Genomic DNA, 253,854 nt, shown 5'->3' with positions numbered 1-253,854 from the left:
AGAGCTGAGTGACTTATTCCCCAAAATGGATGAATTTGTGTTCAAACTAGATTTGAAAATGGTGTTAGCAAATGAGAGGGACGGTACCCAGAGCAGTTTTAGGAGAGCCCCCACACTCATTTTCTGAGCACATCCTCCTAACAGCCACCCTGTGATGTGTGGGTCTGGTGGGGGTTGTAATGTTTTACAGATTAGTAATCAGAGGCCCAAACCCTTGAATGGCCATCTTCTGACCTTGGCTGGCCTGTCCACTGAGCCCCTCAGGGTAGGAACTGGGAGTGAAGCAGGCTCAACAGCTGTGTGGTGTCCCTTTCCCACAAATTCGGATCCGTGCTGTGCTTCCCTGGCCCCAAAAGAGGAGCAAGGAAAACAACTGTGGATAGCTCCGGAGCAGAGTCTTGTTGGTACATGGAGACTGGATGCAAGGAGCCATTAACCCCTTTCCAGGGCTAGGAGGCAGTACGCACACTCAGCTTTTCTAAAATGGTTCGACTGAGGCCAGAGGAAAGCTTGGGTTCCCAAGAAAGCTCAGCCGAGACACCCTCTCCTGAGTTTTTTTCATCGTAACAGGCTTGCAAATCTCCACAAGCAGGACAGGAGGGCTCCTAGGTAGGAGCTGTGGGGCCTCCTAAGATGCAACAGGAAGCCCTGCCCCAGACACTGGGCTTTGGAGGGAAGATGGGGCTAAGATGACGCCTGTTGCCTAGTGTAGAGGGGTATTAGAGGCTGAGATCCTGGAAGAGAGGTAGTGTCCTTGTGGCTCAGTCCAACTTTGGAAAATGCTTTCAGAAATCGTTCTATCAGGCCTACAAATTTTGTACTGAATCCCTTTGTTTCTAATTCCCTCCCTTATTTCTATTTCCGACCTCACTGGAATACTACTCTAGACTCTGTAATCGCTCCCTATTATCAGGTTCTACTGTCTGCCTCTCAAGACCTTTGGTACTGGGCCCTTTTCAGTCTATGCAGGGTTCTCCTTAGCACTCTGCTTCCTCTGGGACAGGTCAGTGTGGTCTGCCCTCTTTTCTGGCCGCAGGCTCTGCTCATTCCAGTGCCCTCCACCAGGGAGGTGAGCCCTGTCTTGCCTGCAAAGCCTGCCCTTCCTTTAAGGCCCAGAGCAAGTTCTGGTCCTTTTATGACTCCCCTTGCCTTGCCCTTCGTGATTCCGGTTTAGCAGTTTTCTGGTTTCATTGTAGGGACTTATTTAGTATCTGCCCAGTTCTGTAGGACACCCTCTCCCTGGGGTTTCCCCCTCTCCCTTGGCTTAGACAACACAAGATTCCCCCACCAGCCTCAGACCCTCAGGCTAAGGAACAAGGAGGGCAGGGTAGAATGCTTTGTGGTTCTATGACGCCTGTTTCCTGGTGTAGAGGAATAGTAAAGGCTGAGACCCTGGAAGAGAGGTGGTGTCCTTGTGGCTAAGCCCGCTACGCAGTAAAGACAGTGAAGAGTGGGTTTGAATAATGGCTCAGATATTTCTAAGCTGATGACCTTGAGCAAGTCACTTTCTGTTTCCTCTGAAAAATGGGGGTAACAGTGAGGAAGCTAGTGGCTGGGCAAGAAAAGAGAGGCCTGAGCTGGCTGTAGAGCAAGCACTCTGCATAGGAACCACCTTTGACTTCCTTCACCTCTGGTCCTGCTTTCTCTCTAACATCTTTTCAAAAGCCACCATTTTAACAACAGTCATGTCAACATATGACCCTAATACATTCTTGTGAAAAACATCATTTGGGAGTGAAGTGCTCAGAAAGCTGTTCTTCTAAGCTGTCTTCGTCTAAACCTGGCATATATTAAGCACCCTGTAAAAGATTCCTTTCGTAAGCCCTGGCCAGGTAACTCAGTCGGTTGGAGTGTTGTCCCAATGCTCCTAGGCTGCTTGCTCCCTGGTCAGGGCACGAAGGATGTGTGTGTGTGTGTGTGTGTGTGTGTGTGTGTGTGTATGTGTGTGTGTGAGGGGTTTCCTTTAATTTTACCTCATGGTTCAGAAGAAAATGCAAAGGCCAAAATGGCTCAGTGAGCAGGGCTGCAGGCCTAAGATGGGAGGTGTGGCTTCCTACTTCCTGGTCCCTCCATTCAGCTCCCCGGGCCCTCCTGGTTCCCCAACTCAGGGTGTCTGGGTCAACCACATCCTACTTTTGCTGGTGGAGGTGACCAAGTGCTGCAGCCCAACATAAGACTGAGGAAACACAAGGCACAGAAACCAGGCCCAATTAATAGATTATTACAGGACTCTGTCATTATCCTGAAAGGGGACACTTTATGAAAGAATCACAAATTAGATCACATCCCATTAAACCCAGACATATCCATGCAGGAGCCCAGTGAGGAGTCTTCATCCCCATTCCAACTGTGACACTGACTGTGGTCATGTAGTACTAGTGGCTCTGAAAATAGACACAGATGGACTGTCACTTGATTACTGCATTCAATCATTCAACCCATATATAATTAAACTAGAGGCCCGGTGCACAAAATTCATGCATGGGGGAGGGGGTCCCCTCAGCCCAGCTTGCACCCTTTCCAATCTGAGACATCCCTCTCACAATCCAGGACTGCTGGCTCTCAACTGCTCGCCTGTCTGCCTTCCTGATTGTCCCTAACTGCTTCTACCTGCCAGCCAGCCTGATCACTCCCCAACCACTCCCTTGCCAGCCTGATTGATGCCTGACTGATCCCCTGCCAGCCTGATTGCCCCTAACTGCTCTCCCTTGCAGGCCTGGTACCCCCCAACTGCACTCCCCTGCAGGCCTGGTACCCCCCAACTGCTCTCCCCTGCAGGCCTGGGTCCCCCCAACTGCCCTTCCCTGCAGGCCCGGTCGCCCCCAACTTTCATCCTCTGCTGGCCTGGTCACTCCTAACTGCCCTCCCCTGCAGGCTTGATAACCCCCAACTGCCCTCTCTTGCAGGCCTGGTCCCTCCCAACTGCCCTCCCCTGCTGGCCATCCTGTGGTGGCCATCTTGTGTCCACATGGGGGTGGCCATCTTTGACCACATGGGGCAGCCATCTTGTGTGTTGGAGGAATGGTCAATTTGCATATTACTCTTTTATTAGATAGGATGGATTCCTGGGGCAGCAAGAGAAAGCCAAAGTAAGTGGGAACCCCTAAGAAACTAATTCTCTCTTTTTCTTTCTATCTCTCCCTCCCTAGGTAGTGACATACACACTAACTTCCCAGGAAAAAAAATCCGACAATTTAGAATGACTAAGAATATGTAAGATAAAACAAATTTAACTGTATACTTAAAATTGATCAATGAATGTAAATTACACTTCAATATATGACTTTTTTACTTATTTTTCGAGAGGAAGAGAGAGAGTGTGAGAGAAACAATGATGTGAGAGCAATATATTGACTGGCTGCTTTCCACCCACCCACTACTGGGGTAGAGCCCAAAACTGGGCATGTGCCCTGACCTGTATCCTGACCTGGAATCCAACCAGCAACACTTTGTTGCACGGGGAAAACACCTAACCAACTGAGCCACACTGGCCAGGGCTTCAATGAATTGTTGAAAAAGGTATATGTATAAAAAAATTAACTCAAAGTGGATCACAGACCTAAATGGAAGAGCTAAACTGTAAAACTCTTAGAAGAAAATGTAGGAATAAATATTCATTATCTTGGATTAGGCAATGATTTCTTAGATATGACACCAAAAGTACAAGTGATAAAACAGATGATCAACATGTCGGACTTTATAAAAGTTAAAAACATTTGTATTTCAAAGGACACAATCAAGAGAGTAAAAAAAAAAAAAAAAAAAATCCCACAGACTGGGAGAAGATATGCTACAAATCTTAAATTGGTAAGTGATTTACATCTAGAATGTATAAAGAACTCTTATAACAATTAAAAAATGAGCAAAGATTCTGAATAGGCATTTCTCCAGAGAAGATGTACGAATGACCTAAAAGCCATTCATGAAAAGATGTTTAACATTATTGGTCATTAGAAAAATGTAAATCAACTTTCAAGGACATACCATTTCATACCACCAGAACGGCTATAATCAAGGAGACAGATAATGTCAAGTATTGACAAGGATATGGAGAAACTGGAACCCTCATACACTGTTGGCGGAACTGTAAAATGGTGCAGCTATTTTACAATTCCTCATAATGTTAAATATAGAATTATCATATGACCCAGCAATTTCACTTCTAGGTATATACCTGAGATACATGAAAACATATATCCACATAAAACCTTTATATGAATGTTCATAGCAGCATTATTCAAAATAAAAAAAGAGAGAAGAAAAACTTATTAACACAAACACCAGTGTGGTGACTGTAGGGCAAAGGGAGCTGGAAGGAGGTGGGTGAGGGTATAGGAGGGATAAAGGTGATGAATGGAGATTTAACTTGGGTGATGATCATACATTACAGCGCACAGATGATGTGTTGTAAAACTGTGCACCTGAAACCTGTATAATTTTATTAACCAGTGTCATTAGAATAAATTCCATAAAGAGTAAATAATTTAAAATGTTTTAATATACAAAATATATAAAATGAGCTCCAGCAGTTTTTGTTTTGTTTTTTTTCTCTTGAAAAAAAAATTTTTTTATTGATTTCAGAGAGGAAGGGGGTGGGAAAGAGAGATAGAAACATTAATAATGAGAGAGAATCATTCGTCTGCTGCCTCCTGCACACCCCCTACTGGGGATCCAGCCGTGACCTACTAGTCCATAGGTCTACCTTCAATCACTGAGCCACGCTGGCTGGGGAAGCTCCAGAAGTTTTAAAAATAAATTACAGCTCCACAATTTAAGTATGGTAATTTATAAACCACATGTAAATAAATATGGTAAATTTTTTACTAAGAAAAGGAAAATGAAAGAAAAGCCATGAGTATTTTGGATCAAAATTATGGATTGTCTGTTTCTGCCAACAGCATGTCAGCTCACATTTTTATGTCCAGAACAGAGCCCGGCCTATTGAAAAAATACTAATGAGCCCAGGCAGTTGCTGAAGGCGGCAGAGGGCCAGTCCTGGTACTGAATGGCCAAGGCATCTCCTGGGCCGCCAGGCGGCCATCGTGGCCAAACAGGTGCTGCCGGGCCGGAAGGTGGTGGACGTGCACTGTGAGGGTGTCAACATTTCTGGCAATTTCTACAGAAACAAAACCAAGTCCCTGGCCTTCCTCTGCCAGCAGGTGAACACCAACCCCTCCGTCGGTTCTTACCGCTTCCTAACCCCACCCCCCACTGCATCTTTGTAGACAGTGTGAGGCCACGCAGGCCGGACCCCTTGGATCACCTCAAGGTGTGTGATGGGATCCCGCTGGCCTATGACATGAAATAGCAATGGTTCCTGCGGCCCCCAAGGCAATGCGTTGGAACCTACACTGAGGTTGGCCGCTTACACGGAGGTTGGCCTACCTGGGCCTCCTGGCTCATGAGGTACTCTGGAGGGGAAGGGGAAGGAGAGGGCCAAGATCCATGATGGGAAGTAAGGCAGCTCGCAAAGATGCAGAAACAGGCCAAAAAGAAGGTGGGGAAGAAAACTGACAGATACACAGAGGTCCTCAAGACTTAATGGTCTTCTGGTCTGAGCCCAACAAAACTGACCGTTACTTCCTAAAACAACAACAGAACACCAAGCTAATGAACGTGTGTAGAAGAAGGGAGGGACTGAAGGGCTATGACACCCCAAATCTTCCATTGCCTGGAGAGAACACATTGTGCTAAGTCAAGTAAGCCAGTTCCAAACACTTTTTTAAAAATTATGGTAAAGTATACAACATAAAGTCTACCATACTAACCATTTTAAGAGAACAGTCACTAGTGTTGAATATATTCTCATTGTTGTATAACCTTTCTCTAAAATTTTTCATCGTGTAAAACTGAAACTGCGTACTCATTAAACAACAATCCCCCATTCCCCCTCCCCTGGGCCCCTGGCAACCGCCATTTTCCTTTGTGTCTCCATGGATTTCACGACTCTAGGTACCTGACGGAAGTGGAATCATATAGTACCTGCCTTACTGTGCCTGGCTTACTTGACTTAGCACAGTGTGTTCAAGGTTCATCCATGTTGTAGCAACTCTCAGAATTTCCTTTCTTTTTAAGGCCGAATAATAGTCCATTGCATGTATACACCACATTTAGCCTATCCATCCATCCATCAATAGAAAACGTGAGTTGCTTCCTTCTTTGGGTTATTGTGAACAATTCTGTTATAAATATGGGTGTACAGATACCTCTTCAAGACTTGCTTTTACTTCTTTTGGGTATATGCCCAGAAGTTAAATTGCTGGAACATATAATAATCCTACTTTTAATTTTTTGGGGAACTACCAAACTGTTTTCCACAGCAGCTGCACCATTTTACGTTCCCACCAATAATGCACAAATTCCAAGCACTTTTATGCCACTCCACATCCCATCCATGTTCAAATTAGCCAAGCAATCAAGTCCCTCTGCACCCATCCCTACGGGGTGGGGTGGTGAAGGGCTGGATGAGGGCTATGGATCTGTGGTACTCTACATGCTCTGGGTCTAGGAAGTTGGAGGAGAGAGGGTGACAGAGTGAGGACAGGTTCCAAGTGGAGGAAGGATGAAATTTCAGCCCCAGAGACGTGAGGGCAGCTCTCCTCATTCTCTCACGTGGAACTGACCTCCTCCAGGGCATTCCGATTCCCTGTCAGGAACCCTCTGGGGGAAGGCCGAGGCTGGGGAGAGCAGCAGAGCTGATCTGAGCCAGCACATCTTGGAGGACAGGAGAGGAGCCCGGCCTCCCAGGGCAGAAGGGCTCAGGATTGAGGCGCCTGTCCCAGTGGCCCCCAACCCATTCTGAACCTCCATTAGCAATCATTGATTGACTTGATATATGACAAACCTATGACTAAGTAACAGCATTAAGTGAATTTGTATTTTATTCACTGTAATTGTATGTGCACACATTTAAAAAAGCAGCAGGACTAATATGGGCCAGACATGCTGTGGGTACAATCACTAGACAAGACAGGCCTCATTGGAACCTGCCTGCCTCTGGTGATGACTCAAGCCCCTCCCCGCCCCCTCAAAGAGATCAGCAGAATGCCAACAGTACACTCTGCCATGGGGCTACAAGGAAGGGCAAGCTCAGGACTGAGAGGATATAGAGCTGATATCTATAAATACATCATTAACTCATTTAACATACCACCAATTCAATGAAGTAGGTACCACTATGTTTATTATTCCCATTTTACAATGAGGAAACAGGTACATGGAGCAATGTAAGGAGGTTGGAGTGGGAGTGGAAAGACCTTCAGTCTAGAATGATTTTGCCACTGACCCGTGTTTCTTCATCTTTAGACTGAAGGGGTGGGACTAAAGACATCAGGAGAGTAGAGCAGAGCAGTCATCTGCTGCCTCTATGGCTTTTCCCCAGCCCCGCCCCCTCATCACTGCTCCCTGGGTTCCAGCCTGGGATGGGGGTGGAGGAGGAAGAACAGAGCTGCCTTGCAGGTCACTGGGCAAATGCTTGACTGCTTTCTGGGGTGAGTCCAAGTCTGGAAAGGGAACGTTAAGAAGAAATTTCCACGGCCCTTCCTTCAGCCAGGGATTTTCCATCCTGTCTGGGCAGACATGTCTCTCAGAGAAGGGATCTGGCAATCCATACGAGTTATTGAACAGCTCAGCTCTGTGCTGGGGTGAGTGTAAGACCTGGTTCTGGTTTTGGTTCTGGTTCCTGCCCTAGGAAAGGGGGCAAGTGTGTTGGGAAGGCACCCTGCCCCAGGAAGATGGGGGGAGGAGGGAGAAAGATAGAAACAGGATGGTATAGAACCAAGTATTCAGCCTAGATTAAGGTCACGAGAGAGAGAGCCCAGCAGGTTCAGGAACCATCAGGGGAAACTTCCTACAACAGGAGACCTGAGCTGAGGGGCCATGGAGAAGGCAGACAGGAGCCTGCAGAACAGACGAGAAGGGAGATAATATGGCCCCGCATTGCAAAGGCTGCCATGAGCGCGGAGTGTAGTGGCCAGGAGAGAGCTGGATGCAAGAAGTGGAAAATTTGGTGAAGCAATCCAGCCAAGGCAGGGGCTTGCGCTCTGGCCTCTGCACTAGCTGTTCCCTCTGCTGGGAACACGCCTCCCTCACCGCCGCACCTGTTGGTCAGGTTTAGCTCAAAAGCCCCCTGCTCCACAGAGGAGCCTTCCCTGGCCACTCCTGCTAAGGCAGCCTTGAGCCACTCTCTACAATTATCCATGTTCATTTTCTCCCCAACACTTGCTACCACCTGCACTTACCGTGTTTCTTTTGGTGGCTGCCTCCCTCCCCGGGATAGGAGTTCCATGGAGCAGAATGGCCTGTCTCCATCCAATCCCCAGAGCCCAGCACACAGCAGGCCCTCAATAAATATTGAGTTTAATTGAACTGCACTTGGAGTGTTCCGATGAAAGGAAGCCCATAATGATGTTTTTTCCCTGAGCACTATTATATGCCAGGCACTGTGGTAAGTGCTTTACACACATTATCTCATTTATTCCCCTATGAGGGAATGCTACTATCATCCCTGAAAGGTGAGAAGACAGAATTCCACAGGGATTGGTTAGTTGCTCAAGGACACACAGAACCAGGATTTGAACTCACACTTTTAACTTCTAGGCTACCACTGTCTGACAGAAATGCAATATGAACCACATCTGTAGCTGAAGATTTTTCTAGTAGCTACCTTTAAAAAAAATCAGGCGAGGTGCGCTCTTCCTCTCCGGAGCAGGCCCGCTCCCCTCTCCTTCCCCCAGGTGTGTTACCTTCGTCTTTCCCTCTAAAGCTCCAGCTGCCTTTCTTTTGCCTCTGTAACTTGTTTGCTGAGCCTAGGCAGTCCAGCTGGCTCACTTCTACCACCTCTGTAATTTTCTTTCTTTTGTTGTTAATCCTCACCTGAGGATATTTTTTTCTGTTGATTTTTTTTTTTTTTTTTTTGAGAGAAAAAGGGAGGGAGGGCGGGGGAGAGAAAGAGAAGTGAAAGAGATACACTAATTGGTTGCCTCCCGAAGGAGCCCTGATTGGGGCTGGGAATTGAACCTGCAACCTGGGTATGTGCCCTTGACCAGGAATCAAACCCATGACTTGTCAGTGCGTGGGCTGACGCTTTGACCGCTGAGAACACCAGCTAGAGCTGCCTCTGTAACTTGTTAAATAAACTTTCCCTTAAAAAAGCTGATGGGCCCTCGCCAGTGTAGCTCAGGGGATAGAGCACTGGCCTGAGGACTGAGGGTCCCAGGTTTGATTCTGATCAAAGGCACGTGCCTGGGTTACAGGCTCGATCCCCACTGTGAAAGGAGCAGGAGGCAGCCAATCAATGATTTTCTCTCATCATTGATGTTCCTTTCTCTCCCTTTTCCTTCCTTTTCAAAATCAATAAAAATATTTTTTAAAAAGCAGATGAAATTAATTTTAATAATATATTTTGTTTAAAGTGATATATTAAAAATATGATCATTTCAACATGAAATAATATAAAATATTAAGACACCTTTACATTTTAGTTTACTAAGTGTTCAAAATCTGGTGTCTAGTTTTTATACTTTACAGCACTTGCTAAGTTTTCATTACAGAAAGATCTATATTTTGATTTCATAAAATTTGCAGTTGAAAAAATGATTCACATATCCAAGTTGTTCCACACATATTTAAATGTTTTGCAATAACAGCATTATCAATTCTAAAACTTAAATGAAAATTGATTAAAGTTAAGAAAGATTTAAAATTCAGTTCCTCTGCTGCACTCATTACATTTCAAGTGCTCAACAGCCACATGTGATCAGTGGCCAATGTCCTGAACAAGCACAGCCCTAGGCTGCACAGTTCATCTGCTGAGAAGGATGTGTGAGAAGGTCCAGCAGGGGGATCCAGAGCAGAGTGGGGACCAGGTGTGGGAGGGAAAAGAAGGGAAAACTGAGGTGGTAGGACTGGACCCACACACTAGTAAAATGAGGTGGGGTGACAGCCATGACTCCCACCAGCCAGCCTAGGCTGGACCCATGCACCAATGAGCACCTCCTATGGGTGTTTCACCAAGGAAGGTCTGGGCTTCCTTGCACCAAGGAAGTGGTGGTGGCCCTAGGATCCCTGGGCTACTCCTCTCGCAGTTGCTAATCCCTCTAACACCACCACCAGGGATCCTGGGGTCATGAGGCTGGCTCTAAGCAGGCTCAGGCTTGGTGGGTGGAATGATCTCCCTCTTCCCTTCCCTACCTGTGGGCAGCTGGTGGGGTCAGGTGTGTGATTCTGGTTAAACAACTCTGGAGTCAAGTAGGCCTGGGTTCCAATCCCAGCTCCACCAATTCCTTGCTGTGTGATTTTAGATCTTAGACAAGTCAAATCCCCCTTTGAGCTTAGGTTTCCTCATCTTGAAAATGAAAACCAATAAGGAAATGTTATGAGACTCTGATAATGTGTGTAGAGTGCCCAGGTCATAGTAAACAATCAATTAACACAAGCTATTCTCCCTAGACAATATCCTTTTCTGTTAAGAACAAAAATGTAGACTGAAAAAAAAAATGTAGACTGAAAAACAAACAAACCAACAAACAAAAAACGTAGACTGGAGAATGTTCATTATCACACACACCCCCATCCCCCTGACCCACTTCTCCTGCATAACACAGACCTGGTTAACCATCAGGGGTCTGAAGGGGGATGTGCCAAAGGCCCTGGGCGCCTGAACATGGGATTAAAATGGCCAAGAGACACCTTCTAGAAATGTGGAGAGTGAGTCAAACTGAATCAGGAGCAGGTGAGGTCACCCTGGGTCCCTAGAGTTACTCAGAGTGACACTGGTATTGACTGGCAGGAATGATGGATAAACTGGGCTCCAGGAAAGCAGGTGGGGCTGGAAACCACCCAAGCCAACGAAACTGTCGCGTGGAAAATCCAGGCAGGCAGAGCACAGACTGAGAGGCAGCAGGCAGAGGCCAAGTTAGTTTGGTCCAGGTATTTTTGAGGGTAAGGCAGCTCCAACTCCCTCTCCTGGTTAGCACCCCACATGAGCCTTCCCCCAATCTTCCTAACTTCAACTCCCCAGCCCCAAACCTTTGCTCTGCTGGGTCCCCAGAAGTGCCAGGGCTGACATAGCCCAGAGCAGACCTTTGTCCTCTGCCCTGCCAAATTAGCTCTTGTCACCTCATTCTGCCCACATTTCCAACATTTCCTGTCTTGTCTGTCACCTCTACTGGTAGGAGGGCTCCCTCTTGCTCACTTCCACCTCCTGGGCACAGCTCAGACTCTGACATGTCGCTGAATGTCTGGTAGATACGTGTTGAGACAGTAGACTCAAGACCTATGTGGGCTCTCATTGCATTTCTCACCATCATTATGTGGGTCAGCCTTCTGAGCCTTGTTTCCACATCTGCAAAGAGGGAAACATAATCTCCATGAAGATCCTGGAAAATGACAAGGCCAGAAAGCAGGGAGGATGAAGCACCCAGCAGGTTCTACCAAGTGTCTGATGGGTAATGTTTCAGAGGCAGCTCATGCGCAGATGAACTGAGAGGAGAGGTAACTGAGGCACAAGGAAATCCTGCTGAAAGACCACCTGGGAGGACAGAACAGGCCACTCTGATTCAATTCGCTGGGAGTTTCCATCCAGAGGTCTTCAGGTGTGCCAGCCTGGTCCTGCCTTGGAAGAGAGCCTTTCCCCACTCAGCTTCCTTTCTGGGACGGGGCCTGGCTCCTGGTGGCAGGGAGGGTCTTAGGGACACTGTGATGGCTGCCTCTGGCGCTGGGTGAGCCAAAACTCTGTGTGTGTGTGTGTGTGTGTGTGTGTAGGAGGTAGTCTTTTTTTTTTTTTTTTTTTTTTAATATATTTTATTGATTTTTTACAGAGAGGAAGAGAGAGAGATAGAGAGCTAGAAACGTCGATGAGAGAGAAACATCGACCAGATGCCTCCTACCGGGGATGTGCCTGCAACCAATGTATGTGCCCTTGACTGGAATCGAACCTGGGACCTTTCAGTCCGCAGACCGATGCTCTACCACTGAGCCAAACTGGCTTTGGCTAGGGGGTAGTCTTTACTCCATAAGCATCCACTAGCTCCCCACTACACCCCAAGAGGAGGCAGTCCAGCCTTGTGGTGAGATGCTTGGGCTCTGGAGTCAGCCTGGAGTCATATTAAAGGAGTTAATGCACAAAGTCCTTCCTAAGGCCCAGGCCCTGCCTGAAAGAGAGGCTATGAGGATGGCACATGCTCAGCACTCAGCACAATGCCCAGCTCACCATAAACACTTAAGGAATGTTTGTTATTAGTTTGTTAGACTATCAGCCCTGGGAGGGGACAAGGGACACTTGTTTTGACCATTGCTTACCACAGCCATCATTCTTAGTAGGTGCTCAGGCGGCCAAATGAACAAGTGGAGGAAGGAGAGAAAGAGGAGGAGGAAGGAAGGAAGAAGGGAGAAGAAGGAGATTTGCTCTGGGAGCTCCTAGCTTCCACACCCACCACTCTCCCTCTGTCCCCAGGACACCAGAGAGAGCTGACTCAGGCTCCTCTCCCTGCATGTGTGTGCGGTCTAGGAGCACTGACCTCAGGTGAGAGTAATGAGTCTGAATCCTGGAGCCAAAAACTGGTTGACTAAACTTAGTCTCCTCAACATTCTCCTCTAAAGAATGTGGGTGATCATACCAGCGACCTTGCTGAATTATAGGGAGGTCCAAAACATGCATGTAAATACATTGAGTACATTTGTAAACCGAAGAGTATTAGAGGCTATTTGGGTGGAGTGATAGGCAGTGTAGGCTCTGGAACCAGCCTTCATGCCATCAAATCCCACTGCTTGCAGACCCTGAGCCTCAGTTTCCTCATTTGTAAAACAGTGGGAATTATAGTTCCCACCTGATAGAGTTGTGAGGATTATATGAGATAATGCATGAAAAGCTTTTAAATCAGTGGCCATAATAATCCTCAGAAAGGATTCTGTGAACTACTTCTCACTAAAGTGTGAATGAGTGAAAAGACCTACTATGTTCCCTCTCACAGGGGCATTTAAATATTAATGCAAGTTAATGAGTGAAATCCTATCTCATAATGGAATCTTAAAAGAAAGTATAAAGGGAGTAGAGAAGGGCTCCCTAGGGCCCTCAGAACCAAAGTTATTGCCCTAGTTGGCTTGGCTCAGTGGATAGATTATCGGCCTTCAAACTGAAAGGTCCCAGGTTGTTTTTTAAAAAATATATATTTTATTTTTTACAGAGAGGAAGAGAGAGGGATAGAGAGTTAGAAACATCGATGAGAGAGAATTATCGATCAGCTGCCTCTTGCACACCCCCTACTGGTGATGTGCCCACAACCAAGGTACATGCCCTTGACCGGAATCGAACCCGAGACCCTTCAGTCAGTAGGCCGACGCTCTATCCACTGAGCCAAACCAGTTTTGGCAGGTCCCAGGTTTGATTCCGATCAAGGACACATGCCCAGGTTGTGGGCTTGATCTCCAGTGGGGGGCTCGTAGGAGGCAATGATTCTCTCTCAGCATTGATGTTTCTATCTCTCTCTCCCTCTTCCTTCCTCTGAGTCAATAAAAATATATTTAAAAAGCACACACACCCCCATAGATGTTGCCTAATGCACACATCCTGCCTGGTCCAGAGAGGGACCACCCACAGGGAAAGGGAGACCGGAGTTGTAGTGTCAAATGAACCGCTCTTCTGCTTAGAGAAACCGGAAGCTACTAGACCCCGGGATAGTAGCACACCCCAGCTCAACGTGGAGGGCCTTCTGCAGCGTGGCAGGCAACAGCCCGGCCCGGCGGTCAGAGAGGCTCCGGGCCCCTCCTGGAGCAGCCGCCTCGGCAGGAGGGGGGATGGGCACCAGATGTGATGAGGCCGGACCTGAGGCCAGGGAGGGAGGGCTGGGTTCTCTCCCTCAGCAGGGCCTCACCTTCTACACCTAGGTTTCCCCTAAGTGCTTACCAGGCTGCACCCGTAGTAAACGTGCAGAGAATTTCAGGACGTAGGTTCTGGAGTGAGGCGACCAGGGCTCAATCCAGGCCTCATCTCTCCTCCGTTGTGTGCCCTGTGGTAACAAGGTGGGGTTAGCACCTGGCACCCATCCCCCATCTCTGCCGCTTCTCCTTTCTCCCTCCTTCCCTATCAACCCATTGGTGAGGCCGCAGCTGTGCGGCCTCTGACCCGACCTGCCAATCAGCACTGAATCTTCCTGGGCAGATTTTATCGAGGTAGTCATCTGAGCAGTCATTTGACACCCCCCCCAAACCCTCCCCCCAAACTGTACAATTAGAGTGAATCCCGGAACTTGTGCCCCAATGATCAAGAAGAGACTCTCTTTCCTACTGAACTAGAACTTGGAATGATATGAACCCCTCACAGAGTTCAAATAGGACACCAAGTTGGTGAAGACCGAGTAGAGAGAGATTCACTCTTTATGACGTGTTTGAATCTCCCGATCAAGTCATGCCTGGATTTCTGTTTCCAAAGCCAGTAAACTCCCTGCTTAGCATAACCCAGTTTGAGTCAGGTTTTTGTCATTTGTATCAGAAAGAATCTGCAATCCACATGGTGAACTTTCTTAACCGCTCTGTAAACCTCAGCTTCCTCATCTGCAAAGTAAGGGATATTTCTAAGGAGAGAGGAAGGTTGTTCTGGTGATTAAAAGGGCTGACCAGGGCCCGATACGAACACAGAGCCTGACACATGTCAGACACTCAAAATACATCCACTTGTAGGTGTTCCATAGTGTGTGTTAATGACTCTGGCTCCTGGAGGAGAACTGCCAGGGCCCCCTGTGTGTGTGTGTGGGGGGGGGGGGGGGGGGTCGCGGGGAACGCTGGTGTGCATGTGGGGTGGGGATGAGGCCCGCCTGACCCATCGATGACAGTTGGCACCAAGAAATACTGCAGGGGGATGTCATGACTATGTTTCCTCATCCTCACAGTCTAGTCATGCCCGTTTCACTGATGAGGGAAGTGAGACCCAGAGCGGAGGTCGGGGTAATGCCAAATCCAGCGCCCACGCTGCTGGCTCAGCGCCCACCGAGCCCCCCTCCTGGCCAGGGCTCAGTCCCAACCAGGCTGCATTAACTGGCCTGTTCCTGTAAACTGGGGCTTCCCTGAATAATGGAGGGCAAAAAGATTCCCTGAATAAAGGAAGGGAATGGATGGAAGAAGATAGAAGGCAGGATGGAAGAAGACAGGAGAGGGCGGGCTCTATCTTCTCCCATCCTACACAGGGACCTTTGGGGAAGTCTGGGTTCCCGGCTCTGACCTCCTGCAGTCCAGGCGCCGTCACCAGTCACCAGTCAGCTGTTCCCCCCGAGAGCGAGCCTGACGCAGCTCCAGCTCCGCTTAGGAAGCCACGCAAGGCCCCCGCGTGGCACGGCCTTCCTTCCGCGGGGGCAGGGGCAGGGGCAGGTCGCGGGGCGGGGCGCCTGGGTGGGGGTGGGGGTGAGGGTGGGGGGGTGCGGTGGGGGTGGGAGCGGCCCCGCCCACTTCCCTTCGGTTAACCACCCATGGGCCTAGGATTCTCACGTCCAGGAATCGAGCTCGCCTTGGGCTCTTCTGCGGCCTCCTGGAGCCTCAGTCTCCTCATCTGTAAAGTGGCCCCCAGAGCCCCGGCTCCCGTGTCTCAGTGGGTCACAGCGTGTCCCCTGCACCGAAGGGTCTGGGTTCCATTCCGGGCCAGGTTGTGGGTTCGATCCCCGTTTGGGGAGGCATCCGATTGATGTTTCACACACCAATGTTTCCCTCCCACTTCCTCCCCCCTCTCTCTCTCTTTCGATTAAAAATATATCCTCTAGCCCTAGTTGGTTTGACTCAGCGGATAGAGCGTTGGCCTGCGGACTGAGGGGTCCTGGGTTCGATTCCGGTCAAGGGCACATGCGGGGGTTTCAGGCTCCATCCCCGGTGGGGGTTGTGCAGGAGGCAGTCGATCAATGATTCTTATCATTGATTTTTCTCTTTCTCTCTCTCTCCTCCCTTTATCTCTGAAATAAAAAATATATTAAAAATTATACTCAATAAACAATGTTTACAAAAATATATATATATCCTCTGGTGAGAATTAAAAAAAATAATAGTAATAAAGTGGCACCCACATATTTCAGGTCGTTCTGAGGGCATTGTGGAGAGAATGACTCCTGCGGGGGTCAGCACAGGGATGGACACAGAGGACGGGGGTTAGAGCCCTCCCCCAAACAGAGACGGCAGTGTGGATGCGAACCCGGGCCTTATTTTACTGCAGGACCGCACTACTTCCCCTCCAGGAGCTCCGGTCTTGCCAGCGGGGTCCTTCCCACGCCCTTTCCTACACTTTTCCTCTTCGGCCCCGCAGAGCCTCCGAGTCCGCCTCCGCCTGGCGGCCCTCGGGGACCTGGCCCAGGCCCCACGGAGCCGGCCTCGCGGCCTAACCGGCTTCCTCCGCGGCCATCCACCCAGCTCCCTGAGGAAACGGCCTGCGAGGGCCCCCGCCGCCCGCGGACTCCCGGACGCAGCTCCCCGCGGCCTGGGGAGACGGGATCACGTGCCTGCGGACGGGGTCACCTCCCTGCCGGACGGGAATAGAGACGCAGCCCCCGCACGGATCCCCAACCGGCTCTCAGCCAGCTGGCCTGTAATTGGTCTCCTCTGCTGGCGGAGGCGGGATCTCGAGCTCAGTGGCCAATGAGGAAGTTGTCGGTTACCACGGCAACAGGGCGCTGCAGCACGCTTTCCCCGCTGGGCGGAGCCCGCTCTTCTGAGGCCCCAGTTCTACGTCTCCATAGAGTGGGTGGGGGTCGGAAGTTGGGGGACCACCAGGGCCCAAACCCTTCACAAATGCCAGCAGTGTGGATGAGGCCCGGCTAGCGCAAGGTTGCTTAGAGAAGGCTGCCCAGAGGAGGGGCATTCTGAAGAGAGACAAAGAAACCCAACTGACTGCAATGGAGGGAACATAACACTTGCCGGGCAAGGCACAGGGCTGGGCACATTTAGGTAGGAATGAGTAGGGTAAGTGCTTAGCGTGCTTAGTAAGCAGATTAGAGCTCCCAAGACGAGATCCAGCTGAGCAGCCACAGCTGAATTGTGGGTCTCACATTGTCCTTCAGTCCTGCAGGAAGAGACAGCCAGTGGTAACCAAGGCCGTTCCCTGGCCTCAAGGCAGCTTGCATGCACTCTTAGGTATAGTTATATCCTGTCTTGGACATTCATTAACCTTGAACTCTTGTCAGGAAAGAGGAAGGTGACCAGGTTCATTGTCCCCATTTCACAGATTAGGAAGCTGATGCCCGCCTGGTAAAGTGTCCCACCCTTGGGCCCTGGGGCTCTCTTTTAATTCCCTGGTGTGGCGGCTTGTCTAAAACAGCACTGTGCCACGGTTCTGATGCTGTCCACGCTTGCTGATTGTGCAAGGGTGCTTGGGCAAACCGAACCCCATGTTTAACAAGCTAAGTGAGCCAGGACAGAGGACCCTGCCCCTTCCTCCGATGGCCCTGAGGGTGTGGGGGTGCAGCAAGACTCCCTCCTCAGTAACTCTGAGAGTGAGTCCAGTATCCCCTTCCCCGCTCACAAAAGCCCACAGTCTAATGGGGAGACAGACCTACAGAGACCACACGGTGTGATAAGGGGGAGCACAAGAGAAGAGCTGCCTGAGTCCACCCAGGGAAACCAGGGGAGACTTCCCGGAGGAGGCAGCCTTTGAGAGAACACAGGACAAGACACGTAGGCCTTTGCTAGGCAGATAAGCAAGGGGAGGGAAGGAACATCTGCGAAGACCTAGAGGCCCAGCGGAGCATGGCACACTGGGGAAAGGGCACATCTGGAGTGGGGCTGTGGCAGGACCTGCGCTGTGGTGTGAACACCAGGACAGCACTGAGCCGGCAGGCACCCACAGCCCCTTCTGAGCCGCAGGCACCCACAGCCCCTCTGAGCCGCAGGCACCCACAGCCCCTCTGAGCCGCAGGCACCCACATGCACTTCTCTCCAACTAGTAGAACCATATCTGAGGATCAACTTCAGCCACATGCCAAGAGCATGGATAAACCTCATGGCATAATGTTGAGATAAAGGGGACAGGGGATATGACCAGCTATATGAAGTTCAAAAACAGGCAAAACTGGTCTATGGTGGGAAGTCAGGATAGTGGTTACCTGTGGGCATATGGAAGGTCTTGAGGAGGTCTCAGGGGTGAGGGGGACACTAATAATATTTGTTTCTTGACCTGCATGTTGGTTTCACAGATGTGCTCTCTCTGTGAAAATTTATCCATCTATATGTGTAAGGTTTGGGTGTTTTTCTGTATATAGTTTCTATTTTAGTAAGTTAAAACAAGTTGACTGCCTTTTTAAAAAATCCTTATCCAAGGATATGTTTTTATTATTTGACAGAGAGAGAGAAAGAGAGAGAGAGAGAGAGAGAGAGAGAGAGAGAGAGAGAGAGAGAGAGAAGAAGAAGAAGAAGAAGAAGAAGAAGAAGAAGAAGAAGAAGAAGGAGGAGGAGGAGGAGGAGGAGGAGGAGGAGGAGGAGGAGGAGGAGGAGGAGGAGGAGAAGGAGGAGGAGGAGAGAGAGACATCCATGGGTTGCCTCCTGCCTTGCCCCAACCCAGATCAAACCCGCAACCTGGGAATGTGCCCTGACTGGGAATCGACCCCGAGATCCTTCCATGCACGGGTCATCGCCCCAACCAACCGAGTCACCCCAGCCACACCAGCCTCGGCTGAGTTAGCTGCTTTTCATAAACACCAGTGCAAAGATAGACACTAAAATGTTGGGATCACACAATAGGCTGTAAGCCAAGCATCCAGATGATGTAGAATATGTTTATGTTGATTTTTTTCAGATTATTCCAAAATGACAACACAAACACTTTAAAGTCCTGTGAGATCTCTCAGGCCCCTCTATAGACCTAGGGTTTGGGGAACCCTGACCCCAGAGGAAGCGTTACAGTGCTCAGGGCTGGGGCTCAGCATGGAGGTCCATGAGGGGCCAGGAGCCTCTCTCAGTAGAATGTCTGATGCTGGGAGGCTTAGGCTGGGCTCCGTCTCCCTGGCTCCGCTGTGGCTCCTGGAGGGCAGAGGTTGCTCACTCCCTCTGTGTTCCTGGGTCTGGCACCCAGAGGCTCTCAGAGGACCTTGATGCCAGGGCCTCTTTGCCCAATCCCACGTTGGGAGTCGGGGGGGTGGGGGATTGTTTGGGCAGTTGTAAGTTCCCTGTCACTGATTTCCACCGCACAAGTTTGCGAACCACGATTGGGCAATGTTGCAGGAGGGGTTTAAGGTGGGGTTAGAATAGGGGAGAGCTGGATGCAGAGGGGGCTCTGAGCCCTGAGGACCAGGAACATGGACAGGAAATCCCAGCCCTGTCGGTCTTGCTGGAGCGGCTAATAGCCAGGTCCTGGGGGAGACAGGCTGTTCCAGTACCCAGAGAGGATCTGTGGGCAGGACAGGCAACAGCTGCTCCACAGCTGTCTCCTCCCGTCCTTTGGGACCTCAGTTCTCACCCGTCCTGACTCCGCCACTCTTGCCCTCTCTCAAGAGCCCTCCTCCTCCTGTCCTTTGCCATCTCACTCAGCCAGCATTTCTAAACCGCCTCGACGATGTCTACCCTGGCCTTATGCTACCCGGAAAATGATTTACTCAATATTTTTTCCTTCAAGCAATGTTAAGTTTCTGTTGTTGTTTTCAACATGCCTTGGTTCTAAGCAATAATGCTTGTGAAACCCTGGGTTTGTTGTTGCTTGGTTTATTTTTTGTGACTCACCTTCAATTTTAATTTAGAATATTTATTCCTGTATTGCCTAAAATTATCCTGTGTACCACCTCATTGGAAACCATCTTACACAATGGTTCCGCCAGGATGGGTAGTTATTACTTATTAGAAATAACGACAGCCTGGTGTTAGCAGTGCGTTTTCCATCTCCTCTCACATTCACATTCAGTCTCCTTCCATAATCTCAGTTCCTGCACCTCAGACATCACTGGCCGCATTTTATGGGTGAAGCTGAGGTCCACGGAAGCTCAGAGGGCAGTAATAATTTGTCTAGGCTGGGTCTGACAGCGATTTAGGACTTTGGTCCTGATTTAAGTCTCGGGTGGCTTCTGACCCAGGATGAAGGCAGGGAGGAAGGAGGCATTTCTGGCTCCAGCCAGACCCACAAGAGCCACCGCGTGGAAACACACAGCACAGAGAACTAATGAGACCCAAGGAAGGACTTCCTGGTTACAAATGTTTAGACATGAGAATGACCGACCAAGGAAGGGTGTGGAGGGCCCGGCTCCTGCAATCCTCACAACAAGATAAAGGCTTGCCCGCTGGATAATTCCAGTGCGACCTGGAGGGTGGACCCAGTGGCCTCTCCAGTCTGTCCAGCCCCGAAGACTGGGTGCACCCTGCCATCATGGTGGCCATCCCTGCCATTCCCCCAGAGCGTCTATCACACAGGCAGAGGCACGGGAAGGCCCCACGCTGTAGGGGCGGGGAAAACCTTGTCTCGCTTGGCCCCTGCCCCTGGGAGGGAGCACTCAGGGGCAGGCGCTCTCCTTACCCCTGCCCTGTCCCACCGTTCTGACAGCCCCACTCCAGGTCTCCCAGGCTGGAATGCCAAGGCCCGGCTGCCCTCAGAAACCCTGGGCAGCTCAGCCCTCTGGGCTGGGCCCCTCCAGTCTGCAGTCCTCTCCGGGGGATTCTTTTCCAAACTCCCTGAGCTAAGAAGTTCGATGCGTGCTGACTTGAGGCGTGGCCTCTCCGGGGGATGAGCTGTATTTTTTCTTTTGGAAGTGTATATTTATCAAAGAGAAAGAGCATTTCCTTCATTTCTGGTGATGTAAATAATAGATGTCCAGTTGTGTGTGTTTGTGTTTTTTTTAAAAATCAAATAATATAGAGAAGTATAAGAATGAAAGTAAAATGGGGGGGCGGGCGCAGGCAGAGGTTAACCAAAGGATTTATATGCATAGATGAGTAATCCATGGACACAGACAGTAGTGTGGTGAGGGCCTGGGGTGGGGCGGGAATGGGTGGAGGGGGCAATGGGAGAAAAATGGGACACCTGTAAAATTCTCAACAATAAAAATTTAAAAAAAAAGAAAGAAAAATTACCCCAAATTTTTATATCTAGAAAAACAGTGCTATTGAAAGCTTGGAGCACGTACTTCTGCAATCATGGTAAAATACACATAACCTGCGATGTATTGTTTAATCGTTCAGTGCACATGAACTGTATTTCCTAAGGCCTCCTGAAGACAGGGCTAACGTGCCAGTACAGACACGCCGGTGGGCGGGGGGAGGTGTTTCGGGGGAAGGCCCTGTGATGTTCAAACAGAAACACAGAGCGGCCAGCTCTGCGTCAGGCTGGTCCTGCTGAAATATTAAACTGAGAAGAATTCCGTTTGGGGGTGCGGAGGGCAGGTCTGTCCCCTGACAGGGCCCCGGAGGGGGAAGCAGAGGGCGGCATCCGTGTGCTGAGCGTCCCAGCCGAGGACGAGGACGGCGCCGGGCTGGCCCTCCCGGGGAAGGCGTCTGTGCTTCTCCCAGTGGGAGGCTCCCTCCGAGGTGTTCCTCTCCGGCCCTGGCCTCTGGGCTGAGCAGGAGCCGAGAGCTCCGGTGAGGACACAGAAGCAAGCTGGGGAAGCGGGGATGTCCAGTGTGCGGACTCCGGGGCCCCTGGCAGGAAGGCGGCAGCAGCAGAACAGGAGGGGCCAGCCAGGCCGGTGCTGCCTTCTCACCCCAGGCAGGGCGGGAGGAAGGGGGAGCTGCCAGATGTCCACCGAGGACTTCAGAGGGTGGCTGCGAATGTTCGGACGCCCTGCGTGGTTTCCAAAGATCCCTGCACTTGAGGAGCGGAAACTGACTGAGCAGGGTCACCCCCTGGCCCCCTCCTTTCCAAACCCAAGTGCTCCCTCTCCTCCCTGAGGTCCCACCACGTTTATCAGGAACCCCCTCTCAGCCTTCATCACCCCCTCCTTTGTGTGTTGGCCCCCTGTGCACCCCAACATAAGATCCTGGTCACCAGGGGTTTCTCCAGCTCCCCATTGTGCTTAAGTCACTGCCCTGCACAGACAGACGTGCATGGTGAGGCCTGCATGAGGGCTCTGGCTGCAAGAGGTGCTGGTGTTCTGCAGGTGGGAGGCTGCCGGGGGTGGCGAGAGACACCCGGGGTCTGAGCGAGCAGCTCAGCTCATGGAGAGGGAGTGGGTAGAGGCGGCCTTCTGGCAGGCAGACCTGCTGGGGGAGGAATGGGGCCCAAGCAGTCCCTCGCAGGGTGAGCCCCAGGTGGAGATATCCTTGCAGGCTCGCACCTGTGTCTGCCAAACGGCGAGGGTGAGATGGAAGGGCTCTGGTTACAGTCATGGGCCGGGCAGGTCTCAGGGGTGCAGCACTTCCAAGAAGCGGGCTTTTGAGGAATCTGCCTGGCCGTGGGAAGCACGGTTGCTTGCGCTGGCCACAGCTGTTGATTAGACTTCCATCCGTGCAGCCCGCGCCCCAGGAAGAACACTCTCTTCCTCACAGCGTGTCCCGGCCCCTGTTTTTCACGTTCGGAGGCGTCAGGTGGTTTGGAGAGCGATCCACACCCAGCGCTGCCCGCCTGGTGAGGTCAGCGAAGGGAACAACAGCTGCCGCCCGGCTGCCCCTCACGGTGGGGGCTGCAGCCTGTGGCCACCACCCGCCCTGGGCATGCCCCTCCTTCCTGCCTGTCCTCTTCCCACCCCCTGGCCCCCAGGCCTTGGCCTCTGTCCCTGCTGTTGTTTATCAACACAGACCAGAACGTTCTGCCGCCAGCAGAAACACACATGGCGACGGCATTGCCAGCCCACACCCGCCGTGAGCGCACTCCCACGTGCTGTTTGCCACCGTCAGAACGGGGCTCAGTCACCCCCCCCCCGCCCGGCTCCTGCCAGCACAGCTGTCCCCGCTGCTGGGAACCCGGCCCTCCTCCTCCCCCGCATCCTCTGTAGGTCTTCCTTCGTATACGTGTGTACCCACGGCGGAGGCTCACATTCGGGGACCAGGCCAGCACAGGCTCTGTTCTCAGGCCTGGGCTGTCAACCTCATATCTTGCAATTGTGTGACCTGGGGCAATTGACTTAACCCCTTAGGTCATTAGACGCCTTATCTATAGAATGGGAATGATAATGACCCTCTGGGGCCTCTCCCCTGGGCTCCGGGGGTTAGGCAGGAGAGCAAACAAACATCCAGCAGGGCTCCTCGGGAGGAACGCTGACGGCAGGCAGTGGGGATGAGAGGTGTCGGATCCTCTCCGGAGTCTGGCCTTTGGTTTTCCTCTCCCCGGGCCTGGTGTTGTCTGAAGCTCACATTCGCACCTTCCTGGCTGTGGGACCTTCACCAAGGCAGTCCCCTGTTCGCTTCTCCTGTCCTCCTGGCGGCTGGGCCCACGGGCCTGTCCTCCCGGCGGCTGGGCCCACGGCCTGTCCTCCGGGCGGCTGAGCCCAGGGGCCCATCCTCCCGGCGGCCGGGCCCACGGCCCGTCCTCCCGGAGGCTGAGCCCAGGGGCCTGTCCTCCCGGCGGCTGGGCCCAGGGGCCTGCTGTGAAGCTCGAGGGGAGAGCTTGCCATGGTGCTTTTGGAGGCCTGTTGAAGGTGTTCAGAACAAGTCTTCCTGAAATGCACTACTTTAGCATAAAGGTTATTTTATTTATTTACTTATTTAAAATTTTATATATATATATATTTTTTTTAATTGATTTTTTACAGAGGAAGGGAGAGAGATAGAGAGCTAGAAACGTCGATGAGAGAGAAACACCGACTAGCTGCCTCTTGCACACCCCGTACCGGGGATGTGCCCGCAACCAATGTACATGCCCCTGACCGGAATCGAACCTGGGACCTTTCAGTCCACAGACCGACTCTCTACCACTGAGCCAAACCAGTTTCAACGCATAAAGGTTATTTTGAGCTAAAAGCAACCCAAACCTAGCAGGTTCGGGAAAAGGTCTCTATCTCCCCTTCAACTACCTACATCTGCCTTGGGAAGGGGCCTGTCGCAGGAAAGGAGCCGTTAGGTGGGACATGAGACCGGAGTGGCTGGCGTGGGGCCTGCCCTGGTGTCCCGAACAGGAGTCGGACCAACATTATCTTCCAGCCTCCCACCTCTCCTCTCTGGGTGGCCCGGCCGCCAGCAGCCCTCCCACGGGCAGGTTCGGAGCCAGCAGGTTCTTGGCGCAAACTCAGAGGAAAACGACCTGACCGCAATGCTACGTTACAAGAGTCCTGGACTAATTATAATAACATTTGCATTTTAGTTTTGATCCCGCCCCCAATGTTTTTTTTCTGTATGCATTATGGGTAAGGGCATGCCCAGAAGGAATACAGTTTCTGTCAATCATCCCTGAATGCAAATGAAAATCTCCACTCAAAAAAATCCCTCTTTTAGTCCTCACCCGAGGATTTTTCCCCCCATTGATTTTTAAAGAGAGTGGAAGGGAGAGGAAGAGACAGAGAAATACCAATGTGAGAGAGACACATCATTGGTTGTGATGAGGGCCAGGAGCCTGCCACAGAGGAACATATGTGCCCTTGACCGGAATCCAACCCTTGACCAGAATCGAACCCGGGATCCTTCAGTTCGCAGGCCAAGGCTCTATTCTAGGGGTGTCGAACTCAATCAGAGAAGGGGCCAAAATCTAAAATCCAGCCCAAATCGAGGGCCGAATGGTTTACTGAACAGTCATAAACTGTCATTGTGATGGAAACGCAGCAGAGTGCAGTGATGACAGCGCGGTGCGGGCCACTTTGCAAGGCCTGGCGGGACGGATTTGGCCCGCGGGCCTTGTGTTTGACACATGTGCTCTATTCACTGAGCCAAACCAGACCAGCTAGGGCCGAAAATCCCTCTTTTCAACCCAGGAGTTCCAGGCCACCATTCTCTCTCCCTCTCTTCCTCTCTCTCCCCATATGAATGTGAAATTAAATTTCATTTTCTGTTTCATGTCAATCTAATACTTAGCAGCCAGAAGAACCGAGAAGGGTGAGGGGGAATTTCCCTGTCCCTGTCCCTCTGTCTGGGCCCCACCGCAGGGCCTCACGGAGCAATGGGATGTGAATGACACGTGGGCATATTTGGCCACTTCCCACCTTCCCTCATGTCCTCGGTCCATCTTCAGCCGTTGTCAGCGGTTCTGGTTCGCCCTGTGGGGGCTGCAGCTCCCCCACGAGGCTGCCCTGCCCTCCTCAGCTGCCTCTGGGGCCTTGCCCACCAGCCACCCCTTCCACCAGACCCCGCAGCTCTCCCCACGGGGCACTGCTCAGGCTCCTGCTCCCCTTTATTCCCCTCCTCCCTCCGGAGGCTGAGTCCCTGCCCTTCTCCGTGCTGCCCTCCGCGGGCCCTCCACCAGACTCTGCCCAGCCGTCCCCGTCTGTCTTATCTCTTCCACCTGCCTTCCCTTCTCCTTGGGCGGCCAACCCGCTGCAGCCTTTTCTGTGCGGAGAGACAGGTGTACGCGGAAGAGAAGGAAAACAAGCGTAATCGGAGGACCGAGGACAATCCGGGCCGAGCGGTGGGTTAGGGTTACAGAGGAGCAGGTTCTGCAGCTGGTGGACCGTCAGGTCAGACCACCTGGGGGAGGGGACTTCCCCCCCACTGGCACAGCTACTTCCTGCCCCTTGATGGCCTCGTGTGGAAGTGCCGGAGGGCAGAGCTGGCCTGGTCCGGCTGGCAGACTGAGGCTGTTCCTTTCACTCCCGGCTCCCGGCTCTTGCCACACCGGGCGGCCACTGGGAGTCTGCTGGCTCGGGAAACCGGGAATGGCCTGCCTCTAGCCTTTGGGGCCCTGGGCAGGAGCACAAAGGAAACCCATATGCCACGTGTTTGAATATTCAAACTGTGTACATCAAGCTAATAAGATGTCCAATTAGATGTTTTATTTTTTTACTTCTATAAATGTACCTTAAAAAATGGCCTGGAAAGCCAAGTTTGAATTTAGAACTTTTTTTAAAAAATATGTATTTTATTGATTTTTTTATAGAGAGGAAGGGAGAGGGATAGAGAGTTAGAAACATCGATGAGAGAGAGACATCAATCAGCCGCCTCCTGCACACCCCCTACTGGGGAAGTGCCCGCAACCAAGGTACATGCACTTGACCGGAATCGAACCAGGGACCTGTCAGTCCGCAGGCCGATGCTCTGTCCACTGAGCCAAACCGGTTTCGGCTGAATTTAGAATTTTTGAACTCTTCAGAGTCCCACCCCAGAACACGGGGACGTGGGAGAGTGGGGCTGGTGGTATGATGATGTGTGCCATGGGGTCTCGAGGGCAGGTGGCTGATTGGGCAAAAACATCTTTCAATCTGATCAATATCTTAATGTTTTTTACTTTCTCCCAGGCCAGTGTGCCCAAAAGATACTGAAGGCAAGTGTTACTCAGTGGTGAAGACCTCCAGCCCTGCATCTTCCAAGGCTGCCAAGACCGAGCCACATCATTAATCTTGTTGAGGCTCAATTTCCACATCTGTCAAATGGGACTAAATAATGGTACCTCCCTGATAAAGTTACTCATTAGGAGAGATAATCCTCGTCAAGCTATTTGCATGGTCCTGGAACATAATAATTGCTCCATAAACTGGGAGCTATTACGCTATTATAATTTCTCCACACATGGCCAGCGATAGCATCAGGGCAGGAAGTTGTGTGCCGGTCTCTTCCCTGCGCACATGACGACACAGGCCGCTCAGCTGAGCAGAGCAGATACGGAGCAAGGCTTTCCGTCTTCCCTTCGTCTTCCCCGGCTTGCCCAGCTAAAGACAAAGCATAGCTGCCCAGTGTGAATGGACTCAGCGCCAACGAACTATTAATACACGCTTTGAAAATGATTAAAACAGTACACGTTAGCAGGGTATGTGTGTTTCATTGCTGTGTCAATTTGCTCAGGGCTGCCCTAACGGCAGAAATGTGTTGTCTCGGTTCTGGAGGTTAGAAGTCTGTAGGGTTGGTTCCTTGTGAGGGAGAGTCTAGTTTGGCCTCTCTCCTTCCGCTTGCTGGTCTGCTGGCAATCTTTGGCATTCCTGCTCATAGAAGCATCTTCTGATCTCTGCCTTTAAGAACACCTGGTGTTCTTCCGGCGTTCGTGTTTCTCTGGGTGCCCGAATTTCCCCTTCTTATAATTGTCAGAGTGAATTAGGGTCCACCCTACTGACCCCATCTTAACTAGTTACATTTGCAACGACCCTATTCCCAAATAAGGTCACATTCTGAATGCTGGGGCTTCAACTTATGAGTTGGTGTGTGGGGGGAGAAAAGATGGGTTACAATTCCACCTAAAACAACCACAATAAAACTAACTTGTGGCTACCTTGTACTCGGTATCAGATGGTAGGCAGGGGAAAGACACCTTCTGTGAAGTCTCAGGGCACTGCTCATAGTAGGTCTTAAAAATGTGCTTCTTGACTTGGGTTAACTCTGGTTCCAAGCGGCTAAGAGGGCTGGAACCTCCCAGTCTCCACCACGAGTCCTCCCTGGCCAGGAACTAGGAAGATTAATGATTAGTATTGTTTCCAGACGCGGATTTAATAAACCCTTTAAAAACGGTTCTTTGGTTGGCTGCGCTCCGCAGCCCCGAGGCCTCCTCGTCCCCATGATCCTGTCCTCGGAGCAGCGGGAGCTGGAGGGGGAGCGAGCTGCGTTCTGCACCGACTTGTTCTGCGTGTGAGCAGCTCGTTCTGTTTCATTGTCTCCCCCTTACTGTTTTACCGAGAGAGCCTCCCAGCACACCGAAACGCTGCGAGAATGTCACAGTGCACACTTAGATACCCGCTTCACCGTGTGTGTGTGTGTGTGTGTGTGTGTGTGTGTGTGTGTGTGTGTGTGAGAGAGAGAGAGAGAGAGAGAGAGAGAGAGAGAGAGAGAGAGAACCACTTGGAAAGAAGCTAGTTGCTGGCATCATGAAGTTTCACCCCCCAATACCTCAACACGAATTTCCTAGGAACAGGCTGTTCTGCTACATAATCACATTGCGATCCTCCATCTGAGAAAGCCAACAACAGTTCCATAGTATTCTTTTATTTTTTATTTTTTTAAAAATATATTTTATTGATTTTTTTTTTTTTTTTACAGAGAGGAAGGGAGATAGAGAGTTAGAAACATCGGTGAGAGAGAATCATCCATCAGCTGCCTCCTGCACACCCTCCACGGGGGATGTGCCCGACACCAAGGCACATGCCCTTGACCGGAATTAAACCTGGGACCCTTCAGTCCCCAGGCCGGCGCTCTGTCCACTGAGCCAAACCGGTTTCAGCAACAGTTCCATAGTATTATTTCACATCCACTCAACGTTGACCAGGGTGACTTTTCAAAGATTCTTCATCCAAGGGCTTCCAAACCCGTGAGGCGTAGGCCCGTGCAGAGGGAGAGCTCGGAGTTCTCACCCACAAAGCCTCGTGACGAAAGCCCCCGGGGCCGCCACACGGGGTTCCTTTTCCTTGTTTCCTTCCCTGGCTCAAGCGAGTGCTTGGGGTGGGGTGCTCCGGGAAAGGCTTTTATTCTAAACAATGGCCTTTTGAGGGGGACCTGTTTGGCCTGGGACCTGCGAGGCCCAGGACCTCCCTGTGGGAGTCGCCGAAGGGAGCAGGGCAGGGCGGGCGACGCACCTGGATCGGGGCACAGCCTCCCAGGCTGAGCAGTGCTGCTCCCTCCGAAGCTGGCCAGATCCCAATCTGGCGTGGCTGCCTGCTGCCATTGTCACGGGCATTTTCTGGGGCGTCCCAGACGGTGCCACCGCACAGAGGATTGTCTTGGCCTTTAAAAAGGCTGCCACCGATCAACAGCGATGGGGGGGGGGGGGGGGGGAAGCTATGCAGTAAACTTGACTGAGTTCTGGGGGCATAGTCCTCTTTCTCTCCCTCCTCTGCAAATCCAGGGCTCAAGATTAAGCCCAGGATTTAAAAAAACAATTCATAACTAGAAACAGCATTAACGGGTAGAATTTTACAAATAGAAAAGGGTGGGGGGGGGGAGGATGGAGGGGGGGGGGAGACTCTCTGGGCTGTGATGCAAGGCCGCCTTCCTCCTCCGTCCCCCAGGCTTGTTCGAGCTTGGCTGCAAGTCCCGGCCAATGTATTTCTGGTTGGGACGGGAGCCAGGGGTCAGATAGAGTTCCAATGTATTTTGCAGCAGGCCTGACACTTTGCCCAGTGCTCTGGGCCCCTGGCAGCTGCCAGGGTGGTGTTGAGAAAGCCAGGCCAGACAGAGCTGGTTCAAATGGGTTTGAGGGAGCGGGCAGTTGATTAACCAACTAAACAGCTCAGCAACATGCAGCGCAGTTACATCGCCACGGCCCTGGGAGGCCCTGCGCCCTGGTCCTCGGAGCCCCCAGCAGCCGCCATGCTAATCTCCCCACATCTCCGGGACCAAGGGCTGTGCTCCCATGCTATCATCGTGACTGCGACAAGTAAACAACCAACACGGCCAAGCGCTGGGCACGCATTATCTAATGCAACCCTCACAACAGCCCAGTGAGGTAGGAACTGTTATTATCTCTCCCGGCCATGAACTAGATCATCGCTGACACACGCAGCGAACAAACACACGTACACACGTCAGGCCTGCTCCTAAACACTGGCCCTGCTTTAACCAACTTGCCAGGGAAACCGAGGCACAGAGGGACAAAGGCAGTGGCCAGGGCCAGGGGCACGGCTGGCAGGTGGGGACCTGAGACGACGGGAAACTGGGTGACTCCAGATGGGAGGTGCACCCCGGCCCCACCCCGTGGTTTCCAGCTGGGGAGCCTGGTCTGAGCCATAGGGGAAGAGGAACCGGGGTGAGACTGAAGCCAGGGCGAAGGTTTGCATTCTTCCCTCTTCCCGGCAAGCAGGGCGGGAGGCGCCCGTGGGAATGGAGGCGCAGACATCTGACCCGAGCCCTCGGCCGCTTCCTTCCTCCCCCCTGGCCCAGTTGGTCTGGATTGTGTTGTTGCGGGTCTCGTGGGAGCCGGGGGGCAGAGAGCAAGGGGGCCGGCGGGCGGGCAGGAGGCCTTTTGCTCACTCCACGTCGCATCTGACCCTTCTCAACCCCAAGGCACCCCGAGGGCACAGAGCTGCCTGTGTGCCTCCGGGAGCGGGCGAGGGGTGAGTGTCCGGAGCCCGGGAGGGAGCCAGCCGGGCCCGCTTTGCACGGAGGCCAGGCTTCCTGGCGCATTTTGGCTCTGCGGACAGCCCGAGGCCACCTGCAGGAACGCCACCTGGGTGGGGGGGCAGGCTGCCTGGTGTCAGTGCCACGCTCATCCCTGCTCGTCACCGTCCTCGCCAGCTGTTTTCACCGGCCCGAGGGGGCGCACACACGCACAGAAGAGCTGCTGTCCCGTCCGGCCGCCCTCAGCTCCCACACGCAGCCTTTGGGCTGGACTCTGGAGGGCGCCGGGCTGCGTGCTCGGAGGGGCGGGTCAGAGGCGGCTTCGGGGGGGGGGGGGGGGAATGGCGGCTGATCCAGGTGCGGTTATGTAATAAACGTGGCACCGGCGGCATCCTCCTCCTCGGGGTGCTCAGGCTGGTGCACACCCCCCTGAGCTCTGCCTGTGTTTACACCCATATCGGTGTCTCTACCTACAAACACGCCCACCCAGCCTCCCTGCTTTTTTCATCAGAAAGGGGCCAGCCTTCTTCCTTCACTTCCCAAGGCATCAAGAACACTTTTATTTTATTTTATTTTTTAAGCAAGGCCCACAGGAACTTGATTTAAGAACTCTGTTATCATCATTGTTGAGAAAGAACACTTTTCGCCAAAACCAGTTTGGCTCAGTGGATAGAGCATCGGCCTGCGGAGTGAAAGGTCCCAGGTTCGATTCCGGTCAAGGGCATGTACCTTGGTTATGGGCACATCCGCAGTGGGGGGTGTGCAAGAGGCAGCTGATTGATGTTTCTCTCTCATCGATGTTTCTAACTCTCTATCCCTCTCCCTTCCTCTTTGTAAACACACACACACACACACACACACACACACACACACATATATATATATATATATATATACATATATATATATATATTCTTTCATACATATATGTATGTATTTCCCTGTGCATGTTCTGGCGCTGGGTATACGGAGATGAAGAAAATGCATGTGGTCTCTCCCTCCAGCCTTCCAACCTTCCTGGGAGAGACAAACTTCTCCACATGCAGGAAGAGCTGAAGGGGCAGGGAACAAGGAGCTCCGAGAAGGACTACCAGGGCTCCTGACTGGGGACCCTAAAAGACATTTAAGTGGAGAGCTGGATGAGAAGGAGCCATCATTCGAGGGGTGCAGAGAGGAGCATTCTGGGAAGAGGGAACAGCAAGAGAAGGACATGGCAGTATGGATACTGTGGGGGGGGGGGGGGGTTGGGGAAGACTCCTCCTAAGGATACTGTGAGGGCATGCTTGGGGTAAGGCCAAAGAGGGAGGGGAGAATCCATGTTAGAAAGCCTCGAAGGCCAAGCCAAGGAACTTGGACTTGATTCTACCGGCAACAGAGAACCACTCCTTCCACTCAGCTCTCACAGAACACGGTGGCTCCGGCCTGGAAAGACGCAGGAGAACATGAATGTTCCGGAGGAAGCTCTGTTTCGGAAAATGGAAGGTGTTTTCTTCTGCTTGCTAGCAGCTCAAGGCCTGTCCTGAGCTTTAGGGTCACTCCCAAAGCCGAGTTCCTTGTTACTGGTTCCCGGACAGAAATGCAGCCCCAGGCGTCAGGGGATCAGCTCCAGGGAAACAGCAAGCTCAGGCCCAAGGCAGAGGCTCAGGCCCCACTGTCAGCCGTCAGCTCCAGCCCTGACCCCACCAGGCCTGGGAGCCAGAGGCCTGAATTAGTCGCCCATCTCCTGAACTCCAGAAACCCTGCCCCCAGGAGGCCCTCCCTGAGTCCCTTTAGCGGGGGCCAGGAGTTTCCTGCCTTGCTAGGCTGGCCTACTCCATTTCCCTCGTTTGTCTGCTCCGAGCGCAGGCAGCAAAGGGCAGCCATCAAAGGTGTCTGGGCCGAGGCTCCGGCCACCACCGGGTTAACGGGCCGCTGGGGCTCCGTCTGACTCGGGAGGGAAGGGCCGGGCGGGGGGCCAAGGCCGGGGGCAGCCCGGGCGCCCCGCCTGCCGAGCGGGGAGGGTGCAACGTGCGGGGCGGCGCGGCGCGGGCGGCGGCTGCCGGAGGCGATCGTGGGCGACGTGCAGCGGGGGGGCCGTCTGCGGGCGCCGGGCGGGTGGGGGTGGGTGCGGGTGCGGGTGGGGGTGGGGAGCCCCGGCGGGGCCGGCTCCCAGCGGTGACCCCTCCCCGGCTCTCCGGGCCCCTCGTGCTTGCACAGGCCGGCCCGCGACCGTGCACGCCAAATGCCAGAAGCTCCCCGGGCCCCAAAGCCTCGCACGGCCCAGGCTCCCCGGTTCATGGCCCCGGGCGGCCGGTGTTCCGTTCTGCCCGCCCCGCCCCCGCCCCGCGCTGACAGTGCCGCCCGGTGCGGCCCGCGGACATGCCCGGAGCCACGTGGTGCCGCGGGGTTTGCAGCCGATGCAAAGCGGGTCCCTAAGGGGGTCCCGGGTAGGTCGCCCCATGTCTGTGGGGACAAGGGCTGAGCTGTGCGTCCTTGGAGGAAGTCGCTTAGACTCTCTGAGCCTCGGATAAGCCAGTCACGTGTCAAACGGGGAAGCTGATCACATATTCGGTCTTTGGTTCGAACCCGGTAGTGGCCACCAAGGGTGAAGCCCCAGGTCACCAGGACTGACCCAGGAAGTGACAGCGTGGGGAGGACAGTGCGCTGCCCGTCCCCCCTGCGCTCGGGGGGTCTGTGCCTGGGGCAAGATTGGGCGTTTTTTCCCTTCCCCCTACCATAGTCATCTTTTCTGCACTATCAGAGCCTGCGACATGCGTTTATTCAGCACTCATCTTGGTATCGGCGGCTACTGGGTGGCATTAGAAACTCACCGAGGTGGTGCCAGCTCTGCCCGGACCCTGCAGCCTGGGCCCTGCCAGCTCTGCCGCTGACTCACTGGAGTAAGTCGCTTCCTGCCTCAGTCTCCCCGTCTGCGTATGGGGATCAGATTGCCTGGAACCAGCAGAGGCATGAGTCAGATAACGGCGGGAAAGCCCGGAGAGGCGGAAAGAGCTCTCACAAGAGCCAGGCCGGCCTGGCTGATGCAAGGTCTGGGCTTTTCGTGTAATCCAGCCAGCGGGAGTGGGGCGGCTCAGGGTATGCTGAGCAGGGAGCGCACTGCCATCCCCACCGCCTCCCCTCCACCGGTACACCCACACCGACACACGGGACAGCTGGGGGCGGGGTGGGGAGGGACACACAGCCTCAGCCCAGGAGTCTACGGGGCCAGGCTGGGCTCTGGGGCACCAGCAGCCTTCCATCTCTTTGATCTGTCTGCCTCTTCTGTCAAGTGGGGGTCATGCCATTTCCCTCACTGGGTTGTTGTAACACCCCCCCCCCCCCCCCCCCGCACTCCAAATCAGAGGGGCCATGCCGGCGGGTAGGGGCTCAGGGTGAGCGGAGGCAGAAGGAAGGCAGCCCTCAAAGTCTTGGCATCTTCTCGGCACCCGGGCGAGTCCCCAAAGGCCCCTCCTGGAAGAGTCAGAGCTCATGGGCCCTCATCCAGCGTCAGACATAACAGCCGCCACCTGCACCCACAATGCACAGCGTTTCCCTCCCACCTGGGTCCCCCTCGCTCTCTGCCACATGCTGCCTATGTGACGGTGAGCAAGTTACTACTGTCTTCCTGGGCCTCCATTTCCCCGCGTGTAAAAGGGGGTAGTGATGCCTCTGCAGAAGGCCGCTGTGAAGATGAGGGGCGACAAGGGAAACGTGAAGTGTTCCTAACAGTGGCCATTGTAAAATGCAGCCCCTGTCCCCTCTGCCCCTCACCTTCACCTGTCTCCGGTGGGGGCCACCTAGAATATTATTGTCTTGGGTCTTTGGGACAGAAATGTACTGAAAGAAAAAAGGATTGTGCACTGACACCTTCAAGGTCCTTCTGTTTGTTAAAAGCTGATGGCCTGGCCTGGCCGATGTGCTCAGTGGTTGAGCGTTGATCTATGAGCCAGGAGGTTATAGCTCGATTCCCAGTCAGGGCACATGCCCGGAATGTGGGCTTGATCCCCAGTAGAGGGCCATGCAGGAGGCAGCCCATCAATGATTCTCTCTCATCATTGATGTTTCTCTCTCCCTCTCCTTTCCTCTCAGACATCAATAAAAAAAACACATTAAAAATATGTTTTTAAAAGTTGATAGCCTCACACCTCGAGCATTCAGGTAAAGAGCTCTGTTTGCTTTGGGAGATAATTGTCTTGGACATGTGATGGAAGACTTATTATTACATGACATCCATTCTATAGATGGGGAAGCTGAGGCAGGGAGAGGCCAAATCACTCGTCCCAGGTCCCATGGCAGACAGTGGCAGTGCTGGTACTTAAACCTACGTCTGCCCGGTTCCACCCTGCCCTGCCGCACAGGGCCTTCCCGCTGCCAGTTTCTGGGTGTTGTCTTTTTTTTTTTTTAATGAGTTTTAAAAAATATATATTTTATTGATTTTACACAGAGAGGAATTGAGAGGGATAGAGAGTTAGAAATGTTGATGAAAGAGAAACATCAACCAGCTGCCTCTTGCACACCCCCCTCTGGGGATGTGCCCGCAACCAAGGTACGTGCCCTTGACTAGAATCGAACTCAGGACCTTTCAGTTCGCAGGCCGACAGACACTCTATCCACTGAGCCAAACCGGTTTCAGCAGGGTGTTGTCTCGTCCTTTCCTGAATGGGCCTCCGAAGATGTGCCCGAGGCCAGGGCGGTCATGAGCATTGATTGCTTCCTTGGCTTCCAGGGTGTGGCCCCAGCACACAGTAGGCCCTCAGTCTATGTTGCTGAGTAGGGAGACTGAGCCCCTCTGAGGAGGGAGATGAGTCCCATGAGGAGGAAGTGACTCACACAGGCGGGCTGAGGGTGAGGGCTGTGTCTGTGTCCCCCCGAATGTGTCTGCGGGGCTGGGGTTCTGTGGGGATTACGTGGGAGGGGTCTAGCCCCTGTCCCTCTGCCAAGCCTTCACATTATATACCCTCCTGCCCCGCCCAGGCCCTGTCTGCTGGAGGCCTCTCCTCTTCAGACTCCCCTGCACCCAACTCTGCTCCTGTGTCTCAGCCTTCCAGATGCTTCCTCCACATCTCAGCCCTGATGCTGAGCCCGGGCAGGGGCGGGCCGGGGTCTCAGGTCAGGCTCCTCCTGGGCTGGGCAGGCGAGCGTCTGGGGGCCGGAGCTGTTGTCAGCTGGGATGAGAAGCTGGCTCCTCCCTGGCCCAAGGAGAAGACTTTGGGTGTCACTAAGTCTGGGCCTTGCTATTTTTAGATGTCACCCCTCCCTTCCCCTCCCGGCTTCATAGCGGCAGAGGACGGAAATGACTCACCTCACACTCAGACAGGTAGAGGCAGCCTCAGTGAGCCCGGGCGGGTCCTGCCTGGCTCCAGCCTGAGGATTACCCACCTGGGTCACTCCAAAGAGGGGCAACAAGTTGGGTTGGGAGCAAGGCCCCGGATCTCACTAGCGCCCCCTCCCCTTCTTTAAAAAATATATATTTTATTGATTTTTTTTTTTACAGAGAGGAAGGGAGAGGGAGAGTTAGAAAAACTGATAAGAAAGAAACTGACCAGCTGCCTCCTGCACACTCCCTACTGGGGATATGCCCGAAACCAGTGTACATGCCCTTGACCAGAATCGAACCCGGGACCTTTCAGCCCGCAGGCTGACACTCTATCCACTGAGCCAAACCGGTTTTGGCTAGGCTGATCTCCTGGACTCTCTTGTATCTGTTATTTATCTCACAGCACCTGGGGTATAACCACAGCACCAAGGGTACAACCACAGCGCCTAGGGTACAGCCACAGCGCCTAGGGTACAGCCACAGCGCCTAGGGTACAGCCACAGCGCCTAGGGTACAGCCACAGCGCCTAGGGTACAGCCACAGCGCCTAGGGTACAGCCAGGCCTCCAACAGGCTGTAGGCCCTCTGCTCACCTCTGAGCTGACTCAGGCCTCTGACTGCTATGGGCCTGAGGTAGGCCCCAATCCAATCTGAGGGACCACACAGGTCAAGAGGACTGACTGTGGTCCTACTCACTAGTGGAGACCAGGGTTTTGGAGAGAATGACCCTGTTCGGTGGGGGAAGGGAAGGGGTGAGTACATGTGTCTTGGGCCCTGGTACGTCCAGTGCTAACCAGGAGGGCCCTGGGCAAGCGACAGCAGCTGGTCACCCTGGCCTTGGGTTGTAGGCTCTGTTCCAGGGCAAGGGCAGGGGTGGCCTAGTCCTGCCGCCCTGTGGTCAGGGGATAGTTGTGTTCACCCCACAGGAGGGGCCTGGGGCAGCTCTCTGTGCTAAAGCCCCTGAGGGGAAGGGTGGACCAGGCAGCAGAGTGTTGGGTGCAAGGCCTGAGCTGGTGCTGGGGAGAGAGGGCAGCCACCCACCATGGCGGGAGCTGGGGACAAACACCGGAAGAGCAGGAAATAATGACGAGAGCACAGGGTTTGCACCAGGGAAGCGTGGCTCCGGGCCCACTCCCTGCCCGTGCCTCAGCGTCTCCGGCTGTGAGATGGGAAGAGGCCGCCTGCCTCCCGCTCGGATCTGAGAGGAGGCCCGGGCCAGCGGGTGGCAGCTGGCCCGCTGGGGCCGGGCAGTCTGTTAGCTGGGAAGGCCTTGCTGGGGCTGCACTCTTGGCGGGTCAGGGCAGCTGGAGGGGAGGTCTGCCTTCCTGCCCATCCCGGATCGCCATCTGAGGCTGCTGCCTTCCTCCGGCCTCACCTCGGGGGTCCTGTGCGGGGAGCTGTGGCGAGGCCCAGCCCTAGATGGAGGCACCCCTTTCTTTCCCATTGTCCTACTCACCGTAGGGCGGTGGCTCTTTCTCCCGGACCGGGGGTCAGTGGCCAGGCGGCAGCGCTGACACAGCCGAACGGGCAGCCGTTGTCCCTCCCGGGCCTCCGTTTCCTCGTTGGTAAAGTTGTGGGGCTGGATTAGGTCTCTGGTTTTAAAATTATTATCTTAGCAGTGGCACCTCTTTTACAGCCAAAGTTCTAATTACGCTAAATAAAAGCGACAAGTCTCACACCCCTGGGTACCCAAGGGCTGGAGACGACACAGCTTGAGAAGCCCTCTCTGGGGTGCCGCCATCTCTAACGCTATAATCTATGGCTCACGGGCCAGGATGTCCCCATTGCCTTCCCCAGGCAGCCCAGTGATCAGACCCCAGGCCCAGCACCTTCTAGCAGGCGTAGACGTCTTCAGATTCTTTCCCTCCTGATTCCTGTGACGTCTGCCCCAGCCCTTGGCACAGAGTTCAGTGGGGCCACAGGCTCTTGTCCCTCCTCAGGGACCAAAACACGCTGTGCCCCGGCTGACCCTGTGGGCATTTCTGGGCTTGGCAAGGACTCCGCATACCTCACCTCGTGCCCCACCTACCCCAACTGCCCACAGCCTGCTGGGCAGGTCTGAGGACCGTGCACAGATGAGGAAAAGGGGCCCCTGAACCTTAGGAGTCCGGCTCCAGATCCCCCCCCCCCCCCCCCGCGGGTACGGAGCTGGGCCCCTTGCCAGGAACCCTGGCCACGGCCCAGATCTCCCCCAGCTTCTCCCTGGGTGCTGTCCTCTGCAGGCACCAAGACAAAGAGCACAGGCGGGAGTCTCTGAGGAAGGCAGTCTCTGGAAGACGGACACTTCCTTCCTCATCCTGGGGATCTGGGCAGTCTTCTTCCCAGTAACCAGAGAGAATTCTTCCCAGCTCACCGCCCCACCGGCGCTTTCCCGGCTTCAGTGGGAGAGGGGCGGGGTGGGCGGGGAGGGCTGGGAGGGCAGGCTGTCAGGAGGGACCCCAGGAGCAGGTAGGGGAGGTGTCACAGCCAGGCGGCTGGCCCGGGTCACCCAAAGGCCCCGGCGCCTGCGTTGACATCACCAGTGCCCTATGGGGACATGCCGTCTCCACACAGCCTTCCCAGGCTCTCACCACAACAGGCGAGGGGGCGGGGCCGGAGCCTTGGCTCCCTGTGCTCTGCGTCCCTCCCTCCCGGTCACTGGGCTGGAAACACGAGCTGAGCAGCGTCAACAGTTCCTCGAATTGTGTTACGGCCGTGCCTGCCAGCTCCGGAGCTAATAATATGAACAGATGTGGGTCACGCAACTCCATCCCCTGGCCTGGATCCTGCCTGACCCCGTGACCCCAGGCCTGCAGCCGGGTGGGCTCCGTCCAGGGCTGGGGTCCTGGGGTGAGGCTGGGTCCAGGAGGGACCTGCTTGTGCAGAGCCCGCCCCAGTCAGGCTGAGAGCCCATAGACTCCACGGTGGCCAGGGACGGCAGGAAAGACCAAACTGAGTTCTGTAGGATGATGGCAATCGCAATAAAAAACAGTCAATGATCCACACGAAAATTGCTTCTTTATGTATAATTTTAAAATCATAACAAAACAAAAAACGAAAAAGGAAACAATGTCCTTTGCAGCTGAGGCTTGCAGCCCCATCCCAGGGTTGTGTGGCCAGTGCTCCGGAGCTGAAGGGTCGGGGAGGCCGAGGCCCAGAGCTGCTGTGACCTCTCCCACCGGCTCAGCCCACGTAGCACCTGCAGCCAGGCGGGTGGTGGCAGTGGAGGCTGGCTGACCTCCGGGGCCAGGCTGCCATCCTCGGCTTCCGGGGCCACAGGTAGCAAAGCGGCCAGGGCAGCGTGGGGCAGCCAAGGCTCAGAGCTGGCTGCGCCCAGGGGTGGGCGGTGCCACCTGGCAGAGGCCTGAGTGCCGGGAGAGAGCATCCTCTTCTGCTCGCCAGGGCGGCGATGGCTCCGGACCGGGATCAGAGGTCGCCTCGCCTGAGCACTGTTTATGGTTCTCACGGGGGACGGAGGGGGGGAAGGGAGACGGGCATTGCAGCAGGACTCTGCCTCCCCCGCGAGGCAGGGCGGGCGGGCCCCGCTCAGTGCTCACGTACCCCACAAGAGACTGTGCCGCCTCCCACGGTCCAGCCGGATGCCCCTGGTGGGCACACCTCACGTGAGCCCTCTCAGGCCTGGGAGAAATGACCCTGGTTCTTGTGCGAGTTTATGGCTGCAAAACCCTCTCCAGGGCTGACTCAGGCAGGGTGGGTGAGGTGGAGAAAGCCGCGGAGGGACAGCATGAGGAGCCATCACAAATGGGTGGGCACCTTCTTCCTTCAGCAGTGCTCATGGAGGGTCCCCCTGCCCCCCACATACACACCCCCCTGTGTCGTGTCCAGGCCCTGGGCTGCAGCACTGACAAAGACAGGCGGCCCGGCAGGCCTTGCTTCCAGGGCGTGAAGCCTTCCCCTAAGAGCTGCAGGGACAGCACCAGCAGGACGCTGAGGCGGGCCATGGGGACCCGGGCAGGCTCCTCGGAGGAGCAGCAGGGCGGCTGCTGGCTGAAGGTACTGGGGCCACTGGGTGGAGGAGCTCCCACAGGCAGCGGTCAGAGCAGGAGGCCCTGCCAGCCACCCGGGACCAGGAAAGGGACCTCGCTGTGTCCCTCTGGCCCCCTCGTTCCCATGGGTGAGGAGAGGTCGCCAGCATCCTGCTGTGCTGCCCAGTCTCTTGGGCCCCTCACTGTGTGCATGGGGGGGAGGGGGGGAGGAGAAGGGTGGCAACAATCAGTTAGGGAAGAGGGGCTGCTGACCACGTGCCCCGACCAGCACCAGCTCCACCGGGCCCTCACCCTGCCCTTCGGGGGCCTCTGTGTAGACCACGCAGCCCAAGGGGAAGGGGAGGAAGGCAGACACGGTGCGCAGTCAGGCCTCACACTCCTCCCAGGCAAACCCCAACTCCCGGGCCCTGGGAGGGCGGCTTGAACACGGGGGTCCCAGAGAATGCGTCTCCCGTACCCCTTGTCTGTCTGGTTCTGGACCTTTATTTCCCACTCAGATGGCTGTGGGGCTATGGAAGCAACAGGAGGCCCGGGCCCTGTTCCTGGGGCAACACCCCCCCCCGGTCCCCCCTGCACCCAGCGCCCCGCTCCCCCCCAGTGCCCACGCCTCGCCTCTGCTTGCCCTGCCAGCCTCTCTGAGCGCAGGGCTCCTTGTCCACTCGTTCCCAGTGACGGTCTTCCTCTGCTCATGCCACCGGGTGTGACTGGCAAGGTGACAGCTACGGCCTGGGGACCTGGCCTGGGTATTGTTCCCTCAGCGTGGTCACTTCCCCATGTTCCCCGCTGCAGGACGTGGCTCACCGTGACCCCTCCAGCCAAGCACCCACCCCACCCCAGCCCTGTCCTCACGCCCACCTCCTTCCCAGAGGCCCGTTCCTTTATCAAGAGGCCCCAGCGGGCCAGCCGGTGTGGCTCAGTGGTTGGGAGTAGATCCATGTGGTTTCGAACTAGATCCACAGCAGGGGGCATGCAGGGAGGCAGCCAATCAATGTTTCTCTCTCACCGATGTTTCTAGCTCTCTCCCTTCCTCTCTAAAATCAATAAAAACACATTATAAAAAAAAAAAAAAAAGAGTCCCCAGCCAGAGCTGCTGGCCCCTGGCACCTGCTCCTGGCCACACCAGGTTTGTGTGTGTCCGTCCCCTGAGCTCCGGGGTCTGTTGAGCTCTGGCTTCTCACCTCTGTGGCTTCCGTGCTGGAACGGGACTGGACAGGCAGCTGGTGGGTCAGCTCCTCTGTGTTGACTGAAGGCAGAGGCTTCCTCTGAACCGGACACCGAGTGGTGACCCTTCTTACCACAGCCCAGGAGGAGACAGGAGACTGAGGCAGAGGGAGGCTGAGGGACAGGCCCAGGGCCAGCGGGGCGCGGGAGCCGGCCGGGCAGGGAGCTGTGGGAGCCACAGGGACACCGGCCGATGCCCTGGCTGCCTGCTGGGAGTTACCCAGCTCTGGGGACTGCCCTGCACGCCTGGCAGGCACCTTTGCCATCGCTGGGAGGGGGGTGCGCCTGCTCCCACGGCGGCTCCCCCCAGCCCCAGCCCCTCGGCGAATCCCACTTTCCGCAGCGGGCCCTTCCCCCGTTCTGAATGCAGGGCTCCCGCCCCGCTGCTTGGCACAAAGGGGGGTGAGCTGCTGAGAACAGTGGGCTGTTGGGCGAATGTCTGCGGAATGATGGCTTTGGGAGACAGGCAGCCAGCTCCTCGGAGAGCCGGCCACGGCCTCCACGCCTGCTTCCTGCCTCGCCCAGGTGGCATGGCGTGACATCGCGTGAGCGGGCCGAGTCGCTCCAGAGCTGACACTGTGTCCCGGTCTGTTTGCGGAGCCTTGGCACCGCTCTTGGCGTGTCTCCCCTAGAAAGCCGGGGCTTTGCCCAGGCGCCTGGGGGGGGATGAGGTGCCCGCTGGGCCGGGCTGCGTGCTCCTGGAGTCCGGGGCAGCCCGGGATGGGGAGATAAGCTGGCAGGTCCCGGAGCCTGGACGGACGGCAGGCCCTGCCACCTGACAGGGCGGGGACACTTGTCAAAGGCTCTTTTCTGCAGCGAACAGTGGAGTCTGTCCCGCCCTCCGGCTGGCTGAGCTGCAGGATGCAGGCGGGCGGGGGGATGGGTTGGGTAAATGGGGGCGGCAGGGACCGCCCTGCCAACGGCAGCTAACAAGTGGCAGCTCGCAGGCCGGGCAGGGCGGGCGGCGGTGACCCCGCGGGGCAGCCAATGGGCGCCCGGGCTGCGGTGGCACCACCGGGCAGCGGCCTGCCTTTGGCTGCGCGGCAGCGGGAGGGGCCTCGGGCCGCCAGTCAGGGCCGCGGGCGCTGTCTCCGGGAGGCCCGGGCAGATCTGCCGCTCGCTCCATTCACGGGAGCCCACTGGAGCCGCCTCGTTTTAGCTTTTCCAGCCCTCGGGGGCAGGCGGGCAGGCTGAGGGGGCGGTGTGGGGAGGACGACGGGAGGACTGCGGCCAGAGGTGTAAAGGGACTGGGAGAGCTGTCCCCTGGCCCTGAAGAGCGGGCTGGAGCTCCGGGCTGAGAAGGGAGATTCGGAACCGGTTTGCTCACCGCAGGCTGCTGGGCTCGAAGGGCGGGAGGAAGCAGGGACAGGGGGAAGCAGAGGCTGTGATGGTCCCAGTTGACAGCCCAGGGCCATGGGAGACCCCCGGGTCCTGGCTTGAGTCCCTTACCCTTCGCCTGGATGGAGTCAGCCCTGGAACACTGGTGACCCAAGTGGCTGTCAGCTGGGGCCTGGATGAGGGAGACATTCAGGCTGGTCGCCCAAACTCCTTGTAGGATGTCATAGCAACAGGTGCTTGTGGGACCCCCGCCCCAAACATTAGCCCCCTTGCTCAATGAAGACCCACCACAGCCAATCACATAATAAACATATTTATAGATGTACAATTTCAGAATTCTAATTCAAGAAATACAGCTTCTCGGGGATCCTTTGGGATCTATGTTCTTATTGCACATGGCTCAGCCCGTCTGGGGACAGCTGCCAAGGCCAGCCGCCAGGGCGGTGGGGCAGAGCACCAGGGCTGCCTGGCGGGCACTCCTGCCCACGTCCAGCTCTTAGCCTCTCTCTGGGCCGGGCGGCCGCGTCCTCACAGGGCAGGATCTTGTTCCGAAACCAGAGCTGACATTTCTTGACCAGCTTCCTTTCCCAGAAAGAATCCTGCTCGTTGGGGACTTTACAAAAGGAGCCAGGAGGAACTCCGGGAGGGCGGCTGCCTCCTCGCTGGCAGCGTGGGGAGTAAGGCTTCGGGAGATGGCAGGCTCGATGGTTCACCCAGCGCCAGGGGACAGTCCGGGAGGAGAACGGCAGTTCCGAAAGACCCAGCCGAAACTGGGAATAAATAAAACCCCCCTCTCTCCCTGGCAGCAACTGCTGTTTGGAGAGAAAAAAATCCTCATCTGAAGGTGAGGACGAGGACCCTTCTGTCCAGATGCGTCCTTTGTCCCAGGGGCAGAAGGCAGGCGGCGTGTCCGCGGAGGCAGAGACAGAGACAGAGGTGTCACAGGCCCTGGCTTTCTTCAGGTGTCAGCTGCGGCCTGGGGTCTGGACCAGCTGGCTGACTCTTGGAGGAAGAGCCCTCTGGAGTCGTCGGTGTGCGACTCAGGAAAAACCAGTGGCAACATGGAGCTGTGCCCTGTGGCACCTATAAGGCAAGACTCACTCAGGGATGGGGTGAGGGGGTGGCTGGGCAGAGCCTGGTCCCTCTTCCAGCCTCGCTCTCTGTGGCAGGAGGTCAGGGGGCTCCTGGGCACCAGGACAGAGCCCGTCCGAGCTGGCCGGAGCTTCAGGTGGATGGTCTCACCCCAGAGGCTGCCTGGGGCCTCTCCCTCAACTCAACCCTGACCTGGCCCTGGCCTTCAGGGCCCTCTCTCCTCTCCAGCCTGACCGTCAGCCTGGCGTCTTCAAGAGCGTCCTACGACTCACACCATCATGATTGCTGCTGCCATCCAAGCCAGGCTGGATTGAGGGGAATGTTAGAAGCTCTGACCGACTGTCCTTCTGTCGAAGGACCAGGCTGCCTTCCCCAAACAGTCCGTCTTCTAAATCAGGGAAGAAATCAGCTAAACAATCCACCAAATCCCTGCAGTTTACAAAGTAGACTATATATATCTATATATATCTTTATATGTGCTATTTACATATAAATAGATATATATACATATACACGCATCTATAAATTACATTTCTGGAAAGTTCTCTGTCCTCCTCCTCCTCCTCTCTATCCTCGGCCTACGCCTCTGCCTGGATTCCTCTGAGGTGACTGGTGGTGGCTCCTGGGAGGGGGAGAAAGGCAGTGGGGTCCCCTCCCCCAGCCCTTCCCGGAGACATTTGCTAAGTTTTACATTCTGCTTCTGTTGCCATGGTTTCTGTATCCTAGGAGAGCGATGTGCAGCCCGCGCCTCGGCCAGCCCGGGAGGGAGGGAAGCAGCAGGCAGGTGTCCTGGCTGTCCTAGAGCTTCCTGCACGGACTGGGTGGGAGAGAGGACAGTTGTGTGGCGTTCGGCCTCCAGTCCATTTTAATGTTTTTTCCTTTTTTATGTCTTTCCTGAAATATACAGTTCATCATCACCTTGGCTCAGTGCATGTCACCAAAAATTCTCCAGGGATTTCACGGTCTGGGGAGGAGAGGGGACAGTTAGCGCGCAGTCACGTGTCCAGGGCCTCTAGCTCAGCCACAGCACAGGCAGCCTCCTCGCCACTGTCTTTCCCTCCTGAGCTGCCCCCACTGCCCTCCCGCAGTCTGTCCCCTCTCCCAAGGCACAAGCGAACGGCCTCCAAGCAGAGTCAGTCTGTCCCTGGGTCTCTGCTGAGGGGACGCAGACAGAGGGATGGACAAGGCACCGACACGAAAAGGACCGTTCCCGGCCCTGCCCACACTCCTCTGGGCTTGGTCCGAGCCGTCCCCTCTGGCAAGTGCTGGAGCAGAGCCCATGCCCCCACTCGGGGCAAAGGAGGCAGGCCGTCTGATGCCAGCATTTCATCCCCGCCCTCCGGTGCCGGGGCTCTGCATTCGCCCGACCGCACGGCCGCCTGTCCCCCTTTCAGACCACAGGGGAGAAGCTGGGCGGCGGACACCGGTGGCTCCCAGGCGGCAGTGCAGTAGCATGAGAGACGGCGACAGAGAGACAAGAGAAAGACTGACAGACGAGAGAGACACAGAGAGGCAGCCTCTGATCTGCCAGAGGGAGCGGTCAGGTGACAGCCTCTCCTGTCCCAGCCTGATGGCTCCTCCCTGCCCTCTGCTGGGCTCCCATCCTGTTCCACGTCCTGCTGCCCAGAGAGCAGAGGGAGAGGGTCCCACAAGGCTCTCCCTGTGGGGGCTCTGTGGGCCCAGGGCTATTCGGTGGCTTGAACACCGGGTGCAGACAATAGTCTGCTGCACTGGGGGAGGGTGTGGTGACCAGATGGCTGGAGCAGACCAAGGAGGCCCAGTGGCTCTCAGCAGCAACCTTGTGCTCCCCTTCTGCTTGGGTACCCCACATTCCAGCTTCAGCCCAAGCCAGGGAGTAGGGGGAAGGGGGGAAGGGTACAGGCCTGAAGCAGACCCCAGTTTCTAAGCACACCCCAGAGCTGCCTCAACTTTGCAGCTGGAGGTCAGGCTGGGGACAAGGGGTCTGTGCCATCACACGAGGCTCTCCCCCTCCTCCGCTCGGCTGCCTCAGACCAGGGCCAGAGCAGCTGGAAGTGCAGGGCAGGGGCGGCCCTGGCTCATACTTGGACCTCGGTCGGTGGCCGGCCCGGGACTATCCATGCAGGGAGGCCTGCACCTCTGACAGTCGGCTGCAGCTCGGGGTGCTCATCCTCTGTGCTTTGTGGTACATGTCTGTGTCGCCGAAGTAGCGGGCCCGGTACAACAAGCCTTCCTCTGCAAAGCAATGGGGCAGGGTTAGGGCACGCCCGGCGCCTCCTGAAGCCTGCTAGGGCGCCGTCTGCTCTGGGGACAGAGGGAGGGCTGTTACAGGCCCAGGAGCTGGGACAGAGGACCTTTAGGGAGGACCCTGAAGGAGCAGAGACTGGTCCCAACGAGGGGCAGGGACAGTGGCCCCTTTCGTTAGAGTGGGGGTGAGGCCAGCCAGGGTCAGAGCCTGTCCTCCTGGCCAGGCCTCCCCCAGGTCCACAGAGAGCCGGTGCCCAATCAGTGGTGCCCCGAGATCTGGGCCAATCCCTGTGGACACAGGCGCCTCTGGCAGCGCCTCACCGGACCTGGAGGAGATCCCCAGGGAATCGGGGCGGAGCCAGCTCTGCGCTGGGCTGGCTGGCACGGGCAGTGCCAGGTGCTGGGCCACAGCGCCGGGTGAGGAGGGCGGTCTCCTTCCTGCCCCCGAGCCCCGCGCCCGCCGGCCGCTCACTCTGCTGCTTCTCCTTCCAGCAGTTGTTGCGGAGGTTGGCGATGTAGTCGTCTTCCACGTTGCGCTCCACCGTCTTCAGGCTGGAGCCCGTGTACTCCGCGGAGAAGGTGTCGGCCACGTAGTAGACGACGTTCAGGTGGTCAGTGACGCGCCTGTGGACGTGGCCCACCGACCTGCAGGAATACCGGCACCGTGTGGGCCCGGCCGGCCCGGGGCAGCTCTGGGGACGCGAGCCCCGATGGGACACCCAGGCCACGGGGGCGGTCACCTCACTCCCAAACGAGCGCAGGAACTTGCACCACACACTCCAAGTGGGGTGTCCTTCCTGCACGAATTGCCCAGCCCACGGCCAGCCCTCCCCGGGCTCCCTGTGCCCCTGTGGACGTGGGGGCCACTGGGGAGAAGTCCCTTTCTGAGAGGCCCAGTCCGGGAAGCAGGGAGCCTGGAGTGAGTCTGGTTCTCTCTGATGAGCTGTGTGGCTTGAGCAACCTGGGCCTCCAATTCTTGCTGAGGGCCTGCCTGCCTAGAAGGGTTAGGGTTAAGAGGCTCAGAAGCAAACTGACAGGAAGGATTCCAAGGAGTTGTATTTTTCCAGCTCTTGGGTTCTATAGTCCAACTCCAACTGCAGGCTCCCAGGCTGTGGGAAGAGCCTCAATTCAGACAGGAGCCGGTGCTCCGGGGAGGACGGCCCTGCCGGCCCACTGCGGCCGGTCACCGCTCCAGCTGCGGAGGAAAGCCTGCCATCGGCCAGAGGACTGTGCGGCTGGGGTGGGCCCAGTAGCCCGACGCTGCCCCCTGCTGGCTGAGAGGATGCTGCCAGGCAGCTAGATGGGAGCGGAGAGCTTCCACCAATAAAACCTAAGTACCCACTCGGTCTCAGTACAATCAGGTACCAGAAGTGAGGGGTGCTGACACCTTAAACTAGGGGTGTCGAACTCAATCAGAGAAGGGGCCAAAATCTAAAATCCAGCCTAAATCGCGGGCCGAATGGTTTACTGAACAGTCATAAACTGTCATTGTGATGGAAACACAGCGGAGTGCAGTGATGACATCGCGGTGCGGGCCACATTGCAAGGCCTGGTGGGACGGATTTGGCCCGCGGGCCTTGTGTTTGACACATGTGCCTTAAACAGTCAAATAAGTTGCCCAAGTTCACTACTGGTAGTTGGGACCATAAGTTTATTCAACAAATACTGTTGAGTATTTCCAATGAACCTGGCATTTTACGTGTATTACTCATTTAATTTTCACAAGCAGGCAGATGTTCCCATTTTACTGGTGAGGAAACCAAGGCTGAGAGAAATGACTTAGCTTGCCCATAGTCATACAACTGCTTAGTAAAGGAGCTGGAATTCAAAGCCAGCCTTGCTCTGAGTGACTCTAAAGCCCCATCCTGAACAAAGAGCAGAGATTCTTATCTCAGGGTTCTTATCTGGCAGATAAGATGGGTGTGTGTGGGGGTAGGAGGGGCGTTATAAAGCCTACGGAATGATATGCAAAACTGTGTATGTGAAGGTTCCAGGATAAATCTGCTGTTTTCACTGCATTTTCTTGCGGGGCCCTGATCCTAAAAAAGATCAAGAACTTCTACTCAACAGGGAAAATGTATTTTCTTGATCTAAGCCAGCTTTCTGCTTTATGACCAAGAGCCTGCAGGGTGGGAAAGAAGTCACCCTGATGGTGACTGAAACTCCACCAGGTCCCCCTCCGCCCACCCCGGGGTCGCCCCGCAGCTCCAGTACTCACGGCCGTGGGCTCAGACTGTAGGGCGGACTGGAGACCATGAGCTGGCTGAGAGCCGACACGAGGATCAGGATGAGGATGGGCATCAGCTGGACAAACACCCCCAGTCCGCCCTGGAGGGAAGAGCCAATGGTCACCCAAGCCAGCCCTGGGGGGGGGGGGGTCCGGTGTCCGCCACCATCACCGCCAGCTCCCCCAGCTCAGGGGCCCAGGTGGCGGAAGGCAGTTACACAAAACAGGCCTTGACACCACTCCCTACTCCCTCCCAATACAGAGGCCCCTCCACCGGCCACCTTCCCCAGATAAAAACAAAACAGCCCCTGGTGTCACATACACTGGGGAAAGGATGCCAAAAAATGAGCAAAGTGGCTGCCTCCAGAAATGGGGGCCAGAGACCTTTCTGAATTTGAAACCATTCGGATATATTACCAATTTACAAACCGCCAGTTAAAAAGCCATAAATAAAAATAAAGTTGTTCACTGTGTGATAATTTGTAATTTAAAAACTCTTCTATATGTTAATACACACAAAATTAAAGTTTAAAGATAAACAAAAACAGCCAAGACCGGTTTGGCTCAGTGGATAGAGCGTCGGCTTGGGGACTGAGGGACCCGGGTTCGATTCCGGTCAAGGGCATGTACCTTGGCTGCGGGCATATCCCCAGTAGGGGGTGTGCAAGAGGCAGCTGATCGATGACTCTCTCTCATCGATGTTTCTAGCTCTCTATCTCTCTCCCTTCCTCTCTGGACAAAATCAATAAAATATATTAAAAAAAAAAAATAATAAATAAAGATAAACAAAAACATAAGGCCACATTGTCATAATGTTAAATGCTCCGCAGCTGTCCATAGTTTTAATGTTAGCTAGCTGTTCTTGTGGCCCTCAAAACGCGCTGGAAGCACGGTCTTGATACGGCTTTTACATCCGTTTTTCAGTGTTGTAAAGACAGAGCCAGCACCAACGTGAACTGCACAAAGGCTGTTCACACTCGAACCTGCCTGTAGGTGGAAAACATCCCGCATTACATTCTCCAAGAGGCCACGAGTCCCCTCTCCTCTGGGCAATGTGGACTGTGGCTCCCTCTGGTGTCGCTCAGAGGAATGGCAAGGGAGGCCCAAGATGGCTCCTCGGCTGAGGGTTGTGGGACCAGAACAGACAGCTGAGCACGCCCCTGCCCCTCAGGCCCCCTCCCCTCGGCTCCAGCACCCCCTCACTCACGTCCCCCTGGTTCTCCCTGCGGTCCTGCCTCTGCTGGTAGTTGTAGCGCATCCGGCCGTTGCTGTAGACGTGCACGTTACCTGCGGGCGGAGGGGCCGAGTCAGGGGGACTGCGGGAGAGGGAGAGGCTGCACCCAGTCTCCCACCAGCACCCTGGGGAAGCCTGGCTGTGGGGAGGGAGGCGGGGACTTACTGGACGGGAAGCCGCCGCCAAAGAACATGTTGAAGAGGTCTTCGGGGGAGATGTCGGCCTCAAAGCCACGGTGGAAGTCCCCGTGGCCGTGGCCATGCCGGGCCGCCTGGCTCTTGTCATCACCGAACTGGTCGTACTGCTTCCTCTTCTCCGGGTTGCTGAGCACGGCATACGCTGTGCCGATGGCTAGACAGGAGGGAGAAGGGTCGGGTCTGGGGGCGCTGGGGGGTGGGTGACACAGCTCCCTGGCAGCCTACAGCTCACTTCCCTCGGGTGCAGAGCTGCTGGAGGCGGGTCCGTGGCCGGAGTGGGCGGCGGGCAGGAAAACCGCTCCGTGAACCTGGGCAGCCTGGGGGTTCACACTCAGGCTCCCCGCTCTCCACCTCAGGAGAGGCCAGCCTTTCCCACACACCAGGCCTCTGCGGGCATTATCCCAGTGACCCTGACAGCCACCGTCTCCATCGTACCAGCGGGCAAGCAGACTAGAGAGGCGGAGCGGAGTCGCAGAGCCAGGAGGCAAACCCAGGGCTGGCTTCAAGTCCTCCTGACTTTATGAAAACCACCCCGTCCCGCCCCCTCCTCTCCCGAGGGGCCGGGTGGCCTTCCTCTGAGGAGGGCATGTCATCCTGAGGTGCCAGGGCGGCCTCAGGGCCGAGCAGACACGTGAAGCCTGCTTGCCAACTGGGGGCCGGGGAACCGCAGGGCCAGGCTCCGGGAGGCGGGGCTGCTCCTGCGGGGGGTGTGGGGGCGAGGAGCCCTCTTCCCGGTCCGGTCCCAGCTGCCGCTCCTCTGCCGGGCATCTCTGCGGGCACCGGGCCTCCAGGAGAGCTCCCCAGGCGGGAGGCCTGGGCTCGAGCCCAGCTCGGGCCTCCCGAGTCTCCCGCTCCCGCTCCGGCGGCCTCTCTCACAGGAGCGGGTCACAGCTGCTTCTGCTTCCGAGTCTGGACCCCGAGAAGAAGGAGGATGCCCCCTCCTCCCAAGGAGGGTGGGGGTAGGCGGCAGGCAGAGGCGGGGCTGGAGTAAGGGGAAGCCATTTGCTTCCTTACTCCCCTTCGCCTTCTCCTTCCGGGCTGACTGACAGGCCGCAGGGGTGAGGGGGGTGGGGTAGGGCTGTGTGCAGCCTGCAGACCGCTCCATGCAGGCCTGACCCCAAGGAGCCGCTGGTCCTTTCTCCTCGGCCCCTCCTCTAACCCAGGGAACGAGGAGGTGGGGAGGCAGGAGGGGCCCTCTGAGCTGACAGGCTGGGGCTGAGGTGGCTCCTAGGACCTTCTTCCAGGAAGCAGCCCCTGAGCCGCAGGACGTGGGTCTGAGGCCGTCGCCTGGAAAAGCCCCTTATTCTCGCCGAGGACGAGACAAGAACACGGGCTCACCTTTGAAGGCCTCGGTGGCGCCGGGCGCGTGGTTCTTGTCGGGGTGGAACCGGAGGGCCAGCTTGCGGTAGGCCTTCTTCAGGTCCTCCTCGGAGGCGCCTCTGCTCACGCCCAGGATCTCGTAGTAGTCTTTGCACTGCTTCACCCTGGGGAGGGGCCGGGCCGTGAGGGGAGGCGGTGAGCAGGCTCGGGGGCACAGGCGGACAGATGGGGGGTGAAGGGAGCCGCAGAAAGCGCCCACTGGGCTGGGACCTGGGCCGGCCCCGGGGAAACGGTCAGGGTGTAAGAGGGGCGGCTGCTGTGTCTGCCAGACCGGAACCACCTCTCTTGGCTAACAGCACCCTCCCTGCGGGCGACCTCACGAGGACTGCCAGTCACGGCTCTGCCCACGGGCAGGTGTGCCCACACACGGCCAGCTACCCCCTCTCCTGGCAATGAGTCCTGAATGGGCAACACAAAGGCCATGGCAGGTCGGCTCACCCCTCCTCAGGGCCCCGAAGAGACCCTGATTCTTGGACTTTTTCCAGCACTCGTAACTCCCCGCAATCAGTTCCTACTGCTGCCCCGTTTGGTCAGGATAATGTAAATCTGGCACGTTTTTGGGACAAACTACAGTGTGCTGCGGCACCGCAGGCTGAACCCAGTGCCGAGGCTGGCTGAGGCCTTCACAGCAGCGGGGCTGGGGGGCCTCGGGGAGCCGGCCAGCGAGCGGGAGGCCGAGGGCAGAGCCTGAGGAGCAGCCGGGCCAGCGCGGCCTGGAGGGGAGCTGCTCCGAGGCCGCCCCGGCCTCGGAGGGATCAGTCTCCCGTCTCCCCCACAGCTCCGGTCTGAAAGGGGCTTTGGTGGGGGTGGGGCTGTGGGCTGGGGAGACCATGCCCGTCTCGGTGTGACAAACAGAGCTGTGTGAGGCGGCCAGGCCCGCGGTGTCAGCATTTCAGCCCCCGCCGTGGGCTGTCCTGGCGGGAGGGGACGGCGGAGCCGGATGCCCAGGGCCGTGTGGGAAATGGGGAGTGGGCCCGGTGAGCCCGACCACTTGGACCCGCCCCATCTTCAAGGCCGTCCCAGGGCCACCCAGACACAGGCAGACGTGAGGGGCAGGACGCCCCTGCGGTGAGGCCTGCTCTGGACCTGAATCCACCCCCGCCCCAGCCCGCCAGGCCCGCCTCCTACCTCTTCACGGCGGCCACCTGGTCCGCGGTGTAGCCTTTGGTGGGCTCCCCTCCTCCTCCTCCGCCTCCTGCCTCGCCATTGGCCGAGGGGGCGTCGGACCCACTTGCTTTCCTACGGGTGGCATGGGTCGTGTCTGTGGGCTGGGGCTGGTCGCCGGTAGACGGTGGTTTCTGGTTGAGGGACTCGATCAGGCCTGTGCGAGGCAAGGCCACATGTCACGGCCGAGGGACCACCTGATCCCGGGGGAGGCCAGGTCCCCACCCCCGCCTGCTTATCCTCCCAGCAGAGCCGCTGGCTTCTTGCCTGACTCCAGCCTGTGGGGGCCCTGCTCTCTCAGGGCCCAGGCCTCAGGAGCCAGCAGGGTATATGTAGGTCACTTTAAACTCAGCATAAAAACAAACTGTTTTTTCTTCTTTCCTGTTCCCAAAATAAACTATTAATACTTCAGATCTCTTAAATCCCAAAGCAGTGTGTTCCACGGCCGTCCTCTGAGGGCTGAGACGGCGAAGCACCTGGCAGAGGGGACGGGACCCTCCTGGTGGCCGGTGCGCACCCCTGAGGAGGAGGGAGTGGGGCAGTGAGTGTGCCCGGGGGTCGGGACTGACATCTGCTGTTCTTACGTTTTCAAACAGCCACCATGTCCAATGTCCTATCAGCGCTCAGAGTCTACAGAGACCACAGCTGTCCCCTCAGACAGGGTCACGGTTATTCACACTCAAGCCGGAAGTCCCCTGTGCCCATTTATTTCAGACGCAAAACCGCTCCTGCACCCTGCGAAGCCGGGGGAGTGTCCTGGGACACCAGGCCTTGACCACCGCAGGGACCAGGACACCTCTGTGCTGAGAGGGACAGCGGCACGGCCCGCTGCTCCCCGACCTTCTGGGCTCAGGGCTCCGTGCTGGCTGTCAGCGCCTGGTCTCACCCAGGGCCGGGCCAGGGCACCAGGACTCAGTGTGCCCTGAGCCACCGCCGCCTTAGTTGCACAAATTCACTACCTTACCGAGTCAGCAGCGGCGAAACCCACACACGGGAGGGAGGCGCAGGGTTCCCGTGGCAAACCCTGAGTGCGCGCTCCGAGAGGAGCGATGGCCATGAGTGCTCACTGGCTCAGGCGGGACGGGACACAGCGCTCTGCATGTATCAGCTCAGCTAGTCCTCCCAGCGGCCTTCCAGGGAGGGCTGATCGCCACCCTTCCCCCCGCACACACTGTAAGGAGCGGCTGCGTATTTGATCAGCTGCACAAGCTGGTAGGCAGGACTTGAACCCCAGGATGCCCAGCTCATGGGACCTTGCTCTGCACATGCTGGTATCTGGGACCGCACAGACCTGGCGGGGGAGCCCCTTCCAGAGAAGTTGAATTCAGAAAGACCCAGGTTTTGCCCTGGCGGGTAGCTCAGTTGGTTAATATGCCAACACTGTGGGTTCAATCCCCGGTCAGGGCACATACAAGAATCAACCAATGAGTGCAACTAAATGGGACAACAACAGGCAGCTTTTAAAGCAGTTTCTCTCTCTAAAAATCAATAAGTTAAGCCGAAACCGGTTTGGCTCAATGGATAGAGCGTCGGCTTGGGGACTGAGGGACCCGGGTTCGATTCCGGTCAAGGGCATGTACCTTGGCTGCGGGCATATCCCCGGTAGGGGGTGTGCAAGAGGCAGCTGATCGATGACTCTCCCTCATTGATGTTTCTAGCTCTCTATTTCTCTCCCTTCCTCTCTGAACAAAATCAATAAAAAAATATATTTAAAAAAAATAAATAAATAAATAAAAAAAAATAAAAATCAATAAGTTAAAACCACCAAAACAGAAAGACCCAGGCTTCAAACCTCAGCTCAGCCAAATCCTAACAGTGTGCGCCGGCCCACCTGCGAGACCTTTCTGGCTGTCCTCACAGGGGTGTGGGATGAAATCCCGTGTGTGAGCACCGGCAGGGACACTGACACGGTAACCGTTCAAAACGATAGCTGCTGATACGGCCTGGCCGCCGAGCTGCTGGCCAGGAAGATGAGGGGCCCGGGCGTGGAAACGGGAGACCACGGCGAAGGAAGGCAGCTCAGCACTCGGCGGGCTTTGGACCAGACGTAACGTGACGTTTCAGGTTGTCCCTGCCGCCAGGTCCACGCAGGCACCAGGGAAATGGCCACGCAGAAAACTAACAGAGGAAGGGATGCTGATCAAGACGGGCGGAGGCAGGAAGCTTGGTTCGCTAGGGATACTTTTTCGGGGCTTTTAAAGAAGTCGTTCATTTCAATTTCTCTGGAAGCCCCAGTGGTCGGGGCTAATCAACTAACAGGGGTCAGCAAACTCATTAGTCCACAGAGCCAAACATCGACAGGGCGACGATTGGAATTTCTTTAGAAAGCCAAATTTTTTAAACTTAAACTTCTTCTAACGCCACGTCTTCAAAACAGACTCGCCCGGGCCGTGGTCTTTTGTGGAAGAGCCACACCCAGGGGGCCAAAGAGCCGCGTGTGGCTCGCGAGCCGCAGTTTGCCGACCACAAACTCAGAGATGGAACTCTCTCTAGTACTTCTCAGGGAAGCTTCTGGAAGCTTCTCAGGGCAGTTACATGGGTCAGCCACTCTACTTTCTCTATGCTGCAGAGAGAGAGCCCGCAGGGAAGCAGGTGTGCTCGGGGTCAGACAGAAGGTTCCCGTCTGAGCGGGAAGTGAAAGTTGCTGGTGGCTGACAAGCAGCCTCTCGGAGGCCTGGACGCCCCCTCTCAGGCCCAGGGCTGTGACTGGCTGCTCCTGACTCGCTGTTACATCCCTCACCGCAGTGCTGACAGGAGACGGTCACAGAGAGTAGAGAACAGCGTGATGTGAATCTGTAGACAGACAGACATGGCTGGATCCACATCCCGATTCTGCTCCTTCCCAGTACAGCCAGCAGACATTTACAAAGAGGGGAACTGGCAGGAGAAACCAACTGGGAGAGGGGGCAGCTGAGGTGGAGGTGGAAGCATTTCTATAGCCAAAGCCACCAGCAGGGCCCCCCTCAACCCCCGACTGGAGAGCCAGGCGGCCCGGGTTCAAACCTGGCTCTGCCGCATGCTGGCGAGGTCACTGTGGACCAGTTAGCGCAGCTTTCCCTCCGAAGAGGCATCTTCCTTGAGAGAGTTAATAGGGTAAATGAGTAAATGCATCTAAAGAGCTTTGCACAACTTCCAGCAAACATTACTTCTCTCTCCAGGCTCTACGTGCCTGCAGTGTTCAAAGTGCACTGGGAAAGGCGGCCGAGGGAGCGTCTGGGAGGGGAGCTAGGCAGTCTGGTTCCTTTGCTGATTATCATGTAGCCTTGCCAGGTTCTCTGACTCCTCAGTGAAGATAGGATCTCCACCTTCTCAGGCTGCGCTGCGGGTAAAAGGACTCAGTGAAATCAGGGGGATGGAAGCTTTGAGCAGACAGTGAGGTTCATGATGGCTGACCGACTTAAATGGACAGCCCCACCCGAGACCTCACCAGTATCGGAGCATCTCTGTCCTAGACTCCGAGTGCCAGTATCTCTTGAAAACAAGCCCTCCCCGGTCCCTGAGTGGGCCTTCCACCTTGGCCCTCCTGACTTATCCTGGACCCAGAGGCTGACATCTCAGGAGTTCAGGCAGTCTGAGCTACAAGACCATTCAGGCCCACCCTTGCTTCGTATGCTGGGGAAACTGAGGCCTACAGATGTTCTCATCGGCTTCCTGGAAATCTGGTACCTCCTACCATGGTTGCTAAGCCTCAGGCAAAGCCAGTGTCTATGAGGGTGCCAGGCACTGAATAAAGTCCCAGAAAGGGACTAGCTCCCCAGCCCTGCCCTGCGGTGGCCCAGCTTAGGGCCTGCCTACTGCTCCTCAGCCCTTGGTGCCTCACCACCCCACTTCCTGCAGCACAAGTTTCAAGTCCCCCCTTATCTGTTTTTTCTTCTTCTAAATCATTACCTGAGGATATGTTTTTATTGATTTTAGAGAGACAGGGAGAGGGAGAGAGAGAAACACTGATGGGTTGCATTCTGCATATGCCCCAACTGAGAATCAAACCCAAACCTGGGTACATGCCCTGACCGGGAATCAAACCCGAGACCCTTCCATGCATGGACGATGCTCCAATAACTGAGCTGCACCGGCGGGGCCCTCATGGCTTCTCGCCGAGATGTTCTCTGACCCTTCAAGGTTGTTCTGAGCCTCCACACCCAAACCCTTCCCTCCTTCTGTCCCTCCACTTCCCGTCCATGCTCCTGATCCTTCCCTTTCATTTCTCAACTTGTCCTTTTCCCACGTGGCCTCGGCAGCAACTGACAGAGCTGCCCACACCTCCTCGCACCCCGCTCCATGGCTACCAGGCAGCCGCTCTCCTGGGACCGCCTCCTCCTGCTGTTGCTCCATCTCCCTCTGTGGATCAGGGTGTGCCCGCAGCAGCCTCCTCTACACGTTCCACATTTTCCCACAGCGACTGTGGCCAGCACAACTCCAATAGCCGGGTCACGCTGAGGCCAGACCTTCAGCTGGAGCCTCAAGCTCTCTCTCCTGAGCTCCAAGCTCCTCTGGAACAGCCCACCAGCACCAACCCACCAGCCCCTCAGCCTCTGCCCATCTCTTCCCACCCAGGTTCCTTGGCTTTCCTGTCTGTCCAGGCACACAGGCGTGGACTCTGAGCGCCCATTTCTCCTTGGCATCCCTCTCTCTCACAGGCTAGGTGGCTCCGCCCAATGACCTCCTCCTCCTCCAGGCTGCGTATATCCCAGGCCCTCAGAGCCCCTCACCTACTCAGTGCAAGTCTCTTCCAACTGGTTTCTGCCTGGAGCCTCTCCTTCCTCTTAGTGACACCACCCTGTTCTCCCTTAAGAGAAATACCTTGACCGTCTTCCTGCCATCTAAAACGTCAATGGATTTTTCACTAACTACAGAGTGAACATCCCAGGCAGCGCAGGACAGGACTTCCACAATCTGGCCCCATTCTATGTTCCAAACTTAATTCTCTCTAGAAGCAAATCACTACCCCCACAGCCTCGAAATCTTGCTACAGTCAAGCCCTTTCTCCAGCCCTTACACCTTCCAGCCCCATGTCTCCCAGTATGCTCTTCTCCAAGCCTCCTCCCCTCCTCCCAAGTACAGTTCAAACACTTAAGCCCGCAGCATCTGACCCTGTGCTTAAATTTGTTTAGTCACAATTATTGTTTTATGGCTTACAATATTATCTTTTCTATAATCTGTGTCCCTCACTAGATTGTAAGCTCCTTGAGGCAAAGGATCATTTCTTACCAATCCTGCTAAACCACTTAGTACAAAGCAGAAGACTTTGCAAACAGAACAAAAATGTCAGCTGCACCGAATGAGCATCTGGAGTAAGTTCAAACCTCACATAGCTGGTGTGGACAATACTACTAGTCATTTTCTAACCATACGGTTTCCCCCTCCCAGGCCACAATTAACCCCAGGCTCCTATCAGCTCAGTGTGCAGGCCAGAGAGGGCACAGATGATGTTTACAGAGAAGCAGGAGGCATGTACTCCTTCCAGAATATCACAAATATCACAAACACGCAGCTGGTGGCTCTTCTGCCTGAGCAAATTCCAGTGCCAGAGCCTCAGGAAGGACATTCATCAGAGCCCCGACCGAGCCCGGGCGGCCTGCTGACAGGAAGATCTCCACAAGCTGTGTTGTTACACTCCGTTTTGGCTGCCTGCTCCTGAGCCCCCAGAGGCATCGGCGTCTGACAGAGTTCTGAGAGCTTGGGGGGCGGGGGGGAGGGCTACCCTACCCTGCTCTCCTCTGCATCAGCGTGATTTCCCAGAGAAGCCCCGGAGCGGGTATCTCAGGGGTCCTGGCAAACAGGGCGAAAGATCAGCATGCCGCCAGGAGGCAGGAAGCTGCAGGCACTCCAGGCCGCCTCTGCCAGTGTCCCCTTTCTCCTGTTCACCACTTTCATAAGGTGGGCTGACTGCTGCTCGCCGGTTTCACTTTATTTCTTTAGTAAATATTTATAGGGTCACAGAACTGCCCAGTTTCTAGCTGTGTAATACTGGAGAAGCCCTTACTTCTGAGAGATGCCTTCATTTATAGAACAAAGACAATCTTTGCTCTGCCTCCCTGATAGGTCAAGCTCACGTGAGAAAATGCATTCGAAAGAACTTTCTAAACTGAAAAGCTCTATGGGTGCCACTGTTCTTCTTATTATCTGGGCCAACCCTTTCATTTTCTAGGTACGGAAACCCAAGCTCAGAAAAAAAAAAAAAAAATCACATGGTAGCCGTCAGGGTGAGACTCAGGTCTCCTGATGCTGAGTACCTGCTATATGGCAGCCGGTTTACCAAGTGGTGACTGCAGGCACTAACCTTTAACAGACGGTCTCTCTCCTCTCTTCCACCTTGGATAGAGAAAAACCTCTTTGAAGGCTTTTAGGTTAAAGAAGAAAAGAGGGTTCCAGGGTACAGCGACATGCTGAGCAGTTGAGACAATTACGTTCCCCTCCCTGGCTTGGAGGACTTCACTCAGCCCAGGGCTACACAGCAGGCCAGCCTGGTGGGACCCTTGGAGGCGAGGGTGGTGAGGGCGGGTGGGGCCAGCGTCTCCGACAAGATGGTCCGCTGCGGATGATGCCGCCAACGAGGGGAGAGGCTCCACGAGCGAGGGGAGAGGCTCCACGAGCGAGTGAGGAGCTGGGTCTCAGGACGGACTGTCAAGGTGCCCGGGGTGGGGCGAAGGGGTAGGAACGGAGGAGGCAGGCTCTAGTTTGGGGAAGGTAGTCCCTGGCAATTCAACAGGAAACGTGCGGGGAGAGCGAAGGCACGAAGACGCCTTTGCAGGCATCCGAAGATCGGACGTCTTTTTTCCCTCTCCAGGACCCAGTCCCTCTATCAGAGCAGTTATGTTTATTCAACTATAATGTTTCCCAGGCCGGCACCTGGCCCCGGGCCACCGAATGGCCCCTTGGGAAAAGTAGTTCGATTCCGACTTCAGGTACGTTCTCTTTGCCCCGCCTGCCAGCGCCTCTCATTCTCGGGAACTCTACATTTCGGAGGGTTCAGCAAGCACCCGGAAAGCCGAGGCCGCCGGGAGCCCCCCGTCCGCAGGTGTGCAGCATCCCGGAGAGGCGTGGGACCGAAAGACTACATCTCCCGGCAGCCACCGCGCGCCGCAGTGCGCAGGCGTAGCCGCGCCTCGCCACCCCTCCCCCTCCTCCAACTGCTCCGGTCGGTCCGTTCCCGTATTCCCCCCCCATTAGTCCCAATGTCCCCTCCGCCTCGCCGGCGCCGCACACTCACCGCGAACGCGCGGCGTCGGGTACAGCCGCTGTGCCTTCTCCAGGAAGCGGAGCGCCCGGTCGGGCTGGTTGCTCTGGATGGCCTTGAGGGCGATGCTGATACAGCGCTCGGCTTCATCCTTGTTGGATTCCATGGCGGAACCAGAGCGCGGAACCGGGGCGGGGGAGGCCGGGCGAGCGAAGGGCTGCGCCAGCCGCCGGCGGCGCGTCGCGGGGCAGGCGTCGCGGGGTGATGACATAAGCCGCCGCCCCTCCTTCTCCGAGCGCCGCGCGAGGGCGGAAGCGCGGCCGTGCGCCGGGAGGAGGGCGACGTTGGAGCCGGGGCTGCGGGTGCGCGCCCGCGTCTCCGGAGGCCGGAGGGTCCTAGTCGGGGTCTTACTGCTGAGCGTGCTTGTGCTTCCAAGCTTGTACGTGCTTGCAAGCAGCGGTGCGTTTGAGGCGAAGGTAACTTGTTCAACAGGTGTCTACTGAGAACCCGCTATTTGCCACGGCGGCGCACAGTGGTGACCAAAGCAGAGCCCCTGCCCGCATGGGGCTTACGTTCCAGTGTGTGGGGGGGAGTGGGGAGACGTCCCATAAATATATACATTCAGGCAGTGACATAGGCTGTGAGGAAAAATAAAGGGATAGAGAGAAGGTACTATTTATTTGTTTTATTATTTTTTCCTCATTTTTTAAATTAAGGTATTATATGTGTACATACCTTACCAATCCACCCCCCCCTCCCATACATGCCCTCCCTCCCCAAAGTTTTTCGTCCATTGGTTATGCTTATATGCATGCATACAAGTCCTTCGGTTGATCTCTAGAAGGTACTATTTTATTTTATTTTTTTATTTTTAGTTTTTAAATATATTTTATTGATTTTTCACAGAGAGGAAAGGAGAGAGATAGAGAGCTAGAAACGTCGATGAGAGAGAAACATCGACCAGCTGCCTCTTGCACACCCCCTACTGGGGATGTGCCCGCAACCCAGATACATGCTCTTGACCGGAATCGAACCTGGGACCTTCCAGTCCGCAGACCGATGCTCTACCAGTGAGCCAAACCGGTTTCGGCTAGAAGGTACTATTTTAAATGGCCTGATAAGAGACGTTTCTCCCAGAAGCTTTGATTTGTTTATTTTCTTAGTGGCAGCTTACACTTCCTGGTGTCGTAACCTCTGGGGGTTCCACTCTCATCAGCTTGAGGCCAATGGCCCCCCCAGGGGAGGTATGGTATGGTGGGGCGATGGAAGTATATATGGGATGGTCAGAAAAGCTGAGGATGCTTTTGGAGGAATTGAGACCAGACCAGTGGTTCAGATTCACAAATTCAAGCTAACGCCCCCATTTCCTGGGCCACCAAGGCAAATGGGTGTCAATAAGAGATTGCCACCAAGCCAACTTGTCACTGGCCTTGGAGATGTTAGAACTAAAATTAAAATAAAATAATTAAAAAACATTCAGTGGTCACACGGAAGAAGTAATGTGTGAAGTTAGTCATTGACAGCTAGTGATTATGTGGCAGAATATTGGAAACAAAGCTGCCCATCAACAGGCAACGGTCAATAAATGATAGTACCCATTTATGTAGTACTATGCTTTATATAGATGGATGAAGAACTTGCTCTGTGCACTGGAAGAAAAACATCTTCAAGTGACATTCAATTAAAAAAAAAAAGCAAGCTGCAATAGTATACCTTCAGTGTAAGTAGGGAGAAGAAGAATATTCATATTAATACTATGTTTATATAAAAACCAACTCTGGCCCTAACCGGTTTGGCTCACTGGATGGATTGGCGACCTGCAGAATGAAGGGTCCCAGGTTCAATTACCGTCAAAGGCATGTACCTTGGTTGCAGGCACATCCCCAGTGGCAGCTGATCAATGTTTCTCTCTCCATGTTTCTAACTCTATCTCACACCCTTCCTCTCTGTAAAAGAATCAATAAAAATACTTTTAAAAAAAACAACATAAGAAACTAAAAATAGTTGATAAGGATTTGTAAGGAATCAGGTGGAAAGAATAAGGAGTAAGACTTTTTTCTGTAAACATGTTTATGTTACTCTGATTTTATTTCAATGATATTACTTATTTGTGGTAGGCAGAAGGCTCCCTAAAGATGTGCACATCCTAATCCTTGGATCATGTGGCTATGCTGTATTATATAACAAAGGGAAAGACTTTAAAAATGAAGATCGCCCTGGCCAGTTTGGCTAAGTGGATAGAGCATTGTCGTTGGCCCGCCAAATGAAAGGTCACAGTTTTTGTTGTTGTTGTTTTGTTTTTTAAATATAAAGTTGAATTCTGGAGAGAAATTCCAGGTGTGACTCTCTGGAGGAAGGGTGGTCCAGGCAAAAGGAGAAGCAAATGCAAAGGCTCTGAATCAGGAACTTCACTTGGTGAGTTATAGGACCAATAGGAGAACAGCCTCTCAGGGACATGCAGGGTTTCACCGTAGAGTGGACTTCAGGTCTGTCAGGCTCTCATGCCTACCATTCCAGAGAAAGCAAGTTGCCAGTGACCCACACTGCCAAATCCATGGGTCGTTTCTCAGTCCTTGTGTTGTTTGGCCTCTCCAGCAGGATTTGGTAAGAGGCCACTAGCGGTGAGAGTTAGGAGGCTACTATAATAATATAATCTAGGTGAAAATTAATGGTAACTCGGGTAGAACGATGGTGGAGGTGGTAAGTCAAATTATAGACACAAAAAATTTTTGCTGATAGATTGAAGGTGGATACGAGGGAAAGAAAGGAGTCAGGATGATTTCAAGATTTTTGGCCTGAATAAGTGGAAGAACAGTTTCTTTTTCCCAAAACTGAGGGAATGCTGAGTGAGAGCAGCACCTTCGTAGGGAGACTATTAAATGTTGGATTCAGTTTGTGGTGTCTTTTAGAATCAAGTGAAGATGTAGAGTAGAACTGCCCAAAGGGAGAAAATGGGGCTGGAAATATAATTTAGGGACTTATCGGTGTATATAAATGGTATTTAAAGCGATGGGACTAAATGCACCGAGGAAGCGAGTGTAGATGGAGAAGAGTAGAAGTCTGGTTACTGAACCCTGCCACAGCCACTGTTTAGAGGGCTAGAAGTCCAGGAAAGGAGAATGAAGAAGCAGCTCTGCCAGGTAAGAAAATTAGTTATTTCAGAAGCCAAGTGAAATAAATGTTTGCAGAGGGAGGAAGGGGTTGAAGTTTTACAAAGCATGCAGAGAGGCCAAGCTATATGAGGATCAGAAATGACCATGGATTTGACAATGTGGAGGTCAGTGGTGAGCTGATCAATATTGCTGTTGTGCTTTCACATCCTTGTCTCCCTCCCTCCCTCCCTCCCTCCCTCCCTCCCTCCCTCCCTTCCTCCCTCCCCCCCTTCCTCTCTAAAAATCAATAAACAGTACCCCTGGCTGGTATGGCTCGGTAGGGTGTCATCCTGTGCACTGCCAGGTTGCTGGTTCAAACCCCCCCCCCCCCCCGCCCCCGGGGGGAGGCATGTGGAGACAGCCAATCAGTGTTTTGCTTTCACATCATTGTTTCTCCCTCTCTAAAATCAATAAAAACTAAACAACAACAAACACCCCCCCCCCAAAAAAAAATACTATTAAAAAACCCTATGAGAATGGATTCAAGAGAGTGAGGGATTAGTAGTGGAGAGGAATGGGGAAAGTTTTTTTTTCTTTCTTTTTAAATATATTTTATTGATTTTGTACAGAAAGGAAGGGAGAGAGATAGAGAGTTAGAAACTCTCTAACAGCTGCAAGAGGCAGCTGATCGATGAGAGAGAGTCATCGATCAGCTGCCTCTTGCACACCCCCTACTGGGGATATGCCCGCAACCAAGGTACATGCCCTTGACCGGAATCGAACCCGGGACCCTTCAGTCCCCAAGCCGACGCTCTATCCATTGAGCCAAACCGGTTTCGGTGGGAAAGTTTTTTTTTTAAGTGAGATTTAGTACTCTGATAGGAATTATTTGAGTGGGAGAGAGATTTTGGTAGTGCAGAGGAGAAAGGAGACCATTACAGGAGTAGACAGAAGAGGTGGGATCCAGGGTACAAGTGAGGGGTTGGTCTTAGAGAGCCTCACACACAGTCATTGGTTTTTCAGGAAGAGTGTGGGCTCGGTAGGTGCAGGCCCGCGGGTAAGCTTGGAAGTGGGAACACGAGGAAATTCTTCTCAGGTGATTTTTATTTTCTCAGTGTGCTAGGAAGCAAGGCCATGGCCTCCTTGGCAATACGTGCTATTCCTTGGACATTTCCTCACATCCAGCCTTCCTTTCTAGTCCCTTCCCAGTGCAAACTCATGGCTCTCCGCTGGCCCCGTACGGCATCCTGGTGGTGAAGAACCTTGCCCCTCTTCACCAAGAGAGCCGCACTCTGAGAGAAAGTTAAACTCTTCAAAATTGATAGGTCCTTAAGGAATAAACACTGGATTCATTTCAGCCTCTCTCAAGTCTGTTGACTTAGGATTGCAATGTTCATTTTTCTTTTTCTTGCTGATGATGTAAGAAATGTCCAAAACTATAGAGGATTAAAAAAAAAAAATTTTTTTTAATTGAGTTAACGGGAGAGGGAGAGAGAAACATCAATGATGAGAGAGAATCACTGATCAGCTGCCGCCAGCACACCCTCTACTAGGGATCCAGCCTGCAACCTAGGCATGTGCCCTTGACCAGAACCGAACCCAGGACTGGTCAGTCCCCAGGCAGACACTCTGTCCGCAGAAAACAATGGACAGGGCTTTCTTAAAGCAAATATAGTCTTTTATTAGGAAGTTTGAGGCCTGAGGTGTGACTACCCATCATGACCTGCTTCGTTAGGAATTTATGATCAGCTCCCTCGGAGAGGTTTCTTCAGGTAGATTTATTACAGTGACCCCTTTTTGTCCACACTGCTGAGTGTCATGAGGCCCTCTTCCCTGGCTGACTACAGGTGCTCTGCTTTGTGAAGAAGGCACTCACGGAAAGGTGGCCTGTGATTTCGTTGTGTTAGGAATTGGACTGTGATCGCCCAGCTGGAGAGCCTCCTTTCATTTCCCTCAATGCATGTAAATGACAAAGTCTTAATTAAATTTTGAATGAGTGTGAGTGTGGTAGGACCTCTTTATGCCTATTTTTTTTTTTTTCCATCCCCTCGGCTGCTGAGCTTGGTCTCAGAACTATTTCATTTCAGACATCTCAGAACTATTTCATTTCATTGTTGTTTCAGAAGGGATTATAAAGCTGGTCTGACCTCAATTTATCACTCCCTACCTTTTTTATTTTTTATTTATTTATTTATTTATTTATTTAATCCTCATGCAAGGTGTATGGATTTTAGAGAGAGAGAAGGGGGAGAGAAAAAAGAGACAGACAGACATCCCATACATGCCCTGACCTGACCAGGTATTGAACCCACAACCTAGGTAAGTGCCCTGGCCGGAATAAAATCCACCACCTTTTGGTGTACAGGGTGTCACTGCAACCAGCTGAGCCATGATTTCAATCTAAGGAAAAAGCTGGAAACTTCTAATCTGACTAGCTGGAGTCATGGTATTTGGGAGGATGAGGCTCAAAAAGAGACAAAATCCTTACTTGCCCCCGCAGGTACCCAGGAGAAGTCACTGGGGAAATGAATCTTCAAATGAAACAGCATCTCATTTTGCTCCTAGAGCTGCAACCACCATAGCCTCCAGGTTTCTCTCTTCTGGAGACAGAGTTCAGTCCGACCTCGGCATGCTTTAACCTGCTGCAGTTCCTTCCCCACCTCTACTAAGACGTTTCACCACCCTGTCTGTCTGCCAGCCCTCCTTAATGGTCTTTTCCATCTGTCCACGTCGGACTTATTCTTTAGGGCTCAGCTTTTTTTTTTTTTTTTTTTTTAAATATGTATTTCTTTATTGATTTCAGAGAGAAAGGGAGAAAGAGAGAGAGAAGTATCAGTAATGAGAGAGAATCATTGATCGCCTGCCCCCTACTGGAGATTGAGCCCACAACCCAGGCATGTGCCTGTTAACGTCAAGAACCATTGAAACCTGTACAGAAGCCAAACTGTTCACACATGCCGGAAGCAGAACCTCAATGAATTGAGACAATGCTCCGAAGAATGGTGGGTTAATTTGTATTTATACATTGCAATCAAAGGAGGGACATAAGTGGTTACATGAAATTCATTGGTGATGGATTAAGGAGGCGGGAGAAAAACCCCTGGGATTGGATAAAAAGTAAAATGATGGACACATACGTAGGTGAGTGCAGGAACAATTAATATGATAATGAAGGAATTTGTGGTAACTGTCCTGGTGCCCACCACATCTAGTTTTATCCCAGGGGCCCTAGAAAAAGGGAAGTTACAAGTTACCCAGACATCTCACAGGTATGTTATCTTAGAGTAGGGGTGTTGAACTCAATCAGAGAAGGGGCCAAAATCTAAAATCCAGCCTAAATCGCGGGCCGAATGGTTTACTGCAGTGTTTTTCAACCTTTTTTGGGCAAAGGCACACTTGTTTCATGAAAAAAATCACGAGGCACACCACTATTAGAAAATGTTAAAAAATTTAACTCTGTGCCTATATTGACTATATATAAAGTAATTCTCTTGAATAGGAATCAAATAAACACAAAGAAAGTATTTTATAATTACTTTATTATGAAATATTAAGTAAACAAAATAGTGAAAAATTATAAAATTCTTGTCTTGTCTGCACCTACGGCACACCAGGCAACATCGTGTGCTGCGGAACAGCGGTTGAAAAACGCTGGTTTACTGAACAGTCAAACTCATTGTGATGGAAACGCAGCGGAGTGCAGTGATGACAGCGCGGTGCGGGTCACATTGCAAGGCCTGGCGGGACGGATTTGGCCCGAGGGCCTTGTGTTTGACACACGTGTCTTAGAGGCAAAAAGGCAAATGGGCTTAGGAAAGATCCAAGTTGATTTTTGTCAGGGAAAATATCGCCCTAGGACATGACTGCCCACTATAACCTGTTTGCAGTTAAATATTAGGGATTCAGAGATGCACCAAAAGGACAGATCTGACACCAGGGGGCTCCCAGTCTAGTAAGAGAGACACTGAGAGGATCAGGGGACAGTGTGGTGAGTACACAGTGGGACTGTGTGTAGCCAGAGGAGGCTCAGAAGAGGGGTGCTGGTTGTGCCATGAGGACTATAAAAGCTCCGGGGATTTGACATCTGGGCCAGGGCCCGAGTCTGAGAAAGGGCCTCCTCGTCCATGAGCTCTCCAGCTTTGATTTCCCCACGGCACTTAAGCCGGCTCCCCACCCACACCCCCTTCGCTGCCCTGCACAGTGAAGGCAAGTGGAGATCTCTGTGGCCTGAGCACAGGCCCTGAGGCCTAATATGGGCTCAATACATACTTGTTATCAATAAATGAATCCCCAAACACCACTAGGAGTTTCCCTGGGCTAGCCCGAGGGGTAAATTCCTTTCTAAAGCTTCGGGGAATCTCCCAGACAAGGGCGAATCCCCCACCACTTGCCTTTTGCTCCCTGGCTCCCCAGTGTCTCTTGTGGCCTCCAAACGTGACCCACCAAGGCCTTCCTTTTAGAGCGCTCCAGGCTCCAAAATGTCTCCCTGAAGAAACTGCCCTTATTGATGAAACTGTGTTAAACAACGGAATACTCTGCAGCCTTGGGAATGGTTGGGAGGCTTTCCATGTATGCCTTTTTATGTGAATATTTACCTATTAAAAAACACCTAGTCGGGACTGGTTTGGCTCAGTGGATAGAGCGTCGGCTTGGGGACTGAAGGGTCCCGAGTTCGATTCCGGTCAAGGGCATGCACCTTGGTTGCGGGCATATCCCCAGTAGGGGGTGTGCAAGAGGCAGCTGATCAATAACTCTCCCTCATTGATGTTTCTAACTATCTCTCTCCCTTCCTCTCTGTATAAAAATCAATAAAATATATTAAAAATAAAAAAAAATAAAAAGATAAAAAACACACCTAAATCTCACGATTGAAGATGAAAATTCACCCAAGAGCGTGAATGACTGATAGGTAATTCAGTTTTCAGTTTGAGCTTCAATAAATTATTTGTTGAATGAACACACGAATATTTCCCCATAGCATCTTTGAATCTTCATTTTAGTCCTTTACTCTCTTTTTCTCCCTGGAGAAGGACCTCTGGACACCTAGGGGGCCAGAGGCTAGAGACTGGAGAGAGAAGGGCACAGGCGCTTGCAGTCCTCCCTACCAGATTTGTCTCAGAGATCCCACCACACACAGGTGCTTTGATTCAAAGTCCTTTCACTTTGATGGTCTCTGTTCTCGGCTTTCCTTGGGGAATAGATGGAGCTGGTGGTAGTACTTTACAGTTGAAAAACTGACCCAGACTTTATGTGTCATGGTTAGTTGGCCTTGAAATTGGAGAACCCAGATTTTCAGGAAATTTCCAAACCATATCTTCACCCTAAACCCACTTCCTGGGTCCAGATTCTTATATCTACCTACTAGATGGTTCCACCAGGATGTCTCTCAGGCAATTCAACATGCTAAAAAATGGCCTCCTCCTCCTCTACCCAAACACTCAGCTTGCCAGTCCACTAAGAGCACTACCTCGCGCCCAGATACCTACACAGAAATCAGGGTTTCATTCTTAATTATCCCCAGTCCCTTATTATCCTTCGATTTATATGCTCCCATCCCTACCCCTAAGCCTGACCTAAACATCTCCCAAATCTGTTACTGACTCTCCAACTCTGCAGCCATTCCTGACCCAGGCTTCTGGCATCTCTTAACATTATTATAGCAGTCTCCAACCTTGATCTCAGTTCACTGCAGGCCAAGTCTTCATTCCAAAATGCAATTATGTCACCTTCCTGCTTAAAACCTTTCAGTGGCTCCTAATCACCTTAAGATAAAAACACAAACTCTACTGGGGCTTACGGGGGCTTACAGGAACTGGTTCTCTCTTTACCTCTCCTTCAGATCAGGCCATCTAGGTTTGGTATATTTTTCATGTAAGTAGATTTTAAACACTGATTCAAGTTATTATAGTCTATTCAGATTTTTAATATTTATTTTTATATTAAAAAATTTAAAAAATATTTTATTGCTTTTTTATAGAAAGGGAAGACAGTTAGAAACATTGATGAGAGAGAAACATCAATCAGCTGCCTCCTGCACACCCCCTACTGGGGATGTGCCTGCAACCAAGGTACATGCCCTTGATCGGGAATCGAACCTGGGACCTTTCAGTCCGCTGGCTGATGCTCTATCCACTGAGCCAAACCAGGTAGGGAAGACTTTTTATTTTTTCCTGTGTCTGTTTGGCAAATTATATTTTTTAGGAAACTATTTCAAACTTATTGGCATAAGTTGTTGCCAATATTATTTTAAAAACTGCTTTTATATCTAATTATGTACATTTTATATTACTTATTTTTGCTCTTTTTTTGGTTTTAATCTGTTGTTCTTTTTCCAACTTCTTGAGACAGATGCTTAGCTTATTGTCAGCCCATCTCCTGTAAATAAGTATGGAACTTGTTAATAAATTTATAGGTTTCCCTTTATTTGTGTCCCACAAATTTTAATATCTAGTATTTTCATTACTGTATTCAACTCTAAACATTTTAAAATTTCCATCATGATTTTTTCTAACCTGTGAGTTTTAAGTATGTTTGAAATGCCTATATATATTTTTTCTTTTTTCTTGTGAATGACTACCATCTTAATTCTTTTTATTTTTATTGAGATAATATTTTAATATAGTAATAGTTGAGTATATCTTGATTTTTTTGTTTGTTTTATTAATCTTCACCCGAGGATATTTGTTCCATTGATTTTTAGAGTGGAAGGGAGGAAGAGAGGGAATGGAAGGAGGAGGAGGAAGAGGAGGAGGAAGAGGAGAGAGAAACACTAATGAGAAACATTGGCCTTGACTGGGATGGGACTGAACTGCAACCCAAGTATGGGCCCTTGACCAGGAATCATATCCATGACCCTTTGGTGCTCAGGCCAATGTTCTAACCACTGAGCACACCTCCCAGGGCTGAATGTATCTTGATTTTTAAAGTACGTAATTATTAAGGTAGCACATGATGTAGCCAATGCTGATTTTATTAATAAAATACATTCCTTGCATAATTGCATGGATCATACATATAGCCTCTTCTTTACATTTAATCTATTTTGATTCAACATTAACTTTTACATTCTAAAAACAAAAAGACAACACATAAATGAATAAAATAAAAATGATTAAATAGTAAAAAAAAGCATATATAATGCTTGTAAAAGTTTTTTTGTTTTTGTTTTTTGCTTTTTTTTATTGTCTAAAGTAGGGGTGTCGAACTCAATCAGAGAAGGGGCCAAAATCTAAAATCCAGCCTAAATCGCGGGCCGAATGGTTTACTGAACAGTCATAAACTGTCATTGTGATGGAAACGCAGCGGAGTGCAGTGATGACAGCGCGGTGCGGGCCACATTGCAAGGCCTGGCGGGACGGATTTGGCCCGAGGGCCTTGTGTTTGACACATGTGGTCTAAAGTTTTACATATGTCTCCTTTTCCCCAATTGACCCTTCCCCCCAGCCATTCCCACCCCAGGCAAGCCCCTCCTGTCCCAGTGTCTGTGTCTATTGGTTATGCTAATATGCATGCATACAAGTCCTTTGGTTGCTCTCTAACCACCTCCCCTACCATTTGTCTCTAGATTAATCTATTCTTGTTTATCAAATTATGTTGATCATTATATCCCACATGTAATATTTATCTTTCTCTGACTAGATTATTTTGCTTAGCATAATGTTCTCCAGTTCCTTCCACATTGTTGCAAATGTTAAAAGTTCCTTCTTTTCTACAGCGGCATAATATTCCATTGTGTTCTTTGTACCACAGTTTTTTAATCCACTCACCTGCTCATGGGCACTTGGGCTGTTTCCAAATCTTAGCTATGATAAATTGTGCTGCTATGAACATGGGGGTGCACATATCCTTTCTGATCGATGTTTCTGGTGTCTTGGGATATAGTCCTCGGACTGGGATCACTGGGTCAAATGGGAGTTCCATTTTTAACGTTTTGAGGAAACTCCATACTGTTCTCCACAGTGGCTGCACCAGTCTGCATTCCCACCAGCAGTGCAGGAGGGTTCCTTTTTCTCCACATCCTCGCCAGCACTTGTTTGTTGATTTTGGGTACTCTTTTGCAATAATTGACTTGCATGTTCAAGAGACCAGCCCAAAATGATCTAGAACCTGTAAGTTCTTATTTTCCTGGTAGTTTGTTAGTCCTACCTGTGAAAATGTCCACTCTCTCCTTGTCCATTAGTGACCAAAGGAAAAGGCTCACCTATGCATGATCAGAACATCATTCTGGAAACATAGCTTAACAGAGGTTTATTACCACCAGCTGTTGTAATAATCTTATCCAACACATAGAAACCCTGTGCAAATAAGTAACTATATGAACCCAACTTATAAAGTTCAAAAGGGTACCCAAAATCATATAAATGATATAAACAGAACCACATAAAAATAAAATTGGAGTAATTACCAGAGGAACTGCCTTGCATGTCTTACTGCTCAAACCTTTGGAGTGTTAGAACTGGGCACAATAACCTTTGGACTGGGTCAAACCACCACTGCATTCCAAACAAGTTTGTTAAACTAACAGAAACGCCATCTTAGTTCTTCGGTTCCAAAATCATGCCAATCAAAAACTGGACACTCCCTAGAATTTTCATTCCCAGAGACATGCTTTTTGGCCTTTGTTCTTTGTACAGCCGTTACCCTCTGCCTGGACACTCCCTCTCCTGAGTCGTTAACTCCTGCTCAACGCTCAGGTCTCTCTTTAGTTTTTATATTAAAATAAGTAATTTCCTCTGCAAGCCCGACAAATCTGATTGATCTCCTAAACTTGGATTACATGGCCCTCCTGCTTCTCCATGTGATCTCATAGCATCCTGCACTTATCCTTATTGCTTCTTTTCTGTTTCCCTCCCTAGAATGCAAATTCCCTGAAGACCTCGCTGAGTGCCTAGCACATAGATGATCAGTAAAGATGTAGAATGGAGTAACCAGACCCTTTTCTAGAGTCACCCAGAACAATTCGAGGCATCCCTCCTTTCTTCACCTCAGTATTAGCGATACCCATAGAGTCTCTCTTCACAATTATGGCTCATCACGCCCCTGGCCCCCGGGAGGCTGTTCTCAGGTGCAGAGCCCGGGATGGGCTGCCCTAAGCTGTGAGTGCCTGCATTAAGCCTTCTTGCCAGTAGGTGGCAACTGAAGCCTGCAAGCTGAACACGGCCTCTGCTCCCTCCCTCCTTCCCTCCCTCCCTCCCTTTCTGAGCCGCTTGGAGAGGATGCTCTGGTGGGGATCTGGCTCTTGGCTTCCGGGCTGCTGTTCCTTCTTGCCTGTCTGGAAGCAGCCATTGCCTAGACTTCTCCTTTGTCTTAGATTCTAATTTGGTTCAAGTACGTATGTTCCAACTAGAGCTGAAAACTAGGTGGGCTCTGAGAGCTGTTAAAAACATTTTTAGAGCGTGCATGTTCTTAGTCACTCTCCATAGTCTTCCTGAGTGTCCTTGTGGATGATGCTGAGTTCCATGTCAGGGAGGTAGCCTGGGTCCCCTCTGAGTTCCTCTGGAAGCCCAAGGGCTGGAACTGGAGAAAGTTATTTTTGTTTTAAAGCACTATGGAACACCACCAGTAGAGAATGACTGTGGGTGTTTGGGAGGAAACTTATTGAGGCACGGCAAGTATCACGTTAATCTCGTCCGAGAGCTATTTTTAAATGAGCTTTGAGGCTGTTTGTTTGATCATGTTACTGCTTTGGGTCTGAACTTGGTGGTGACAGTCTCACAAGAATGACATTGAGCTGCAGCAGTGTTGTTGTGGGGCAAGTGATCCTTAGGAGGCAAAGGAGAGGCTTCCAGTCTTGTCTGGAGGAGGATGAGGGACGGTTTCTTAAGGAGGGGACAGTCTGAGCTGTCTTGAAGGAGGAGGGGAGGGTTATTCTGTCTAGGCGGAAGAAACAATTTGAACAAAAAGAGAAGCACAAATCAGCCTCTTGTATTTCCAAATGCATCTAGCCTACCCCAAACTCTGCCTAGAATCCCCTCAGCCTCTTCATGCCACCTTGCCCAAGGACTTCCTGGGAACCCTGGCCTCTTCTGGGTGACTCACCTGCACATTTACCCTCTTGTGCCCAAGAGTGGCCGCCGTGTCCTTGAGCACCTGGGCCTCTCTGCCTCCTCAGGCGCTGCTAGCAGCCAGTGGAGTTCAGCTTGAATCCCATGTACCTGGGAAAGGCCCTCAGCCGGGGTTTCAAGATGTTACCGGTGAGCTCCTTATCCTCCCTGCTCTGCTCTGGCTTTCAGCTTCCGTGAGCCAGGCCACTCAGCAGATCTCTTCTCGTAGGGGAATGAAGTGTGTGCCTTGAACTTCTCCTCCAGGCTGGAACAACAAGGACCTGGGAAAAGAGTGATTTGGGATTCTGGGACAGTTGTAAGAAAAGCTCACATTTTGCTGATGCCCTGGGCAATGAGCAGGGCAAAGGCTACATGTGGGCACCAGGAATACGTACCCCAGGAAAGGAGAGTGGAAGTTAAATGAAGAAGATGAGTGGCGAGCTTCTTGGAGAGAGAGATTAATCTGCTCCCAGGAAGGGTGTTAGACTGAGGTTATTATTGTAAATTCTGGAGGAAATGCTTGGGTTGGGACTATCCTTGTGGAGCCGCAGGTGGAGACCCAGGCTCTTTCCGGCCTGATAAGCGCTCCCTACCAACTCCCAGGCCTTGGTGTGGTGGTTCTGTGACATTGGACTCGTAACACTGTCATGCCAGGAGGCACTAGCGGGAAGTTCTGGAAACGGCAGGAATTCTGGAGGAGAACTGAAGGAGAGGCTTTTAGACCCGGAAGAAACCTCAGGGCCCATCGAGTTCACTCCTGTCTTCACAATGGAGGAAACGGGTGGAAAATTACTTGCTTCCTCAAGGCCACACTGAGTCAGCGGCAGAGTTGAGTCCATATAAAACACTGTTGCTATGGTTCTTACAACTTCGGTCGTACCAGAGGATTTCTCATATACTCCACCACCCCATGTTAGTTCCTTATTGTGGGGTATGAGTAAGCAAGGACTCTGTACATTTGCCCGCGATGGAAAGCTGTCCACGCTCTGCTGGAACCATGCCACTGTGGTAGGCAGTTAAACAAACAGCAAGGACGACAGGCCAGGTTCAGAAGGTCACCAGGGTGGAATGGGCAAAACTGGGGAAATAAGGACTTCCCCCCCACAGTAAGCTTTCCTCCCCTCGCACATTGTTGGTCATGTTGGTTAGACCTCCTTAGAGGGGGAACGAGCAAGGGGGCTGGAGAATAGCCCTTACACGTGAAGTCCTCAAGACAACGAGGTTCTGACCCCAATCAAATACATCGAGGCCTCATTTGTGTTTCAGCTGCAGGCCCAGAAAAGCAGCAAAACCAGACAAGCCATGGCTGACGTCAGGACCAGCTGTATTGATTAACCCCTTCCCTGATGTTGACCAATCAGTGAAGATCATGACCCTAAAAGGACACACCTGGAAAGCTGATGAATATTCTATTGAGATCTTCCCTAACATCCCACCCTGACAGCCTGTAGGACAGCAGACACTGTCTGTGGAGCACACCTGGGCCTGCGCCTTTCCCACCCCTCACTCCCTGTATGTCTTCCTTTCCTCTCTCCCCCAAGTTCCATGGGCCCTTCTTTGGCTTCTGTAACTTGTTTCCTGAGCCCATTCTTCTACAGCTCGCTCCTACCTCTGTGACTTTCTAAATAAATGTTCTCTTAAAAATTTGAGTCTTGGCTCTGCATTCTTTCTCAGGTAAAACTCAAGTACCGAGGTTGCTGAACCGAGATCTCATACCTGGCGCTGTTTTCCCCACTGACACCACCACCGACCTCCAAATGCCCTCAGCTCTCGGTTGGGCCTAAAGTTGCCTTTAACAGGAAGAACCAGACTCTGGTAGAAAGAACACGGGTCTGCTGCCAGCAGGATCTCAAACCCAGTGGAGAAATGAAATGAAAGGGCCCAGAGGGTCCTAAAATAAAGGAGACAACAGCCTTTGGAGGGTTTGTTGCAAACTGTTATAATTAAAGTGCGGAAGGCAGAGGGGTTCCGGGCAGGCCTCAGCTTCAGAGGCACAGTCCTGGAGGGGGATGGCACCTGCAGGGAACGTGAACTCAATCACTGCTGTTCGCTAGAGCTGCGGTGGAGTCTTCTTATGCAGCCCGAGAGCAAAAGAAGGGAGAGCCAGCAAGCAGCTGCATTCGATCCCACATCTTGCTGCATTCCCACTGTGACGTCACCTCCCTGGAGCAGGCCTCAGGCCAAGCTGGGGCTGGGCACAGACCCTTCCTCCGCCCCAGCTGCCTGCCAGCTCAGGGCGGCCCAGCCATCCTCACCGTCATTCACCATAGACTTCCTTTTGCTGCCAAGAGGTTTTCCCCAATTTGTAGCTTAAAAGCACCAGCAGGAGAAAAAGCAAGGAATGTTCTTGTTAATATAAATCCACAGCAGAAATGAGTCAAGAACTGGGTGTTTCTCAGGGAATGTCCCGCATTCTTTATGCTTGGATGGGTAGTGCAGTTGAAGGTGCCAAACATCTGAGTGTTTAGGACTACTTCATGTTTTTGAGAAGCAATAGGGAGGGTCACTGGGCAGAATCGGAGCCCAGAATCAGGGAAGGAAGGAGAGGGGAAACGGGTTGAATCCTGACATCATTCCCAAAGGAAGGCAGCACTACTTCCAGCAGCAGCAGCAGGAAGGCCTGTGCCAGGCTCTGCTTGAGCGGCAGGGTAGTGGGGTAAGGAGGCGGCCCCTCTGGCTGCTTTGGGTTACTGTTTGGGCAAAGCAAAGTCCCAGGCGGTGTCCTGTGCACACTTCCACATGGCCTGCACCAGGCGGGTGAAGCCCATGTCTTTGGGCTTCTCCAGGCCTCTCATCAACCGCTGCTTCATGATGGAAACAAACTCCTTATTGCTCAGCTCCCCGTTGCCTAGAGGAAGAGGCAAACACAACAGGCGTAATAGGAGGCCTTGGAACAAAGACAGAAATCCCATTGTTCACAATGTGAGTTGTAAAACCCAGGACTGTCACAGCCAAATTCCATTCTATTGACCTGAAATGAACTGTTTTGTTTGTGATGTTTCTGGCTGCATGCAGCTGTGACAGGTTAGTGTGACAGAAGTTAAATGTCAGGTCCTATGCTACATGGTGTGAATAAGGTAAGGTGACCAGACATCCCGCTTTTCAACAATTTGTCCCGCGTCACCAATCGAGATTGTTTTAAAACGCCATGGGACTCGGGACAAATTGTTGAAAATCGGGAATGTCCTGCCAAAAGCGGGACGTCTGGTCACCTTAGAAGCAGGAGACAAATAAACCTTTGTCCCTTGAAATACTCAGAGGTTGTGGGAGAGACAAACACAGGATCTCAGCTGCGTGGTAAATGCCATAATGGGGTAAAGGATGCTTTAGGGGCAAAGAGGGAGACTCTCCAACCCAAGCTGGAGGTGGTACAACTACAAATCAGCAAAGCTTTCTTGGTGGAGACTCTTAAGTTGAATCCCAAAAGATTAACAGGAATTGGCCAAGTAAAGGAGAGTGAGAGGGAAAGCATTTCAGGTATGGTAATAGCATCAGCAAAGGCACAGCAGGGAGCAGCAAGCTGATGGAGCTCCTGGTAGGTGTTGCTGGACTTTCAGGGCAAGCAAACTAAAGAGGCGGGCAGGAGACAGGCCCCCACGGATCTTGTATTTTCATTAAAGGGTTTGCACTTTATCTTCTGTGTGGTAGAGCGCCAGGAAAGGACTGGAAGCAGGGGCGTGGAGTGCAGTTAGATTTCCATTTGGAGGGGTTTTTCTGGCTGAATATATGGGACGGGACCAGAGAGGGCACAACTGGAGTATAGAGTCATTTAGGAGATTGTTACCATACTCCAGATGAGAGATGAGGGTTGTTCGTGGTGAAAACCAAAATCACCATCTGGCTTTGGGTTGAGCCCATTTTCTCAAGGATTTCCATCTACCCTCTCCTATGGCAGACGCTCAGGTCTGGAAGAGAACTTGGAGAGCATCTGGTTTCACCAAAGGTCACCTCTCAAGTCACACGGAACAGTAACCACTCCTACAGTAGGAGGCAGTTACCCTTTGACTAGATGCCCAGGACTAAATGTCTACCTTACTGGGGGTGATGAAGCAACAGGAAACCAGTGAACAGACCTCTCTACTAGTGACCGGTCTGGGAAGAGAGTGCAAAGAGGGACTAAATGGTTTACTTTTGTACAGAGTACCTGAACACCTGAACAGCCTGTTTGTGGCTGAAGAGAGCATGGACAACCACAGAGACACCCAGAGATACCTCACAGCAAGATTAGACAGACAAAAACAGGCAAACTAGTCTAAGGTGCTGTAAGCCAGGAGAGTGGCTGCCCCTGGGAGTGGAAGTGACTGGAAGGCAGCAGCCTCTGTGGTCCAAGTATGTGATGTATCTGGACAATGTTACATAGGTATGTTCAGCTTTTAAAAATTCATCTATCTGCCCGGCAGGTGTGGCTCAGTGGCTGATGGTCATGATTTGATTCCAGTACCAGTACCATGATTTGATTGCAGTACCAGATGGTCATGATTTGATTCCAGAGCAGGACACACGCCCAGGTTTCAGGCTCATCTCCAGTAGGAGGTATGCAGGAGGCAGCTGACCAAGGATTTTCTCTCATCATTGATGTTTTTATCTCTCCCCCTCCTTTCCTCTCTGAGATCAATAAAAATATATTATAAAAAATCTTTGGACAGTTTATCTCTCTATAGTAATGCTATTCACTAGAACTCTCTTCAATGAGGTTCAATGTTTTTTAAATCAGAGCTATTCAATACAGTAGCCACTGGCCACCTGTGGCTACTAAGCACTTGAAATGTAGCTAACGAGACCGGAAAAACAGTTTTAGAGTGCATTCGATTTTAATTAATTTAAATTAAATAGCCATATGTAACTAGTGGTATCATACTGGACAGCGCTAGCTAGAGGACAGGCCATTTCCCTGTCCTAGCTCTGGGACTTCCTTTGTTGTGATTGCCAGTGGTAGATTTAAATAACTTGAGCTCAACTTAATAACAAATAAGTTAATGAGATGATGTGTAGAGTACTATGTGAAGTCCTGCATATGTGGGGTTTCTAAAGGTGAACAGCACTTGTAATTAACCTTAAAAGTTCACAATTTAGTAGGGAAGCAAGGCCACATATAGAGAGATAGAGTGTAACATGTAGTAACATGGATAAATTGAGTCAAGTTAAAGATGAAAAAAAAAAAAGATTTTCATTTTGCTGGGACCACAACAGAAGATTTCACATAGGCAGATGCTCCTGGGCTGATTCTTGAATTCCTGTAGCTTTGCTTCCTGAAGGAAGACGAACAATGAACCTTGGCTAGGAGACCAGCAATGGAGGGGAGACAGGATAGAGGGGGCATCACTGAGCTCTGACTAGGATCCTGGTTTTGCTGTCTGCTATTACCTTTGTGATCCTGGGAAAGTTACCCAACCTACCTGAGTCTCTCAGCTTCCTGGCCTGTAAAATGTGGTTAGTAACAATCCCATGTCAGAGGATTAAATGAGCAGCTTAGCGCAGTAAGCATGGAAAAAGTGTGAGCCTCCATTGTGAATATTGGTAGCATTATTGTGTCAACTAACAGAGCTGAGAATGCTAGTGCAGAAGCGGAATCTATTAAAGGACTTCCTACAGAGTGGTCACAGACACCCAGATGGCTGCAGGCTGGGCGCCAGGATGGAGTGCGGATGACTGGAATGCCCTGGGAGGTGGAGACACAGCATCATCTCCCTAGACATTCAGGTCCTCGATGCTCTCAATCTACTAAGCAGCAAGCTGGTCCAATACTTTCGTTTCTATTTTTTTTTTAAGCTTTTATATTTAAGTTTATTCTTTATTTAGCTTTTAAAAACACTTCTACAGTTGAATTGTTTCCATTTTTAAGGTTCTAATGGTCATAGGTAATTTAGAACTATTGCAAATTGGACTTTCAGGAAGAACTGGAAAACAGAAATCAGGACCAGAGGCTGTATTTCTCAGTGTCATGATGCTGAGGGCTGAACTACTGATGTGGGGAAGGGGCAGGCTAAGGAGGTGTGGGCTACTGCCTGCAGCTGTCTGCAAGGCTCCATTCCGAACTGTGTCCCCTCCAAGGGCAGTCCGCTGAGTCCTTCCGCCCGACTCCAGAGGGCCCCACTCACCGTCACAGTCAAAGAGCGCAAACACCACATCACACACGTGGTCTGAGAGCTCCACTTTAGCCACTGTCCTGGCCACCTGCTGCATGGTCACTGAGGAAGAAAGGAAGATGCTAAATTAGCACAGCAGAGGGACTTGCATTTGCTTTCTCTAAATGAAGTGGATAAAACTACTCAGTCATAATAAAGAGTTTTCAACTGTATTTAAGAAAATGATAATTTAGTTTTTAATCCAGAACACGATAACAAAAGTAAAGAAAATACCTGGTAGCAAAAAGAAGGGGAGGTGGGGACTGAGGAGGCTCTCCCTTCGGTTCCTGACTGACAGCAAGGACCTGCATGGATGAGCTCCTGGCCCCTCCTCCCTCCCCACAGGAGTCTCGTCCTTTCTAACTCACACCTGGGGAGAAGGGGTGGCCTATCTCACTAGTTCAGGGTGTAACCTTTTTTGTTTTTGTCTTTTTCCGATCTCCAAAAAATCTTTCTTTCATGCCATTTTCTCGTTTTCTGACGTTTACTGTTAAACACTAGCAATCACGTGAGAAGTGTGTTCTTATGAAAAACAAGCCAGGAAGGACTAGGCAGTTTCCACTGCCTTTTATCCCATTTATCGAGATCTACCTACATCTATAAATCTTATATATTCATTAACTATGCTATTGCTTCTAGACATACTCCTAAGTGAGGTAAAACATGGAGGAAAGGAAAGAATTAATTTATACTTACCCAGAAGCAATGTGAACTTACACTAGGGTCGTGTGCCTTCTCTGCCTGTGTAATCCCTGTAGCTTCAGAGAAGCCACTTGTTCCTGCATTTGCTCTTTCCCTTCACCTCTGTCACCTCCGCTATTCAGTGCAGGTACAAAAGCCAGAGCAATGCTGAGGAGCGGGGATGCAGGGGGAAGGCTGGGCTTGAAGTCACAAGACCTGAGCTCCAGTCCTGGCTCCACCACCAGCACTCTGTGTGAATGGAGGAGCTTAACCTTTTTAGATTTAGTTTTTTCATCCAAATGAGGGAATGTCACAAGATAACTGCTGAGGTGGTTTAGTGTGCAAATAGAGTTCATTGGTGTTTTCTAGGATCTGAGGGTAGGCCGGGGTGGAGGTATGCAGATATAGCTGAGGATCTCTGTGGCAAAGGGTGAGGAAAGGTAATATTAGCCACAAGCCAGGCTGCACCTTCGTGTTCAAAGCCTCTGGCTTGCGCGCACTCGGCTGCTCAGGAGGGTGGGAAGCGCCAGCTTCTTCCTCCGTGCAGCTCGGGGTTACTATTCAGCCTGCCCTCTCTCTGATGTGAGTTAGGGTGGAGGAATCAATGCCCCTTGGAAAGAAAGGATTTAAGCAAAAAACCCTGTGGTGGTGGATGCCCATGGGCTGTGGTAACTGCTGAAAGGGGAGCTGGGCCCCTCACGCCTGCACAAGTTGCAGGGTTAGAAACAGCCTCTTGGGTCTAGACGTTCGATTTCGTCCGCTGGCCCAGGAAGCACGGGTTCCTGGTAACTCAGCTCGCTGCCCAGGGAAGGAACAGAAATCATAGGCCAGTGATAATGGGGAGAGTAACTAGATAGAGAACTAAAATGGTAACAGCTGGCTATTATACTGTACTTCTCAGGTGGAAACTAGACTCAGGAAATTCAGTTCGCCTCAGAAGACGGCGCAGTGAAAACACTGGATGCTCTCAAACTGTGATCGCCCCCATGGCTACAGAAATGTGTTCTGAGAAGTAGATCAAGACTTCTGTGTCCGTGTATTACATAAACACGAACGCTTTTTTTTTTTTTAAATCAATCTTTATTGTTCATATTGTTACAAAGGTTCCTCATTTCTTCCCCCCTCCACCAGGTTCCCACCCCACCCTCCGCCCCCTCCCCATCCCCCATTGTCCTCATTTATAGGTGGTTTATGTTCAGTCTCTTCCTCCCTCCCTTTCCCCGATAGTAAATCCCTTTTCAGATAGTAAATCAGTTACTTAGCATTTTCTCATATCAATAATACCACCACATGCCCAATGATACACTTCACACAAAAGACATTTCCAAATAGGTCAACCAGCCTCATCCAGGCCCCACCCAAGGCACTCACAGATCAACACCCCAGCCCTATACTAACTCAACACATCCAGATCTAAGCCTTCATCACTTGATTCAGCAGACCCTCAAGTTTTCACAAAAGTTTCCAGCCATGTCTGAGAGGCAGCCGTGGGGCAGGGGCAGGCGAGGAGCAAGCTGTTCCGGGCCTGGCTGCTCCGGGCCCGGCTGCCCCGGGCCCGGCCACTCTGAGTCTGGCTGCTCCCAGCCTGGATGCTCCGGGCTTGGCTACTGCTGTTCTGGACCTGGCTGCTCCCAACCCGGCTACTGCTGTTCTGGACCTGGCTGCTCCCTGGCTTCTCTGGGTCCGGCCACTCCGGGTCTGGGTATTCCTGGACTGGCCACCCTGGGCTTGGCTGCCTCCGCCTCAGGCCTGGCTGCCACTGCCCCAGGTCTGGCTGCTCCAGTGCTGGCTGTTGTTGCTCTGGTTCTGGCTGCTGCTGCTCTGGGGCCTGGCTGTTGCTGCTCCGGGCCCGGTTGCCATTGCTTTGTGCCTGGGCACTCTAGGCCTGGCCGCCGCTGTTCCAACATTCTGTCCTTTTTTTTTTTTAAACGCATTTATGTTGCAATGTTGGCTGGTGAGTTGAGTTCTGACTTAGTCTTTGATTTTTCAAGATCTTCTTTGTATTCTTTCTTAAGTAATTTTACTGTCTTTTGCTTTCACTTGATTTCTTCACATTGAGAACTTTGGTTTCTTCCTCCTTGTCCTGGGAGCTCAGCAGGTTGGCCTGTGGCACCCCTTTGTTCTCCGCTGGCTCACGTGCTGCTCCAGCCTGCTGCCAGGGTCGGCGCCGCCCAGGAAGCAGCCCCCGGCCTTGGCTCCGTTGCCTGCGCTCAGAGGTCCTTGGCTCCGTTGCCCGCGCTCAGAGGTCGATGGCTCGGGGGCACCCCCCCCCCCGCCCTGGGGGCCCCGTCGCCCGGCTCCCTGCCGGCGCCCGGCTGGCTGGTGCCCGGCTGGCTGGTGTCCGGCAGGGGCTCCTGCTCCCTGTCGCATTCCTCCAGTCTGGAGCTTTTTTTTTTTCTCCTTCCTGCTAGGGGAGTCTAGGATCAGAGTCAACGGACTGTCCTCTGTGCGCAGTGCGCGTGACTCTGGGGGCTCTGCTTTTCGCCACTCCCCTGGGATTCCGCCTCACAGCCCCGTCTCCCCCTGCCCGAGCCTGGGTCCCCAGGGTCTGGTCCAGGACTGGGGTTCAGAGCAGTCCGGACTGAGGCTCAGCGCCGCCGGAGGCTTTGTTTCTTCCAGCTAGTAGGGGTGTCGAACTCAATCAGAGAAGGGGCCAAAATCTAAAATCCAGCCTAAATCGCAGGCCGAATGGTTTACTGAACAGTCATAAACTGTCATTGTGATGGAAATGCAGCGGAGTGCAGTGATGACAGCGCGGTGCGGGCCACATTGCAAGGCCTGGCGGGACGGATTTGGCCCGCGGGCCTTGTGTTTGACACATGTGACTAGGGTAATCCAGCATCAGAGTCAACATTCAGTCCTCTGCGCGCAAAGTGCGCGCGACTCCGGGGGCCTTGCTTTTCGCTGTTCGCTTGGGATTCCGCCTCACAGCCCCGTCTCTCCCACCGGAGCCTGGGTTCCCAGGGTCTGGCTCATAACTGGGGGTCAGTGCTGCCGGTTCGGGGGTTCAGCCCAGGCTGGGGGTTTTATTTCCTTCCTGCTAGGGAACGCCAAGCAGCACCCAGCCCTCTCCTCCTCTTCGGCTGCGACCTCTCCGCGCGCGTGCATGCGAGCGTGCAGCATGTCTCTGTACCTTAGACTTTTTTTCAGCTCCTCTGATTTTCCTTCTGGTTTTCTCTTTCCTTCTTGTTGTAAAATTTTCAGTTAGTCGACTACCTGTAGCTCTGGGCGATGTCCACTCTACATTTTAGTTGTATTCCATTGAAATTGTTGTGTGCTGCTGCGGTTAGGTGTCTACCTGAGCAGCCATCTTGGATCCTCCCTCAACACGAACGCTTTTTGTTAACCATCCCTTTTTCTGCATTTCACATCAATCTCTCACTCTGTCATAACTAAGTATCCTTTTTCTCTTCCCCAGTTCCTCCATTCTCGAAGGGCAGAGTGCCTACTGCCGATTCCTCTTGGTATTGCGCATGCCCACCCTTCTGCCCATGAAGATGGGCCTTTCCTCTAAAAAACCGTGAACTAAAACAGTATCTAAGGATGTCAGTGCAAGCTCTTGAGAACTGTCAGTGAAAGCTCATGAAAGTATTACGTGGCTGTGGGAGAGGGACCTCTGGAGGCACCAGCAGGAAGGCCTCATCACAAACGCCATCCTGTGACAGTACAGCTACAGATTATCCTCCATCTCACATGGAGGGCTCCGACACCACGGTGCTGCAGGGGAAAGCCCAGGGCTGCTAAGGCATCGCAACCCGAAGCACTGGGAAGGTACCAGTCAGCAAATAGCCTGGGGGAGGTGCCTTCCACAGGCCCCAGGATATGAATCAGAGCACAGGAGGAAACAAACATTTAGCTAGCTGGTGAGCTGTCAAGCCGGGAGTGCTGGGGACAAGTGGGATGACAGCAGATTAGAGCCAAGCACTCGACAGCTGGTCCTGAGAGTTGGCTCATTCATATTTGCTTCCACATCCCTGAATAAATCACTAAGTCGTAATTAAATCACAGTAAGCAGAACTCCCCACCTTCCCCTGCAGAAGCGACTTCCCCATGCAGACCAGCTGTTGGTAGTGGAGTCTGATTGATGGCTGAAATTCCAGTTTCCAATCTCAAAGATGTGTACATGGAGCATGAAATCACCCCGGAGAAAGCTTAGGTTTCCAAGGCCTATGTACTCCTTTTGTACAAACTTGGCCCAGCTGCCTGAATAATAGATGGACATAAGATTGGTGATTTCTACTAGATTGGGACAGGGGAGAATTTGAAGAAGTGGGCTCAACTGGCACTAAAAAATGTGGTACCATCTGGCCTTCCAAAAAGTCCAAACAGAATCTGAGTAGTGCCAAGTTCCAAGTTACTCTCTGCCATGTTCCATGGCTGGACAATTCAACAGTAGAGAGAAACACACAGTGAATTTGTGTGAAGCAATTCTATATAATAAATTCTAACATGCAAATTGTCCGAATGGCGGGACAATCGGTCGCTATGATACCCACTGACCACCAGAGGACAGACGCTCAGTGCAGGAGCTGCCCCCTGGTGGTCAGTGTGCATCATAGCCAGAAGCCAGACTCGGCTGGCGAGTGCAGCAGTGGTGGCAGGAGCTTCTCCTGCCTCGGCTGCAGGCAGGTGGTAAGGAGTAAAGGGTCCAGGACTGCAAGAGGGTGCAGGCCGGGCTGAGGGACCCCCACCCTCCCAGTGCATGAAATTCTGGGCACCAGGCCTCTAGCATTACATAAAACTATTTACCACAGTAGCCAACAGAAGAAAGGAGGAGAGTTCTGAAGTGACAAGAGCCCACATAGCCACATGGAATCAGAGAGAATCTTAGAATTGGAAAACACCTCAGAGGAAAGGTGAAATCCAGAGAGGTTAAATGACTTGCCCTGGGTCACAATGCTAGCTGGTAACAGCTGGGTCTAGGATCTAGGTCTCCTGACCTCCAACCTAATGACCTTTCCCCTACACACACACTGGGTCTACATGACAGTACTATTCTCCTCAATGACTATTGCCCTAAACAAGAGAAGGAGCTCCGAGGAGAGAAAAGCCAAATTGGGAAATCCTGAGTGTAGTGAGGAGGGGTGAATAGCTGAGGATTGTGAGGAGGCAGCTTTGCAGTGTGACCACAGATACATCCAGTGGAAGACGTAGCATTCCCTTGTAGCTTACTGACAATTTCACAGACAACTTAAAAGGTTTATTAAACTGCAACCCAATGAAAAGCATGTGAAATAAAGGCGGCCCCGGGAGCGTTTCCCACCGCTGTCTCTGAGGCAGACACAGCGATGGGCAGCATGACCCAGTTAGGAGCTGCCCGCCTCCTCCTACGCAGAGGTGTTCAGAGGGGTGATATGCCAAGTTGGGCTGACAGTCTCTAGCTGTGTGGCCATATGATTATTTCTGCAGTGGAGAGAACCAAGAGCTGGCTTGTGACTGACAAGGTTACATGAGGGGAGACGTTGCTGCTTCAGCCCTGGAAAGGCGTATGATGCAGATGTCTTAGTTTCTTCAGCCCAAACCTAGATGGCTTTGCGGGGAGGGGTGGGGAGAGAAGGAAGGATTTTCACTTAACGGGTATCTGCCTTTCTCTTTATTTTTTAACATATATATTATTTATTTCAGAGAGAGAAAGAGAAAGAGAGAAAGAGAGAGAGAGAGCGCGAAACATCAATGATGAGAGAGAATCATCAATCAGCTGACTTCTGCATGCTTCCTACCAGGGATCCAGCCTGAAACCCGGGCATGTGCTCTGACTGGGAATCGAACCGTGACCTTCTGATTCATAGGTCAATGCCAAACTGGCCAGGCGGTCCTTTATTTTTTTATCTTCTTCTTCCAGGATACTTTGGCTAATGGAACACACAGGTGATTTGGGGGTGGGGTAGAAGATAGCATTTAGGAGAACCAGCAATGCAGGAAGCCAGGAGGAATATGGCATACTGAGGATGACAACTGTAACAGCCCTTGGTCTGCACGGTGCTTTCGACCACAGGCAGGGCGTCCCTCTGTGCTCAGCTGCCCATGGTGAGGGAGGTCCTGGCTCCTAAACACTGTACGTGCTGAGGAGGAAACCTGCAGTCAGGTTTCTAAACCTCAGAGCTGATGCTTCAATGGGCTTACTTGCTTAGCACCATTAGGTAGTCAGTGATTCCAGCTGACACCAAGATCAAGAGGGCGATCCAATTGAGTGGAGAAATCATACGTGCCATTAAAATTGAGAAACACACAGAAGAAACATCAGACATATTAACAACCCATCCGAATAGGCTGTATTGGGTAGGAGGGACATTTGGGATCTGAATCCTAAGGACTGAAAAGAATGCTCCAGTTGTGGGCATGCATGGCATTGGGTGACATGGACTGGGATGGGGGAATCAGCTTGATTAAGTACTGAAAGCAGGAGGGGATGTTAATGCCTGGCTGGAGCTAGAACAGGTGCAGGAGACAGGATGGGGCTGGAGAGAGGGCACATGAGACGGTTAGAATAGATTTGACAGAGGCTAGTCAAGTTTCCTTGTAAGAACACCTTCATAATGACGCCAGGTCTTGTTTGGAGACCAATTTCCCATATTAATTTGCTTTCACTCCTAGACTCTTTAAAATTTCATTCTTTTTATTTTAAAAAGTTATTTTCCATTAAGCAATATATTCTCCTGTTTTAAAATTCAAATGGTACAAAAGGGTTATTAAAGTCTCCCTCCCCACCTTCACTCCAGTTGTCACCTGGTCATCCTGAGGCAACCAGTATCTCCAGTTTCCCCAGAAATAGTTTATGGATATAAAATGAAATATTTAGTCATTCTCACAAAAATGGTAGTATACCAAAATATGTAGCTTTACTCATTTAATAACATATCTGAGAAATAATTTCATACCAGTTCATAAGTAGTTCCATTAAGAAGTATTTTTGATTTTTTTTTTTTTTTGAGAGAGAGAGAAAGAGAGAGGGAGAGGTAAAGAGAGAGAGAAAAACACCAATGTGAGAGGGAAACATCCAATGGTTGTGATCAAACTTGCAACCTCAGTATGTGCCTGACCAGGAATTGAACCTGTGACCTTTTGGTGAGGGATGATGCTCAACCAACTGAGCCACATGGGTGGGCTAGGACAACAGTTCCCTTTTAACAGCTGCATGGTATTTTACCAACAGGATGTATTATTATTTATTTCACCAATTTTTAGTTTATTCTAACCTCAATCTTGAAGAGGAAGTACTTTTTATCTCCCCTTTTAAAAAATTACTTCCTTCATGGTCTATAATTGTCAACTTCAACAGAGTCTGAATCTCTGACAGCTAAAGTAAGAGCAACTGACATATTTAAAGTCAGTTTGCTGAAGTTAGATGAAGGCTAAATACTCTTCACATTTATAAGTGTCTTATGAAAGCTTCAGAAGCTTTGGAGAGTAGTAAACCTTGAAATCCCCAAAGAAGCAGTATTTGCAATAAATACTAAATCACTCTGCTTCCCCACTTGGAGTAATTCCTTTTTGATCATTTTCTCTGTAGGAGGTAATGTTGGCAGATTTTGTCCCTGCTTATCTATTTATGTGGATGTTTTGACAGTTTACCCCACCCTCAGCCTCTTCTCTCTCCCACTGGTAATCACGAATCCCCGAAGCAGTTCACTCTTTCTCCCCAAGATCGTTTATAAATCTTTACTAAAACAGTATATTCAAAGCAATACAGTTAAGTCAGAATCAATCTTTAGAATTGCTAAGCGACTTTAAATGTGAGGAAATAAACCAGGTCTCTACAGAGAAAATGCCCCATAAACAAAACATTTCTTGCAGAATTTGAGCTTTCTTGTCTACATCATGAATAATTTTACTTTGAAAATGGATGACTTTGTCATTTTTATAAAATCTTTGTAAAAATGTTTTCTTTCATTTTTTTTAAAACAACCACACACACACACACACACACACACACACACACACACACACACACACTGATTTCAGAGAGAGGAAGGGAGAGGGAGAGATAGAAACATCAACGATGAGAAAGAAGCATTGATCGACTGCCTCCTGCAGACCTACTGGGGACTGAGCCTGTAACCCAGGCATGTGCCCTGACCAGGAATCAAACTATGACCTCCTGGTTCATGGGTCGATGCTCAACCACTGATCTACATGGCCAAGCTGACTTTGTCATGCATGAATGGAATCCTAGCAAACATTCTTCTTCAGATATAAATGTTTTTACAAAATGAAATGATGAACTGAAGAACTGGGGCATGCCTCCCATAAACTTTAAAAGAATTAATAAAATGGAAACTTTCCCCCCAAAAACTTCTTCCCCACACATCCTTATGGCATCCCTGCCTCCTGCCTTTATGCTATGGCTGTCTTGCGGGGTACTCTCCCATACTCTTACTGTGAATTTCCCCCCATTTCTGCCTTCACATATAAGCACTGCATCCCCTGTATCATCTTGTGGGTTCTTCTAGCAGAGGCGTACCACGTACCAAAGAGAACAGTGGCCTGGGAGGCAGTGAGCCTGAATCTCATTACATCACATTAGTGTGATTTGAGCAAGTCACTTCCTTCATGTGTAAATGAAGAGGTTAAAAGTAATAAAGTAGAGGTTTATGATTTCTAAGCTCAATTTCAGCCTTAAATATTCTGACAGCCATGTTGTTATTTTTATTTAAAATTTTATTTTCATTTTCTTGATTTTAGAGAGAGGGAGGGAGATGGAGAAACATCGATGAGAGAGAAACGTGAATCAGCTGCCTCCTGCAAGCCCCCTACTGGGGATCAAGCCTGCAAGCCCAGGCATGTGCTTTGGGAATCAAACCAGCAATGTCTTGGTGTATGTGATGAGGCTCAACCAACTGAACCACACTAGCTAGGATGCCATGTTATTTTTACACTAGAGGCCTGGTACATGAGATTTGTGAACTGGAGGAAGGGGAGGGTAAGGGAGTCCCTCTCCTCCTTCCTGCCTGTCTGCAGTGGAGGCGGGAGAGGCTCCCACCACCACTGCTGTGCTTGCCAACCATGAGCCTGGCCTCTGGCTGAGCAGTGCTCCCCCTATGAGAGTGCACTGACCACCAGGGGGCAGCTCCTGCCGTTGAGCATCTGCTCTCTGGTGGTCAGTGCACGTCACAGCGACCAATAGTTCTGCCGTTTGGTTAATTTGCATATTAGGGTTTTATTATATAGGATAACATGGCTTAAGTCAGTTAAAATGTCCATATCTTGAAAAGTCCTCAATGAAAATCTAAAGGTGGGAATTTCTGGAATTATGGAAGGTGTGGTGGGCAGAATTCTGAGATGGTCCCATTTCCATCCTCTGGTATATGCATCCTATATCATTTCCTCTCCTTGAGTCTGGGCAGAACCTGTAAATCTGATGGGATACTACTACTGTTATTTAGGTTACTTTACGTGGAGAAAGTATGGGATAATCATTCCTAGGATTATCTGTAGTAATAGAAGCATAATATGCTAATTACACTGGATGGCCAAACAGTGAACGACCTCCCGGATGACCTTTGGACAAAGCTGGGGCTGCTGCGAGGGCCGAGGCAGCAGAGCCCCTTGCACAAATTTGTGTATCGCGCCTTTAGTGATTGTATAACATAATAATCCATCTCAGCACACTGGGGAGAGTTTCTCCTGCTGGCTTTGAAGAGGTGAGTTGCCATGTTGTAAGAGGGCCTGTGAGAATAACATGGTAAAGATTCACGGTGACCTGCTGAGAGTGATCCCTAGTCTACGGCCAGCAAGGGAAAGAGGACCTCAGTCCTACAACCAAAAGGAACTAAATTCTGCCAAGAACCCAAATAAGCTTGGGAGAGGAACCTAAACTCGAGATGAGTGTGCTGCCATTCTGACACTTTGATTGCAGCTTGTTAAGAGAACCCTACTATGCTGTGCTTAGACTCTGACTTTATATGTAGGTGTTCTCACTTTAGGTACATTCAGAGAATGGTCAACTCTTCTGCAACTACTAAAGCAAGCTCATTAATTAGATCTTATCGAGGCACTAATCAAGGTCTAATTAAAATTTAAATTTCTGAAAAAGAACATAAAAGTTCCATCGTTCTTTTGGGAATTCAACAGCCTTGCTCTGATTTCGAATGTATCTGATAATTATAAGTTAGCTCGTTTTCACATAGAATTGGGTATAACTTTAGGCTATAACATGTCCCTTAAAACATTACTACATTTCATAAAAAGTTGATTTAGTTATAGTCATATAATTTCAAATATTTAATATAACTCTAACCCGAGGGTCAGACAAGTGACTTGCTCTTGGTGTCAAGAAAATTAATGACCTGGGAAGGTATCATAGTCATATCATCTTCCCCTCACCCTAAGTCTTTATTAGAGCATTTCACCATATTCCCAGGATCAGATCCTGTTTACAATTAATTCTCTAACTTATTCAACATTAACTGAATATCACTGTATATGCTCAGAGTAGAATATAAAGATATGGAACACATGATTCATGTCCTCAAGAGTTTACAGTCTAGTAGAAAATTTCCCCTTCAATGCTGAGGATATCAGAGACAGTAAGAGGGGGTTAGCTATTTCTAGGAACAGAGAATTTAAATAATGATAATGTCTTCTGAAAGCAATGATTCCAAGAATTTTTAAAAAGTTAATTCCTTATTCTTATTGTTACTTATTCTTTAAAAAATATATATCACCCCCTACTAGGGATGTGCCCGCAATCAAGGTACATGCCCTTTACCGAATCAAACCTGGGACCTTTCAGTCTGCAGACCGACGCTCTACCCACTGAGCCAAACCAGTTTCGGCTGTTACTTATTCTTTAAGATGTCTTTTTTTATTTCTTGATGAGAGAGAGAGAGGGAAAGAGAGAGAGAGAGAGAGAGAGAGAGAGAGAGAGAGAGAGAGAGAGAGAGAGAGAGAGAGAAAGGGGGAAAGAGAAAAAGAAACATTGATTTGTTGTTCCACTTATTTATGTATTCATTGGTTGATTCCTGTATGTGCTCTGACTGGGTTTGAACCTGAAACCTTGGCTTATCAGGACGAAGCTCTCAACTGAACTGCCCAGCCAGGGCTCCAAGAATTTTTGGATGAATGAGGAAACTTAGGAAAGCTAAAAGCTCCAATCTTCCTCATTAATAAGTGCTAACATCTTAAAACTTCTAAAATCATTTGAATCTCAACAGTGAATGGAAAAAAACACACACAAAAAACCAAAAACAACAACAACCAGTAGTTACTACTACTTCCTAAGAGAACAAAAGTACCGTAAGTCTCTGCCCTAACCTGTTTGGCTCAGTGAATAGAGTGTCAGCCTGTGGACTCAAGGGTCCCAGGTTCGATTCTGGTCAAGGGCATGTACCTTGGTTGCAGGCACATTCCCAATAGGGAGTGTGCAGGATGCAGCTGATTGATGTTTCTCTCTCATCAATGTTTCTAATTCTTTCTCCCTCTCCCTTCCTCTCTGTAAAAAGTCAATAAAATATATTAAAAAAAAAAAAAAAGAGTAAGTCTCATCAGGTTTTAGGGCAATTAAAAAAAATATCATTTTTGCAGAGTTTTCACATTGGGGTAGGTTGTTTCCAGCCTGCTGGCTCTTTAATAAGATAAACAGGCAGAGGAAAGGTCATAAAGCCAGTGAGTAGCAGGTACTGGAACTCTGGTCTGAGTTTAAAACGAAAATTTATACTTACCAATTTCTTGCATATAGTTAATGCTCAATAAATGCTAGATGTTAAAACAGAATTTAAAAGTATAACAAATCCTTGCCACTCCAATGAGTAGAGGTGGTGAAGAACACCCTGATTATTAGAAGCTGAATAGTCTGTATCTGTGTATTTCTTTAAAAAAAAAAAAAAAAATATATATATATATATATTTATTTATTTCATAGAAGGGAGAGAAGAGAGAGATAGAAACATCAATGATGAGAGAGAATAGTGGTTCGGCTGCCTACTGCATGCCCCACACGGGGGATGGAACCCACAACCCAGTCAAGTATCCCAACTGGGAATCAAACTGTGATTTCCTGTTCATAGGTTGATGCTCAACCACTGAACCACACAGGCCGGGCTGTTCTGTAGTATCTTTTAAAGGGATACCAACTTTCCATGCTATACAACCTTCTTTAAATTTCTTTGGGATTTTGTGTACCAATTTCTTCACTGAAGAGTAGTATCTTCAGAAAGGTGAAGAACACAGATGCATCCACTGAGATGTTCAGATGTGGGATAAGACGGTAGATTAGACAACAACTCCAAGAGTCTAAGTCACAGTGCACTACAGATGTCAGACATATTTTATACTTATGAGAAGGGTACTAATTCCAAAACATCATAGTATACAAAAGGACTTTATTCTCCCCCTGCAAATGGTGAACGCTTAGCCAGAGGAAACAGCCTAGAGCAAGCATGTCAAACTCGTGGCCCGTGGGCTGCATGCCTTGTTTATTTGGCCCATGTTAGTTAGTCTTTGAGTTTGACATGCTTGGCCTAGAGCCTGTCTTTCTTCAGCTCCTGAGAAACATGGTTCAAAATGGCAAACCTGCATTGCCTCCTGGGTTATATTTCAGCAAAAGTTTTCAAATTCAGCATTTCAGGATATATTGCGAGACCACGTAATGGCGTGGAAAGAATACAGCCTTTGGGGTTAGAGAGACCTGAGCTTGAATCTTGGCTCTACCACTGCATAGCTGGGTAACCAGGAGCCAGTTGTTTCATTTTATATTTCCTTATCCATAATCCAGGGGTAATACCTTAAAGTTTTAAGGATTAAGAGTGATGATGTGCACAAAACACCTGATGTTATGCCTGGTATATAGAAACTCCTATGAAATAATAGCTGCTATTAGTGTTCCAGATGTGTGACAGCTTCACCACCTCCCAAGGGCATTGCTACCGGATTCCCAGGGCTCCGGAGAGAGTTACAGCTTGTCTGTCAAAGATGACTGATTGTTCAGAATACAAGTGTTTTTGTGTGCTAGAAATTACTCCATCACTAGTTTCTGATTCCCCCAACAACCCAGAAGGGACCTAAATACCAAAAGGCTGAAACTCCTTTACTCATTCAAAAGTATTAGACTCAAAGAATTTGAAAACCACAAAGGTTCTCAGAGGTCATCCGCGCCACTTCAGAGAAAAGGAAACTGGGATCATTTGAGGTATGACTGATAACTTCAGAAAAATACTCGGGGCTGCAGAGAGCATCTGTGGGAATTATGCTGCAGGTTTAACTGTTTATTCTCTTGGCTTGTCTGACAATAAGGCAATCTGTATGTATAGAAAGACTATAAAGAATTAAACCAAAGCATGTTATAAATTACGGTTTTCAATCTAAGCCTGCTGGTGCTGGGGCATGAGGCCAAAAGGCCTGATTTGGATGGCTATTTTCCTCGGTTATAGTTTAAAGTACAGCTGGATCTCTGAGTTTACCAAATCTGTAACAGCATTCTGTAATGGGGGCTTTACCATCCCTGAAAACCTTTCGTTCTCTTGGCAGAGATGGTAATGCTCTAAGTTATACAGGCCACAGCTTGTTCCACAGCTCCGACTCAAATAATTTCTGACTTTTCCATCGTAAGATGCCACTGGGGAAGGAGGCATGTTCAGTTTTCCTTTGTCTTCTTCAGCAAACTGGGTAAATCCCTCAGACAGCCCTTGGGGGGTATATGTATAATTTTATGCCCCGTGTGTAAGCAGCAGAACCCATGTCTCTCTCTCTCTCTCTCTCTCTCTCTCTCTCTCTTTTTTTTAAAAAATATATTTTATTAATTTTCCACAGAGAGGAAGGGAGAGGGATAGAGAGCTAGAAACGTCAATGAGAAAGAAACATCAACCAGCTGCCTCTTGCACACCCCCTACTGGGGATGTGCCTGCAACCAATGTACATGCCCTTGACCGGAAGGACCTTTCAGTCCCCAGACAGACGCTCTATCCACTAAGCCAAACTGGTTTCAGCAGAACCCATGTCTCGTAAGTGCTAAACAAGAGACAACCTATAGTGGAAACACACAATATTTCATGGAAAAGGATTTTTGCTTTTTTCCCAAATGGTCAAAATTCACCACGACATTTTGTTCCTGCTTGAGAGTTGTCATTCTCACCTGGGCCAAGCAGAACTAAAGAGCAAGCCTGGAGGAAACTTGGCTTTTTGCTCTGGAAGGATTGCATTGTGCTGTGATATGGTAAACCCGCAGTTGCTACCTGCCTGGGTTCTCAAACTGTTCTGAGGAACATTAACTCTGCAAGTTGTTAAAAGACATTCAGGGCAATTCAAGTTTGGGAACTCTATTGCTTCCTTGGAGATTAATAATGCATATTAGCATATTAAAACGTTGGCAGAAGTAGTGATGTAGAAAGAAATTCTGTATAACCTGGCATTTTCCAAACGTATTTGAATCACGGAACACTTTTTAAAAACCCACAGAACCATTAACATATTGCAGTATACAGTGTTCTTCACAATGCTGTTTGGGAAATTCTATGCTGAATTATGTCTATTTGCAAGTTTTAAAACAACCAAGGAAGAAACAGTGCCAGGGCCATTAAAAAGGTGCCAATTTCTGAAGGTCCTAACCTTTTGGAAAAAATAAAGACAGCTGAGACTGAGAGCAGAAGGCAGACAGAGTGTTCCTTCTCTCCCCCTGCCCCACGCTATCTCCATCCCACCCCCAATATGGGTGATAGGCTCTACTTTAAAAAAAAAAAAAAAAAAAAATCCTCACCCAAGGAGTGAAGATCTTTTTTCCATTGATTTAAAAAATTAAAAAAATATATACTTAATTGATTTCAGAGAGAAAGGGAGAGGGAGAGGGAGAGAAATAGAAAAATCAATGATGACAGAGAATCATTGATCGGTTACCTCCTGCATGCCCCCTAATGGGGATCAAACACACAACCTGGGCATGCCCTTGACCTGAATCAAACCTGGGATCCTTCAGTCCGCAAGCTGATGCTCTATCCACTGAGCCAAACTGGTTAGGGCCCATTAATTTTTAGAGAGAATGATAGGAAAGGGGAAGGGAGGGAGGGAGAGAAGAAAGGAGGGAAGGAGAGAAAGGGAAACACAGAGAGAGAGAGAGAGAGAGAGAGAGGAAGAGAGAGAGAGGAGGAGGAGAAAGAGAAGAAGAGAGAAAATATAACTGTGAGACAGACATGTTGATTGATTGCCTCCCACATTCTCATTGACCAGGGCTAGAATCAAACCTGCAACCGAGGTACACACCCTCGACCCTCTGGTGTGCAGGCCGACACTCTAACCATTGAGCCATGCTGACTAGGACAAGAGGCTCAACTTTTAATCTTATTTAATTAGCTCTTGACCAGCTTGTATACTGTGAGCGTCTAAACAAGGGTAGAAACATGTGTCCAGCTACTATAACAGTGCCTATTCTGTTGGCTGAATAAATGGATGAAATGCACTAAATCTGGTTTATCAACATTCATAATGGAAGCAGCTGACATTTATTAAACATTCACCGAATGACCGGCACAGGTTAATACTTTATGACGTGGGTATCATCGGATTTTAAGAGTCTCATGCTCTACCGACTGAGCTAGCAGGGCACTTCTCATCCGGATTTTAAAAGCATAGAAACTAAATTAGAAGTTGCCCAAAGCTACTCCGCTAGTAAATGATGGAGCCAAGATTCAAATCCAGACACTATGACTTCAGAACCTGGATTCTTATCCAATACACGTTTCTTCCTCTCTTGTAAGATTCATCTCAGCAATAAAATTCCGTAATTCCGTGGAGGGAGAATGTGTAGGGGGCTGAAACCAATGGGAAATCACTAGCAGGACTTCCAGGAGCAGGAGGGTTAAGGGCAAAGGGGAGAATGCAGGGAAAGCCTGCGGAGACATGGAAGGACAGTGGAATGAATGCACTAGAGGCCTCTCCGAGGAGGGGCATTTGAATAGAAAGCTGAAGGATCCATAGAAATCACCAGGTAAAGAGCATAATCAAGTTTCTAAGAAAATTTTCTAAATAGATGATACAAACATCCTCACAGTACATTAAACTCACTTTTTTGGTGTTTGCTTTTACCTTCCTTTGTGGACTATATGTGAGGGACACTTAGTTCTTGTTTGCTACAGTGGGTTAAAGGGTGGCCCCCAAAGCATGTCCCTATTCAGCGCGTGGAACTTGTGAATGAGACTCTGTTTGGAAGAAGGGTCTTTGCAGATGTAATCAAGTTAAGGCTCTTGATGAGAGATCTGGGTTAAAGATTATCCAGTTGGGCCCTAAATCCAATGATCAGCGTTCTTAAAAGAGACACACGGCAGAAGGACATACAGGGAGCAGGAGGGAAGGCCGTGAAGCCAGAAGCAGTGACCGGAGTTATGCGGCCACAAGGCCAGGAATGACGGGAGCTCCCAGAAGCTGGAAGAAGCACGGGAGGGCCCTTCCTTAGAGCCTCAGGGAGCACAGCCCTGTAATAGCTTCATGCTGATTGGGGGCCCTGAGAACTGAGGGAGAGTAAGTTTCTGTGTTTTAAATCAGCCAAGTTTGTGTAATCTGTTATGATAGCTCTGGGAAACGAATACGTAAACTTGGTTTCTCCCTGTTACTGAGCATGAATCTGGGCCACTTTCCCTAGATGTCTACCCTTCTGCACAGGGCATCCGAAGTTATACTGATGTACCTAACTAAGAAGCCAAAACAAATGTCAAACGCAGTTTTGGATATCAGATGAGACTGTACATTTGTACCTCTGTCTCTTTGGCAAGGGTAATGAGGCATGGATTTTTGGACACTAAACATCTCTGAAATGGCCCGAAGCTATTTGAAAGAAGCACTTTTTGTCTTCTTTTTTTTAACCCCCTTGGTTGCACTTTCCTTTGCCACGAATCATTCTATTTTGTACATCCCATAATTTTAACACGGACAGTAATTCATCCTGCATAAGTGTTCTTTAAAGCAATTCTATTGTCTTTAGTTGGACTTTTCAAAAAAAGTTATGTATATATAAAGAGGAGCTTATTAATTTTACTTTTATAATAAGTGATTACTTAAGTCTGGTATCTTTTGATCTGCAGATGCTTTCAAATCTGTTTTGTGAAATAGAGCAATATAGCCTGGCTGGTGTTGCTCAGTGGTTGAGCATTGATCCATGAATCAAGAGGTCACCTGTTTGATTCCTGGTCAGGTCACATGTCCAGTTTGTAGGTTCCATCCCCAGTGCAGGAGCAGCTGATTGATGTTTCTATCTCTCTCTCCCTTTCCCTTTCTCTCTTTCTAAAAATCAATAAAAACATATTTAAAAAATAGAGCAATATAACCAAAGCTATTCTGGAGAAAAGATCTTGCAGAACCACACACACACATATATATCACTTCCATGTCATCATCCAGTTTTTTCAAAAGATTCTACAAAGGTCAGAGGTTGTATTATTTTAAACAAATAAACAAGCAAACCAACTGCTACTTTTTTTGATATTTTGATGAGATATTTTAGTCTTAATAAGCTGTTATAAAATATATGGAATTACATTGACAAAATTGTGAAAAACTATACCCAAAGCTACATTGCAGCATTGTTTATAATATTAACAATAGGAGAATGTAATTGTCAAAAAGAGAGAAATTGTTAAACTATGATGCATCATACCTAAGGTAGAAATTATGAAATTATTTGAAACTATGTTTTGGAGATTTTTTTAAAAGATACATAATAAAACACTTGGTATATGCTAGTACATATAGATGTAAATAAAGATGTGCATGTAAAAGTATGAATACATCTCATAGAGATACGTTATTGCTGAAACTTGGCTATAACTGAAAGATTAATTCTTTACCCAAATTAAAAAGGGTTAACTGAAAACTTTCCCAGATTCTCTGAAGTAGTTGGTTGGGGAAGTGGCTACACTGTACATCCTATGTAAATTGGATCTGCCATTCAGACCTGGCCTTAAAGAAAAGGCATAAGGAATTAAAGAATTGTGTTCCCTGCCTTCCCCACTAGACAGCAGACAGAGCATACCTACAACTTTGTATAAATGTGTGAACTGAAAAGGGTGTGACGAGGTTCTAGACTGAAAACATAGCCTGGTATTTCCTCCATAGCTCAAGCTAATTTTAAAGTGGAAGCAAATCACCTTCCTAAAGCCATGGTTTTCTCATTCTTGACCAGAAAAACACCTCAAAATTCTGAATTATTTGCCCACTTCAGAGTTAAAACAGGAAAATTAACTTGGAAACATTTCTTCCTATATTCTAGGATGATAATAAGAAACCGGTTTATGGTAAACCCAGAACAATTCTAAAAGACCTCATTTAATGAACAGACATAGTCCTTATGTCCTGACTATCTCTCTGTGACCAACTCTCAGGTATATAAACAACAGCAATCATATCGATATATAAATTATTCCTGAAAATAAGGAAGAAAATTCTTCCCAATGCAGTTTATGAGGATAGTATACTCATACAAAACATGAAGACATTACAAAAGAGAAAATTATATACCAATATCCCTCAATACTTAAAAAAATGTTAGCAAATTATATCTACCAATATATTAAAAGCCTAATACATCACTACAAAGTTGGGTTTCATTCAGGATGATAAGCGATAATATAATCTACCATATTAAGAAGATAAAGGAGATTTTATACTCTCTCTCTCTCTCTCTCTCTCTCTCTCTATATATATATATATATACACACACACACACACACATATATATATATATATAAAGTATTTGACAAAATTCAACACCATTCGATGATAAAAATCATTTTTAAATTAGGAAGAATTTGATAATAGGCATCTACTTCCAGAAGCCAATTCCAGCAAGTCATAATTATAAGTGTTTCATTGAAAGGTTGATGGAACTTGGGACTCAACAAGGGCTGAGTCACATATGTTATTGCTTTCTGGGAATGGCTAAAGGCATTTCCCCAAACCTGAAAAGGATGATTGCTTGCTGCCAGACAGCTCAGGGCATCTTAATCTACATGTTATTACCTCCTACTAGCCAAAAACCTGAACGGCCTTAGGCAATTCCCTATTCTGACAATGGATTCTGTACCTAACCCTACCCTTAGATGTGTATATTTTCCACCTTGCCTTAGGACAAATTGTGTTAGTAAAAAGCAAGGGGTTCTGAGACAAGGAGAACTTGGTTTCTTTAGCCAGGCTCCTCAAATGCTTTTCAAAATTATGTTTCGTCTCTGGACTCTTATTTAATTTACACACAGCCCCTTCTTGAGGTTTCCTGAACCCTTCTAGATGCTGAATCAACACTACTGGTGTTAATTTTCAAACGATTTAATCTAATATCCAACTTAAAGGTGACATATTGAATGCTTTATATCTAAAATCAGCCATAAGCCAAGGATAACCACTCACTGCACCACTTGTATTTAACATTTTACTGGTGATTGAAGCACGTACAATAAGGCAAGAAAAGAAGGCATTAATATACAAAGAAGAGAGGTGAAACTGTTTGCAGATGACATGATTTCTTACATAGAAAAACCTAAGGAATTCACAAAACAACTAGAAGAATAATCAAATTTAGCAAGCTATAGAATACAAGCTCAATATAGAAAAATCAATTGTATTTTAATAGCAGTAGCAAACAGTTAGGAAATGAAGTCAAAATTCCATTTATAACAGCATTAAAACATAAAATATTTATGTTTAAAAAATATGTGCAAGACTTGTGTATTTAAAAAACTACTGCTGAGAGAAGACCTAAAATAATGGATAGAACATGCTCATGAAGGAAGACTCATGATCACTAAGATATCAGTTCACTCCAAATTACTCTATATGTTAAATGTTATTGTAATCACAAGTCCCACCTCTTTTTTTACACAGAAAGTGACAAGCTAATTCTAATATTTATATGGATATACAAAGAAACTAAAATATGTAAAGTAAACCTGAAAAAGAAGAATCAAGTTGGGAGGATTTATAATACCTTCTACTGCTTTAAGACTTTCTATAAAGCTACAGTAATCAAGACAGTGAGGCTGGGCATAAAGAAAGACATATAGATAAGTAGAGAGCTCTGAAATAGATTTATAGTTAAAAGGTCATTTGATTTTTGATAAAGGTGCCAAAACAAACAGATGGAGGGCCGTTTTGACAAATGGTGCTGGTACAGTTGGATATCTATGTAAAAAAAAATCTTGACTCCTACTTCACACAGTATATAGAAATTAGAGATGGATCATATATAAAATATAATAATTAAAAACACTAATGCTTCTAGGAGAAAAATATAGGAGAATCTTCATAGTTTGGTGGTAAAGGGTTGTCAGGACCAGAAAATAATAATAAAAAAATTAAACTGGATGAATTACACTTTATCAAAATAAAAAAACAAACTTCTGTTAATCAAAATACACCATTCAAAAAGTGAATAGGCAAGCCACAGGCTAGAAAAATATTCACAAAATATATATCTAATATAGGATTTGCATCTAAAATATATCAAGATCTTCCAAGATTCAATAATAAGAAAGTAACCCAATAAAAATGGGCAAGAGATTTTAACAGACACTTCACCAAAAAAAATAAAAAATAAAATAAAATATGAATACTAACACAAAAAGTTGCTTAACAGTAGAAGTCATCAGGGAAATACAAATTAAAAATACAACAAGACACCTTTATATAAACTCGAAAATCACTTAAATTAGAAAAGACTGTTGTTAACCAATTATTAAGAACGTGGAACAAGTTGAACTGCTGCACATTACTGGCGAGACTGTAAACAGATACGCCGTGAAAAAAAGTCTGATAGTTTTTTAATAAAGAAATATTCACTTCCCTTGGATCCAACAATTCTCTCCTTAGGTATTTACCCAAGCGAAATGAAAATACATATGCTCATAAAAACTAACAGAAGACTGTTTATAGCAGCTTTATTCAAGATAGCCAATAACTGGAAACAGCCAATGTGTCCAACAAAAGGTAAATTGTGGAGTATTCATAAAATAGATTACTAATTATAAAAAAAGGAACAAACTATTGTACATGCAACAATATAAAAGAATCTCAAAAAATAGGCTAAGAAAAACTTTAAAGAGTGTACACTACAATTCCATTTTTATGAGGTTTTAGAACAAACAAAATAAACTAAATGCACAGAATTAAGGTTGCTTATTGGTGAGTGGAGGCAGAATTGACGCTGAAGGAGCACAAAGGAACTTTAAACAAATACTGAACTTCAGTTAGTATTTATGAAGTATTCAGGAAAGAATGTGCTTAAGTCTGTAACTTACTTTGAATGCACCAAAATAAATAAATTAATTAATTTAAAGATTGATAGAGGACTATCAGGGAAATACAGAAAAATGTTAATTGAATCATATATATGGATGTTCTTTGGTTAATTATTTCAAATTTTCTAAATGTCTGAACATTTTCATAATAAAATATTGGAGGAAAATTGTGTTTTCAATTCCCCTAGCTCTCTCTCACTGCCAGTACAAACTGGAACTGAATTTGTATAAAGCCCATAGGGGGTGCTATTTTCAGAGTAATAATTTTACCTTAATAAAAACAAAACAAAACAAAAAACACCCAACAAACTTTAATACAAGACATAAACCAAGCCATTCCTTCTCACCAGAGAATGAATTAAAAAGAAGAATGATTTTGCTTCACCTTATATATGTAATCTCTGGCTCTGATGGAGAAGTTCAGAAGCTTCATGCACTGTACCTCAGCTTAGATGACTATTTCTAAGGCTAATCATTTAAAGATGGGTACCTGTCTTGACTATAATTTTTTAAAAATGTAACTCACTCCACCCTATTTTTACTGAATCTATTGGGGTGACACTGGTTCACAAAATTATACAGGTTTCAGGTGCACAATTCCACAACACATCATCTGTACGCTGTATTGTGTGTTCACCACCTCAAGTCAGGTCTCCTTCCATCACCATTTATCTCCCTATACTGCCCTGACTTTAGTCTTTAGCACAAGAAAATGTATTTTCTGAGCTTGGCCCCTCAAGGTGAAACTCAGGGATATGATGTCAACAATACAGAAAGAAAAACTTTTGAGTTTCATTACCTTTATCAAGAGATGCCCCAGCCATGTGGTAAAAGCTCAACGCAGTGTCCACATCATTAATATTCTTTAGGAAAGTAAAGAAGTTCTCCACTTCCTGAAATGTCAGGCCCTGAAAAAGAGAGAGAGCAGAGTAAGGCAGGAACCTCGAACAAAAAGCTGCATAAAATGCAGAAACTAGGCTGTTATTCATGTCTATCAACCAGAAATTTATACTATGTCTAGAAGAGAGACTGAATAAATTAGTCAAGGAATGTCAAATTTGTACACAATCGGGGAACAGAACTCTAGAATTTTACTCCGTGAAAGGAAAGCTGGCTAATTGCTTCCCTCTCACATGTAAAATATGACATGATTGCTTTCACTGTTACAGTGGAGGCTGGATATCTTTAACAAAAATATTTCAAACTGTGCCTTGCAATTAGTCACAATTATCTATATTGATATTCCTAAATGAGCTGTAGCCATTTGACCTGTCATTCAGCTTAACAAGTAAGACCAGAGTCAGGATTTCAATTTAAATAATCTACTTACAGGCTAACTAAGCTCTTTTTAAAAATATATTTTTTATTGATTTTTTACAGAGAGGAAGGGAGAGGTATAGAGAATTAGAAACATAGGTGAGAGAGAAACATCGATCAGCTGCCTCCTGCACACCCCCTACTGGGGATGTGCCTGCAACCAAGGTACATGCTATTGACCAGAATCGAACCTGGGACCTTTCAGTCCACAGGCTGACGCTCTATCCACAGAGCCAAACCAGTTAGGGCTAACTAAGCTCTTTGAAGTTTAAGCTAATTAAAGAATCATCCAAAATCAGTGATTTACATTGGAACAGTTTCAGAATGTATAATAGAACCCAAGGACTTGGGAAGCTGCTCAATATCTCAATTTAAAACCTACGGATAAAGCAATTAGCCATTTAATTTTAATCTGATGAAATCCTGTGAATGAAGAAATTCTTTTTAAAAGCTAGTCAAAGGTTTGATGATCTCAAATTCTATTTCTATGAAAGCTCAAGAGAGAGCAGTTACATAAATAGGAGCTACAGGGAATTCCCACCCAGGGAGGAAGATTAGTCCTATTAGCCATTTCCCACTTCTCACACATCATGCTGTGATGGAATGAATTCAATTTCTAAGCAGTAAATAACACTGAAGAGACACTGAGATCAACGCCTTTTAATGAAAAATCAGGTCCTTAATGGATTGCAAATGTTAGTACTGCTGCTCTTCCAATTTCCATTTCTCCAAAACACAGAGGCCAGGAATCCACAGTGTTATCTCAGTAATAAGGAAACCTTAAGACAGACAATCCATAGTACTTCCCTGGTATTCTCTAAACTGGGTCAATGTTATCTTTCTTATTTTATCAATCAAAATAAGAACTAAATTACTGAATGTATAATTATATCACATTATCTTTTATAGTTTACTAAAGGCCTGATGCATGAAAAAAAAAAAAAAGGCCCAGAAAAAAATGTACAACTTTACAACGATGTAAAATGAACATCCATAAAACCTCCATTCAGGTCAAGAAACAGATTCCTATTGGCATCCCAGACGGAGCCTCCCTCTGTCTCACCAACATGGCCCTTCCCAACCATAAGCCTCTTCTCTTCTTAGCGATAATTACTTTTCTGGTTTTTAGTGGCTACATTTCATTGTCTTAAAAAAAAAAAGTGACTGCATATGTGACAATGGCCCCATAACATTACAATGGAGCCGAAAAATTCCTATCCCATTAGCCTTGGTAACATCATAGTGCTATGCATTACATGTTTGTGGTGATGCTGGTGTAAACAAACCTACTGGGCTGCCAGCTGTCAGTTGTATGAAAGCATAGCATAGCACATACTATGTGTTTCTGTGATCAGATATATTTTGACACACAAATACTTACCATTGTACTACAATTACCTACAGTATTCAGTACATAACAGTTTAGGCTAGGAGCAACAGACTATGTACCATATCGCCTAGCTGTGCAGTAGGCTATAAGTCTGTGTAAGTACGCTCTATAATGTTCGCACATGATGAATCGTCTAACTACTTATTTCTCAGAACATATCCCTGTTGTTTAGCGGCACGTGACCAAACAACATATGGTTTTTCTCTTTAAGATTTGTCCATATTTTTGTGTACATATGTAGTTCATTAATTTTTATTGCTATAACCATTCCATTGTGTAAATATACCACAATTTATTTATCCATTCTATTTGGGCTGTTTCTAGTTTTGGGCAATTATGAAGAATAGTGCCTCTGTATTTAAGCATTAATTCAAACATGTATGAACTACCTACTATGTACCAAGCTCTGTAATACTTGGCAGTGAAATGGAAGGCCAACACTAAATAATTTTCCCATAACTTGAGGACATTTTCTTGGCCTTGATTTAGAGCAGCAATCGCCAACCAGTTTGTGTAAGGGGCTTGGTCCTCTCAGCCACAGGTTTTGTCTGGAAGGAAGGTCGTCTGGAAGGTCGTTTGGCTGTCCGGTCTAATTAGCATATTACACTTTTATTATTGTAGATGAGTACAGAGTTTCAGTCTGAGAAGATGAGAGTTCTGGAGATGGATGGTGGTGATGGCTGTACAACAGTGTGAATGTACTTAATGCCACCGAATTAAACACTTACTGGTAAATTTTGCTATGTATATTTTAAAAAAGGCTTGCTAAAGCTTTTTTACTTTTCTTATTACAGTGTGGATTTCTATGGCAGGGGGACAATAGGGACCTGAGTTACTGAAAGGGTTTTATAAGGCCAATAGGTTAACATAAAATTCTAAGAGCAGAAAAGGCATGGCAGTGAAAATGCTCCCTACTCTGACAACCTTTAATGTTTGTTAATTTACTTATCATGAAAAAATACAACTACGGCCAGAGTGCTTATGCTGAGGATCATTTGAGGACAGACAGCTAGAACAATGTGAATTGAGTGACTATTCATTTGATAATTTAGAAAATAACTTGGTTATCAGCCAAGTTATTCACAGAACAAATGTCTGACACCCCTTTAAGCTAATACCTCAGTATGACAAAAAGCATCTCTCATGCAACAAAGGACAGATGCTTTTATTGCTGGCAAAATCAACCATTAGCACAATTTTAAAACAAGAGTGCTAAGGTTGCTAAGGGTGTGAAAGAAACAATGATTACAGACAATTAAAGAGGTAGAAAATTGTTGATTTGGATAAACAGAAAGCAGTCAGCCAGTGACAGTCATTTGGGAGGCAGTGACATGTGAACAAGCAAAGATACTGCATGCTGCCTGAAAGACACCCCTGGACTGAATGCTGAAAGTGATTCGCCTGCCTGGCTGGTGTTGCTCAGTGGTTGAGTATCGACCCATAACCAGGAGGGCATGGTTTGACTCACAGTCAGGGCATAAGCCTGGGTTTTGGGCTCAATCCCCAGTAGGGGACATTATTATTGATGTTTCTATCTCTCTCTCCCTCTCCCTTCCTCTCTGTGAAATCAATAAAAACGTATTAAAACAACAATCACAACAACAACAACAACAACCAAAAAACATTGTGATTTAAAATACTGAGAAAAGAGACAAATCATAGACTAGGAGAAAATATTTCAAAATCATATATCTGATAAAGGACGTGTATCCAGAATTATGTAAAGTACTGTTACAACCCAATGAGATGGTAATAATAACCCAATTAAAAAAAAAGATTTGAATAGACTTCTTACCAAAAAGATATATGAATGTCTAATAAACACATGAAATGATGTTCAGAATCATCAGTCATTAGGGAAATGCAAATTAAAACACAATGAGACACCACCACACATCCATTAAAAAGACAGTAATGGCCCTGGCAAGGTAGCTCGGTTGATCAGAGCATCATCCTGATATGCCAAGGTTTCAGGTTTGATCCCGGGTCAGGGCACATACAAGAATCAATCAATGAATGCATCCATAAGTGGAACAACAAATTGATGTTTCTTTCTCTCTCTCTCTAAAAATCAATTAATAAAAAAAGAAAATCTTTTAAAAAAAAGACAGTAACAACTTTTTGTGAGGATGTGGAAAAACTGGAACTCTCACACATTGCTGTGAAATGTAACATGGTACAGCTACTTTGAACAACAGTTTGACAATTTCTTAAAAAAAAAAGTTAAATATAATTTTACCATACAACCCACCATTCCACTCCTAGGAATCTCCTTAAGAGAAATAAAAACACAGGTTTGCATAAAGACTTGTATGCAAACGTTCATAGAGGTATTACTTATAATAGCCCCAAACTAGAAACAATTTAAATGTTCATAAACTGGTGAATGAATGAACAAAGTGCAGTATACTAGTATACATACAATAGAATGTTTTTTATTATTCAGCAATAAAAAAAGTAACCAACTATTAATATAAGCAACAACATGAATAAACCTAAAAAATGTAAGTAAAAGAAACCAGACACAAAAGACTACATTATTATATGAAAACATTTATATGAAATGTCCAGAAAAGTCAAATCTATAGAGATAAAAAAAGAATTTATGGTTATCAGTGGCTAGAGTGCAAATAGGGATTGACTGGCATGAGAGATATTTTTGGAGCGATGGGAATGTTCTAAAACTTTTCAGTGATGATTGCATATATCTGTACGTTTACTACAAATCATTGAACTGTACACTTAAAATGGGTTAAATTTTTTGGTGTATAAATTGTACATCAATAAAGCTTTTAAAGAAATAAAAAGTAGTTGTAATAGATGAGAAGCTGGGTAAGGAAAATTTGACTTCATCTGGAATCAGCTATAAAGTCACATATTTAGTGCTGATAGGCCACAGATGAGTATAAACACACTGTAACGGATGGATTCCTTTGCCTTGTCTTTTAACTGGTCATGGCAAATTCATCTGCCAGGAATTAATTAATCCATCACCTGAGGTGTTTCTTGAAGGGCTTTGCAAGCAATAGTTTCTAGAATTTGATAACCACATGTGGCTCAACCCTCAAACACCTTGCAAGAATAAGTGAATATTTGCCCTAACTGGTTTGGTTTAGTGGATAGAGCATTGGTCTACCGGACTGAAGGGTCTCAGGTTTGATTCCGGTCAAGGACATGAACCTTGGTTGTGGGCACATCTAGGGGGTGTGCAGAAGGCAGCTAATTGATGTTTCTCTCTCATTAATGCTTTTAACTCTCTATCCCTTTTCCCTTGCTCTCTGTAAAAATAAAAATCAATAAAATATTATAAAAAAAGAATAAATGAATAGGAGAGCCCATGTGAATATTATCCACAGATAGCATGAAATTAATAATTTAAGTTTTATTATAATCCTATATAATAAAAGCCTAATATGCTAAGTGTCTGGTCATCTGGTCTTCCATTCAACCAATCAAAGCATAATATGCTAATTATATCCTAAGGCCACCCATAGCTCACTATGACGTGCACTGACCACCAGGGGGCAGTCAACTGGTAGGTTAGCTTGCTGCTGGGGTGTGGCCATTCTGTACTGAGATAGGCCAGACACGCCCTGGAGCCTTCCTGGGGTCCCTCCCCGGCTGGCCAATCTCCTGCGAACCTCTCCGACCCTGATTGTGCACCAGTGGGGAGGGCTTGGCCTGTGCACTCTTGTAATCTGGGACCCTTGGGGGATGTCAGACCAAGCCCACTCAATGCAGGAGCTGCTCCCTGGTGGTCAGTGCGCTCCCAGAGAGAGAGCACTACTCAGCCAGAAGCCAGGCTTTCATCTGGTTTGGTTCCTAGTCGGGCACAGGCCTGTGTTTCTAAAAGAGAGTAGGTCTTTTTTAAAAACACATTTTTATTGTGGGTGTTTTTTTTTTTGTTTGTTTGGTTTTTTTTTTAGAAGAGAGAGACAGGAAGGGAGAAGGAGAGAGAGAAACATTGATTGGTTTTGTACCCCCCCACCCCCCAATGGGGGATCGAGCCCGCAGCTTGGGTATGTGCCCTGACTAGGAATCGAACTGGTGATCCTTTAGTGCATGGGACAATGCTCAATCAACGGACTCACACTGGCCAGGGCAATTTACTAAATTATTAAAGTTTGCAGCTTCTGCATTCTTGAGCATAGAAAAACCAAATTTATGAAGTCTCAGAAGCTGTTTTTTAATGAGGAGAATACAACAAGTTAGAGGACAAAAAGGAAATTTTAGAGCTGTCAGATTTGGCCTAGAAGCATTCACAGGAAAAAGAATATTGAGCGGAATAGGGAAAACCTAGTAGAGGATAGGGATTAGTCTTTAAAATAAAACCCAAACAAAACATGTTCTCCCATTAAAAATATTATAGAAAAGAAAACTCTGTTAAATAAGAAGCACAGAGGTTACTCGGGGTATGAACACAGTAAATTTCCCAGGAGAGGCAGGCTCCCAATTCTTCAGGCTGTTGCTCAGGGACAAAACAGCGAGAGCCACCGATGGAGCATGGCTCCTCCAGAGCCGTGGCCATGCTTCATCAGATTTCATTTCAGAATCACCTGAGAACCCTTTTAAGAAACTCTGATTCCTGGACCCAACCACTGAGCTTCTGATTTAACTGGTTTGAAACGGGCCTCAAAAATCACATTTCTTAAAAACTCCCCAAGTGACCCTACTGGGCAACCAGGGTGGGGAAGCATTGCCTTAGGAAGAGTATGGAGAAGTAGAGCTGCCACGGATCTGGAATAGGAAGTGTTGGTTTCCAGTTGACTCTGGGCAGGTCATCAATTTCTCTTCCTCTAGGTTTCTATATTTTCAAAGGCAAAATGAGAGCTACCAAGGCTGCTAGGAACACAGAAAAAGAAAAATGGCTGTGAAGCACTGCATGGTCAGGCAGTGTTATACAGACATTTATCTAACACACCACTAGGACCTTCAATCTTTTAGGTCTGGTTTGATATTCTGTACAGAACTACCCGCACACAAAAATCAACATGAGCCAAATGAAAACTCACATTGTCATGCTAACAATGTATCTAAAGTAAAATAAAAAGGCAATTAGAAAAGATAGTGATTCCCCTCTAATGGGAAATGGTCCCAGAGAGATGGACTGCTCACTGCAGGAGCAAAGGTCCTTCATTCACTCTCATTTTACCTATTATTGTACTATGTTCTCAACATGAAAGGACCTTAGATCTCATTCTTGCTAAAGCAGGTGGAATTCTGGGCCAGAAGTAATTTGGCACCCCAAATTTTTACCACCTCATAAAATGTGTCCTCTCACTTCAGAGCACTTTTGAAAGGTCTTCAGGTCCTAAATGAACTATCCTGCCAAAGCTGAATCCTCCATTCCTTCAAGGGAGATGTCTCCAGCACCCAATTTATTGTTCTTAAATATAAATTTATAATAAAACATGAATTAGCTTATCCTGATAGATAATTAGAAGGCCAAGGCAATGTCTGAACAAACTTCAAAATGAGTCTGGTGAAAAGAAAGGAGTGTTTCCTAATGCAAACACCATGCTTCCAGGACCAGCACAAAAAATCCACCTAAACATTTGCAATCAATTTTCTGAAATTTTAATTTCCAGCAGATCTGAGTGGTATATGTACTGTCACCTGTCACTTTCCATTAATGATGAGTCTTTCCCTGCAGCTAAGGGAACACCTGCTCTAGGGACAGGCTGGACTGAATTCAGAGAGGCTGACACTTTCTCTCGGAGCCCAGCTGCTCCTGGTTGCAGCTCTCAGCCTGGTCAGAGGTCCTTTCAGCTTTCTGCCATCCAAGACAAGGAGGAAAAAGTCAGGCTGATGAGAATTGCTTTCCACCAAGTTGGGGCAATGCTATTCATGCAAGATTTCCTGATTTCTTAGTTATTACTAAGAAATCAGATAAGTATAGTATTATCCATCCTATTTATTTTCAGTTATTCAGCCTTAAAGCTACAGTGCCCTTATAATGCACATCTAGGACAAGCTTCTCAGTTCATGAGGCCAATGAGGTTAAACAATTTGTCTAATGGCCACGGAAACCTCTGAGGTAGAGCCTGAATTCAAGTCTTCTAGCTCCATGTCTCCCATACTGCACTACCTTGGCAATCTCTCATGGGACATTTTTAGTGCTAGGTCAGCTTCCTGGTGATGGACAAATTGGTAATCATTGTCCAGTGAAATGAGCACTGGGCTGAGAATGAGAAGACATGGGTTTGCTGGCATTGCTCTTCGTGTGTGTCTGAGGTCTTTAAGAGGTCTGACCTCTTAACTAATTTCTGCTTCAACGTGTCCTTCCCACTCCCTGGCAAATAAATCCCCAGATGCTGACTCAGTTCTACCATCTGCCTCTTCTGGTTCTAGGTGGAGCCAGTGTTGAGAGGCAGTAGAGTGGGGCTGATGAGTGCCACTAGAAACCCCTGGTCTCCAATCTCAATGCTGCTCAAAAGATGCTCAAACATCTCTTCCTGAATTCTCTAATAATCTTAGTATCAGTCTTTTTGCTTCTATACTTGCTTCCTTCCAAACTATTTTTCATAAATCAGACAGAATCATCTCTTTAAATATACATACAACCGTACCATTTCACTGCTCACAACCTTTTAATAGCTTCCCATTGCACTGCGAATAAAATCCAAACTCATCCCATGCCTGTGAGGTCCGGCATGTTCTGGCCCTCATCCCCCTCTCTGACTGCACTGCAGTCCATTCTCCTGGCTAGTAGCTTCCAATCACAGCAGTCCTCTCCAGTTCCTTACCATGCCAGATTTGCCTCTCCTTTCTGTTATGGAATGAATGTTTGTATCCCCCTCAATCTTATACATTGAAGCCCTACTCCTCAGTGTGGTTTTATCAGAAGATGGGCCTCTGAGTAAATAATTAAGGTTAAGTAAGGTCCTAGGAGTGGAGCCCTGGTCTGAAATGATTAGTGTTCTCATAAGACACTCAGAGAGCTAGTGTGAGCACTCGGCTGCTCCTTGCCTCTCTGTGCAAACACCAGGGAAAGGCCGTGTGAGGACACAGCAGGAAGAAGTGTCTACAGGCCAGGAAAAAGCCCTCATAAGAAACCCAATTTTCCAGCATCTTAATCATGGACTTCTAGCCTCGACTGTGAGAAAAGTTAATTTCTGTTGTTTAAGCCACCTAGTCTGTGGTATTCTGTTATAGCAGCCCAAGCAGACTTCTGTTTTGCCAGAGAGTTTTGATAACATATGCTATTTCCTTTTAGGAGCTTCCATTCCCCTCTTCTTCCTTTCCTTCTTCTCTTTCTCTACTTCTTAACTTCTCATCTAATATGTCCTCTAACTGACCACTCTAATGAAACAGGTCTTCCAAAGGTCACTATTTATTTTACCAAAATTTTTTTTTATTATTTTACCAAAACCAATGGATTTTTAAAAAAATATGTTATTTGTTTTAGAGAGAAGGGGAGGGAGAAAGAGAAAGAAACAGTGATCAGCTACCTCCTACATGATCCCCGGTGGGAGTCCACAACCCAGGCACGTGCCCTGACCGGGACCTCTTGATGCATGGGTTGATGCTCAACCACTGAACCACACTGGCTGGGCCCAGTGGATGTTTATCACCTTATATTACTGGGCCATCCCCATCACATGTAACACTGTAGACCACTCAGTTCTTGAATCCTCTATTTCCTTGGCTTTGATTTAATTACTTTCTCTAAATATTTCCTCAATATTTCCTTCCTGAGCTACTTAAATGTTAGTATTCCACTGGACTTTGTTCTTGGCCCACAGTTCTTTTCCATATTATACGTAGGTAATCTCATCTGTTCTCCTTGCTCTCTTATTGTGTACTAGTAGCCCTGCACCAGATGGTCGCTGCCGCCCTCAGGTAGCTCTCCGCTCGCTGCCCCACCGCATAGCTTGGTGCCCTGCCCCTCCTGTAGCTCCCCCTGTCCCCCCTCATAGCTTGGTGCCCTGCCCCTCCTGTAGCTCCCCCTGTCCCCCCTCATAGCTTGCTGCCATGCCCCCTCCTGTAGCTCTCTGCCACCCACTTGTAGTTTGCTGCCTCACCCTCTTGCAGATCCATGATCTGGTCATTACGCCTCTCGCATAACGGATAATTAGCATATTCCTCTTTTATTCTATCGGATTGATATTCCCAAATCTGTCTCATCCTCTAAAACAGATTTCAATATCCAACTGCCTGCTAATCAGCTCTACTTGGATGTCTATAGGCATCTTACACTCAAAGAGCTACAACTGAACTCCATCTTCTCTATAAACCAGCCTCTCTTTTTAAATTCTATCTCAGTTCATGGTGTCACTCTTTGTGCAAATAATAAACCTAGTGTCATTCTGAACTCTCCCTTTCTCCTCATCCGCTGTTCATTTTTTCAGGTGCTAGAGACGATTTGGTGTAACCTTTAGTCCGTGACACTCTATGTTTCCATGATTTGGCTCTTTCTCTTCCTCTGGGCAAAGATACCTACCTTTCCCTCTTTGAAGTGCTTCTTGAGCTGCTTCTGCATGGCAGTCAGCTTCTTGGACTGCACCCCGCTGTAGGCCAGCAGCATGCCACCGAACTGCCTCTCAGTAATTCTCCCATCCACAGGGTCATGGCGTTCAAACTGAGAGGGAGACAGAAAGAGTGTTCTTGGGATCAAATGGCAAGTATTTTTATATGGAATGTGGGATGATCAACTGTGTTGGATGGCAGAAATAGTTGATGGCCAGGACTGTATTTCTGAACTACAATTCTCACTGAGATTTGAAAAAATTAATCAGAAAGAGAAGATCTGGTTTCTTCTCCAACTCTGCCACTGAATATTTATGTAATCAGGAGAGTAACCCAGCCACTCTGAGCCTCAATTTCCTCATAGATAAAGCACAGCTGCTGTGGCATCTCATATATATAATACCTTACAGGTTAAGAAGCATGTTTGCAGAGATCAAAACAATGTTAAAACTCTATTCTAATTCATGAGTAATATCATTGGTAATAAATAATTTTGGTCCATCTATATCCTTGCTACTCAGAGAAGACTTAAAATATAATTATTATATATTTGATTTATTATACACATATAAAGTCATATCAGTTCTTCAATCTGTATTTAGGCCTTTAAGAATTTCAAGTTTTGCCACAAATTGCAATCAAATGATAGGACATCAATAGAACCTGAAAAAGAAATGTATAGAGTGCCCTCACTGGTTTGGCTTAGTGGATAGAGCATTGGCCTGTTGATTGAAAGGTCCCAGGTTCGATTCCGGTCAAGGGCATGTACCTTGGTTGCAGGCACATCCCCAGTAGGAGGTGTGCAGGAGGCAGCTGATCGATGTTTCTCTCTCATGATGTTTCTAACTATCTATCCCTCTCCCTTCCTCTCTGTAAAAAAACAATAAAATGTATTTTAAAAATGTATAGAATATAATATCTTAATTAGACATGCTTACTTACCATAAAGCTACTGAACATTTATCAAATGTATTTAAATATTCAGCTGGAAAGGTTAAGTATAAAGGACCTCCAGCTAATCTAAGTAATATCACAAAACTAAGATTTTAATATAAAAATAGAGACCAGAAAGTTATCTCAATGTCAGCTGCAGTGTTAATGATATTTATAAATGCATAGATAATACTGGCTAAAGATGGGCCCAGAAACAAACTAGAAATCAAATGATTTGAAGATGGTAAAATTTCCCCAGGGATTTATTGGAAAATAACAGTTACTAGGAAACTTTCAGATTCCTATGTGGTGAGACATAATCCTGTTTTCATAAGAGGGTATGTATACACAGCCATAGACATTGCTAAGTAAGGTCATATCAACAAACATTCAAACATTTCCCAAGTGTCTGCTAGCTGTCTAGCATTGTGTTAGCCTTGCGGGGTAAGGAAAGATGATTCAGTTTCTGTGCTTAGGGACTTCCCCATCTAGTAGGGAGATAAGTATATAGTCAAAAGTGAAATTCTCTTTTGGTCCTCAATTCCTCAGTTAGCTTGTAAGTTGATAGACACCTTCATTTATTTCCTCCCTAGTGAGACAGTCAGTGAGCAATATACAAGAACTGCATTTTAACAATAGCAACCATTTACTGAGCATGTACCAGATTCTTTACCCATATATTCTTTCATTTCGTCATTATAACACCCTATGGAGCAGATATTATCAGCTCCATTTACAGACGAGAAAACTGAGGCAACATGAAGGTGTGGGATTCAAACTGAGTTCTGTCTGGAACCAAGGACTGTATCTCACTATCACACTGTTTCATCCTTCTAAGCAGCAATACAAAACTTATGCAACCAGGGAGCTAAGTCATATTTAAAGTGAGAGGCAAAACAATTTCCGAGGAAATCAACACCATCAATATTAAGTGGAAGTCTCTTTTTTAACTCAGCCACTCAATATTTCAAGTTTGTCAGAGCATCACTTCTGATTAATTTTTGACACCACCAAGAGTTTTTAGGATTCAATTTAAGTTTGATTTATGATTCAATTTACCATCCTGAAGCAAAATGGAGGACTAATTTTGCTAATGGGCATACTTTCTACAATGTTTAAATCAGATTTTAGTGAAATGTGATTCCTGGGCAGAAGTTGGAGATGCAGAGTCTTGTATGGGCCTCTTCAGGTAAGTGGAGCCAGGCTGCGATTCTGCCCTCCAGGCTGGGCTCTACCAATTTAGGGCACTCATTTCACCCTTACGTGGAGATGTCACAGCTGAGGAGAAATCCCATATATCTGAATTAGATGCATTTTAAGCTTTATTCCACAAGATAGATTCAAGGTTGAAATGTTTCTTGTTTTTAACAGCGGCAGCAGCAGCAGCTTGCTCAAGGCTTATGGAAATAAAGGCCTGTATTCTTCTGTTCTCCAAAGGGACATAGCATGCACCTCTATTATGTTTCAAAGACAGAAAAGTCCATTTGCAGTGGAGATGTTCATATAACAATGCCATACTCAAGTTAGCATTTTTACTAGTGTTCTTTGAAAACACAGACATGTCTTTTTCTCTTAGGGTTAGTCGTTACTATTTTGATGTATGTAGTTGGAACCTGAAAGGGCTTAAAGAATATAAAATTCAGCCCTGGCCAGTTAGTTCACTTAGACTGCATTGTCTCGATATACCAAGGTTATGGGTTCAATCCCCAGTTAGGGCATGTACAAAAATCAACCAATGAATGCATAATTAAGTGAAACAACAAATCAATGTTCTCTCTCTCTCTCTCTCTCTCTCTCTCTCTCTCTCTCTCTCGCTCGCTAAAAAAAGTCAATGAAAAAAAAAAAAAAAGACTGTAAAATTCAGCTCCATGTAGTGGGGTCACTGCAAAGTTTACCTCCTCTGTAATTTGATTTGGGCAGCACCTCTCCTTTTAGGTTTTCAGGCTCTTTTGAGGAAAGACAGCCTTATTTCTGAGGTCTTCAAAATGGCTGGGGATGGCAGGGAGAGCTCTTTCTCTTTATCCGCAGAACTGCTAATGAAAAATGACCTAATGTGCTATTCATTCAACATTTATTAACTGAGGACTTACTACACTAAGGCTAGGGAGCTTCAGGGACCTTCATTAGGGCTAAATTTTCAAGGGTGGCTCGAGATGAAGTGTGTACCATAAGCCTGTGGGTGTATTCCTGGAGCACAGTCTGTATGTGATCCCCAAGGTCATAGAGGGTCTTTGGGGGAAAACCACATGCTATTACAAAATTATCACAATGCAGAAAGCTTCTAATTATATATTTGGAAGCAATTCAAATGACTGGTTTGTATTCTAAGTAGCTGAACACTGAGAAAGCCTCTTTATGTTCCACTGCAACGGCAATGAAGGAGACTATCCCATGTGACACTAGGGCACAGCAACCCTCCCTCCCCTTACAGGGCACCACTAGCCATCTGCATTGCTTTTCTGCGTCCAGGAGAAGCTAGCATTTTCTCTTCCGCAGCCTGCCACTCTCTCAAATGAATACAAGCTGTTGTTCCCCAGGGAGCTGCAGGGCAGGCACAGGGGGCCGGGGAAGAGGAGCCAAAAAACTGTCTGCAAGATTTTTCCTGGCTTTCTGTCATATTGTGCTTCTTGTTCCCACCCTTGCCCCTTGCTGAGAGAAGACTGCCTTTTGGAAGGACAGATGGTCCACATATATCTAGATCAGCATTTTTTAACTGTTATGTTGCAAGAATTTTTAAAACATTCAACACCTGACTATTTATTTAGTCAGGGGCACTGACCTCTTTTCCCTTAGATTGTCAAATTTAAAAAATGACAACAGCCAACACAATAGTCACTTGGTGTGAATGAGTGAGTCAAAATCATACCTAAGTTTTTGGTCACATCGGCAAAGAAATATCACTTTTTTTTTTTTTTTTTTTTTTGGTGTGCTACACAGAATTTTAGTAGTTTATGTGTGCCATGAGACAAAAAAGGTGAAAATCACTGATCTAGATGAAATGGTTTAAGGAAGATGGGAAGCCAGGAAGAGAAAAAACACACACATGAATTATAAACAAAAGTCAAAATAAGATTAAAAAAGTAGTAAAAGGAAAAAAAAAATCAGTGTCTACAAGTGAGTCTTCATTTATTAAAGACTTTTGAGGTTAACATATTCTGAAAAATGTATTCTCTTTTATGCAATTTTTTTCCTGGAGACTGTCTATCCCTCAGAGTAAATCCTGGCCTTATACAAGTATTTCAGAATGATAATTTTCTTGATAGCCTTTTACTAGTTTATGAACTGTGCTATTCGAGTCCTTGAGATGACTGAACACCTCTTTATTTTTCAACCTGACAGTATTTGGCTTTTGAGATCTTAGCCATGCCATTGCTGCTATTACCAGGAGTCTCAGAGCAACTGTCTGTTATGTCCATCAAAAGGAAAAATGAATACAGGGGCAGGTCTCTACTGCAAACCCATCCAGTGGGCATGACTTACACACGCTAGTTTGAATATGAATTTCTGTCTTCAATTGGCAGGAGACATGAGAGAGCACCAGGCCAAGTTGCCTGGAGCCTGAATTTTTTTGCTCTCTAAATAAAAGATGTATCTTTACTGTCAACACTAATACGGTTGTCTTTTGGCTAACTGGTGAGCGAAGGAAAAAGGCTCATAATTTAAAATTGAGACAACATGGTTCAGTGTCCTCAGCTAGATCCAAAACAACCCATTAGAATCTGGGACAGTGGGATTACAGATGACCAAACTGAACTGCTAGACTTTTCTACTTCAAATCCAAGGATACTTTCCATTTAATTGTTTTTAAGAAAGTTTAGGCTGATGATCAAATCAAGTTACTAAATGACATGACTACCAATACTATAGTTAGTTGCCAGGAAGATAATAAGATGCATGAACTTATTACAAGACAATACAAATCAGGATATATTTGACTGAGGGTACCAGGGAAAAACACTTTAGAACTGGAACAGAGATTTCAAGGTTTGAAAATTTTTGGTTTTATTCCATGGAAGATAATACATTAAAGTGACCAACAATATGGGCTTAGAAACAGTAAGGCCTGGGTCTGAAATCTGGCTTGAACCTGTACTTGTGCCTCTGACTCTAGGCAAGTGGCTTACTCTCTCTAAGGCTTCAAAATCTTCCCACCAAAAAATGAAAATGATATTCACAATCTCAAAGTGTTATAAGGATTAACTGAGATAATATATATAAAGAAATTAGCACAGTTTGGTGCATAGCTAACATTCAATAAATGTAATAATAATTCTTTTACCACTATGCTGTCACTTCGTAGAAGCTAAAAGCTTCAACTGATTATTCCATTCTTAGTGAGCCTTAATTAAGTTCAATTACTATTTCTCTCTCTTCTTTTCATCATTGTTCTTGCTAAGTCTTTGCTTACAGAATACTACTTTCACATTTGAAGAGCAGAAAAAAGTAAATGCAACTAATTTCATTTATTATTTAATACAGGATAATTAAGAGTTGAATGAGCCAGCTGGTGTGGCTCAGTGGTTGAGTGTCAACCTATGAACCAGGAAGTCATAGATTCCCAGTTGGGACACATGCCTGGGGTTGTCGGCTCAATCATCATTGATGTTTCTCTCTATCTCCCTTCCTCTCTCTTTAAAAATTGATGAAAAATCTTTAAGGAAAAAATTTTTAATTAAATTTTAAAAAATTATTTCATGTCAGAGGAATAGTGGCATGAGATGTGTATTCCTGACTTAATGTAGTCATGATAAAATCACATAATATTGTTTCTACAAATGAATGATTCCACATGACTAGAAGCTGACTTTAAGAACATATAAATATACATATTAAAAAAAAATAAAAAAATAACGTAGTTAGATAATTATGTTACACAATTAGTTTGTACCCAAGAGAAGACAGCATTTTTAGAAATAGTTATTGCCTGATGTTTTCTGTAGAAACAATGTCACAAATTCAAGATCTGAAAAGTCAACTCTGAAAAATAGTGGTGTTCAAGCAGTATCATGACAACTTTCTCTACACTCCGCAAAAGCTACACAGATTAACTAAGAGAAACATAGGTCTATTACACTAGAACAGTGGTCTGCAAACTGAGGCTCCAGAGCCACATGCGGCTCTTTGGCCCCTTGAGTGTGACTCTTCCAATACCACATATCTTAATTAAGTTAATAACAATGTACCTACCTATATAGTTTAAGTTTAAAAAATTTGGCTCTCAAAAGAAATTTCAATTGTACTGTTGATATTTGGCTCTGTTGACTAATGAGTTTGCCAAACCATTGCACTATAACAACAAAACAATTAATGTTATATCTATTTTTACCTAAGTAAATGAAACTAATATAAAGTTGCATATTCTCAAATGTCTACCTTATTTAGAAAATAGTAAAAAACATAGTTTGAGAGCACTATCTTTAGAATTAGTAATATATATCTTTTATCTCCAGACCTCACATCTTAGTTTATCTCACTTGGAATGACTGACCACTCTTTGACTGATTTAATCTTATCGCCCATTTTACTTCTGACTGTTCAGAAAGCCATTGCCCAGGCAATGAGCTCATGCTCAATCGGTACTATGGAAATGGTTAAAACTTTTCAATACACTCAAAATTACGTTGAAAACTGCCAGTTTTTTTTTTTTTTTTTTTTAGAACAGAAAATGGAGAGTTAGAGAGTGAAACACAATGCACAGAAATTTGAATTTAGGTTAAGCTGACTAACAAGCAGAAGATAAATGCAGGAAAGATTGGGAGATTGAAGTTTAGAAATATGCAGTTCCCTGAAGCTTTTATACTGAAAGTGAGAAGAAATAATGAGTCCAAACACAGGCAGGTGAAAACAAAGTTACCTAGTGGGTAAGGCCACATCACATGTGAGTATCATTCAACTTTCCTTCTTTCATTTAAAAAAAAAAAAAAAAAGGAAGGAAATGTTTACCCTGAGAAGAGGAAAATGGAAGAAGGTCATTAAGATTTTTGTAATGACAATGGTGAGAAACAGAAGGAAAGAGAACATGCTTTCTATTTCTATTGTATTCAAGATTAACAGTGAGTTCAGCTGTCCTCGGCTGGCCAATTAGGTGTATTAGAGCAGCAAAGAGAAACCAGTTAAGTCACTTAGTACTGAATTTTTAAATTTATTTTTACTTTTAAGTCACCATGCTCATTAAAATTGTTTTTCTTAAATGTTAGTTTTTCATTTCATTTTTTTTTGCAACTTGAGAGAGACAGATGATACTTTTCAATTATGTAGTATTTAAAAAGAGCTAATTAGATGTTTCATGTTTAAGCATATGGGTTCTTCAACATAGCAATTATTTAGAAGAGAATACACTAATATTCTATAAGGGACTTGAATTCATTCATGTTCTATATGGGTTCAGTGATCACAGGGTGTTCTTCCATAAAGACTGGGCATGTTTTGAGATCATTATTTTAAATTTTTCTAGTTGTATTAAGGCTTTTTTTGCACATAATGAAAATCAACTCAAGCTAGCTTCAGCAAAAGAGAGAAATTTAGGGGTCCCAAGAGACGAAGGCAGCTCATGGTGGGGAAGGACTGAGAGCCAGGGCTGAAAGTCAGCAGTGCTCTCATTTCTGTGCAGCTGCTTTAGTCCTTGTTCCATGTCAGCCTTTCTTCCTCCCCGCTATCTAGGTCTACATGGTGGATGCATATCGTTACCCTGGAGTTCTGGAGTTTACATGTTAAATAATTTAACTATCAGAAGAGACCAACTGTCCCTAGTCCAAATTTCAAATTTTCTATGGGGAAATTCTGATTGTCAATCCTGGGTTGGACATCCATTCCTGATCCAATTAACTAATGGAGGAGTAGGGAAAGGTGATGTGAGGGAAAGCAAGGGAGAGGCATAAAGTATAAACATGGCTTCCAGGCGCCACACCTGTGCTTGAGAGGTAGTGTGGGACAAATCCTGGAGAAGAAGGAATGGTTGGAAGTTGAGTAGATATGCCACCAGGTGCCTAACACACTAACCCATAATGATGCCAGAGAGAGAGGGTGATGCATGTGTGTGCTTTTATTAGGCTTTTGTCCACAGCTGATGAAGTATCAATAGTTACTGATTCAACACTATTTCCTGAGCATCTGTTTTGTGCCAGGTACTGTGCCAGGCACTAAGAAAAAAATGATGAGCCCAACACACTCTCTCAAATGTTCTCAAGGAGTGTTTGGAAACAGGCATTAAATAAACAACTCCACAGCTATATAATTAAGTGATATGAAGAGAAATTACAGAGTATTTTAGAAATTTGTAGCAATAAAATGTGGTCTAATTTGTGGTGGGGAGATGGTGGCAGAGAAGGCTTCTTGGATTAAGTGAGGTTAACTGAGCTCTGAGGGGTAAGAAGGAGGTCAATAGAGGAAGAGAAAGGAAGAATGATCAGTAGTGCAAGGGCTCTTATGCATAAGATGAATCTGAAGGAAAAGAAAGAGGTGAAATTATTAATATACAGAGCCTATGGGTATGGGTTTAGTTCTTTTTTAAAAAAAACAATTTTTATTGATTTCAGAGAGGAAGGCAGAAGGAAAGAGAGATAGACACATCAATGATGAGAAAGAATCACTGATTGTCTGCTCCTGCGCACCCCTTACTGGGAATCAAGCCAGCAACTCAGGCATGTGCCTTTGATGGGAATAGAAACCAGGACTTTTCAGTCCTCAGGCTGATGCTTTCTCCACTGAGCCGAACGGGCTAGGGCAGGTTTAGTTCTTTATTTAAGAACAGTATGAGAAAGGCAAGAGTGGTTATAGTAAGACTAGTTAGGAGACAAGTAAAGTAATCTGGGCAAAAGATAACTAGTTTAGACTAGAGTGATGGTAGAGATGGCAGAAGTGGTCAGAGATGTTACTGACAACGACAATTGTGGAATGGATGAAGATATCTGTGCCTAACAGGTTCTCTTCTGCTTTACACACATTTCTCTGAATGTGACTCTAGCTGCTTACAAAACCTGTGGCTGCTAGGCTTCCTCACTACGAGCCCTAAGCCTTTACTGAAATGAGCCATTTTTGCCTAGCAGGTCTTTGTTTTGCTGGTGCCAGCAAAATGCTTTTATGTTTAAAATTATACTTCCTTAAATCTTTATATTGCTTTTAATATCTTCACTTCTTGGGATCCCGGGAGACTTGCAACACCAGCTATAGCAATATGAATGGCCAATACAAGGTACCACGGCAGGGCCACTATCAGAAAAGCTGCTCCCATAATCTCCTGCAGCTCCCAAAGATGTGCAGATAGATCCTCTACTTTTAAAGAATTTGATTTGAAGAACCAGATGTAACATCAAAGACAAAGACATTAATATTATATGTTCATTTCCATTTCTATCTCTTTATTACAATTCAAATACCCATTTCTTCCCCTCTGGCTGTAATGCAGCTCAGAGGCAACAATAACCTCAAATTATCTAGGGAGGTTATATGCTGTCGATGCCTTTGCAATACCAGGGAAGTCTGCCACATAAATTACCACCTATTAGTTATCACGGTTGTCAGCGTGGAGGCAAAGAGAAGTTAATCAGTATTTTAGATCACAGCCAACACTAAAATGATGCCACCATGGTTAACATAGTGAAGAGTATTGCACATACTTTGTCACATATTTACCAGCAAATATTGGCAGACAGAGGCAGGTATTTCACATACGTGAAGCTATCTAGTAACTAGGGTTGACATGTACAAACTACAGCCTAGCAGTAATACTTTGTTAAAATCACATTGCTTTTACTTTGCTCTGATGATCTGCGCTCTGCTGAGCCCTTTGGCAGACAGATGTGGTGACTTCTGAAACACCTGAGTGAGAAGGGAGTCTCTTTGGATGCCCGCTATAACGAGGTTTAGAAGGAAATGGAAGGTCAGTTGGAAATTAATTATGTTCACTAGGCAGAACAGGCTCCTGGGCACAGTTGACAAAGTGTTTATAAAGTCTAATTAGCTTTGGTGAACTAATGATTACATGTTCAAATAAATGGACTTTGTATACTCATCGGATCAACCAACTGCACAACTTATTATTTTGTTTTGGCACAAATGGGATGCAAAACCACATTAACATCACATTTGAGGTTATTCATACTCACAAGTGAGGAAAACCAAAAAGATTGTTCCCTAAGCTACCATAACCCTGTCAGAGAATAAAGATACATATTAAAAGTAAGCAATAAATCTTAATTCAAATCAACAGTTAGCACAAGAATATACGACAATACCCTTAAAGACAATCTGTGGAGATCTTATATCAGGAAAGTTTAATTAATCTTTCCTGGTAGAGAGAGAAGAGAAAAGCCCTCTTTGAAGCCAAAATAAGACAAAAATCAGTAAACCAACTTATATAAGGATTTAGATCCAACTTTAAAAACTAGTCTCAATCATATTTAGCCTGATACACATTTACTTAACAAGGAATACGAGTAGTGCCCTGCCAGTGTGCTCAGTGGTTAAGCGTCGACCCATGAACCGGAGGTCACAGTTGGATTCCTGGTCAGGGCACATGCCTGGGTTTTGGGCTCAATCCCTAGTAGGGGTTGCAGGAGGCAGCTGATCAATGGCTCTCTCTCTCATTGATGTTTCTCTCTCTCTCTCCCTCTCCCCCCCCCTCTCTCTCTCTCCCCCTTCCTCTCTGTGAAATCAATCAAAACATATTAAAAAAAAAAAAGAAAGAAAAAGAAAAGAAATGCTAGGAGTTCTGTAGAAAGCCTATTTAATTTAAGCTGACAGGGGAATTCCTGATGTACAACAGTTTGTTCCCAGTTCTTTAGTTAATATCACAGATGGGTACGGTAAGAATTCACATCTAAGTGAAAAATTGGAAATTATGTAAGCGGATAACCAAATAGTAGCTACTTTTTGCTTCAAAGTTCAAAGTTCATCAGACCAAAGAAATTAAAAATTTCAAACACCAAGAAGGCATCACTAAGTAATATACTATCCAAGCCTATATGCTATATGCTATGTATATATGTGTATACACACACACACACACACACACACACACACACACACACACACTAAGTCTATATGCATAAATGATATACTATATGCATTTATAGTCAATGCATCTGTGAGAGTGAAGTCCATAAATCTTGAATAAAAAAAGGAGCCTGTTACATTTTTAAACACATTATTGTTATGTCACAGTGGGAATTTGCCAAGTTGATTACAAAATATCACAGTAAAAAACCTACAAACTCATTTAATAATGGGTACTGAATTTCAAAGTGATCTTAACAAACATTTTCCTTAAATTGATAGAATAAATTATAAGTTTGGAAACTAAGACATACCACATTGTTTTGGATATAACATGACACGTTTAAATTGTCCAAAACTTCTGTCACTACTGGGAGCAATAAACCATGACACATCACAGAAACGAAACTCAGGCCCACCACTGGAAAAAAAATAATTATATCCTAGAGACTTAGAAGAGTCTTCCTCATTCAGTTCAAAAGCAGCAGAGTTGGCACACTTCTCTGGAGACGAAATGGACTGTAGAGTTTGAATCACAAGAGCATGCAGCTGGGTGTCTGGGAAGGCAGAGAAGCTGCTGACACACACTGTCTTGAATACTAGTAGGAAGCAATGTCTTCTGGGAAGAAGGGGAGGAGGCTGCAACTGTCTAATCACCAGATTAGAAGCCAATGAAACATGTGGGGAGGGCTGTGGTGACTAGCAATGCCAGGTGACACAGATAGACAATAAGGCATCTGAAATAAAATCACCACAGGGCGCAAAGATAAAGTGGTGGGACATCTTCTACAGTGAGACAATGTCTGGGAACGGGAGGGATGGTGCCGGTCCATCAGACAGCATAACAGGAGATAGCAAGTCACTGGAACTATTCTTTTTTTAAAAAAATATATTTTATTGATTTTGTACAGAGAGGAAGGGAGAGAGATAGAGAGCTAGAAACATTGATGAGAGAGAGTCATCGACCAGCTGCCTCTTGCCCACTCCCTACTGGGGATATACCCGCAACCAAGGTACATGCCCTTGACCGGAATCGAACCCGGGACCTTTCAGTCCCCAAGCCGACGCTCTATCCATTAAGCCAAACCGGTCTCGGCTGGAACTATTCTTGACACAGCCCTCCAAAGATTCCTCTTACACCTGGTGAAGGTGGTGAGTACCCTTATACAGACGGCCCCCAATATTCCCAATCTCCCAATATCCACACTCTCGTGCAGCCCCTCCCACAGTGGGAAGAATATGGCAGAGGTGATGGTGTATCACTTCTAAGGCTAGGTTATGAAAGACAGTGTGGCTTCCTCAGTGGTCACACGTTCTCTCTGGGGTCACTTGCTGCACAGGAAGGCAATTGGCGTCCCATGAGAGTCTGCGAAGAGCTGTACAGGGTGAGACCAACCCCTCCTGCCCACAGCCACATGAGTGAGTGGTGCAGAGGATCCGCCAGCTCGGCCAGGCTTTCAGGACTGCGGTGCTGGCTGCCCTTGTGACTACAGCCTGACGAGAGAGCCAGCACCACCCAGCTAGGATGCTCTTGGATTGCTGTCCTTTAGGAACTGTGTGCTATGATAAATGCTTGTTGTTTTAAGCTGCTAAGTTTTGGGGTAATTTCTTATGCAATAACTAGAGGCCCGATGCATGAAATTCATACAAGGGGCTTGGCTCTCGCCACTGTAGCTTTGTCCAGAAGGTCATCCAGAAGGGTGTCGGGAAGGTCGTTCGGCCATCCGGTCTAATTAGTATATTACGCTTTTATTGTATAGATAGCTAACAAATACAGAGTTGCAATGCTCCATGGAGGGAATGGTTAGAAACTATCCTCCTACTTTGAAGAACCACTAGCTTCAAAGAGCTGGGATCTTTCTGGCAGTGGTAGCAACACCAATAGCAGAGCTAGAGGCCCAGCAGAAGACTCATTAACTTGGACAGGAGCAACTGTTAGATTAACCCTATTAACACTGATTTATCCCAAGTGTCATTTTGTTAGACAGAGAGAGAAACAATTATCACCACAATAATAAAAACCACCAGAGGGTAAGGTAATTCCACTATAGCAAATGAGATGCTTCCAGAATTTGTTTGCACTCTGCCAACCTTAATAGCACAGAAAGGTTTTTATTTTTTAAAAATATTTTATTGACTTTGTACAGAGAGGAAGGGAGAAAGAGAGTTAGAAACATCAATGAGAGAGAGTCATTGATCAGCTGCCTCTTGCACACCCCCTACTGGGGATGTGCCCGCAACCAAGGTACATGCCCTTGACCGGAATCGAACCCGGCACCTTTCAGTCCCCAAGCCGATGCTCTATCCATTGAGCCAAACCGGTTTCGGCACAGAAAGGTATTTTTACATTAGAAGGAAAAGAATAGTATATTCATATTCTTAGCAATTACGATAGCAGTAACTTTTTATAAAAAAGTTCTGTATATGATGTTGAATAGAGAGAAAGTGGCCAATTGCATCATCAAGAAAACTACTCGGTTCCTTAATATCTGGTAACACACTTCACAAATGTACCTACATGGAAATTAAAAAAATAGTATCAGACATTTCACCAAGCAACATCTTCTAGCACAGTGAATTCAGTACACCTCCCTTATTTTTCTAGATGGATATACTAAAAATCATTGATTTTGGGATTGAAAAGTTAATCAACATAATGCCTGTAAGGCTGGCAATATTCTGGAATCCTTTCAAATATTAAAGGTTGCAGGGCGGCCAAAAACATCAAGATGGGCCACTGGACGGTGATGTCAGGAAGCACAGGACCCTAATTCTCCCCTCGCTTCCTTTTCTGATAATGAAACAAGTTCGGGCAACCCCGACCTCTCTGGGAAGGTGCTCTGTGTGGCAGTCCGATGCGGAGCGCCGAAACCACAAATGGATGATCATGAATGAATGAACAAACCTCCTGGAGTGCATGACTGGTGCCAGGCACTGCGCTTTCTGACCTTGTAAGTCTGAGAAGTAGCTATCATCTCAATTGTTCATATGAGATTAAGGCTCCCAGGGCCAAAGAAGAAAAATTAAAATTCAGAAAAAAATGTAAAAATTCAAATAATAGTATTGCATACTGATTACTCTTTGAACAAATATTTATTGTGTATCCATTCTGTGCACACCTCCAGCACTGCACTTTTCTTTCTGTACTGTAATAACTGTCCTACTTCTCAGTCTGACCATAACGCCTTAAGTCCATTAGTCAGGGTCTACTTACTTTTGTATATTCAGTATCTAATACATGCTTGGCACATACCAAAACCCCAATAATTTTAATTTATCAGTCAAAAAAGTGACTAAGTTTTACACTTTTGGCTTTTATTTTTCTGCTAGGTAGATAGGTTATCAGATCTTAAGGAAAGACTGATGAGAAAAGGGGCACCCCCTCCCCCCCAAATATTTTGGCATCACTTTATTTAAAGTCCTTTTTAAAAAATATATATATTTTATTGATTTTTATACAGAGTGGAAGGGAGAGAGATAGAGAGTTCGAAACATCAATGAGAGAGAGTCATCGATCAGCTGCCTCTTGCACACCCCCTACTGGGGATATGCCCGCAACCAAGGTACATGCCCTTGACCGGAATCGAACCCGGGGCCCTTCAGTCCCCAAGCCAAACCGGTCCCAGCTTAAAGTCCTTTTTAATGGAAAAAATTTTATTGAAGTGGTTTATATTTCATTAATGCAAATAGCTTAAATAAGAAAAAACATTTATGCTAATGTTGAGGCAGACTAATACAAAACAAATGGTGAGAATGTGGATGGGAAGAGAGAAAAGGCATTCTATTATTATAAGAAAAATAACGAGTAATGAGAGACTTGACAAAAAATCATTACTGTGCTGTTAACTGAATTCATAGGATAATAACTTGATATATGACCCTCTAAAGTACATCTGCCCAGGGTCTGAATTCTACAGGCTGTAATGCATTATTTATTCACAAATTAGTGCAAAGCTGGCTCTGATTCCTACAACATTGTCTAGACTTCCTAGACTCCTAAGGCTGTATGCAGGCTAGATGCTAAATATATTTTTAAAGTCTTTTTTTCTAAGAAAGAAAAAGGAAAAATAGATCTATCAGAGCTAGTTGAGGCAAAATCACTTAAAAGAAGGAAGAAAGAAAAAGGACAAGGTTTTTTCCACTCATTGGCACAACTGTCATTCTTTAAAGCCCCCTTTCTTGTAAAATGTCCATTAATTCCACAGACCATAATTCTGAAAGGCATCTGTAGCTAAATGTGGTTATAAGAGGGATAAAATGAAAAGTAGGCTCAGAGACCCTTGATATAATTTATTTATTAATCTTTACTCTGAGTCTGACTGAGAGGCCAAATTTTATCTGCCTAAGGTACAGCTAACTCTTAAGAGAAATCCAGGGAGTTTCTCTTCTCTTATCCTGCCCTCTACTCTTCAGGTTCAAAATTGAGAACAACATGAAAACACCGAGGAGACACATTAACTTAAGCCTGGTTTGGGACATACACACTTGAGAACAAAGGTCATTTTCTCTGTCACCCTCTCCTGGCTCTAGTCCCAGTGTTACTCACGGCCTCCCTGTCCCTTCTCATCTGTCCTACAACCAGAAAAAAGAGCGAAGGAAAATTAACCACCCCATTCCTAGACAGAGTGAATGTCAAGAGTTAGAGCTGGCCCAAATATTGCTACTCTGGGAAAACTCCTCTGAGCAGTCTCTTGCCCTCTACTTTGCAGACTGATTTACTCTTACTGCACTATCTGAATATCTCTAGTAATCTATATATATAAATGTCCAAGCGAACATTTGACCGGTAGCTATTATGTGCACTGACCACAGGGGGAAGACACTCAATGCACAGGCATGGAACAGACTGATAAATCTCAGAGGGAAGAGGGAGGGTCGGAAGAGATTAACCAAAGATCTTATATGCATACTAGAGGCCCGGTGCATGGATTTGTGCACTGGCTTGTGGGGATTGGTCCAAAACCGGCAGCCCGACATCCCCCAAAGGGTCCCAGATTGCAAGAGGGTGCAGGCCAGACCAAGGGACCCCATTGGTGCATGAATCCGTGCACTGTGCCTCTAGTATACTAATAACATTGTACAAGAATTTCTGGTTTGTTCAGTTCACTTTCATAAGCTTGGAAGCAGGGACAATGCTTTGTTCATATTTATACGTTGAGTATTTAGCACAACTCCTGGAAAGCTAGTGTAAGTTAATAGTTAAGAGTAGATCTAGAGGCAGCCTGCCTAGACTCACAGCTCAGCTACTCCTTTACTTTGTGTGAGAGCACAGGCAAGTTATTTAACCTCTCTGTGCCCCACCTGTTAAATGTGGATAATTATAATGCCAACCCCTAGCATTGTGAAGATTAAATGAAATAATGTACATAAAGCACTTAGAATAGTGTCTGGCTCCTGGTAAACTTACAAGAATGTTGACTAGTACTAGTATTTTTTATTATGTATTATGTATTCAAACATTAAAACACTTGATGCTACTAGAGGTCTACATCCACAGACAGCTGCAGCTGTTAGAGTAGGTATACAGTAAACTGAACGACAAATCCACAATCATCTTCGCCAACAATACTTTTCACTTTACTATATTGCATTAAACTATATTCTATGTTAAATATTCTGGTGTATGTTCAAGTAAAAAATTATTGCTGCATTCTGAATTCCAAATGAACTTTAAATGGTACACAGCACATTTATAAGTTGAGAAGCACTTGTGTTTGACTAAAGAATGGTTGATAAGACTATCTGAATGATAGATTGAGGAAAAATTTTCACTGGAGAAAGATAAAATCTTCATGACTTATTCATGGTTTCCTTTTTCTTGTGGCCAATTTAAATTTAACTTAGAATGTAAAGTTAAAGATATTTGATGATAGGAAAATCATGGAGATGGCAAAGTATTTCAAAGGTATCACTAACATATCATTGATTTTGGAATTGCAAAGCCATCTGGAAATCTAAGAAAAAGACCAATGTTAACAGTTTTCTGTGCTTTCATTATCAATCTGAAAGGTCAGATTCTGAAGTACTGATTGACACCTTTTAAAAACCATGCCCAGGTCTGGCTGGGTGTCATCTGTGTACTGCAGGTTGTTGGTTCAATTCCCAGTCAGGGGCTTGCAGGAAGCAGCCAATTGATATTGTGCTCTCACATTGATGTTTCTCTCTTCTCCCTTCCTCTCTCTCTCTAAAAATCAATAAACTATTCTTTAAAAAAATAAAATAAAAACCATGCCAACATCAATATTTTGAGTAACAATGTATCATTCAAAACTTTTTCCTTCATTCTTCAAAAGATATGAAACAAAAAAGCACTGCTTTGTATATTTTTTTTTTTACAGAATCATTACCAAGGTTGCATTGACAACATCAAAAGAGTTTTCTATCACCATGTAAATTCTAACATATACAGTATTTTCAGTCTCATTCTACAGTCAGAGACCCTCTAAGCCACAAACAATAGCAAACTTGAGCTGAAGGACATAAAGGGATTTGTAAAAAATCAAATCAGAGTTTGTCTTTGGATTTTACATATCTCCTTATTAAACTAAATCATCTTGAGCTAATTTGTTCGTATTAGGGCAAGATATTAGACTTAACTCACAATGTATGGTACAGAGAGAAAATATAATTAGCTGTAAAAATACTGACATCAAGTCATTGGTGACTGACATAAAGACTTGTTGAAGAAATTTAAAATTTTATTCTATTATTTTATATATTTCTATTTATTTATTTTTAAAATATATTTTTATTGATTTCAGAGCAGAAAGGAGAGGGAGGGATAGAAACATCAAAGATTAAAAAGGTGTGTGTGTGTGTGTTTTTTACAGCTTTAAATATTTATACTTGGCTCCTTAAAGTTATAAATACTTAAAAGAGACAAGTATTTTTGGTACTTTTTAAATGACTTTTGGAAATTCAAGATGAAAACATCTAAAACACTATAGATTTATCACTATACATGTTCTGCTTTGTAGAGGCAAAAGTGGAAGAATAAACAAAAGGAAACCCCATTGAACATTTTCAGTTTTGCTTTGCAGATTTAATTAAATCAAGAATCAACTCTCTTCTTTGAGTTTACATATGAATCAGTTTCCCAGTTCGAAAAAATCAAATTGGCTATTAAAATAAAAAGAAATCTGTTTTCCTGAGAGTGTTCTAGCTTCAGAAAGTGATAGAAAGCCCTTTTGTTGTCTGGCCTCCTTTCTCACAATCTTTTAGCCAGAAAAAGTGCTGAGGTTGTTTCTCAATATGGTCCTTTGCATCAGGACAAAATTTAATTCTATTTTAAGGACTTCAAAGAGATGAACACAAAGATGTCGGCTTAATGATGTAAATGGCAGGTGATTCTGGAATATCCATAGGCACGTTTGAATATATATCTTTGTTAATTTCAGAGAGGAAGAGAGAGAGAAAGAGAAAAACATCAATGATGATAGAGAATCATTGATCAGCTACCTCCTGCTTGCCCCTCCTGGGGAATGAGTGGTAACCTGGGCATGTGCCCTGATCAGGAATAAAACTGTGACCTGTTGGTTCACAGGTTGAAGCTCAACCACTGTGTCACGCTGGCCCAGCCGCTGTAGGCACTTTAATCATCCACACTAATAAAAGAGAAATATGCAAAATGACTGTACCTCCACAATGCCCATCAGCCAATCAGGAGTGAGTATGCAAATTAACCCAACAAAGATGGCAGGTTGTGAGGGGCAGCAAGTACAGGTGACTACCTATGCTGCCATCTTGGTTTCTCTAGCATAGTTTTTTTTTTTTTTTTTTTTAATATTTTATTGATTTTTTACAGAGATGAAGAGAGAGGGATAGAGAGTTAGAAACATCGATGAGAGAGAATCATCGATCAACTGCCTCTTGCACACCCCCTACTGGGGATGTGCCCGCAACCAAAGTACATGCCCTTGACCGAAATCGAACCCGGAACCTTTCAGTCCGTAGGCCAACGCTCTATCCACTGAGCCAAACCGGTTTCGGCTCTAGCATAGTTCTTTATGTCTCACTTTTACCTTTCTTCCTGACTGAACAAATCTATTTAACTTTAATATATTTTTTTCTTGAAGACTGGACAACTATCGCTGTTATTCTTTGAATTATATCTAATTTGCCTTCAGATAATTGATAGTCACACCTTTTAAAAATGTGATAATCTGGTTATGCAATAAGCATATGAATCCCAAAACTTATTTAAAAATCATGCTGCAGACTGGAATTCTGTTAGATGATACTATTTCAGTTTCCTTGTTTTGTATTCTAGAGTTGGCTTCTTCATTCTTGTATAAATTAGTTTTTGCTTTTCTTTGACATAATGACATTTTTGTCATTTCCCCTCCCCCAAATTAAAATTAATCATAATCTTTCAAAGAGTTCTCAATTACCTTTCACTTTTGACTGACATCTTACTGTGGTAGTCCTCAGGAAACCAATGAATATATTAACTAGAATTAGCCATGGCACCTGTCTCCGAGAAACTCAAGTTCTTGTAGCCTTAGATGGAGTTTTTAATAACTTCAAAATATATTTTTAAAAACCAACTGTGTATTCTTAAGTTATTCCTTCAAACTTACGTTTTCTGAGTTCCCAAACAGAGAATTAAGGGTAGAATAAAACAAATCTGACCAGAATTAAGAGCATTAAAACATTTTAAAATATCTAACAAGCTAATGATTCTTATGAAAAGAAATGGCTGGTTTAGATATCTTCTAAACACAAAAGAATAGTTTATTTTTTCTTAGTCATAACACTCAAGTTGAGGAGCAAACAAAGTAGAAACAATGATGCTGAAGAAGTCTATCATTCAAGAAATTTCGTCTTTTCCTGTTCCTAAATTTCAGAATATTTTGTTTTTCTTTAGAGTTCCAAATAAGTCACACACAGAAATATCATTTCAGACTAAAAGTAATTATATATATATATATATATATATATATATATATATATATATATATATATACACACACACACACACACGCTAGTCGTCCGAGCACAAAGATTCATGCAGAATGGGCCTTCCTTACTCTGGCTGCCAGCACAGCCTATGCTCTGGCCTGGAAACAACTTTCCCCCTTCCCATGCTGCCCAGAGGACAATGTCGTCCTGGCGATGATGCAAGCGTTCTTCCCCCTGCCGCTGGGCACCTATATATGCAAATTAACCTGCCATTGGTGTTGGGTTAATTTGCATACTCACTCCTGATTGGCTGATGGGCGTCACGAAGGTACGGTCAATTTGGATCTTTCTCTTTTATTAGTGTAGATAAGCTTAATATGCTAAGTGTCCCTACTACTGTCCAACTGGTTACTATGACATGCATTGACCACCAGGGGGCTGATGCTCAACACAGGAACTGCCAAGCTGCAGTGACTTGGCAGCGGAGGTTCTCAGGTGACACACCCCGAAACCAGAGAGGAGTGAGCCCGATTCACAGAGCTGTGCAATTCCACTTTCAGTCATCAGCTATGTTGTTGCTAGGGGACTATCATCCTGAATCTAGTTTATTGCACACTTGCGTTTGCGTTCCACATCCTGTACGACAATAACTTTGCAGAGTGCCCTTTTCCACTCCAGAACCCCTTGGGGGATGTCAGAGAGCCAATTTCAGCCCGATCCCCACATGCCAGGCTGAGGGACCCCACCTGCTGGAGGGACCCTGCTCACTCGGCAGATGCCGGGGAGGGACTGTGGAAGTTTGGCTCCAAGGCGTGTCTGGTCCGTCTTGCCCAATCCCACCCGGCTACCTTCTAATTAAATTCCTTCTAATGAATCCATGCACTGGGTCACTAGTAATTAGATAAAGAATAGAAAATAATTCATTCTGAAAGATTTAAGTTGGAATCCTGACTCAACCATTTAATAGCACTGTGACTTTATCTTTCTGAGTTTCAGTTTCTACAGTTGTGACATGGATATAAAACCAACATGGTTGGCTGGAATTAAAACAAAGAAGGAATATAATATGCAGTACGTAAATTGCCTGGCTTGTAGTAGGCACTCATTAAATGTTCATGGACATTTCCCTCTTTCCTGACTTTTCTGAAAATTAAATTTGACAGATAAATGGTATTTTTTTTCACTCTCAAAACTACTGTGGTGAGAAAAGAAAAGAAATAACTAAATGAAACTATAAATCTCCTTGATCTAAAATTTTAAAGTAGGTAAGTAAAGAAATAAAACCAATAAGAAATAGAAAGAATGAAGAAATGATAAAACCCATATGAAAGCTAATAGTAATCATTTCTAATTTCCTTTTGGCTGTGATGATGACATACTTCATACTTAATGAGGAGAGAAATTACTTAAACTTTGAAAAGTAAAATCAAAAGTGTTTTATAAAAACAAAAATTGCCCCATTTTCCATATGTCTTATGAGAAAACTATTTTCAAAATGAAAGTAAGGCCTTTTGGTCATTTATCTGAAAAGACCTGTTTAAGTGCCCACTATTTGCCAACTACCACACTAAATGGCAGAGGGTATACAAAAAAAAAAGGTGAATGTATACTTATTAAAGGCATAGTATATGCCCGGTGGTATATTAGTTTGCTAGGGCTGCCTACCACCAAATGGGTGTCTTCACAGCAATTTGTTTTTTCACAGTTCTGGTGGCTGGAAGTCTAAGGTGCCAGCAGGATTGGTTTCCTCTGAGGCCTCTCTTCTTGGCTTGCTACTGGTTTCTCTCTTGCTGTCTTCTCACATGGTTCTCCCTCTGCACATGCTCACCCCCCATGTCTCCCTGTGTGAGTCTACATTTTCTCTTCCAGTAGGACTGGATTAGGGCCTAGCCTCAAGGCCTCTTTTTAACTTAACAACTTTTTTAAGGGCCTGCCTCCAAGTATAGTCACATTCTGAGGTCCTGGGGTTATGGGCTTCCACAAAGGAATTCTGGGGAACATAATCCAGACAGTAAGAAACACCATCTCACTTAAACATTGTCCTGAGAAGCCAGGCTCTAAGAGAATAAATAAGACATCAAATGTCACATAGCCAGTAAGTGGTGGAAATAAATTTTAATCAAAATCTCATTATGAGAACATCAAAATCTATGCTCTGTTTGCTATTCACAGTTTCCAAAAAAATTACAAATCTAGTGGGGAAGACATAATGGGTTTTATTGATAAGGAACCACTAATTCACTGGACTTGTGCTATTACAGAATGAATTCAGGATTAATAAACATTTATAGAATATTTATTACATGTTAACCTGTGTTCTTTCACAAAAAAGTCAATTGACTCCCTTACATGGGGAATTGCTGACTGCCAAACAATTACAATCCCGGTACATCTTGGCCCAAAGCCTACAGATGATGCTAAACCAATAGCTTTCTAGAATAAGTATTTTATTTTATTTTATTATTTTTTTATTAAATGGTTAAAAATTACTTTATTATTGCATTGAATAATTTTTTCCTTTCTTTTAGTGATATAGCAATAGTGATTTTTTTTTTATTAAATGGTTAGAATAAGTATTTTAGATAAGGCTGTCTACTAGATCTATTTTCTTCTGCATTTGGGCGTAGGCTATACGTTGATACACATATGTGAAATCCTGGATCTGCTTTATAATATTCTACCTAATTGGCAATCTATACAATTTACAGTGGGCTTTCAGCTGGATAGCATCTCAGGGTGAAAGACAAAAGTCTCATGCTCTGTCTCTTGAGACTCCCAATTTTATGTCTAGGAATGTCTGTTAAGCTAGATTGTGGCACCTGCTCCATGCTCTGAATGATGCCGTATTATTATTTAAAGTACTATTTAGTTTGTGTTTATTCTCTAACTACATTTTATGGATCTATACTCTGTGTTAAATTATAATTACATAATCAATTAGTAAAATAATTTACATTCCCAGATTATGTTATAACGTTTCCACAGAAGACTACTCTAGGTATGCACATCAGGGGCCAAGGCATATGTCTAGAATTCTATCGATAATACATACCAACTCTGCCTATAACTGCTATCTCTTATCACAACTAAAGAATCAGAAATGAAAATTGTGAAATTTAAAAAATTATCCTGAGATATTAAAGGTATTACTGTGAAGTTGATAATTATTCATTGTGAGAGAAGTTTTGAGCTTCATAACAACTCAAAATTGAAAGCAGGAGTAAAATTCCTATGTGAAAGATGTCGTCCCTTTATCAGCAGGAAACAGACAAAAAATGGCAACTGTAGAAAAATAGCTAACATGTATGGGGAGACTAAAGGATGATAAGAATTATTTTAACAAGGTTCGTTTTACAGATTTCTTTCAACGTAGACTCACCTTCTCTGGTGATAAGAATGCAAACTTCATAAAGGCAGGTCGTCTTTTTTGTTTAACCCAGCACATAAACACTAGATACTCCTCTGGGTCCGTTATCCTGTGGGGGTTCTCACGCACATCTAAAATCTGACTTTTGTGTATATGCATATCACTTATTATAGGTACTCAAGGAGACTGAATTGTAGAAATCCATTACTTTTGTGTGTGTGGGGGGGTGTGTGCGCGCGCTCAAATAAACTTTAATTACACAAATAATTATTTTTGCCAAACCCTTAGAGGCATTCAGTTGCATCACCACCATAAAGATAGAATAAAATGGAGTCACAGGGTCAAACAGAGAAATACATGTTTCACATACATGCTCATCCCACCAGATTTTCCTCAACCTCTAATACTGCTTTAGGTTTAGTGTATTCTGCTGTCAAGGTTGCGGTGGGAGGGTGAGGGTTTGGAGCTAAGCAGGCCCAAAAATGTATTGTGTAAGACCTCAGGTCTCTCTCCTCCCTCTGGAAGTTCCAATGTAGCAGAAATGAAGCTAGAACTTCTCAAGAATAAAGTTTCCAGCACAAAGGCCCTTGGTATCCCCCAAGTGTCTCTTTCCCTTTGGTAGTGGTTGTAACTGGCCGGGTGTGTACCAGGGATTGACCAGGTGTCAGAGGGAAGCAGATTAAGGCAGGTGAGGATAGCTGCAGTTGTGTGGGCTGAGAGTCCAGCTGTGAGGAATGAGGAAGGAGGGCTCTGTTCTCACTCTGACAGCCAGTAAAGCATTTTCTGAGGGAGCAGAGCCCAGGATCTGTATGAGCTTTAGGGAAAAGGCCAAGTCACTGAACCACTCCGCCAGCCAGATGCGGAAAAGATTTACTGTGGAGAGACTCACTAGAACACCAAGAACAAACAGCAGTTACACATGGGCAAAAGGAGAGGAACGTATCATAGTGATGATAAATCCAAACAAAGCTGAAAGGAAAAACCCCAGGACTGAATACAGTCTGAGAAAGACCTGGGCACAGGAAGACAGAGGACCCAAGGAAGCAAGTCAAGGAAAATCCATTCATGGTAGCCTAGCTTTCACAGGTAGGGGAGAGAAATGACCAAGATACTGCACAGAGGACCTGAGTTGTGGGAGCTAGAGGATGCTTGAGGCAAAGTTAAAAGGTTCCAGGCACTTTCAGAAGGAGGCTGGCCAAGAGTGTTACTGGGAAATCCAGTGATGGACACACTAGAGGCCCTTGGGCACCTCAAGCCCTGAATGGGTCAGCAATTCTCCATCCCAAAGGGCAAAGGCAGGTCCACTGGACCCTGGAATTCTGTCTGTAGCATGTGGACCACAACCCAGCTCACACCCACCAAGCTCAGCTTCTGGGCCTCACACTCCAGCAGCAGTCCCACCTTCTCTGGATGCCTGATGCCCTCAATAGGGGCTTTCTCATTGGCCAACATGGTTTGCCACTTGCACTGGGCATAGGTTTAACACCCAAGAACGGCCAGTAGCACCGATGCAGCTATCCCAAGAAATGTCCACGTCTGTCACCCCTACCCGGAATCGCTGGGAGCGCTTCACTGTTACCTTCCAATAGTGCCTGCCACCGGTGACCGCTGCGTCTGCCAACACCACTGCCCACTCCCGGAAACGCTCCACATTCAGGGCCAATTGGGTGGGCTCCAATCCCATCATGCCCTATTTGACACCTGTGTCATCTCTGAAGAATGCAGGCTGCTGTGGGCAGTCTTCTCTTTCAGTTTGAAATGGACGCCTCTGTGGGCTTCTGCGACATTAACCCCCAATCGTTTGGCTCCCAGAGGCACGGGCAAGGCGAACGTGCAAAGGGTATTTTTTTGTTTTTTAGGTAAATTCTTTGAATATCAATTATACCATCTTCAGAAAACATGTACACAGATACATTTCAAAGTTTGATCTAATTTTTAGAAGTATTATTCTACTTCTGCTTCTCTTCTACAGAATGAATATTTAAGAGTGTTCTTTTTTTTAAATGTATTTTTAAGACATGTATTATTAATGCCCTGGTTAGCATGGCTTAGAGTGTGGGGAGGCAACCAATCGATGTCTCTCTCTCACAGTGATGTTTCTCTCTCCCCTTCTGCCCCTCCCTTCCACTCTCTCTAAAAATGAATAGAAAAAATACCCTCAGTTAAGTATTAATAACAAAATAATAAACTAAAATTTATTAATTATGGGAATTCAGTTGTGATTTTTCAAACTGTCTCAACTGAGTTAAGTGGGATGCCCCCTCGTCTCTACACAATAGTATAAAAGTGGGGATACATGCTCAGGTTGAGAGCACCTCTGACCTCTGCATTTCTTTTTCCTCAAGCTGAGTATCCAAAGACAACTGAGATGTTCAATTGAGACACTTGCTTTCAGGCCCAGAACCACCTGACTCCAAGACATTTCTCAGAACACATGACTTCCAACCTGCTGTCGGACAGTAAGTCACTGTCTGATACGGTTCAGAGCAATCAGTTCTCCCAGCTGGAGAGAGACAGAAAGAATGCCAGTAATGCAGGCCCTCCTAACCCCGCAGCTCTCTGCGTACACGGGATGGACAGTGCCCTGAAGTCCGGGAAATACCCACCTCTAACTTCAGAACATCATGCTGAAGTTTGCGCTGAAATTCCAGGAAGTTTTTGATGGTCAGCTTCCCTTTGAGATCAGCTCCAAAAAAGTAGGTTGTGAGGGCTGAACACAAGCCAGACTTGAGGGTGTTACCAGTAGTAGGACGATCTCTGTGACGCATACCCATACTTGTTTGGGAGCGAATGATGCTCTGAACCTAAAGAGAAGCAAACCCCCATCCAGAAAAACATTACAAAGTGAAAAATTAGAGAAAAGTAAGGAAAATAACTGCCTATTGATTGTTTATTCTTTGCCTTCACTGTGCTACAATTCTTTCTTTTGTATTACTTTACTTAAAAAAGTCTTTATTGCTGAAAGTATTATAGATGTCTCCCTTTACCCCCCATTGACCCCTTCTAGCCCACACCAGCTTTCCACTCCATGCTCACGACAATCCTATGAGAGAAGCCCTATGAGGTTCCTTATTTCATAGATGAGAAATTTGGGGCACATAGAGTTAAACAATTTGCTCAAAGTCAAGTAGCAGCACCAGGATTCTAACACAGATGTCTGATACTTTTATAATTGGGACCCTCCTATATATCTCTCTTCAGAAAAGAGTATATATTTGTTTTGAGGCTCCAAACCTCTCTCACAATAAATAATGATCAACTTCACAGTAATACCTTCCTTTTCTCACGATAATTTTTAAAATTCCACAATTTTCACTACTAATTCTCTAGTTGTGAAGAGTGACAGCACAGTTATAGGCAAATAAATACTTAACATCTAAGAGAATAACATTTATTAGAATGATATATGAAAATACAAAATTGTATGAAATAACTCTCCAAGAAAACATGGGGGATTAGTTCAATCTCTGAGAAGTTTTAAAAGTGCTTTTTTTGAGAAAGGATAACTTTTGGGACTACAACTATGGCTTAATGATATATATATATCATTAAGTATAGTTTTTTGAGGCAAGTTGGTAATTGCTATAACTTTTTTGCCCCTACTAGTTCCTGCCATTTTTCTACCTCTTTACAAGCTAAAAAACACAGCTATTCAGAATAACTAAATTGGATACATAAGGGTAAATAATAAAATATGTTACAGAAATAAACAATATATGTAGCCTTGACGTTTAAATAGCCAAATGAGAAAAACATAACAAATTCACCCTAGTTAAGTGTTTATTATTTTACTTGTTCTCTATGACCATAAAATATTTATTTAAGACAACTTAGAAGTCACAGGCTCTATAAAGGGTGTAAGAGTATAATGGAAAGACTAGTCAGGAGACATGGGGTCTGGTTCTGTTACTCTGTAGTGAGAGTAGAATTTGTGCAAATCATTTAATCTCTTTAAGCCTTATTTTTCTCATGTTCGCAAAGCACATTATCATTGTTTTCTTCTAACTCCAGGTTAACATCATAAATGGTTTTGTTTATGATTTTTTCTGGGTTCATATTTATTTATGTAAATAAGATTGGCTGGCATTTTTATTCATTGACTGATTTTTAGATAGAGAGGAAGGTAGAGATAGATAAACATCAATTTATCGTCCTACTTATTTATGCATTCATTGGCTGATTCTCTTTTGTGCCTTCAACGGGGCATTAAACCCACAACCTTGTTGTATTGGAATGATGCTCTAACCAATAGAGCTACCCGGCCAGGGCCCAGATTGGTTGACTTTTGTTTCTCAGGCACACGGAGACTTAAAAGCCAGGTATGTAATAGATTTTAAAATTATTTAAATTGGAGTTTTTTAGACTTTCTTCTTACTTTTTAAAAATGTTTTTTTATTGACTTTACGGAGAGAGGAAGGGAAAGAGAAACATCAATGTTGAGAATGAGATACCGACTGGCTGCCTACTGTGCATCCCCGACTGGGAATAGAGTCCACAACTGGGACATGTGCCCTGACCAGGAATTGAACCAGTGACCTTGGTGGATGGGTTGATGCTCAACAACTGAACAACTGGCTGGGCACAGTTTTTTGTATTTTAAATTGAAACACAAAATAATCAGAAAAGTGCTTCTCCTATTTGAAGGCAATATATAAATCATCTTATCTAAGAGAGAAATGAGTAATTTTCCAATAGTAGTGAACCAATATTGAATCAGTATTAGGACCTACCATGATTTAAGTTTTGTTGTGGCTATAAATATTATAGCTTATAGCTCTGCTATTGTGGAAACTGTATGTTAGCTTCAAAAGTGGTGCTCAGAGTATTTGTATAAGTGACTGGGGGAAAAACTGTGTTTTGGGAAAATTAACTAATACTATAACATCTTTATTTTTTTATAGCATCTTTATTAATGATTAACAATAACACAATCCAAATACTATCACACTTATGTTAAACTATTAATAACTATAAATATTCTTTCATTAAAAACTTTATTGAAAAGTACATATCACTAGGTTTCATGTCTGTGTGTGTGTGTGTGTGTGTGTGTGTGTGTGTGTGAGAGAGAGAGAGAGAGAGAGAGAGAGAGAGAGAGAGAGAGAGAGAAAGAGAGAGAAAGGATATTAAATGAAAAATATCCAGCAATAAGCAATTCATAAGTTTTAAATTGCATGCCATTCTGGGCAGTGTGATAAAATCTCTCACCGTCCTGCTCCATCCCACTTGGGATGTGAACCATCCCTTTGTCCAGCATATCTATGCTATATCTGATACCCACCCATTAGTCACTTAGTAGCCATCTCAGTTATCAGATCTGTTGTCACGGTATCACAATGCCTGTGTTCAAGTAGTCCTTATTTTACTTAATAATGGCCCCAAAGCACAAGAGTATGGTGTGGACAATTTGGATATGCCAAAGAGAAGCCACAAAGTGTATGTATGTTTAGGAAAAATCACAATATGTATAGAGTTTGATACTATCCAAAGTAGCAGGCATCCATCCACTGGGGGCCAGGTCTTGGAACATTTCTCCCTCGGATAAGGGAGGGTTATTCTATGCAGATATAATACATAGGACAACTACGGCACAAAGAATGGAGAAGGGGTAAATGGTACATGGTTGCAAAGTTTCTATATTTTATGTGCCATAGTAAAATATGAATTCTAATAGATTGTATATATTTAAGAGTGTAGAACTGCCCTGCTGGTGTGGCTCCGTGGTTGAGCACTGACCCAGGAGCCAAGAGGTCACAGGTTCAATTCCTCGTCAGAGCATATGCCTGTGCTGGGGGCTGATCCAGAAGGGGGTGTGCAGTAGGCAGCCAATCTATGTTTCTCTCTCATTGATGTTCTATCTCTCTATCCCTCTCCCTTCCTCTCTAAAAAATCAATAAAAACATATTTTAAAAAATGTATGATGGACATAGGGTGCAAATTTGAATAAATGTCTCTAGGTATTTTAAAATATTTGTCTCTGTGCATTTATTACTTGCCATTCATCCTTGTATTCTGAAACTGCCTAGCAAAGAGTAGCTGCTTGATAAACATGGCCTGAATATATAATTGAATATCCATAACTTAGCCTCTAAGCATTATAGTTGAGTTCATATTGGGAAATCAGAGCAATCTTGACCTTAATAGTATATTCAAATAATTCCTTATGTTTAGAGTTAAAACAAGAAAACCCATATGTTAAAAGTTAGTAATTTTGAAAAATGACACATTAGGTACTTCAAAAATTGGGTAGCATCTGAGTCTATTGACCAAGGCCAAAATAACTCCAAAGCACATGAAACTGGGTTAAATATGAATGTATTTAAAGGACCTTTCTAAGACAACTTGCCTGTTCAAACTCCTCCATGTCTACTTCTCCATCTCCATTCAAGTCAAACATCTTGAAAGCAATTTCAAAATTTCTCTGAGGAGCTGCAAGTAGAAAGGAAGAAAGGAAGGAAGAAGGGGGAGGTGGAAACAATATTTAGATGGCATTGACAAAAACAAAATCAGTCATTTAAGAAAAACAGATGAACACTAAAAAATATCAAGTCATAGAATACCAATGTATTTATCTATTAATAGATCAACCTTTTTGTGATACTCCTTAAAACAAAGAGAATTTCAGCATAGCCAGTAAAGATAGCACTTGTCTATCTTTGTGTTTCAATATTCTCTTAAATACTTCTGCTTTGCTTCCTTAGACACAATCCTCTTAGCTGTGTAATACTAATGTTGCTGCTCTGTTACTTAAATATAGAATCATTTGTCTGGGCCTGAAAGTCTGTGAGACGTACTGCTGCAAAGAAGTTGAAATGCTCTTTGTCTTGCTTTCTAGCCTCTCCATTTTAAGTACAAGAAGAAGTTCAGTGGATGTCATTCTGCCAACAGTTATTATCTGTACTATTGATACTTAACTCATTATCAAGATAGCTCTGGGGAAAGGCAGAAAAGTATACTGTTAGCTGCTCAGCCCCCTATTTCAACCATGTAAGTTGGGTATACAAATTACTGAGTAAAATATACTTAAATGTTGAATTTATGCTAAATTTTAGAGTCTGAAAAGATGGTGTGTTTTCTTTCCCTTAGGTGAATGATGAAAGCTCTTGAAGACTTTTTTGTTGTCCCTAGATCAATGAAAACATAATGTACAATGAAAACATTAGAATAATATGTAAATATAACAGCCCTCTTTCCTCACCATGCTAACTGTTCTGATAGCCCTAGCTGGGTTGCTCGATGGTTAGAGCATTGGCCTGCTGACTGAAGAGTCAAGAGTTTGATTCTGGTCAAGGGTACGTAACTTGGTTGAAGGCTTAATACCCAACCACTTAAGGAGGCAACCAAACCATGTATCTCTCGTATATGGATGTTTCCCTCTCTCTGTCTCTTCTCCTCCCTTCCATTCACTCAAAAAAAAAAAAAAAAAAAAAAAAAAAAAATCAATGGGAAAACTATCCTTGGGTGAAGATTAACAACAAAAAAGGTTCTGATAAAGAAAACTTCCTTTGGTGCTTTAAATTTATACAGCTGTAGAGAACAAACCAAAATAAAATATCCTCATGCTATTGAAGTAAATTTTTAGCTAATATAACTTTTTTAAAAAATATATTTTTTTATTGATTTTTTTACAGAGGAAGAGAGAGGAATAGAGAATTAGAAACATCGATGAGAAAGAATCATCAGCTGCCTCTTGCACACCTACTGGGGATGTGCCCCCAACCAAGGTACATGCCCTTGACTGGAATCGAACCTGGGACCCTTCAGTCCACAGGCTGACGCTCTATGCACTGAGCCAAACCGGTTTCAGCTAGCTAATATAACTTTCACGAAAAAATTTAAAGATTATATATAGACAAAAAAAGTGAAAAAGAGCTTAAGACATTATTCATAGTTGTAGAAAGTCCACATCCCCATCTTGGTTAGGAATTTGTCAACAGAAAACTGAACGTCTAGTCTTAAATTCCAGTTTCCGCTCGATAGCCAGCGAGACTGGCAAGCTCCTGGTTTTTAGCTCCAAGGGTAAATGATGTGTCTGTCTGCTTCCAATTGCCTGCCTCCCCTGATAATGGCCTGCAACTGGTTTGCTCTTCTTTAGGCCACAAGTACAATTACTAAGAAGGATCCAGCCGGGGAAATTGGATTTTTATATTATTCACTGCTGCCTCTTAAATTATCTCTACCTGTCTAGATGCTATCCTTTACTGAAGAGTTACTATGTGCCAAACACTGAGCTGGAAAATTTAAAGTGGCCGAGAATCTGATACTGCACTCTCAACCCTGCAAGGCTTATTTCTTTATATTTTAACTACAGGAGGAAATTGGTGCTCCAAGTCATTAAATGACTAGCTCAAAGTCATACAAGCAAGCAAATATGTGACGGAATTGGCAAAGTGAACCTAGGTCAAGGGGCACTCCAAAGCCCATAGACTTCTCATTATGCTCCCCGGCTTCCAATTTGAAGGAAGACAGTGGTACTTATAATAACAAACAAACTCTTTATTCTGATATGTTCTGACCTAGAAAACAACAACGGACGTGACTCACTGGTGACATCGGTCTCTGCAACAGCTGAGAGTTCCAAGTTGTTCATCTCAAAGACATATCTGATATCAAAGCAACACTGCCATGCTCAGCAGTTTAGACTTGGCTGCATTAACTGGAGACTTATAGGCAACATTAGATTCTCAGGCAGGATTATTAAACATCTTAAAAAATTCTGAATATGAATTTCTGTAGAGAGGAATACACTCTCCTATTCTCCCCCACTATCTCACATTTGGCCCACTTCACTCACACACATTATCTGCTTAATCCATGCAGATACCCGAGCCTATAACTACTGCAAACAATATGAAGCCACTGAAAGTTTAAGCAGAGGGACGCACAATCAAGCAGGCATTTTTGAAGAACTTCCTTGGCTACAGTGAAGGATGAGTTGGAAAATAAGAGCCATCTGCAGCGAGGACCACTGAAGGTCTTCTAAGTTTTAAAAATAGTCCTGAGCTGATGGCAATGGTAGTAGAGAGGAGAAAACAAACTTGAAATAGCAAGGCAGAAATTATACAACTTGATTATAATCAGTTATGATGAGTTGAGAGTGAGAAAGGATGAGGGCATGACTGGCCTAGGCTACTGGCAGCTTGCACATCATTCACCAAGAGATACAAGAAATGTAAAAGGTTTGAGAAATAAAATGAGTTCAGATCAGGCCTGCGGAATTCAAGGGGTCAAGAGCATATTCAGATGAGAATGTTCAGGAGGTAGTTAGAAGAGAGGGATTAAAACTCAGAGTCATTAGCATAAGTTTGGTGAACTGCAGAGAGCCCAAAGGAGTTGCCCAAGGAGGACTGAAGGTTGAGGAGGATAAAGAAAGGGTAGGATGCAGTTGAAAGAAAACAGAAAGGAAGGAGTGACAGAGGAGGTGGCATCATAACATTGGAAAGAATACAACCCAAATGAATAGGAATGGAAAAATTTGGCAAGAGCCAGTATGTTGCAACCTATGAATTAAAGCAGCATTTCCATTCCCATCTCCACTGATTACAGAGGTTACAGAGTACTTAAAATTTTAGCTTTATCAGAATTGTCCTATTAGTTCTGTGAAGGCATGTGCCTGTATCATTTAAATGACTGAATGAGTTACTCTAGCAAACCATAGTTCATATATCCTCTTACAATTATATACAATTCAGTTTATCAAAAAAAGCACGCCCTGTACTGCTTTAGGTTTCTCTACCCTTTTGTCCTTCCAAATAGAGTATTTGCTTTATGTGGAGCTACTCAGAGTGTTTAGTGAAGGACATGTGCTGACATTTTAGGCTGAGCCCCTATGCACTGGTCACTGGTAAGGCAAGTCAAGGCAGCAGCCTGCACCTTCTCCTTTAGCTTTACCCAGCAGCCATCAGGGAAGGCCCTTCTTCCCAACGTAGTTCTCTCAGCCCATTCAGCCTTCATCTGCTGATCATAAACAAGAAAAAACCAGCTTGCTTTAAGTGAAATATGCTGCACAGGAATATCCTGTTAGGCAATTCTCTTGAACTTCCCAGTCTCCACTTTAGGATAATTCTGAAATCCCTTCTTGGTTAGGAATATTTCAGAACGATTCTGAAATCCAGCTGTTCTGGAGAGCTTTCCGGTGCCTTGTGTTTACACTAACAACCTATTTCCATAGAAAGGTACTGAGAAAGGAATCCTGTAGAATCCCAGGCTACTTACAGAGAGAACAGTGAAGCTTTCCCCTTCCTGTGTTAACAACTTATCTACCTCTATGCAGTGATCCCAAAATGATCGTAACCTATGTAAGAATTGATTAAAACAATAAGATTCCATGCAAAGTTCATTACTATACAGCTTTTACTCAGAATTCCACAACCATCTTTGCTATAGGAAATGGAGATACAGTAGGGTCTATTCTAGTTAAGTATCATTATTATATTACTCTATGTTAACAATAATAACAACTCTAGACAGTTTTTTGAAGCACAGATTTTTCTATATACTTTGCTTTTTTTTTTTTTAATTCATTTTATTGATTTTTCACAGAGAGAAGGGGAGAAGGATAGAGAGCTAGAAACATCGATGAGAGAGATACATCGACCTGCTGCCTCCTGTACACCTCCCACTGGGGATGTGCCCGCAACCAATGTACATGCCCTTGACCAGAATCGAACCTGGGACCTTTCAGTCCGCAGACTGACGCTCCTTCCACTGAGCCAAACCGATTTCGGCTCTACTTTGCTTTTTAATAGAAAATGCAGAGTAGGACTCTAATTTTGGCTCTTCCAACAATATAATGAGTCAATATGTCTTAAATTCTTCTTTGGTAGTATTGATAGAATGAATAGGTTAGCCCTGGCCAGGGTGGCTCAGTTGGCAGGAGCGTCATCTGTACAACAAAAGGTCAAGGTTCAATTCCTTGCCAGGGCACATACCTAGGTTGCTGATTAAATTCCCAGTCCCGGCAAGTGTGGGAGGCAGTTGATGGGTGTTTCTCTCTCACATCTATCATTCTCTCCCCCTCCTCTTCTCTCTAAAAATCAATGAAAATGTCCTCAGGTGAGGATTAAAAAAGAAAAAGAAAAAAAGAATAGGTTAGATTCTTATTTTCTGTTGGTTAGATGATCCCAATATTTCGGGGGGGGGGAGGTTATAATCTGATAGAGCATCTGAATTAATCTGAAAGATAGTCATATTATTTTGAAATTCTGAAATACATATACGTATAGGAATAGAGGGTTAAGTTTCGTATATGGGAACAGAGGGTTAAGTTTTTCTCTTTTCTGAGTTTCATTTCTCAGGCTGGTGCACTTGCATACTTCCCTTTAATCATGAGCAAAGTGATTGAAGAGGCGATTCATTTCTGGACAATGTACACTGCGCCCAGCAAGGAAGCAGAACTGTTAAGCATGGTCAGGCCAACCCCACAGGAGCCAAGGCATCATCTCACTGCCTGACAACTAAGAACAACAGTTGAATTCTGCTAGCCCCCGGACTGAATGTAACTGCATTCTGTTCCCAACCTCACCCCACTCCATTTCCCCTATATAATCTTGTCCCCTGGATCTTGCTGTAAACAGATTTTGGATGCTTGTAAGCTCCCTGTCTTCTGATATGTTTTGACTTAGGAAAATACTTTAGCACATAATGATCAACCTCACTACTGAATTTTTAAGGATGATCAGATAGCCTTTGATTATTTCTGAGAGGAAGATCATCACTTCTGAAGTCTAATCTTGGTTGGGATTATTAATTGAGCTTTTTATCTCATGTACAGCCCAAATCTAAACTTGTGCAGCTCTTACACATCTCATAGTTTAATTTTTTAGAGAAATAAAAAAAAAATCTGCTTCCTCACTTATTTGATAGCTCTCTAAACTCATAAAAACATATTCTCATGTGTCTATTAAGTTTCTTAGAGCTTATTTCCAGGCTCCAACATCCTAATAGTCCTCCTTTGGGGTACTTCAGATAATAATGACTCCCATAAGCACAGTATCCTAAATATAGTTAATTGTGGAATGAGTTATCCTTTCTACAAATAACAGGACACATATACTTTTTCTTTTCCTAAAATGAAATAAGACATGTATGTTTTGACTCATCAATCCATGTGAACATTTCCCAATGCTAACGAATCTCTGCATTACATACATTAAATGTTACACTGAATTTCATTGCAAAATTTATTGTAATTTGTTTGATATCTGATTTATTTCCAATTTATTTTTTGATCATCAGCATCATTATACACACAGTAACTTTATTAGCCTAAACTTATAGAAATGGAATTGCTGGGCCAAAGAGTAAACACTTACGAAAGTGTTTGATAAACATGGTCAAGATTCTAAAAAGGTATGCCAATATATGCTTTCACTAATACTATCTAGGCAATTAAATTTGTGTTACTCCAATAGTTAATTCTTTAAAAAAATATGTTTTTATTGACTTCAGAGAGGAAAGGAGAGGGGGAGAGAGAGACAGAAACACCAATGTGAGAGAGAATCATTGATCGGCTGCTTTCTACATGCCCTGCACTAGGGATTGAGCCTGCAACCCAGGCATGTGCCCTGACTGGGAATCGAAACGTGACCTCCTGGTTCATAGGTCGACACTCAACCACTGGGCCATGCCAGCTAGGCTCCGATAGTTAATTCTGATGCACAAATGGTTTTAGATACAATATGGATTTGGTAGTCAAATGAGAGAAGAAAAAGTTAATTGTCCCTTTAAAAGAGGTCAACGATTTTAATCTTTATCCCAGTTTCTTGGAGTCCTTTAAGACCTTTGAAAGTGATCTAAATTTAGGAAAGACTTTGTTCACCTCATGTAGTTTTGAGCCCAAGCTTAACTGTAACTAAGCTAGCATAAGTGTAGGGCAGACATAGTAGGTAAAGCTCCCCATAATGCAAGGTACAGCCATGATGTCTACACTCTGTATTGCTCACAGACTAACCCATAACCTGTGATTTACTGGCCAGTCAGAGGTAGCCAGGACCTCATTAGAACAGGTATGGGTGGGGAATAAGGAGTTCAGCTGCTATTCCTAACAGCACTTACTGGAAGGATCTGGCTAGAAGACCCATGTTTCTACTCTGACAAATTCTTACCATAAGAAAAAACACAGAGACATTACATGTATAATCTTAGAACAAATTTAAAATTCAGTGTTACTTAGTCTTGTTTTTACTTGAGAATCTTAAGCCAAGGAAGAAAACTATGAGATAGTTACTATGAGGTAATTATCATTACATAGACTCTACAATGGCTACAAAGAAGACTCCATTCTTTACTGCTTGCCAGTGTGATTTATTTACTTAATGTCAGTAGGCAAAGTTTTCTAAATAATATAAAACACTAAGTGTCAAGAACCTGAGTTTAAATACTTCATAAGAAAACTGAAGTTTTTCTGAATTTGTTTAGCAAGGTTTTCACAGAACACTATTCAGAAATGTATCAATATTCTAGAAAATACATTTCAGCCCTGATTATCAAAAGAAAAGATTTATAACTTAACACCTGCAGAAAATAAATAGAAATAGCTGATGTTTCTAGTCCATAGTGCATAACTCATCTTTGAGCTATATCTCATCCTCAGTTACTGATGACCTTCTGAGAGCCGCCAGAAACAGTATTTCATTTAAATTGCTCTTCTTTACACTGCTGACAGTTGTGCTAAGGAAGAGTATTCAATGCCAGAGATGTCAAAAAGCTTAGATTCCCCGAGAGTTCCCCGGAGAGCAATTCTTAAAGGAATGCCAGCGCTTTACCCTTGCGTTAAGGTCATGTTCTACTTTAGGATTTATTTTCTTCAAATGCAAGTTACTATTTTTATGGCCAATTGACATGTACCTTTGTGACAGACCCCACCTCTATCTTCACAGATCTGAAACCATAATCATCTGCTTTCATTTCATTCTATGCAGTTTCATTCCATTCCATGTGCTTGATACAAGCCAAAGTGACAGCTTATGCCAAGATACAACTTACTGTATAGATAATTTAATAAAGAGCTTTGATTTTTTACTTAATCTACATTAAACTGAAGGACCCTCTTTACATGTGACTAGGTTGGCATTCACCCAAAATCTGTTTTTCAGTTTAGTGTTCAAATAAAAAAAAATGTAAGTATTGTTATAATTTTCTACCTTTCATCATGTCTATATACATAGAGAATACTGCTTCAAAACCATTTTAAGTGCAAGGCAGGAAGCAAAGGATATTTGGAACAATATAAAATTTTAGTATGCATACTAAAATAATTATTCAGAAAAATTATTGAATATTTACTTAGCAAACCAATATACACATGGAATACTCATTAAGTACCAGATACTACGCTGAATATCTTCTCTAGAAGGGGCAGCGATTAGGCAAACCATTCCATCAAAAATCACTATTTTTTGCCTTAACTTCCTTTTTGCAACCTCAAATTCCCTAGCACAACATAAGAATTTTCTAAAGTTGTTTCAGGAATAGGTAAGCAACACATAATGAAGCCTAAGCATAAGCAAACATTATTAAATTTTGGTTTTTAGGGAAAGGTAAGCTATATACTAGTAGATGGACCAATACATTCGATGTAAAAAATGGAGCTCGTAGACCATAAGCAAAGGTCTTGAAACATCATCAATTACTGAGGCCTGAATTCCAACCAGCCACCCCAACCATCAACAGAACAAAGAGCCTGGGCACAGGACACAAGCAAGAATTGTAGGAGGCTGGAATCTGGGAAAGTTTCTATCACCTGTTCCAGGGAAATGAAAGAAAGACTGAGGCTCTTTTGACACTGCAGTCAAGGATATGGAGCTGAACTAGGTTTCTTTCTATCTAGAAGAAACTCAGGGAAGCCACATCTCAAATATCCTTTCCTTCAAATACTTTAAAAATGACTATTTACGGTAAATGACTATTTACCGTGTTTCCCCGAAAATAAGACATCCTCTGAAAATAAGACCTAGCGCATGGAAAGATAAGACATCCCCTGAAAATAAGACCTAGCGCAACTTTGGGAGAAAAAATTAATATAAGACACTGTCTTATTTTCGGGGAAACAGGGTAGTAGAATATGGTGTCAGATACTTTGGGGATACAAAACCACATGATAAAGTTCCTACTTCAAGATAGTTTATAGCCCAGCTAGTGCGGGTCAGCGATTGAACATGCACTCAGGAACTAAGAGGTCACTGGTTTGATTCCCAGTCAGGGCACATGTCGAGGTTATGAGCTCGGTCCTCAGGAAGACTGAGGGGCATGCAGGAGGCAGCCAATCGAAGTTTCTCTCTTATTGATGTTTCTATCTTTTTATCCCTCTCTCTTCCTCTCTCCTTAAAAATCAATACAAAACATTTAAAAAAATATATTATTTATAGTGGATCCAAGATAGCAGTGGGTAAGTGGAATCTACCCTCACCTCCTCCCAGGACCAAACTAGAATTACAACTAAATTACAGAACAATCATCCTGAATAATCAACTGAAGACCAGCTGAAGAAAAGTCTTATAACCAAGGATTTACCGAATAAGCCACACTGAGACTGGAGGGTAGAGACTCAAAAAGGGCTGGCCCCATTCCCACAGGCAGCGGCTAAGATCCTAGAGGGATATCTCGGCTGCAGAAAGGTTCCCTCTGAGAAGAGTGTTCTCAGTTCCAAGCTGGGCTCCACAGTCCAGAGCACCAGAGCCGGAAGAGGTGATATCTGGCTGTGAAAATAGGCAGGGATTCTGTCTACCAGGAAGAGACCAGAGTCAGCTAGAGATAGGCTCCCTCTTAAAGGACCAATACAAGACCTCATTCACAGCCACTGCCCCCTGGGCTCCTGTGTAGGGAGGGCTGAGCAGACTAGAATCACACCAGGAGAACTGGAGTTTGTGGTTCTGGGGAGAGAGCTGAAGAAACCACCACCAGGATCCCAAAGCCGAACCCTCTCCCACACTGCAGATGCCACTTTTCTTGGGTAGAATTCTGCCAGCCTGGGGGATCAATAGCTCCACCCTCCTGACTCCCTGTCACCCCACCTTGTGGAGCTTGTACCCTGCTGAGGCATGAGGTGCCTAGGCTGGGGTGTACAGACCTGGGTAGACTCAGAGATTGTTAGTAACTGAGTTGTGTGAATTTCGGGCGGGGCAATTCCTCTTACTTTCCTTGCATACTTGATTGGCATTTCCCCCTCATGGGAGATCCGACCCCTTCCTGACTCCTGGTGGCTCCGTCCTGCCAAGGTTTGGGCAGAATCCGGGACAAATTGAGTTCTGTGGTTCATGGACAAGGGACAGAGGCCACATTTGCCCAAGCCTGACCAGCACTTACCCCTCACAGAAGAGCCACTAGCCCCCTCTCAACTCCCAGAGGCCCTACCCTGCTGAGATTTGGCTCCTGGCAGAATCTGAGACAGACTGAATTGTGGGACTCTAGGATGGGGCCATTTTCCCCTTGTACGCCTGACTGGCCCAGAGCCCTCCAGTCACATGGCCAAATCTTGTTCTATTTGGGTCTGATAAACTCTGCTGGCCTCACTTGATGACTCCCTGAGAACCTGCCCCAACACTAAAATGTGTGAATACCCAGAGGGTGTCAGCTAGACTTGGTCAACCTGGTGACTTTTGCTAAGTGGATGCCCACCCTGCACTGGCACTGAGTGTGAACCTGTGTCAATCTGGTGAACACCACTTGCCCTTACCTGGTGACTCACTGAGAAGCTACCTCATGACTCCAGGACTGCAGAGGCCTTTTCACTAATTAAGCCCAATTGGCAGCCTGCAGGCAGAGGCAGACAAGGCAGGTCCGGGAGCCTTGGGTCTTTAGCTGACCTGCTCCCAGCCCAGTGCTGATAAAAGCTGGCCTTGGTATGCAGGTTGGTCCTTCCCATGCACACCCAGGCCCAAAGCTGAACAGGTTAGAATCACACCAGCAGGGGCAGCCACAAACTGTGGATAGCTTTGTAGCTCCAAACAGGCTGTCTAGAGCCAGTCACAGGCAGTGTGTAACGTTGGCCTGCACCAGAGTTCCTTCCAAGAGGCCCAAAACAACACTTCCCAGTGGCCAGCTTCAGATAACATCAGAGCAGAATCCATGCTACAGTATTTTTTTTTCTTTAGATTTTTCTAACAGCTTTCAAAGATTAATAGTAAATAGTAAGAAAGATGTTTAATATTTATCTATTATGAATATTATTCTCTCTAGGATTGTTTTTATGTTATTAGCCCACAGGGTTAATAACGTTAGTTAGGACACATATGAAGACAAAGAGCACAACAGAAATATTTCATAATTGTCAATGGCCAAAATCCAGAGTTTAAATTATATTATCATTATCTAGTAAAACTTAGCATTAGCAAAGAGATGCAAGTCAATAAATATTATGCAGCATTCTAGATAAATCTTGATGACCCTTTTCTGTACCACGTTATAGAGAAAAATCTCTGATTTCTATTATTAGATTTAAGACCATCAGCTAATGTTGCAATCAGTAAGTGCTGAGAATTAAGCCATTAATAATCATTCTTCTATATTCTCAGTCAAATCCTATAAAATTACTTTAAGGATTAGAGACTCTCCATTAACAGTTTCTTTACTTTGCCTAAAATGAATCTGATTTTATTAATGAGTATTTATTTAGTAAATACCTAATATTCTATTTGATACAAATGCTATGGCCAATGTTGAAAATTCTTCAAGTTATTCCATTAAACTTGACCAGGGAGATGAGGTATAAAGCAATATAATTTATGACATAAGAATAAGGAGGGATATAAATATATAAATTCTGAATTATAAGAAAACAAGCTTGTTTGAAAATATATTAATTAAAAAACACATTTTTTCCCCTCCACTGGTACTGGCTGCAGATTGAAAACAACCAATTTGGCCTGCAACAGAGTCCCTCCCAAGAGGCCCCAGAACCAACATACCCAGTGGCAGCTTCAGACACAACTTATATCTCAATTTGGGATATAAACAGCAAAGTCAAGTCTTATGTTTGCTAAAGTTCCTTTTGGAGAAAATTGAGGAAAAAAATTATAGTCTTGCTTTGTTATCTGGCCACAAAGCTTTATATACACCAGATATGTTTGTAGTGAATATTGTCACAAACATGTGATCAGTATCATGCAGTTTACATACTAGGTAATAAACAAGGTCAATCCATCAGTGATATAGAATGTTGAACAGTGATAATTGCTAAGGAGAAAAAACAAAGCAGGAATTAGGAGGTATATATGTATAAGTGTGTGTGTGTGTGTGTATGTGTGTGTAACGGTATTTAAAATTTTAGGTTCAAAGAAGGCCCTCATTATCCCAAGCTCATATAGGGAAGATATGATATGCCACTGCTTATTATAAGCACAAGACATTGTTGCCAAATTGATTGTTCTTTTTAATGTGTGTCCAAAAAATTCTTATTTAGCTAAAAATCAAACTTCTAAAAAGCTTAAATGAGAAGATGAGCTCTATTTAAATGGGGAAAATTGTATTATACTAGAGGCCTGGTGCACAAAATTTGTGCACGGGTAGGGTCCCTAGATCTGGCTGGCGATCTGGGCTGATTGAGGCCTTCCAGCTGCTGGCTGGGGCCTTCCTTCCCTGGCTGCTGGCTGCCAACCAGGGCCTCCCTTCCCCAGCTGCCAGCTAGGGCCTTCCTCCATTCCACACCATCCTCTGGTGGTCTACACACATCATAGCAAGCATAGGTCGAACTCCCAAGGGAATAATTTGCACTATATATATATATATATATATATATATATATATATATATATATATATAATGTTTTAGAGAAGCAGCTTTGTTAACTTTATTTTCAGGAGAGGTAGTTATAAGTTAAGAAAGGAATTTAATGATTTACTCTATATATATATATGTGTGTGTATATACATGTATATATATTCCTCAAATTCTATTTTTGACAATATAGTGTAGTTTTGAAAGTACTTTGAGTTTCCAAATGTCAATCCAGTTGGGCAGAATGTTCATATTCTTCAACATGATGCCAATTTCTTGAACATTGAGCCCATTAATTTTGCAAAAAAACAGCTAATCAGAAATATGACAGTCCTGCCTGGCTGATGTGGCTCAGTTTGTTGGAATGTTGTCCCATTTACCAAAAGGTGGTGAGTTTGATTCCTGGTCCAGGCAAAAACTCATGTTGCAGGTTCCATCCCCAGCCAGGCATGTGAGGGAGGCGACCGATTGATGTTTCTCTCTCACATCTATCTTTCTCTTCCTCTCTCTAAAATCAATTAAAAAATAAATTAAGAAGAAATATGACAGTTCTGCATTATCAGGGTTATACCATTCACATTGCTCTGGCTGTCTGTCTGTTGGAAATCTCAAGGACAGACCCTGTTGTCCATCATGACAAGAGATTAATGAAGACACCAATGCACCTCTCCCAGTCTCAGCCACTCCTTAACAACGCTTTTGGTGTTCTGCATTATCAGGGTTATACCATTCACATTGCTCTGGCTGGCTGGCTGTTGGAAATCTCAAGGACAGACCCTGTTGTCCATCATGACAAGAGATTAATGAAGATACCAATGCACCTCTCCCAGTCTCAGCCACTCCTTAACAACGCTTTTGGTGTTTAAAGAATTGCATTCTCTCTTGCAGGATGACCTGGGGATCATTTAGTGCATCTAAGACTGTAATGATCCCTTGTTATTCACAGGAAGTTGATCCACTGAGTGCCTCACTTCCTATCATCCTAGCAGCAATTTGGACATGGGAAGTTCAGTGTAATTTCTGTGATACATTTCCCCCAGTGGCTTTTTAGAGAAAGTGGAAAACGCAGTGTGCAACATTCAACATGCCCATTTTCTACTGAAGAGTTATTGCCTAGTCTCTTCACAGTACAACCGTAGAGGCACTATGCTAATTTGTGGCTTATCGTTGCTGAAAATGTGACCACAGAAGTAAAACAAAGTAACAGGAGCCCAGATACTGTGGTTGGCCTGGGTTCAAACTCTGCATCACCTATTTATTGTGGGACTCAGGGCAAGTGTTTTTTTAATATATAAACCTCTATTATGTCTCCATTCCTCATCTGTAAAATTAAGGTAATAATAGAGTAAGCATTATAAGATTGATGTAAGGAAAACATATTGTAATGGAATCACCAAAGGAGAGGACAGAAAAGCAAAGAAGTATTTGAAGACAATTGCTGAAATGTTTACAAATTAGATGGAAATTATAAACCTACAGATACAAAATGTTCAAACAACTTTACGACAAAAAACATGAAGAACGCTACATCAAGACACCGTAAATCAAAACAAACAAACAAAAAAACAACTAACGTGCCAAAAACTACATCATTGGTTGTGTACTGAGAATGATTCCTCCTACCGCCCCCCCCCCCCCCAGGGTACATTTGGCAAATCCTGAAGACACATTGGTTGCCTCATCTGAGAGAAGGGAGAGGGTATGCTACTGGCATCTACTGCGCAGAGGCCAGGAATGTTGCTAAACATGCTACAATGCACATGACAGCTCTCACAAGAATGAATTGCCCTGCCCAAACATTAGTAGTACTAACATTGAGAAACACTAAAGGCACATAATAATTAAAATGCTTAAAACCAGTGATAAAAAGAAAGTCTTAAAATCATATCCTTACTATATTTTCTCATTCCTCACAAAAACAGATATTTGACATCATAATATAAGCACTTTTATAAACCACTATGTTTATAAAACATGTTTAAGATAGGACCCAAGAACCAAAAAGTAAGGCTCAGGAACTCACGGCCCAATGTGACTTTTTTTTTTTTTAAACCTGCTTTTAAATGGTTCATATAAGGGAGCTATAATACACGCCAGATTTTATAAAGGTTCTGCTTTATAATCCTTCTGTATAAGTTAAAATCTCATTTCAGCTCAACAAACATTTACAAGGACTACTTCCACAGTACATATCATACAGCAATGCAATTTTCCAAGTTAGTCGCTTCATTTAATGTACTCTTTCTGCCATATCATGTCTATTTAATTTTAATTCTATTTTAAGTCACAAAAATGATTTAAAAATCTCTACCAATTCTGCTAGGTTTTGTTGTTGTTTTTTAAAAGAAACTCAACTGAGGATATGCTTTTAATGACTTAAGAGGGAGAAGAAGAGGGAGAGGGAGAGAGAAACATTGACTTGGGAATAAAACATCAATCTGTTGCCTCCTGTAGTACCCAGATCAGGGTTCAGACCAGGGATTGAACCCACAATCTGGTTATGTGCCCTGAAAGGAATTGAACCCATGACCTTTTGGTGTATGGGATTATTTTAAAAAATATATATTTTATTGATTTTTTTTTACAGAGAGGAAGGGAGAGAGACAGAGCCAGAAACATCGATTAGAGAGAAACATCGACCAGCTGCCTCTTGCACACCCCTACTAGGGATGTGCCCACAACCAAGGCACATGCCTCTGACTGGAATTGAACCTGGGATCTTTCAGTCCGCAGGCCAATGCTCTATCTATGAGCCAAACCAGTTAGGGCTAATTGCCTCTTTTTAAAACTTTACCTGAATTTTAATTTTTTTTCTTCTTCAAGTGGTTCTATATACAAGTTACAGAGAATTCCAGATAAGTGAAATTTCATATAACATATCAATTAACTTTATGAACATATCTTGCTCTGCCCTCCAATCAATCTAATTCTTTTTTATAGTCCTGGTGCTCCCAATAAACAAAACACACACACACACACACAAAAAAAAAGGGAAAAGTTTATACTTACTAGAAAGAACAGTTGTGAGGAAAATGTAGTCTGAAAAGGATATGAGTCCACATTCTCCAAGGGTGTAAAATATACTGCCTTCATCAGCAAATTTTTCTCGTTCTTGGGCAATTTTCTATTAAATATATGGGTCCCAGCAAAAGATAAAAAGAAGATACAGTAGAATGAGAATATAGTTAAAGATGAATCATCATTTATTTATGGTATTTATCATAAGCATATTTCTGATAGCCATTCCAAATTAATGGATCCTTTACAGTTTCAAGATGATGAAAATTATAAGACAAAAGATAATTTTGTTTCAATACTGGCTCAATATAAACAATGCAAAATAATTTCAATTTTATGACCTCTTGACATTTAGCATATACAGACTCAGTTCAAGGCTAATTTTGTTTCTTAGTTTTAAAAACAATCCATCTTCTTCTATAGAAGTATATGAAAAAAAATCAAAACAAATAAAAAAACTAAAATGAAGTCAGTTTCAATTTACTAAGAAACTATAAAATCAGTGATTAAAAATGAAGAGTTAAGCAACCAAGCCTGACATAAATGTTCAGAAAATTAATTTCTGAAATACTAATTTTAATTTTTCCTTATGACCCCCAAGAATCTTAGTTTTGGAATGTAGATGAGCTTGCAGAGTAAATAGCATCTTTAAAATAAATACACACCAAGCTTTATACATCAGTTTATTTCATTATATTTATTGTTACCTTGGTAGAAGCTCTTAATTTCATCTATTTGATGAAACTCTTCTAAAATGCAGCTATTACTCAAAGAGAGTTAATTACCAGCTTTAGTAATTGTCTGTCTGGCAAGTGGTCTCTTCCTGAATGCTTAAACAAACCCACTATGTTTTCTGAATTCCTAGCTGAATTATAAACTTAGTAGTAACATTGGAGATATTTTCAAAAACTGAAAAGGATCCAATAAAGTGTTAAGACTTGAAACTCATTTCCATAAGTTCTGGGCCAACCAAAGATATTTAAGGAATTATTCTGGTGCCAAAAAAAAAAAAAAAGTAACACGAGGTTTCAAGAACCCAAAGCAACAAAGTACCATCAAAGCAATAATGTCATGCAAGAGCAAAATGTTAAGCAGCATTGCAAACATAACCTTGGGAGAAATATTATGAAAACTAAACCAACAAGCATCACCACACCAGCATCCAGTTACACACTATCCGATAGGTTACCTCTGTCTAGTGAAGATCCCATCATATACCACAAAGGAAAGAAAACTAGTTAACCAATTGAAAACACAAGTACCGAGTGAATTACCATGATCTTCTTAGTAAACCCATTGATCGCCTTTACTGAGTATTTGTTTGTTGATATGAAACAGTAACCACAGAAAAGTTAAAATCCATAGTTGAAGGTCAACAAAGCAGTACCAGGTTTTGATAGCAGATCCCACTTAGGAAAGGGCTTCTCTGACTCATTTGTGATGGACAGAAAGCATGGTCCTGCCTGACAGCATTTAGAGATCATTTCTTTGAGCCAACAACAAAAATGAGCTATATCTCATACCACACTGGACCTTCTACCAAGAGATTAAACACAAATTACAGTAAAAATAAATACTGCTGGATGAAAATAGGACCAGCAAAGCCTTTTACCAGGAAGGAATTATTTTAATTTCTCAAAATAAAGGAAGTAATTTTTTTTTTTTTTACAATATTCAAGATACTGCAAAAACAAAGCATATGAATAAGAAAAAAATATATAATGAGAATCATATTCCAAAGTTATACAATTACTAGGCAGAACAATAAATGTGTACAGAAGCTGAGTACTTCATATTATGTAATAATCTTATGGAGAGAGTGCTATGATCAAATAAAAATAAATAACATATTGTGATCCTGAAGTTGAGAAACAAAGACAAAAATCAAAGGGCAGATGCAGCTATGTCACAGAAGCATATCTAACATTATTTTTCTAAAAATCATCTAGACAATGCTGCTACTTAGAAGATACAGAAAGACAAATCTAGTTTTGTTGGTAACTTTCAATTTTGATACAATTTCAACTCAGAAAAGTGGAGACACATATAGGAACTCAGTATCCTTTTTACTCAGATTCACCTTTGTTCTATCATTTCATAGACATATATTTTCTTTTGCACTATTTTGAAAGTTGAAGTTATATTACAATACATTTAACACTTAAATACTTCAGTATATGTTTCCAACAAAGACATTCTCTTATATGCCACAGTATAAATTTAATAAAATTAGGATACTAAATATAGTACTATTACTTAATCCATGGTCTACTTTCAAATTTAGTCAACTCTCCCAATTAATTTCCTTTATAGCTATTTCCCTCAGTCCAGGATATAATACACTATTATGAATGGTAATGTCTTTAGTTGTCATGTCTTTTTAATATCATTAATCCAGAACAGCTTTCTTTTCCTTTCTTTCTTTTTCCCTTTGGAGGCTTTTTTATTGTGATAAAATTCACTATTTTAACCTATAAGACTGTGTGGCTTCTTTTATATAAAATGTTTTCTAGATTCATCCATGTTGTAGCATCAACCAGTACTTTTTTTTATTGCCAAATAGTATTCCATTTTACATATATACCAAATTTGTTTATCGTCCATCCAATGAAGGATATTTGGGTTGTTTTCTCCTAGGACTATAATGCATGTTGTACAAATACGTTTGACTATCTGCTTTCAATTATTTGGTGTCTATAACTTAGAAATGAATCTTGCACTCTCAGACAGGCTAAATGACTAGAGTCCTAGCTAACATTTCACTGCAACCTCATAAAAAACCTGAGCCAGCACCATCAAGCCAAACTCCTTATTCACAAAAAGCACAAGAGACAAGTAATGATTGTTGTTGTTTGAAGCCACTAAACCGGATTTTCTGTTAGAAGACTTAAAGTTACAGATTTTACATTTAGGCCTGTAATCCATTTCAAGTTAATTTTGTGTATAGTGACATAGAGGTAAGGTTTATTTTTTAAAAAATATGGACATACAATTGTTTCTAAACCATTTACTAAGAAACAATTGACCAGATAAGTATGGATCTACTGTTCTATGATGTTCTCTGATTTGAGTGACCCATTTTCTTTGGAAGGTCTTTCGATTATTAGCAAAGTATATGGTTATTTTTCAAAGTATAAATAAACATGGAATTACGTAAAATGGTTTTTAAAAGGCAGCTTGAGAGACTTTGCATGAGATCCACTTGGGGTCATGATTTAGGCCTAGTCATCCTTCCCACTAGGACCATTATAAAGTTTGCAGAGATGATAAAGATGTCATGGAACAGACCTTCAATTGTATGTTGAGAACTGCTCTAGGAACATATCTCCAGGGGCTATATTATAATGACATTTTACAATGCTGAATTAATTAGTGTGATATTCCCCAGGAAGGTACCCCCTCCTCTACTGCATTAAATGAGATATGTCCATATTTGCAACCCTCAGACCTCTAAAGGATAAGATATTCTGTTTGTGTGGTTATATACGAGAATTCTGCTGTACTAAGAATGATAGGGAGCAAGAGAGACCATGAGAATGCCAAATTGATGCATGTAAGAAAATATTGAAGAAGATAGCTAGAAGGAAAGAAATAGAAGAAAAAAGGACAATAGGAAGCTGAACAAAAAAGGAGAAAGAGCTGTGACCAGAGAGGAATACAAAGTATCAAAGTTAGGAAAAATTAAAGAAAGAGAAAGCACAAATGTTTGAGAGAAAGAACAGATAATGTGTGTGTTCTGCAGTAGCTCCTTAAAAATGAGAAAGATGTTAAAATTTTAAAATTTGTCATGCTTTGCGACGTGCCCTGTGAATACAATTTTCTGTCTTTAGAGTAAAGGTCTATATTGTTCTTTCGTGATTTTGGAGTTGGAGTTGGGGTTCTAGGAAAAAGAGAGAAAAGTTACATATATGCTTTCCAAGATATCCACTCGTCAAAGAGGGTTCAAAGAGTGGTTCAGGTATATTTAAATTTATACAGGGGTACCAAAAATAGGTTAATATTAATAAAAATATAATAATAAATAATAAAAAATAAACTGATTTATGTACTCACAACTATAAACTTACTTTTGCCAACTTCTGTACATCTAATTTATTAACTCTAAGAATTTATAAGTGAGTTGTTGAGTATCCAAAATTCCAAAGACAATTCTTACAAAATTCATAACATATATTAATTACAAACACCAAAACTGTTACAAAACCAGTGAATTATATCAATGATATTGGCTGAATAAGAATGATATTGGAGCCCAGCTGGTATGGCTCAGTAGTTGAGTGTTGAATTATGAACCAGGAGGTCATGATTCTATTCCCAGTCTGGACACATACCCAGGTTATGGGCTCAGTCCTTAGTAGGGGACCTGCAGGAGGCAGCTGATCAGTGATTCTCTCTCATCATTGATGTTTGTCTTTCTCTCCCTCTCCCTTTCCTTTCCTTTCTGAAATCAATAAAAAAATAATTCAAAAAATCTGTCAGAAAACCATAAAAATTCAATCCATCAAATTATTTAAAGCTAGGAGGAGAATCAAATAAATATGTCACAATTTGGGAGGAAATGGGCGTTACTAGAAAACTAATTTTGAGATTATTTTATGTTTTACAGCTGCTTCTTAAGTGGTCTTTTTAAATCAAAGGCCTGGCTGTACCATAAATTCTACCATTAGATCAACTAGCCATGGCACATAGGGAATCTGAAAATATTGATATTTGAGTTTGATAATGAATAAATTTTTTAAAGATCCAAAGAATGGTAAAAATGGGAAGTCAAGATTCAAGGAAGGAAAAGTAGAGGGAAGGTTTTTGGTTTTCTTACTCCAAAGTCTCATCAATGTTTAATTTTGCAAATTGAGAATGTTAAGTAAAATGTTCCTTCACTTAATTTTTGGGTAATGTTTAATCTCTGACTAAATTTTAAGTCATTTCTTCCTAAGTCAATATCATTTATATATTTCAGAGGTGATATGGAGGCATAGTCCAAAGAAAAAAATGCTCCTTAACAAACAGATTGGTAATAATGTTCATCTTCTCTGTCTCAGAAGTGGTTATTTATATAATTTTGTTATTGATGAACATTTATATTAATATGTATTTTTACTAGGAAAATCTAACATAAGAATTTAAATTTAATTCAATATACATAATAAATTCAATATAAATAACAAATAAACAAATGAAAAGGAACAAGTTTATATAAAAGTAAAATAAAATATATTCCAATTCTACTGTAAGGGCACATAATGTGAGATTAAGTAATATATAAAGATATCAGTTCAGTAAAAAAAAAAAAAAAAAAAAAAAAGATGTAATAAGGGTCTATGAGAAACTGAAGTTTCATAATGAAGTTCCTGAGGTAAGATTCTAACATTACACCAGTATACCAGGTATATGCTGAAAATTAAACAGAAGTAGGTATTTTAAAAAGAGATTGTAATAAGTTACAGAGGTATTTTTAAATGCACTTTATAACTTACATATCAAACTTTATTCCAATCACCTGAATCTCTGAAATTAAGGCCGTGAAAGCAGAATGCAGATTAACTGAACAGAATAGTATTTCTATTCAATTTACTGACAAGTGTTACTCCCTTTTGGAGAACAAAGTTATGTAAAATATTTCAAAGCAATATGCTCATTGACTTAAATAAATTGAAGTTAAACTACTTTACTATATATTTACATAACGTAGTCTTTTATCTATTTGAAATATACCTATAACACTAAAACATTCCAATTACTGACCTCAAGTAAAGGCAAATGAATAAATAATCTCATAAGAGTAATGGTATTGATCTTAACTGCCCCATGTTCTGAATCTTTTTATTTTTTAGAAAAGCAGAAAGACAAGAGTAAACTAGAGCAAATCATAACCTGTACTCATGTAATTGCTGCACCTCTCAGTGAGTCTATAATCTGAACTGTTTCACCAGATGGCTTTGTTGCTGAAGCGTTCTCTCTCTCATTTCTGACCAATCACACAAACTTACAAAACATCTGCTTAAAGTTGCATATGCCTTAGGAGTTCTGGGACTGGGATTTCCAGATATGACTCAAACTGCTTAATACTATGCTCAAACAGTAAATCCTGTTACAGGGTTGATCAAAATAGGAGCAATAATTTTGCCATCTGGAATTCAACTGGATGAAGCCAAAGAGAAAAATAAATCTAGGAGTTTAATATCATTATTTATTCTAGATAAGACCCACTTTTCAGGTTCTATAGTCCAAAATAAACCTTTTCAATCAAATAGAAGTTGATAGACTATGACAGTAAAATTGGTGCTACTGCCTGGCCAGTGTTCTCAGAGGTTGAGCATTGACCTTTGCACCAAGAAGTCTCTGGTTTGATACCCAGTCAGGGTACATGCCCAGGTTGTGGGCTTGATCCACAGCAGGGGGCATGTAGGAAGCAGCCGATTGATTATGTTTCTCTCTCAGACAGGTTTCTATCTTCCTCTCCCTTTCCCTTTCTCTCTCTCTCAAATCAATAAAAACATACTTTAAAATAGGTGCCACCATATAATCTAGAACCTTAAAATATTCCCAGTACACAGAAAAACTGATAAAGAACACACTTTTATAATTTAATTAAGAGGTCATCCTTTATGAGACTGAAATAATTGGACTGTTTTAATATTAATATTTCTCTATATTGTTGAAATACATTCCAAAACCTCTCTAAATACTTTAAGAAATATTTGAAGTTGTACTTCAAAGACAAATTAATGATAATAATATACTTCTTCCAGAAAATACAATTTTGGCATATCATTTCCAAATAATGAATAGTTGGGGCAGGGAGGGCTAGAATACTAGAAAGAGGAAATTCAACAGTTTTCCCATGCAATTAATGCTCATACATCATTATTTAGTTGTTACATAGACAGATGCCAAAGCCTTAGTAAGCTACCGATCTTAAACAATCACACTATTCCAAATAAAAAAAAAAAGTTGCACAGTTAATATGTATTATTTTTCTTTCCTGTCACATATATGAATTTGCAGGAAGGTAGATTTGGGGATATGACATATAAAAATTAAAGCAAGACATTTATAATTTGGAATAGTTTATGATTTCTTCTTCTCCTAACTCAGAGTTTCCAATCTTTTCAGAGATAATATTGTTTAGCAACAAACAAACATAAATTACTGTGCAACAAAATGTGGAAGGTGAATGCTTAAGATACTGTAAGCCTCACTCTGCCAGAAAGCCATTCTCTTTTCAGTCCCAATTATAACCACTCTAATAATTCTGAGCACTATTCCAAATGCCTAGAATGCAAATGCTTTTCTATTTCATTACCTACATGGCTATAGAAAAAAAATGAATACAAATGAAGATGCTTAAAAAAAAACAGTGGCAGAAGATTTGATTAAAGCTATGATAAAAATTTGAGAGTCCGCTGGAACAGCATTAACTTCAAGGAAATTATACAACTTTATTGAAGTGATTTATTTTAGGTCTCAGTATCTGATGAGGTATTATTAAAGCCCTAGAAAGAGAAAAATCATCAATTCTACCACATTAAGACTGCACACTTGCTTCAAAGTGTGCACATTCTTTCTCTGGATGAAAGAATTGATGTTTTACCATTATTGATAATCTGTTACCTGATCTAAAAATTAATTTTGAACTTTGGGCACTCAAATCAATCAGTGCTGGAAAGAACTGTCCTGAACTCAGCAGCAGTCATGGATTTAGTCAAATGGTTTACAAAAGACTTTGCTATCACTTCATGAAAAATCAATCTCAGACCAGTTTTGAAAAAGATGTTAATATAGTATTTCTTCTTCTCCCATTTGGAAAAAATATTATAAAAATACATCATAAGAATAAAAATAAAAGAAGTTTCACTCTGAGGATCACCATTCACACTGCTCTAGTAACTACTGTCCCCCAGGAAACCCTTTATTTGAAGATTTCTAAATCATTTTGAAATCCAACATTTATAGATATCCCTTGAACACCACTAACCTTTAAGATATATCAAGAATTAAGAAATTATAGTTTGCATTTCTATGTCAGGCACTGTGCTAAGCACTTGCATGAGCTCTTTCAGTCCTCACTGCAATTCTATGAGGTAGGAGACATAATTATCACTTTACAGATTAGAAAAGTGAGGCTTAGAGAAATTAAATAAGTAGCTCAAGGTGACAAATGCTATGAAGTGGCAGGACAGATCATGGTCTGACTCCTGAACCTATGCCATGAAATATTACATCTTATAATGTATCAAATACATAGAAATGTACCAGGTTTCTACATTGTTTGCAATTTCTCAAATTGTTAATGGGCACTGAATATTTTCAGAGCAAAACACAGTTCACTACTGTAAAATATTAACTTTGGGGCTTAACTTGTATCAGCTCAGTTATCTTAAAAACAGTTTAGTTAATGATGTAGGTACACATCATATTTTTACGCTTTGACTTGTTCAAATGTATATTCTAATCATTTTCACAATGAGTATCAGTTTAAGAATGTAATGGCTCTTTATACTCTTCTTCATTAACAAATCTTGGATTAACCTGTAATTGGAGAAGCTTTTGATTTAAATTTAAAACTTTTGCATGATGGCAAAGACAAATATGCAAAGCAAGAATTCTCCTCACACATTCATAATGGCAAAGACAAATATGCAAAGCAAGAATTCTCCTCACACATTCTCTGCAACCAAAGCACATCAGTAGATATTTAAGCTGGGAACCCATTTTTACCAGAATAGGATAAATTGCTTTGAGTAGCTTTCATAGAACTTTATTTGTGTAACTTTAAAACATGCTACAGTATTTCTGATAAAATAAGAAAAGGAAGTTAGCTTGGAACCAAGTCCTCTCATGTCAAAGTGAATTTCAAATCTTGTTTCATGACAAATAACAAAATAGGAAGGTGTTGGAAATGCAATGGTTAGTCATGTTCATGTTTGCAAATCAATAATGATAAGTCAAATGAGTTAAGCTGACCCCAAATTCAAACACAATATAATGTAAAATTAAAATGTAATAAAAAAACATCATAAAAGAAGTCTGAATATTTGGGGCAACCAAGTAAATCATACCCTTCTTGGGAGCCCTTAGTGGTTATATTGTTTCTTTTTTCAAACTGAATAATCAAACACATGGGTTAAACAACAGACTTAAGTTAGTGGTAGAACTCAGAGACTGGAAAGAGACATTATGCATACTCCTTGCAGCAATACAGTAAGTATTTGATACTATTCATAAGCTGCATCTGAAGAGGCACTCTATGCTAAAATGAATCCAGCCTTCTCACAGGCAATCAGAACTTAGCATGCAAAGGGCAAATCCCTGTAAGGAAGCAAGCAAGAAAGCCCTCTGCTATGAAGTGGCTGCTCATTATCTTTGGAAGCTTAAGGGATTTATACCAATGTCACCAAAATGAAATAAACAATTCCCCCACTACCAATTCTAAGAAAAAAGTTCATTATTTTTAATACATAAAGCTTACTAATAAGATATCCTTAAGGATACTTGACTTTGAATCCTTGATCAACAAAGAATATTACTTTCAATAGTTTAAAGAAGACGGGTGCTCTGTCATCTATGGTGGCTGACTACTTAGTAATTCTATAGATTCCAGACTTCCAAGCACATTATCTCTTTCCTCTTCTAACTTTCTAGGAAGGACACCTATCTGAATCAAGTAATTTAAATATTAAAGCCTTAAACCATACAATTGTCAAGTTTTTAGCTGTTCCTACAAACTACTGTGTTGAATTAAAGAACAGGAAGTCGATTTCCTCAATCACAGGTGTTAGCATTCCATCTGATTTATGCTCCATAGTACTATGGTTTTGCTATAGCTATTCTAAAATAGAACCTGTGGGATTACTAATACATTTTTTGACATAATTATGTAAGTATTTGTTGGTTTGTTTCATAATGCAGTTAAAGGCAAAAAGATAAGACAATCTATGCATTAATGATAGTATGACTGGTTTGGTGTTTGGTAATGGGACTACTAAAAATATATCCCATCTTAAAAACAAGAAAGCACACAAAAATGTTCTATAAAAATAAAGAGTACCCTATGATCTTCATTAATTATATCATTGTTTTAAACCAAAAGATATTCTAATTTGGTTTAGTTTATATTTTTATTAAGAAATGCAAGAGTAATGTTTTAAAACAATGAATAAATTTTAATAATTTATAAGCTATAATTAGAGTCTAAACCTTAAAAGATCAACTTAAAAAGTAGTTCTGACACATGTCATTGAAATTCTCTTTTATCAGCCTACAAGCCTATATATTCTTTTTTCATGTTTTTTCCCATATATTTTCTAGCTTTTACAAAGTTAAAGTTGTTGATTAGCTTAAAAAAAAAATGAAGTCTTTCTAAATGTTCTGTTTCCCCTGAAGCCATTTTGAGCAAAGTGCAACTAAGTAACAGTTTATATTTATTATGTAAGAAATTTTAAAAGAAAAAAAAACATTAATTTTTCACTTGAAGTTACTATTACAGTTCAATTAGGAGCACGGCATCCCAACTAAGATTATTTAAATGATCCAATATACTGAGTAACCCTATATAATATAATGATTAAAATAGTTTGTTGACCTTTTGTGTGACACATAATGTTAAAACTTCCTTTTGAAATGGACTAGCCAAGTTTTCCTGTCTTTTTTTTTTAATGGTTTTATGAAGTTGTGATTATTTTGATTGATGTTATAGTTTTTATAGTTTAAGTGGAATGAACCTCATAAAGTTTATTACAATAAATGTAAATAATCTTATAAATATAAATGAGAAAACCACTTCCTTTTAAGTTATAGTAGGTACTATAATCTCAAGGACGTATGCAGTGTTTGAACTGTCATATTAAAGAAAAAGAACATACATTTAAAGTGAGAGCATGAATCATTCTCTGAAGGGAGTAGGAAAAGGCCATGAGCATGCACCGAACTGAACCTTTGTCCCTGAAGCATTACTATGGGTTTGGGACATTAACTAAGTTAAAGCACATGCTGTCAGTACCTGCCAGAAATCCTGATCAGAAGATGAGAAAAAGAAAAAAAAAATTGACATTGCTTGATTACGTGAGCAAATTCCCATTTTGATTTTATATATATAAATATCATAAAATATAACAAATAAAGGACCAATTAAGAAGATCTGCAATAAAATCACTGAACACCTGGAAATAGAAAATGAGATCCAATCTGCTAGGTACAATAAAACAAAAAGCAAAAATCCCAATAACTTAATCTAACCTCCTAAAAGTGAAACACAATTGTAGAAAAACTTCCTATTATAATACTATAAAAAGCACAAAAGGGAAAGCAAACACTTCTTTTCTTCATGGATAGTCAAACCATTTCTTTAAGGTTTTCCATTTGGATGTCTATCACCTTATGGATATAATATTTTTGAGCTTTAAGGCAAATTAATTGCTTTACCATCCATACTAACATATAGGCAAACAAACTCAAATAAGTTCAGAGAATTAGACATTACCCTAAGGATCAGTTTAGATCTCCTGCAAATTATGTTGCATTAAATAAAGTATTATTCACATGCCATCTAGAAGATTTGATGAAGCAATTTAGGTTCGCTAATTTAGCTGAGTATCCCTCTAAAATATCTTCAAATATCAAATAATTTAAAAGGTTTTTTTTCAATACATAAACTTCACTGGCTGTGAAAAAAAATTTGACCTAAACTTATCATACTTGTTAAACCAAGCTTAGTAGCATGAAAAAAATTCTCGACTAAAAAAACATTAGCTTTTAGCAATTTACAAGCTTAAGGCTAGGTTTGGTATGACAGGGGTGAGATGAATCACTGTAAATACAGGACAGTACTGAAACGAGAAATCAAACTAGAGATCTCTCTTCAGTTCATGGACTAATTATTTAATCCCAGCCAATATGGACTGGTATTACAGAGATAGCACAAGTAGATTTTTTATACCCTAACAGGGAAGGAAAGAACCAAGGAGAGAGTAATTATGCACAGGGAATGCTATTCTGTTGCATTTCATACAAACCAAGAAAGAAGATTATATATATTATCATATATATGATAACCAACTCCATTCATAGATTGAATAAAATTCTCAAAGTTGTGCAAAGTAGCTAACTTTGTAGAGCCAGGTACTTTACCCATTGTCCTGAGTTCAGTGGGAAGGTAACTGACACTGAGAGAGGGTGGGTAGTAAACGGTTTCTTGCTGAAGGTAACCCATCAATTATATGGCAGAGTCCATATTTGAACACAGGATGGTCTATATCCAAAGTCCCACTGTTTTCACCCTGTGCTATTTACTATCCACTGAGATCAGCATTCCATAATGTATTTTTTCATCCTCAAATCAGCATACTGTAACATCACTTACTCATTTACATTTAGTAAATATTGAGATTCTCAAGATGGAAATCCCTTGGAAAATATTTCAGACATTAAAGCCAGATTTTCTTAGGGTCGTGGTGTGTACAAAAGAACTACAATTGCTAATTTGTAAGAAGAGAGAAAAATTAGAAACTGTTTTAAAATAATTTAAAGACCTTGTATGATAAAGAGGAAGAGGAAAAAATCTGAGACTTAAAAGAGAAAATTGCAGCAGGTATCAAAGGATTCTTGAAATGCTGAGTCAGTTTCTGCATTCACTGTTAATATAATTACTTTCTAAACTTCTGCTTATCTAAACACAGACTCTAATGAGTAATGGTGCTACAACTGACACACAACTAATCAATATTTGAAAGAGCAACACTTCAGAATTCATAAGAACATCATAACCGGCTATATAAAGTTGAGCAGCAGTTCAAGTAAATGTAAAGATTTATCAAATTTTGTCTCATAAGAATTTCAGTCTACTCTGTCCTAATTTACATTTTTTTGATCCGCACTCGTTTTCACTCTTAGAAGACAGGGAATCCCTTCTATAACTTACTATATGCGTCAAGGAATAATACTATACTTGACCTTATGCCAGACTCATGTTTTATCTTGATATGAAGCAAATAATCACAACTTGAATAAAGAACTAAGAGGAAAATGTGTGCACACACTCCCCTTTGGGAATTAAGACTTACCCCTAATGGGTACAGCCTTTTAAAGTTCATTTATTAACATTTCAAAAATAACTTTTACCTAGTAAGCAATTAAAAGCATTCAGTAATATTAAAACTTAGATTATTAACTGTGGCTCTCATTTCCCCCCCTGCTTATTATTGTTTCTGTTATAAACACTATAATCAGTATTTCCCTTTATAGCCTTTAACCATACTTTTATTTCTTTTATCTAAATGTGGACAATTTTAATTTGATATAATTTTCCTGTTCCATGTGGACAAATAATCTAGTATAAATCAAATCACAAAGAAGATAGAAATAAAATACTAGTTAATTCTTCTAAATTAAAGAAATTCTAAGGAGGCTGTAATTACAAATATTAAATAATCTCAATCTGGTGGCATCATTTCTGGAATATTCAGGAGAGTTGGGCTAAAAAGGGAACTTGATAAGGAGGAAAAAATAAAAAATATACTTTCTAAAAAAGAAATACAAGGTGGAACAATAATGGGCAATTAGTTTCGATGAACAATTACTTGTTACCTGAAAAAAAGAGGGTGAATTTAATGTTTTTAGATGAGAGAAGAGGATTACATTAAAACCCTGGAATATTGATTGGTATTCTTAGCTAAAGAAACAATTTTGCGTAGATGTTGAAGTTTCCTAGTGTAACTTAAAAAAACAACAACAACAACACACACACACACACACACACACACACAAAAACTATGGTGATATCTGATATAGAGAGTTGTCTTTTATATGCAATAGAAATATTTCATAATTTCCATATTTGGTATGCTGAGAGAGAAAAAAGGAGGTAAGAGAATCTGGAAAAGGGAAAGTACAAACCGCACGAATAAAAGACAATTACTAAATGATTAAATGAGAGAAATATTTGACAATTATATAATATAAAGGCTCCATTTAGAAATATACTTTTTTTCCCCCCCATAGGCCAATTATTAGATGATAAAAATTAACCCAGAAAAAGTAGTTTTCATTAAAGAAATAATTCAAAATTCATGAAATAATTGCATTAACAAAAGTACAATGTATGAACATTGTGCATTGCTGGGGGAGAAGGGTTTTTGTTTTTTTAAATCTAAACAAAACAAAAGCCAGACCATATTTTATAGTATACCATCTGCATAATGGTGTTGATATGCTATTTATAATGATTTTAAAATATCCTTTAATAAAATATGAACTCTTTCTAGGTTTGAGATTTTTAATCTTTTAAATCTAGTCTGAATATTTTAAAAATATCACTTATCTACAAAATATATTCTTAAAGGCCATTGACTATAGCTTCTTTATACATAGTCTGTGTTAGCAGATAGTTTTGAAATGCATAAATGATGCAAATGCCAATAATAATTTTGTATTTTTATTTCATGACTTTTGTACAAAGGAAATTGCCAGTATCCTTAGAGTAAGGGTACATTAACATAAGGTAGTGATGGGCTCTGGAAGATAATCCTCCCCAAAATTCAAAAGCCATTACATCAAATTCACTTTCAATGGCTATCAGTTGAAACCAGAATGTTTTATTTACATCTTACGGGAATTCTATTTATTTCTAGTCAAACAGAATAGGAGAAAAGAGGACAGGTATTAAAGAAATAACTATCCAGCCCTATCCGGTTTGGCTCAGTGCATAGAGCATCAGCCTGTGGACTGAAGTGTCCCAGGTTCGATTCTGGTCAAGGGCATATACCTTGGTTGCAGGCACATCCTCAGTAGGGGGTGTACAGGAGGCAGCTGATTGATGTTTCTCTCTCATTGATGTTTCTAACTCTCTGTCCCTCTCCCTTCCTCCCTGTAAAAAAAAAAAATAAAAAAAATAAAAAGAATAACTATCCAATTATTTGTCAATATCAGTTGTACCATTCTTTTCTTCTTTGCTTTTGGAGACTGTACGAAATTCAAGTATAAGTGAGAAGAGAACCCAGGAAAATAATACTATTTCTACATTTGCCTAATTTCAATGACAAAAAGGCTAAGGTGCAATTCAATTAGAAGCTAGTGCTTCTTACTGGTCAAAAGTTAAAACAAAGGGAAATAAGAGAATGAGGGTCAATATTCTTTCTCTAAGCAGTTCATAACTAGTTTATCTTCCAAGTTAAAAAATAAAAAAAAGGGAGAAGCTGAAACCGGTTTGGCTCAGTGGATAGAGCATCGGCCTGTGGACTGAAAGGTCCCAGGTTTGATTCCGGTCAAGGGCATGTACCTTGGTTGCGGGCACATCCCCAGTAGGAGGTGTACAAGAGACAGCTGATTGATGATTCTCTCACATCGATGTTTCTAACTCTCTATCCCTCTCTCTTCCCCTCTGTAAAAAAATCAATAAAATATATATTTTTTAAAAAAGGGAGAAAACAATCCATTTAAAAATCAAAGCAAATTTAAAAAGAAATTCCTCTAGAGTCTAGACAGTGGTTGGCAAACTCATTAGCCAAATATCAACAGTACAACGATTGAAATTTCTTTTGAGAGCCAAATTTTTTAAACTTAAACTTCTCCTAATGCCACTTCTTCAAAATAGACTCGCTCAGGCCATGGTATTTTGTGGAAGAGCCACACTCAAGGGGCCAAAAAGCCGCATGTGGCTCGCGAGCCCCCGTTTGCCGACCACGGATGTAGGATGTTAGATTTCTACTAAATTTCTGGCTATCATGTATGAAATTTACTAATTACCACACGAATCTGTTTTGGTTTCCCCCCCCCCCAAGTATTCAATAATTGTTTTAGGATTTACAATATATACTCTAGAAACTGCTACTTAAGAATTAAGATTTCCTGATTGAGACAACAAAAGAGTCATGAAGATGCAAAGGAAAATAAATAAGAAGACTGATAGTTAAATCAGTGTTGATTCTTATGGTGATTAAGCAAAGACTTTTATGCATGGCAAAAATCCCTCAAAAACCTCTAAAGTAATTAAACAATAAGTTTTGCACTCTTCATTATAATTAAGGCTTGAAAACAGTACCAAAACTACTTTCTTAGCTTCATCTGAAATAAAAGATAATTCATAAATTTACTGTTCAAATTGCACATATTCAACTTTTTGCATGTTTTCAGGTTTAGTATATACAATAGAGAATTGAATTCTCATACTACTCTGGATTCTTTCAGTGACCAAAACAGTGATTTGTTAAAATGATTTTGCTATAAGATACCAATGACTTAGTGAGTCATACCTCCAAGAAATATGCATTGACCAGCTGATTTTTCCCAAGTCATCGAACATTTACTGGCCACCTCCTGTATGCCATGCATATGTTGGACTCTCAGTGACACAAAAACAGAAGAGCCAGGGGCCCAACTTGCCAGACAGTCTGCAAATAACCGCTAACATAAATAAAGCAGACACCAAGGATCAGAGGGAAGATGTGGCTGTCACAAAGCAGAGCTAGGCTCTAAACCTGGGTCTCCTAACAAAAAGTTTAATGCCTTTTCTTTTTTAAAATCACTGTTTCTCTTAGATTATGTGACTTTAAAAAGAAGATACAGATGGAAGCACTGTGCCACCTGAATAAGAAAGGTAATTTTTAGGATGGAAGCCTTGGCTGAAATCTCTCAATTATTAAGTCAGCCACTCATTATTTCCACTTGCACAAAAGACCTTAGCACTTATATCTTCACCTTACCAGAATGTAGAGTTTACATAATGAAGCAGAATGGACACCTTCCTACAAGATCAGTTGCTATTAACCCTGACCTCTACCATCTAGACCCTCTTTTGTCATCCTGCCTTTTGCAGACACTGCATAATTTTCCTCCTGATTTCCTTCTCTTTATGCTTTGCAGAACCACTCCTGGCTCTTTCTTCTTTCTTCCTCCTCTTTAAAATTGACCTTTTACGTTTCTTTCTGACCCTGCGTAATATGTTCTTTCTCTTTTTGTAGAATTTAGCCTGAAAGGGAAAAACATGTTTAACTAACTGCTTTGAGATAATAAAATCAAGTTTCATTTTCTATACTAAAGAATGATTTATTATAAATGATTTATTCCAGGCATAAAGAATTGAAAGTAAGTATAATGCAAACACATGTAAATTTGGGGTCTTCATAACTATTATAAAAGCACTAGGAAGGACTTCCCTAATTTTCTTATATACTATCATAGTTTGAAGAAGGTCAAATCAGATAGGAGTTTCTAAAATAATGCAATATTTGGGGCTTGTTAACTTTTGTGGCTTTTGAATTAAAGCTCAAATGTCAACATACACTGAATTAGCCCTTAATATAAACAGCAGGCAGTCCACGAGTGTTACCTTGTGTGGATAAAGACAGAAGAAGCTTCTGCTTGGCTCTTCCCGTAGAAGCTTCTGAAGGCACTTACAGGCCTCCAAACCTAAGCAACACTCTTTTATGATAAGATAAACATGTATTCAGAAACCCCTCACAAATAATACTGGAAGAACTTTAAAATATTTTTAGTAAACAAGATATACACATGCCATAGTTTGCTCACCTTTCCGTCAAATCGTTTTATTATATATTGATCCAGGCCCAAGTCTGTAAAAGAGAAAAAAACAATTCAATCAACTCAAATGAAACAGGAAATGACAGCTCTCAGTTTTGTTTCCAATCATTCAATTATTAAATGTACTAGATGGTTTAGCTACAATATTATTCCAAGGTAACAATAACAAAAATTTTGTCCCACTTTCAGACTCAAAGTGTAACTCAAAGTGTAAGATACCAACATTTTACTTACATAGGAGAAGTGAGGCTCTGAGAGGATAAAGAGGGTAAAGGTTTGTGTGCAAACCTATTCAACAGCAGAGCCAAACCAGAATCCAGGACTCTTCTCAGGGTGATGCTCTTTTCATTACATCAAAGTACTAATTACCTCTAACTAAACTGAGGGACATTAGGTTAATCTGAATACATACTTTTTTTTTTGGATCAAGTTAAAGAAAGATAAGTTTAATATTAAAAGGAATTTTTGTAACACATATAAACAGATACAAATAGACCATCTTAATATTACCTTTTAAAATTGGATTAAATAATAAATATTTACCCTGGAAATACGTAGCTTTAAGCACTGTGAAAGATATAAATAAATATATTAAGTGCCCTTGAAGGCAGGTATTTTTTTGTCTTTGCCTACTTCTTTATCTCAAGAATAGTGCTTGATCAATAAATAGTGCTTGATCAAAGAATAGTGCTATTAACAAATGAATAAAAAATTTAGAAAGACATATATGCATATAATAATTAACATTATCAGGGAACATACAATTAACCCAGTAAGAGCATGCTGTGGAAGTTTTTAGAGGGGAGAAGTTGGTTCCCAATTATGTTTACTTTTTCTTGCATAATTACTTAGTTCTTTTCTTTCAGTTCTTACAGTATTCATTCTAGCTAAGGCCTTATCTCCCTATGCCCAGAGTACAACAAAGATTTGATTATCATCCCTCCCAGAGGAAATTTTTTGTACTTCTGTTTCCACACATTTGTTTATACATTCTCTTTATCTAAAACTGGAGGCCCGATGCACGAAATTCATGCAAGGGGCTCAGCCCCACTGCCACGGCAGCTACCTCTGCCCCCACCCACTCACCACTGCTGCCACCTCTGCCTCAGCCCCCGTGGCTTTGTCTGAAAGGACATCTGATCTAATTAGCATATTATGTATTTATTATTATAGATGTGCTTCACTTTCTAGACACCCATCATAACAAAATGAACCACTGACTGCAAAAGAAAGGATAAATCAGGAAACATTTAAAAACAAATCTAATCTGAAATCTCTGATATTCAAAAAGATATCAGTCACAGGAGCATGCTTCATTTTATTTTTTCATGGTGTGGGGCTGGGACCCCTCATTGCTCATGGGGGAATTCTGCAGCCAAGATATCTCTCCCAATTTTTAATGGCCACAAATGGGTGTGATACCAGCCTGGTCTGCTTCTCCATCCCCCTACCAGTTTCGAAATGGCTTCTTCTGTATATCCTTAGTTATAGGAATTCTGTTCAGCTAGTCTTCAGGTGGTTCTCAGTGATGCTTGTTCTATATTTTAGTTATAATTCTGATATGGTCATGGGATGAGGTGAGAACAGTGTTTACCTAATCTGCTATCTTAACCGGAACCACACCTTTAATTTCTCTGTATGGCTTTGAGTTACTGTCCAGTATCTTTTCATTTCAGACTAAAGGACTCCATTTGGTACTTCCTGAAGGGAAGGTCTATTATTAACAAACTTCCTCAGCTTTTAATCATCTGGAACTGTCTTAACAACATTATGCATACGTTGTCACATTTGAAGGCGTTACACAAGGCTCAGTTGATTTTTACTCATACTTTTTGTTTTCTGTTCCTCAGACACAATAATACCTTGATGTATCTTCAAGTTAACTGATTTTTTTTATCTGCCTGCTCATATTTGATGTTGAACTCTTATAGAGATTTTTTAAATTGCAGCTATTGTACTTTTTAACTAAAGAATTTCTATTTTGTTCCTTTTAAAATTTTCTATTTCTTTTTTTTTTAATATATATTTTATTGATTTTTTACAGAGAGGAAGGGAGAGAGATAGAGAGCTAGAAACGTCTATGAGAGAGAAACATCGACCAGCTGCCTCTTGCACACCCCCTACTGGGGATGTGCCCACAACCAATGTACATGCCCTTGATCGGAATTGAACCTGGGACCTTTCAGTCTGCAGACCGATGCTCTACCACTGAGCCAAACCGGTTTCGGCAAATTTTCTATTTCTTTATGGATAGTCTCTTTTTATCAACACACGATCTTCTTGTTTCCTACAGTTCTTTGTCTATGGCTTTCTCTTTGAGCATATTTAAGATAATTGATTTAGTCTTTGTAAAGTAAGGGCAATGCCTAGTTGGCTTTCTCATGGGATGTTTCCTTAAAAAAAAAAAATTTTTTTTTCTGGTAACAGGTCATATATTCCTGATCACTGGACTGTCATGTAATTTTTTTAAATTTAAAATTGGGTATTCTTAATATTATAATGTGGCAATTCAAGAAATAAAATTCTTTCTGGATCCCAGGGTTTGGTGTTGTAACTCACGCCATCAATTTGCAAATTATTTTTGCAAAGACTGTATCCCTTATCATGTGTCACCACTGAAGTTTCTTTTCTATCTAAGCAAATGACCTGATTAAAGAGAATTAAAGAGAATTCCTAAAATGTTGGCAGCAAAATAACTAAAAAACAAAACAAAAAACCCCTAACTCTTCTACTATATGCAGACTGGCTCTGAGCTGGGCTCTCCTTTTATATTCAGCTAGAAATTTAACAACTCTACCGTAACTTTCACCTCCTTCCAGAGAGCCCAAAAATCAACAAGAGGAACAAGCCCACTCACGTCTTTCCAAGCACGTGCCTGGCTCTGAGCGCAGATTGCTCTCTGGATTCCCCTGTGCAGCAGCCCCTCAAAGCTCTTCTCCCCTGACATGTCCTCCTCCTCAGTGTCCTCTTTTCTCGGCTTTTCAGTCTGTCTGCTGCTTGTCCCATCTGCCCTCTCTTAGCCTGGGTGCTGCAGGTAGTGGTAGTGTATGTATTAATTTTTTCCAGTGGATGACAAGTGGGAAACCACTCCAGTTTGAGGTGAGTGACAGAAAGGCTAAGCCTTTGCGCTGCTCCCTCAGGGAGCAAAAGGCCACAACACTTTTTACCAAAATTTAGCAGCCTCTTTCTTCATTAAGCACTCCCTGATTGCTGAAAGTTTTTATTAGATTCCAGAGGTCCACTATAGTTACTGCTGTCCTTTTTTGGCAGCTTAATTGTTGCATCAGTGAAATTCTTAGAGCTCTCAACTCTGTAATTTCCCCCAAATATATTTGTAAATTGTTACATTTAACTTAATGTTAAGCCATTTATTTTCTTTCATCGCACATTGTTTGTTCAAGCTGTTTCCTCTATACGAGACATCCTTTCCCCTACTCGTTGAGCATATTTAAGATAGCTGATTTAATGTCTCTGTGAAGTAAATACAATGCCTAGACAGGCTTTTATCCAAACTCAGATGCATTCTCTAGAAATCATTCTCCCACCTTTCAGATTTAACTAAGTGCTCCTTGTTTATATTGCCACAGCATCATCCTTCTTTAACAAGTCACTACATTCTTGAAATTTTTCATTACTGTCTCTATCTCCCTCACTAAGGAGCAACGTGATTGCAGTCACATTGTAATGCATTGCCTTCAGGAACATTCTCATTACAGGCAATGAACCTCAGCCAGAGGAGTGAGTACACTTTAACCTGGCTGAGGATTGCCACATCAGACTGTAGGCTCCTCTTCTGTACTCCCAAAGCCTAGCAGGATGCCTGACATATAGTAGCTACCTATGTGTAATTATTGCATGGACCTATAAAGGTTAGGCAATACACAGAAAGAAACAAAAAGAAATATCACAATCTCATTTTTCACATTAACAACTTACGTTCCGGTTGCTTTTCATTGGGTGTGATGGAGCGCACAAAATCTTGTGGAGTCATAAACACTTCAGATTCACCATGCTCACTGATTACTTTCAAGGTGGCAAAATATCGGAAGATTTTGTCTGGTGTAGAATATGCTCTAATCCTATTCTCATATTCCATTACCTAAAATTAGAAATCCAGGGTGTTATTATTAAGCAGTTTTCATTTTCATACATTTTGTATCTTATTTTTAGGGAACTTTAAATTATATCACCTTTTTTCTATTACTAGATTTTTAAAATGTTAGAAATAAACTTTAATTTCAAAAACTTTTGAACTACTTTCTTTCAATATACCTTTCATACTTCATTTGAGGTAATTTGTGTAATGTCTGTTTAGAAATTTTTGAAGAATTTTCTTATTTTTTAAATCATTGAAAACTAGCAAAATTGAAAAATGTCATACAAGAATTCAAAACATCTTAGTAACAGGGTATAATGCCATATATATGGTAGCCTAAACGTTCTTTATTACCAAGTCTTTAAAAAGGAATACATTTCCTGTTTTTACGGCTATGAAATTTCCTGAATCCTAAAACAAAACAGACTTGGGACTTCATAGGTTTGAACAGCTAATAGTCTTTCAAATACAAAGTACATAAAATGATAGCATAAAAATAGTAAAGTTACATACCATGGAAACTCAACTATTAACAGGTCTCAAACAATAAGACTTACACTTTTTCTATAAAATTAAGCAAACTGCCAGCGATCCTCTATTTATAACATATTTAGAAAAGAGCAGACTTGGGAAGAGCACAAGCAAATATTTGAATAGGAACAAAATCACAAAAGATCAGAATGTTAATATAAAAACTCATTTCCTTATCTGGGATCCCAACCCCCATTCGTGCATGGGACATACAAAATCTTCTGCATAGCACTTTTTTTTTACAAATTCTGGTATGAGAGAAATCTTTTCCATCAAAATACCAAATACATAGTAATACTTGGGTGAAGAGATTTCTCTCAGACCTGAATTTTATATGTTGAGATAGTTAACAATAAATAGTATCTTATAAATAATTGTTAGAAAATGTGTCAAGACAATACGATCTAAAATCCCATCAGTTCATTGTCTAAAAAGCAATACATAATATTAAGGTAAACACTGTTAATGTTTTTAATTTGCCATATTAACACAGCCATTACTATAACTGTCAGTCCTGGTTAGATGGCCACTTTGAGGTCACTTATAGCAGCTGTTTGACAATGGTTTTAATTCCACTGCCAGATGTGCTTTCAGCAACTATGAAAGGATTGCTAATTTGTAACTATACATGACAAGTCTTCCTATTGCTAATTTTCATAAAAATCTAAATATTAATTTCAGAGATTTTGTAAAAAGATTTGGCATGTGGCACACACACTAAGGAGCTTTTCGATCCCTTAGTGACCTTAAGACTTAGCCAAAAGTCTTAAATCAAAGGCATTCTATATTATACTACAACTATCTGCTGGCTAATACTAGCTACAGAATAAACTACTTTTTAGGCCCTCTATATGTTTGTTTTTCTGAGTAACAACAACAAAATAATCAGTTTGTAACATTTAAGATGTAAGTTGTAGCTACTGCTAAAGATGGCTTTGTGAACCAAAAATAGTTGAGTCAATCATACAAAGGTAGAAAGAAAACTTAAAGTTAATAATTTTCAGACTGAAAATCATATTCCTTGGTTGTTACAATATCACTAAATTATGCTGCTTAATATTATTAATGTTTTAGTTTAAAACAATAGGTCAAGGAAAGTAATACACTTTTTTTCATTCCTGTATTGGTAGAGTTTCATGTAGACATACTATATAGTTTGTATTTTGGCTTTTTTTCCACTTAGCAGTGTTAACTTGGAGATCACTAGAACTTCCTCCTTTTAAGTAAGTGGTCATGTTAAAAGGAGCACTAACAATAAAGGGTTCAGAATACAGCAGCCACTCTTTCTAAAAAGCAATGGAAAAAGCATCCTTGGGTGAAGATTAACAACAAAACAAAAATAAAATTACCATATGATCCAGCAGTTTTATTTTTGGGTACATATACTAATACAAAAGAATGGGAAGTGGAATATCACAGAGATATCTATTGTATATACTCATGGTCATAGCAGCATTGTTCACAAGAGCTAAAATATGAAAGCAACCCAAGTGTCCATGAATGGATAACTAGATGAGCAATGTGTAGAATTCATATACAACAGAATATTATTCAGCCCTAAAAATGTAAGAAAATTCAAATATATGCTTCAACATGAACCACCTTGAAAACATTATAGTAAGCGCAATAAGCCAGTCCCCGAAAAATGAAAATACTATATGCTTCCATTTGTATGACATTCTTTTAGTATTCAAAATCATAGTGATAGGAAATAAAATGGTGGTTTCCAGGGCTGGGAGAAAGGGATAGTAAGGAGTTGTTATTTAATAGGTGTATATTTTTAATATTTTATAATATGAAAACAGTTATGGAGATGAATGAAAGTGATGGTTGTACACTGCTATATACTCTTTTCAATATGTATTGAATATCACTAACCTGTATACTTAGGATGGTTAAGATGGTAAATACTATGTTATATGTATTTTATCACAATAAAAAAAATTGAAAGAAAAGAGAGACCCTGGAGGAGTGGGAAAACAACTAATGAGAATATAAAAGTGCAGTTAAAAGATACAAACGATAGGTTCTTTTAAATCCAAGTGAAGTTCCAAAAGCAAGAAATGACAGTGAAGCAATATTGAGGCGATGTCTGAGAATTTTTCAGAATTGAGGACTTGAATTTCAGAAGGGATAAAAAAAATTTTAAAAATTAAAAAGAAAACAAAACAAAATGAGATAAGCATGCACAAACCAACAAAAACTGCATTCACAAATTAAGTGATATGATTTTGGTATTTTAAACCTGTGAATTTTTAAAAATTATTATTAAAAATTTTTTTTAAATTATTTTATTTAAACACAGGCCATGCATGGGAATAGATAGTAAACTCAGGACACTGTTTTGGCTCTGACTTGGAAGAGAGAAAAATGGGACTAACAAGAGTATACAGCCATGTGTATTTTATATTAATTTCATGTATTAAAAAGAAAACACAAAACTGAAGTCCTAGCCAGGTGGCTCAGTTGGTTGAAGCATCATCCTGTACACCAAAATGTTGTGGGTTTGATTCCCAGTTGGGTGTGTGCAGGAGGCCACCGATCAATGTTTCTCCCTCATCCATATTTTCCTCTCTCTCAAAAATCAATAAAAACACTTCCTTAGGTGAGGATTAAAAATAATAACTGAAGCAAATATAGGAGAATGTTAAAATGACAAAACAAGTGTTGGGTACATGTATGTTCATTTTAGTAGTCTTTATTTTCTTGGGTATTTGAAGTATTACATGATAATCAAGAGAACATAAAGGAACAAAAGTAAAACGTTTAAAAGAAAACGGAGGATGTCAAAAATAGCATGTAGATACTGGAGCAATTTGGTATTACAGGGAAAGAATGTAAATGGAATGTAGCTAGAAAAAAACTGATCATAAGTACAGTTTATTATTTAATTAAAGATAGAAAAATCTTTAATGTGACTATGTAGGTAGACTATGTAAAAAACACACACAAAGAGTAACTGGAAAAAAACAGCATAAAAAAAGAATAAGTGTTGACAAAAGTTCTTGGTGAGACAAGATAACATGGAATGATTATGCTTCAACAGAAAAAAATAGCTCTTTCACTGAGACTTCAGTGAAAGAAAACAGAATTATTTCAAACAGAGACAAGAAAGGTTTTTATAGGTACGGAGTTAAAAATTAGTTACATCGATAGCTTTCACTTTTTCTGACGTATGAGATATATGGTCATCCGTTGAGCAGACAGCGGAAGTAAAAAGTGGAAAGTTCAAAATAAATGCTTATATGGATCATTTTAGCTCTACTTTGTAAAAGTTTAAGTCTAAATGAAACTACTGGAGTAAGAAAAATTTGAACTTTCCTTGAATTCACGCAGGGCAAAAGATTTAAATAAATGTATCATGGAAACACTAGGATAGTTGACAATTAACTTATAATACATAGCTTTTGTTCAAATTCACCTAAGAAATGAATTTAGGAAATGAGAAGACTTATTTAATAACTTCATCCAAACAGATAAACAGAAAATCCAAATTTCTAAAAGAAATTCTTCTTGCAAATATGTACACACACCTCCCCCCCACATACATTCTACATAAATAAGTCAAATTATCTTCTTGCATTGATTAGGTATGTTTTAGCAAGAGAAGGCAATTTCCTGTATTTTAATGTTAACATGCAAAATAGCTAATAAATTCACCCTGTTGACTTTTCATCACTCATGTCTGCTGAATTCAAATGTCCAATATCATAGGCATTGTTACAGTGAAACTGAAACTTTTCTGAGAAAAGGCATAGCACAGCAGGTTGTGTTAAACATATAGAATGTTGAAGTCATTTGAAGTTTATGCTGTCTTCAAATTTATTTGATTTTCTGGAAATATCTGTTTACTTTCCAAGATATTTTATTCTACCTTTACAACTTGACATAATAAATCTGTATTACCACAAGGACTCAATTAGCATACACAAGAACGTACAACATCAGAAAGATCCAGAATGCAAGATCAATGTTAGGTAGCTAAATTAAAAGAAGGAAGAAAATATATTCTAATCATGATTAGTAATCTTAGATCCTTTTCCTAACTCTATTAACTTTACATTTCAAGAGTATGTTTGCCTTAAAACATGATAGAAAATAGTGAAGAGGTGAATAACTTCAAAGTAAATATGAACCATCTAAAATATATCATAAAATAGACTCAACTGCATTATTCGAATCTTGGATTAACTATAGTTCTGATTCATTTATAAAACTGTGTTTCATACTTTTCTGTCTCTGAATCCAGAACGTTTTTTCTTTTTCTCTTCCGAATGAAACTCAGGACAAGTATCTTCAGCCTTTTTTCCATGGTTATAAACTTCCTCTTCATCTTTATTCTTTCCTTTATCACCAACTTCACTCTTTAGGTTGTTTACAGATGGTGGAGATTCTGCAAGGGCTCTAGATTAAATAAACAAATAAATAAATAAACACACATACACACACACACACACACACACACACACATTAATCATGAAAGTCCATCATATTAGCCAAATAAAGATTTTCAGATACATCTTAGGAGGAGCAATAGCAATGAAATTTGTAAAAAGTTTACATGGAGAAATTCCTCAAAAAAATTAAAAATAGGACTACCATATGATCCAGAAATCTCAATCTGGTTATATAGCCAAAAGAACTGAAAACAGTGTAATAAGAAATTTTTTTTCACAGTCATGTCAATAGCAGCATAATTCACAGTATCTAAAATATGGAAGCAACCCAAATGTTTACTGACAGATGAATGGATAAAGAAAACGTGGCATATATATATAGAATATCCAGCCTTAAAAGTAAAGAATATGGCAAAAGCACAGGCAACACCTGGAATGGAAGCAAAACTAGACAAGCAGGACTACGTGAAACTAAAACGCTGCGGCACAGCAAGGAAACAATCAACAAAATGAAAAGGCAATACCCAAAATGGAAGAAAGTATTAGCAAACCATATACTTTATAATAAAGGGTTAATATTAAAAATATATAGGGAGCTTTACAACAACAACAAAAAAGCAAATAACTCATTAATATATGAGCAAAGGAACTAATAGACATTTCTCAAAAGAAGATGCACAAGTGGCAGACATATACATGAAGAGGTGCTCAGCATCAATAATCATCAGAAAAATACAAAGCAAAACTGCAACAAGATATTACCTCACTTTATAGAATAGTTTTATAAACAAACCACAGATAACAAGTATAGGTAAAAATGTAGAGAAAAGGGATCTTGATATGCTGTAGGTAAAATGTAAATTAATACAAATACTATGGAAAACAGTATGTTGGATCTGCAAAAAGCTAACAATAGAACCACCATATGATTCAGCAATCTCACTTTTAGGTATATAGCCAAATAAATTGAAATCAGGATCACAAAGAGATATACATTCTCATGATCACTACAGCATTATTCACAGTAAACAATACATGTCTATCAATCTACAAATAAAGAAAATGTGGTATATATATACAATGAAATATTATTCCGTGTTAAAAAAAGAATAAACTCCTGTTATTTGTGACAACAAAGATGAATCTAGAGAACATTATGCTAAGTAAAATAAGCCAGACACAGAAGGACAAACACTACATTATACCACTTATACCTATAATGAATATAAAACAACCAATCTTAGAGGCAGAGAGAGAAATGGTGGCTTCCAAGGAATGGGGAAGGGGGGATTTGCAAGCCATGGGAGATTTTTATAACATACTAGTAGAGTGTGGTGATGAGTCACAGATGTATACTTATCTCCAACTCATCAAGTTGTAAAAATTAATTATATAAAAATTTTTAAAAGGAAAATCAGCAAAATAGAAAATAATATATGATTGCACTTATATGAGGAATAGAGAGTAATCAAATTCATAGAGACACAAAACAGATGGTGGCCAGAGACAAGAAGGAGGGAGGAATTGGGAAGCTTATTTTAATAGGTATAGATTTTAAATTTGGAAAGATGAAAAATTTCTGGAGATGGATGGTGATGGTGGCACAATCATGTGAATCTATTTAATATCACAGAACTTAAAAATATCTAAAATGGTATGTTTTATGGTATGTATATTTAACCACAAAAATGGGATACTTGGATATAAAAAGGCTACTAACTTAAAAAAAGTAAAATCAAAGATAAAGCTAAAAGCAATGGAATGACATACTTAAAACACCCGGATGAAAGAAGTCTATATCCAATGAAAATAACCTTCAAAAATGAAAGCAAAATTAAGCATTTCCAGACAAAAGCTGACAAGATCCAACCCCAGTGAACAATCTCTTAGTAAATGAAGTACTTTAGGCTGAACAAGAATGATATTAGAGTCCAACCGGTGTGGCTCAGTGGTTGAGTGTCAATCTATGAAACAGTAGGTCACAGTTTGATTTCTGGTCAGGGCTTGTGCGTGTGTTACTGGCTCCATCCCCAGCAGGGGGTGTGTAGGAGGCAAACAATCAATGATTCTCTCTCATCATTGATGTTTCTGTCTCTCCCTCCTCCTCTCCCTTCCTCTCTGAAATTGACTAAAAAACAAACAAACAAACAAAACAAAAAAGAATATTAGATTTAACCAATTTGACCCCATATATTCAGATTCCAAACTCTAAATTCTTACTACTATATCTCTGTATCTTTTTGAGATTGTGAGAAAATAAAAACAAAGTAAAAATGTCACAAGTAATCTCTAAAAGTACTCTAATATGGTTTCTAAGGATTATATTTAAGTTAATTCATGTTAGTGAATTTAGGTAGTACATCTAGTCTTTATATATATTTAACTATATATCCCAGAACACATTTATTTTTGTTTGCCAGCAAACATTTCAAATTATATACTCTGTTATCGACCTATATATTTCAAAGCTATCTATCTCAACATACACTGAACATATAACATTTATTTTATGTTAAGGAAAAGAGAATGGGCCTGAAAAAAGATTTTTATTCTTTACTTCTGTGTTTGACTTTATTTAAACCAAATACGTTGTTCTTATGTAATTTAAATTTATGAATTTTAAAGTTTGAAAATTTTAAAATAAATATATAGTACCTTTTTCTTTTTCTTTTTTAAACCACATATAAATTATTTTATTGTTTCACATATACTTCCAGATCTAAAGGACACTAACATTCCCCCATATCTGGGAGCAAGCTATCAATACGGGAACTCTTTCCCATATAGACAGCCACTCTGGAACACAGTCAGCATCTTCCACTTTCTCAAAGTCACAGGAAGAAGTCTGTACAGCAAGAGCAAGGAAAATGACAAAGTAAATTGGTCCTTCTACTGGCATTAAAATTATTTTCTGGCCTACAGTCTCATTATTTTTGTTGTTATTAGTCCTCACCTGAGGATATGTTTCCATGGATTTTCTTAGAGAGAGTGGGAGGGAGGGAAACATCAGTGAGAGAGACACATCAATTGGTTGCCTCCCACATGTGCATCGACCAGGGCCAGGGATCATCCTGCAACTGAGCTACATGCCCTTGATTGGAATCAAACCCAGGATCTTTTAGTCCATAGGCTGATGCTCTATCCACTGAATCAAACCACCTAGGGCCTCATTATTTTTAAAGTCTATGCTCCCATGAACATTTCTTTCTTTTTTTAAAATTATTTTTTATTTTTCACTTATAGTTGATGTAAAATATTAATTTCAGGTGTACAACCCAGGGATTAGATATTATATAACTTACAAAGTGGTCACTCCAATAAATCGGACATCCATCTGACACCATACACAGTTATTACAATATTACTGACTATATTCCCTATGCTGTACTTTAATCCCCATGATATTCCATAACTCCCAATTTGTACTTCTTAATCTTTCCACCTTTTTTCACTCATCCCACCATGCCCCTTTCCATCAGGCAACTATCAAAAGGTACTTGGTATATGTATCGATAAGTCTGTTTCCGTTTTACCTGTTAGTTTATTTTGTCTTTTTAGATTCCACAAATAAGTGAAATCATCTGGCATTTGTCTTTCTTTGACTGACCCACTTCACTCAGCACAATACCTTCTAGATCCATCTATGTTGTTGCAGATGGCAAGATGTCATTTTCTAATGTCTGAATGACATTCCATCGTTTATATATTCCATTTCTTTATCCATTCATCTATTGATGGGCACCTAGGTTGCTTCCATATCTTGACTATCCTATATAATAAAAGGCTAATATGCAAATAGACTGAAGAGAGGAACTACCAGTCACTGTGATGCACACTGACCACCAGGGGACAGATGCTCAATGCAAGAGCTGTCCCCTAGTGGTCAGTGCACTTCCACAGAGGGAGCACCACTCAGCCAAAAGCCTTGAGCAGGGCTCATGGCTGGCGAGCGCAGCGGTGGTGGTGGGAGCCTCTCCCACCTCCATGACAGTCAGACATCCCCAGAGGGCTCCCGGACTGCAAGAGGGTGCAGGCCAGGCTGAGGGACACCCCCTTCCCCAGAGTGCATAGATTTTGTGCACCGGGCCTCTAGTCTTACTAATAAAAGACTAGGTGGTTCTTATGCCCTCACACTGTCACAAGATGGCTGCACACACAGCAGGTGGGCAGGGCTGGGCTTGATGCTGTGAGCGCAAAGGTGCTGGAGGGAAGTTGACCAGGAGGTGCATCAGGGGAGTCCTGTGGGCCTTCAGCCATGGGGGGACTCTGGGACTCTGGGACGAGGGGGAGTCCTGTAGCCCCATGGGGGCTAAACATCAGGGCAAAGGGCACCACCCCCACTCCACCTCCACCTGGGAGAAATAAGATTCAGCTCGTGTCGGGATAAACCTGGGGTAGCAGGAGCTGCCCACACTTACATCCACCACCCAGCCTTGACCTGGGGAACAGACATGACAGAAAACCTCCCTGGTCACTGCCTGGTCCCCTACCCTGAGCTTCTCCCCACCCAAGAGCAGTGATTTCATTTCCTGACAAGAGCACTGACCTCACTTCCTGACGACGGAGCCCAACAGATTGTGGAACCCTGGTAGCCAGGCAGCTACATTCTAAAACAGCCCCTACCCAGCTCATCTGCTAGAGACATTCCCACCAAGGCATGTTCGCTGTTTGCCGCAGTCCTGCCGCTGTGATAGGCAAAAAGCCAGCCATGACAGCTTCTTCCGCCACTGCCACTGCTGACTCGGCAATCAGCCCTGCCGCCTCTGGACCTTTTCCCAGAGGAACTCAGAGGTAATCCAAGGAGGCCCAGGGCAGTTTTCTTAGAGCCAGGCCACCACTCTCATCCCCCTCACTAGCCTCATGTCCCCTGGAGCACTGGCCCTGCAGGGCTGCAGGGCTGCGGGACTCTGGGACTTGGGGGGGGGGGGGGGGGTCCTGCAGCCCTCGGGGCACCGGCTTTAATGCTGCGTACCCGTGGGTGCCATCACAGACTCTGACAGGAGGAAGGAGGGAGCTGGATACCTGCCCCAGGACTTGGCAAATAGTGATATTAAAATATTTCTTCTAATTAATTCCCCTTCAATGTGCATGAATTGGTGCACTGGGCCATTAGTTATACATAATGCTGCAATTAACATGTAAATGTATGCATACATCTTTAAAAACTTTGGGTTTTGGATTTCTTCATATAAATAGCCAGAAGTGGAATTGTTAGGTGCTTCTTTGTCTCTTGTTATAACCTTTGTTTTAAAGTCTATTTTATCTGGCATAAATATTGTTCTCCCTGTTTTTGCTTATATTTCCATTTTCATGAAATATCTTTACTTCCAGTCTGTGTGTCTTTCAATCTGAAGGGTCTCGTTTTCTTACCCATTCAGCCACCATATTTGTTTTGATTGGAGTACTTAATCCATTTTACTTTTCCCTTATAATTGATATACAACATTATATTATTAGTTTCAGATGTATAACCCAGTGATTAGATATTTATATAATGTAATTATTGATTACTTGACTTGAGGTGGTAAGTACCCAACACAACATATAGATAATGTATTGTTGAATTATATACCTCAAACCTATATAATTTTATTAACCAATGTCACCCCAATAAACTCAATAAAAAATTAATTGTTGATAGATATGTACTTACTGTTTTCTTATTATTCATATTTTTCATTTTCTTCTTAAGGAGGATGCTTTAACATTTCTTATAATGCTATTTGATAGTGATAAACTCCCTTAGGTTTTTCTGTCTAAGAAGTTCTTTATTTGTTCTTTTATTCTAAATAATAGCTTTGTGGGGAAAAGTAATCTTGTTGTAGATCACTTTGAATATTTCATGCCAATCCTTCTGGCCTAAAATGCTTCTGTAGAGAAATCACCTGACAGCCTTATGGGATCTATAGGTAACTAACTACTTTTCTCTTGCTGCTTTTAAGATTCTATCTTAACAGTTGGCATTTTAATTATGTTGTGGTTTGGGGTAGGCCTCTTAAGTTCGTTTTGGGACTCTGTGCTTCCTGGACTTGTATGTCTACTTCCTTCATTAGGTTATCCCCATTTTACATACAAGGAAATCTAAGCACATACATGCACATTCACAAGTGCACACACTCATACATCACTAGTGAGACTAGAAAAAAGTCCACCAGTTCCTCAAATAGCTAAACACAGAGTTACTATATGATCCAGAAATTTCACTCCTAGGTAAATACCCATCAGAAATGAAAACATGCTCTACCCCCAAAATTGTACACAAATGGTCATAGCAGTATTACTATTCATAATAGCCAAAAATCAGAAACAACCTAAACAGTTATCAATAGGGAAGTGAATAAATAAAAGATGGTATATACTCCATACAACAGAATATGATTTGACCATAAAAAGAAATGAAGTAGTGATTCATGGTACCACATAGGTGAACCTTGAAACTATTACGCTAAGTGAATGAAGCTAATCACAAAAGACCACAGATGATAAGATTGCATTCATATGAAATGTCCAGAATAGGCAAATCTATAGAAAGTAGGTTAGTGGTTGGGTGGGCCAAAGAATATGGAGAAAGTGGAAGGTGACTTCTAAATGGTATGAAGTTTCTTATGAAGTGATGAAAATTTTTGGGAATTAGATGGTGGTGATGGCTGCACAACTTTGGGAATATACTTAAAACCACTTAATTTTACATGTTAAATTGTTATATTATTAAATTATATTAATTATTATACGTGTATTAAAGTTATTAAGTTGGTAAAATAATTTAAAATGTTCAGCAAAGGAGACAGGTAAATACTGAAACAGAATACTTCTTATTGATTGCTTTGAAATGATAGCAGAATTCTCTGAAACATCTTATTTCATAGACAAATAATATCAATCCCAAATTATTTGTGCAAGAAATTTTGATACAAAGGTAAGCCAGAAATCAACTCTTTTCAGAATGGGAGGAATGAAAGTACATGTAAGAACAGGATGCTCAGCTAGCACTCACCTCTTCCACAAAAGACCAGTACTTGCAGTTACTGCAGATGCTCCCAGAAAAGCCACTACCATTAGCCGCCGCCTGACCTGGGTGGGCTGTGACCCTCCATGGTACCATCGAGAGCCCAGGGCCAGCTCTGCCAATGCAGAAAGTGACTTAAGACGAAACATCCTGTGAACAAAAAATAGAAATGTTACTCCTAACTAGTGGTAGTGATGGTGACGTTGATTACATTAATTCCACAAACAAATATACTAGTAAGCACTTAGTGGTAGACACCGTTCTAAACACTTTGCAATACCATGCATTATCTCATTTAATCCTCAGCATAAATGTATAGAAAAGTACAACTTATAAACCTGATATATCAGTCAAGGTACAATTAGAAGACAAGAAACCACATAATAATTGGAACAGAAAATTTAATATAAAGCATTATTAATTACAATAGGAGACTAGGTAGTAAAAGGAAAAAAGACAGCAGGTAAAGAAGGCAGCCCTACTTCAAGGGTCAATGCAGACCAACAAGAAAATCTATATAAATATAAAAGCCTAAGCAACCATTCGACTGTTTGACCTTTCGACCAGTAACTATGACCAGCACTGACCAGCAGGGGGCAGATGCTCAATGCACAGGCATGGAACAAACTGATGAATTTCAGAGGGAAGTGGGGAGAGGGAGGGTGGGAAGAGATTAACCAAAGACCTTATATGCATACTACAGGACCAGTGCAAACAGATTTGTGCACAAGTAGGGTTCCTCGGCCTGGCCTGTGGGGACTAGGCCAAAATCGGCAATCCTACATCCCCCAAATTGTAAGGCCGAGGGACTCCACTGTGCACAAATCCATGCACTGGGCCTCTAATAAATATATAAAAAGGCTACTCCTAAAAGGGTGAATTTCCAAACCTGTGATGAGGACACAGCCACCGATGTCCGAGAAACTAAAGTGCCACATCAACAGAACTCACAGTAAAGCCATCTACTAGGGAAACTCGGGTCTGGGAAGGAGATGCCATAGTATGAAACTCATTTGGAAACTACATATAGGAGTGTTGCCACTAAAAGTTCCTAGGAGCGGAGTGCCACTGGGTGTCCCACATGCTGCTGGCCACTGCAGCATACAAGGAGCACACTAGAATCAGGAAATAGCACCCCTTCCTTCTCCAGTCTCCCTCTAGTTCCTCTACTGACAAAGCTTAACAAAAGCTGGAAAGGAAGAAATTTCCAATATCACAAATAAGATACTGAGAGATGAGTTTAGAGCTGAAAATCAACAGTTTGATAAGCAGCACATCCATTTTACAGAAATGAATTCTGAGATACAGTGACTTGCTGAAGACTAGTCACTATAGCTACAAGTGGTAGATCCAGAATCTGAACCAAGAGTGGATTGACCCCAGAGCTTGGATTTTAACTAGGACACTGCTGCCCCTACCTGTAATGTTAATAATACTTTTGTTAAAGTAATTTAAGTTTTAATTACAGGAAATCTTTTCTCATTCCTAGGGCCTTGGAAGCCCTCCTCCTCACTAAGTTCTTTTGCTTCATACTTATAACTTCACCTGTTCCTTTAACTTTTTATTTTAATTCAGAATATCCATATTAGGTCATACTATTCAATAAACATTCACTCTTCCATCTGGTAGGCAAATAATACTTCCCCCTTCTTTTCATCTGGGGTGTGTACCTTGCCAAATGCCTTGCTATGACCAATGAAATGTGACCCAGTTCCATGAAGTTCCTTTAAGAGCTATTTCTGTTAGCCTTCTTGTGCCCTTCACTCTACCTAAGAGATCATGCCCCAGGAAGACATTAACCCTTCAACCTGGGTTCCATAATGATCAGATCTCAGCAGAGAGATAGACACCATGAGGACGAGCTGAGCATAGCAACCTACCAAATGCTGGTGAGAAATAAATGTTATTGTAAGCCCTGAAAGTTTGGGGGTTGTCTGCTACCACAGCAAAAGCTGACTAATTCAGCATCTAAGAGAAGTACTGGGAAGTTCTAACATAACAAAATTAAGTTCATACTATTCATCCCCATGTGATACCTAAAAGGCCCCCAAATTTTTACATTTTAATTAGACAAGATTCACATTAAACATTTCTGAAATTGTACATTTCCATCCTCAATACATATAAATATATTGGGTATAGATGTTAAGAGAATTGAAAAACAAATTATGACCAGCCTAAGACTGGGTCAGTCAGCAAAGGCTTTGGTTTAGTATTGAGCCTCAGAATGGTGTAGAATTTTGATCAGTGATAGAAATGTCAGGGGCATACTAAAAGACTTAGGATCATCTCTGGTATCTCAGAGAATTAACAGAAGGATATTGAGGCCAGAGTAAAGTTCCTAATTCTCTTATTCCACCAGGCAGACTGAAGGAGAAAGAGGCATTTTTTTCTGGTTACATGACTTTCAAATAAAAGTATCCATGCTCCTCCTATTTGATTTTCTCAAAGCATAATTCACTGCTTCCTAATTTAAATTATTTTGTATTTAGTAGGGATCTTATGATAATTAACGTATTTATTTACATATAAGTTTTTCTCCCCTACTTGGCTCTGAGCTTTCTTTAAGGTTAAAAGTATGTTTTTTTTTTCTTCTTTTTAAACGCATAGTCTAGCACACGGCCTGTTACTTTCCATTATACATGTCATTTCCTCAATTGTTCTAATCTCATTCCCCAAAGTACACATTAAAAGCTATTTCTATTCACCTACTTTAGTGTAATTTTTATAGATTCCAAGTAAACAGAGAGAAAAACCCCACTGAGAACAGGTTCTATTATAATTTAATCCCTAGCTTTGTAGTGAAGAAATAGTATAAATAGTTGAATGTGTTAATTTTTTATGAGAAACCACTTAAACAGATTTATGATCAGCTTTCCAACTGAATCTAGAAAATTGAATGGATGAATTGGCAGCAGTTATGCAATAATGAAGATTAACATGCAAATTTATGACGTAGATGAAATTAAATCAAAAGCAGTGTATTTTTCTTCCCTAACAGTACACACACACACACACACACACACACACACACCTTTAAAAAATAGCTTTTATGTGAGCTGAAAATGATGAAGAGGTATTTCTAACCAACAAATGTCAAGGAGGCAAGTGAAAGATAGTTTTGTTACTAAAGCAGAGCATTATCTATAATAGGTTTTTAAAAACCTGCAATAGTATATTACTGCCCCGTTTCTGTACCTATTATTTTAGGACTATTAAACTTGATGTATTGCTTTTGGTAAACTTCAAAGGGTCACAGAAATAGGAAATCATTAATTCAACATCCTTATTTTATAGATGAAGGAACTGAGATCCAGATAAGTTATGTGGTTTACTCAAAGCTAATTAATTCAAAAAATGTGCAATTGATTTTAGAATTCCTGATTTCCAAAGAAATACCTTAAAGGGGAAAATTTTTAATAACCTTCTCAGCAAAATAAATGTAATAGGCACACTCCAAAAGGAGATGATGCCCAATTACAGAAAGATAAAGAATGGGATAATAATATAATCCAATATGAGATAAATATTAAAAATTATCATCTTAAAATATTATTAAAATATTTCACAAACAGAAAGTTGGCACAAAAATATAAAAAAGTTGAAAAAAATAAGGATGGCTCTAAAAACTATGAAAAGATACTTAATCTCACTCATAATAAAATAATACAAATTAAAACTATACTGAGATACTGCTTTCCATTCAGCGAGGTGGCAAAAATCCTAAAGTGTGAAAACACACTTGTTGGCAATGCTGTAGAAATGCCACCACTGAGGAATGTGTAAATTGGTACACTCTATGGGGGATAAGTTGGCAACATCCACCTAAATCACCCATACAAACTGCATACATTGACCCAGCATTTCCACTTCTGATAAAATAGCTTGCTGATATACTTGCACACCTATGAAATTATACATGCGCCACAGTTATTCATTGCATCATGGTTTGTAACAGCAAAAAACTAAGAAAAAACCTAATTCCAATGTTCATCAAGAGAAAACTGGTTAAAAGATAAATATATACAAGGCAATACCAATATAGCAATAGCATGTATAGATTTGAAAATAATTTCAAGAGATACTATTATCTAAATGTTGCAAGATGTGGAATAGCATATATAGTGTGCTACCCTATGAAAAAGGAGAAATAAGAATGTATATTTGTATGTCTCATTAAGTAACTGAGCTCTATCTAGCTGACTAAGAAGAATTTTGTTTTGTTTTTTATCCAATGTTTTGCTTTTTAATGACTTGAATAGAGTATTCATTCATCATATTACTGAAAAGAATGATTTAATCTAAAAAGCAACAAAGTTCTCAAAAATATCCCAGAAGTGTTTCATCTTCATACACTACTGGAAAATAAGGTTACATGTCATTCTGCCATCATATTTACCCTTCTGAAAACAGAAAACAAAAACAAAAACAATAGTTTCCAGAACACAGGAGAATAGAAAAAAATGAGCACCTGATATAATTGTATTTAAGATATACGGACTTCTGTAGCTTAAGTAGCTATAGATTAGCTGGCCAAGATATTCCTTGTGCAGACTATAAGAATTATAATAATTAACACATTGGCTTAATTCATATTCATAGTTTATAAACCCGATAGAGCTCACTAAACTGGGCTTAGGTACTAATATCTGCCTGAAATGTAAGTACTGAATCTATTAATAATACAATATACAAAGCCTAACACAATACTTTGGGCATTAAACACATTCAAATGTTTATTGATTTAAATAGTATATCTTAAGTTGAATAATGCTGAATAAATATAAATAAATGACTATATGATAGGTTATTACACTAGAAATAAATACAGTAAAGCTTCTCTCTTGGTTTTAATCATTGTTTTTAAGTGTCTTAGTATGATAATACTGTAGCATTCCTCAGATTGACCCTTCCTAAGGCTCAAATGAAATTCCAACTCATCTTTATGAGTTAGATAAAGTCATCATCACTCTTTATTTTTTCCTCTCAGAATTCTTATAGAATTAGCATTCTAAGCCACTACTATGGTACTTTTTTATTAAATAATTTTAATGTATACCTGTCAACTTGCCAAAGAGATCACAAATGAAAAAATAAGAAGTATGCTTTAGGCTTCTTAGTTTCTTCAGTAGCAATTAATGAATTTGAAATTATTACTAATAGCAATAACAAATATTACTATTCAATTACACTAGAGGAGATACAAAAAAACTTTGGTTCTCTTTCTACAATAGCTCCACTACGAGCCAACTATGTAACCAGTAAAAGCCTTACCTAAGACTCTTCTGGCAGATACAAAGCACAAGTGGCACTTATGTCTAAGTCCTTTCTAGTGTTAAGAGTTCATTTCAGAAAAACAAAATGTAAAAGTATTTTGCATTTTTTGTTAGAAGAAAGTCATCTTGAATGCTTATAATGAGATAGCATGCTACATTGGCCTCACTAGTTTAAGCACATTGCACATAATCCAAAATGTACAACTGCCATTATTTCATTCAAGTCATTAATTAGCTATTTATTGAGCTAGGTATTATAAGGACACTGCAAGAGGCACAAATATGAGCGAGACACAGACCTACAAACACCTTATAATTTGATTATGAACACAAAACAACTATTCAAATAAAAATAAGGCAAGGTGGGGGAAAGATAAGAACTACAAGAACATATTAACAGGAATTCAAAGAAAGGAACTATTATATTAGGTTAGAAAGTTGGAAAGGGCTCAAGAAAAACACCAAGGAAGAAGATTTACTTAGGATAGGAAAAACCTAAGCATTCTTCACAAACAAGTTTGGCTGAATACATTATCTTAGAAGAATTTGACATTTTTTTGCTTTGTTATTTTTTTCTGAGGAATAAAGCTACTGGAAATATCTTAAACTTTAATTATGCCAAATAATTTTTAAAACATCTTATACATTTCTTTTAGATGAAATTTATTGGATTGAAAGTTCTGCATTGAAGACACCAGGATGACTGCCAAAGTATAGCAAAGATTAATGTTCACATCTAGAAAAGATGCATTTTCATACTTCAAAGTGACATTACTGATGGAACAAATGAAGAAAACTCACACTTTAGCTAACTCTGTTCAGAACTTTTTAAAAATAATCTGGGTGAGAATGTAAAGTAAATTTAAGTCATGTAAGTCTTTAACAGTAAAAAACTTACTGTAGGAACAAGAATTACTGTAGGAACAAGAATTACTGTAGGAACAAGAATCGTTTCATAGAAATGTTGGGCTTGACACAGAACTTTTGTACATATTTGTGCTAAAAGAACAGGCTATGGAAAATGTCAATATCCTATAAGACTCAACTTTCTGATACGTCCATAATTCAACTTCTCAAAACACACACACACACACACACACACACACACACACACACACACCCCATAGAGCCTTTTTACTGCAATAATAAAACCTGAAACTTATGGCTGGTGAAGGGAGAAATGAAGAGTGGCAATTTCCTTTCCCGAATACTGCACTGAAAAACAAAGTGAAGAGAAGGAGGGGAAAGGGAAAATCAACCATAGAAACAGTCTATTTAAAACAAAACAAAAAACAAAAAGCAAACAAACTACCCAGGAAACTACAAAAACAATGATGACTAATATAAATTTTCTAAAACCTCTAGGATGAGTTAATGCATTGAGATCAGCAATTTCATTCTGGGGATTTATCCAAAAGAAACAAAATCACTATCTCAAGAAGATATTGGCACCTGCATTTTCACTGCAGCATTATTTACAACTAGAGTCCCGATGCGCAAAAATTCGTGCGAGAGCAGGCCTTCCTTCCCCTGGCTGCTGTCCGGCTTCTCTTGGGCACCTGGGACCCCAGCTCCTCTCCTCTGGCTGCCAGCAGGCACCTGGGACTGGGCTGGCTTCCCTCAGGCAGCCTGCAGGCACTCAGGACCCTGGCTAACTTCATCAGGAAGGATGTCCTGAAGACATCAATCTAATTAGCATATTACCCTTTTATTATTATAGAAGATAATCAAGACATGTCAATAACTACATATCTATCAATAGATGAATGGATTAGAAAATGTGATATATTTTTATTGGTAGATACAATGGAATGCTATTTGGCCATAAAAAAGAAGGGGATTTTGTCATTTGCAACAACATGGATGGGCCTTGAGGTCTTTATGCTAATTGAATTAAGTCACACAGAGAGACAAATATCATAAAGTATTTCACTTCTAGTAAAAAAAAATAATAATAAAAAATAAAAAGAAAGCTCAAGAAAATAGATTGGTGCCGAAACCGGTTTGGCTCAGTGGTAGAGCGTCGGTTTGTGGACTGAAAGGTCCCAGGTTCGATTCCAGTCAGGGGCATGTACATTGGTTGCAGGCACATCCCCAGTTGGGGGTGTGCAGGAGGCAGCTGGTCGATGTTTCTCTCTCATCAACGTTTCTAGCTCTCTATCTCTCTCCCTTCCTCTCTGTAAAAAATCATTAAAATGAAAAACAAAAACAAAAACAAAAAACAGATTAGTAGTTGCCAGAGGTGGGAGATGAGGTGTGGGCAAATAGGTGAAGGTAACCAAAAGGTGCACATTTTCAGTCTTAAAATAAGCAAGTCCTGGGGATGTAATGTGCAACATCTACCTAGTAAAAGAGTAACATGCTAATTCACCGTACTTTCGTGACGCCCACCAGCCAATCAGGAGTGAGTATGCAAATTAACCCAACAAAGATGGCAGGTTAATTTGTTTATGTGGCCGCTCCTGGCCTCTGACCAGTGTAGGAAGGCAGAAATGCAGCTCCGGCCAGAGCAAAGGCAGCCAGGGAAAGGAAGGCCCATCCTGGCACGAATCTTCATGCATTGGGCTTCTAGTAGTTAATAATACTATATTGTATATTTGAAAGTTGCTAAGAGAGTCAACCTTTTTTTTTTTTTAATCCTCACGTGAGGATATTTTTTCATTGATTTTTAGAGAGAGTGGAAGGGAGGAGAGAGACACACAGAGAGAAATATTGATGTGAGAGATTCACATCGTTTGGTTGCCTCCTGCATGCACCCCCGAGAGCTGGTATTGAACCTGCAACTCAGGTACATGTCCTTAACCAGAATCAAACTCAGAATCCTTCAGTCCACTGGCCAATGCCCTATCCACTGAGCAAATCCAGCAAGGGCAAGAGAGTCAATCCAAAAAGTTCTTATCACAAGAAAAAAGTTAGTAACTATGATGAATGTTAACTAGATTTACTGTGAATATTTGCAATATATACAGATATCAAATCATTATGCTGTGCACTTAAAATGAATATAATGTTATGTCAACTATATCTCAATTTTTAAAATAATTTACCTTAAAAATGATAATGAATACAATATCAGGATCCAGTTGATACATGTAAAACAATAGTCTGAAAAAATACAAAGAACAATATTTTTGTCAGTTAGAACTGAAAGAAAAGAAATGAATTAATTTCAAAGCTAAAAAAAACATATAAAGAACAATAATAAAGGCAAAAGATGAATAAAAAATAAAAATAAAAGCCCACATAAGAGAGGTAAATAGGAGAAAAGCAATAATTCTGGTTAATAAATTGCTGTGTTTAAAAAACAATAAAACAATTAGCTAGCTTGGGGAGATACAAATATACAAATAGGGAAATAACCTTTGAAACAAAAGAAATTTTAAATATCACAACACTATTTTGTAGATCTCTCTGTTGCACATAAATTTGAAAACCTTTGTAAAGTAGAAATTACCTAGGGAAAACAAAGATGAACAAAATTGACATAATTAGGATAATAAAGCTTAAACAGGCAAATTTACATAGGGAACGTCATTACTGAACTACCCTATTTAAAAAAGCACACCCGCAAGCCAGTTGGGCTCAGCGGTTAGGGCATGGGCTCTCAGAGTGAAGTGTTACAGGTTAGGTTCCAGTTAAGGGCGCCTTTACCTCAGTTGATTAAAAAAACAAAACAAACAAACAAAAAAACACACCAAAAGAGAATAGAAATTGGCACTCTTTTAATAATAAAATATATATGCTTCAGTCCTAAAGCTAGCATCTTCTCTAATGGGAAAATACCAGAGGTATTTTTGCTAAGAATAGGAACAATGTAAGAATATCCATACTATACAATACAGTACAGTAGAAATTGGTTAGGGCAATTAGATAAGAAAATGCAACTACACAAAAAAACTGATAGAGAAGTAAAATTATTAGTACTTGAAAATGATATGATAGAATACCTGGAAAGAGCATAATTTCCCAAATCAAGGCTCTATTAACATTTGGGGGACATAATTCTTGGTTTGGGGAGGCTGTTCCAAGCATTGTAAGATGTTTTAACAGCATCTCTGGTTTTTACGCTCTAGATGCCAGTAGCACATTCCTCACTCAGTTATGACAACCTAAAGTTTAGGTCCTAACCTGTTTTCAGACATTAACAAATTTCCACAGAGGATACAATGAGGTGGGTTGAGAGCCAATGCCTTAAATAATCTATAAGAAGAAAAGCATAATATGCTAATCAGAGCAGACAGCCTTCTGGACAAAGCTGAGCTTGCAAGGGAAAGGAAGGCCTACTCTCGCATGAAGTTCATGCATCTGGCCTCTAATTAATGATAAAACTAATTCAAACACTTATAGTTGCTGTTGTTGCCTTTGCTTTTAGAGTCAGATTAAAAAAATTATTACCAAGAAATATGTAAAATAGCTTACTCCCTATGTTTTTCTTTTAGGAGTTTCAGTTGCCTGACCTGGAGGCTAGGATGAAACCTGCAACTCAGGTATGCACCCTTGACCTGGAATGGAACCCACAACCTTTCAGTGTGTGGATATCAATCCAACCACTGAGCAACACCTACCAGGGCTTCAATCCATTTGTAAGTTATTTTTGTGTATAGTGTAAGATAGTGGCCCAATTTCATTCTTTTGCATATGGCTATCCAGTTTTCCCAAGACAATTTACTAAAGAGTCTGTTCTTTCCTCCTTTGTGTATTCTTGGCTCCTTAGTCATAAATTAATTGACTCATATATGGATGGGTTGATTTCTGGGCTCCCTATTCTGTTCCATTGATCTATGTCTGGTTTTTAAAAAATATTTTTTATTGACTTTGTACAGAGAAGAAGGGAGAGGGAGAGTTAGAAACATCGATGAGAAACATTGATTAACTGCCTCCTGCACACTCCCTACTGGATATGTGCCCATACCAGGGTACATGCACTTGACAGGAATCAAACCTGGGACCCTTGAGTCCACAGGCCAACACTCTATCCACTGAACCAAACCAGTTAGGGCAATCTATGTCTGTTTTTATATAAAACCACACTGTTTGAGTACTAGAGCTTTGTAATCCTATCTAATAAAAGAGTAGCATGCAGATTGACCATCACTCCAACACAGAAGATCAAGATAGCTGCCCCCATGTGGACACAAGATGGCTGCCACAAGATGGCCAGCAGGGGAGGGCAATTGGGAGACACCAGGCCTGCAAGGGAAGGCAGTTGGGGGTGATCAACACTGCAGGGGGAGGGCAGTTAGGGGTGACCAGGCTGGCTGAGGAGGGAAGTTGGGGGCAAAAAGGCTGGCAGGGGAGCAGTTAGACATCAACCAGGCTGGCAGTGGAGTGGTTAGGGGGTGATCAGGCTGGCAGGCAGAACTGTTGAGGGGCAATCAGGAAGGCAGGCAGGCTAGCAGTTGGGAGCCAGCAGTCCTGGATTGTGAGAGAGATGTCTGACTGGGATTGGGCCTAAACGGGCAGTCGGACATCTCTTGAGGGGTCCCAGATTAGAGAGTGTGCAGGCTGGGCTGAGGGACACCACCACCTGTTCTCTCCCACCCACATGCATGAATTTCATGCACCAGGCCTCTAGTATAGTAGTATAAAATCAGAAAGCATGATGCCTCCAGATTTTTTCTTTCTCAGGATTGCTTTGTCTTTGTCTCTCAAGGTCTTTTATGGTTCTACTAGAGGCCCACTGCATGAAAATTCATGCACTGAAGGGAGGTCCCTCAGCCTGCCCTGCCCTTCTCACAGTCTGGGAGCAGATGCTCTATCCATTGAGCTAAACTAGTTAGGGCTAGTCTCTTATTCTATAAAGTAAAACTTTGTTTTTAGCTTGAATGATAGAAAAGATAAACTTAACTGTCTGACCTTGCAAGCTAGCCATCTAAAGGGGCTGATACATTATATTAATTCCCATATTCTGCCATGTGCTTGTTCATCCAATGTTACAGGTGTTTCATTAGATATAGTATGTACTCAAAGTTACAAGTTGTCTGTATAGATATTACAGGTGTTTGATTAGATACAAGCTGTCTTATACAAAGAACTAGAAGGATATAAAAAAGGAAATACTCCCTCCTGTGTTAGTTCAGAATTTGACAGGGGTAATCTGCTCTGAACCTGTGTGCAATAAAGATGACTCCTAACTAATTGGCTCATTAGGCCTCTTGTCTAGCTCTCCAACTTGCAATACAACAATCTCCCATAAACCTTCATTAAAACCTTTTACTTATCTAGTTTTCCATACTTTTCCATATTTGCAGAATAAGGGAATATATCCTTTGGTCCTAAAAAAGCAATCTCATGAGTTCCAAAAAAAGAAAATGGACAGTTTGTCTGTGGGAAGTCTGTAGCTCCAACAGGAACTTACGCTTGAGCTGACCAAATGAAGATAACCTTTCATCTTGAAGATAAGGTCTCCAGGTTTGAAATTAAGAGTCATGTTTCTCAAGGGGTGATTCTAGGGGTTCAATGTCCCAAAGGTCAAAATCTGGGGTTGCCTCTAGGCTCCCAGGCAAGCCGCTAGCCAGCTCTTTTATTACAGAGGCTTTTTCTTTTAATGTTATTAAAAGTTTGAAAAATGAAAAGGAAATAACCTATAATTTTACCAGTCTCATATATATTACACCTGTGATGTATTTTTCAAGTTATTTCTGGTAAAGTGTTCTAAAGATTTGTTATACAATGTGAATAATTTAATACTACTGAATTTAAGATGATAAATTTAATCTTCTGTGTTTTCCACCATAATAAAAAAAACAAAGATAGAATATACAACACACAGCGTGAACTCTAATGTAAACTATGTACTTTACTTAACAATGTACCAATATTGGCTCATCAGTTGTAACAAATGTGTCCCACTAAAGCAAGATGTTAAAAAGGGGAAATTGTGGGAAAGAGTGAAGGGGTATATAGAACTCTGAGTTTTTCACTCAATTTTTTTTTCTTTGAACCTAAAACTCCTTAAAAAAGAGTTGAATTTAAAACAGTATTTCCTACTATAAAGCATATTCCATTTGTAAATATCATTTGCCTACATTCAATCACAATGACTACACGTTTCATATTCCTTGAGGAACTACTCAATTACATATATGACTGCTCACAATATTTCTCCAAACAGTATAAAACAGATAAAGATCCCTGCTGTCTTTCTTGCACTCTTCCACTGGTTACAACTTGCTCTTCCCCTATGTAGCAACTGTGGGGAGTTAAGGACAAAACAGTTACTGAACTCTTACAGCTTTTCTCAACAGGTGTTCCATGAGAGAACAAAGATATCTACCGGGCAATGAACCAACTGTTCTCCTACATATCTAGAATGGCAGTAGTTTTGTGCCAAATAGGAGGAAAATTGAGAAAGTAATCACTGGAAAAAAAAAATAAATATATATATATATATATATATATATATATATATATATATATATATATATATATATAATTCTGTGGTTCAGATGAGGAACCCTGGTTGAGAAAGATGTTAGAGATATGGAAAACTAACCAGAACTAACTTATAACATTAAGAGTAGCTAATACTCAGTAATCTCATTCCTATTTTGTATAGATAAGAGAAGCTAACAAAACAAAAACATATATGTAACATTGGGTAAGACCTGTAAAGAAACTACTTTAACTTAATCTTTCAAAATATATTCTTAAGCTGCCTCTGCTAAACTCTACAGATCAATCAAATACATCATAACCATTAATAGTTTCCTAATAAGTATATAATCCTCACATAAGAAAATGAGTATACTCGAATCCTGAGGGAAATATAAGAAAGACCAGAATTATTCTGACCAGGATTGAAAACAGGAAGCTCTTAAAAAATAAAATCTATAATAATAAAAGGGCAATATGCTAATTAGACCAGAAATCTTCCGGACGTCCATCCTTCCTGATGAAGCTAGGGCCAGGGCCAGAGGGTGGGATGGGGGAAGTTGGGGAAGTTGGGGGGCGGGGGAGCGAAGCCAGCCTGGATTCCGGGTGCCTGCAGGTGGCTGGAGAGAAGCCAGCCTGGATTCCGGGTGCCTGCAGGCGGCTGGAGAGAAGCCAGCCTGGATTCCGGGTGCCTGCAGGCGGCTGGAGAGAAGCCAGCCTGGATTCCGGGTGCCTGCAGGTGGCTGGAGAGAAGCCAGCCTGGATTCCGGGTGCCTGCAGGCGGCTGGAGAGAAGCCAGCCTGGATTCCGGGTGCCTGCAGGCGGCTGGAGAGAAGCCAGCCCGGGTCCGGGTACCTGCTGGTGGCTAGAGGAGGGAAGCCCGGATCCCAGGTGCCAGAGGAAAGCTGGTGTTGGCAGCCTGGGTCCTAGGTGCCAGAGGGAAGCCTGTGCTGGAAGCCAGAGGAAAGAAGGCCTACTCTTGCACGAATTTTCATGCATCGGGCCTCTAGTATTAAAATAATACCATTTTAAAATTTATCATTTACAAATAGGTTAGGATCTGAAACAATGGTTTCAGAGCATTCTGCCAGCTTCATGAAATGCAACCTTATTCCGTTTCTTTTCTCTTTACTGCTTTCCTTATTTTTTTTCTTCTTCTATTCATACCTTAAATTTGCAAGTCATTCCAAGGTGCTTTTAGCCTGACAGTTCTCAACACCAAAGAGAGCTATTAATAAGAATTGGGTTTCCTGTTCCATCATTCATGGTCAAGTTTCTAAGTCAGAGAAAACACAAATGCCCAGTCTTTACCCCCATACAGAACTTCTGCTTGACAATAAGTCAACACAGATGGTAATCTAAATGCCTTCCTTTGTCTCTCCCTAGTATGCAGCCCTCACCAGCCCTTCCTGTAAAGCACATGTGTCAAACACAAGGCCCGCGGGCCAAATCCATCCCGCCAGGCCTTGCAATGTGGCCCGCACCGCGCTGTCATCACTGCACTCCGCTGCGTTTCCATCACAATGACAGTTTATGACTGTTCCGTAAACCATTCGTCCCGCGATTTAGGCTGGATTTTAGATTTTGGCCCCTTCTCTGATTGAGTTCGACACCCCTACTGTAAAGAGAAAGTATTTCTTAACAGAAAAAGAGAGAAGGGAACAATGCTGTGTAAAAAAGCAAAGTACACTGGACTTAGAAGTTTTTTCTTTTTCTTTTTAATTCCAGAGAGGAAGGGAGAGGGAGATAGAAATAAAAAACATCAATGATGAGAGAGAATCATTAATTGTCTGCTTCCTGAATGTCCCCTACTGGGAATAGAGCCCGCAAGCCAGGCATATGCCCTGATGGGGAATTGAACCAGCAACCTCGTGGTGCACAGGATGATGCTCAACCAACTAAACTACCAGCTAGAAAGAGTAAATTCACACACACACACACACACACACACTCTTCAGGGTAAAAAGAAAAAATGTAAAATACTGATCAACAATAATGCATTATATGCACTGTAGAACACAATACTTTATGCGCTTTCCTATTAAATTAAAGCCTCTAAATCCTACTGTGATATAGAAATGATATGTGAAAACAGAATGAAGGAATCAATATTTAATAAGATGTGACCTTGCATTTGCAGAGAATTCTGCATTTTATAAGTGCTCCAATGTTCATTTGCATTATATTCAATTTCCAGATATAGAAAATTAGGCACTTGTATTAAAATATAATAACAATTCCATGTCAAAACTCAAGCGTAGGTATATGACATGTTATTCAGTCTCCTTCAACAGCAAAGAATTGAGTGTACGATGGGCCAATCTGTAAGAATAAAATATATTTCTGGCAAATGAAGTCTCTTTCTGCCTAAATAACAATTTCAGTGGTATTTTTTTTTTTTTTAGCATTACAGCAACATACATCTTTATAGATACTCTTTTATAACAACCTGTCTATAATTATGTTTTCTCTAAAAACAAACCTGCTAGGTTGACAGCAAGAGTAGATATTTCATAGAATGTTTTACTTCCTTTTAAGCCTTTATTCCAACTTATTTATCCAAGTACTTTTATTTTTATTTTTTATTGAATTTATTGGAGTGATAGTGGTTAATAAAATTATATAGGTTTCAGGTGTATAATACATTAGTACATTACACTGTGTGTTCACCACTCTAAGTCAAATCTCCTTTCATCCACTTATCCTCTCTATATCCTCTTCTAATCTGCCTTCCCTTCCCTTTCCCTCTGGTAATCACCACACTATTGTCTGTGCCTGTGAATTTGTTGTATGTATTTTTGTGAGGTTTTTTTTTCTCAATCCCTTCACCTTTCCACTCAGCCCCCACAAACCCCTTCACCTCTGACAGCTGTCAGTCTGTTCTCTATTTTTCAAGGTACTTCTAAAAAGATTTCCCTTGCTTACATAAAGATATTTAAAACTTTAGGATTTAATTAAAGTCAAAATTAGAACATCACAAATTCAAATGGTACTAAACATGTAGCTAAGTTTATATTGTTGTACATTTTGTTTTGTTTTATTAAACTGAGGTCCAGAAAATCAAGTGTCTCTACTCAAGGTAATCTAGTTAATTAATCTACAATAGATACCAGACCTTACTAACTTGACTTAAGTGGCTATTAATTTTGAAGTCAGTCAAACCTGTGATTTCAGACTTGGCAATTTAGAGCTTCCATAAAACAGAATAATAACACTGCAAATGACTATGAAGAGAATTAAATAAGAAATTGCTTGTAAAATGCTGAGCACAGTGCCTACACACAATAAATTATGAATAAATGTTTGTTGGGGAGGTAATATAAGAGGATGCTAGTGATGGTGATAATTCAAATAAAACTGTACAATATAATATAAATTTCACTAAAATATTACATAAGTATAAAATTATTCCTTTTAGTGCAAACAATTAAAATGAAAAGTAATACTCTAATCATAAACATATATCTATTATCTATCCTTGCTATACTAATCAAGGAAGTGGACATTTTTGTTCTTTTTCTTTTAACCTAAGAAGCATTTCATCCATGGAATCAATTTGCCATTTTTAAGAAATCTTATATTTTGATTTAAAAGCTGTCTAGTCCAACAACAATAAAAATCCAATTAAAAATGGGCAAAAGACTTGATTAGACATTTCTCCAAGGAAGATATTCAAATGAATACAAGGTGCTCAACTTTAGGGAAATGCAAATCAAAATCACAATGAGATACCACTTCACATCCATTAGGATAGCTTTTTTTTTTTTTTTTTTTTTTTTTTTTTTTAGCAGAAAATAACAAATGTTGGAGAAAATGTGGGACCTTTGTGCACAGTTAGTGGGAATGTAATATAGTGCAGCGGCTATGGAAAACAGTTAAACATAGAATTACAATAGGATCCAGCGTTCCACTCCTAGATATATATCCAAAAGAATGAAAAGCAGGGACTCAAGTAGATACTTGTATACCCGTGTTCATAGCAGCATTATTCACAATAGCCATAAGGTAGAATAGTTGAAATGTCCATCAACAGAAAAGTGGATAAAAAAAATGTGTGCAAACATAATAATGGAATATTATTCAGTCTTAAGAAAATTCACTGCTGGAGGGAATGTAAACTGATGAAAACTGTATGGCGATTCCTAAAAAAATTAAGAATAGTTACCTTCCATATGACTCAGCAGTCCCTCTTCTGGGTACCTACACCCAAAAATTGAAAGCGGCGTATATGCACCTTTATTTAATTGCACCATTACTCATGGTGTCCAAGATATAACAACAAGTGTCCTTTGATAGGTGATTGAATAAAGAAGATGTGGTACCTATATTCAATGGCATACTATTCAGCCATAAGAAAAGATGAAATACTGCCATTTTTTACAACATGGATGGACCCTGAGAATATCATGCTAAATGAAATAAGTCAGTCAGAAAAGGTTAAGGACCATATGATTTCACTCATATGTGGGATATAAAACTGAAAGTAACAAATGAACAAATAAGAAAAAAAAACCTCAGACACAGACAACAGTATGGTAGTTACCACAGGGAAGGGGGGTTAGAGCTAGAGAAGCATAAAGGAGGCCAAATATATGGTGACAGAAAATTTAACTTTGGGTGGTGGGCACACCATGCAATATACAAATTATATATCATAGAAACATACACTTAAAACCTATATAATTTTATTAACCAATGTCACCTAAATAAATTTAATGAAAAGAAAAAATACTAAAAATAAGGTGCCCGGATTTTAAAAAGAAATGAAATTCTGATATATCCTATAACAAGGATGAAGCTTGAAGACATTATATTAAGAGAAATAAACCAGATACAATAGAACAAAATTGTATGATTTTACTTATAGGAGTTGTTTTTGAGATAGAAAATAGAATAGAGGTTAACAGGAATTGAAGAGAGGAGAGAATAAGAAGTTATCATTTGCCCTGGCCAGTGTTGCTTAGTTGGTTGAAGCATTCTACCTCACACCAAAAAGTGGCGGGTTCAATTCTGGTCAGACACACACCCAGATTTCAGGTTTGGTCCTCAGTTAGAGTATATGTGGGAGGTTACCGATTGATGTTTCTCTCTCACACTGATGTTTCTCCCCCTCTTTTCTCTCTTTAAAAACAAATTTAAAAATGCATAGTTGTTGGGGAGAAACCAAGATGGCACCTGAAATTGCTGCCTCACAAAACCACTTCAAGGCTACAACTAAAAGACAAAACGGACATCATCCAGAACCGCAGAAAGGCTGGCTGAGTGGAAATTCTACAACTAGAAGGAAAGGGAAAAGCACACTGAGGTTCACAGGAGATATAGGAGTAAAGTGCGAAGATACGGGGGCACGAGCGAGGAAAAAGCTGGCAGCTGAGTACACGGTTGTCTTTTTCAATCTGGAGGGAGACACAAGCTCCAGAAAGTGGAAGATAATATAAGAAACCCCTGGGACAATTTCAAGCGAACCAACATCAGAATTATTGGGGTGCCAGAAGAAGAGAAAGAGCAAGATACTGAAAACCTATTTGAAGAAATAATGACCAAAAACTTCCCCTACCTGAAAGAAATAGACTTACAAGTCCAGGAAGAGTGGAGAACCCCACACTAAAGGAAACCAAAAAGGACCACACAAAGACACATAATTAAAATGCCAAGAGCAAAAGACAAAGAATATTAAAAGCAGCAAGAGAACAACAGTTAATTACCTATTATACAAGGGAGTACCCATATGACTGTCAGCTGATTTCTCAACAGAAACCATGCAGGCCAGATGGGAGTGGCAAGAAATTTTCAAAGTGATGAATAGCAAGATCCTACAACCAAGATTACTCTATACAGCAAAGTTATTCAGATTGGAGGGTCAAATAAAGAGCTTCACAGATAAGAAAAAGCTAAAAGAGTTCATCACCATCAAACCAGTATTATATGAAATGCTGAAAGGTATTCTTTAAGAAGAGAAGAAAGAAGAAAAAGGTAAAGATAAAAATTATGAACAACAGCCAAAACTGGTTTGGCTCAGTGGTAGAGCTTCGGTCTGCGAACTGAAGGGTCACGGGTTCGATTCCAGTTAAGGGCATGTACCTTGGTTGCGGGCACATCCCCAGTAGGGGGTGTGCAAGAGGCAGCTGATGGATGATTCTCTCTCATCGACGTTTCTAGCTCTCTCTCCCTTCTTCTCTGTAAAAAATCAATAAAATATATATTAAAAAAAATTATGAACAACAAATACATATCTATCGACAAGTGAATCTAAAAAATCCAGTGAATAAAAAATTTTATGAACAGAATAAACTGGGAATATAATAGAATCAAGGGTATAGAAAGGGAGTGGGCTGACAATTTTTTTGGGGAAAGGGTGTAGGGGGAGAGGGAAGAGACTGGACAAAAATCATACACCTATGGATGAGGACAGTGAGGGGAGGTAAGGGTAGAGGGTGGGGTGGGAACCTGGTGGAAGGGAGCTATGGGGGAAAAAAGAGGAACAATTGTAATAATCTGAACAATAAATATTTATTTATTTTTAAAAATATATTTTATTGATTTTTTACAGAGAGGAAGAGAGAGAGAGCTAAAGAGCTAGAAACGTCAATGAGAGAAACATCGACCAGTTGCCTCTTGCATACCCCCTACCGGGGATGTGCCCGCAACCAATGTATATGCCCTTGACCGGAATCGAACCTGGGACCTTTCAGTCCACAGACTGACGCTCTACCACTGAGCCAAACCGGTTTCGGCTGAACAATAAATATTTATTAAGAAAAAGAAAACAGTGCAAAGACAAAAAAAAAAAAAGAAGAACAATATAATTAGTTCCTCAGATAACTGTATATTTTACTCTTCCCACAGTTAAACATGATGAAATTGGAAAAATAAAATCTTTGTAGACATTACTTTTTGTTATTGTTATTATTAAGTTACTAGTGGCCCGGTGCACGAAATTTGCGCACAGTGGGGGGTAGGGGTTCCTCAGCCCAGCCTGCATCCTCTCCAATTGGGGACCCCTTGGGGGATGTCTGACTGCCGATTTAGGCCCGATGCCGTAGGGATATACCTCTCACAATCTGGGACCACTGGCTTATAACTGCTCACCTGCTTGCCTGCCTGATTGCCCCTAACTGCATCCGCCTGCTTGTCTGATTGACCCTAAACCCTCATTCCTGCCTGCCTAATTACCCCTAACTGCCCTCCCCTGCTAGCCTTATCTCGCCCCCAACTGTTCTCCCGTGCTGGCCTGATCTCGCCCCCAACTGTTCTCCCGTGCTGGCCTGATCTCACCCCCAACTGACCTCCTCTGCCAGCCAATTTGGTTCTGATTGGTTGGTTTCTATGCCAGTCTGTATTTCTGGACCTATCAATGGGGCCTTGTCAGAAAGATGGGGCTCATCAGAAGCCCCAGTGGAGGCCTGGAGAGAAATAGAGGTGCAGCTGCTGGCCAGACTGGGAGAGAAAGAAAGAGGCAAGTGCTGATCAAAAGCTACCACAGAGGCAACAAATCAGTCCCTCCTTCTCTCTTCAGGCCTCTTTCTGACCCTGATTCACAGCCCCCTCTGCAGTCAGTGTTGGGGCACCACACCTGCAGTGGAAGCAGTAAGCGCTGACTACAGGACTGACTTCCAGCGAGTCGCTCCTCAGTCATTACTGGTGATTACAACCCAGGTTTTTTATATATTAGGATATTTAATGAGAACCTACTATATCTAAGACAGTTGGCATACATTAATCTTCGCAAGAACCCCAAAGATAGTGTATTGTCATTTCAATTTTGCAAATGAAATAAACTCAAGTTCAGAGAAATTAATTTTCTCAACACCCAGAAGTGATGGAGTTGGGTTTTAGAATACAGATCTGTCTAAACTAAAGCATTTGCCACCAATGTTAGCAATTAAAGTTCCAATCTCCATTGAAATGAACTGTTAACATTTCTTTCCAACGAAGACAAGACAGTGGAGTAAACAATATTGCTTCAATTATATTTTCTCTAAAAATACAATGAATCATCAGAATAATATGTAAAGATACAAAACCAGCCATTAATGTTAACTACAGTTTAAAAAAATTAATTTGAGAAAGAGAGAGAGGGAAATGTGGCAGAGAAACATAAATTGGTAGCCTCCCACACATGCCCTAACCAGGGATCCAACCCACAATCCAGGTATGTATCCTGACTGGAACCAAAAGGACAATGATACAACCAACCCAGCACCCGGTTTTAAAGTGACAGCAATTAGTGACAATTATAATGATATATTTTTCATATAATACACAAATGAAGTGGTTTTTACACTTTTTAAAACATGAAATAATTGCCCTAGTCAGTTTGGCTCAGTGGATAGAGTGTTGGCCTGCAGACTTAAGGGTCCCAGGTTCGATTCTGGTCAAGGGTCCATGCCCAGATTGTGGGCTCAATCCCTAGTATGCAGAAGGCAGCCGGTCAATGATTCTCTCTCATCATTAATGTTTCTGTCTCTCTCCCTCTTCCTTCCTCCTTGAAATAAATGAAAATATACTTGAAACAAATAAACACATGAAATAATTGAAGAGAATCAAGCATTTAACCATATTACCTACATATACTTAAAAACTTAGAACATATTAATTTACTATTTATAAGCTGCAGTTAATAAAATTAATCCACTGTAGTAAAAATATTTATCAAAAATCAATTTTATCAAACTGCCAAATAAGCATAATATTAAAGTTAGAAAATCTGAATATTCCAGAGTAAGAATACAGTAACAGTACAGATAAATACACTTGAAGAGTTTATTTTTTAAATTTATTTTTATTGATTTTTTTATAGAGAGGAAGGGAGAGGGATAGAGAGTTAGAAACATCTATGAGAGAGAAATATCAATCAGCTGCCTCCTGCACACTCCCTACTGATACATGCCCTGGACTGGAATTGAACCTGGGACCCTTGAGTCCGCAGGCCGACGCTCTATTCACTGAGCCAAACCCGATAGGACTTACTTGTTTATTTTTTAAATATGTTTTTATTGATTTCAGAGAGAAAGGGCGAGGAAGAGAGAGATAGAAACATCAATGATGAGAGAATCATCTATCACCATGCCTCACACTGGGGATTGAGCTCCCAACTCAGGTACTTGAAGAGTTTAAGTTCTATAAATTAATAAAATAACAGATATTAAAAACAAAAAAATCATGTGGCTCAGCCAGCTGGAGCTTTGTCCCCTACACTAAAAGATTATGGGTTCTATTCCCAATGAGGGCACACGTCTAGGTTGAGGGTTTGATCCCCAGTCAGAGCACACACAGGAGACAACTGACCTATGTTTCTCTCTCACATTAATGTTTATCTCTCCCTTCCTCTTTCTAAAAATAAATAAAAACATATCCTTGGGTAAGGATTTAAAAAAGGGGGGAGGGGAGCCCCAGCTAGCTTGGCTCAGTGAATAGAGCATCAGCCTGCAGACTGAAGAGTCCCAGGTTCAATTCCAGTCAAGGGCACATGCCCAGGCTGTGGGCTTGATCCCAGTGGGGGTGTGCAGGAGGCAGCTGATCAGTGATTCTCTCTCATTATTGATGTTTCTATCTCTCCCTCCCTTTTCCTCCCTCTCTGAAATAAATAAAAAGATATTTTTAAAAGGGTGGGAGGAATCAACACATACACTGTAAAGTATAATTTAATTTATACTGGGAAAGGAAAGCAAGTTCTCTTAATTATAAAATAAATACATAAAAATTATTTCAGTGAACATCTGTTATTTTTGCCTGTCTAGCAACTCTCCCATCTCTGGGAAATAACACCTCAATTTTCCTTGAGCAATTATATGCCTCCTACCCTTAATTCATGTGGTTTGAAACTGTATACCCCCTACAACCCACTCCAGGGTAGGAACAAGAGCCAATCCTGGCCACACAAAGCATTTTATCACTCTAGCTACAGAGACTGCTTCTAGGACAAGCCAATGAGATGCCCTCCCATACAGTAGAAAAAGGAAAGTTCTTTCTCTTCTGGGGTTTCTCAGGTTAGAGGAAGTAAGTAAGGCTAGTGCTATTAGTACCATTATTTGCAGAGTCTGACTTTAGACTCTTTACGTTTCCACACTGATTCCCAAACATGCAAGGAAACTAATAGCTACCTGTGGCAGAGGAAAAGATAAATTATGATTTTTGACTTTCAAACATAATTTCTATTTTCCAAAATAGACACCTATTACTTTTATAACAGGAAGTATGGAACATGGGAAATATGCCCATGTGTCTTCCTCTCATATATGCTCAGAAATCAATATTTAGCCGGGTCCGGTTTGGCTCAATGGATAGAGCGTCGGCTTGGGGACTGAAAGGTCCTGGGTTCGATTCCGGTCAAGGTCATGTACCTTGGTTGCGGGCATATCCTCAGTAGGGGGTTTGTAAGAGGCAGCTAATCGATGACTCTCATCAGTGTTTCTAACTCTCTCTCTCTCCCTTCCTCTCTGTACAAAATCAATAAAATATATTTTAAAAAAAGAAATCAATATTTAATACCTTAAAAGCATTAATAATTTTCTCATAATTTACCAAAGTATGTAGAAAATCTATTTTAAAATAATTAACTTTTCCTCTTGGCACAAAAGCAAACTATTTTTATCCAGGGTGGGGGGGTGGGGGGAGTTGTGAGTAAACTTTTAAAAAACGGATTCTCTTTTTAAAAGGGATATATTAAACAATTCTATATGGGGAAGAAATGGCTAATGTTCAGCAAGTGCTATAGCCATTGTATCAATAAAAATTCCTCAAAAGGGAAACAAAGGAAAAAACAAATGGGACCACATAAAAATAAAATAAAAAGCTTCCACACAGCAAAAGAAACCACCAACAATGAAAAGGGATCCCACAGCATGGGAGAACATATTTGCAGATGAAACATCTCATAAGGAGTTAATATCCAAAATATATAAGGAACACATACAACTTAACAAAAGGAAGACAGTCCAATTAAAAATAGGCAATGGACCTAAATAGATATTGCTCCAGAGGGGACACACAGATGGTCAAGACATTAAAAAAAAAGTCATTAATCATCTGAAAGATGCAAATCTCTGTCAGAATGGCTACCATCAACAAATCAACACATGACAAGTGCTGGTGAAGATGTGGAAAAAGGGAATCCTAATACACTGATAGTGGGAATGCAGATTGGTGCAGCCACTATGGAAAACACTATGGAGTTTCCTCAAAAAATTAAATATGGAACTGCCATTTGACCTAGTGAGCCCACTTTGAAGAATTATCTGCCTCAAACACCAATCAGAAAAAAATATATGCACTCCTATTTTCATAACAGCGTTATTTACAATAACTAAGATCTGGAAACAGCCCATCAGTAGGTGAGTGGATAAAAAAAGCTGTGGTACATTTGCACCATGGAATACTATACAATGATAAACAAGAAAGATCTCTTACCCTTCAGACAGCACGAAGGGACCTGGAGAGTATTATGCTAAGTTAAATAGGCCAGTCAGAGAAAGACAAGTATCACATGATCTCACTCATATGAAGAATCTAATGAAAAAATAAACTGATGAACAAAATACATCTAGAGCCATAAAAGCATGAAATAGACTGATGAATCTCAGAGGGAAGGCAGGCAGGAGTAGAGATTAACCAAAGAACTGATAGCATATATGCATAACCCATGGACACCGACAATAGTGAGATGAAGGCCTGGAGGGTGGGGGACGGGTGCAAGGTGGAGGGAGATATCTGTAACACTTGCAACAATAAAGATAATTTTTTTAAAAAAGAGGTAAAACGAAAGATTAAAAGTGGCCACATTAGATTTAATAACTATCAATTACTTTAGTCCTATAATGTTTAATAATATAAGGTTTGGAAGATCCATTAAATCTTTCAGTTATAATTATTTTGCATAATATTGCATTATGGAAAAAAATATTGCATTATGGGAGACATTACATATTATTGTTTTATTCTTTTCTTTTTAATATATTTTATTGATTTTTTTTACAGAGAGGAAGGGAGAGGGATAGAAAGCTAGATACATCAATGAGAGAGGGACATTGACCAGCTGCCTCCTGCACACTCCCCACCAGGGATGTGCTCGCAACCAATGTACATGCCCTTGACCAGAATTGAACCCAGGACCTCTCAGTCCGCAGGCCAACGCTCTATCCACTGAGCCAAACCCGTTTCAGCTATTGTTTTATTCTTAAACTAGAGGCAATTATAAGCTTCCTACCCTTAATTCATGTGGTTTGAAACTGTATATTCCCCACAACCCACAAAATTCGTGCACTTGGCAGGGGATCCCTCAGCCTGGCCTGCACCCTCTCGCAGTCTGGGAGCCTCAGGGGATGTCCTGGAAGCGGGCCTAAGCTGGCAGTTGGACATCCTTGGTGCTGCTTTGGAGGCGGGAGAGGCTCCTGCCTCCGCCACTGTGCTTGCCAGCCAAGAGCCTGGCTTCTGGTTGAACAGCACTTCCCCTGTGGATGCACACTGACCACCAGGGGGCAGCTCCTGCATTGAGCATCTGCCCCCAGTGGTCAGTGCACATCATAGCGACTGGTCGTTTCACCGTTCAGTGGACGTGCATGTTAGCCTTTTATTATATAGGATACACAGGAAAGTCAGTCTCAAGATGAACCTCTTGAGAATGTAAAAAGTCTACTTACTAAATATAGTAAATATTCTAGAGATTATAAAGACAGCAATACACACTTTTGTACTTTTTTTTTTTAGGACACCACAGATTTTATTTCTGTGGTATATGTCTATTTTTTTAATTTTTTTATTGATTATAGCATCACATAATTGTCCTCATCCCCCCAACACACTTTTGTATTCTTGCTTATTAGTTTTTATTAACTAATTCAGGCGTCCTCAAACTTTTTAAAGTGGGGGCCAGATCACAGTCCCTCAGAGAGCTGGAGGGCCGGACTATATGAACTACTAATTCCTACTGTAACACCTCGGCTGCGCTCACTGCCCAAAAAACCTGGCGGGCCGGATCAGACTCCTCTGCGGGCCGCATGTGGCCCGAGGGCCATAGTTTGAAGACCCCTGATTACTAATTCTTTCTTCCAAGACATACAACCCACTCCTGAACCTATGCTTATTGCCAGTATTATTCTGTGTTTTATAGTCCTCATTAATTAAGGACACTTAGAGGTGTTAATGACACTTTCTTGCCATAATTAGGTAGCCAGAGTGGTGTTCTTAAGTGGAAGAGATAATCAGGGACCTAAGAAGGGTGACAATAAAGAGTAGCTGGAGGCCAGAGCCACCTTCCCTCATGCAAGAGGTAGAAGGTCCTTAAAAGTTCTTAAAATAAGGTGATAATCAACAAGCTCATTACCTTGTCCAACACCAGTAAGACAGCAGGTTGATCATCCTGGTCAACACCTATGTTTTAAGATGCTGACATTTTACTAACTGGTCATGTGGTTTTAATGAAATCTAAAGTCTCCTGCTGCTATCAACTCAAACCTGTTTCACTTTTCCTGCAAACTCCTTTCTTCCACGGCAAGATCACTAGCAATCCCTGAACCGAAGGGATAACAAAGGTATAGCCAAGAACCCACCCCAAAACACTGTGATAGTCACATCTGTTAATAACATGATGGAAAGAAAATGGATCTTTCCAGGTACCACAGGGAGGATAAAACATTTTACTTTAGTCCAACAGCTATAAAATGGCTATTCCGCTAACATGTCAAATACATACAATATAGTTGTGGCAGCTGAAAGAGAAGGTAAAGAAACCATAAACATTAAGATCCCAGAGATGGAAACCTAACAGTCCGTTTTAAACTCTCCTGCCAACTCTCACATGGAGTCAATAACGCCTGGCTCATCCTCGCAGCATCGTGTGGTGGGTGAGGACAGGATGGCGAGAAGGAAACTTGGGAGAGAAAGGAGGAGACCGGGAAGGCGCCGGAAGAAACAAAAACTGAACAGTCCCAGGACCCAGCACTTGGTGTTGCTCCTTCGGGTCCCCGCTGACTTTCCACTTGTTTGGTTTCAGTGGCTGATACCTCTCCCCGATCCGAGATCTAACTGTCAACTCCCCACCCACTTCCAGCCACACCCACCAGCCCCCGTGGAACCGACCCGGTCTCCCGGCGTCTCCGGGGCGCCCGAGTGAGCCCAGCGGCTGGGAGGGAACCGGCGCCCGGAGAACTTGTCCCGGGACGGACGGAGCAGAAGGGACGGGGAAGAAGTCAGGAGGAAGACTCGGGACTCCTCTCCAGCCCCTGAACCGGCGCCTCCGGGAGAGACAGCGATCCCCGCCCGGCGAGATCGCCTGCGCCCGGAGCGGACGAACGGCCGGTCCCGGAGACCAGGTCCCTAAAGCGCGGTCACCCCCTTCCATTCTGCCTCCCGTAAATAACGCCGGTCCCCTCGCACCTCTCCGAGCTCAGCACTCACCCGGCCACGCCGAAGCGCCAGTTGCTTCTGCGTCAAATCCTCCCTCCTCGGAAAACCACAGAGACGGAGAAACAGCGAGACGAGCCTCCACCGCCGCCCACCGCCGGTGACTCCCCCGGCCGCGGGGCCTGTCGGGATAGTGGCGAAGGCGAGTGGGCGGGGCGCGGAGGGAAGGAGTGGGCGGCGGGGAACGGGGGAAACAGGCAGCCGCGCCCCGGCCATAGCCCCGCCCCGCCCTCAGGCCCCGCCCCGCCTTGGCCCCGCCTAGCTCTCTGGCCACGTCACGCCCTCAGGCCCCGCCCCCTCAGTGTTTAGGCGGGAAAGACACACACACACACACACACACTCACACTCACACACACTCACACACACTCTCTCACACACACACACACTCACACACACACACACACACATACACACTCTCACATACACATACACACACACACTCACACACACTCACACACACACACTCTCACACACACTCACTCTCACACACACTCTCACACTCTCTCTCACACACACACACTCTCTCACACACTCACACACACACACTCACTCACACACTCATATACACACACACACACTCTCTCACACACACTCACACACACACACACACACTCTCTCACATACACACACACTCTCACACACACTCTCTCACACACACACAGAGTTCATAGACATCTAAGAGTTGCACTGTGTCCTCTGTCACTTGTACTGTGTCCTCTGTCACCTCGTTGGTGCCCTTTGACTAAGGGAAAAGGAGTCTGAGAAAAGAAAACTGACCACAGTGAGTTGAGAATTGTTCCTTTTGAACTGCATTTAGGTTTTAGGCCTCGGGTAAAAATGTCCTCATTTCCTGACCTTCAAACTTTTTTTCAATTTAGAAACCTCATCCTTTCCTCTACTGTATGATTTTTTCAAGTGTTCTCTTTGCAAACTAATATGTTGGAGCGCTTAGTCCCGCCCCCCCCCCCCCCCCCCCCCCCCCCCCAGGCATGTGCCCTGCCTGAGAATACAACTGTGACTCTTGGTTCACAGGTCCATGCTCAACCACTGAGTCATGCTGGCCAGGCCCTAAGCTAGTATGTTTTTCTCTATTGTTGCTATGAGAAGTGAGGATGGAGAGGGATCCCCTGGCTATGAAAACAGAATGAAAATATTTTTATTATGATAAGAGAGAACTTTCACATTAAAAAATCCTGAAGAATTTCTTAAGCAGAGCTGCAGAAAAGGCTATAAGGTTGGAAACCAAAGAAGGCAACAGAATTATAACTGAATTAAATTGTGAAGTAAGCAAAACAACTCTTTTCTCCATTTCTTCTCAGGTGACTGTCCCTCCCCAATAATCAAACAAATTATTGTGTTCACTGTGCTAACCCTTTACATCCAACACAATGTTTGCTTACCACTAACTACCCTCCAGACTAGTGGAATGGAGACTGTTTTTATTTATTTGCAGATGGGGAAACAGGCTCAGACTCCAATAATGTGTAAATGCTATATGTGGCTGGGACAAAGACCTGTCCATACTCTTATGCAGTATTCTTTGATCTGTTGTCCTCTGGATCTATCAGCCTGAGGAGTTAAACATCTCTCCAAACTTCTTAGCTATCAAAATGTACCTGTGTGTGTGTGTGTGTGTGTGTGTGTGTGTGTGTCTTTCATTAGAGCCTGTTCTCTGTTAAATGAGAAATTGGTAAAAAAAATAAAAAAAATAAAAAAAATCCCCATTTATTAGTAGGCACTTAGCATGGTATCCTTCCCAGGCAGCATGCTCGTAAACGATGGGAATTTCAAATTGTGTCCTAGATTACTATGGAACACTTTGGAGTCTCCTGAAATCTTAAATAGTAGTTGAGTCAACTATTTCTCAGAACAAGGAAAAAAGAAATGATGAATATATAAGTTTTGAAAAAAATCAATTTTTAAGGATTGATGCAATTCAATCCTCATTTTAGGCAATATTTATCTATATAAAACGAAATAACCATTTGAGCAAATTATTTAATAAAATGTACAAATATAAATCAGTGGCTCTCATACCTTTTGTTCTCAGTAGCCCTTTAAAAATTATTGAGGCACTAGCTGGATTTGCTCGGTGGTTAGCGTGTCAGCTCACAGACTGAAGGGTTGTGAGTTCAATTCCCAGTCAAGGGCACATATCTCGGTTGCAGGTTCAATTCCCAGCTCCTGTCAAGGCAAGTAAGGGAGGCAACCAATAGATTTGTCTCTCATGTTTTTCTCCCGCCTACCTCCTTTACTTCTACTCTGAAAATCAATGGAAAAATATCCTCAGATGAGGGTTAAAAAAAAAAATTATTGAGGACTACTCCAAACAACTTTTGTTTATGTGTGATATATGTATAAATACCTATTACGTTAGAAATTACAACATTAAAATTTTTTTTAATAAATCTTTATTGTTCAGGTGATTACAATTGTTCAGTCTTTTTTCCCCATAGCTCCCCTCCACTTGGTTCCCACCCCATCTCTGCCCTTACCACCCCCCCACTGTCCTCATCTATAGGTGTACGATTTTTGTTCAGTCTCTTCCTGCACCCTCCACATCCCTTTATCCCTGAGAATTGTCAGTCCACTCCTTTTCTATGCCCCTGATTCTATTATATTCACCAGCTTATTCTGTTCATCAGATTTTTTATTCACTGGATTTTTAGATTCACGTGTTTATAGTTAAGTATTTGTTGTTCATAATTTTTATCTTTACCTTTTGATTCTTCTTCCTCTTCTTAAAGAATACCTTTCACCATTTCATATAATACTGGTTTGGTGGAGATGAACTCCTTTAGCTTTTTCTTACCTGTGAATCTCTTTATCTGACCTTCAATTCCGAATGATAACTTTGCTGGGTAGAATAATCTTGGTTGTAGGTGCTTGCTATTCATCACTTTTAATATTTCTTGCCACTCCCTTCTGGTCTGCATGGTTTCTGTTGAGAAATCAGCTGACAGTCAGTCATATGGGTACTCCCTTGTAGGTAATTAACTGTTTTCTCTTGCTGCTTTTAATATTCTCTCTGTCTTTTGCTCTTGGCCTTTTAATTATGATGTGTCTTGGTGTGGTCTTGTTTGGATTCCTTTTGTTTGGGGTTCTCTGTGCTTCCTGGACTTATAAGTCTATTTCTTTCACCAGGTGGGGGAAGTTTTTGGTCATTATTTCTTCAAATAGGTTTTCAGTATCTTGCTCTCTCTTTTCTTCTGCACCCCCATAATTCTGATGTGGGTACACTTGAAGTTGTCCCAGAGGCTCCTTACACTATCTTCATATTTTTGGATTCCTTTTTCTTTTTTCTTTTCCAGTTGGGTGTTTTTTGCTTCTTTGTATTTCAAATCTTTGACTTGATTCTTGCTATTCTCTAGTCTGCTGTTAGATAGCTATATGTTACTTTTTATTTCAGTGAGTGTATACTAATTTCTAGTTGGTCCTTTTTCATATCCTTGAGGGTCTCACTAAATTTATTGGCTGTTTTTAGAAAATTCTTGAAAAACCTATAACCGTGGTTTTGAATTCTATATCCAGTCATTTGCTCTCCTTCATTTCTTTCATTTGTGACCTGTTTGTCTTCGTATTTTGGCTGCTTCCCTGAGTTGATAGAGTGGCTTTGTGTGCTAGGTGTCCTATAGGGCCCAGGGGCTCAGCCTTCCCAGTTACCTGAGGTGGACACTCTTGGTGTACCCCCTTGTTTGCTGTTTGCATAGTCTTGTAGTTAAACCTTGATTGTTGTTGGTATCACTGGGAGGAATTGGCCTCCAGTCCAATTGGCTGTGAGGATCAGCTGTGTCTAAGCTAGAAGAACTTCTCTGCTGGAGACACCCTTATGAGACAAGATTTGCAAAAGCCTCTGTGCTCAGCTTGGCGTAGAGTCTCAGGGCAGAGCAGACAGCATTGGTTTCCCATCAGCCCTGCCCTATTGGCCCTGTGTCTCAGTGTCCCGTGGTAATTGCTGCAAGCAACTCTGAGAGAAAGCTGCCCTTGAGTTTTACCCGCTGCAAGACAGTCCAGTTTCTCCCCAAATGAGTCTGGATCCCCAGAGTCGCACCCTGAACTGGAGTTCAGCGCAGTCAGGAGCTTTTGTCTCCCTCCTGCTTGAAAAAGTCAGCCTCGCACTCAGTTGCCAGTCCTCTCCATGTGCGTGTCTCAGTACCTCTACCTCCTACAGCTCCTCTGAGTCTCAGTGTGCTTTTTTCTTTCATTCCAGTTGTAGAATTTTCACTCAGCCAGTCTCCCTGTGGTTCTGGATGGTGTCTGTTTTGTCTTTTAGTTGTAGTATTGAAATTGTTGTGCAAGACAGCAGTTTAGGTGTTTACCTTTGCCGCCATTTTGGTTTCTCCCTCTACAACATTTTTCATTCAATAAGATTTTGGCATTTAAAAAAATAAATACAAATAACATATTTTTATGAATAATAACTATATTTTTTAAAATAGAAGAACAGCATAGTTTTACATTCTTATAAATTTCTTTAATATCTATTCATAGAAAACAGTTGATTCTTATATCTTTTCTTCTTAGTTTTTTTCAATATCACACATCAGATAGCCTTGGAAAACTCCACTGAACATGCAAAAAATGGGAGTGATAAAGGCAAATAACAGCTTATTCTTAGTAGGAAAAAAGTCTTGATCTATGGTTCAATTGAACGGGTTTTAGGAAGCCCCAGGAGTCCTTAGACCACATGTTAAGAACCACTACCTTAAACCATAGAAATGTTACCTACTATGGGATTCTTTGGCTAACCATTTTGGCATCAAATAGAACATTTAGTAGAAAGTGAAACAAGACAGAGATAATTTACAGACTAGACCAATCTTATAAATATGAGCATTCTTTCTTTTTCAGGAGCATAGAGTAAGTTAGCAGAATTCAGGGTCATAACTGAACACATCTACATTCTGAATTAGAAATCAGTCCACCAATTCAATTATGTTTGTCTTTCAGGCTGCTGTACAAGGTGGGTCCTGTCACATGAATATATAATAACATGAACGTGGGTTTATATCCCCTGTACAAACTAATATTAAAACTCCAATTAAATTTGAAGTAAAAATTCTTTTCATAAGTATGAATGTATTCAGTGCTCACTATATGCAAGGCTCATAATAAGTGCTGGGCTTATAAAACTTTATAAGCACAATTCCTGCCCTTGAGCAAATTATATATCTAAAGAGACTTACACTCTGGTATAAATGTGTTTTATGCCATGTTCAATAATTCCCAAATTGGTTTGATAATCCAATGTTCCAGAATTATCTGGGGAGATGGAAAAAATACAGTTCGCTGGACCATGAGATACACTGTTTAAGTGGACAAGGGTGATACTCAGACGTTTGGATTTTTAAAAGTGACCCAGGTGATTCCTATGTAATAATGGGTTTGGGGATGAATACTAACCACATGGAACAAAGAAATGGATTTGGTCTTTGCCCATATTACTATCACACATAAAACATGATTTCTTTATTTCTTTTTCAGTATTTCAAGGGTATATCATTGTTGGGAGATCTGTGTTATCAGGAGAAAGAGTACATAGTTAATTTCATTCAGCTAAAATAGAAACTGGTGTTTGTATTTCAAAGATTTTATAGTTCATTTGCCTTTATCACATTAAAAAAATAATGCACGGTGTTACCACAGCAATTTCTAATACACTACACCACTGGAAAAAGCAAAACATTTTTTTTCAACAAGCATTTGACTGCAAGAGTGTTATTTTATAGAGTTTTGATTCATTTGAATTCAATGAGATGCTCTGTATTTCATCACACTTATCTTCAGGGTTCCACAGATTATGTAATAGTATTTCAAAACCTATGGAGTCTTCCATTACAAATTTCTTTGGAGGATGTGTTATACGATGAGTAGCAACCTAGAGACTTATGATCCAATGATATTGCAGAGGGTGTTCTTTGCTAATAATTGTAGCCATTATCTTTTAAAATATATTTTTATTTATTTCATTGAGGAAGGGAGAGGGAGAGAGAAATAGAAACATCAATAATGAGAGATTCATTGATCAGCTGCCTCCTGCACATCCCATACTGGGGATCGAGCCTGCAACCTGGGCATGTGCCCTGACCAGGAATCGAACTGTGACCTCCTAGTTCATAGGTTGGTGCTCAACCACTGAGCCATGCCGGCTGGGCAATTGTAGCCATTATCAATTATATTCAAGGAAATAAGAAAAAAAAAAGCTTAAAATTTCCTTCCTTCTTAACATAAGGGGGGAAAAGGAAATAGCTAAACTAGCCATAAACATGATGATTTTTAAAAATCCTATATAATAAAGATGTAATATGCAAACGATCGTTAGCACATAACTACCAGATCACGGATCAGCAGGAGGGTGGGGCATTGAGCTAAGGAGGGGACAGGACAGCAAGCTATGAGTGGGGAAGGGGGACAGGGAGCTACAGGAGTGCAGGGCAGCAGGCAGAGAGCTACTGGAGGGCAGCAGCAAGCTACTGGAGAGCTACTGGTGCACAGATTCATAGGCAGGGCTACTAGTTGGTGTATATTTCTCTTGATTTTGTGTTGGAAGCACCTTCAAAATTAAAGATTCCCAGCCTTGCTGAAACCGGTTTGGCTCAGTGGTAGAGCATCAGTCTGAGGACTGAAAGGTCCCAGGTTCGATTCCGGTCAAGGGCATGTACATTGGTTGCGGGCACATCCCCGGTGGGGGTTGTGCAGGAGGCAGCTGGTCAATGTTTCTCTCTCATCGATGTTTCTGGCTCTCTATCTCTCTCCCTTCCTCTCTGCAAAAAATCAATAAAATATATTAAAAAAAAAAAAAAGATTCCCTGTCTAGATCTTTGATTCATGGAACAGACTGATGAATTTCAGAGGTAAAGGGACATGATGAATGCAATCAATTCTCAAATGATTCAAATAAAAAAATCAATATATATATATATATGTGTATATATATACAGAGAGAGAGAGAGAGAGAAAGAGAGAGAGAGCGAGCGCATAATAAAGCAATTTTTAGCAGCAAAATGCTGAAAGTTGGTGAACTTGAAAATATGATATTTAGGAGTTCTCTATCCTTGTCTTGCAATTCTTTTATAACTTAAAATTGTGTGTATGTGTTTTAAGGGCCCTCCAATTTCTCTCTCTCAGACTTCATTCCAAATTGGTCTAAAGCATTCATTAGGAACCTTTTAATATATTTTATTTCCACTATTATTATTAGTCAGTTCTTATTTATCTTTTATGAGTTTAGTTTATTATATGCTACAAATAAGAAGAAGAGCAACTGGATTTACAAAAGGCAAAAAAATTTTCCTAATCCCAATTGCAAGAACTTTTTTTGCAACTAAAATCTGATTCTAGATGTGTGTTTTTATTTCCTGTGTGTGAAATCACTGTTTTAATATAACTAACAAGGTAATATAAGATGTCCCCCCTTCTCTCGCGGAATAACATCACAATTCATTCAGTCCTAGAAGGTGGAAATTCGAGGGTCGTCTGACTCTCTTCCCTTCCTTGTAACCATTCACACTATCAAATGAAGAAGTCCTATTGATTATTTCTTCTTAAATTTTAAAAATGTATCTATTTCAATCTTACTTCTATACTACTGATAGTATCTTTCACCTGATTACCACAAAATCCTGTTCACTGACCCAGATTCTTTCCATCTTTTCTCACTATTCCATTCTAGGTGTTTTAAGAAATTGACTAATTGAGCCAGTGATTCAGATGAATCAAGGTTAAACAAGGGGGGGGGGGGGAGCAAAGTAAGTAGATTTGTTCATTTCCTTGAATTATTTAGATAATTAGCTTTTCTACTTTCTTTGAACATTGTCTAAAATGCTCATAAATAATTGGTTAAGTCTGAGGGTTTTTTGTTTATTTGATTGTTTTAGTTTCTCACAATTTTTAAACATTATTTTCTAATTACAAAGATATGCATGCCTTTAAATTTAAACAATTGAGAAGCATGTGAAATAAACAAAAAATAAGTTCTCTTCTCCACTCTGTTTTCCACAAAGGTAATCACTGTTAGGTTTTTGTATCCCTCTAGACTTTTTCCATCGTGTACCAATGTGTCTGTCTATCTGTATGTGTGTACAGTTTTTAAAAATGAGAATCATTCTGCACAACTTGTTCTTTTATTTCTTATTTAATAAAGCTTTTTAAAATTAATTTTTATTTTATCAAACTTGTGCATATGTCATTTTCTATATGTAGTTTTTTACATGTAGTTTTAAAAGTCAAATAATTCAATAAGTCAAAATTTTTCTAATCATTATGTAGCACATCCATCTGGTTTAAAATGGGAAAAGTACAAAGATTTATACTATGAAAAATCTTTCTTCTATCTCTGCCCCTGAGACACCTAAATCACAAGACAACAAATGACATTAATTTAGTGTTTATGCCTCCTTCATACACACACACACACACACACACTCACACATACACTTTGAAGATCTTTTCATATCCTATATAATAAAAGGCTAATATGCAAATCAACCAAAGAACAGAATGACCAGTTGCTATGACATACACTGACCACCAGGGGACAGATGCTTGATGCAGGAGCTGCCCCCTGATGGTCAATGTGCTCCCACAGGAGGAGCGCTGTTCAGCCAGAAGCTGGGCTCATGGCTGGCTAGTGCAGCAGTGGTGGTAGGAGCCTCTCCCACCTTCATGGCAGTGCTAAGGATGCCCAACTGATGGCTCCCGTACTGTGAGAGGGTGCAGTTCAGACTGAGGGACCCCCCTACTGCCTCCAAGTGCTCGAATTTTGTGCACTGGGCTTCTAGTCACTAAATAAAGGGCTTCCTCAATTTTTTTATATAGCTTCATGGTATTCCTTTATTTAATTGGTCAGATCTATACAATGGAATGCTTAATTTATCTAATCAGACATTTAGGATGTTTCTAACATTTGCTTTTGCAAATAATCTGCTGACTGTATATATCATTTTGCTTGTGTAAGTAATCTGTGGAGTAAATTCCTAGAAATGGAGTTGTGGATTGAAAGTTTCATAGGCTAGGTTTTTTGGGAAGCAGATTCAGGGAGAGAATTTAGAATTCAGGAAGTTTATTAGGGCATGCCCTTGGGTTCAACAGCTGTGGAAAGATGAAGCAGGAAGTGGGATGGAGCAGAAGAAGAAGTTGAGCTTGGAGGGGCCCCATGAAGCCTCAGCAACGCAATAGGAAAGCTGTGAAGCTTAAATGACCTATCAGAATCAGCCCACATTGGGTGGAAATGGCTGGGCCTTTATACCCACTCCCATCAGTCATCGGATATGGGCAGCCCTAGGAAGGCATTGACCTTAGGCCAGGCAACTCTTTTCAGTTGAGACAAACTTGAAAGGGCTGGCAGTTGAAGATTGTCTGCTGACAGAACTTCCAGCAGCTGGAGCAGCAAGACCTTTGAAGAGGAATATCTGGGTCTTAGCCACTCTGATTAGGAGAAAAGTGACATCACAGTGTAGCTTCAATTTTCCTTTTATTTTGAGGGGACTTGAACTTGTTTTTTTTTTTAATTTAAGACCCATTTTTCCTCTCCATCCTCCTCCTCCTCTTCAACTGTCTATTTATATCTTTTGTACATTTTCTTATTGGGTTGATTTTTTTTTTTTTTTGAGTGATGTGTAGGAACTCTCAGTGTTAGGGAAATGAACCATACTCTCATCATATACCCCCCTCTCTCCCAAAAAATAGCCATATGATAATATTTGGATAAATTAACATTTTGTGTTTATCTGATTATGACTATGGAAACATTATTCACAACTAAGTCACATGAACTACTATAATTATCTTTTAATTCTTATACCATTTCTGTTTTTCCTATAGTTAATAATTGGCTTATTTTAAAATGTACTTAGTTTCCTGTGTGTCTTTCACTAATTCCTCTTTCTTTAAAAAAAATATATATATTTTATTGATTTTTTTACAAAGAGGAAGAGAGAGAGATAGAGAGTTAGAAACATAGATGAGAGAGAAACATCGACCAGCTGCCTCCTTCACACCCCCTACTGGGAATGTGCCCGCAACCAAGGTACATGCCCTTGACTGGAATCAAACCCTGGACTTTTCAGTCTGCGGGCCAACACTCTATCCAATGATCTAAACTGGTTTCGGCTAATTCCTCTTTCTTTTTCTTTTTTGTTAATCCTCTCCAGAGGATACTTTTTTTTTCTTAAAAAAAAAATATTTTATTGATTTTCCACAGAGAGGAAGAGATAGGGATAAAGAGCTAGAAACATCGATGAGAGAGAAACATCGACCGGCTGCCTCCTTATCGGGGATGTGCCCGCAACCAATATACATGCTCTTGCCCGTAATCGAACCTGGGACCTTCCAGTCCGCAGACTGACACTCTATCCACTGAGCCAAACCCGTTTCAGATAGAGGATACTTTTCCCATTGGTTTTTAGAGAGAGTGCAAGGGAGGGGAGACAAAAATAGAAACATTGATGCCAGAGAGATACATTGATTGGTTGCCTCCCATACAACAAATCCTCAGGCTGTTGCTCAAACTAACCACTGAGCCAAACTGGCTAGGGTACTACTTCCTCTTTCAACCCTTCAACAGATGTTCCACTGTAGTCTAAGCTATCAACATCCTTGCCTGAATTATTGGGGCAATTGCCTTTTTATTAGACAATTATTAGGCAATCTAGTTGCCTCCTTATTATCTCCCTGCTCCCATCCTTATCTACCCAGAGTCTCTTCTCACATGGCAGCCAGAGTTACCCAATAAGTTTTAATTTAAAAAATGGAAACCAATGTAGTTACAAAATAGTTATGGATATAAAGTACAGCATAGGAAATACAGTAAGTAATATTGAAATAACTGTGTATGGTGCCAGGTAGGTGTTAGCATTATCCAGGGGATTACTTTGTAAATTATATAAATGTCTAACCACTATGCTGTTCAACTGAACCTAGTATAAAATAACATTGAATGTCAACTGTAATTTATAAATAATATTAAGGAACACTATAGTAAGAGATATCATGCTTGAGGAAGTTACAAATAAAGGTGTGAAAAGGAAAAAATAAAGCTCCATGTATGCTTTAAAAATAAATTAAAAAAAAAAAGTAAACCAATCATTTCACTCCTCCAGTGGGTCTCCATTTCCCTCAAAGAAAAGACAGCTATTACAGTGATCCACAAGGCCCTGCATGACAGATGCTCCAACCGGTACCTCTCTGACCTCATTTCCTACTGCTGCTCCTGCATCTCTCCTCTCACGTTTCTCCTCCCTCACTGGCAGTGCCCTCTGCCTGGAAATTTCTTCTGCCAGATAGCAACATGACTGATTCCCTAATTTCCCCAGGTCTTGGATAAACTGTCACTTCACAATGAACTCTATCCTGAACATCCTATTTTAAATTGCAATATACATCTTATTCTCCTCCCTACCTAGAGCAATTTTAATCTTCCTTACCCTGCTTTCTTTTTTTCTTTTTAATATAGCTTTTATTGCCTCCTAATATAGAATTTATTTGTTTAGTATGTTTATTACCTTATGCCCTCCACGAGAATGAACACTCCATGAGAATAGTTTGTGGCTCAAGGTGGTCACTTAATAAATATTTATTGCGAATGAATATCTTAAAATGTTGAAACCCATCACAAAAAAAGCAATTATTTCCCATTTTTTGTGCCTCTTGGAACCCCCGTCCTGTCTCTCTACCTTTTATATAGTTTTAATCCTGTACAGCCATCATCCATGAACTTATCTATATTATTAATTTGGAAATCCTGTTTACCTCTCTCCTATGGTGGATCTCCTAGTTCCTAGACCCTTTGTCTTCTCTTTTGCTTTTCTCTTTTTTCAATGAGCATTTCATATTTTGGGTTTATTCTTTCTTTCTGGTAGTACCTTCCTAAGGAAAAAATGCAAACTTCTTGTAATTTTATATGTTTGAAATTGTCTTTAGTCCAGCAGGATGCTTAATTGATGACTATACATAGAACTCTAAATTAGAAACAATTTTCCTTGAGGATTTTTAACACACTATACCACTATTTTCTAGTTTCCAGTGTTGGTCTCAATAAATGATATTTAATTCTTGATCTTTTCTTTTTTTCTTCTCTGAAAGTTCTTAGGATTCCCCCCCCCCCCCAGTGCATGATGTGGTATGTTGTAGGCCTTTTCTTATTTAATCTGCTGGCCACGCAGTAGATCCTTTATCAGGGGATTTGTGACCTTTGATTCTAGGATATCTTCTTGATTTATTTCTTTGATAATTTCCTCTGATTTGTTTTCTTTGGTCTATCTAGAATTTCGTGTGATATGGTATCTCTTTTCTTAAAGCACTCAGCAAATTGGTGTATAAATTGCTATTTATTAAATACTAGAGGCCTGCCCAATGCACGAAATTCGTGCATGGGTGTCCCTCAGCCCAACCTGTGCCCTCTACAATCCAGGAGCTCTCAGGGGATGTTCTACTGATGGCTTAGACCCGCTCCCCGTGTTTCTCTGCTCTCTGCGGGCCTGGAGGTTTTGCTGCAGCCATGGAGATGAAGCTCCCATGCCCTTCTCTCCACTCTCTGCCTGTCTCCACCATGCTCCATGCAAAGGAAGCCCCAGTGCCCTGCAGTGTGCTCTGTCTGCCACGTCTGGGGGCTTTCCCGACACCTACACATTAAGGGATTCCCCCCAGGCCCTGTTGTCTTGGCTCTGTCTGCTGGACCTGGGAGTGTTCCCGCCACCTCTGCTCTAAGGAAGCCCCCAAGCCCTGCTGTCTGGGCTGTCTGCCATGTCTGGGGACTTCCCTGCCACTGCAGCGCTAAGGAAGCTCCCAAGTCCTGCAGTCTGGGCTCTGTCTGCTGGACCTGGGAGTGTTCCCACCGCCTCTGCTCTAAGGAAGCTCCCAAGCCCTGCTGTCTGGGCTCTGACTGCCGGGCCTGGGGGTGCTCCCATTGCTACCATGCTAAGGAAATCCCTAAGCCCTGCTGTCCTGGCTCTATTTGCCTGGCCTGGGGCTTCCCCTGTCAACACCCTGCAAATACCCTGCTGTCTGGGCTCTGACTGCTGGGCCTGGGGCTTCCCTGCTGCCACGGGCTAAGGAAGCCTCCATGCCCTGCTGTCTGGGCTGTCTGCCACGTCTGGGGGCGGATCAAGACTCACTGCTTGGTCCCCCTGCAATACCGGCGGGGCTGACAGGCCCAGATACTGCAGCTGTGGTGGATCTTGGAGGCTGGATCTGCCCCCTCTGGAGGCAGATCTAGCCTCGCTGCTCCTGCAGACAGGCTGGACACTCCAGCAGCGGGACTGAGGGGACTGGGCGCCACCATCTTGTGGCTATGGGGGCCACCATTTTGTCGCAGAGTGACGGTTAATTTGCATATTACTCTATTATTAGATAGGATAACTTGCATAATAGTACAGAAAGAGGACTGAAAGAAACAACATATTCCAGGGTTTAATAACACATAAAATCCTTTAGTAAGAGGCAAAATCAGTATGCTGTCACTTTCTAAAAATAGTTAACTAAGGGTGTCTCAAAGGCCAAACTGGGAGTCATATTCCCTTTAAGGACCCTCAAAAGTTCTAAAACCTAAAACAGTATCTGACACATTGTGGAAATAATAATCAAATGAATAAATGTCCTTTGCAAGTATTTACATTTAAATACATTTATAGATAATATAAAATAAACACTGCACACATACCCCAAGCAGCTTTTTTTCTTGGAAGTCCCTAATTTTTTTTTTTTTTTTATCCCTTAAAACATTTAAAATCTAATAACCCTAAGTCTAACCCTAACCCTAATTTCCTAACACCGTGACAGGAAAGAGGGAAGGAAGGATTGAGTGGAAAGAACCTCAGACCATAAAGCAATCCAGAGAAAATATCACCCAAGCCAGTATTAAGTTCCTGAGCTGCAGTTGCCAATTAAAGGAATCCTGATTTGTGCAGGAATAGAGTGGTTCTGATACCCTACTCTGCTCAGTCATCGACTGGGAACAGTCTAAGGGAAACTCGGCCTGACATGGATGCGTTAGAGCCAAAAGTGTGTCAACTGTCAATCAACTGTCAATGCTCCCCGCAGCAGAATCCCTTAAGGGGAATCTAAGTCGGGTACCTCCATGTTTATCACAGTCCACCTCTTGTTCTGCACTAATCCATTATTCCATGTATGTTCAAGAAGCAGATTGGCCATGATTCCTGTTGGCTTGTTTTCCTAAGGGAAAACTTAAAAAGGGAAGATTAGTGGGATAAGCTACAGTCTCCTATAAGTGTAGTTAGTCTCAGGCCACAAGTATTGCTTACCATTTCTCTCCTTTACTATCCATTTTAAATCTCTTTCAGCCTCAGCTATGAACTCCAAGGGTCATTAACATGAATCAGGGAAGTCTAGCATATTCAGTTGACTATATGCCCCAATTTCTGGAATATACTTGATAATATGTTTATGAGGTAGATAGTGTGAAAAGTTCCTTCAAAAACTAGCCAAGGGATTCTAGTCAAGATGGCAGTGTAGGTAAAACACAGTACTCAGAACCTCCCACAATCACATCAGAGTTACAAGTAAACTATAGAATATCCATCATTCAAAACTGCCTGAATTCTAGCTGAACACAAGTCCTATAACTAGGGGCATAAAGATTAAGCCACACTGAAACTAGTAGGAGGGGTGAAGGCACAAGATGGGCTGGTGGTTAAAAATCAGGAGGGATATCTCAGCTGTGGAGATCTCCCTCAGGATCCAGGGTTCTCAGACCCACACTAGAAACCCCAGCCCAGGGTCCCAATGCCAGGGAGAGAAGTCCCTTAACTTCTGGCTGTAAAAACTAGTAGGGATTGTAGCTGAGCAAGATGGAGGGCTCCTGGAGTCCCAGGCATTCCTCTTGAAGGGCCTGCACACTGACCTACTCAGACTCGCTCCCTCTGAGCTCCACCCCTGAAGCAAATAAAGTAAAATCTGCATGGTGAATATATACGCTCCAGTTATACTATTTTATGCATGTCTGATATATCTCATTACCATATATAAAATAAAAGAAGAAGAAATGCCTAAAGTAAAAATGAACAGAGATCACATACTCAAATATTTTGCCATAAATCTAATTGACATACTCAGGAAGATGACCTCAAGATATGATCCAGAATCATACAGGGTCAAGAATCATTCTTATGGAGCTGGGTTCCATCCACCAGCAGCTATTTTTTCTGATTTCTCAATTCAAATGACTTTGGGTTGATGGTTATGGGTCCAGTATTAGTATCATTACATAGCATTATGCATTCCTCTCAATTCAATGGAAAATACTAAATGCTTACTATGTGCAAAATACTGTGATAGGGTTCCAGCCTCTTCAAACCTGTATTTCTCTCTAAGCTAAGTATAGAAACAGGCAGCAACTATAGATGATGGACTAAATGGATGTGACTCTTACTCAACAAACTTGGATACACAAGGAATAATGCATTAGTTTTTAAATATAAATTAAATTAATAGCTCCATTTTGAAAGCTTGTAGGAAATTTAGTCTTGTCTTTTGATGCCCCTCCCATGTTACCTCAGTAGCGACCTTGCCAATGTACCCTCTATTGATTGCCTTCCTTTTCCTGTCTTCTCCATTCTCTGCACTCCCAAATCAACTACTTGCATTTTAATCTTCTGATTATAGGGGAACCCAATATGAAGGAAATAAAACATTAGGGCATTCTCACCTCAACTCAACCTCTTTGTTCATAAATATTGAGTTGTTTAATCCAAAGTAAACTTCTTAACTTCCTTTTATATGGCTGTTTACTCTAAAATGAGACTTAATTAACTTCCTATACCAGTAATTAATTTAATTATGCTGAAATTTTAATGACATGTTTTTAAGACTGTACATGGGGTAATATATAAAAGAACACATGCCAATAAGATGTGACAATAATGACTCAAGGGTCAAAGGAAGTCATGGAGTGTTGATACAACTTACGGGTGTGCCATAATTCACTAGGTTTAAGCTTCCATCCAGATATTTAAGAAATCTATTTACTGGGTAGTTAGAATCTATCAGAAGGATTTTTTAAATAAAAATGTAAAAAGCATCAAGCATTTTGGGCATTTTTTATGTTAGAGGGTTCTCCCAATCCAGTAAGTGGTATGACTTCCCCCACTAAGGTTTCCAAGCTGGCTTCTCAAAACAAATAACCTCTCTGTCAATCCAATAGAAAACCACTAAGTGCTCACTATGTGCAAGATACTATGGTATGGTCCCAGCTTCTTCAAAAGTTAATTTTTTTTTTTTCTAAACTAAAGCATTTAGTGAGCAATACTAACTATTGTATATATGGGTAGAGCCCCAGCCTTTGCAAGTCCAATTTCCCCACAGTGCATTAAATATTTCTCTTCTAAGAGACTACAATAGTCTTTCCTTTTCCCCAGGGATACATTCCAAGATCCCCAGTGGATACCTGAAACCACAGGTAGTACTAAACCGATTATACTACATTTCTTCCTATACATGCATAGCTATGATAAAGTTTAATTTATAAATTATACACAGTAACTAATAATAAAATAGAACAATTATAATAATATACTGTAATAACAGTTATGTAGATATGATCTCTTTCAAAATTTAAAAAAAAATTCCGAGGATCCAAGATGGTGGCAGAGTAGATAGAAATGACCTTCTCTCCTTCCAAAACCAAACTGGAATTACAACTAAAATATAGAATAATCAACCTGAATAACCAACTGAAGACTAGCTGAATGGAAGGACTTAAAGAAGAAGCCACATTGAGACTGGTAGGAAGGGCAGAGACATGAAAAGGGCTGGCTCTGAATCCATGTACTTTAGCTGAGAATCTGGAGGGATATCTTAGCTCTAAATGTCCCCTCTGAGGACTTTGGGGTCTTAACCCCATGCCAGGCTCCCTGACCCAGAACACCAGAGCCAGGAAGAGGAGCCCACATAACATCTGGCTATGAAAATCAGTGGGGATCCTGTCCCCCAGGGAGAGATAGTAACTGCTAGAAACTCAGGTGCCCTCTTAAAGGGTCAGTGCACAAAATGTCATTCACAGCCATCACCCTGGGCTCCAAGAGGGAGGATAGTTTGAAGCAGACTGGACTTGTTTGAGGAGAGGCTGTGTGGCTCCAGGGAGAGAGAGTTGAAGGGAGAGCTGCTAAATCCCCCTCCCATACCACGGATGCAATATTTCTTGGGTAGGTACTCACCTTCGGGCATCATTAGCCTGAAAGATTACAATATGAACATTTGCAGCAACCTGGGTGGAATTGGAGAACATCATGCTGAGTGAAATAAGCCAATCAATGAAAGAGAAACACCACATGACCTCACTCATTTATGGATAATAAAGAACATTATTAATTGATGAACCAAAAGATAGATATAGAGACAGTAAAGCAACAAGCAGACTGTCAAATTACAGCAGGGAGGGTAGGGAGATCTGGGAGAGATAATAGATCAACCGAAGGACTTGTATACATGCATATAAGTACAACCAGTGGACACAAAACTCTGGAGAGGGAGGGTAGGTATGGGAGGGGGAGGCAATGTTAAAATATGTACACAGATAATAATTTAATAAATGTAAAAATAAATAAAATAAAAATATAAACTGAAGTACAAAAAAAAAAAAAAAGAAAAGAAAGAAAGATTTTAATAGCCCCACCCTTTGGACTCCTTATTTCCCCACCCTTCACAGACTGAATCCTAAGGCTCTGGGATGAGGGTCACTCCCCCAGGATTCCCAAGAGTCTGACTGATGCCATCCCACTCCAACCCCTCTCCCCCAAGGGAAATCCACTTGCTCCACCCTCCAAACTCATGGTAGCCCTGCCATGCTAAGCTCAGACTCTGTAGGAGTTCTGGGAATTATACAGAACAGGCTAAGTAGTGTGGCTCTAGGACAGGGGCCATTTCCCCCTTGTATGCCCCACTGTGCAGAGCCCTCCTTTCACATGGCCAAATCTTGGTCTGTTTGGGCCTGATAAATTTTGCTGGTGTCCCCTGACAACTCCCTGAGACCCTCCCCCACCACAAAGGTCAGTGGGCATGCAGCATGTGGCAGCTAACCTTGGTGTACCCTGGGAAAAAATTGCTGAGGAATCTCGGACTCCGCACTGGCACTGATTTTGAATCTCTTATCAATCTGGTGAACACCCTACCTGGTGACTCATGCAAGTTATGTACTTCCAGAGGCTTTGTCAGGGGCTGAGCATAACAGGCGGCTGGAATAACAGGCAGGAGGTGGATTTAGAGGTGGATATCTTGGATATTTTGCTGATCTGCCCCAGGTTCAGTGCTGTGGAAACTGGCCTTTGTAAGCACCTTAGCCCTTCCCACCCTCTCAGGCCCAGCAGAGGCAGTCATAAACTGTAGATCACTTTGTAATTCCAGACAAGTTGTCAGGGCCCAGTCACAGGAAGATTCTGAGGTTGTCCTGCACCAGAGTCCTCCAGGAATCCCCAAAAGCAAAATGCTCAATGGCAAGATTCAGACAAAATCAGGTCAGAATCCAATCACCTCTACAAATGGCACATCCAAAGGGAGATCTTGACAGGCACCAGACCCTCCTGAGGCAAATTCTGCTACAGGTGTTCAGCAGCCACACAGCAGCTGTGCACTGTGGTTGGGGTCATTCTTACAGTAAGCCAGCCTGAGAGTCAACCCTATACATGGGAGGACCAACAGCAATAAAGACTCCACTACAATAGGAGGGGGTCATGTAATCCACAAAAGGAACATTCCTAGAACACCCAGCCCAGGTGATCAAGGAGACTGTCTCACTGGGTCCCACAGGACACCGACTACATAAGACCACCCTACCAAGACTGGGAGACAAAGGTGATATACCTAATCCACAGAAACAAATACAGAAAAGGAGCCAAAATGGGGAGACAAAGAGACATTCTTCAAATAAAACCCTCAACAACGTATTAGCCAAAGGATCCAGTAACACAATAAAAAGATCATACACCATAATGAAGTGGGCTTTATTCCTGGGATGTAAGGTTGGTACAATATCTTCAAATCAATTAATGTGAGAAACAACATTTTAAAAATGAAGGATAAAAATCACATGATTATATCAGTAGATACAGAAAAAGAATTTGACAAAACTCAGCACCCATTTATGATAAAAACACTCAGCAAGGTGGGGATAGAGAGATTATAACTTAACATAATAAAGGCCATATGTCTCAACATAATAAAACCCATAGCTAACATCATAGTCAATGGGGAAAAATTAAAAGCTTTTCCCTTAAGATCAGGAGCAAGACATGGATGTCCACTTTCATCACTCTTATTCAGCATAGTAGTGGAAGTCCTAGCCATAGCAATCAGACAAGAAGAAATAAAAGGCATTCAAATCGGAAAGGAAGAAATAAAACTATCATTTGTAAAAGACATTATACTGTATGTAGAGAACCCTAAATACTCCACCAAGAAATTACTAGAACTGTCCTGGCCTGTTTGGCTCAGTGGATAGAGTGTTGGGCCGAAGACTGAAGTATCCAGGGTGGATTCTGGTCTAGAGCAGGTACCTTGGTTTTAGGCTCCATCCCCGGCCCTGGTCAGGGCCCATGCAGGAGGGATCAAGTGGATGTTTCTCTCTCTATATCTCCCTCTCCCTTCTATTCTCTCTAAAAATCAACAAAATAGCCGGGACCGGTTTGGCTCAGTGGATAGAGCGTCGGCCTGCGGACTGAAAGGTCCCAGGTTCGATTCCGGGCAAGGGCATGTACCTTGGTTGTGGGCACATCCCCAGTAGGGGGTGTGCAAGAGGTAGCTGATCGATGATTCTCTCTCATCGATGTTTCTAACTCTCTATCTCTCTCTTCCTCTCTGTGAAAAATCAATAAAATATATTTAAAAAAAAAATAAAATAAAAAAAATAAATAAAAATCAACAAAATAATATCCTCTGGTGAGGATTAACAAAACAAAACGAAAAGGAAAGAAAGGGAAACTAAGAAAACAAACCCGTTTATAGTTTCATCCAAAAATATATCGCCCTGGCTGGGTGAGGCAGTTGGTTGGAGCTTCATCCCATACACCAAAAGGTTATGGGTTTGATTTCCATTCAGTGCACATAACTAGGTTGTGGGTTTAATCCCCAGTTGGGCATGTACTTGAGTCAACTGATCAATGTCTCTCTCTCTCTTCTCTCTCTCTCTCTCTCTCTCTCTCTCTCTCTCTCAAAGTCAAAAACATTTCCTCGGGTGAAGATTTAAAAAAATAAAATGAAATAAAGCGCCTAGAAATTAATTTAACCAAGGAAGAAAAAGACCTGTACTCAGAAAGTTATAAAACATCAAGGAAAGAAATTGAAGAAGATACAAATAAAGGGAAGCACATACTGTATTCTAAAATAGGAATAATTAAATTGTTAAAAATGCCCATCCTATCCAAAGCAATCTATAGATTTGATGCAGTCCCTATAAAAATATCAGTGGTGTATTTCACAGAGCTAGAATAATCATACTCCAAAAATTTCTATGGAACTACAAAAGATTCTGAATAAGCACAGCAATTTTGAGAAAGAAGAACAAAATTGGAGGAGTCATGTTACCTGATATCAAAATATACTACAAGACCACAGTAACAAAAACAGCATGGTACTGGAGTAAAAGCATACACCCAGATCAATGGAGCAGAATACAGAGCCCAGAAATATATTCACACCTATATGGCCAATTAATATTCAACAAAGGAGGCAAGAACATACAATGGGGTAAAAATAATCTATTTAATAAATGGTGTTGGGAAAACTGGATAGTTACATCCAAAAAATGAAACTAGACCACCTTCTTATATCACATACAAGAATAAACTCAAAATAGATTAAAGATTTAAATGTAAAACTCAAAGCCATAAAACTCCTATATGAAAACATAAATAGTAAAATCTTAGACATTTCTCTAACTAATATTTTTCCTGATACATCTCTTCAGACAAGGGAAATGAGAAAAAGTAAACAAATGGGATTACATCAAACTAAGAAGATTTTGCACAGCAAAATGAAAAGACAACCCACTAAATGAAAGAAGAATTCAGCCGAAACCAGTTTGGCTCAGCGGTTGAGCATCGGTCTGCGGACTGAAAGGTCCCGGGTTCGATTCCGGTCAAGGGTATGTACGTTGGTTGTGGGCACATCCCCGGTAGGGGGTGTGCAAGAAGCAACTGGTCGATGTTTCTCTCTCATAGACATTTCTAGCTTCTCTATCTCTATCCCTTCCTCTCTGTAAAAAATCAATAAAAAATATATTTAAAAAAAAGAAAAAAAGAAAGAACTCATACAACTCAACAACAAACAATACAATTAAAAAATAGCTAGACACTTCTCCCAAGAGGACATACAGATGGTCAATAGACATATGAAAAGATGCTCAGTGACACTAATTATCAGAGAAATGCAAATTAAAACCAAAATGAGATATTACCTCACACTCCTCAGAATGGCTATCACCAATAAATAAATAAAATAACAAGTATTGGAGGAAATGAGCCCTTGTGCACTGCTGGTGGGAATGCAGATTGGTGCAGCCACTGTGGAAAAAACAGTAAGGAGTTACCTCAAAAATTTGAACTGGAACTGCCATATGACCCAGTTATTCCACTTCTGGGAATATACATGAAAGATCTAAAACACTAATTAAAAAATATATGCACCCCTCTGTTCATTGTAGTGTTATTTGTAATAGCCAAGCTTTGGAAACAGCCCAAGCGCCCAGCAGTAGATGAGTGGATAAAAAAGCTGTGGTATATTATATTACTCAACCATAAGAAAGAAGGAACTCTTACTTCTTGGGACAGAATGGATGGATCTAGAAGGTATGCTAAGTAAAATAAATCAGTCAGAGAAAGACAAATATCATATGACTTCACTTATAAGCAGACTCTAAAGAACAATACACCATAGGTGAACCAACAGACTCATAGACACAGATACAGACTGATGGTTGCCAGAAGGAAGGGGGATGAGGGAACAGGATAAAAAAGGTGAAGGAATTTAGAAGTACAGATTAGTTGACACAAAATAGTCATGAGGATGTAAAATACATCAAAGGAAATACTGTCAAGAATATTGTATTGCCGAAACCGGTTTAGCTCAGTGGATAGAGCATCGGCTTGTGGACTGGAAGGTCCCAGGTTTGATTCTGGTCAAGGGCATGCACTTTGGTTGCAGGCACATCCCCAGTGGGGGGTGTGCAAGAGGTATTTCTCTCTCATCGATGTTTCTAGGTCTCTGTCCCTCTCCCTTCCTCTCTGTAAAAAATCAATAAAATATATTTTTTTAAAAGAATATTATATTAACTATGTATTATACTGGGTGGTATAATGTATATGTGTATGATTGTCTAATATGCTGTACACCTGAAGCTAATAAAAAATAATATTGAATGTAAACTGTCATTGAAAAGAACTTTTCCACCCACAAATGTAATGCCTTTTCTATCTTAATTAAGTACTTGTCATACATTGGCTATAACTTGCAGTTTGAGGTGCAATTGTTAAACTGACACAAATTTCTTTTTCCTTCTTCACTGTTTCACTGATAGAAGATTCATTCTTTTTTGTAGATCTTAGAAACCTCAGCATATGATTTTTCTCTTTCCTTATTTTGCTGAGAACTTTCAACTTTTTGCTTAAAGGAATCATTTTACAGCTTTTCTTTGGCATATTCAAATTGCCAGCATCATTACTCTTGGGCTTTGGGGTCATTATTAAGGCAAATAGGGGTTACCTCAATATAAGCACTGTGATCCTGAGACCATTGATTGGGTAAGTGACATGGCTACTAAGTGATTAATGGGTGGGATGGTACACAAAGTTCATTGCTGCATACAGGGATATTTATGTCCTGGGCAGGACAGAGACACTGTAGAATTTCATCATGCTATTCAGAACAGGGTACAATTTAAAATGTATGAGTTGTTTATTTCTGGAATTTCCCATTTAATTAAATGGAATTTCCCATTTAATTCAGTTAACCATGGTTGACAATGGTTAACTGAAACCAGGGGAAGTGAAACCACAGATAAAGGGGACTATTGTACTGCTATTTGTTCAAGGGCTGTCAAATCACCTCCTGTTGTCCCTCTGCTTTACCACCATTATGCCCTAGGTAGGGAGAGTCAACTCACCTTAGTTTCCTCTGTGAGGAGTGAGAACTGAATGCCACAGCTTAGATAGGCTTTATTCTGAGCAGCAATTAAAGCACAGCCTTATCCTCTGGGAAGCTGCCTTCCAGGGATGGAGAATTGGAGCTCAAATACTTGCTCTAGTTAAGTCACATTAAAAAAAAAAATTGTACTAGGTTGTATTTTACTTTTTAAATTAAAGTGTATGAACAGGATTAAAAATTTTAAACAGTGCTGAAAGATATAAAAATAAGCCAAACCTGTTTGGCTCAGTCAGTCTGTGGACTGAAAGGTCCCAGGTTCGGTTCCGGTCAAGGGCATGTACCTTGGTTGCAGGCACATCCCCGCTGTTTCTAACTCTCTATCCATCTCTCTTCCTCTCTTAAAAAAAAAAAAAAATCAATAAAATATATATTTTAAAAAGATATAAAAATAAAGGTGTCTTCATTTCCTGATTTATCAATTTTCAACAATAATGATTGCTAATGTGAACGTAAAAAACATTCAAACCCGTAAAGAATTTTTGTGAGTTTATTTGAGCCAAACTGTTGACAATTGCCGGGAAGCAGTATCTGAACTAATTGTAGATAATGCTCAAGAGAATGGAGGTTTTTCATCTATTTTTATATATTGCAGTCAAAGGAGGGCTGTAGGTAGGTTACATGAAATCCATGGGTGAGAGATTAGAGAGGTGGGAGAAAGCAAAGGGCGGGAGTGAGGGTGTCTCTGGACTGGATAAAAAGGAAAACAATAGACACATACTTAGGTGGGTGCTGGATAACCAACAGTTAACAGTTAACATGATAACAATGAAGGAATTTGTGGTATCTGTCCTGGCGCCCAGACACATTAGGTTGGTACAAGTTACATGTTACCCGGACATTTCAAGGGTCTGTTATCATAGATGTAAAAAGACAGATAGGCTCAGTTAAGGTAAAGGTTGACCTTGTCAGGGAAGATACCAGCCTAGGATATACCTGCCCACCATAACTGCTTTTAGTTAAAGTTTAATTTCAGACCATCCTTTAGGTCTCTGAGTTTGCAAGACCACCATGCAGGCCTCCCCTGAGGATGTCAGGTTAGCATGTAGCCCCTTTCATTCGCACTCATAATGAAAGATACAAAATTTAGCACTCAAATTCCTTCTTACTTTCCCTTATTTCTTCTTCCCTTGAGTTGTTGTTTTCTTCTGCTAGTAACCTTTATATGGTTATTGGTATATGATGCTCTTGAGTCGTTCTGAATGTAAAAATTTTAGTTTGATGAATTTTAAATTTCACCATGCTAAAATATTGTAAGATTGTTATCAATCCCTCTAGTAAGACAGTTGCATTATCTAGTGCATTTAAAATACAGCCAATGATTCTTACAGGCTTGAAAGCTATTAGCATTCTTTAATTCATGGAGATTTAGTATCAAACTAATAAAAAATTAATATTAGTTTTATAGCACTTTTAGACTTTGAGAAAAATAATACATTATAACCCTTGGTATAAACTCACTCTCTGAAACATGAAATCTCATTTATATGGAAATGAATAGAAAAATATTTATCTAAGTCTTTATGGCCTTTTTTTTTATGTCTCATTAACAGTTCACTTTTATTAGAGGAGATAGAATTATTGTAATTCAGCTAGATTAAGTCCCTCTTTATAAATAAATAGTTCTTATTATATTTAACTGTAAGAATATCAGCAACTTTAATTATGAAGAGAAGAGTACCCAGTCTAGCTTATCTCCCTATCAGGGTGTATTTGCTAAGTCCTTTGTCATGCACTTACATTTAACTTAAGACCAGACAATAAAAACACAAACTGCTTATTTAAGAAGAACCACCACCCATTTTTTTCTTTTATTTTGTTCTTTCATGCAAATATTAACTGTGGTTACTATGAAAGAGCACTGAGAAGGTAGGGGACAATCTTTTTAACTTTTCTGGGCCTCCTTGTGGACCTCTGTATGTAGGACCAAAAGACACTATCAAATACCATGGCTCCAAGGAAAAGATGAAGTTTCTTTTTCAGGAGAAAAAGATTTTTTTCAGGAGATGGAGAGATGATTAACCCAAAAGAAAATGAAAACCTTGACTTTCTACACAGACAAAAATTCAAAATAGATGTACTATGTGCTGTCAATTCTTGTACCTTGTAATAGGTCAAAAAAACTGTTTTAGGTAAGATTAGATAAAAGGAGAAAAAAACCCTTGGTAATAATTCATCCTCAGGCAATGTTTAGTATACTGGTTAAATCAGAAACAACATTCTAGAAATAAATTACTTGTAACTGGTATGGAGGACTTAAGTTAGGGGCAAGAACAGAATACTGGGGACTAGCTATGGTTATGGGAAATATTAATCATGTCCTGTTAACCATGATTGCCTTGTGCTGGTTAAAGAGAGGACATTCTGACCTAGCTGGGAGTTGTACGCCCCCAGGACCTGGGAGTCAACCTTGGACCTGGGAGTCAACCTTGGAATGCCATCCATTCTCTTGGAAAGATTAATAACCTTGTTGCTCAAACAATGGAGTCCCACCCCTGCCTCTTATCCCTTTGCCTGAAATCCCTACTTCCACATACCTGTAATCGATATTTCCCTGTGTAATCTTTGTCTTGTCTTCTGCAAGCAGTGGCTCTTAGGGGTCTGCAGAGCACATTTTTGTGGATGACCTGCTGCTCTCCCATACTGCTGGCATGTGATTCAACCCTGTCTCTGCTTAAATTGCCTCAAGCAGTGGCAGGCAGCACAGGCCCATTGATTGTCTGGTAACACTTATAATAACTTTAAATTCTTATTTTGCTCAGAATTGTATTTAGGAGGAAGGAGAATAATAGTTATATGTATTTCAAATTTTATAAATAGTTACAGTTCTAATGCTATGTCCTGAAATGTTCAGGTCCCCTGTGGTCCCCTATAGAAGCATATATTGCAGTATATGCATCAAAATGCCACCTGAAAGGGTGAATTAAGATACAGGGCTCTACTTTAGTAGGGGCTAATAAAAGAAAGCTCATTCTGCTAGCCTAAGTCTTGCACAAATATGCTCCCCTTAAGTAGTTCTTTTACAGAAATTTCTGAAGACCATCACCCTTGCACAGCCCCCTGAGAAAGGATGTCTGGTGCCAGCAGGAGGACAAAGGGCAAGGTCATAAAACTATGATGGGGCACAGTCCTGATACCTGGGTCAAGCCGAAGCCCCATCTGCCGCTCTCCCTGAGCACATAAAAAGCCTGCTCCCTCCCCAACTCACAGCTGACTCTCTGAGTCAGACCACCTGCACCCAGGTGCCTAGAGTAAATATTATGTTGATTACACTGAGCCTTGTTTGTTCTGTGTGACCCCAACCCGACCCCGAACATTTCACCACAACTGTTAGTTTTCTAAAAATGAAGTTTGGCTTTTTCTCCTGCAAAGAGTTTATATATTAGTGTTAACTGGAGGCTAAAGCACCCACCTGAATCCTGTGAAGAATGTTGGTAGACAGCGTGCCAAGGTGAAAGGCACTCGGAGCTGGCCTATGAACGATTGAAATTTCTTTTGAGAGCTAAATTTTTTAAACTTAAACTTCTTCTAACACCACTTCTTCAAAATAGACTCACCCAGGCCATGGTATTTTGTGAGAGAGCCACACTCAAGGGGCCAAAGAGAAGCATGTGGCTCCCGAGCCGCAGTTTGCTGACCACGGAGCTAGATTATCATCTCAGCTAGCTTTCAACTTCTCTGAGCCTTAGTTTCCTCATCTGGTAATGGGGATGGTATTATTTTGCTATGACTACTTTTCTGGACAATTATTGAGGGCCAGAATGAAATAATGTATCTGAAAATGCACTGTAACAGATAAAACACTTAGTATTACCTCAATATGTATTTACAGAGAACCTGATATAAGAACAACGCATTAAATAATATGAAAACTGGAAAAGAAGTGGATCTTGCCCTCAAGAAGAAAGAGGCACCCTGCAACAAGAAAACAAACAGCTAGGAGAAGGGAAGGGGAGGGAAAGAGGAAGAGGAGAGAGAGAGGAAACTGGAGGACCTAGGAGGAGACGACACTGACCAACATAGTTTATCTTTGCTCAGAGCCATGGTATTTGTTAGTGTCTTTTGGTTCTAAATACAGGGGTCCACAAAGAGGCCTAGAAAAGTTAAAAGGGATGTTCCCTAACTCTCAACGTTCTGTCATAGAAATCAAAGTTAATGTTTGAATGAAAGTTTAAATGTATGAACTACTATCTTATTTAATCCTCACAAAACCCACCCTACAAGGCAGGTATGATCAATCTTTTTTTAATAGATGGAGGGATCAAAGCTCAGGAAGATAAAAGTTATTGGGTCTAAATCCCACAGCCAATAAATGATCCTCCCAGATCTTTTGATTGTAGGTCAAATACTTTGAATTTTCATTTACTGAAGCAATGGCTCCCAATATCTCTTGGATTACCAAAAAAATACCATGCCTATTTATACCTTAATATTAACAGTTGCATAATAGCCCAAACTGGGAACAACCCAAATGTCCATTGATACATGAATGGACAAACAAATTGAGATATAATCATATACAAGGAGATCATTCAGCAATAATAATAATAAAAAAGAACTGTTGATACAGTAACATAGTTGAATCTCAGAATAGTTGTGCAGAATGAAAAAGAGCAGGCAAAAAAAAAAAAAATCCTATAATAATGAAAGCATAATATTCCTTCCAGAAGTCCTTCCTTCCAGACAAAGCCACAGCAGGTGGGGGCAGAGGTGGTGGCAGGCTGTGGCTAGGGCCAAGGCCCTTGCACGAATTTCATGCATCTGGCCTCTAATACACACACACACACACACACACACAAACACACACACAAACACACACAAGTATTTACATAAAATTGGGGATGTGAGCAGAGGGAGGGAGGGATTACAAAAAGGTACAAAGACACTTTTAGAGTGGATGGAAATGTTATTTTGACTGTGGTGATGAATATATATATATATATATATATATATATATATATATATATATAAAAACTGATCAAATTGTATATTTTTTTCACTTTTAGTGACAGGCATTTATTATGCTTTCTTGAACACAATCTGCTTTCTAAAATCAATGTCAACTTTAGAACCATGTTAATTGTTCCATTTATCATTTCTGGGTGAAGAGAGATACTAAATGGTTTGTGTGTATGTTTTGTTTGTTTTAAAATTTATCTTTATTGTTGAGAATATTACAGATGTCCTTTCCCTTTTCTTTTCTTTTTTTTAAAAAAGAGTATTCTAGTACATCAATAAAACAATAAAGCTTTCGGGGAGGCAATTTAAAAAATGTGTTGTTTTAATTTCCTGTAGAATGGTCTGTGATACAGCCTATGTTTTCTGTAACTCAAGAGAGTTCATTTAATTGGGTCACTTTTATAATTTCTCAATTTTGACAGTAAGTGGACTTTCATGACACTGACACCTTTATTTTTAAATCTGGACACTTCTTAAAAAGCTGAGGGGAGGGCTGTGATTCTTTCTCAGCAAGTGGCCTACCTGTCTCAGATGTCTTTGCAGAATTCCCAAGAGGAATTAACTACAGTTGACCCTTGAACAACACAGGTTTGAACTGGATGTGAATCTGCGAATGTGGAGGGCAACTATAGTTAAGAAATTTTTGTGAAGTCAAGTTATATATGGATTTTCAATTGAGAGGATCAGTGCATCTGTATTCTCATTGTACCAGCATTTTATTAGGCCTTTGGAGTTGCAGGGAACAGAATTACCAATAGACTATTTTAAAGGAAGGGAGTCTATTGTAAAGCTATACTTAGAGTAAAACTGGAACTGGATTTAAACCAGGAGAATCACCAGGATCAGATGCAACTCAAGGATGTAAGTACCCTTTCAGTCTTTCTTGCAGATAGCATGTTCCTTTTCGCTTTCTGTATAATAGCACCTTTTTTGCTCTACACACCTACTCTGTTCTCATCCTTCTCATTGTTTTATTCTTTAATAAATCATCTTTAGTTTGCCCCTCCAGGTTCTTCTCCGCATTGCTCTTTTCCCTGGAAACCTGACCTGTGTAGATATTATCAACAGAAAGAGGTCAGTGGATTTATTCTCCTGCTCCCTCCCTGCCAGGTCTCTAGGCAGACTGTGTCCCTCAACTAAACCCATTGCTCCTCTCAAGATGCCTCACTCTCACGACTTTCCCTTTCCAACCTCTTATTTCCCTTCAGATCCAGGGCTGGTAATAGCTCCCTTGCCACCTAGAGTGGGTTCCTCTTCCATCCCTGGGGTTCCCCTACACCTTGCCTTGCACATCTGTAATTAGTTTCTTTGTAGATAAACTCTCCTCAGTTTATCCTCATTTGCACATGCCATCTGTTTCTTGTTAGAACCTTGAGTTACATGCTTGTTTATCTAATTTGTTTTATCACACAGCTTGTGCTTCAGTTTGCTGTGATCCACCGCTAGGGCATTCTTTGTATTTGCAAATTCAAACATCAAAGTGAGATAATCTCAGGGAGTTGGTTTGATTAATTTATTTTTTCATGCCAGGCTGTGTGGAAGGTCACAAGCTAGCCCAGGATTGTCAGCTTTTAAGACAGGTGCTTGTTTTTAGGCCGTATACCTGGGGAGGGCGCATATGAAAGAGAAAAGTAAGCATCAGGAATCATGAGTGACATAATTTCTCTTTGACTATGGCAGGTACAATAATGAAGAAAAAAAAAAAGATGGATAAAATATTCTGGTTTGCCAAAACCGGTTTGGCTCAGTGGTAGAGCGTTGGTCTGCGGACTGAAAGGTCCCAGGTTCGATTCCGGTCAAGGGCATGTACCTTGATTGCGGGCACATCCCCGGTAGGGGGTGTGCAGGGGACGACTGGTCGATGTTTCTCTCTCATTGACGTTTCTAGCTCTTTATCTCTCTCCCTTCCTATCTGTAAAAATATCAATAAAATATATTTTAAAATATTCTGATTATTCTTAAACATACTAATATTAGGTAATTAGTAATATTTATCCTTCTATGGTCTTATTACATTAAATTTGCTTGTCCTAATATTTATGATGACCCTGAGGAATCAACAGAAGTTGATAAAAGTCATAGTATCAGAAGTAACACAGACTTTACAGCCAGATAAGCTTGTTTCTGTTTTGTTTTGTTTGTTTGTTTTGTTTTTAGATTGCACACATAAATGAAACAATACAGTGTGTTTCTTTGTTTGACTTATTTCACTTAGCATAATACCCTGTAGGTCCATCCATATAGTCTCAAAAGCCAAATAAGCTTGGATGAAAACCTTAAAGCTGCAACTTGTTGGCTTTATTGCTCTAAATTTCTATTTCCTCATCTGGAAAGGAAGTATAATTATCCATACCTTATAGTTGCCCACAGGTCATCTGAAACATAAATCATAGCAGATACTAAACGGTAGTTATGCTCATGTGTTTGTTTTAATTAAGCATTCACAGCTAAAAGTTTTAGCTTAATTTAGAAAACTTTTTAAGTGAAGGGGAAGGGGAAAAAAGAAAGCAGTTTATTACTCCCTGCCTCCCCGACTCCCCCCTCTCCTCCCCGAGTTGTACCCTGCTTAGCTGCAAGTACCTAAGATCTAACTGTTGTGAGTTCAATCTTAACAAAATTTGGAGCCAATCCACACTATTTCCACTAGTATATCAGAAATATTATTTCCACCAGCTAATGAGTCTGAAACCAATTTTGATTTGTTAAACATAGCCTATACACCTACTAGATGCCTTTTCCTCAATTCTCATTGTTTGGAACAATCTGTAGTATTCTTATTTTGATTGCTGATTTGCATTATTTTTCTCCTTTATGATCAGAATCCTAACTTGAACCCTAGCTTGGCTGTCTGGGGCCCCAATTATACCTGCTTCGTCTAGCACGTGGCAGTCCCTTCTCCCGGGAGGTGACCCAACCTCTGTATTTTCAGCTGACAGCTAGGAACTACTTCAAACTACGACTAACCCTACGTGTACCCTTATTTGACTAGAGCCAAATAGACTATTTGGCAAATAGACTTCATTCCAGGTAACAGCAATTGACAGTAGTAGCTGAGTTAAGAAGTATTTTCCAGGTAAAGTAGGAAAGTCCTTTTCTGGGTGAAGTAGTAAAAAAAAAGTCTGCCTTGGGGTCAGATTGGGGGATGTGGAAGGGAAAGGTGGTGGCATGTATGACACACATTCACCAGGCTTGGCTCAGAGATTCCTGCTGCTTGATCTCCCTTCTAGATCATAGTCCCTTGTCGGAATGCCAGCCATGACGTTTGAGTTTCTCATATAATTTTGAACACTGTGATTTGGACTGAGGTCACCCTTATGAGGGTGACCATCCCAGCAATCAGGTGACTGTGACTGACGGTGACTGCTCTTCTCCAGGCAGGGGAGCCTGCTCTCCATAACCCAGTGGTTCTCGACCCTTTAATACAGCTCCTCATGGTGTGGTGACCCCCAACCATAAAATTATTTTCATTGCGACTTCATAACTGTAATTTTGCTAATGTTATGAATCATAATGTAAATATCTGTGTTTTCTGGTGGTCTTAGGCGACCCTGCTAGCGGTTCTCAACCTGGAAAACACAGATATTTACATTACGATTGATTAACAGTAGCAAAATTACAGTTATGAAGTCGCAATGAAAATAATTTTATGGTTGGGGGTCATCACAACATGAGGAGCTGTATTAAAGGGTCTCGGCATTAGGAGGGTTGAGAACCACTGACATAACCTCTCTTTTCAGACTTAAGGTGGCAGGAACAGCTTCTCATTGTTACAAGCCCCAGGCTACTTGGCTATCATTTGTGGTTTCCCTAACTCCATCTCCATCTTTATAAGTGGTCTTTCCTCAAAGTATCTAATTTTAAGTATGCCAACTGTTTTCTTTTGGTACCATGACTGATACAAATACAATACAATAATAAACAAAGAGATAAAAAAATTGTACTTTCTGGAGGTTACATTCTAGCCATTTTCAAAATGACTTACAGTCAGGCTTGAATAAGTTATAGGCTGGCCTGTCTGATATTTATATGCCTATTTTATCATTAGTCACCATTAAGGAAATGCACACATGTACCTGCAAGTATATTTTTGTATAAACCTAGAATTAACTCTTCAGAACATCCTAAGGGCAGGAACTCTCCGACTTCCTCAAATATCTCACACGTTCCCTTCATTTATTAAAAAAAAAAATTCTCTCTCTCTCTCTTTCTCTCTCTCTCTCTCTCTCTCTCTCTCTCTCTCTCTATATATATATATATATATATATATATATATATATAGTACCACCAAAAATGTATATACACATACTTTGAATAATTATAAAGGCAGTGTTTATTAAAATACATTTCATTTTCAAAATTGAGCTCTCAGCTGTTACAGTGTGTATACAATGTTGGGGACATTCTGTATTTATTAAGAGCCTACATGCTCAATATGTATTAGCTGCCTGTTTCTATGTTCTAGGTATCATGCTATAAGATGAGGGGTGGAGGGTGGGTAGGAAAAAAGGGTACAAAGATGAGCAGGACAGGTGTGTGAGCAATAAACTCATAAATAATTACTGTACAATGTGATAAGGCCGAAATATAATAGAGTTTTGTGAGAAGTGCTATAAAAGATAGAAGAGAGAATGACTTAATTCATTTTGGGGATTGGAAAAGGTTTCCTAGAGGTTGTGTTTGAGCTGAGCATGGATGGATGAGTAATACATACTTTTCTAGAAAGAGGAAAAGGGAAGGATGTCTAGGAAGAGGATAGAAATTATGAAAAATCCTGAAGGTGTGAAAGAAAATTATAAATATTGATAGTTTGCTTTGTAATGTAGAGTACCACGTTAGGGATGGTAGAAAGGATGAAACTGGAAAAGATATGCAGGGTCCAGATTTTAAAGGGGAGGGGTGCGTGAAGAGTTTGCTGTTGTCTTCTTGCATGCTTTGTGATTCAGGCCTTGCCATTAGAAGGGCAATACTCATATGCATCTACTGCAGCATTAGCAAAGCTTGGAAGTTTTTTAGAAATGCAGAATCTCAAGCCCTATCTCAGTCTTACTGGCTTAGAATCCGCGTTATAAGATCTCCGGGTGATTCGAATGTACTGTAAAGTTTGAGACGCACTGACCCAGGGCAGGCTCTTCAAGCTGCGGTTGCAGCACATTAGTGGGGTCATGAAATCAATTTAGTTCTTCTGCCACCAGCATTTTAAAAATGAAATAGCACAGAAAATATCTAAATGTATTGCATATGTAAAAGTAAGTATTGTTTTGTGAAAGTCTTGGTTTAGTTATAAAACTATTCATACTTACTGCATCCAGATATAAAATATGGGCTCTGGCCAAAAGAGTTTGAGCCTATAATGAAGGGCACTATTTCTCAAAGGGTTGTCTACATTGGAATCCCCAAAAGTGTTTTAAGGTCAGGCCCACATTGAGGAAGGAACAGGGACTTGTATTTTAAACAAGTACTCCTGGGTAATGCTGATTTTGATACATGCTAAATTTGAGAACCACGAGTCTGGCAATGATTCTCAGATGCTGGCATGCGCTCGAGTCACCTGAGAGCTTGTTAAAACACAGGTTTCTGGGCCTCACCCCCAGAGTTTCTAATTTGGTAAAGCTGGGATGTGGCCCAAGGATTTCAGTTCTAACCAATTCCCAGGGAATGCTGCTGCTGATGGTCTAGAGACCACTGGTCCAGGAACATCAAATTGCAATTATGAAAGGCTTAGAATCAAGGTATTTGCTTCAAGCTGAATTATCTAATTTATGGTTAAACCCATCAATTCAACAAACACTACCGTTCATTTCTGTATTCATCGTCCTTGCATCCTTACTTAACCAAAGGGCCTTTCTTAATTATTTCAAGGAGGACCTCTAATAAATACTGATAGCTTTTTATTGGTATTCTAATCAGCCAAAGTATTATATATGCACCTTTTGCCAGTTTCTACTTTCTCTGGAGTTTACCTTCAATAGCCATCAAAGTTTCACTCAGACAGGAATAAAGCTTAAAAGTTCAGCACTGGCTGGTTTGGCTCAATGCATAGAGTGTTGGCCTGTGGACTGAAGGATCCCAGGTTTGATTCCAGTCAAGGGAACATGACTGGGTTGTGGGCTCGATCCCCAGTAGGGGGTATTGATACTGGAGGACCAAGGAGCAATATCAACTTTGGGGGCGTAATCTTGGATTTTCTGACTCCGTGGCTAATACAGAGTATGCATCCTTTAACTGATAGTCAGAACTTTCCCATATTTATTGGAAATGTTCATGCATATACATGTTACGAAGCAAGCTACACGTGCATATTTTTATCTCCTAAAGCCTGTTACCAGAAATTCTTTTTCTCTTTTTCTGATTCAATGATATTTTTTAAAGCTCCACATATGCATATGGAAGTACAATGAAAACATGTTTAAAGAAAAAAAGCTTTAAAACTTAGAGGTGGAATAGAGACTTATATTGGATGTATGTAGGCTGTTCAAAGTATCTGAAAATGTATATCTTAGCAACTCCAGTCAACACCTAATGAAGTCAGCTCATTCCATTAGTGCAATATAATTGGTGTTGCTAGAGAATCTTCATTTTTAAAAGATTCCTGGAAAGCCCTGTTCAGGTAGTTCAGTTGATTAGAGAGTTGTTTCCATATATGGGTTTGATCCCCAGTCAGGCCACATACAAGAATCAACCAATGAATGCATAAATAGTGGAACAACAAATCAGTGTTTCTCCCCTCCTTTCCCCTCCTTATCACATTATTACCATAATTTCCCCCAACAGAAGCTGAAACTGCCACTACAGCTCAACACACCTGATGTTCCCATTCAGCTAACAATGCCTCAGATAATGTGGATGTATTGTGCGTGTTTCCTACCTTTGGGTACAAAGGGAGAACAAATAGCTGTGTGTTTTTTTTAACCCTGTAAAATAATTTTTACTTTTAACTCTTTTTGTTTTAAAGAGGAGTAAATTTGTCTTAGCAATATTTTTCCTTTTAATCAGGTACTACAATATATATTGTTGGGTTTTGCTTTCTGCTTCACGTTTGTACCTAATTAGAGGGTTGCAACTCCTAACTGCGTGCAATGCACACTCAGCAACTGCAAATTGCTCCCTATTTGCAAATACCTGCCTTTGTACTAGATCACCATTAGAGATTTGTCTATTACTGATTACACTGCAAAAGGCCCAGAGTAGTTGCAAAAAGCTCAGAGATGGGTTTTTGTTTTTGTTTGTTTTTAGAGAGAGTGGAAAGGAGGGGGAGAGAGAGAGAAACATCAATGTGAGAGAGACACATTGCTTGGTTGCCTCCTGCATGCACCCTGACCAGGGCAGGGGATTGAACCTGCAACCCAGGTATGTGCCCTTGACTGGGAATTGAACCTGTGACCCTTAGGAGCACAAGCCAACATCCTAACCATTGAGCCACATAGGCCAAGGTGAGGTGTTGTTTTTTTTAAATTGATTTTTAGAGAGAGGAAGGGAAAGAGACTGATTTGTTGTTACACTTATTTATGCATTCATTGATTATTCTTGAATATATGCTTTGACCAGGGATTGAACCTGCTACCTTGATGTATTAAGACAACACTAAACAACCTAGCTACCTGGCCAGGGCAGTACAGAAATTTTAAAAGTATTATAAAGCCCTCTGAAGCTGTAACTATATAACTTATAGTTGTAAATTACCGTATTTTCCGGCGTATAAGACGACAATGTGTTCTAGTAAAAAGCCTGCTCAGATTGGCCAGTCAGAGAGGCCGTCTATTAAAAAAAGAACTGGTGTTGCCTCGGAAGTGGGGGGTAGTCTTTTATAGCGAATATAGGCCTAAACCTATGTTTTAACTGTAAAATTAGGAGTTGTCTTATATGCCGGAAAATACGGTATGTAATGGCTAAAGGCAAGTCCTAGTGTGTTACCTAAAGCAAGTTACCTAAATTCTCTGAGTTTCATTATTCTCATCTAGAAAATGGGAATACTAGTAAATAAAGTCGTTAAGAGAATTAAATGAGATATGTAAAACTAATAGTACTTGGCATAAAATAAGTACTCAATAATTGTTAGTTATTATTACTGTTAGTAATAATATTATTTCTCAGGCCACACTGGTTTATTCATGAAGAGTACTGAATGGTTATATATCTCATAAGATGTAAATCCATCTGCTTCCAGATCTGGAATTACTTTATTCTCTTTGTGTTGATTATCCTTTTTCTCTTTTAACTGTATTTTTCTTATGAGCAAACTCATACTTCATAATAACTACAATTGTATGGTAATACAATATCAAATTCCTGGTTACAGGAAACTTTATGCTATGGATAAGGCTTGCTCTGTTGGAACCTGTTAGCTCTGAGTCTGGTTTTGGAAGACTAACTTTATACTTTGCTGCTGCTTTTCTACTGATGTTGATCTTTATTCAAAATATTTCTCTTTTGTCTTTTGGTATTAAATGGGTGCACTACTGCATAGAAATTATTGTAGTGCATCTGTGGGTAAAGTGAGCCTGCCTGCATTTGTTCTTAGCTTTAAATATGTGTCAATAGGATGATAATGTCTAACTTCCCAAGAGGGATCCAGCAGCCTTAGCTGCCAAGTTGGCCATTGAAGTGGGTTTTTGACCAGCTGTTAATGCTGCAACTTGGAGCTTAAAAATGGGGGAAATGGTCCTAGCCAGTTGTATCAGTTGTTAGAGCGTTGGCCTGGGGACTGAAGAGTCTCTGGTTTGTTTTCAGTCAAGGGCACATGCCTCGGTAACAGGCTTGATCCCTAGGGCACATGCAGGAGGCAACCCGTCGATATGTCTCTCTCGTATATATGTTTCTCTCCCCTTCCCTTCCATTTTCTCTAAAAAAACAAGATCAATGGGAAAAATATCCTTGGATGAGGATTAACAAAAATAAAAATGGGGAAAATGGCATGAACAGTCCACAGAAAAGTGTCTTCTTACCTTTAAGTGTATAGCTTTTAGCCTTCATCTACAGTAACCTGATTTGGGAATTGGACAGGAGCCAAAGATCAAGTTACATTGCTTAAGCTACATTGCTGGAGTCTGGTTGGGATTTGGTATATCAGAAGTAGGAGAACTTCACAAGATATTTCAAAGACTCTGAAGAGTCTTAAATAATGAATTATAAGTATTTACATCCTTTCATTAAATATATGAACGATTGAAAATTACACTGCCAGATGGATAGCTCATTTTTGAAAGCACAATAGGTCAGGAATGTTGGTGTTTGCCTAACTTAACAACTCAAGTTTCAACAAAGTAAACCAAACAGAAAAAGACTGATGCATTTTTTGAAAATGGAACTTTACTTGAGAACCTCGGTATGACTAATTTATATATGCTACCTTATTAATACT

At 42.9% G+C, this 253,854-nt stretch overlaps 2 protein-coding genes, 3 long non-coding RNA genes and 1 pseudogene across 13 annotated transcripts; 1 reads left to right on the top strand and 5 right to left on the bottom strand.

Moving 5' to 3' along the window:
* Positions 1-5,991: 5,991 nt before the first annotated feature.
* Positions 5,992-10,490, bottom strand: LOC118718890. Its single transcript, XR_006741667.1, has 2 exons — positions 10,192-10,490; positions 5,992-7,502 (listed from the first exon to the last, which is right to left on the bottom strand). It is a non-coding gene; the product is annotated as an uncharacterized LOC118718890 (long non-coding RNA).
* A 31,644-nt stretch (positions 10,491-42,134) lies between these two features.
* Positions 42,135-58,853, bottom strand: DNAJB12 (DnaJ heat shock protein family (Hsp40) member B12). 4 transcript variants are annotated; one of them, XM_036437789.2, is made up of 9 exons: positions 58,568-58,853; positions 51,322-51,514; positions 50,152-50,297; positions 48,782-48,967; positions 48,590-48,669; positions 47,374-47,483; positions 45,628-45,800; positions 45,046-45,143; positions 42,135-43,893 (listed from the first exon to the last, which is right to left on the bottom strand). In XM_036437789.2, the coding sequence occupies exons 1-9, from the start codon at positions 58,803-58,805 to the stop codon at positions 43,864-43,866; spliced, it is 1,254 nt and encodes a 417-aa protein (XP_036293682.1). In that variant the 5' UTR covers positions 58,806-58,853; the 3' UTR covers positions 42,135-43,863. The 4 variants fall into 4 exon arrangements, with proteins under 4 accessions (XP_036293682.1, XP_036293683.1, XP_036293684.1 ...); XM_036437790.2 differs by having other exon boundaries at positions 44,993-45,143; positions 58,568-58,812; XM_036437791.2 differs by having other exon boundaries at positions 44,999-45,143; positions 58,568-58,812.
* A 14,734-nt stretch (positions 58,854-73,587) lies between these two features.
* MICU1 (mitochondrial calcium uptake 1) lies at positions 73,588-216,537 on the bottom strand. Of its 6 annotated transcripts, XM_045581740.1 has the most exons (15): positions 216,390-216,517; positions 197,669-197,726; positions 189,334-189,495; positions 182,172-182,346; positions 177,252-177,414; positions 173,304-173,347; positions 166,783-166,794; positions 156,973-156,978; positions 155,775-155,889; positions 140,398-140,480; positions 136,658-136,855; positions 110,832-110,969; positions 100,481-100,589; positions 77,768-77,857; positions 73,588-74,517 (listed from the first exon to the last, which is right to left on the bottom strand). In XM_045581740.1, the coding sequence occupies exons 3-15, from the start codon at positions 189,492-189,494 to the stop codon at positions 74,357-74,359; spliced, it is 1,455 nt and encodes a 484-aa protein (XP_045437696.1). In that variant the 5' UTR covers position 189,495; positions 197,669-197,726; positions 216,390-216,517; the 3' UTR covers positions 73,588-74,356. The 6 variants fall into 6 exon arrangements, with proteins under 6 accessions (XP_045437696.1, XP_045437695.1, XP_045437698.1 ...); XM_045581739.1 differs by lacking the exon at positions 197,669-197,726 and having other exon boundaries at positions 216,390-216,537; XM_045581741.1 differs by lacking the exons at positions 73,588-74,517; positions 197,669-197,726 and adding an exon at positions 76,813-76,918 and having other exon boundaries at positions 216,390-216,537.
* LOC123652367 lies at positions 101,713-104,278 on the bottom strand. Its single transcript, XR_006741666.1, has 2 exons — positions 104,184-104,278; positions 101,713-101,777 (listed from the first exon to the last, which is right to left on the bottom strand). It is a non-coding gene; the product is annotated as an uncharacterized LOC123652367 (long non-coding RNA).
* Positions 134,471-136,648, bottom strand: LOC118718880 (annotated as a pseudogene).
* Positions 145,507-157,783, top strand: LOC118718891. The gene is made up of 3 exons (XR_004987969.1): positions 145,507-145,651; positions 146,861-146,865; positions 157,773-157,783. It is a non-coding gene; the product is annotated as an uncharacterized LOC118718891 (long non-coding RNA).
* Positions 216,538-253,854: the final 37,317 nt, after the last annotated feature.

Source organism: Pipistrellus kuhlii, unplaced genomic scaffold (assembly GCF_014108245.1).
Source record: "Pipistrellus kuhlii isolate mPipKuh1 unplaced genomic scaffold, mPipKuh1.p scaffold_m20_p_15, whole genome shotgun sequence".
NCBI lineage: Eukaryota > Metazoa > Chordata > Mammalia > Chiroptera > Vespertilionidae > Pipistrellus > Pipistrellus kuhlii.
Note: the sequence above shows the minus strand (reverse complement) of the source record. Positions and strands in the feature narration are given on the sequence as shown.

What these genes read in the sequence shown, in the direction of transcription:
- DNAJB12 (XM_036437789.2), bottom strand. Translation starts at nt 58,805, where the DNA reads ATGTCATCACCCCGCGACGCCTGCCCCGCGACGCGCCGCCGGCGGCTG. An exon ending in GCAGGGAGAACCAGGGGGAC is followed by an intron (nt 47,484 to 48,589) that starts GTGAGTGAGGGG and finishes TCTTCCCTCCAG; the next exon opens with GGCGGACTGGGGGTGTTTGT. An exon ending in CTGGAAGGAGAAGCAGCAGA is followed by an intron (nt 45,144 to 45,627) that starts GTGAGCGGCCGG and finishes ATTGCTTTGCAG; the next exon opens with AGGAAGGCTTGTTGTACCGG.
- MICU1 (XM_045581739.1), bottom strand. Translation starts at nt 189,494, where the DNA reads ATGTTTCGTCTTAAGTCACTTTCTGCATTGGCAGAGCTGGCCCTGGGC. An exon ending in AGCACTTCAAAGAGGGAAAG is followed by an intron (nt 100,590 to 110,831) that starts GTAGGTATCTTT and finishes TCTCTTTTTCAG; the next exon opens with GGCCTGACATTTCAGGAAGT. An exon ending in TGGGGCATCTCTTGATAAAG is followed by an intron (nt 77,858 to 100,480) that starts GTAATGAAACTC and finishes TTTCTTCCTCAG; the next exon opens with TGACCATGCAGCAGGTGGCC.